The sequence below is a fragment of the Mercenaria mercenaria genome, chromosome 5 (genome assembly GCF_021730395.1).
Source record: "Mercenaria mercenaria strain notata chromosome 5, MADL_Memer_1, whole genome shotgun sequence".
Classification (NCBI taxonomy): Eukaryota; Metazoa; Mollusca; class Bivalvia; order Venerida; family Veneridae; genus Mercenaria; species Mercenaria mercenaria.
This window is the reverse complement of record NC_069365.1, coordinates 17334921-17623278: the sequence shown is the minus strand read 5'-3', so window position 1 is coordinate 17623278 and position 288358 is coordinate 17334921. Positions and strand designations below refer to the sequence as shown.

Below are 288358 nucleotides of genomic sequence, written 5' to 3'. Positions count from 1 at the left end.
TAATTTGAACAGTTTTGGTAGAGGACCTCAACGTCATGCTACATACTAAATATCAAAGGCCTAGGTCTTGTGGTTTTTGACAAGAAGATTTTTAAAGTCTTTTCCTATATGTCTATGTAAAACTTGGGACCCCCAGTGCCGGGCCTCTTTTCACCCCAGGGACATAATTTGAACAATCTTCATAGAGGACCATTAAGTGATATCACATGCCAAATATCAAGGCTCTATGCCTTGCGGTTTTGGACAAGAAGATTTTTGAAGTTTTTCCTTTTGGTTGCCATGGCAACCAGAGTTCTGCATGGAATTCAATTCTTGAACAGTTTTGAAAAGGGACCACCCAAGGATCATTCCTGTGAAGTATGATGTAATTCTGTCCAGTGGTTTCAAGAAGAAGATTTTTTTAGAAAATGTTGACTGACGCACGACAGATGACGGACATTGAGTGGTCACAAAAGCTCACCATGAGCCTTTGGCTCAGTTGAGCTAAAAAAAAAAGTACAAAAATTTCCACAATGATCAATACGCAAGTGCAACCCAAAGGGGTAGTATAATCAGCAATAAAACTCAAAGTGTAAAACACTTGCATATACATTTCTGACTTGTACTGACAAACCTAAAATTAACATTTATATTTAAAGGCAGTCAATTACATTTAATCACACTTTTTACTTTTTGTATATTCCGTTTGAAATTTATTTAAGGAAGAAAAAGATGCATTACATAGAGTTAAATCCATTTTAGAAAAGTATATTTTATTGATTTATATAAAAAATTTGGAAACTGCTTCCCTTCTTTAATGATATGTAATAAATTTTAGGTAAGTGTCAGTTCATTTTTTCCTAAATCAAACAGAGCAACATGAATTTTTAACATATGTTTTCCTTACCGCTTGATCACAAATATTGTCTGCAAGCATCACTGCTACAGTCCTTTGGAGTCTGCTCAGCTCTCTCACTCTGCTCTGGATTAACACTGAATATATGAGTGATAGCCTTGGCACAATTTCTGCAATACTTTCCAGTGTCTTTTTCTGAGGAAGCATAACCTTCAAAATAATCTGTAACAATTCAGGAAATAAATGATTAAACTCTTTGATTACATCTACTAGACGTATACTTTCAATGTCCTCTGGACTTTTTTTTATTAGGACAGAGACAAAACCCTTTTTCCTGTTGCTCATGGAAGTTGGTATTTTCCCCATTTCATCACTTAATTTTTGTATCATGTCTGTTCTTATTTCCTTGTTGTTGAGGCAGTAACTTGAAAACTCTTTATTACTCAACATAGTTGGGGGATTCACTATGACATCATCATCATTCTCTTCTAAGACAGAATATATTATTAGGATTCTCACAGCTTCCTCGTGTCCTGAAAGTCGTTTCTGTTGTATGTTCTGATCTTTTTTCTTTACAGACTGTTTTTTGGAACTGTAAGTGTGGTCAGTAAGATGTCTGTTCTCGACTGTATCACTATCATCAGTATCTCTTTACCAGCAGGAAGTTGGCAGTTAGCAGTTGCAGCAGTTACAGCAGTTAAACATTGCGAATGTATAAAATGTCAATAATTACAAAGCTGAAAAATAACAAAGCTTTTAGTAAGAATGTAACATCTATACAATGTATACAGTTTGAAGTAGCATAAACCTATGGATCACCGGAAGTTTGCACTGGAGTAGTACTTGCAGTTTTGCTGCTTTTAGGTTTTAATAGCAGTTACGGTAACAACATTCTTTATTCTATTACTGTTGTAACAACAAACATTAAATTAACAGAATCCATGTTACTACTGTATTCCCAATTTTGAGGGCGAACCATATGTAGCTACGTTTATTTTTGAAATAATATCTAGCATTAACATATTTTAACATAAAAATTATATAAACAATACGCAGAGTATAGGGCCTACACCTGCGAAAGAATTCCACGAGTCTTGTCCGAGTGAATTATCCACGCAGCGTGTAACTGACTAGTATTGTTTGGATAATTAAAACATGGTTCCGCTGATTATTATTTCGATTGATTGTAATATGTTTTTTTTTATGTAAAATCGTAGATGGAAAAATGGGGAAGCACTAGTTCACGTCTCATTTAAGGCACCAAATATTGTAGGTGGACACGTCACCGTGCAACGTGTATTTGTGCTAACAACGCTGAAAAAACGTAGTAGTGCGTAGAGTGAGGTCTATCCTGCGTACCTAGTAATCCATACACTGTGCGTAGTAGTAAAGTAATTGTTTGTGCGAAGTCAATCTAACCTCATTTGACCTTTTGATCCTTGGTCAGGACTGGTCAATGCCGGCCAATTTAAAATCCACAGGTTTTAAACCCAATTAAAAGTTTTAAATACATATGATATAGATGAGTTTACAAAATAAAATATATTGTTTGAAAGAAAGAAGATTTACTGATAATATAAACCCCCATTATGTTATAACAAAAAATGGGAGAAAAATGATAAAAGCTACCTGTTCATCTTGTGGAAAGATGAAATCAAAGTTTGTTAAAAGTACAGGGGGTAATTTAGATATTCACAAAGCAATGTTACCTTTATTACCTAAGAAAGGTTTAACACTTCCAGGATATAATTATTGTGGGCCAGGAAATCCCCTAGATAATGGACCCCCTGTCAATGAACTGGATGCAGTATGTATGGACCATGATTTTTGCTATGACAGCGATGTAAAAAAGGGTACATGTGATAAGCAAATGCTTTCCAATTTAAATAAAACTAAACCAAAAACATTTGGAGAAAAGATTGCAAAACATTTAGTTGTGAAACCTATAATTAAAACGAAATACACACTTGGATTGGGACAAAAACAAAAGTCAAAAAACGGGAAAAGGGGGTAGAGTATACCCCCGGAATCACATGGAGCGATGAATTAGCAGAAGAATTACACAAACCAATTAAAAGGAAATTTAGGAAACGAAGAGTGATAGTTAATGATATTGATGATACTTGGTCAGCTGATTTAGTTGACATGCAAGCTTTTTCAAAATATAATAAAGGAGTAAAGTACTTGTTAACTGTTATTGATATATTTAGTAAATATGCTTGGGTTATTCCATTAAAGAATAAAACTGGAGAATCTGTTACTGAAGCATTTGAAAAAATAATTTTAGAAGGACGATTACCAGTAAATTTATGGGTAGATGAAGGAAAAGAATTTTATAATAAAAAGTTTGAATCATTTTTGAATAAAAATAAAATTAATATGTACCATACATTTAATGAAGGAAAGGCTGTAGTTATTGAAAGATTTAATAGAAGTTTAAAAAGAATAATGTGGAAATATTTTACAGCAAATAATACTTATACTTATTTAAATAATTTGCAGGATATGGTTGATAAATATAACAAAACAAAACATTCTAGTATAAAAATGACACCAACCGAAGCTAGTAAAAACTTAAATAAAGGTACTGTTTACTTTAATTTATATGGTGATTTAAAGATACCAAAGAGTAAAACAAAATTTAAAATTGGTGATCGAGTTCGCTTAAGCAAACTTAAAAGACATTTTGAAAAAGGATATACACCAAACTGGACAGAGGAAATATTTATAATTTATAAAATTAATAATACAAATCCCAGAACATACACTATAAAAGATTTAAATGATGAAATAATTCAAGGTTCATTTTATGAACAAGAACTTTTACCTACTACACAAGAAGTTTTTAGAATAGAAAAAGTTATTAGACGAAATTATAAGAAAAAGCAAGCTTTAGTAAAATGGAAAGGTTACAATGAAAAATTTAATAGTTGGGTACCATTTAGCGATCTTGAACAAATTTAATTTAGAAATAAAAAGTTTAATTATATAAATGAGCAATAAAAATCTAATTTCTAATAATAATGGAATAGAAACAATAGATCAATTAATTATTCACTTAACTAAACTAGCTGCTGCTTACAGAAAAAGTTATAAATTTTGTGGGAGAGTAAGTACCGGATTATATATTACAGCAGGTGTCTTTGGTTGTTCAGCTGCATTAGTACTTGTTCCAGCTATTCCTATATTTGTAGCAGTTGCTGGTGCTGTTCCATCAGTAATTACCATATTTACTAACAGACTAAAACTTGACGACAAGAAATTTATTTTAAAAACACATCATCACAAAATAAAACAACTTATAACAAAAGCACGGATTGGAAAAGTAAATAAAGAAGATCCAAATAAAGTTATTCAGGATATTTTTACAATACTATTAGAAATGCAGAAAGAAAAAAATTATTCAACACCTCTTGAAATGCACATGAAGGAATTTAAACTTAATGGATATAAAAGTAAAAAAGAAGAAGAACTGTATTAAAGATTATTAAAGATTTTTTCTATAAGCATTTTATATAAATGAGAAAAATTATATCAGTTGAAGGCAATATTGCATCAGGAAAAAGTACGTTTTTAGATATTATTAAAGAATATAATCCTAATTTTAATATAATTCCAGAACCAATTCACGAATGGCAAAATGTTATAAACCCAAGCGGAAATTCATATAACCTTTTTGAACTTGCTGCTCAAGAACCTTCCAAATATTTATTTCCTTTCAGCTAACAACTTTAAACAGTCATATAAAATGTTATCTTTCTCTAAAAAATTTGATGGTTTTTTCTGTCCTTGAACGTTGTTATTTAACTAACAGTAACGTTTTTACACAAAACAAAGACAGTTTGTTCAAAATTTTCGGTCAAGTCTTTCAAGAAAAGGGGAGATGTAAACATTAGAAAGAACTTTTCGTTTTCCGTTGTCAGGATCTCATTCCTCTGTTAGGGTTTGTAAATTGCTTTTTCTCAGCACATTAAATGTGTCTGCTTAAATGGTCCGCACTGTGCATGAAAAGATTGATTTACCTGGAGTTGTGAATGACGGAGGTACTCTGATGCTTGCCGTTCAAACAAAACCCCTGAAGCACAGTTAGAACATGTGCGCAATCATATCAAATCCTTTCAAGTCATGGAAAGCCACTATTGCAGAAAAAAAGAACCAAGTAGCAAATATTTGCAGGCTGGTTTAACAGAACAAAAAAAATGTGTGAATTGTACTGTACTTTGTCAAAAAATGATTTCGAAAAAAGTGAGTATTTCCATTAATTAAAACATTTTTAATATTATTTTTCAAACCTCGATAGGACCAATGTGACCTGTGTGCCGCTTACACAAATGCTTTTAATGAAGAAAATGCCGAAAACATAAAAATAAAGACAAGAAGCGTTCTAGAACTGAAAATGATTTGGTTGTTGGTGTTTTTGATTTAGAAGAGGTGTTGTTAACCACTTAGGCATTCGAATTGTCGCTTTATTATAAAAGGCGTCTGAACAGTTTCAATTTCACTATATATGATTACGTACTGTTATGTATGGAATGAGTTGACAGCACCTCGCGGTGCCTCAAAGATTGCCTCCTGTGACTATGACTTCATAAAAATTAAAAGTGAACAGGATAAAAAGAAATTTATATTTTCTCTGATAACCGAAAAACCAGTACTACATGTCCATGCTGTGGTACTGTATTCAGAAATTTAGCCTTAAATACATAAACATAAATATTTAGAAAAAGGGCACACTCAAAATGAGAATGGGAATATTTAAGGATCTAGTGGTCATAAATTGGATTTCTTTTGTCAAAGTATTTTTGTTCGCAACAGTTATATTTCATTATAAAATTAAGATTTCAATCTCTAGGTTACAAAAAGTTACATTTTCTGTTACTTAGAAAACTATATTGGTACCTTAAAATTGTGATCTTATAGCTAACTCCGCGAGTCAATGTATGTTGTGTTATGTGGTTCAGTCCGTTTTTCAAAAAAGTTTTATTATTCTCATGTTTATCGTACTCTCTTTTCTGTACTTGACTTTTGTAAAAAAAATGTTCTCGCTTGCAAAAATTTTATATTTCACTACAAAATCATGGTTTTTAGCAATTGATGCACTACAATAGGTTAATATTTTTTGAAACTCGGGGAAAACAGTAAAAATGTTATTTTACAGCGTATCCCAAGAGGCCAGGTCTACTGTTTTTCTCTCATGGCTAAGTCTGTATCAATGTTTTTCTTCTTTTTCCTTTTATCATCAGATGCTAATTGTATGAAACTGTACTTCTTAGTAATCTCCACACTTGTGTCAAAATAAATTTTGTTCGCTTAAAATTATATTTCTTTACAAAACAAGGTTCATATAAATACTAGATTACAAAAATTAATATCCATTGGTATTCTATAAACTACTTGTACCCCATATTGTTGTCTAACGGCACATTTCACAAGACCATATGTTGTGTATGTTTCTGTTATGGCACATCTTGTTTCAAGATGTTTTCTTTTTTATCTTTAATTGTTACTTATTATAGAACACTATATAAGCTTTACTTCCTATTTAGAATTTCACTTTTGTCATTTTATTTTAGTATTGTTCACAAAAAGTATACTTCACCAGAAGTCAAAACTTCAATAATTAGTAGATTACATAAAGTAATATTCTCTGTAACTCAAAAAAATGGCGTAAGGCTTAAACTACGAGGTCATGTATGGTACTTCTTCTTTTATTTTTTTTTGTGGCTAATTCTGCAGTTTCAAGCCGATTTCTTTTTTATTATCAACGTTAATCATTTGATCTAACAGAACAGGAGCAATACTTTCTATTCACTACTTTTACTTCATAACTAAAACTTAAATATCATAAAACACCATACATTATAGACCTGGAGCGGCTGAATTTCACACCATATCCTTAATTTATACAAAATTAATCCTATTCCTTAAAATATCAGTCAACTGCATTGATTCCAGTATAATCTATCTTCCTTCTCTACAAATATGATTTTACTTTTCTCTTGTTTTTTGTTTTGGTTTCTTTTCTCCTTTGTTTTGACAACAACTCAGTATTGTTTTGTATTGTACTACCTGTTGATATGTTATTCTAAAGTTTTTACCAGGACTTTCTCTTTCATGGTGGCTTTCCTATTGTTTCTTCTGCTGTGTTCTGCAGTAACGTAATTATGAAACGTAAGTCATCTACCACCATGAGAGGAATTTATCTGCCTGTTAAATTCAGATTTCTTTTTCTGGTATGGTTATTGTTTTATTCTTGCTGTGATAGTTATCTGCCATTTGCTATAATTTCGGATCTTTTCTTCTCCTATACAACATTACACAACCTTAAGGTTCAGTTGAACAGTCGCAGATACCCAGTCAGCCAAAAGCAGATTAAAAACATATATTTCTCATCCTTGCTCTTTGGCTCTATTGCTATACTATTTATATCCGTCCAAATTTGGAATATTCATTCACTTATACTTTTATCAAGTGATGTACATCTAAACCCAGGACCTGGATCGAATGATTCCATATCGTCATCATCTTCACTATCGACCTTTACGGAGCATATTGATCTCTCCAAACACATCTCCTTTATTCACTTAAATGTTCAAAGTATAGCTTTAAAGTTAGATTCCCTTTATGCAGAGCTAAAGGACTTCGATATCTTAGCTTTTTCAGAAACATGGTTACATAGAGATTTTCCTAACGACGAATTAATTTTGGAGTCTTTTTCACTTCCTGAGAGAAAGGACCGAGCAGACGGATATGGAGGCGGTATTCTTTATGTAAAACAGTATCTATACTATAGAAGAAGGCGTGATCTTGAAATCAACGGTGTGGAATGTCTTTGGATTGAAATAGTAGTTTCTAACAAACATATTCTTTTCGGTACATTTTATAGGCCACCAAATACTGATGCCTTTCAACACTCTTTGATATTAGACTCTATTCATCTTGCTTTTGATACAGGTATTGAAAACATCATTATTGCCGGTGACTTTAATCTTAACATAGCCATCCAGGTTTCTAACAAAAAAGTCAGTAGTATATGTGACCAGTTCTCCTTGACGCAGTTAATTGATACACCTACACATTTCACTGAGACATCATCCTCAATCATTGATCTAATTTTTACCTCAAATAAAAACTTAATACACATAAGTGGCGTTGGTGACCCTTTTCTTCCTCAAAACGTTAGATACCACTGCCCAGTTTATGGACTTTTAAACCTTAAAAAGGCAAAATTTCCACCATTTTACCGCCACGTTTGGATATTCGATAAGGGTAACTACGACAGACTTAGGCAAATAACATCAACATTTGACTGGGACTCTCTCAAACATGAGGATATTGATAAGTATACGGAAAACATTGCAAATAAAATTATTGAGAATGCCAAAATATGTATCCCGAACAGAAAAGTACTGATCAGAGAGGGTGAACCGTCTTGGTTCACGAATGAAATCAGACTACTAATTAGGAAACGTAAACGTTACTATAGAAAGGCAAGACAAAGAAACACTCCGTATCACTGGGAAAAATTTCGAAACCTCCGCAATCTTATAGTTAACAAAATCCGTGTTGCAAAGAGTCAACAGTTGGATCTTCTTTCTAAAAAGTTAAAATCAGAATCTCAAACCAACAAAACTTTGTGGTCTTGTTTGAAATCTTTCATAAAACCATATTCCTCCTCCTCTATTCCTCCCTTGTCATATGATGATAAAATTATTGAAGATATGCCTGGTAAAGCCAACTTGTTCAATGACTTTTTTGTTGGTCAAACACGTATAGATGAGAACTCAGCACCCCCGCTGCCACACCCACAATCTGTTGATCACGACCTCCTTGTTAGTATTACTATTTCCCCAGATGAAGTAATGTCTGTTTTACAATCTCTTCAACTAGGTAAAGCTGCAGGCCCTGATAGTATAAATAATCGTATCCTTCGTGAGCTAACACCTGTGTAATGTTCTTTAGTAAACGTTTGTAATTTTTTTTCCATGCATTTGAAGGTTTCTATTGCCATGAACTATATATGCACATTGTTGTAAAAGGGAGAGGACAACCTTAAGCTTATAAAGCTTCCTGTCCAATCCTTTATTGTATATTTGTAATCATGTTGTAAATATTGCAAAATAAAATATGTTTAAACCAAAATGAGAATGAGTGTGTACATTCTTCAGTAAAAAATAAATCAAAATATGTGTGTGTTTGCTCAACAAAGCATGGGCAGCAATTTTAAGCACAGAAAGGTCTAGTCAGCCTTTCAAAGTTAAAGAGTTATCACTGGATGACTTTTTTTGACTTTACCTAGTCATTTTTATGCCCCCGAAGGGAGGCATATAGTTTTTGAACCCTCTGTCCGTCTGTCGGTCTGTCAGTCTGTCCGCAATTTTCGTGTCCGGTCCATATCTTTGTCATCGATGGATGGATTTTCAAATAACTTGGCATGAATGTGTACCACAGTAAGACGACGTGTCGCGCGCAAGACCCAGGTCCGTAGCTCAAAGTTCAAGGTCACACTTAGACGTTAAAGGTCATTTTTCATGATAGTGCATTCGTGTCCGGTCCATATCTTTGTCATCGATGGATGGATTTTCAAATAACTTGGCATGAATGTGTACCACAGTAAGACGACGTGTCGCGCGCAAGACCCAGGTCCGTAGCTCAGAGGTCAAGGTCACACTTAGACGTTAAAGGTCATTTTTCATGATAGCGCATTCGTGTCCGGTCCATATCTTTGTCATCCATGGATGGATTTTCAAATAACTAGGCATGAATGTGTACCACAGTAAGACGATGTGTCATGCGCAAGACCCAGGTCCGTAGCTTAAAGGTCAAGGTCACACTTAGACGTTAAAAGTCATATTTCATGATAGTGCATTGATGGGCGTGTTCGGTCCATATCTTTGTCATTCATGCATGGATTTTAAAATTATTGGGCATGAATGTGTACCACAGTAAGACGACGTGTCGCGCGCAAGACCCAGGTCCGTAGGTCAAAGGTCCTAAACTCTAACATCGGCCATAACTATTCATTCAAAGTGCCATCGGGGGCATGTGTCATCCTATGGAGACAGCTCTTGTTTATTTGAACACTGACAGGGAAAAGGTTATGATCAGCAACCTCAGGGTTCTGTTTATTCATTTACAACACCCAAACATGTTTTACTACTGGTATGATTTCAGTAGCAATGTGTGTATAAGGGTCAATCTTCTAGTCGACTGAGACGCACGACAGAGAACATTCCAAATCCAGGCTCAGTTATATTAAAACAGCTTAGATATGTGCCTATCCCACTCAGTTATTCAAGATATAATAACCTAGTAACACTTTGTTTGTCAGGGGTTATTCCAAAGTCCAATTATGTGTTTTATGATTTGTTACCTAATGAAACAAGTACGAGTAACTAACTAGTGGTGCAAGTTGTCAGATGTTCAGGTATTTAAAGCTTTGCTTTACTGTAAGCTTATATACTGAACTGTTACATGATACATGTCTGTCGAAACTGCTGAGTAACAGCATGAACAGTTTTCAGATGCATGATATTAAATATTCCTGTTTTGTGTTAATGACTTTTTTCATTATTGTTTTGAAAAGTTAGCTATCAACACATGCCACAGTGACAATATAATAGGACTTTGAGATTTGAAGCATTATGTGTTCATGACGTTTTGCTATGTTTATCGCGTTAAGTTACTGTTTTTATTATCGCTGCCAAAATCTGCTGTTAGTTTTTGAGCATGAAGATATAGTGCAGCTCATATTTTCATATGCGCATGATTGCAACTGCTCAAGTTTGTGTTTGAAGATTTGTGTTTTAAACTATTCTCTTGTAATGTTTTACTATTTGCCTGCTAGTAGCAAATGTTTCTGCCTTTGCGACCAGAGCAGATCAAGATCAGCCTGCACATCCATGTCAGCAAATTTATAAAGTTAAAAAGTACTGTCCAAATTGAAATATGTATCAGTCCATTGTAGAAATTTAGCAGGCAAAGGGTTATTTTTTCATAAAAGTTATAGGCCTGTTTTTTTTGTTTTTTTTTAAAAAATCATAATGTGTTGCAATTTTAAAGTTTAATACCATTGGATTTCTTCAGAAGTTTAATAATTCTTTGTTGATTAACTTGAATTTCTAGTGAATATTATACTATTCACATATTACGTTTCATGTTAATAAATGCGGTAATTATAGTACTTGTCTAAATTGCATTTGCCTTATATGTCCTTGTTCATTGTATCACACACCCAGCATTAAGTCCGGGTTCGTGGTGTTTACAAGGGAAACAGTCGCGGACTTGTAATCTCTGAAACCTCTCGCTGATGGAGGGTCGTGGGTTCGACCCCTGCTACCAACTAAGATTCTTTATGTAAGAAATTGGCAGTTGCTTACGGATATAGTGATCTAGTAACGATGGTTATGTGAACTGTCCGTCTGATATAACTAAAATAATGTTGAAAACGGATGTTACATACCGAACAAAACAAAGAAACAAAACCTACCGTAAAAGGTTATATGGACCGAGGTCGAAGCATTTCACTGTCGGATTTCACAAGTCGTTCAGATGCAAATACCATGTAATTAAATTACTCGTGATTAAATTACTGCGCACCCAAACTCCTGACTTCACAAAAGCTTTAAATCAAAGCCAATACATATAGCCATTACTTACATGCCAACTTAAAACTTGAGTAACAATTAGTAGGCCAAAGGCGTATATTATATGATTTTTTGTAACTGTGATCTTACCAGATATTTCTTAAATCTATTCATTATTGACAAACTTCCAAAATCAATATGTTTTAAACTGAGACTGCATGTTTGGAAGGCCTGAAAAATGCTCGTGTTAATTTTTATTTTCGTGCTTATTGTCATCCATTGAAATTGCTGCATTTCATTGAATTATGAACACTCCTAGCTCTATATTCATTTTGATCTTAAGTTAACAAAAACACTTGAAATAATTTGCAAAAATCTTATTTTGACACTTACATAGACTAGTTTCGCATTTAGTGTATGGACAATCCTGGCAGGAAATTCAGTGCACAAGTATTCTTTTGCTCTTTTCACCAATATACGAAAAACATGCCCTCATAGGTTTGTAAGTTGTTAAAATGGGCATTAGCGCATTTATTAAAGATTATTTAAAATCACATAGAATAGTTTCGCATTGACTCAAAGGTTTTTATCATAATTCAGTGCGCAAGTATTCTGCTTGTTTTTAGGCAAAAACTTTGTTCAAGTGTTCAGAATACAAACATTAATGTGTTCATGCATTCGTAACACTAAAACAGATATAATATCTTTATGATACTTAATAAAACAAATTCTTTCTTTTCTTGGAACGTTTTATTTTCCATTCTCTTGAACATTTTTCAAAAACGCAAGAGACTAGTTTCGCGTTGAGCCCACGATGAATAATTATTAGGATGGATGAATCACCATTGTGATGTTTAAGGTGTAGAAGTGTATTACCAAATCACAGAAATATTTTGTAAAAGAACAGTATCTTTATCAACAACATACCTGTCCAATACATGTTTTACCGCACTGTCCCGTTCGACTGGATACTTAAAATAATGTCAAAAGTATACTGTGTTGGTGCGCCGTAAAACCCAAATAAATAAATAAATAAATTTAAAATGAATGCCATTTTTTAACAAATAAAAGCTACGTTAATTCGTGCGAAATTCAAGCACTGGACATTATTACAAATGTATCAAAGTTCTTTAAAAATGGCGTTGAACTGTCGGAAAGTGTTGGCCCTTTAGTCAAATATTTTCCGGAATGCAAAAACAGTAAATTGACACTTGTTTTGTATTACAATATATATGTTTCTGGTGTGAATGTATTCGTACCAATTTTATATATAGTTCCATAATAAATCGTTCTTTGAAGGAGTGTAAGTTGTATGCCTCCCTCGATCACGACATCCAGGATTCAAACTTTTGCCTTTACTTATGACCTTGGGTCGGTGTGACTTGAACATAGGTTGCAAAAAATGAATTGTGTTAACGGGCTGCATATTTGACTCGAATTTCCTGAACATAGTTTAAGAAAATCAAGAATTATAGACTAGACACGAAAATAAGACAAACGAACATACGGACGGGCATTGATTAAAAAGTATCCCTCCGTTTTACTTAACCGGAAGTATTTTTTTAACATACATAACATATTTTATTTAACATAAAATTGCATACATACAATTTATAGTCAAACATAGTACAATTTATGTAAAGCATAACACATGACAGTACTTTCAAACATTTAACTGAGAAGATTCAGTAGATTAAAATTCTGTAACACTATTATACCATAATTCCGACAGTAAAATGGTATGAAGAGGAACTTGATCATAATTTATACTTATCATTTTTCTTGCCACAAAACATCTAAATTCAAGGTAACCTTTGTCTATTGTACAGTTTATTTTCCTTGCATTGTTCAAGTTAAACTTATTTGTGTATAAACGAGGTATTATTGAGTCGTGAATGCATTTTTAGCATATGAGAATACTACGGCAAAAACCAAGGAGAACTAGTAAATCACGGCTCAAAAATCAAAATCACAAAAAATAACAAGCAATTGTAACGCCCTTTTTTACCACAAAGTGTAAATGTAATTATTCTTTCCTATATATGTAATTGACATCCTCCTTCTGTCTCCTAATTGTTTATTATGCTTTTTTGTTTGTTTTGGGTTTAACGCCGTTTTTTCAACAGTATATCAGTTATTTAACTGCGGGTAGTTTACACAAGAAACTGCCAACTTCCCCACATAAATCAGAGGCACAGGACGAATGATTTCAGACACAATGTCTTTTATCAAATCGTCAAGGAAAACATACGTCTCACCCAGGGATCGAACTCACGACCCCGCAATCCGTAGATCGGCGCTCTCCCTATTTAGATAAGCGGACATTGACTTTTGTTTATAATGGATTATTAAAAGTATATGTTCCGTGTTCTGAACATCAGTAATCAAGCCCTAAACAACTACAGGTAATATCTTTAAAGTTAATGCAAGGACACTTTTTGTAACTTTTATCAGATAAAACGCGGCTGAAAAATATTGTCACATGACGTCTACTCGTAGCTATAGATTACGTCTTCCAGTCTTTCAACACATTGTGGCTCGCTTTTCACTCTGATATTGCTGCAAAAAATAATTTAGATATGTAAGATGTTACTTCGCAACATTCGAGAAAAGTTTATTTTTTGCAAACGTTTAACGTTTACACATAAACTACATTTACATAAATGGATAAAACAGCACTTTAATAGTAATCGTTATACTTATAAAATATAGTGTACCAAACATTTCTTACCAGCTTCTAAATCAGCTGTTTTCTTCTCTTCTACTTGAATCTTTTCAAGGAGGCTTCTCTTTTGCAATTGCATTTCATTGTAGTTTTTATGAGCATGTAGAATTTTCTCTAATTCTTTCAGCTCTAATTCAAGATCGTTTGTTTTAGTAATCAGATCGCGATTTCTCCCTTTCAACTTTTGAATATTTTCACTTTCAATTTTATTTTCAGAAATACAGCAGCAATGTAAACAACCAGGGTTTGGTTGTTCATGTAACAACGATGTATCTGGTTGAACGTTTTCTCTTTCGCTTTCGTCTGCTACAGTTCTGCTTTGACCATGTATAACGACTGGTGTACTCTTAATATTTTTCTCTGATCTCAAATCTCTATCCTCTACCAGAATATCCTTTTCTATAGTTTCATCATTTGGATTAAAACGTTCCAGTTGATCCATGTATGGCTCAAGATTTTTATGATCGTTGCTTCTACATTCTTTAAAAAATAATGCAAACTTCATTATCTTCACAACAAGTATACAGACTTAAGGAGAGAAAAACTTTTAAATTATATATACACAAACCTACATACCAAAGAATGCGTGAAATTATCATGTCAGTAACTTTATGCTCTATATGTTAGTAGCCATAAAATTGATTGTTTAGAAATAATTAGAAAACAGGCTTAAGATAAAATGCTTGTTTTGTTCATGATAGTTATCTTTCAAAACAAAAAGGTAACATTTTACCTTTGTTTACATCAAACATTGTTGATTCTGTTTTAGCCTGCACTTCAGTTGTTGGATTTTGCTTAACATTTGGCAACGTACTTTCATATTCCGCAGTGTCCTTGCCTGAAAGAAATGACATTGTCCAAACACAAAATAAAATAAAACGCTGTTGTTGTACTGATGTTGTTAGGAACGTTTGCGAATGGTTAATAATGACTTGATATTTTCTTTAGATGGACGATGTATGTTACTTATATTTGACACTCATAGAAATGCATGTGTATATAATATTTGTCATATGTCTTTAAGGTACAAGAAAATTATATATGATAGTGTCTGTCAAAAATATATGATGACAATGTAGTTTACTGATTTTGGCCACCGGCCCATATCAGCAGAGTTATAATACATACGTACAATAAATATAAATAAACTGTGAAAGATAATACAAATTAGAGACGGCCATACAAAATCATTTTATACTAACTGTAAAATACACATCTTATACAGTCATGCTTTTGCAAATATTGTTTTACTGAAAATGTCATTGGTTTACGGATAGAAAGATTCAGAATAATTGCTCTTCAGAACTGAAGGAAATAAAAGATACATTGTATCTGTATCATTACAAATTATTTTGAATATGTCGGTCACGATTATAGGTAATGCTGTACAATTATAGTTCATGTAATGAACCTCTCTAATTGCGATTTACATTTGGCGAGATCCTTAACATTGGAAGTAGAATTTCGAGCATGCGCACTCTACGTAGGAGAAAAAGACATAAAGTACGTTAAAGTTATTTCATATCTCAATCTACTCAATCAGTATGAATTTGTATGATAATAAATAACCACTGCAGGACAAATAAATTTATATGTACATCCTTGCAAATCCACAATTTCCTTGATGAAAATGAGATACTTCAACTAATGCGCATTTTAACTAAGGCTAAAAGGGAACACCTGTCATTCATATAGTATTTACTTAGAGTTTTGAATAATGTAAGAATAGGAAATATTTGAAAATATTGTCTTTTTTTTTGTAATAGTGCTATAAGATTATTTCAATTAGAAGTCGTTTATAAATATTTGATACAGAGATATATGTTATATTATTTCCATTTGTTGGAATTAGTGGATTTGTTTTTTCTAAATGCATGTTGCATTGTCATTTTGTTATAACACTAGAAAAAAATCATCCGCTGTTTGCGGCTTAGAAGTAAGAAGTCCGATGTCATTTCAATATCTTCACCGGGAATAAAATCTGGGTATTTCTAGTAAAAAAGTAAAATAAAAAGGTTGCCAATATAGAAGAAAGTATATACAACAAGAATGTATGAACAAAATTATATATCCGGTTATAAGAATGATAAACTTCGATAAATGTTCTACGAAGGGTGATTCATATGTAATGCAACTCAGGCTGTAACTTTTCAATTGCAACATTTTATACATTTTAAATCAATGCAATCCTTTGAAGTACTCTCCATTAGCATTAATACAAAGTATCAGTCTTTTGATCCAATGTTGAAAGCACTTTTTATAGGCATCAATAGATATGGCTTTAAGGCACCGACTTATTGCTGAGCCCAGTGCACTAAGTGAACCGTAACGTTTTTTCAGAAAGCACCGATTCAAGTCGCGGAAACAGAAAATAGTAACAGGGCGACAGATCTGAGAATAGGCTCGTACTTTATATGTGCCCAAATAAGCAGTCAAAATGTGAGCCTTACGAAAAGAAGCATTACCACGGAGACAAGCTACGTGCTTTATGCCGCATTTAGGTCGACGTTTCATTAAATAATTATTCACTTTCTTCAAAACTTTACATTAGTGTATTACTTGGCTGTCACACCTTTTTCTTATGAACAGCAACTTGTTTGGCTGGTGCCTGAATGAAAAAGGATATACAGTACAAAACTCTCCTCACAGTTGCTGTTCTTTTGAAAATTACGGTCTCCTGGAATGTTTTGAAGCCCATACACGAAGGAACATGTCCGTCTAGGTTAAAAAAGTACACACAGTTTTCATCACCCGTTATTAGATTAGGACAGATTTTACTTTTTTAAATTTCGGGCACAACTTAAGTAAACGTTTATCCTTTTTAACACGGTCTCGTTTTGGTTCAGCTCTTAACAAGTGTGGTATCCAACGTGCAAATATCTTATTTACTTTCAATATTTTGCGCAGAATAAATTGATTTCGTGCAGTCGATATTCCTGATATACTGGCTAATTCGCGCAAAGTCAACCAAGCATCTTCCTTGATTTTCACATCACCTTGTATTGTCGTGACTGATTTCAGTCGTCCACGTTTTGGGAGATTTTGAAACTGCTCGTTTCCAGATTTGAAACGAGACATCCAAATGGTAACTGCTATACGATGCTTCATTATGTCCATCTATGTCACAAATCTCAATAAAAATGTTTCGGCCACGAATTCCTAAACTATTCCTAGCTTTGATATACACACGAATTTTATGCCACTTTTCAGAACATGATCCCACCATTTTACATGCAGTGTTATGACAACACCTTATTCAAAATTATCGTGTTAAAAATTCAATATTCTGGTTCAATATTTTTTGTAAAATGTTATGCATCGCTAACCGAAGGATACACCTTTCAATAAAACGTGATTCAGCGACAGTAGCGCATGTGAATTTTGAGATTTAAGCACAGTTGCATTACATATAAATCACCCCTCGTACAACCAGTATGTCTATATTATATTTTCAAAATCGCACTTACCTAATGATTTTATTTTAAACTTTGGCTGAGGAAAAGCATGGTCATAAGTTGGCATTGTTAGATTTTGACAGGGGCGTCCGGTGTTGTACGCGCTTGTGAAGAGGGCAATGTGTAGGCGGGGTGTTTCAAGGGGATATTAAGAACTATATTGAATTAAAAGGAAAAGGTTTGGTTGGGTGACTTTGACCTTTGTGGTAGCTAAACCAACCTGTATTCCAATTTACTTAGACTGGGCTAAATCGATAACGAAAAGACCAACTGTTAAATATGTAAGAGTTTTATCATTTTAAAAAACCCGATGAATATGAGAGCGGATAGTCTGGTATTGGTGAAATAGATGAAGATAACTAGCCTGTCAGCATGTCTGCCAGATCAGATCGGTTGACTCTCCTTAATGCTTCGAGAAAATTATCAAACCACCTCGGATGTTTACTAGGAATTCTATCAAACAAGATGTCAGCTGCCGCGACAGCGCCAGCGGAACGTTCTTTCTGGTGTATTTCACTTCTGTCATCGGAGTTGATGACATCTGCCTTCAGGAGTTCAGCTGTTAGCTCAGATGGTACAATCATTTCTCGAAGTTTAGGTGAAAACATATGCAAGATCTTAATAGGATCATTATTGTCTGCAGCACCTTTTCGTCTCAGAGCATCAACTATCGTCTGATATTCTTAAAGATTAATTTAAAAACAGTATTTTTTTAATGTGAAATCATCATGCAATGTTAAAGTGGCATTTAGATACAAAACCCACAAGACAGCAATGCAAGATAACTGACGACAATATAAAACCTTATAGAATTAATGGTCAGGTTCCCAAAGCATAGCTACAAAATACTTTGGACCAAGAATGTTATTCATGAATTAGTGTCATAAAAAGAATCAATATTTAAAGAACAATGTTTACTTCTGGATGTAAGCTATACTCTGGGGTCTAAGATCACTTCATACTTAGAGAGATAATATATTCAAATGGAATAACATATTAGAGTTTAATACATACTACACTCTTCCAATGCTTGAACAAACATTTTCCACTTCCCAGGTTCCTTGCTTGCTTGTAATTTGTCTAGTAAAAGCTCTACTGCTTTGTGTCGATCTTGTTCGCTTTTCATAGCACTGATATCAGCTACGTTGATTAAATGTACATAATAAGCGACCGTAAGCGGGATAACTTGCACGCTACTAGTAGAATCACTACATGCTATAAAGTTATTTAGATAGAAAAGAAGTCGATGCAGAGCTTAGCTCAATAAGTGAAATAAACAAATTAGGCCAAGAGGACGAATTTACTAAAACGGCCTAAATGAGAAATTTCAATAAAAAAGCATACTTACTTTGACTAAAGCACGAGTGCAGATGAAGAAGGACCTGACTAACAATTATATTTGACAACAACATTGGTCTACAAAGAATAATCATTTCCTCGTATCTATGCAGGCTACCTGTCTCCTGTTTTTGACGTTGCTGTGCTTCGAACTAAAGTAAAAGGGTATCAATTTAACGCAGTTTATGGCTTTATTGGATAATTTAACAGTCAATGTAGAAACATGTGCACACGTCCTTTAAACAAAGAGTTCTCCTAAGTGCTCCATGTACGGTCTCTTGACAATTATTAAAAATATATAACTGCCAACAACCCGATCAGATTTCGATACAAAATCATTTGAGAATTGTCCGAAATGCATGTGGACGTTGTCAATAATTTTTGCAAATTATCTTGAGGCAAATTTCAACGTTTATAACTTTATAGATTATTGGTTATCTGGATAACATAGAATAGAACATAGTCCATCATACGAAAGCGTACACACTGTCCCATATATAGTGCAGCTCTTGCTTTAATATATTAAGTTTACAACGTGTTATCATTAAATTTGATAATACAAATGTTAGTGTGTGTCTCAGACAAAGCCCTAGCACTATTATCTTACATTTAATTTTAACAATAAGCAGGCAAAATAGGTATTTCAGTAAATTCTACAGTGTATGATGTTTTCCATCCACAAGACGTTTCTATAAACTTCAATTAGAAAAATATGCTCGATAGTTTTTTTAATCAGCCATATTTAACAATCTTGTACATGACCTTATATTAACATTAGTGTATTTTTATTATGACATCTTACGTCAACGTCTACGATATGTAGAACTAATTAGAATCTGTAGAAATCTGTGTACCTCTCTGCTGGCGGTACCAGTATTTTCAATGACAATTTGCTTCAATGAGAATCCAGACTTTAGTTTATCTGTATCCTCAACGCTATTATCGAATTTAGGATTAGCCCTATCACTGCAATCCCCCTGAAATATTAATTGATGACATCTGTGTAAAATAAACTTTACACACAAAAGTTTATCTATGTTTTAGAAAGTTGTTCTATTTGCTTAACACATATATTCCGCTCAAATGTTAAATTCAGTTTTGAATTGTAGTCCAGATGCAAAACAAAAACTGATTGGAAGAAGCAAATCCTAATCAAGAACGAAGTAAGTGTGGAAAAAACATACAAAACTTTAGAAGCAAAGGGGTGGGGGCATACTTTTCTATAAGTTGCTAAAGGTTAACCTCAAGCTGTCTTATCTCAATCACAACGAAACTTATCAACTAATCAGATCTATAAGAAGGGCAGCACGCTTGACTTTACATAAAGTCCGCCAATAGACGAATGTAAATTACAGAAAAAGATCCTTTGGAATCAATCAAAATGTTGCAGATTCGGTTTGACTGAATATAGACCCGTTTAGCGGGTGTGTAACTAAGATGATACTAATGAACTATATATATGGACATACATGAAGCATTGAAATAGGTAGGAGCATGTAAATTAAATAGTTCAAACATTAGATTATAGATTATAAAAATGAGGAATGTGTTATGGGATATAAACAAACGTAAGAAGTTGTTGAGACGAAGAATACAAATATAATTTCGGCTTGGTGAATGTTATTTAATCATATATTGCAAGGAGGGGTATATACCTTTGCTTGTTAGGTAGTCAAAACTAATTCAGCTACCGGGAGCTCTTGCTACATTATTAAAAATCCTATCACATTGTTTCCATCACACTGAAAGGAGCTGTATTAAAAACTTCTGAAGACCGAAAGTTCATTACCTGAATCTCTTCAGATTTGAAATATCCTCATATGACAAATCCTTAAACAGTCAAGTAAAGAATTCCAACCTTTTTTTTTAAATTTATAAATCTCGTTTTGGAAAGTTCCCAATCCGCTCATTAAGAACACGTTCTGAAGTTTTGTCGTTTTGTAATGGGGAACATTTGTGTGATGTAATGTTAAAACTTTAAAATCCTTTGATTAATTGTTAAGTTACAGACCGGACAGTAAAACAGTTCTGTTGACCTTTGACCTCCAAGTGTGACAGTGACCTTTAAGACAAGGGTTTTGCACATGACACATCGTCTTATTATAGGGAATATTAACGCCAAGTAATATTAAAATTCCTTGAAGAATGACAGTGCTATTGATAAACATAAAATTGCAGACGGTCGGACGAATGGAATGTCGGAATATAGTAAGAAAAGCGCAAGTCTCCGAAACTGATTTTCAGCCAGAAGGGGATTAATGATGACACACTGGGTGCTGCTAATATGCTTATTACATAGTATAGCTATTAGAAAAATATGTATATAACAAAACTTAAGGAGGAAAATGACACGTTGTGAAGGGTCATCGTGACTAATCTGTCACAAAAATGATTGTTTAGCAAGAATATAAACATGTAAGTTCAAACGATTCGCTTCCTTTACACATGATGATACGATGGCGTGACTTAAATGCTAAAAAACTGCACGTTTTCCGTCTAAAATGCTCCTTCACAGCATGAATAAATAAATTTTGAAAAAATCTCTGGGACAAATAAACATCTTCATTTCGATGCTCTCATTAGCAGTCAACTTGGTAATGACAGAATTTACATTATTTCGAAAAACGAAGCTGTGCTTTTAAAATTAAAAGTAACAATTATTATGCACTTGTTTCAAGCTTTATTACTGTTTTTTTATTTTTGGTAGTCAAGAAACTAACCATTGATAAGGAGTTTCACCAGAAGTCTTTCGTCAAATTATACATTAACAAGCAAATTCTATGAATTGGTATCCCCCGCCGAAAAGGTCTGCGGTGTGGAACGGCAAAAAATATATCTGGCAAAAAGTTAAGAATGTTACAAAGAAGCAAATAATTTTATTTATTCAAAATCAAATTAACAGAAAATGAATGCTTTTTTTTTGGGGGGGGGGGGGGGGGGGGGGGGGGGGGAAGAGAGGGGGAGGGTACAAAACTTTACATGTTGATTATAAATATTGATGGAAAATAAAAAATAAAAAAAAATGGGGGAGGGGAATGCATGATCGGGGTGGTGAGCATGACTGGGTGGAAGAGTGAGGTGAGAGAATGGTACAACTTTGCATGTTGATAAATATTCATGGAAGGTTTGAAAAAAAAAGAAATAAAAAAAAGGAATGAAAAAATTGGGGTGCGGGGGGGGGTGGGGTGGGGTGGGGTAAGGGGTTAGGAGGGGGGGGGAGTGACCAAGGCAATTTGGCGACCAGGTGTGGGTACAAAACTTCACATGTTTATAATAAATGTTCATGGAAAAGAATGAAAAAAGTTTAATGAAATTCTTTCAATTGTTTCGTTTGTTATGTACAAATCTTTGGATTTTAAACAATGAAAGGGCAATAACTTTATGGAAAATTGACCAATAAAAAAAGAAAATGACGGGCATTATCAAAGTATGTTGGTTCATATTTATTTCAAGTTTCATGAAATTCTACAAACTTGTTACTGAGAAATGGCTGCAGACGTGTATTTTTCATTAAATCAAGGACAATGACTCTAATGGAAATTGACCAATCAAAAAAAAAAAAAAAAAAAAAAAACAGAAACAAAAAAAAAACAAAAATAAAACTTGACGGGCCGTTATACATTTAGCATTCTACGGCAACTGGATCGATAATACACATTTAACAGAAAGGCTACAAGACAAAAGTTTATAGCTGAAATGCCATCGTCGTTTGCCATACAGACATTGTTTGCCGACCAGTCTTAATCGGAAGTCGATTGTTGATTGTACTGATGTAGATATAGATTGAAATAATAATACCAACAGTGTGAAAATGGACACTGTAATACAACAACGAGGCCATGCTTCACACTATATTCCTTTATCTAGAAAAGATGATTTTTGAAAGCTGTGTTTTTATAATCAGATTCAGAATCAATATGTGAAATTATTTGCAGTAACAACAAAAGTTAATCCTATTAATTAATATATATACATAGAAAAACAATTTGTTATAATATAACTCCGCACAAAACTCCTTACCAGGTAGATGTAAAAGAAAAAGATCTAAACATTGGATATAACATGCATGTTGTACCACAGAAAAGTGGTCTCGATTTTCCCTTACTGTCAGTAATCAACAGGTTGCAATATAAACTATTTATGTTAACAACAAAGGGAAGTTATTCTTAATACAAGGGTGTCTCATGGTGGTGGATATTTATATTGCCATGTTACATCAAAATCCGTCGATGCATCAAGAAAAAACAATTTTGAAATTGACGTTTGAACTCTAAGTGTGGCCTTGATCGTAGATCTAGGGACCTGGTTCTTATGCATGATACGCCGTCTCATAGTATTGAATATTTGTGCCATGTTACATCAAAATCACTGTCATGCATAAAAAGGAAATGCTCCAGGCAAGTCATTCTTGTATCTGAACTTTGGCCTCTAATTGTTACCTTGACCTTACACTTAGGGACCTGGTTCTTACGCATGGCACTCTGTTTCATAATGGTGAACATTTGTGCTAAGGTACATCAAAATCCCTTCATGCATGAAGAAAAAAGGCTTCGGACAAAATTTGTGGACGCAGCCCGTCCGCTAAGGGCATTCCAATAATACGTCCCGTCTTTCAGACGGGTATATAAAAATGTTGCATGTTAAATTATCAAAGGCACTATAAGAAATGAAAGTATTAAATTTGCAAGTAAACAAAAATAGAGGATGATAAAATAGTAAAAGAATTAATATCCAAATCACGTATTGATAACATTTATAATTTAGATAAAAAAATTGACCTATGTAAAGTTGCGTTAAATGAAATTTATGATAAAACAAGAAATATCTTTAAAAATGATAGTCGGCTAATTGTAATAAGGAAAGAAGTTTATGAATTTTTCATCTAACATTCATCTTTCATCTAACATTTTTCAAATTGCAAAACTAAACACCGCACTTTAACAATTTAAATGGTTCTCTTTTAATTTTTCGCAAAGGTTTCGTAGGGTTGCAATTTTGTTTCGTTTATCCTTAGATAGCAGTAGTTTGATGAAGATTCATGAAGCGGTTCATGAGAAGAGGTCATTAAACGTGTTTATATTTTTAGCTAAATTGGTCCCTATCCCCATTTGTAACAAAGTAGCAGGAGACCTTACGATATTGTTACACATCGAGTTTGATAAAAATCCATTAGATTTTAGTGGTTAATTCGAAGAAAGGCATATCTACTTTTAGCTATAGTGGTCCCTAATAGGGCCCAAGTTCCTATATAAATAAATTTGGAAGAGGATCTTAGTATGACAAAGATCCACCAAGCTGTTCATGAGACGCTGTATAAATAAAATCTGGAAAGTAGATCCCTCGGAAGCACCGAAAACAAGGCAAACAGTGAAAATTGCAGACTCGGTTTGATTGAGTCTGTTCATGAGCAGTAATGGAAAATGCAACACTGCCCACGCCCCCTAGCACCGGCTTAAGCGGTATTCAATCTTCAAATCTAAATGAATTGAAATCAATGATCCCGAAGAACCAGAAAATATTACAACACTGAGATGAAGTCAAAGGCATTTCTAGTTTTAGCTCTAGCAGCCCCTAAAAGGGTTCAAATGTCCCAGCTGAACAAAGTTGGCTGCGGGCCTAATAAAGATGCTACAAATCAAGTTTGATTAGAATACATGAGAAAAAATCAAAGGATTTTTTTATTTATTATCTTTATTTATTTCTAAGATAGGCCAACTGATCCCGCTTTAACAAATGCATATTCGCTATTCATGAATCTTTGGACAATGACGTCACACCTATAAAAAAGTGAAGGTCAAGCAAAACATACAATTGTAATTATTTCAATATTTCTGTTTCATAAGCAAACATATCACATAGATAAACTGTAGTGTATGCAGCGTACCTTCATTTCAGTGTAATGAGATTCAGTCATTATATAGCATATATATATAATGAAACAGATTTCAACTGAGTTCAATATTTGCATACCATACTAAAGAAAAATATTCATATATAATAAATCAGTTAAATAATTTATAACAAATATATCAAAGCAAACAAGTATTCATTTTAATATGCAGTCTGAATAAGTCACAAAAGCAAGAAACCTTTTCATATACAGACGACAATTGTAACAAGGAAAATCTTTTAAAAAGCACTTCTCTACATAAAAGACTCTTATCACACCCTTATTCATGTGATACGCAGACCGTATTCAGCTCTTTCTTTAATTTGATATATGTTGGTATTTGAACAGGTTTTTATCATATTTATTAAACTTACTTATCATTTTGAGATATATCAATATTCTTGTTAAATATACTGAGCCAAAGTTAGCTCTTAAACTGTGAACAGCGTCGTTTAGGATAAACGCTTTGTCTACATTTCACTCAGCGTAGCACAATCAACAGAGTGAAAGAAATTGACACTCTCGTCCAATCAGGCAGAGTGTTGCATAAATCTTCCATTTTGATAAATTATCTATAATGCGTTATCGAGCAGTTTGATTTGCAAACTGAAGTCACGTGGCATAGGTAACGAAAACGAATTTAGACGGCGCCGCCGAAAAATAAACGGAATCATAGTTGGAGCTAAAGAACATAATGTAGAATATTGTGAAAAAAATGTAAACTAAGAAAAAATAATGATTCAGATAAACGTAGACTAGAGTTTGATTACATATTAAAATGAAATAGTTCAAAAACAAAAGAAGTTTTAACAAAAGTTTACAGAGATGTGGAACAAAACACATCTAACTCTGATTTTATGGACCCGACAATGCAAGTTCTAAGCGACGAAGCAACGCGAAATTTAAATGCAGAATTGACAGAATTGACAGAATTTGAATTCTCAACAGCATTAAAAGATAGGAAAAATCAATAAAAGTCCCGGTTCTCACGGACTGCCAAGCGATATCTACAAAATAGTTTGGAATCTGGAAAGATTTAAAAAAGTTTTATATAAAGTCTGTCAATTTTTTAGCATCAAACTTTAACAGAGCTTCAAAAGCAGAGCATATTTACACTTCTATCTAAATCTAATACCAGTATGAACAACAAATGAATAATGATAAAATATATCCGAACACGGCAGAAAATAAAGGTAAAACACCATACCAAATGCAGATTTTATACCAAAATAATTTAACATCAAGTATAAATAGTAAACATATAAATTTTCAATATCAATATCTACACAGAATAATCCCGACAAATACAAGTATGGTAAAACAAAACAAAAGTCATATCAAATATTTGTGATTTCTGTTGAATATATCGAACACTTATTTTGGGAAAGTCCATGCGCACAATAATTCTAGGGGAGCTTAAAACTTGCTTTCATGAATGAAATTTTCATTTAGAACTTAACTGCTATACTAGCTCTTTCTTAATCACAAAAGACAGGCAAAAAAACGCGAACATTTTTATTCTTTTAGCAGTGAAATACTACATTTATAGTAGTAAAGTAAGAAATTGTACACCAAGTTTCAATTTGTTTGTTAAATATTTCTGGAGTAGACTTGAAATTGAAAGCTGTATAGCAGTACAACACAATAAAGTAGATAATATTATCAGTAATGGAAGAAAGTCCTATCCTATGTGTCAGTTTATATGAAATCTTAAAAAAACCCCAAATCATTTCAAGAGTTGCGGCAGATGTATCTTCTTTTCTTTCTTTCTTTCTTTTTTAAATTATATCTGCTATCTGCATATGCATATTATTTATGTGAGAAAACTTGCGTACTTAAAGTCTTGTGTTGTGTGTGTGTGTGTGTGTGTGTGTGTGTGTGTGTGTTACGATGTATATAAGTAATGTGTGGGAGTTAAAAGGATACATTTCTTTGTAAACATATTTGTATTACGAGCATAGAGAAATAAATATTAATTTAAAAACACTTTGAATCAGAGACGCGGCTTGATAAATTGGATGTGTACGTATGGCAATATCGCCATTCTTGATTTATTTTATTTTACGATCCGTATGACTGCGCTCCCCCTATTGAGATAAGCGGGCGGGCCGATAGAGGTAATGAAGCATATTATTAGGCTGGCGATTATTCGCCAGACTATTATAACCATATATCGAGTTTCTGTAAAGTTCAACAGGTGCTGAGACTGACAACACAAAATATAATTTCATGCGCAATTCAAATAGTCCGCCACGTTTATCAGTTTTGCCATAGAGTTGTATAAAGATTGTTAAACTTACCTGTTTCAATAGATCTATTTGTTCAAACATGTTATAATAATGTTTTATTTTTCTAATGGTAAATACTTGAAAGATAACATTAGAAAATATTAGATAATGATGGTAAATTAATTCGCCTCCATGAATGAAATGTCCGTATGAATGGAACTTTTTCGTAACTCAACACTACTGACCGCTTCGTTATAAATTATGACCCAGGTCTATAAATGCTAATCAAACAAACGCTGGTTCCTAGAAACAATTGTCGATATGAGTTCTACTGCGCATTATTCGACGACCTGACAAGAAATATGAAATATCAATTAAAATGAACTTACAGTGATATGAGTTATGTCAGGTCTTATACTGAGGGCTTTAAGAATCTATTCTTCCAGATCATTTGCTATAGGCACTACGGGACGAAATCGCTGCGTGAATTGCCAGAGTAACTTGAGAAGAAACAAATGACCACATTCTACGTGTTATATACCTTAATAGGGTTAGGGTTAGTGTTAGTAGTTTTTTCTTTTTATTATTATTTTATTTTTATCATTATTATTAGCGTACATGTTATATTTTGTTACAGAAATAATGTTTACATTTACAACAGAAACTATAACATTACTTAATTTAACAGCAGGTTTTTAAGGATATTTTCATACTAAATTCGTTTAAACATTCTGACGAATTATGAAAGATATAATGTAAAAAGTACTTTATCACCAATTTGCTTAAAGGGCGGGGCGTAGATGTATGCGAGTTTTGTTTAAACACACGTTTTCAGCTGTTTTCAGGTTATATTAAGATAGTGGACCCGTATTGGTAATGTTTAACAATTTCATTAACTTGATACTGTCCTGAAGGTAACACATTTTTGCACTGTGATTTATCTTTAAACCCGTTTCGTTGTTGCTTTTTTTCTTCTTCTTTTTTCTTCTTCTTCTTATTATTATTATTTGTTAATTTTGTATAGATTGTGTTTTTTTTCCTCCAGCTGAAACAGAGACTTTCAAAGTTTTAGCCATTGCGCAAAACGATCGCAGAGAATTAATTTTACCAAATATTTTTCTAAATGAAACCTCAAAGTATTGCGTAACAATTATAAGACACAAAATAAAATTGTCGATAACAATTTTTCTAGGGAGCCTCGAGTAAAAGGATTAAATCGGACAGAAATTAAGCTCCAACTCTTAAAAATTATGGCCTTGCTCTCTGCATTTATAAAGAACCATAGGGCAGAAGTAAAACCTACCTAGCTACATTTCTTCCAAACTTTGTAAACTTAAGAATAAATGTAAAATTAAGAACTGTTACAAATGTAACTAAGTATTTTCAAAGATGTCACCCTTCAGGTTAAATTCATTTTAAACAGCAAGAAATGTCTACTCAAATAAAACATTTCCGCTTTTGTATGACAGATCAATGATAATAAGTCTTCAAAAAAAGAGTTTATCGTACTTGAAAAAGAAATATAATGAACAAAGTTTGCTCCTAGTCGGGCCTGAACCTACGCCCTCCTGAAAAATTAGTTAAAGTAATCTCATGGTAGGAATTGAATACTCTTTTTTTAAAAAAAAAATACATTATTACGGGTACGTCAGTTTTACTAACCATCGTATTAGGAAAGAAACATGACTAGACAATAATCATTAACAGCCCGGTATGTAGCGTTATTCGAGCCCAAAATTTCCCTCATACCGACAAGAAAATCGTCCCACCTGATCAGTGTCCGTACATTCATACATGATGTGTGTCGTGGAGGGGAGGGTGATTGCATATCGAAATATAGATGTTGTGTTTAATACTTTTATATCTTATCTGATATTATGTCCCTCAATGTTTATCATCGCTTCTTTAGAAATCTATATAAACGGTTATGGCACGCGAATTGTCCAATAATAACGTAAACCCAGGTTCACGGTCGAAAACCTAGGATTGACAATCGATAAAAGCTAGGGTTTTCGAACGTAAAACCAGGGTTTTCTAATATTTACCCATATTTTTGAGCGAAAACACGCCCAGGTTTCAACTAGGTTTTTCAATTGAACTTTGAATTTCGGCCGTTATTCAAAGTTCACGAGCGTGAACCTATGTTTACGGGAGTAAACCAGGGTTCACGAGTGTAAAGCATGGTTTACGAACGTGAACATATGTTAACGATCGAGAACTTAGGTTAACGACCGTGAACATGGGTTTACGACCGTAAACATAGGTTCACGCTCGTGAACATAGGATAATGACCAAAAATCATAGTTTTGTTCGAGAAACCCAAGTTTATCGAACGTAAACCTAGGTTCACGTTCGTAAACTATGGTTAACGCTCGTAAACCCAAGTTCATGGTCGTAAACATAGGTTCACATCCGTAAACAATGCTTCTCGGCAATCAAATTATCCAATAATTACATTCTTGGTCAAAAACCAAGGATAATCGAATACTAACATAAATTTTCGAGCGAACACACGGGATAACGGGCGTAAACTATAGTTTACTCTCTTGAACTAATGTTTACGTCCGATAAACTAGGTTTCTCGATTGAACTTTAACTTGGGTGTACAACGTGAACCTACACTTACAAGCATGAACTATGGTTTACGAAGTAATCCTATGTTTTTCTCGAAAGAATAGGTTTACATGATTTTACGTTCGAAAAACCTAGTTTATCCATCGTTAAACCTAGTTTTTCGACTGTGAAGCTGGGTTCATGTTATTTAAGAAAGAATATATCCCATTTAGTGATTTGTCGCTGAATAAATCATTGTTTGGAGTTCAGATGCGAAGGAATTATATCACGAGGGCGGAGTCCGAGTGACATAATAATATGCATCTGAACGACAAACAATGACTTTATTCAAGAGCAAATCACTAAATGAGATATGTTATTTCGATTCTAACACGTTACCAAGGATTATAAAGTACATCCTTGACGGCATAAATTTGACACGTAACAACACAAGTTTAACGTTTAAGTATACTTTATTTAGTACCACAGTGGTAGTCTAAGGCTAACTAACTTACAAACATTTTGACGTTTCTTATATAGAGGGAAAACTAATTAGGGTATATGTCAATGGCTACTCTAGTGACAGGTTCGTGATACCAGGCCCATGTAGCTAGTCGCTTTCTGACATTAATCTGTCAAGGTAACATATTACTTGAAGTCATAACTTTGTCCATTCCCTATCCCCGACATATCTACAACTTAATTATGATAGACAAAAGGCCCAGGGATATTTCACCTGTCAATAGGGTAACAACAACAAATTATATTTTTCTTTTGTACAATACACAATGTTAATAATTTTAGTTAGAACAGAGAAAATCGTATTTAATCCTAATTTAATCCCAAATTATTTGGTAGAAAAACCCCATTATCCCACACTCGTTACCCGCCGGAAAAATTTTTTTCTGTTCTAATGGAATAAATTGCATGTAACAAATGAGAATGCATATAATCAAAAAAAATATAAATATATAAGGATATCATACATGTACAATATATTTCTGTTCTAATAGAATAATTTGCATGTAACAATGAGAATGCATATACAAGTAGTGAAGGAATATATAAGAATTTTATACATGTAACAATATATTTCTGTTCTAATAGAATAATTTGCATTTTTCTTTTTTTTTTTTTACATGTTACCGAGAACGGATGCTCTGTCGATTTGAAAGAGATTTAGTGGTTATTAGTGTCAGCTCTAACCTTAATTGAAATCAAAGGACAGGTGTCCTCGAGTTAGTAGATAATTGCTATGATTACCCAACTCGTTAATCAATTTTCTCACCTATATAATTACTCAATGTCAATTAGGAAGTAAATTTCTCAACTAATTTCTTATCTAAGTCGGAAATGAAACTTTTTACTCGTAATTAATTTCGGGGGTTGCAAATAAATAGAGGGTAGTTTTTGGTTGGAGCATCAGTCTTCGGTGAGCAATACAACAAAGCAAGCTGAAAAAGGAAAGTTTAATACAGGTACAAAGTTTCAAGCAATATTTTATGGTAAGAACACACATTATTATTATTAGTAGTAATATTTTTTTTTTACATTATGTACAACAGACTTAAAGGAAAAATCTCAATCTACGTTTAACGAATGTACGAAAATAAGAATTTTGAAAACAAATAAACACATATATAGTATGATAACGATATAATATTGTAGCTATGGGAAAAGGATAGAATGCATAATGTTATTTATTTTCAGTATGCTAACATATAGTTCACAGTATTCACAGTATGTATAATTTCAACCGCACTACGCACTGATTTATTTTCAGTATGCTGACATATAGTTCACAGTATTCACAGTATGACATCTTTAGGTATTGTGTATAGTTCACAGTATTCCCGGTGTGACATCTTTAGGTATTGTGTATAGTTCACAGTATTTACTTGTACGTAGTTCACGTTTACTGTGCACCGTGCGGTAGGCATTCTATCTTTCCTCCCTGTCTATATAGAGATTTTTCCTTTAGAGTCTGGCATGGGTGACACACATTCCATAAGTGCTGAAAATATAAAATTGAATTTGGTAGTAATTGTATAAATTTATGGTGGTATATGTACATTTCTTAAATAATGCATAATTTAGATAATGCAATAGCCGAATTTACAATATTTTTGTAATTATGATATGTCGTTAAGAGTGTTCCGAATTATGCTAAATGAATTATAACTTGTTGAAAGTTCGGCACATAGTTGGTGGAATTGACTAGCGATAGTTATAATTAATAAAGTAAGCGTTAATGTGTAGGATTGTACATAACTTTATTTTAAAATACTCTGGTCGAAACACTAAGGGGTGTGGTCGAACATCATCAAGGGGGTTGGTCTAGCTCGTCGTCGGTTGTTGGTGTTCCTGGTCGCTGAAAACGTTCTGCAGAAGCCTTCTGGTCAATACTGTCGCATCTGTGGAAGTAGGTTTGTGTAGGATGGTCGTTTGTGAGTGCTTCGTTAATTATCTGTAATGTATCTTTTAGAACATGTAATTATTCGTTCGTCTACTTATTGATTTCCGGCATTGATATTGCATCTCAGTTAATTTGCAAGCGGCACAATAGATACAGTTTACATAAAGTATATAGTCACTGAAACTTGTACAAGTTCCTTTCGTAATTTATATAATACTTGCTGAGCCTTAGGTTTGTTAGATGAAATGTTTATAAATTTGACATGACAAAGTCCAAGCACATATGAGCGTAATGGTGATGTGTGGTCTGGTTGCAGTATGTTTTTCGTTTTTGTTTTCTTTTTAGTTAACTGTTTTTTTGTTTAGTAACGGGTATAGTGCCGAGATAAGTGTGCTGCGTTGGTCGTTTTTTCCAGTATCAGGAGCAGTGGGCGTCAATTTAATGTTATCAAGTGTAGTATGTGTACACGCCACGTCGTCTGCGGTGGCCGCCCTCGAATATACGCCGTAGTTAGATGTGTTGAAATTCCCAGTACCTTTCTTGCTGCCGGTGACAGATCGGTTAATTGTACGTTTCTTTTTGCAAAAACAGTAAATACAAAGTGCCAAAAATAAAATAAGAGGAACAGTTACACATATTGCAATGATAGCCCACACAGGAAAGACATCGTATTGTTGAATATCATTCATGCGTAAGAACTCTAATTCGTTAATCAATTGACTCATAGGGATTTGTTTAAGGGGGCCCAGCTTAGGGGGCAACTGAATAATAGAATTATTATGGTGAGAGTGCGTGATCGGGCGCCATAGAGAGTTTACCGAAAAATTTGGGAAAGTAAACGTCTCTAGTTCATTTTTAATGTTAAATTTTGAAGAATTTTGATACCAAGAGCCTAAAGTGAAATAATCATTGTATGCTTTGCAGTTCATTTCAATTTTCACAACACTCAAAGGCGCTTTAGCAATTACAATAGAATGGCTTTTTGAAAGTGTTTTACAGATGATTACAATTTTGATGTCGGTTTTTGTTGAAATAACCCAAAATCCTTGAAACAAATAATCTGCAATAGGTAGTTTTCTATTTGGCTTGACAAGCACAGAACAAAACTTTGAGGTACAATCAGTATCTTTAATGAATAAAGCGACTACACATAATTTTGAGAGATTGATAGGGTAAACTGCCGAACGAAAAGTACAGAACCCCGTTAAACTATGTTTACAAGTTTGTTATTCCTCGTTGGTGAGCAGGGCATACTGGGTTCTTTCGGCATTAGTTGCTATGGCAGTTGATTCTAAATCGTAAACAGCTGTTAAGTCAGAAGGATTTGCATCCTTTGGTTCGGTGGAATTTGTTGCTATATAAGGCGTTTCCAGATTGAAAATTTCAAAAATGTCGAATCTATTATTTATTTCAAGGAGTGGAACTGATATTTTAACAATGATTTGTTTATCAACAATGAAGGGAGAGCAATGCAAGAATTCGTAAAAACGCCATAATTCACTAGAAGGGTTTGCAGGGAGTACTAAAGTTTGTGGGACCTGTGATAAAATTTCATATAACAGAGCTTTTAAGTGTAAAGAAGAAATGAGACTAGGGGTTACTCGTTCTGTGCTAAGCATATTTAATTGAATTTTAAAATCTTCAAAATGTAACGTCGCATGAAGAAGCATATTTTTAAGTTCATCTATGAATAATTCTAAATTATGAAAATGTATACTATACTGCTGAACTATTTCAAGGTGTTTTTCCATCTTTGATTGCCAAAGGTTGATTCTTCGTTCTAATTGTTCAACGGAAGTAATTAAGTCATTTATGGTTTAGCGATTTTGTGAGATTTGAGTTCGAGATACATTTAGAATGGACAAATTATTTTCTAAAATGTGAATTATACTTTTCTGTGTTTTGCGAGTTTGACAACATTGTGTTTTATAGTAGAGACATCAGAATCTGAAGCGGTGCCAAACAAAAACTTAAAGACACCCCCTAAATGTAGAATCGATCGACGCTCACGACTAGATAGGTGATTAAAGTCAGTAAGACTGGAAGTCAGGTGGTGGTACTGCTCTTTTAAGTACGAAATTTCCCCTAGTACGTTTTTTATAGAATCAGGAATGGCGGGGACATCAAAATGTAACCGTCCCTCTTGATTTTGAGTAGAAAATTTGGTATGCATTGATGCTGTAACATTTTCAGCCAAAACAAGTTGTTTTTGTATTTTGTCTAAGAATGTTTCAAAGGAAGAATGGTCTAAAACCAACGCGACATTCCAACTGGATTTTGTATTAGAAACTTTGGAGACTTTGTTAAAAACAACATTTTCATAAAGTTCTAGACATTGTATGACCCCTAGGCAGCAGAAAAGTAAGGGAAAAATCATGATTTTGGCGTGTCGCTGAAAAAGTAAAAAAAAAAATAGATTAGCGATGTGTAAGTTGTCATGTAAGATACAATTCCCATTCCTTGTAAACCAATAAACCAATCAAGTAAGTTTTATGTAAACCAGCCCACAGTAACTTAACGTGTTAATAGTGATGAACAACAGGAACGTGATTGTTAGGGGTAGAGATAGGAAAGAAAATATTTTCCAAATGATATACTTAGGAATTAAATCCTGCAAGGTCCATCTCTACGTAAGGAACAGGGTCGACCGTTGTCGAGCCCCACAGGCCAAGGTCTCTCTGCAGGAGGATGGGGGCTCGGAGGAGTTCGGGGAGCCGGCGCAATTCACGTCTGAAAGCCAAAGGATCGATCCGAACCCCATAAGACGTGACTTCGTGTGGCCAATCACGAAGGACGTCCTGCGCAATACCCCGTAGGGTACGGCGATTTCCAGGGCGGATCGTATCCCTGACAAAGCCGGAAAATCCGAGCTGCAGCCGAAGCTCCTCCATGGCCCGGAGAAGGTGGTGAGCAGAAACCCCGCGGAAGTTCCTGCAAATAAACCTCCCCAGACCATGTGCCAGTCCATCCTCCAAGATGTCGTATGCCATGGAGTCTGGCAAGGTGACACCTTGCAGGGCGACGCGCCTTAGCATAGAGAGAGCAGTCCTGACCCGTAATGGGTAGTTTCTTGTGAAAATGACAAAGGCGATCTCGTCAAAAATTGTCACAGCCATCCTGAATATTCTGAAGAATAAAAGTAAACTTCATAGTGAGAACATTTCTAAATGTTTACTATATATATAAAAAAAATCATAACTTAGTAGTCAATGATCATTTTTTCTCCGCCATCTTCTGGCGCAGTTTGCATATCTGAATCGGAATCTGTGGAGGGGTTTAATTGAGTTAGGTGTGAGTGATTAACTGGGTGTTGTTGTTCCTGGAGTTGTTTGTTCTTAAGATGTTTTTGTAGTTCTGCTAGCGGAATGTCATCCTCACTATCAGAATCTTCCCGGTGCATGCGCACCCGTTTTGTTATAGGGGATAACCCGGTGGCTGAAGCAGAGTTATTCTCTGAATCAGAGCTGCTATCTTCAGGGTAGACAACATAGTTCGTTTTTCTTAAGGGTCGATCTGAGTTTGGTTTGGGAACAGGCTATCATCAATGTTGGCATGTCTAATTTGTTCGGCATGAACTTTCACAACAGTGTTATCTAACTGGTTTTTTATGACATAGGTTAAGGGGGATTTTTGTTCTATTATTCTGTAGTAGGGACGCCATTTTGGTTCAAGTTTGTTCTGGCGTTGGAAATTTTTGTAGTAAACAGGGTCGTTTATACTGAATTTGACATCTTGTGCACTTTTATTTGCATATTTAGCACGTCTACGTTTAGACAATTTCAGTTCGCGGCGGACGTTTAGGAAAGCTCGATGCTGTTCCTGTAAAATGATCTTATGGAAACATTCACCGTGGTACTTCCTTCTAGGGCGTAATAGGTTATCTATGGGTAAAATTGGGTCACGGTTAAAAAGGAGGAAGTAGGGCGTGGTTTTGGAACTTTCAGAAGTGGAAAATCGCATTGCAGCCAGTGCCAGATTAAGATACATATCCCAGTATTTGACATTTTCTTGAGTCTGTTTGGAAAGGATGTTATTTATAGTGGCATGTGACCTTTCATTCATACCATTTGCGGCCGGGTGATAAGTAGTAGTTTTAATATGTTCAATGTTCAATTCATGTAGGACATCTTCGAAAGCCGAGCTCGTACATTCACTGCCATTGTCAGTGATGATTCTCAGGGGACAAGAGCAGCGAGGGTATATTTCATTGAGTAGCAAGTGGATTAAAGTATCGGAGCTCTTGTCGGGTGCAGGAAAAGCTTCTATGAACCCAGAGTAATTATCCATAAAGCAGATTATATACTTATTTCCCGACATGGTTTTTGGATAGGGTCCGCAAACGTCAAGTGATATAACCGAGAATGGAAAAGGCGGACAGTCTGTTTCTGGATTTATGGGGGATTTAATTTTTGACAGGTTTCTACTTTGGCAAAGAACACATTTTGCAACGTAGCTATGAAGTTGTTTAAACATGTTTGGCCAATAATATTTTTGTTTTAGTGTTGAAAAAAGCCTTTGGCTACCGGCATGACCATTGTTGTCGTGATAATGAAAGATAACCAGTTTCCGTAAGTGTTCCGGAACATATAACCTAAGGGTAGGATTTTCATTAGCATTTGACAAGTAATATAGTATGTTTTCTGACTCTAAAAATTTTTGCGATTCTGTTGTTGATGCCTGATTAAGGCGGAGTTTTTGCTTCAATTGAGAGAGTTCGGAATCTTTTCCTTGCTCTTCAACCATGTTGAATTTGTCAAAATCAGGGATAGAGTCCAAGGGAAGGTCTTGCGGGAGAATTTGTTTATCGATAACCTGTTTTGGGTCGACATGGTTTGAATTTTTTGCACTGATTTCAACTGGGACCTGAGCAGAGGGTTCTTCGCGTATCTTAAAGGTGTTATCAGGTATATCGATCTCAGTGTCTGACAGATTCCCATCCTCGGAAACTGGTGTATCTGACTTTGGGGGTCGGCTCAAAAAGTCTGCTACAACATTCTTCTTGCCTGGTATATATTCTATTTTACAATTATAGCCTGCGATACTGAGGGCCCACATCTGTACTCTTTTATTTTGCATTTTAGATTCTAATAGGTAAACCAATGCCTTATGGTCTGTCCGCACTGTGATATCACAGCCGTGGATTATGTAATCAAGCTGATTTAATGAGTACTGTATTGCAAAACATTCCTTCTCTATAACGGAATATCTTGTTTGGGCAGGGTTTAATCTGTGTGAAAGAAAGAATATCGGTTTCTCCCCGTTAAAATCTCCCACCTCGTTATCATCACATTTTTGTGTCAAACATGCCCCTAGGGTAAGATCTGAACAATCAGTGTACAGGTAAAATGGTTTGTTAGGATCCGGGAATGACAGGTAAGGTATTTGTATCAAGCTAGATTTTATTTTTTCGAATGCAGTTTGACAAGAGGGAGTCCAGTTAAATTTAACATTTTTTCTGGTAAGGTTAACCAACGGTTCCACAATTTCAGCATACCCATTGCAGAATCGACGGTAAAATCCTGTCATTCCTAAGAGTGATCTCACGGATTTCACACAGTTTGGAACTGGTATATCTTTTATAGCCTGAACTTTTTCAGGATCTGGCCTTACACCTTTCCTATCTATGATAAAACCTAGGTATTTTGTCTGAGGTTGCATAAATTGACACTTCTTCATTTTGAGTTTAAGCTTATGTTGCCTTAATCTATCAAATATTATTTGTACATGCCTTAGATGTTCTTCTAAACTGGAACTATAGACACATATATCGTCAAGGTAGCTGATAGCGAAGCCCTCGCAGCCTTCAAGAACTTTAGACATCAAGGACTGGAACACCCCAGGCGCATTGACGAGCCCGAAAGGCATTACGCGGAAGTTCCAAGAACCCATGTAATCTGCACTAAAAGTTGTCAGTTTCTTTGACTCTTCGTCAAGTTTGACCTGGAAATATGACGAGCGTAAATCAAGGGTGGTGAAATAAGACTTATTTCCTAAAGAGGATAAAATGCCATCAATATTTAGCAGAGGATAAGACGTAATTCGTGTGGCCCTGTTAAGAAGCCTAAAATCTATACATAGTCGCTTGGAATTGTCGTTCTTTTTGTCTACAATGACTACTGGAAAACTCCAGGGACTATGTGAGCGTTCAATAATCCCTGCCTTGGTCATATCTTTAATTGCAGTTTCCATATACTGCTTATGGCTCAAGGGTATTTTATATGGCCTTACTCTAATTTGCGGGTGATTGCCTACATCAATATGCATTTTGACAGTGTCAGTCGTTGACAAATCGCAGTCATTTTTAGCAAACAAATCAATATTTGTCTTTACCAAATCTGTAACAAGATCTTTAAAATTTGTAGTTGCGTTTATCTCAGATAAGATCTCCGAGTCAGGCGATTCGTCATCTCCAGATACCTGTTTAACTGATGCGATCTCGGTCGAATCTATTTTTTCAATTTGACCAATAGGACAATTTTTCCTTAATCGGATTGTTTTATGAGTATTATTCATGATAAGAACAGGTATGACTCTTTCATGTGGTAATTTGACAACTGAGTTTATTAAGTTAAGCCCTGGCTCTGATTGAAAAAATGCATTTTGATATTCTTTTACCTCGTACTCTGTTCCCGCCCGGAGGCCATTGTATTGTTTTAGCCGTCCCCTAACTATATTAATTGTTTGAGGTCTTAAGACCGTGCTAGTTTGAAGCCTAACGATGCTTGCTATATGAGATTCATCTTCTAAGGGGATGTAGGTGTTATTTATTCTAATGCACTTGAGATCGTAATATAGACGGACCCTATGTTGATAAAGAAAATCTCTACCTAATATTACATTCCTATTTATATTTGATACTACATAAAACAAATGTGATTTGTTTTTATTTCCTATCCTGAAATTTAATACTACGGACCCGTCACAACGTAAGCTACTTCCACTAACAGACTGAAGATTTGCGGTCCTATCTAAAAGTTTTGGTCTCTTTGACAATGACATATATGTTCTCCTGCTAATTAAGCTGACCTCAGCTCCTGAATCAATAATACTTCTAAAATTTCTTTTTCCTATCTTAAAGAGAATTCCTATAGTTTTTTTCCTTTCATAGATTTTTTTTTAATTCACATATATGATAGGAAAATTTGTGCTGAAAACAATGAACAAATAAAAACAATAGGTCACCAGGCTTGTTTTTGAGAAAAATTGTTTTGAACACACCCACTGTTGCTGAAACTGCCAGCGATTTTTCAACATTTCATAATTTTCTGCTTTTTTTATAAATACCAACCAAAATATACATCAAGACAGCACAATACGGTTCTTTTCTTTTTACAGATTTTATTATATACTTATTTGATATCATAGTCATATTTGTAATACTCTATTCTTGCAATAATGGGTACAAATGAAAAAAAAATATTGTTTCATATTTACTTTTGTGAACTTTTTTCAATACAAAATACCCATAGAGAAGAGTATTTTTTTAAATTTTCAAAAAACTCTTTCATAGAATTTTTTCCTGTTTTTCTTGTGTATAGATAATTGTATTGTGAGCATAAAAATGGCTAAAAATGTATGGGTCACCAGGCTAAATTTTATGTTAAGACCGCTAGAATACAACACCTGTTCAAACGGAAATGATGCGAACCTGGCCAAATTGATTACATGTATGTCTGCTAAAAGTTAAAAAAAAAGTATTAAAAATTCTTAATTCTTTCTATAATTGAATACTAAATAATCTGAAAGGTGATATTGTCTTATCAGTACTAAGTCAATTATCTTACATTATATGAACAACACTGTCTTTGTACTAAAATGCGATGTGAAAACACAACCACAAAAATGGCAAGATGCCTGTCAGGCATGATACTTGTCAATACAACATAAACCAGTATCAACATTTGATTACTGATAAAACTTATTAAAAATGTTATTTCATTCAAGATTCCTCATATTTAAGATTGTCTGTAACATGTTTCAACAAATTTTGACTTCAGTTCAGTTTTCCATAGAAAGTGTCGGCTGCGCAGAAAGATGCGCATAAAAAACTATAGGAATTCCCTTTAATTAAACAAGAGTTTGGATTTCCACAAATAGCAATGTTATATGTTGACCTATATGTTTTTCTCCTATTATCGGCTTCATCATAATAGGAGGAAACTAGTTTTCCTGCTGCCTTGAGTAGTATCTCCTGGTATTCCTACATTCCCTACGTATGTGTCCTATTTTGCCACAACCCCAACATTCTACCCGCGACTTCCAGTTTGTTGACTGAAAACTATTCGCTTTCGCAATTTGTTCTTTCTCACGCGCTATAGAATTTATTTGCTTTTGCCTAAGGCGACATTCATTTACAAGATGGCCAGATTTTTTGCAAAATCTACAACTCTTTTGCGGTCTTACATGATCAACCTCCATAGGTTCGTAATTTGTTTCTGCTTTTGTCCCAGAGTAAGTGTTTGTTCTTAAATCGAATCTTGCCCTTAAATTTTGCTCTTGCATAGCAACCTTAATAGCAGCATGAAGTGTGTTTGGGTTATCTCTTAAAACCTTCATTTTTAAAAAATCATGTAGTAACCCGTCAATAAAAAATCCCACTAACTGTCTTTCTAAAATAGCATTGTCACCCTGATGATCAGTAAATGCTTCTTCGGCCAGCGAGAGAAGTCTTTCTGCAAAAATTTGAACACTTTCGCCAGGAGACTGTTTTATATTTCTAAGGAGACTAAAAGCATGTTGTGAATCCTGAATATCTGCAAAACGGGTGGTTAATTCTTGTTTAAGATCTGCCCATGTTTCCCCAGGGTTTTCGCGAAGATATCTTTGAATATAATCACTAACAGCGCCACTGCTGGATTGATACGCAACTAACTTTAGTTTTTCCCCATCTAGCCTAGTCAAAACCCCGTATTTTTCTATACTTTTCATCCAATATCTAAATTTTTTTGGATCCCCATCAAAAGTATGTACAACCTGTGCCGTACCCTGTGTTCCCAATATTGAAGAGACATTTCGTAACTGTTCCCCTTGGTTTTGAAAAATTTGAGCAATTTCTTGATCTGCCATCTTTAACAATACTTAGTACAAAGGAATAAAATCAACACTCACCAATCTTCTGAAGTACTTCGGTTCTGATCCTGGTCCTCGGCTCCACAAAAAGATGTGACACGTAACAACACAAGTTTAACGTTTTAAGTATACTTTATTTAGTGCCACAGTGGCAGTCTAAGGCTAACTAACTTACAAACATTTTGACGTTTCTTATATAGAGGGAAAACTAATTAGGGTATATGTCAATGGCTACTCTAGTGACAGGTTCGTGATACCAGGCCCATGTAGCTAGTCGCTTTCTGACATTAATCTGTCAAGGTAACATATTACTTGAAGTCATAACTTTGTCCATTCCCTATCCCCGACATATCTACAACTTAATTATGATAGACAAAAGGCCCAGGGATATTTCACCTGTCAATAGGGTAACAACAACAAATTATATTTTTCTTTTGTACAATACACAATGTTAATAATTTTAGTTAGAACAGAGAAAATCGTATTTAATCCTAATTTAATCCCAAATTATTTGGTAGAAAAACCCCATTATCCCACAAATTAAATATTTGCCCGTTTTCAATCGGTTTCTTTTCCAGCGCGCCGCTATGCCGTTTGACGTTATGACGTAATAACTGTGACGTCAGAACAGTGAATTGTTGTATAATAATTAACTGTTTCCAGCCTTCTTTGTTTAATAGGAAAATGAATTGGATCGTGTTAAAATATTGGACAATTTCCATACATGTCACGTCCGTAAACTATGGTTCACTATCATAAACCTAGGCCCACGGTCGTAAACAGGGGTTCATGTTCATAAACTCGTAAATATAGGTTCACGGCCGTAAACCAGAGTTGATTTTTAATTCTGATATATCGACCGTACACCACGTTTAACATTTGAAAAACTAGGTTTCTCGAATAAACAATGAATTTCGCTCTTTATCCTATGTGATTTGATTGGATTACGTGCTCGGAATTTGACTTTTTGTAAGATTTTAATTTTTGCGGTTTCAGATTTCCAAGTGAGAATTATGTGCCGTTTGTATCACTAATGAAGCAAACACAATGTATTTTTCACCATCTATAGTCTGTAATATCCTTACACTACCATCACATATTAACTAAGATCACAACAATACCCTATGCTCGCCAGTTTGATATGGATAATCCATTTAGGTTCAAATACATCTTAGCCTTGAAACGAGTATTGTTCGACAGGTTGAACAGAAACATCTTTAACACAATGTCCGATTTTACAATAATGATGATATATAAAAAGCTTCGATTTTTTTATTACGAATATTAGGTCGTTTCGTTTGCTCAACATACTGTTTACCACAATTATGGATATTTCTTGTAAAACATAGATAACATCAGGGGAATTTTAAGAAATGTCTAAATAAATATTTATATTGAATTTTCTTTAAGTTACAGTAGAGCGTATTGTCGATGGGGACATCACATGCACCTGTTAGAATGACACTTGAAGACTGAATGAAATTTAAATTGTCCAGCAATAGATGTTTTGTTCAGTCTAGTTTTTTCTGTACACTCTTATTACAACTAAAGGATGTAATGTACATATCACGTAGACTGCCGTTATGTAAACAAGTGCTACATTTAGAATGCAAAGTTTTTACAATTATTGTAGGTGTCACCAAATTCTTTTATACATATACAAAATAATATCATACAGTTCGCTCTCACAGTTACAGATAGAGACAAATCAATATTGGATGATACACATACATATAACCGAAATTGCTGTAAAACAAAACAAATGATAAATGACAATAAAAGGTACAAATTAGTACAAGAGGACAATGGAAAGAAAACATATTTCTTCAGATGTCATTATTATTAAAATGTACAATTCTACAAATTATCATCTATACATACTTTTCGAAACTTCTACCGCTATTGTAATGCTATGACACCATTTTATGTAGAGGCGAATTTCGTTCAAAGGCAGGAACAGTATAAAAATAATTTCATTATCTTGTCATATTTTGAAGCAAATTTATTTTAGTTTGGTATTTGACCATATGCCAGTTGAAATCTTATATCTAAACCTATATATCCCTATAAATATTTTCTCGTTGAATAAAATACAAACTATTCATCTATATTTTGTGGCTTTCTTAACGTAGATAGAGGTCGTAAGATGAATGAAATTGTAGGTTTGCACATTTCGAGTTTGTTTAAAATTTCCTATCTTTATTAACAACGTATTTGTTATTCCATAAATGTGCATTTAATGCAAGTGTTATGAAAGATATTGTTGAAACTATCGTAGGGCGTTAGCAGGTTTGATTAGTTAATTACGTTTATTATATTTGTGTAACACGAAGTGGTTCGAATAAAAAACGGTTTTGGAAAATGTAGAGAACCAAAACATGTAGTGTTTATATACATTTTAAGTTACTAGTACACGGTCTATATGTTTTTTAAAGTTATAATTGACCACCTTCTGCCAATATAGTACCAACTCATTGTTTATGCCCCTAAAGGATTGTGTAGACAGTTAAAGAACAAATGTCATGTCGTGTTCCTAACATCAGCAGCAATAATTTATAAGCCATTATACACTCAACAAATAGATGGTAGATAACCAACGATTAAAGGTTCTTGTAGATGGAAATAAGGTTAAAAATGGAATTAACCACCAAACTAAAAGCTACAAACAAATTATATCTTAATTCTTATGAAATTGCAAAAATAATTACACACTTGTCGTAAATGTGTCCCGTTTAGCAACATTTCGACAGCTCGATCGCGTTACTCTTGTGTCAATTTCACCATAATATGTATTTTTCTAGTAGGACTTTCGTCAGTAATGCCAAAAGTGTAAACGAACAGGTGCATGTTGGTGCACATGCCTTGCACGTGCAAAATATGCAATTTTAGTCAAAAGGCCTAATGCGGTTACTTTGACCGCGAGTCGCCAAAAGTAAATTAACAAGCAAATTCAATGAATTGGTATCCCCCGCTGAAAGGGTTTGCGGTGAGGAATGGCAAAAAATATAACTGGTAAAATGTTACGGATGTTACTTAGAAGCAAATAATTTCATTAATCAAAATCATTTTAACAGAAAATGAATGCTTTTTTGGGGGGTGGGGAGGGGCAGTTGCGGTGACCGCGTGAGGTTACAAAACTTCACATGTTGATTATAAATATTGATATATTGATGGAAAATTAAAAATAAAAAAAAAATAAAAAAAATAAAAAAAAACAAATGGAATTGGGGTGGGGGGGGGGAGGGGTGCGGATGCATGATCAGGGTGGTGGGCATGACTGAGTGGAGTGAGGTCAGGGAACGGTACAACCTTTCATGTTGATAAAATATTCATGGAAGATTTGAAAAATAAATAATCAAAAGGAATAATATATATATATATATTTTTTTTTGGGGGGGGGGGGGGTGGGGTGACCAAGGCAACATCTGCACATGTTTATAATAAACGTTCATGAAAACAAATGAAAGAAGTTTAATAAAATTCTTCCCATTGGTTGGTTTGTTATGTACAAATCTGTGGATTTTTTAACAATTAAAGGGCAATAACTCTGAGGGAAATTGAATAATAATTAAAAAAAATGACGGGCATCATCACAGTATGTTGGCTCATCTTTATTTCAAATTTCATGCAATTCTACCAGCTAGTTACTGAGAAATGGCTGCGGGCGGACATTTTGGGGCATTTTTTAGTAAATAAAGGGCAATAGCTCTAAGGAAAATTGACCAATTAAAAAGAACTTGACGGGCATCATCGCAGTATGTTGGTTCATGTTTATTTCAAGTTTCATGAAATTCTACCTGCTAGTTACTGAGAAATGGCTGCGGACGGACGCACGCATGGACGGACGGACAACGCCATTTCAATACCCCACTCCCGATTTCATCGGCGGGGGATAATGATTAGCTTTAGTACATATTCAAATGTCGGTATGTGAAATTTCGTGTAAATACATGTTTTATTAAAATAGTAATACAATATAAAAGTGAGCGATTAGGAATTTTGTTGAGTGTAAGTATTGTATTTTTGTTTTTATTCAGTTTAACAGCAGATTTTGTAAATTTAATCAAAATTGCATTCAGAATAAAATGTGGAGTCTTTCAAATCTTGCTCAACATCATACAGCTTAACAGGCATTTTAATTCCTGGATCAATCCGTAGACTTGCTGGTAAGAGAGTAGCTGGGACATCCTTGTCTCTAAAATCCAAACTCATCCGACATCTTCCTGGAGCTATATATTGTACCATGTCTTCCAGGCTATCGACATATTGTTGCTCGCTTTTCTCTTCTAAACTGTCGCCATCCGATATTGCTATAATAAAGTTAAAATTATTATTTCTCCTATACTGTGAAATCATTATTATTCGTGAGGGATTAATTTTCGTGGATTTCGTGGTTGAGCTCAACCACGAATTTAAGTCCCAACGAACAAATTATGCCCACGATAATTTTTAATTGTACGCAAAGTCGCCAAAAAAGTCACCATAGCCGTTCAATCTGATCCGTAGTTGTATGCATGTGACAGTACTAACCTGCAGCTTTCGTGTAGTTTATGGAGACTCCATCAACGATAACATACGTATGCGTGGAAACAAAACCAACTATTTCATTTAGAAATGTACCCGTGGTTTGTTTATGACATGTTTGTCAAAGTGAAAGTAGATACTAAATAAAGAAGTTTGACGTAGCGTCACGTGCCAACTACACTATAATACGGCTGTTACATGATTTTTTTCGGCCCCGCTATGCAATGTTTATACACTAGTCTTTATTTTTAATGACATGTAGTAAAATACTACGACTTTGGAACTATTAAATACTACAAATTTATTGTAAGATTTGTATCCGATGCGTTAATACCTAATTCAGATTACGCGTTTCTCGGCAGGAAATAATACATGCACAAGTTCAACAGCTTGTAATTTTAGATGCAGACGCGCATTCATTTTGCCAAAAAAAAGTCGGATCAGTTTATAATAGTTTATGTAAAAATTATTATGGTTATACTAGCACTACATTATTTAAATCTATAATAGTGTGTTTTAATTTGCGGTACAATAAGTAGTTCTTGTTTAAAACACGATCAAATGATCAACTTTATATTTGTTTCGATTATGAATGCTAATTGTGCTAGGTGCTACGGTTTTGACACTTTTTAATTGACGCCGACTTTTCTCATTGAATATTTCACAGTTTTAAAAAGTTTTACAAATAAGGATTCGTATAATTATAGATAACGCAGTCGTTAATTGGCACATGATCACTCGCTAATCTCCCGCGGCGTAGATTGCAAATTCGGTAACCATGGTAGCGTTGTTTGACACGTGTAGGTTTCACATGTAAGGGCAGAAGTACTAGTAGATATATATTCCTGTGGAAATTATGATTTTTTTTTTCAAAAATTGAAAATCCACGAATTCACGTCCCCACGAAACAGCCATTTTGGTCAAAACCACGAAATTTCGTGCCGACGAAATTAAATGATTTCACAGTATGATGTCTTAGGTGTACATGATTCTTAGATGTCTTTGATGTCACTTAGCAAAATGTATAGTTCTTGCAGTATACAGGTATTATATGTAAATACGATTAACAGGAATAACATTTGTACATAAAAGACATTCATTTGTTTTTAAAGATAATATTAGGAAAACGAACTAAACGTAAATAATTAAACATACTGTATTAGACATTGCCTACCAGCTTTTAAGGCTGCTATTTGTTTCTGTTCTGTTTTGATATTTTCAAGAAGCTTTCTCTTTTGGGTGTACATTTCATTGTTTCTTTTACACGCCTTCAGAATTTTCTCTAATTCTGTCACTTCTGATTCAAGACCATTTCCTTCAGTAACCAGATTGCAACCTTGTTCTTGCAGGATTTTTACAACTTTGTCTTGAATTTCAGTTTGAGAAATACAGTCGGAATGGGAACAAACAAAATTTGGTTGTGATACTAATGTGTTAGGTCGAACACTCTCTTCTGTTTCGTTTTCGTCTGTTACAGTACAATCTTGTCCATCTATTACGAGTGATGTGTGTTTAATTTCTCTCGTTTGTGTTACATTTTTCTCATCCTCTATCAGAATTCCCCTTTCTACAGTGTCATTTTCCAAATTAAAAGGTTCTGGAACATTCGGGCATGGTTCCGTATGTTTAAGGAATTTGCTTGTACTTCCTTGAAAATATATTTAAAGCAAAAGATTATATTCAAAATCCGTAACTTATAATGACAAATTGAAAAATGAAATATATAAAGCCAAAGAATGCACGGAAATTTTAAGAATTGAATGGTATTTTTCTGCGGTTCATCGATGTATGAACTGTCAGGAAGTTTACGCCTAATTTGCATAAACACCGACGGTAAAAATCAGGTGTACACTTCCTGATAGTTCAGTTCTTATAATTACAACTATAAAAACTTCTTCCATTTGTTTCTTTGAAAAAAACTTCAACTTTTTTTCAGAAACGAAAAAGTAGTCCGTAAAATTATGAATATTAATTACGTCTAATGAATACGTGATGGCTTCATTGAGAAATGAAAGTTGGTCACGTGTGCTGAAGCAGCCAACCAGAAACGCGCAAATCTATGAATTGAGTAATAGTTGTAATTATATCATTGTAAGTACATCGTTACTCAATTATTCTTGTAGCCACAAATTTTGACCTGAAACATACAAAAACTTACCAGTTATCACAACTAGATTAGAAAACTATTGCAAAAAATCCATGCAAATGATTGTATAAATTTTAAAGTCGTACTTGAGGACAGTCAAATGAAGCTCCCTACTCTTTATTGCATCCCTAAACTTCAAAAAACTCCCTATGAAGCTCGATTCATTGCAAATTCAACCTTATGTACTACAAAAACATTTCTGTACTTTTGACTTCTTGTCTTACTGCAATTTAAGACCACGTACAGAAGTATTGCCCAAAGGTTTATGAGAACTCGGGTGTTAATCCGTTTTGGTCCATCAAGAGATGTTATCAAAAAGCTAAAACACAAACGCTTCAAATGTTCGAAGATAAGTTGATTTTAAAACATTACAGTTTTCTTAGTCGTGCCCTTAAAAGTTAGGCTCTTGTTGCTCTGACTTCAGACAAGTTGTTGAGTACATTTGTGTAATTGTACCTTAATTTACCTTAAGTTTATGTTTTGCTTTATTTATCTGTTACTTTTACACTAATGTTAGAGCCTTCTCGGTGGGAATTTTATTTACATTGTGTTGTTTAACGTGTTGAAAATAAGGTAAATGCAAGGTCGGCATGGCCTAAACGCGTTCAAACCCCCTATTTTCACCTGGTTGTTTTGTCTGTCTCGTAATGTCTGTTGCATATGTGTTCTTGTTTGTTGTAAGTGTTTTTCCCCCGCTCCACTCCCCCTATTATTATATTATTATTATTATTATTATTATGCCACATTTATATAGCACTCTTTTCATGCACTTGTACACGTTCAAAAGTGCTTTACAGAATAAATTGCAAAAATACAAACAAATACGTATACAAAGATAATGCATTCCACATTAACAAAATCATGACTGAAAACAAGTATAATTTAAAAACAAGATAAAAACATAAATGTATCGGTCAGTTAACAAAATATTGTACAAAGAAGTGGGTTTTGAGCAGGCTTTTGAAAGCAGCTAGCGTGTCAGCTTCCCTGATCTTGACAGGAAGGGAGTTCCAAAGCTTTGGAGCAGTGCACGAAAAGCTGCGATTGCCATACATCATGGTTTTAGATTTTGGCATAACCAGTGACAGCGTGTCTTGTGATCTTAGGGTCCTGACCGGTTTATACACTTCTAGCATATCCCTAATATAGGCAGGGGACTGATTGTGTGAAGCCTTAAATGTGTGTCAGAACCTTGTACTGCACCCTGTATTTCACTGGCAACCAGTGAAGCTCCTTCAGAACCGGTGTTATATGATTGCGACGGGGCGTCTTAGTGATTACGCGAGCTGCAGTGTTCTGGACATGTTGCAACTTGTTAACTGTGCTGTTTGGTAAACCACCTAACAAGGCATTACAGTAGTCTAACCGTGAAGTAACCAGGCTGTTTATAAGGGTTTTTGTGGCATCACTGGTAAGATACCGTCTGATGTGACCTATTCTGCGAAGTTGTGCATATCCAGCCCGGCACACTGAGTGGACTTGTTGTTCCATATCCATACAGCTGTCAAATACTGCTCCAAGATTCCTAACACATTTCGTTGATTTTATCACAGAATCACCGACCTTCACAGAAACGTCATCAATGTACTTGGAGTTACGCTTTGATGTCAATAGCATTACCCCAGTTTTATCAGCACTGAGCTTCAGCATGTTGGAATTCATCCACGAGACAATTTCAGCCAGACAGCTCTCAATGCGGCGCAAAGCTTCACTTCTGACCACAGCCTCTATCGGCTTAAAATATAGGTATAATTGAGAGTCATCTGCGTAGAAATGATGAAGAAGTCCATGACGTCTGCATATGGCACCCACGGGTTTAGTGTACATGATGTAGTTCTTTGGACCAAGCACTTATCCCTGGGGCACACTGTATTTCATCATCGTAGGCGTCGACAACTCACCATCAACGCATACAGTTTGATAGCGGTCACTAAGATATGATGACATCCATGCAAGTGCTTTGTCTGTGACTCCAAAATGATGTTCGAGCCGGTGTAACAGTGTTTGGTGATCAATCGTGTCGAAAGCCACAGAAAGATCGAGTAGCACGAGGACAGTTACAGAATTTTGATCGAGAGATGTGAGGATGTCATTCTGTACCTTTATCAAAGCCGACTCAGTTGAATGAAACTTTCTGTAAGCAGACTGCAGTCCCTCATGTAGCTCATTTTCACTCAAGTGCCGCTCAAGACGTGCATCTACTACCTTTTCTAAGATTTTTGAAATGAAAGGGAGGTTAGATACAGGCCTGTAGTTTTTGAGAATGTTTGGTTCAAGACTTGGTTTCTTAAGCAGGGGTCTTATCCTAGCACTTTTAAACTCTTTTGGTACATAACCTAATTCAACTGATGTATTTATGATGTTTGTTATCAGCGGCAAGAGCTCATCGAGACATTTCTTCAGAAGCCATGTTGGTAAAGGGTCAAGTTCGCAGGATTTGTTTGGAGATTTTTGCATAATTTGCTCTACCACTTCTATCGTTGTAGGAGCCAAATCAATAACACAGTTTGCTACTTCTTGGTGTTCTGGACAATGCAAGTCTACTGAATCACGATCAGTTTGGCTGTGCGAAATAATATCATTCCTAATAATCTCAATTTTCTCGATGAAAAAGTCACTAAACTTCTGCGCAAGTTCCTTTGATGATGTATTAGAGGGACGGGAAGCATCTTGGCTGTCTCCTAGTAGATTTTTGGTTATCTTGGCCAAACTTTTGTGGTCAGTGCCACACGACTTCACCTTATCAGAGAAGTAGTCGGTTCGGGCCTGAATTAGGAGTTTATTCATGGTAGCACATTGGTCCCTATAAAGTTGATGGTCGATTGTTAGTTTGGATTTACGCCACTTCCGCTCAAGATTGCTTTTAATGTGTTAAGCCTCATGAAGTTCGTCTGTAAACCACGGACAGCTAGGTTGAAGAACGATAGTTTTTGTGCGTAAAGGAGCGTGTTTATCTATCAGTAAGGATAATCCTTTTGAATATGCATTTACTAGCTTACTAGCCTTCTGGAAACGTATTTAGTGCAAGGGACGCTGAGATGTCTTGTTTGAAAGAACTTACGTCAATAGAGCGTAATTTCCGAAAAGAAACTTGCTTCCGTATCGGAGCTGGTTTTGTGGCACAGGCGTTGAAATGAATTGCATGGTGATCCTGTGACATATTACCAGTATTGTCACAAAGACCTGGATCGATGACCTCGACACATGATATTATTTTGCTGTCGTTCCTGGTTATTACAACATCTAATGTATGACCGTGGGCATGGGTTGGTCCGTTCACATGTTGATGCATACCATATGACTGAAGTACACTTTTAAATCTGACAGCATCTCAGTCTGATGGAATATCAAGATGGAAATTCATGTCTCCCACAATGATGATGTCTTTATCAACTGTAGCATACCTGCCTAGGAAAGTAGGCCATTCTTCCTCTAGAAACACACTAGTCTTTAAACCGTTTTGTTTTGTTGGTGGTGGTCTATATATCACTGCCACTCGTGCAGAAAATCCATTGATGCTCAAATTACAATCCATGTATTCAAATTGTTTAAAATCTTTGTCACGACTAGATGCAATAACACGAAGAGTAAATGCAGGCTTATGTATGAGAGCCACACCCCCTCCACGGCAGCTGCTGCACCGTTCACACTTTTAATTGAATATCCATTCGGTACAAGTTCGCCAATACACGTTTTATCCATGGTAGTTCCGAGCCAAGTCTCAGTGAGTGCTACCAAATCAAAATCATTTGAAACTATGTGATCACACAGAGAAACTGTCTTATTTTTGACAGATCTTGGGTTGAAACTGCATACACGAATTTTCTTCTCACTTCTTCCTGTTGTAATGGATTCACATCTAATTTTGGTAACATTTTTGGTATTTTGCTGCTGAATTTCAAGGTTTTGGCTATCCATACAATTTGAACTGTTTATACAGATTTCATTTCGTTGTCGAACTATAATTGTGATTTCTTCAGGCAGTATTTTTACATTATACAAATGGACCCCTATATTGACATCCCATATTGATTTACCTCCTCTTGAACCTCTGTATTTTAAAATACCTAACTGTTTTATTGTTGTTTGAAGAGGAATATCTGGCCGAAATTTCCCCCGGGCATACTTTCCAATATCAAGTAGTTCACGTCTATTGTATTGGTGTTTGACATGAAAAGCTACAAGTGATAATTGGTCAATCATTGTGTGTGAAGAAAAATCAGTTGAAAATTTCAACGTTATTCTGAAAAAATGCACAAATAAATTGAAAAAGTACCAACAAAATGCAAGTATTTCACAATATTTCACAAAACTATTTAAATCAATCTTCCCACAATCAACCAATACAAACTCAAGACAACTTCCACATATATATGTGTAGTAATTCTCGAGAAATAATCAAATAAATGTCAGCGAAATGAAATGCAGCTTACACTTGGCACAATATATAACCTATTGCCCTCTCTTTTCCCTTGCATTTACGCTACTTTTTGCATCCCCTCCCCTTTACTTTTGTTTTGGCAGCCGAATCCCAAGACGGTACTTGATTGTTTTTTTCCTATGTGTGTGGGTGCGTTTTTATGCTTGTGAGACTATAACGGTGCCCTGTTTTCTTATGTGTTGGTTGTTCGTTTTTCTGTGTTATTTAGTTGTGTTTTTATCTTTGGTACATGAGTGTCTGCGCTATTGTGGTTTACGTTGTAGTGCGACTGTTTTTAAAGAATATGGCATTCCCTTGTATATTCGTCCTTGTTCAACTTTCCCTTTCGAATTCCTGCCCCCACCCCCCTCCCCCCCCCCCCCCCGCCCCACCCCGATCCCATTTCGCCCCTTGCCGTTTCCTTCCCCTCCATCAATATTTAGCATAATTTAATATGTACTTGTTGGATGTTTGAAGCAACCCGTCTGAAATATTTTCCATTACAGCTTCTTTTTGTTGTGGGCCTTCTATGTAAATGCGTGGCTCTGGGGCTGTGTTTTGGTGCTCTGTGCTTCCGAGAAATCTACCCTTACATATTATCTTTTATAATACTAAATAAAACACAAACATAAGATAAAACAATTCATCTCTATAACGCTTTTGCAGTTTCAGTTAAATGGCTAAGGGTAAAATCTCAGTAGAATTTATAACTGCAGAGACAATAAACTGATTATTCTTTAGATATTGTGCTAAAAACCACATTTAGTCAGGAGGACATCTATACCTTTGACCTACTGACCCCTATAACAACAGAGGTCATCTACTGATCACGATTTATCATCCGATAATATCTAATGACTGTCAGCCAAATCGATCCTTAGTTATTGACTGGAAACTATTTTCAGTTTCAAATCATTATGGCCTCGATTTTTGACCTACTGACCCATAAAACCATAGCGGCCATCTATTAACCTCAGGTAATCATTATTAGCAGTTTAATGGCTGTAACTCAATGCGTTAGTAATTGTGCAGAAACCGGTTTCAGTTTCGAGGTCGTTATGAAAATTTACCTTTGATCTACTGAACCAAAGACAGAAGGCTCAACTTGTGACCTCAAACAATCATTCTATAAAGTAAGACGACTGAAGTCAAAAGCGTCCTTTAGTTATGGCCTTCATACCCGAAAACAATAAGGTCATCGCCGGAACCCAAATACAAGGGGCCATTTTCTGGGTGCAGGCAATCATCCGAAGAATTCTGACAAAATGACCTTCAGTACAGTAGTTTAACTATTGTACGCCAAAGCCATTATTAAGTATATAAAAGATGGTGATACACATTAACTAGGTACGTTTTCATGCGACCTGTGAAATATAGAGATAGTATATAATTACCAGTATTTTCCAGAAAGTCGTGTTCTTCATGACTTCTCTCTGTATCTGATACCAAAATATTATTTGTTCCGCTTTGAATACCATTTCCATCAGCAACATGACCGAAGTCTGCAATTTTGATGTATAATAAGTAAGTAAAAGCAGCTTCATCTACAATTAAAACAATAATTAACCAGTTTCTTAACATAAAGACACCCTTTCATCTGATTATATGTATATATGTATTTTATTTTCATGACATTGTATTTAGAACTTGATCTATATGGTTTGTGTTCTCTAATTACTTATTTGAAGCATTTTACCCTTGTTCTCATCATACTTCGTGGGTTCGATTTCTGTTTGCATTTCAGTATTGGGAAGATGACTTTTATCTGTTACTACACTTGTACATGTCATAGTTCCCTTACCTACAATTAAATCATAAGGTCAAAGAATAAGATAATTCAAATTGGTATTGTTGTACTAAATATTATAGAAACATCTAGCACGATCGGAAATGAGCTGGCATTACTCTTTAAGTGGTGGTGTAAGATATTCATAATGTTGTAATAAAAATGTAATGTTTTACTTCTATAAGCATTTAGAAGAGTTTATATATTCAGTTTTCACACCCCTATCTGTAAAGTAATATACATTCACTTAACTGTAAATTTAGGAAGCCAAAAATGCCAAGATACACATATAAGGTGGTGAAACACATTAACTAGATATGTTCTCATGCGACCTGTAAAATATATAGATAGAATATAATTACCAGTATTTTCCAGAAAGTCGTGTTCTTCATGACTTCTCTCTGTATCTGATACCAAAATATTATTTGTTATGCTTTGAATACCATTTCCATCAGCAACATGACCGAAGTCTGCAATTTTGATGTATAATAAGTAAGTAAAAGCAGCTTCATCTACAATTAAAACAATAATTAACCAGTTTCTTAACATAAAGCCACCCTTTCATCTGATTATATGTATATATATATTTTATTTTCATGACATTGTATTTAAACTTGATCTATATGGTTTGTGTTCTCTAATTACTTATTTGAAGCATTTTACCCTTGTTCTCATCATACTTCGTGGGTTCGATTTCTGTTTGCATTTCAGTATTGGGAAGATGACTTTTATCTGTAACTACACTTGTATATGTCGTAGTTCCCTTACCTACAATTAAATCATATTGTCAAAGAATAAGATAATTCAAATTGGTATTGTTGTACTAAATATTTCAGAAACGTCTAGCACGATCGGAAATGAGCTGGCATTACTCTTTAAGTGGTGGTGTAAGATATTCATAATGTTGTAATAAAAATGTAATGTTTTACTTCTATAAGCATTTAGAAGAGTTTATATATTCAGTTTTCACACCCCTATCTGTAAAGTAATATACATTCACTTAACTGTAAATTTAGGAAGCCAAAAATGCCAAGATACACATACAAGGTGGTGAAACACGTTAACTAGATATGTTCTCATGCGAACTGTAAAATATATAGATAGTATATAATTACCCCTATCATCTAGAAAGTCGTGTTCTTCATGACTTCTCTCTGTATCTGATACCAATATATTATTTGTCCGGCTTTGAATACCATTTCCATCAGAAACATGACCGAAGTCTGCAATTTTGATGTATAATCATTAAGTAAAAACAGATTCATCTACAATTAAAACAATAATTAACCAGTTTCTTAACATAAAGACACCATAACATCTGATTACATACATATTTATATATGTTTCATATTCATGACATTGTATTTAGAAATTATACAAACTTGATTTATATGGTTTGTGCTGTTTATTGCATATTTGAAGCATTTTACCCTTGTTCTCATCATACTTCGTGGGTTCGATTTCTGTTTGCATTTCAGTGTTGCGAAGATGACTTTTATCTGTAGCTACACTTGTATATGTCGTAGTTCCCTTACCTACAATTAAATCATATTGTCAAAGAATAAGATAAATCAAATTGGTATTGTTGAACTAAATTTATAGAAATGTCTAGCACAATTTGAAATGACCTTGCATTTTTCATTAAGTAGGTGGTGTACGATATTCATAATGTTGTAATAAAAATGTAATGTGGTACGTCTATGAGTATTTAGAAGTTTATATATTCAGTTATCACACTCCTATCTGTAGAGTAATATATATTTACTAAAATGTAAATTTACCAAGCCAAAAATGCCCAGATACACATATTTAGTGGTGAAACACGTTAACTAGATATGTTTTCATAAGAACTGTAAACTCTGTAGTCAATATATAATTACCCCTTTTATCCAGAAAGTCGTATTCTTCATGACTTCTCTCTGTATCTAATACCAATATATTATTTGTTCCACTTTGTTTACTATTGCCATCAGCAACATGATCAATGTCTGCAATTTTGATGTATAATAATTTAGTAAAAACAGCTTCATCTACAATTAAAACAATTATAAACCAGTTTCTTAAGATATACTTCTTGTCATGGGGTTAATTGATGACTCCAAGTTATTAGATTTTTCTTGCAAATGTTTTTGTTATATATTTTGTTTTGCGATAGGTAATAATGCTATATATAATTATATATTGCTACCCGTTACTAATAGCATAAATTAACTAAGAGACAGCAAAACTAAACAACAAAGTAACATAAAAACATCAGTGCTTAAATCCCTTTAAGACTATATCTGATTTTCTGAAAAAATATACTCCTGGAACATGTCAGTTTTCAGAATCAAAGATTTAGAATAGACCGAAGCTTTAGTAGTTTTGGTGTTTGTTATAATTCTAACAAAAATTGTAAGTATGTTATTATTTCTCAGATATCTTTCCAAAATTTTATTCATGAAAATGAACATTTTACACTTATGGTGGCACCAATCCAATTTTCAGCCTTGTTTTCTCTCTAAAACATAATCATATATTTCTTGTCAACTCAGTTAATAATTGTTAAACCGGATAAAAACAATAAATGTAATGTTCGTACAATATCATTATGAATGCTTATAATACAGAAACATATTTAGCCACAATTGTCTTCAAAATGTTCAAAGTTTTCGATGATTCAAATGCTTTAAATAAAATGGAATCAACCCTTAGATGCCGCCCTGAAGGCTTGATGGAGGTGTCATTGTCTACAAACGCAGGTTTGTTTCAAGTGGTTGGGGTAAACATTTTTTTAACAGATAGCTTTGTTTGCAATTGATTTAATTCAATGTCCGATATATATACATGGAGTTATTATTTTTGTCAAAGGTAACTGTATTGTTTATAATATGCAACACTACCGCACAGGAGTGTCAGTGTTTCATTAGGATAAATGAACCAATCAGGGCCCCAACACTCCTGATTTACTTCTGCTTTTAAATACCTCCTCTTTCTTGATCTGCACAATATTGAAACTTGAAAAAAGATAAAAATGCCTAGGCTAGGGGAATCTGTGCCCGATTTTTTCATGAATGTATAATTTTTTTTTTAAAAATAAATTGCCTAGGCTAGGGGAACCTATGTCCGATTTCTTTTTTATAGAACTACTGTGAACGGCTGGGGGCTTGGGATGGGGGGGGGGGTTGGGGTGGGGGGCGGATGTACATCGATATGTCCAGTTTGTCGAAGGAAAGTGTATTGTATCTTTGAATAATTGAAATGAATTCTATTAAAATTAATGAAATATGCCAGGTTGATATTAGATTGCGTCTCTTAGTATCAAACAATTTCTGACCAGCAAAAGGTGACAGCTAGAACAGTAGCAATTTATTAAAGTAGGGTTGGTAAGTTTATGCGCTTGTCAGATCGCAGCGACAGCTTTAATAGCTTTATACTGTCAGGATTTAATGGGACAGAATTACAATACAAATATCTCAAATACATGTAGGAATTATATTTGACAGTTTACATTAACATCTTTAAAATGTCATATTATTTTAAAAGAAATAATACATTTTTCTAAACCGTTCCAGGTGGCCGTGGACAAAACTAGAGGATGAAGACCTATATGACCTTCCAATTTGGATATTGGTGTCACAGGTATCTAGCAACTTTGTTAATATAGATTCCATACAGCATTGTCAAGTATGTTTTCTCAATAATTTTAATTGTGTATTAACAGCCAATTTATGATTTTTAAAGTCAAATAATTACAGACAGAAAAATATGATGGCCAGTACATTTACTGGCAAGTTTTCAAATCTACCCGTTTTTACTGGCAATGCTAAAAAATAACTACAATACTGCTTGTTTTTGGAAAAACAATTTAAAATTAACACTCAACAATAGACAACTGTCATACTGCATAGACAAGCTTTGGGTGATATTGCCTGTTTTGGGCCGCATTTCTTTTCAAACTGTTTAATATCTCAAGCTGGCTGTCAGGACCCTTATAAAATCGAGTTAAAACGATGCTAATGGTCTAATAGCAAATGTACTGTAAAACATTTAGGTATCTTTAACACTATATTATTAAACATGCATTGTTGTCGCTTGATGCATGCCTCATATTTCAAGTTCGTGTCTTTTCTAATAATTTTAGAAAATTCTAAAACCCATTAATATAACTTATTCAGTGAAATTGATGACAATGGATTTAGCAAATTTGTACTGTGAACTTTATAGGTATTAAATTTATGCTAACATGCATTGCTGTCCCTTGATACATGCGGCATATTTCAAATTCTAGTCTATTCTAATAATAAATAAATTCTTTGAACCATTTCTTTAAAATACATGTATTTCAGTTTCCAGGCACAAAGTATATGAAACTAGTGCGCCTACCTGAGGATGAAACAGTTGATGAGCTATATACAGCTTAACCTCTGAATACCAATGTTAGTAAGGATGCCTTCAGTATTATGGTGGAAAACAGGAAACAAACTAGAGTGCTTCCGAGTAAAAATCATCAAGGTTTGTATGCTACATTAAGAAGGATATTTAAAAGTGAAAACATATTTTGTATATCTGACAGACATAACAGTCAAACCTGCTTAAGCGCTCACCTCCTATAAGCAGCCAACCTGTCTTAAAGAGCCAGTGTCTAATTTCCCAAATGTTCATTCATTCTATAAATAACCTGTATTAAGCAGCCACCTGCTGTAAGCAGTCACTTTTTTCACTCCCTTGGCTGGTTGCTTAAGATAGGTTTGTCTGTAATATTAAACGAGTACAAGACGATTCTGTACTGATACAAGCATATAGGAAAATGAAATTTACTCGATTGTCGTTGCCTTTGTTATTGACACATAAACATTTTTTATCTATATAGCTTTCAGAACAGAATTAGATAGTACTGTTAATATTTTGCACATTGCAGTTCTGGTGTATCTGATGGCCTGTCAAGGAAAGAAGAGCTTTTTAATGACCTTGTTGACTGGATGTCAATGCAGCAGATGTTGTTTACAAGTAGTGATGAGGGCAGTTATGCTACCCAGGTAAATATGGCACTGCGTCATATTGTCCTGTTCTATTAAAGATCAGACACTTACGGTTGTTGTGACTTACTCAACAGACGAGCATGTTTGGTCAAATTTAGAAACGTTAGTCAGATATAATGAAAATGTAAATTAAAATTAATTAAAAAATGATCTTTTCTTTATATAATATATTTTCATCCCTGACGAACGCCCTTTGGTACATTACGAACAACACAATGTAATCAATGACAGAAGTAAGAGGGAGGCTTCGGTTAAATTTATGCCATCTGTATCTATAACTTTCAAGGCTATAATGAACACAGACGCAAGAAACTCAGAAGAAGCTTAGCTACTGCAATCTGATCAGCTCAAGTCCCATGCCGATACTTTGTTCAGTTTATGCGATCGGCCAGTAATGAGAACTTCAGAAGCCTGGGAAAAGGCATATGAAGGTATAAAGTCACTGGCTAAATGTCTCTTATCTTACCATGAATACTTTGAAACAAAGAAGGTGCAGTCCGAACATAATAGGAACATGGATCAACCAGCACGTCAGATAGATAAATACTATTCTGTATTTACTGTTACAAAACTGAGTCTGAAGTTCGGCAGAAATATAAACTTGTATATAAAGCATTACTGCTAAAAGATTACTATGGACCCATTTTCTTTGATGAAGATTTAAGTGAATCTTTTGAAAACCACATGCAGTGGCTAAGATATTTTGAAAATATTCAGTTGTCTGTGACTGTTGACATTATCAAATACTGTACAGGTGTAGGCCTACTAACATCATGGTGCTTGTTTAATGTTTCAGACATACGTAGTGACACTAAAAACAGACTGATGCAGCGTCTTGTTTGTTGAAAGTTAGGAAAGATCTACCAGAGTCATGAGGCAAGAGTTCAAAAAGAGACTAGAAAATATAGCTGCTATAAAGCCCTCAGTTGTTGACATGATATACAAAGAGCTTTTCTTTGAGCATAGCCTCTCAGCCAGATACAGCGATTGCGACTGATACTTATGGGAGACACAGGGCTGCTTGCAGACTTGAGGAAAATGAATACAGGTCGTCCAAGGGGTCATTTTGATGTATTTTTTTTCCAAACTGGAAGAGTTAATTGAAGAAAACATAGCAGCTGATGATCGCAGACATAACCAAGCACATTTGTCTAAATATTTGTCAATCAGAGAATTGATAAACTAGACAAAAGACAATTGTCCACCGGACACAGAAATTTCATCAGGTGCATTCGTACGACTACTACTCACTACTACTCACGCCATTATCCAAAGTCTGTGTCTAATTGTTATCGCAATTCTATTGGAATAATCATTTTATCCCACCAAAGCAACTAATCAGTTCTCTGAACACAATCAGGAATTTACACAATACAACAAAGGAGTTTAGTTATTTATGTCACTGAGGATGCAGGTAACATTTATAACTTTACATGCGTGATAAATGTGACATTGTTTCTTTCTGTACCGGCAAAGTATATGAAAGGTATCTTCAGGATGAAGTGTCGCGATTCTTTGATAAATGCTGTTTCAAAAAAAGTTAGAGTGAATTTCATGTCTAGTTTTGCAGCTAATATTACATTACAATTATGAAAATGTACATAGCAGTCTTGTTTCGTTTTAAGTACTGCCTATCAAATGAATTAATTTCTTAAACACAAACATAACGGATTTTAATGTATATCTTTATTATCAAATGACAAGACAATTAAAGCATGGTTTGTTTATACCGAAAATGGTAACACAACTGTAGTGGGAAATGAAATGCGAAAGGCAACAGAACATGGAGGGATTAAGAGTGGTATTTGGAACTTAATTAACCTATGTTTTTGCATCAGACTTTTCTAATGCGGTTCTTGTCTTTATTTCCTTAATAACTTGGTTTTGCCTAAATCATATGTTATACTGTGTGCATATTATCACATTCAAAGCCAAATAGCATATAAGAACTCTTGAAATGGTTCCATATGATAGGATGTAGGGTCTGCGTTCTTCGAACGCGGCTATACCTACTGAATCTTTAGCTTTATTATGTACACCCTCCCCTGCCTAAGGAATATACATTTAATTGAGAGTAACAAAATCTGTGAATCACAAAATCTTTTGAGAATATCTCCTCTTAATCTGCTGGTCTGATTTTTGTTGTCAGCATTAGTTCAAATTTACTGCCATTTTATGGTCTTCCCTAACAAAAGTTGTCCTGATCTGTACTCCTCTTCTATCGGCTGGATTTTATATGAAACCCCATTGGTATGGTCAGGACAGGACTATAACTGCTATTGGTTACATTTTACACGTGTTTTCAAGTAGTTTATAAAATACCGCAACGGGCGCAGTTTGACCTCATTTCTACCCCTAACCCTTTACCTAAACTGACCACTGCTGGCAAATTAAAGAAACCACAGGTTTTGAAAAAGTAGTGTGAAAACCTCTGGTTTAACTAAGTGAAGAAAACATATGTTCAAAAATACAAATATCTTTTTCTTTTAAAATATATTTTTAAAACCCTAGAAGGGAACTTTACACTCATACTGAAAAACAATTTAGATTATTTTTAGTCTTACTGATTGAGACTCGCGTTGTACTAATATAAACATATCGGATTAACAACGCTAGCTTTAAAATGAAGTAAAGTAAATATCACTCCCATGTAAATTGTATGACATTAAGTAACAATTTAATATACGCACTACTTAAAGATTAACTTTCATTTTGTAAAGTTTATATTGAATTATCGCCTGTATGCAGCAGTTCTTTTTTTGGTTAGGTTTAACGTTGCACCGACACAAATATAGGTCATATGGCAACTTTCCAGCTTTGATGGTGGAGGAAGACCTCAGGTGCCCCTCCGTGCATTATTCCATCACGAGCGGGCATCAGGGTAGAACCACCGACCTTCCGTAAGCCAGCTGGATAGCTTCCTCACATGAAGAATTCAACGCCCCGATTGAGGCTCGAATCCACATCGATGAGGGGCAAGTGATTTGAAGTCAGTGACGTTAACCACTCGGCCACGGAGGCCCCTTTGGTTGAAATTTATGATGAAGACATTTGTCTTTATCTGTCTGATCAAAATTTCTTTTTTCAAGGACTTATACACGTACCTATATGAGTTATCTAGTAGTGATATTTAGATTTAAAGTGAGGGTTAATCTTTAAAACTAAATCTATTTTTAACATTTTTAAAAGTCAACCAATGACAATAATGCTGAAAGAGTTTCGTAAAACTTTACATTTTCTGCTTAAATATTACAGATAAATGTAACTTCCGATTTGTTAAATACTGTCTGCTAGCTAGTAAGACTAGATTAAAAAACCTGATCAGTTGCTTAAATCATACAGTCTTGCCACTTCTATGGATCTTCCGGACATTTCTGTCTAATGGCGTCCGCGAAGGTCTGCTAAAGGGGTGTGTGACACCGAAAAGCTATATTCTACAGCCATATGGGTTTTATTATTATACGCTTTTGCCAAGTTTTTTCTTTTGTTCGTCTGTTAAATTTATTCTATATTCAATATAATTTGATGTCATTATATATTTATATATATTTTATATCAACACTTACAAGTTCATTTCCAGTAGTATTTATTTCAACTATTTCTACATACATTGTATATGCATAAACACGGATATTAGCTGCTTGCTGAACATTTAATTAAGCTGTTAATGTAATATGCTTATGATCTTCTGCATTTCCTTCCTTTTTAAACTCTAAGTTAAAATGAACAAATCCAAACAAACTTAAAGTTTGATCAATTTAAAAGACTTCCAGTAGTTTTATTATTTTTTATGAAAATAATTAAGAACATCAATTCTTGATACACTTGTATATTCCGTTTCGGGATAAACAACACCGTTACCAACTTCAAGACGGCAAGATTCCAACCTGCAATCATTATCTGCTGCATTAAGTTTAAATGTATCTAATAAATGTGGGTTATGTTCTTGTGGATTACTTTTATCAGGGCGTTGTAAATAAACAAACACATGTTCGGGTTTTGTCACACCAGCTGTTATTCCAAAAGTTATATTACTCTGTTGTGTATCTGCCGACTACGTTATCATTTCTCGGAGGTATTTCCACCCTGCTGTCGTATATCTTTCAGAAATTAAAATAATTCCATAATCATTAAAAATTAAACGCGGAACTCACACAATCAATTTAGTTAAAATTACCCTACGTACGTCGGCAGCATTAATTCTGTAAATCAATTCATCATCATCAACCGTTAATTGAAGTGTTATTTGGACTTGGCTTGGAGGTAACATATTCTGTTCCAAACCTTGAAAAAATGAATAATTTTTTAACGGAATTTTAGCATTTATCTCACCACCACCTTGGATTAATCCTTTCCTAAAAGCGAAACCTTAGTTAAACCCAGCTTGGCCTTCCCTGCTTCCGGCAATTGCGGTTGTATCTAAATAAATAAATTCATTTGTTCCAGTTGATTCTGCATAATCCTTAGATAATTCAACTAATTTGTTTTACATTTATTACCTTATATAAATCATTGCAATCATAAACAATTTTTCCATTTTGTTTAACTATTAGCTGATCAATTATTGAAGCTGCATTATTTATTACAGCAATTTGATCTCCATCAGCGTAATTACAACCATTAGCAAGTTTATTAACTTTAGAACTTACTTCAAAATAACCGTTTAACCAATCAAAATATGAACTTCTATCATTAATTGTAAAGTGATACCCACTTCCTGGTAGTTTAATATTATATCGCAGGACGGATATTAAAGTTGTATCTAACTGAATAGGAGTTAGTTCGTATCTTTCACTGTTCGTTCTAAACATGAATATTATATATATATTTTTTAAATTTTTTTATGAATTAACCTATTTATACGTTTACGTTTTCAAAAACGGGTATTAAGCCTATTAGGAGCTAAAGCTCCAGGTCCTGACAATGATTTATTTATTCTTATATTAATATCATTATTAGTTGAATCTTTATTTTTTTTGAATTCCTTAGCAATTAAATTACCAAAAGCTTTCTCTTTTGACACAACAGGGTTTTTGGCGGTAGGATTTTTTTTTAAAATAAATTATTTTATCAGCAGCTAAATTCCCAACTTCCGTTCCAATCTTTTTTGTTCCACTTTCAGGAGCGGTTTTGCCTGCAGTTCCAAGATTTTTTTCCCAATAGAAGACGAAGCCGATTTTGTTAAAGTGTCAATGATTCCGGCGCCAGCATTTTGAGCATAAAGCTCATAGGGAGCTTTAGCTCCCGTCAAAGCATCAACACAGACATATATTCCTTTATTTTTGTCATAAACTTTCTTGTACATTATATATTCATGTTTCTTTTTAAATTAATGTTAAACGTGTTTCAAAATTGATTACTCTTCAAAATACATCTGTAATATATATTCTTATTGAATGTATAACATTTTTATTAATTTCAGAATATCCAGAATATTCAGAATACTCTGTTTGGCTCTTTTGTAAATGTATAAGATCTTGTTAAATATGCAGTACTTCAAGCATAGAGAATATCGATAAAATTACCACCGACAAGTGATATATCAGTAAGATTAAAATGAATGTAAATTATAGTTATATTTGGTGTCGTAGTTCCCCTTTTGGTTTTGTTTAAAGCTTTTTTCTCAAATCCGAGCAATGTATGAAAATTTGACATTCACAAATCCAACATAAAATTATCATGAATTGAAATCAGGATTTTAAAACTGCTTATAATTTCCAAACTTACTGAAGCAATATCATCTGATTTATCAAATTCAAAATCATTATGACTTACTAATGTTTCTTTGATATAATTATTAATGTCAGTATAACTGTAAGAACCATTTAGAAATATGATATCTTTCCATTCTTTACCATTAATGTAACGAATTGTTTTATTATCGTATTCATCATTAATATTATGCAAAGAGTAAGTCATAGTGTTAATACTATTCAAACCAACAACACAAGTTCTATTTTTATCTAAAAGTAAAGGACGACTGAATCTGACTGTAAAATCGCTTTGAATATTTTTATTATAGTTTTTAACTACTTCAGAACTCAACACTATATTTTATTCCATTTATTATAAGAAAAATATTTTTATATAACATTTCATGTTGTTCTGGTAACAGTTTATTCATTTTAAAAGTTCATCAATTATGCTAATACCTTCATTTTTTAGTTCTTCATTATTATTTCCAGCACCAATTGAACTACAAGTAAGTTCTAAGTCATTAACCAATTCTTCTGAATCGCACGCACAAACGTCATAACATTGCCCCCTTATTAGTTTTTTAAATTTCATAGATCTTTTATTGATAGGTTATCCTTATTTTCCTGTTAATTCTTTAAATATTTTAGAAAGTATTGAATGTTTTTATTATTGTTATATCTCTTATCAATCAGATCAATTAGGTCGTTGTTATCTACTTTCAAGTTGATTATTTATAATTTATATAAATGGTATAAACGTTAAGAATATTCAATTAACAATTTATGGTGGTTGAATTCAATCTAAATAACCACAAGCTAAGGTTTTAATTCCATCGGGAGTAATATATCTGTTATCGTCGTAACACGATAAATATGTTTTATTAATAACATAACTGGAAAGAGTGTGCTTATCAGAACGAATAACTATTTTTACATGTTTAAATGTTAACTTCATTTTCTAATAAATATGAATACATTTTACTTCTTAATCCAACAAATTCAATAATTACTATACAAGCGGCCTCATCTTTGAATTTTCCGATTCTTTTTTCATTATTATCAAAACAAAATTCTGAATCTGGACTGTAATCACTATTATCAAATAAATCTTTATCTTTATGAAAATCCTTATATGCATCTTCAGTATTTTTTCATAACGCAAACTATCAGTATCTGTAAATAAAAGTTTTGTTGAATTTTTATAATTTTCCTTAATGTAATTATAATGAAAATCATGCATTAAATATTTTGATAAATCCAGAATGCACATTTCCACATAGCTAGGTCTGTTGAATAATAAACTTTCTTTTATTTCATGAATAGCAAACAAATTCTTATTGTACCCCCCGACAACAAAGTTGTAAGGGGGGTGGGGGGGGGGTATACTGGTTTCAGGTTGCCTGTCGGTCTGTCCGTCCGTCCGTCCGTCTGTCTGTCTGTCCGTCTGTCTGTCCGTAGACACAATCTTGTGCGCACCTTCTCTCCTCATCCTCTTGACACAATTTAATGAAACTTCACACAAGTGATCAGTAACAACAGTAGTTGTGCATGGGGCATGTTAAGTTCTTTCAGAAAAAAAACTTGCAGAGTTATGGGACTTTGTTTTTTGTTACTTGCAGAGTTATGGGACTTTGTTTTTTGTTTTTATACTACATACATAGACACAATCTTGTGCGCACCATCTCTCCTCATCCACGTAACACAATTTAATGAAACTTCACACAAGTGATCAGTAACAACAGTAGTTGTGCATGGGGCATGTTAGGTTCTTTCAGAAAAAATTTGCAGACTTATGGGACTTTGTTTTTTGTTACTATACTACATACATAGACACAATCTTGTGCGCACCATCTCTCCTCATCCACTTGACACAATTTAATGAAACTTCACACAAGTGATCAGTAACAACAGTAGTTGTGCATGGGGCATGTTAGGTTCTTTCAGAAAAAAAAAATGCAGAGTTACGGGACTTTGTTTTTTGTTACTAAACTATATACATAGACACAATCTTGTGTGCACCATCTCTCCTCATCTCCTTGGCACAATGTAATGAAACTTCACATAAGTGATCAGTAACAACAGTAGATGTGCATGGGGCATGTTAGGTTCTTTCAACGACAAAAATTGCAGAGTTATGGGACTTTGTTTCTTGTTAACATACTATGTACATACAGTCTGCATATGCAGTCTTGTGTGCGCCTAATCTTCCGAACCCTTGCACACAATTTAATGAAACTTCACACAAATGATCAGTGCCAACCCTAGGTGTGCATGGTGCATGTTACGTTCTTTTAGATAAATATTCTGCATAGTTATGGGACTTATTGATCTTGAATTAATATCTTTTCAGAAGCTAAGGGATAATCATTGTGAATATCTTGCAGTTCTTTTGGATATTCCAAATCACACTCAATTATAAAGTTAGTTTTACCTTTTGCAATTAACTTATTATATTGTTTTAAAGAAAACCATTTAAAGATTGCACAGGGAAAGGTTGAGACATTGCGAATCCATAAAGATTGTTGGCGTCGAGGTACATAATGTATTTACTGCCTAATTTTGGATTATAGTCCTTCATATATTTATTGTTTTGTTGTAACGATTAGCTATGCAACTTATTCTTCCTCTTAATCCTTTTTCAATAAAAGATACATGTCAATATCAGATATTCAGTCCAGATTTACTCCAGTCAATTTTAACATTGCATCCCAAGCTAAGCCAGGTTTGCTAAAGTAATGACAAGGGTCAAGTTTATTATTAAGTCAATATCCATATTGTTCGGAATTACATTAATTCTTTTTTTTTTATTTTCCTATTTGTTGCATAATAAAATGAAAAATGACCATCATAACCTCTTGAGTTATGGGGAAAAACAGGAATTTTATGTGTTAATCTAAAATTAATATTACATTTTGAGTGAGCACTTTCTCTAGATATTCCTGTTATATGATAATGATCTCTTACAGGAATATCATTTTCTTTATATTCTTTTCCAAAAATATGATAAAACTTTTGATTTTACAATAAAACCTCGTCTTTTTAGACATTTTTAAATCTTTGTTAGAGATTTCATTAAATATTTTCTGACAGTATTCCTCTTCCTTATGCATTTTCTCAATAAACTTATAAACTGCATTAGGATCTCTGTAAACTTGTGTTGGTTTAGTATATTTATCATTATAGCAACAAACCACTTTTTAACCGTAACCACAATCTATATGTTTTTGATATGGTTCAGTAAATGAACATTTAGGAGATGGCAAAGCAGTTACTTTCTTAGTTATTGATTCAAAATCAGCCTAAATTACAATAGGTGCCATTAATTTTTTGTGATATTTTTTAAAATAAACTTTACTTCCTTCTTCTGGCATTTTACAGGTTGAATACAATTGATAGCTAAACAGTTTGGAATATGTTCATTTAATATTTTTGCTTGAGAAAAATTTGTAAACATGATTTACAAAAATGAATGCTTTTTATGTTGACCTTAAGTTTTGTTAAACATTAATCTATTAAAGTCTTTAATCCAAACAAAATGGTTTATCTTATCTTAATTAATTAACAACATATCACAGTGTTCTTTATATCGATATTTTGATATGTACAATGGATAAACATTATTATCTGCATAACCAAATATATTAAATGAAATATGATTCTGAATTTCTATTTTAGGTATTTGATTTAATGTTACAGGACATTTTATTCCGGTATAATCAAGCTTCGCTATATGCTTTTTATATTTTGAAACTCTTTGGGGGTATTTTTCAACAGGAAATTTGTCAGCTAAATGACATCATCATTCTTTATGTTGATTAATCCTTTTCTTGTATTCTGTAAAGTTTTGGGTAATTCTAAATACATTAAAGCAGTTAATGGATTATATTTATATATCTATATATAATGAGCATCAACTGACTCTATTTTCCAGCCACTACCTTCTGAAATCCAATTACCAGTTCTATTTATTATTTCATCAAATGCTTGACGTAAAGTGTTTTTTTTTACTTCATTTACATTTATGATAATTAAAGCCTTTGACTGAAAATAAGCTTATTAATATGTTATATCTGTTTGACTAATTTTTGCAAAAGATATTTTTATACCTTTTAAAGTTTTAAGTTAAGGTTTGAGAATATCAATTGAGTCTTATATTGTTAAATATAATTGATTTTTTGGATCTCGTCTATATATAATTTTAATTTCAAATTTCTTAAAATATAGATTTAAAGACGTCTGAATTTCTCTAACAGCCATCTATATATTATATTTAGAAAAAAATCTTCAAGTAAAAATGAAAAACAACAAAAAAGAACAACAAACAGAAAAGAAAAAATTATTGAGAGGAGACCAAATATTTAAATTCATATTTTCTTCCGTTAATTTTAGATTTTCCGCTTTTTACTCGTTTTTTTTCCTTAAAAGCATATTTTTATTAACCCAGAATTAATATCAAGGTCTTGAGATGCTGCGTAAGTGCTTCTATATGTTTTTTCTTCATTAGTGTCACAATTAATTGCAATAACTCTTTTAGGATTGTTTCGACGAATATTTGGTCTGGGGCAATCACTTAGTCTTTCATTACTTCCTCTTTGGGTAATAAACAACCACAATCCCATTCAAATGAATCTATATACTTTTCAAAAAGATAAGGATCTATAACATTTTGCAATTTATCAATCACATGTTTTTATATATTCATCGTTGACTATTTGATCAAGTTTTGATTTAATAACATTTCTTCTTTTTAGTACATGAATTTTTATCTTCATTCATTATTTCTCCTAAAGTGCCGAGCAGCAAGTTCAAACAAATTATATGAGATGTGGGTTGGATCTATAACATTTTGCCATTCGTGGATTGGTTCTGGAATTATATTGTAATAGGGGTTATATTTAAGAAACAATAAGTTCCTAAACGTGGTTTATCGCAGAATAACCCGAGTTTTGGCCTGAGTGATATATTGTTTCGCATAAGAACGAAAAACTCGGGTTATTCTACGATAAATCACACTTGGGAACTTATTATTTCGATTCTAACACGACATACTAGTATCAACAGTGTTATAAAAAATGGTAACTACTTTATACGACCGTGCTACGCACCTTGATCGGATGACGTTATTGCACGTGAGTGGTTTTTTGCAGAATAACCCGAGTTAGATTTTGCTCTACATGTATGTAGGTTATTTGCTGGTCGTGTTAGAATCGTTAATAATATCTAAAAACGTACTTTTTCCACAGGCACTAGTATCGGACCTGGGACAAAATATATGACCAGACTGAGTCAAAAATGAAAAATATTGTGTGAAATATGATACCCCTTCAAAAGATACATATGTCTACTGAAGGCCAGAATCTCGGGATTCGAGCCTGCGAGCAATGTGTTTTCACTTCCCGGGCAGTTGTGAAATAAATTCTTGAGACAAAAACAAACTACCTATCACTATTTCACGTGTACATTCAGCTACAAAATGAAACCGACCTCAAGTTTCTAGCCCTTCCCGTTCATGAAATATATATCGGGAAACAACTGCCTTTCTGTTGAATGTCCTTGGTAGATAAAATGCGGCACAACGAATCGGTACGAAATCACGGACTAAAACATGTTTTTCAGCCTAGCACGGGTCAAATTCACTAAAAGGTACTTAAAAATATAACTAAATACATAAATAAGGGCCACTCACAATCGTCAGTGGCAAGTGAATTTGACCCGTGCTAGGCTGAAAAACATGTTTTAGTCCGTGATTTCGTACCGTTTCGTTGTGCCACATTTCTATCTACCTGGAACTTGCAGCAGAAAGTCACTCGTTTTCTGGTAGATATTTCATGAACGGGGAGGGCTAGAGACTTGGGGTCAGTCCCATTTGTAGCTAAATGTACACGTAAAATAGTAATAGATAGTTTGTTTATTTGTCTTGAGAATTTATTTCACAACGGACCGGGAAGTGAACCCATTGCTCGCAGGCTCGAATCTCGAGATTCTGGCCTTCAGTAGACATATGTATCTTTTGAATGGGGCTCATATTTTACTGTATATTTTTAATTTTCGACACATTTAGGATTTTTATCAATCTGGTCATATTTTTTGTCCCAGGTCCGATACTCGTGCCTGTGACTTTTTTCCTGATGCAATGTTACCTTCAACTGATATAATTTTTCTCATTTATATAATATACTTATAGAATATTTTTAATATAGCTTTTTCTTTTTTATTTCTATATCCGTTTAGTTAAAATTCCCTCATATGCATTTCAAGAGGTGTTGTATAGTTTTTTCTTTCTGCACGTCTAACAGTATTGTAAAAATATCTTTAATAACTTTTTTCTCTACTTCTTTATTTACTTTCCCAACCCGTGCTTTTGTTATTACTTGTTTTATTTTGTGATTATGTAATTTTAAAATGGTTTTCTTTTTTCCAGCTTTCAGATTATTAATAGATATAGTATTCAATGATTGAACAGCACGGACAGCAGCTACAAATAAAGGAATGACAGGAACAAGTGCTAATACAGCTAAACAACCAAAAGTAACTGCTGTAATTTGTAGTCCTGTATTTACTCTTCCACAAATCTTTTACCTTTTTCTGTAAGCAGCAGCAAGTTCAGTCAAATGAATGATTAATTAATCTATTGTTTCTATTCCATTAGAAATTAGAATTTCACTCATTTATATATTCTATTTTTTAGCTTTAATTATCTTTGTTCCAGTTCACTAAATGGAACTAAACCATAGGTTTATTAACGAATCGAAGATTCAGGAACCCAACTGTTCAATTTTGGTCTTTCAATTGCAATATCCGCTATTGAAACCGATATGATAATATCCAAGTAATTTTGTGCGAAACGTTGCGGTTCTGTTGGAGATGTGTCGCTTTTGGCCAATCAGAAATTGCGTTTAAAAATACCTAAGGAATTCCGTTCAATGGCGTAGCATTCAATTGAAAGACCGTGAAGAAATTTGAATCGCCAATATCGCGTGTTTGAGAAGCTACTGACGATTGTGAGTGGCCCTTATTTATGTATTTAGTTATATTTTTAAGTACCTTTTAGTGAATTTGACCCGTGCTAGGCTGAAAAACATGTTTTAGTCCGTGATTTCGTACCAGTTCGTTGTGCCGCATTTTATCTACCAAGGACATTCAGCAGAAAGGCAGTTGTTTCCCGATATATATTTCATGAACGGGAAGGGCTAGAAACTTGAGGTTGGTTTCATTTTGTAGCTGAATGTACACATGAAATAGTGATAGGTAGTTTGTTTTCTTGTCTCAAGAATTTATTTCACAACTGCCCGGGAAGTGAAAACACATTGCTCACAGGCTCAAATCCCGAGATTCTTGCCTTCAGTAGACATATGTATCTTTTGAAGGGGTATCATATTTCACACAATATTTTTCATTTTTGACTCAGTCTGGTCATATATTTTGTCCCAGGTCCGATACTAGTGCCTGTGGAAAAAGTACGTTTTTAGATATTATTAACAATTCTAACACGACCAGCAAATAACCTACATACATGTAGAGCAAAATCTAACTCGGGTTATTCTGCAATAAACCACTCGCGTGCAACGACGTCATCCGATCAAGGTGCGTAGCACGGTCGTATAAAGTAGTTACCATTTTTTTCTAACACTGTTGATACTAGTATGTCGTGTTAGAATCGAAATAGTAAGTTCCCAAGTGTGATTTATCGTAGAATAACCCGAATTTTTCGTTCTTATGCGAAACAATATATCACTCAGGCCAAAACTCGGGTTATTTTGCGATAAACCACGTTTAGGAACTTATTGTTTCTTAAATATAACCCCTATTACAATATAATTCCAGAACCAATCCACGAATGGCAAAATGTTATAGATCCAACCCACATCTCATATAATTTGTTTGAACTTGCTGCTCGGCACTTTAGGAGAAATAATGAATGAAGATAAATTCCATGTACTAAAAAGAAGAAATGTTATTAAATCAAAACTTGATCAAATAGTCAACGATGAATATATAAAAAACATGTGATTGATAAATTGCAAAATGTTATAGATCCTTATCTTTTTGAAAGGTATATAGATTCATTTGAATGAGATTGTGGTTGTTTATTACCCAAAGAGGAAGTAATGAAAGATTAAGTAATTGCCCCAGACCAAATATTCGTCGAAACAATCCTAAAAGAGTTATTGCAACTAATTGTGACACTAATGAAGAAAAAACATATAGAAGCACTTACGCAGCATCTCAAGACCTTGATATTAATTCTGGGTTAATAAAAATATGCTTTTAAGGAAAAAAAACGAGTAAAAAGCGGAAAATCTAAAATTAACGGAAGAAAATATGAATTTAAATATTTGGTCTCTTCTCAATATTTTTTCTTTTTGTTTGTTGTTCTTTTTTGTTGTTTTTCATTTTTACTTGAAGATTGTTTTCTAAATATAATATATAGATGGCTGTTAGAGAAATTCAGACGTCTTTAAATCTATATTTTAAGAAATTTGAAATTAAAATTATATATAGACGAGATCCAAAAAATCAATTATATTTAACAATATAAGACTCAATTGATATTCTCAAACCTTAACTTAAAACTTTAAAAGGTATAAAAATATCTTTTGCAAAAATTAGTCAAACAGATACAACATATTAATAAGCTTATTTTCAGTCAAAGGCTTTAATTATCATAAATGTAAATGAAGTAAAAAAACACTTTACGTCAAGCATTTGATGAAATAATTAATAGAATTGGTAATTGGATTTCAGAAGGTAGTGGCTGGAGAATAGAGTCAGTTGATGCTCATTATATATAGAGATATAAATATAATCCATTAACTGCTTTAAGGTAATTAGAATTACCCAAAACTTTACAGAATACAAGAAAAGGATTAATCAACATAAAGAATGATGATGTCATTTAGCTGACAAATTTCCTGTTGAAAAATACCCCCAAAGAGTTTTAAAATATAAAAAGCATATAGCGAAGCTTGATTATACCGGAATAAAATGTCCTGTAACATTAAACCAAATACCTAAAATAGAAATTCAGAATCATATTTCATTTAATATATTTGGTTATGCAGATAATAATGTTTATCCATTGTACATATCAAAACATCAATATAAAGAACACTGTGATATGTTGTTAATTAATTAAGATAAGATAAACCATTTTGTTTGGATTAAAGACTTTAATAGATTAATGTTTAACAAAACTTAAGGTCAACATAAAAAGCATTCATTTTTGTAAATCATGTTTACAAATTTTTCTCAAGCAAAAATATTAAATGAACATATTCCAAACTGTTTAGCTATCAATTGTATTCAACCTGTAAAATGCCAGAAGAAGGAAGTAAAGTTTATTTTAAAAAATATCACAAAAAATTAATGGCACCTATTGTAATTTAGGCTGATTTTGAATCAATAACTTAGAAAGTAACTGCTTTGCCATCTCCTAAATGTTCATTTACTGAACCATATCAAAAACATATAGATTGTGGTTACGGTTAGAAAGTGGTTTGTTGCTATAATGATAAATATACTAAACCAACACAAGTTTACAGAGATCCTAATGCAGTTTATAAGTTAATTGAGAAAATGCACAAGGAAGAGGAATACTGTCAGAAAATATTTAATGAAATCTCTAACAAAGATTTAAAAATGTCTAAAAAGACTAGGTTTTATTTAAAATTCAAAAGTTTTATCATATTTTTGGAAAAGAATATAAAGAAAACGATATTCCTCTAAGAGATCATTATCATATAACAGGAATATCTAGAGAAAGTGCTCACTCAAAATGTAATATTAATTTTAGATTAACACATAAAATTCCTGTTTTTTCCCCATAACTCAAGAGGTTATGATGGTCATTTTATTATGCAACAAATAGGAAAAAAAAAAGAATTAATGTAATTCCGAACAATATGGAAAGATATATATATATATATATATATATATATATATATATATATATATATATATATATATATATATATATATATATATATATATATATAAACTTGACCCTTGTCATTACTTTAGCAAACCTGGCTTAGCTTGGGATGCAATGTTAAAATTGACTGGAGTAAATCTGGACTGAATATCTGATATTGACATGTATCTTTTATTGAAAAAGGATTAAGAGGAAGAATAAGTTGTATAGCTAATCGTTACAACAAAACAATAAATATATGAAGGACTATAATCCAAAATTAGGCAGTAAATATATTATGTACCTCGACGCCAACAATCTTTATGGATTCGCAATGTCTCAACCTTTCCCTGTGCAATCTTTAAATGGTTTTCTTTAAAACAATATAATAAGTTAATTGCAAAAGGTAAAACTAACTTTATAATTGAGTGTGATTTGGAATATCCAAAAGAACTGCAAGATATTCACAATGATTATCCCTTAGCTTCTGAAAAGATATTAATTCAAGATCAATGGCTTTCAGAGTACAGTAAAAATATTTAAAAAAGAATTTGAAATAGGAAAAAATAATGTAAAACAAATGGTTACAACTTTAATAAAAAAACATGTTGTCCATTATAAAAATCATGAACTTAATACACAATTAGGATTAAAAGTATCAAAAAATACATAGAATATTAACTTTTCAAGAATCTCCTTGGTTAAAAATGTACATTAATTTTAATACTCAGAAAACATAAAGCAAAGAATTCTTTTGAAAAAGACTTTTCAAACTCATAAACAACTCTGTATTCGAAACAATGGATAATTTACGCAAAAGAATCAATATTAAATTAATACATGATATAAATTTTATATTGAAATACACAGAAAAACCTTCATTTGTTTCTAGCACAATGTTTAACTAGAGCTATCACTAAAGGTGATGAATGTACTCCCCTCATGCACTGACATAGTGCATTGCAATTTGACGCACACAAGATTGCATACTTATGTTGACTGTATGTATATAGACTGTATGTATATAGTTTATTAACAAAAAAACAAAGTCCCATAACTATGCAGAATATTTATCTAAAAGAACGTAACATGCACCATGCACAACTAGGGTTGGCACTGATCACTTGTGTGAAGTTTCATTAAATTGTGTGCAAGGGTTCGGAAGTTTAGGCGCACACAAGACTGCATATGCAGACTGTATGTACATAGTATGTTTACAAGAAACAAAGTCCCATAACTCTGCAATTTTTGTCGTTGAAAGAACCTAACATGCCCCATGCACATCTACTGTTGTTACTGATCACTTATGTGAAGTTTCATTACATTGTGCCAAGGGGATGAGGAGAGATGGTGCGCACAAGATTGTGTCTATGTATATAGTTTAGTAACAAAAAACAAGTCCCATAACTCTGCATTTTTTTTTCTGAAAGAACCTAACATGCCCCATGCACAACTACTGTTGTTACTGATCACTTGTGTGAAGTTTCATTAAATTGTGTCAAGTGGATGGGGAGAGATGGTGCGCACAAGATTGTGTCTATGTATGTAGTATAGTAACAAAAAACAAAGTCCCATAACTCTGCAAATTTTTTCTGAAAGAACCTAACATGCCCCATGCACAACTACTGTTGTTACTGATCACTTGTGTGAAGTTTCATTAAATTGTGTCACGTGGATGAGGAGAGATGGTGCGCACAAGATTGTGTCAATGTATGTAGTATAAAAAACAAAAAACAAAGTCCCATAACTCTGCAAGTAACAAAAAAACAAAGTCCCATAACTCTGCAAGTTTTTTTTTCTGAAAGAACTTAACATGCCCCATGCACAACTACTGTTGTTACTGATCACTTGTGTGAAGTTTCATTAAATTGTGTCAAGGGGATGAGGAGAGAAGGTGCGCACAAGATTGTGTCTACGGACAGACAGACAGACGGACGGACGGACGGACAGACCGACAGGCAACCTGAAACCAGTATACCCCCCCACCCCCCTTACAACTTTGTTGTCGGGGGGTACAATAAGAATTTGTTTGCTATTCATAAAATAAAAGAAAGTTTATTATTCAACAGACCTAGCTACGTGGAAATGTGCATTCTGGATTTATCAAAATATTTAATGCATGATTTTCATTATAATTACATTAAGGAAAATTATAAAAATTCAACAAAACTTTTATTAACAGATACTGATAGTTTGCGTTATGAAAAAATACTGAAGATGCATATAAGGATTTTCATAAAGATAAAGATTTATTTGATAATAGTGATTACAGTCCAGATTCAGAATTTTGTTTTGATAATAATGAAAAAAGAATCGGAAAATTCAAAGATGAGGCCGCTTGTATAGTAATTATTGAATTTGTTGGATTAAGAAGTAAAATGTATTCATATTTATTAGAAAATGAAGTTAACATTAAAACATGTAAAAATAGTTATTCGTTCTGATAAGCACAATCTTTCCAGTTATGTTATTAATAAAACATATTTATCGTGTTACGACGATAACAGATATATTACTCCCGATGGAATTAAAACCTTAGCTTGTGGTTATTTAGATTGAATTCAACCACCATAAATTGTTAATTGAATATTCTTAACGTTTATACCATTTATATAAATTATAAATAATCAACTTGAAAGTAGATAACAACGACCTAATTGATCTGATTGATAAGAGATATAACAATAATAAAAACATTCAATACTTTCTAAAATATTTAAAGAATTAACAGGAAAATAAGGATAACCTATCAATAAAAGATCTATGAAATTTAAAAAACTAATAAGGGGGCAATGTTATGACGTTTGTGCGTGCGATTCAGAAGAATTGGTTAATGACTTAGAACTTATTTGTAGTTCAATTGGTGCTGGAAATAATAATGAAGAACTAAAAAATGAAGGTATTAGCATAATTGATGAACTTTTAAAATGAATAAACTGTTACCAGAACAACATGAAATGTTATATAAAAATATTTTTCATATAATAAATGGAATAAAATATAGTGTTGAGTTCTGAAGTAGTTAAAAACTATAATAAAAATATTCAAAGCGATTTTACAGTCAGATTCAGTCGTCCTTTACTTTTAGATAAAAATAGAACTTGTGTTGTTGGTTTGAATAGTATTAACACTATGACTTACTCTTTGCATAATATTAATGATGAATACGATAATAAAACAATTCGTTACATTAATGGTAAAGAATGGAAAGATATCATATTTCTAAATGGTTCTTACAGTTATACTGACATTAATAATTATATCAAAGAAACATTAGTAAGTCATAATGATTTTGAATTTGATAAATCAGATGATATTGCTTCAGTAAGTTTGGAAATTATAAGCAGTTTTAAAATCCTGATTTCAATTCATGATAATTTTATGTTGGATTTGTGAATGTCAAATTTTCATACATTGCTCGGATTTGAGAAAAAAGCTTTAAACAAAACCGAAAGGGGAACTACGACACCAAATATAACTACAATTTACATTCATTTTAATCTTACTGATATATCACTTGTCGGTGGTAATTTTATCGATATTCTCTATGCTTGAAGTACTGCATATTTAACAAGATCTTATACATTTACAAAAGAGCCAAACAGAGTATTCTGAATATTCTGGATATTCTGAAATTAATAAAAATGTTATACATTCAATAAGAATATATATTACAGATGTATTTTGAAGAGTAATCAATTTTGAAACACGTTTAACATTAATTTAAAAAGAAACATGAATATATAATGTACAAGAAAGTTTATGACAAAAATAAAGGAATATATGTCTGTGTTGATGCTTTGACGGGAGCTAAAGCTCCCTATGAGCTTTATGCTCAAAATGCTGGCGCCGGAATCATTGACACTTTAACAAAATAGGCTTCGTCTTCTATTGGGAAAAAAGTCTTGGAACTGCAGGCAAAACCGCTCTTGAAAGTGGAACAAAAAAGATTGGAACGGAAGTTGGGAATTTAGCTGCTGATAAAATAATTTATTTTAAAAAAATCCTACCGCCAAAAACCCTGTTGTGTCAAAAGAAAAAGTTTTTGGTAATTTAATTGCTAAGGAATTAAAAAAAAAAAAAAATAAATAAAGATTCAACTAATAATGATATTAATATAAGAATAAATAAATCATTGTCAGGACCTGGAGCTTTAGCTCCTTATGGGCTTAATACCCGTTTTTGAACACGTAAACGTATAAATAGATTAATTCATAAAAAAATTTAAAATATATATATATAATATTCATGTTTAGAACGAACAGTGAAAGATACGAACTAACTCCTATTCAGTTAGATACAACTTTAATATCCGTCCTGCGATATACAACAAAAAATGGTATACTTTTGTTAAGAGCTCTTTGTGCATCCTGCGGCAATATAAAAGCAAAGTTTATGAAACGTACTGGAGGTGCAATTGATATTCATAAAGCAATGTTACCTTTATTATCTAAGAAAGGTTTTAAATGAATTCCATCAATTATAAATATTACCTCTGTCCTGTTTGGTGTATATCCTTTTTCAAAGTGTCGTTTAAGTTTGCTTAAGCGAACTCGATCACCAATTTTAAATTTTGGTTTACTGTTTGGTATTATTTACCGTATAAATTAAAGTAAACAGTAGCCTTATTTAAGGTTTTACTGGCTTCAGACGGTGTCATTTTTATACTAGAATGTTTTGTTTTGTTATATTTACCAACCATATCATGCAAATGGTCTAAATAAGTGTAAGTATTATTTGTTGCAAAATATTTCCACATTAATCTTTTTAAGCTTCTATTAAATCTTTCAGTTACTACAGCCTTTCCTTCATTAAATGTATGATATTATTCTTATTTTTATTCAAAAATGATTCAAACTTTTTATTATAAAATTCTTTTCCTTCATCTACCCATAAATGTGTAGGTGCTGTACCTTCAGAAATTATTTTATCGAATGCTTCAGTAACAGATTCTCCGGTTTAATTCTTTAATGGAATAACCCAAGCATATTTGCCGATTATATAATTAACGGTTAACAGGTACTTCACACCTTTATTATATTTTGAAAAAGCTTGCATATTAACTAAATCAGCAGACCAGACCAAGTGTATTCAATACCGTTTAATATAACTCATCGTTTTGGAAATTTTCGTTTAATTGGATTATGTAATTCCTCTGCTAATTCATCACTCCAGTTGATTTCGGGGGATTTAGCCATTAATTTCATTTTAAAAGCTTTCTCCCTTTTCCCGTTTTTTGTTTGTTTTCCCCAGCCCAAGTTTATATTTCGTTTTAATTGCTGGTTTTACAACTAAATGTTTTGCAATTTTCTCTCTTAATGTTTCTGATTGAGTATTATTTAAGCTGGAAAGCATTTGTTTGTCACATATCCCTTTTTGACACCACTGTGGTAGCAAAATTGATAGTCCATACATACTGCGTCCAGTTTATTGACAGGAGGTCCATCATCCAAAGGATTTCCGGGTCCACAATAGTTATTTCCTGGAAGTGATAGTTTAAAACCTTTCTTAGATAATAAAGGTAACATTGCTTTATGAATATCAATTGCACCTCCAGTACGTTTCATAAACTTTGCTTTTATATTGCCGCAGGATGCACAAAGAGCTCTTAACAAAAGTATACCAATTTTTGTTGTAATATATTGAGGATTTATACTATCAGTAAATTTCCTTTCTTTTACACAATACATTTGTTTTTGACTCATTTATATTATACATATTTAATTTTTTTCAATGGGTTGGTTAAACCAGAGGTTTTCATAGTACTTTGTCAAAACCTGTTTTCTTTTAATTTGCCAGCAGTGGTTAGTTTACGTCAAGAGCTAGGGGTCGAAATGAGGTCAAACTGCGCCCGTTGCGGTATTTTATAAACTACTGTTTCATTTTCCGTGTTGCCTCAATATATCAGGGATTCTAGAACTACCTCTTCTTTTAAATCCAGGGTCAAGTAACATTTTTTAAATTCTATTTAACTTTTTCAACATGTGCCATAATTTATTCAGATAGATAGTCTAGTCATTTAAATGTTTGTTTTTTACATGTGCTCTAACCATTTTTAGTATAATCTTGTCATATCCTAGTCATTTTAATGTTTGTCGGCAATTCAGAATAATTCTCATTTATTGACCCTTCCTTTGTCACACAACACTACATCTCAAGGACCACAATGGAAATAAGAGTTTATTAAAACTCTTTTTTGTGTTATCCTTGACATAATGTGGATTGACATGGCTATATTAATTCATACATTGTTTATTGTATGTATTGATGTCATACTTGCTACGTAATTTGGACATTTTATGTTGAAATAAATCTATCTATCAATTTTCGAAAAAAAAAAGAATATGAGAACCCATATGGACGAATGAAATATATGATAAAAACTAGCCTGTTTGAAATGTTAGCATCGCCACCAGATCATCACGGTTGATGCCTCTCAATACGTTGAGAAATATATTGAACCATTTCGGATGTTTGCCTGGAATTCTTTCGAGCAAGATATCAGCTGCCACAACAGCGCCGGAAGTGCGTTCTTTCTGATGTATTTCATTTATGTCATCAGAATTGATAACGTCTGTCCTTAGAAGTTCTGCTGTTATCTCAGATGGTACAATCATTTTACGCAGTTCAGGTGAAAACATATGTAAGATCGTTATATGATCAGTATTGTCTGCAGAAGGTTTTCGTCTTAGAGCATCAACTATTGTCTGATATTCTAAAAAGATTGATTTAAAGGCAAAATTATCATGTTTCTGCGATGTATATTAATAAGTGAAATGTAGCTGCTTTGTGCTCATACAAAATCTGCAAGACAGCCAGATAACGGCCGACATGTATAACATTTTGTATTTAATTATCTTGCACTCTTAAACATAATTTAAAGATTGTTTGTACCAAGACAGTATATCAGTCGAGTTATAGATGAAACATCCATAGTTAAAGAATAATTGTTACTTATGAGTGTTATACGCGAGAGAATCTTAGATGAATGATTTTACTACTCAGGAAAACATTATATTTAAGAAGAAAAACGTAGAAATTTTATACATACTACACGCTTCCAATGCTTGCACAAACATTTTCCACTTCCCACGTTCCTGACATAGTGATAATTTTTCTAATAAAAGTTCCACTGCTTTTTGTTGGTTATTCTCGCCATTAATTGCACTGATATCAGCTAAATTGGAATACATATATATAACAAGAGAATTAAGTATTGCCCTGCAATACAAAGTCCCCAACTGGAAGGCACCTAGTTTTCTCTACTGCAGTATGACATAATGAACTAATATCTGCCAATGATGTATAAAACAATATTGTACTACATCAAGACAATATGTTATAACAACACACTTGGATTAAAATGTGCATATGTAAAAACCCACAGTTGTTTTTATGTTGATTTTTTTGGGGTCGATTATAAAAAAAATTACCATATAAGTTATTTATAGTAACAACAAAGGGAAATTAATCCTAACAAATCAAAAAAAAAATCAGAGACCACCAATTCAAAAAAGTACAGGGAATTTACTAGGAATGAGGTAAGTGTATACCTGGGAATAAGGTATCTGTGTATTCTGATTGCTCAGTCTTGTAAACAAACCCAGGAATGTTTTCAAAATTGATATTTTTTCACTGCATTTACAGCATTTTATCATACATTTTGACAAAATTTGCTAAATTTTCTGTGTATTGAAAAAAAGTTTTATCAAATGAATTTCTCCCGCCATGCCAATGATGTAAACAGAGGGTCATCTAATTCACACGAAAATTACTTAAATAAAATATCACTATTCATATGTTTTGGCCCGATATTTTGGTAGAACTAAGATATTTCTTAAAAAACTTGTAATTAGATATACATGTTTCGATTATGGAAGGCCGTACATGCCATAATGTTACAATGTAAGTCTATGGAAAAAAAATGGTGGTCTCTAACCATAATATAAGTCCACAAAAAACTATTTACCAGGTATAGGTAGGTCAAAATACACCTAACAATTGGATGCAACATGCATATTGTACCACAGAAAAGTGGTCTCGATTTTTCTCTACGGCTAGTAATAAAAAAGTAATATATAATCTATTTATAGTAAAAACAAAGGGACGTAATTCTAAAAACAAGGGTGCCTCATGGTGGTGAACATTTGGCCCAAGTTACATCAAAATCCCTCTATGCATAAAGAAGAAATGCTCAGGACAAAGTCATTCTAGAACTTGACCTTTGACCTCTAAATATGACCTTGACCTTAGACCTAATGACCTGGTTCTTGCGCATGACAATCCGTCTATTGTTAAACATTTGTGCCAAGTAACATCGAAATCCCTCAGTGCATGAAGAAGAAATGCTCCAGACAAAGTCATTCTTGTATCTGACCTTTGGTCTCTGTGACCTTGACATCAGACCTTGGGCCCGGGTTTTGCGCATGAAATGTTGTCTCATCCAGGGGACTATTTGTGCCACCTGATATTTAAATCCTGTTTTGCATGACAAATTTTATAGACCGAACAGGAAAAATATCCTATTGAACTTTGATCTCAAAGTGTGACCTTGACCTTTAAGCTAGGGTTCTGGGTGTTGCACATGACACGTCGACTCATCATGGGGAACATTTTGCCAAATAATATTGTAATCCCTTGATGGATAACAGAGTTCTGGATCGGACAGGAAAAAAACCTTATTGACTTTAGACCTCCAATTCTGACCTTGACCTTTAAGCTAAGGGTCTGGGTTTTGCGCATGACACGTTGTGTCATCATGGGGAACACTTGGGCCAAGTAATATTAAATTCCCTTCATGGATGGCAGAGTTATGGACCGGACAGGAATAAAACTCTGCTGACGTTTGACCCCCAATTGTGACCTTGACCTTGACCTTTGAGCTAGAGGTCCGAGATTTGCGCATGACATGTCATCTTATCATGGGGAACACTTTGCTAAGTGATATTAAAATCCCTTATTGAATGTCAGAGTTATGGACAGGACACGAAAGAGACCTTGTTCATGCTATGTTAACATTTGACTATTAAGTGTGACCTTGAACTTTGAGCTAAGGGTCTGAAAGTTGTTCATGACATATCGTCGTATTTCATTTGTACATTTGTGTCACGTAATATTAAATTTCCTTCATGGATGGGAGAGTTATGGACCGGACAGGAAAAAAGCCCTGTTGACTTTTGACCTCCAATTGTGACCTTGACCTTTGAGCTAGGGGTCAGAATTTTGCGCACGACACCTCGTCTCATCATGGGAAACATTTATGCCAAGTAATATAAATTATCCCTTGATGGATGACAGAGTTATTTACTGGACACTAATTGCGGACGGACAGACGGAATGACGGAAAAGCGCATTCCTGTAGTCCCCGAAACTGGTTTTCAACCATAGGGGAATAATAAAGGAACACAAGCGCAAAATGAAAATCGCCTTGAATTAAGCGACATAAACGAATTAAAACCAGTTCTCAAACCAATATTCTTAACATGCATGATTTAGAAATTCCAATAAAAGTTTAACATACTTACCACAACTTAAGCACGTTTGCAGATGAGGCAGGACCTGACTTACAACTACATTTGACACTAACATTTTTCTATAGAGGTTTATCATTTCCTCATATCTATGACGGCAATCTGTTTCCTGGCTTTGAAGTTGCTGAGTTTTCGACTAAAGTAAACGTATTAATACAAGATTCTTTATAAGTAATCAATAAGTTTAACATACGAAAAAAGAAACATGTGCACATTTATATTTATTAAAAGAAAATAATAGTAGCGCTTAAACGGAAAAAAATCTTGATAATTATTAAACAATATATTTGCAGACGCCCTGAGAATCAACCAACCACATATACATCTGAGAATTATGAAGATACATGTAAAATATTGTCAATTTTCTTTGCAAAAGATCTTGAGGTGGATCTTTACGTTTGTTGCACCGAAAATTATTTAAAACAAACCGAGATACTTGTATCAGTTAATGAAGTCTTGCTTTAAGCTCTGGTTTAAAAATAATAAAAAATGTTCTTTCTATCCTCCGCCGAAGGCGGAAGGATATAGTTTTGGCGCTGTCCGTCTTTCCGTCCGTCCGTCCGGAACCATATCTAGGAAGTGATTGGGAATACTTAAATAAAACGTCATGCATATGTTCACCACTATAGATTTCAGCGGCCGGTCAAGTTTCAGTCAAATTGCCTGAGGAACACCAGTGGTATAGCCCTTAGAAGTTTTTAGTGTTATCTATATATTGTACTATACATATAGCAATTTTCGCTTTAACATGGGATATATTTGACCTAGAACTATGAAACTTAAATTAAATTAAGATCACCATAATGTGGCATTTTACACAATTTCGTCAGGATCTCATTAGAAACCTCTTATTCCCTTATAATTGTTTAAAAATGACATATTTGTACATAACAAACTAAACTTTCCCATGAACATTTATTGTAACATATGTACCCACACCCGGTCACCCCCACCGCCTTTGTCACCCCCTCCCCTTCATTTTTTTAATTCTTTATTTTTAAAATATTTCAAACGTTCCATGAATATTTATCAACTTGCAAAGTTGTACCCTTCCCGAACCTGGCTCCTCAGCCCAGTCCCCCATCCCAATCATACATTAACCCTCCCCCGCCCCCCCCCACCCCCCAAAATTTTTTTCTTCATTTGTTTTATTTTCTATCAATGTTTATCAACATGTGAAATTTTGTACCATCACCCAGTCACCGCTTTCCCCCACCCCGTCCAAAATATCATTATTTTTTGTTTAAATTTTTTAAACCTCCCATGAATATTTATCAGCATGTGAAGTTGCAACCACAACCACCAATCCACCCATCAGCCCCACCACCACCCATGTTCAAAATTTCTTACTTCGTTGTTTGTGCTCTTTTTAAAAGACATATCTGTTCTTTTAAGTTCAAATGTACATGTTAAACAACGACACTTGATGCCAAACTACTTGAATACAACATTTCGTTCTAGTTACACTTCAAGCTCACATTTCAAATAACTCCATATACTTCTAAAATCTAAGCTTATCACAGTAAATATATATCATTTAAAATAATTTCATTAGTCAGAATTAAAACGTAACATACATTTATGACGTACACTTAAAACATCTGTTTTCTGTTAAACTGATCCTGGCTAATGAAATTATTTGCTTCTTAGTAAAATTCTTAACTTTTTGCCGGATATACTTCTTTGCCATTCCTCACCACAAACCCATTCGGCGGGAAATACCAACTCATCGGATTTGCTTGTTTCCATGTATTTATATCCTTTTTTGTTTTAATTATATATACATTTTACAACAATTACCCTAACTAATATATGTGTTGTGAAATTTTCCCGCTCTTTTATACTGCTAGGTGTTTTGCCGTTGTTGGTCTGGTATATCGTGGCGGCGATTAGTTCGTTCAATTCTCTCTCCTTTATAATTTATAATGCGAAATTGTATCCTCGCGGACCTAATGTACAGGAAAGTCAATTGGTCTGAATCTAATTATATCCCTTAATGAAAATTATATCAGTAAAATTCAGCGTTTTCCTGAGATCCAGAGAGAGAAAATAAAGCTTCTCTGGTACCTTTCACTGCTAATGACATGATTACAGAGAGTTGAGTATAATGCAGATGTTGAAGCAGTCTAATGTGTATTACAATTCGGGTGTTTATATAAAGCAGCATAGAAACTAATCTTATTTGGTTACTGGACTTGTTGCGAAATGTTTGTACTGCTTCGTATAAGATTAGTTCGTATAAATTTTCTCTACTATATATATATTGAACAATTTTGACTTTTTGAGATCATCTAATAGAGAACAGAAATCCATTATGGAAATCCCATAAAATGTACAGCTAAGGCTTTACAAATTTACAGTCATAATGTTTTACCTGTGATTACGGTTGGACACAACTAAATCAAGCTAATGTTTATTCCATATAAACCCCTTTACACTCTAACATTATTTCAACAATTTCTTAAATACCACATATATATTTTCAAATACTTACTTTTCCATCAAGATTTATACCTGTACTATAGAAATAATAGAATAACAAGAAATTAGGAAACAAAACCGAAGGATTCTCCCCGAAGCATGGTTATTGCATATTAAAAGTGGAATTCATCGACTATAGATCCCTTGTTGTATTCAAAAAGTGATGAAGTGTCGCATGATCACAAAATGTGATAACACACACTTTGCAGACCTCATAGGACACATATGACATTCCCCGTCATAGGTATACATAGGGTCGGAGAACCATCCCTAATTAACCTTACACACAACATATTATAATATTATACTGATTTTAAACATCAATATTACATATTACAATATTATTACATATGTATATCAAGTATGATATAAAACGTCATAAACGGGTACCCAAGGAACATTCTTTTTAACAAAACCATATCGAAATGGTGAAAAAGTTCCCAACGGATGAAACTCGGCCTAAGCGACATACACAAAGGAATTTGAAGAAAGAATTAAAAGAAGAAATTACGAAATTATTTGGAGAAGGAGAAGTTCTAGAAAATTTTGATGTGGATACTTCAAATATTGATAAATGTGTTGAAAGTATTAAAAATTTAGATAAACAAATATGCAGAAATAAACGAAATATTGTGTTTTGTACATATAAACTTGGATTCATAATTAAAACATTAAAATCAACTTGCCCAAAGGATTGTGCTATAGGACTTTATCTTCATGACAAAGGTATACCTTATACAGATTCATATTGCCGACACCTTGTTCTAGTTTATGATTTAATTGAAAAACATCAAAATTTACTAAAATGTAGTATAAATATTGGAACTTTAATAAAAAAAAGGAAACTGATTGAGGAAATATGTATAAAATTGAATTGGTAACTTTCGTGTACAATGTTTACGTTTCCGAATTATGTAACAATAATATACAGCAGTGTAACAATAGACTGGATAATGTAACAACAATATACAGCAGTGTAACAATAGACTGGATTATGTAGCAACGATACACTACCTGTGTAACAAATACTCGAATATTCTAATATTAATGAAATTGATTCTTGTGAGAATTTTGAATCAGAAGATCAAGAAGTAGTAATATTTGATGATTTTATATGTGAATAAAAAAAGATTCTCTGGAATTTATATGTATTACGTCACTTCCATGTACAATGTTCATGTTTATTTTTAGATTACAAATAGTTGATTTTAAGTACGTCACTTCCGTGTACAATGTTCACGTTTATTTTTAGATTATAAATAGTTGATTTTAAGTACGTCACTTTCGTGTACAATGTTCACGTTTATTTTTAGATTACAAGTAGTTGATTTTAAGTACGTCACTTTCGTGTACAATGTTCACGTTTATTTTTAGATTACAAGTAGTTGATTTTAAGTACGTCACTTCCGTGTACAATGTTCACGTTTATTTTTTAGATTAAAAGTACGTCACTTCCGTGTACAATGTTCACGTTTATTTTTAGATTACAAGTAGTTGATTTTAAGTACGTCACTTCCGTGTACAATGTTCACGTTTATTTTTAGATTACAAGTACGTCACTTCGTGTACAATGTTCACGTTTATTTTTAGATTACAAGTAGTTGATTTTAAGTACGTCACTTATTTTTAGATCACTTGTTGTATTGAGATGAGAAACAGGAAACAATTATTTGTTAATTTGCTCTTTGATTGTTAACTCTCAGTATTTTATACAATAAATCATAAATGTTTATACCATCTTGTAACATTTTTATGAAAAATAAACAATAATGACCACACAATACACATGTTTTGTTTTGATATTGTATGCTGTTATACTTTACTCCAGGTATTTATTTGATTACTTATTTTGGCGGAGGAAGTCCAAATGGGTCAAAGTACAAAGTACAGAGTACTATGAAGAAAACCATTGGTTTGATCAAAGTACAAAGTACTATGAAGAAAACCCTTGGTTTGATCAAAGTATATTTTATTTACATAACAAACCCAGTGTGTTCCAGGCCCAACAGAGTTATTTAAATTGATCATTCCACACCTCTTATTTAACTTTGTTTTTGGTAAATTATTTCTACTGAATACGCCCCAAAAGTTTTTAATTTTTAATTGTTTTATCCATTGTTCAATTTCAAAGTTAGATATAGGTTTGTTTATAAATTTTATATTATTTTTACAATAGGAATTCGTCTGTAAGGCCTTCGTTGAGAGTCAATTTGTATGCCTTTACCACTTAATAGGAATGTAATCAAAGGCATTCCGAGACTAGCAAGAAACGTACCCAAAAAACCGCCGTCGTGTTTTTGTTTTTGTGTTAATGTAATTACACCAGTTCCCCTTAATTGTTTTCTTTGATTAGGTGTTAGATATGGTGATATCATATTTCTCTTATCATTAGCTACCGAAATCATACCATTTCGAAGTAACTTACTGGCAAGGCCAGAAAGAGCTCTGATGCCTAACGGACCTAATATTTTTGGAGCTATTTTTGCAGCTACCGGAAGTACTGTTCGACCTAACAGACCAGCCAATGCACTAATAACACCTCTGTTTTGACCTTGACTGGATATTTTTTTTTGAAATTGTTATTTCTAATCCCTTCTTATTCCTAATAGACTTTTCTATTTGATTAATGTGTGTTTTTGTTAAAAGTAAAGGAAAGTTCCCACGTAATTGTTCATATTTTAATCTAAAACTATGTGGAATTTTGTTGTTATAGGCTTGTGCTATTTTTTTTTCTGTCCGTCTGTTAAATTTACTTTATATTCAATATAATTTGATGTCATTATATATTTTATTTAAACAATAACAAGTTCATTTCTAGTAGTATTTATTTAAACTGTTTCTTCATACAATACAATTGCGAAAACACGGATATTAGCTGCTGGCGGAATATTTAATTTAACTGTTAATGTAATATGCTTAAGATTTTCTGCAATTCCTTCCTTTTTAAATTCTAAGTTAAAATGAACAAATCCAAACAAACTTTGAAAATTGAATCTATTTTAAAGATTTCCAGTGGTTTTATTAATTTGTTTATAAGAATAATTAAGAGCATCATCATAAATTCTTGATATACTTGTATATTCCGTTTCTGGATAAAAAAAAACACCATTACCAACTTCAAGACGGCAATATTGCAGCTTGCAATTATTATTTGCTGCATTAATTTTGAATGTATCTAATAAATGTGGATTATGTTCTTGTGAATTACTTTTATCAGGTCGTTGTAAATAAACAAACACATGTTCGGGTTTTGTTACACAAGCTGTTATTCTAAAAGTTATATTATTCTGCTGTGTATCTGCGGATTGTGTCATCATTTCACGAAGATATTTCCACCTTGTATTTGTATATCTTTCAGAAATTAGTTCAACTAAATTTTTTACATTTATTACCTTGTATAAATTATTACAATCATAGACAATTTTTCCATTTTGTTTAATCATCAAAGCAGCATTATTAATTAAAGCAATTTGATCATCACCACCATAATCATTACCATTAGCAAGTTTATTAACTTTAAAGCTTACTTCAAAATAACCATTAAACCAATCAAAATATGAACTTCTATCATTAACTGTAAAGTGATACCCACTTTTTTGTTGTTTAACATTAATTCCCAAGGCAAAAAAAATAAAGGTGTATCTAATTGAATGGGAGTTAGTTCATATCTTTCACAATACTGTTTTGTTCTAAACATGTATATTATATATTATTTTATTTTTTATAAATTAATCTGTTTATACGTTTACGCTGAGCTAAAGTCCCAGATCCTGACAATAATTTATTTAATCTTATATTAATATCCTCCTCCTCATTATTCAAATTTGTTTTTTTTTGTAATTCCTTAGCAATTAAATTACCAACAGCAGGTGTTTTAACATCGGCCTGAGCGGATTTTTTTAAAACTTTTGATTTTTTTCTGCAATTTTATTAGCAGCTAAATTCCCGACTTCCGTTCCAATCTTTTTTGTTCCACTTTCAAGGGCAGTTTTTCCTGCTATTTCCAGGGCTTTTTTTCCCAACACTACCGATTGAAGATGCAACAGAAGATGAAAACAATTTTGTTAAAGTGTCAAAGACACCTGAACCTTGTATAATTTCTTCTCCAGTTTGAGCATTAACATAAATAAATATTCCTTAATTTTATCATAAACTTTTTTGTACATTATATAATTATATTTCTTTTAAAATTAGTGTAAAACTTGTTTCAACTTCATTAAAATTAATTGTTCTACCAAATACATCTGTAATATATATTCTTATTGAATTTATAACATTTTTATTAATCAGCGAGGGAATTATCAATAAGATCACAATAAATGTGAATTGTATCCACAGAGTTAGTTATAGTTGGTGTTGTAGTTCCCCATTCGGTATTTCTCAAAGCTTTTTTCTCAAATCCAAGCAATGTATGAAAGTTTGACATTCTTAAGTCCAATATAAAATTATCATGAATTGAAATTAATATCTTAAAACTACTTAAATCAAATTCAAGACTTATAGGAGCAATGTTTGGTCTATCAAATTCAAAATCACCATTGCTTATTGTGACAGGAAAGGCCGTACCGGCGACAGTAACCATCAAAACAAATCAACACCCTTTACAATATTTACAAATTTATTTACATAAGATGATTATTAACAATGAATAGATATGAAAAGAAAAAAAAACTGATTATAAGAAAGAAAAAAAAAAGAAAGTTCAGTATCTCTAGATACAAAAGTTCTTATAGTCCATTCTAATCTGACGTGACACAGGTCTTTAATTCAATTGTGAACTTTAAGTAGCACAAACAAAACATAGCTTCTAAATTCAAAATACAGTCCCTTTAAACCGTGAATACGTTGATTCCGTGTTGGCTCCATATGGTGGTAGGTGATTGCATCCCTGAGCTGACTTCAGAGGATAACAAAAATCATCGTCTTTGCGGTTTACGGCACAACCATGGGACGAAAGCTCTGCGCTGGGAATATCACATCCAGGCGAGTGAAGACAAGTGAACCTCGGGCATTGTACTTCCGGGTTATGACATCACCAGGAAAAATCGTCTGGCGGAAGAAGCTAAAATATATAACATATGGTAAGCACCATAGCAAAACAAAAAAGTCAGGGCATAAAACTGCTCCTTTGGGTACACCATACCTCCGTAGGCTCCCATAAATAATACGTGCTACTTATACAAAACATATGTGCTACTAAGTTCAAACGTCACATGATTAAAATACGTCACTTATTACTTCCATATTACAAAGATTACTTACTTAAAAGACTAAAGTTAAAGTATGAAATGATATGAAAAGTATATGATGAAACATTATAGAAACGGACATGATAAACTGCAGCTATTATTTACAACTACAAATTAACAAAATTCAATATAAATCAAACGTTATATGATAGTTGGCATCCATATAATAGCAAATGCCATACACTAAAACGGACATTGTATGTGTATGCAATAGACTGGCACACAATTTCATATTACAATAATATATTACCAACATGGCACTAGACTTGCCATATAGATTTATACATAACCATACAATGCAGTAATGGCGTTCCATAATTAACAAAAATGTTTGACATAAGTTTTTTGAAACAAAGTACTTTATAAATATCATGTTACAAATTTCAGTATAAATCTAACATCTTATATAAATGAAACATTTTAGATTCCTCTTTCGAAATAATTTACAAAAGTCTGAAAAATTTAATAAATCATCCTGACATACCGAAACTAGCTAAAATCATATGCCGAAAAGTAAATGTTACAGAATTCTGTAGAATGAACAAAAATTTACCAAATAAAAATCGTAATGCAAAAATCATACAAAAATCTAACAAATAAATTTCTTACCTCGATCGAGCATAAATTTCTAGCAAGAAAATAATTCAGACATAGATTCGTCTATAAAGTCGTAAGGTGGTGTGCGCAAGGCATATCTAGTCCAGTCTATTTAAAGGATAATGTCCCGCCAAATACTAAATTTCATGGGATTCACGGCTAAGCCGTGAGCTATGACTATTGTCATTTTCACGGGATTCACGATATAGCCGGGGAATCTAACTACTTTGGCGCGAATTTAAATTGACAATTTGAGGCCCATTATAGTGGTTTTGGGGATAAAAACATAAATTACTGAAGTTTATAAAATATCAACTTTCTTATTACTGAACAGAATTTAATGAAATTTACATGGAAATTTAAGTTATGAACAACAGAAAAACATGAGAGGTATTTCATGCGTGAAATCTGACATTTACCTCAATAACTCAAAAATTTACAAAAAGATGATGCAATACCTGCATTTATAATACAGATAAAATAAGGCCCGTATGTCAATTTGTGACACTTATTAATGTTCCCTGATATAATTATTAATGTCTGTATAACTTTAAGAACCATTTTGAAATATAATATCTTTTCAATCCTTACCATTATTATAACGAATTCTTTTATTATCATATTCATCACTAATATTATGCCAAGAGTAAGTCTTAGTGCTAATACTATCCAAACCATTAACATAAGTTTTATTTTTATCTAAAATTAAAGAACGACTGAATCTGACTGCAAAATCGCTTGGAGTATTTTTATTATTGTTTTTAACTGCGTCAGAACTTAACACTATTTTTTGTTCCATTTATATTCAAGAAAAATATTTTTATATAACATTTCATGTTGTTCTGGTAACAATTTATTCATTTTTAATAGTTCATCAATTATGCTAATACCTTCAGTTTTTAGTTCTTCATTATTATTTCCAGCTTCAATTGAACCACAAATAAGCTCTAAGTTATTACCGAATTCTTCTGGATTGCATGGACAAACGTCATAACCTTGACCACTAATTACTTTTTTTAATTTCATGGATCTTTTATTGATAGGTAATCCTGATTTTTCTGTTAATTCTTTAAATATTTTTCTAGAAAGTATTGAATGTTTTTTTATTATTGTTATATCTTTTATTAATTAAATCAATTAAATCATCATCTACCTTAACGTTAATTACTTCTTTTCCAGTTCTTTGGTCCTTAGCAATCAATTTGTTTTGACCATAAAGTTTATAAAGATCAATCAATAAATTACCATATTGTCTATTTGGTGAAACTTTATATGGATTGTGATGTTTTATTCCCTTTCCCTTTTTCTTATACTTTTTGATTTAATAATATCATCGATCAAATTTTTATAATTCGTCATATTTGTAGCTTTATCTTTTAAATTTTCTATCATTCCTTTATCAGCTTTTGTCTTATATTTCTTATTTTGTTTTCCAGTAGCTTTACCGTATAGTTTTCTTCTATCTTCTTCTGCTTTTGCTTTAATGTCTTCTATATGTTCTTCAGTTATTTTTCCGCTGTGAAATAAATTAGGAACTTTTTGCGGCGTGAGATATTTATTTTTATCTTATAAGTCCAAATTAACACTTTCATCTGGATTCAATTCATATACCTCTTCTGCTTCTTCAGAAAATTCTCCGGCTTTCATTTTTTAAAATTTTTTCTTTAGATAACCATCTGATAGATCCGTCTGTCACGTTAAGTAACATGTATATTTAATGACCCGCCATTCTTGGAGCAACATGCTCGCCATTCATATTAAACGCCACCATAATGAAGCACCTTAAATTACATCAATGTGACGAAACAGAACATATCAAAACAAGGGTTATACGTAGATAACATAATTACAAGCTTACCAGACGACACTACACTGTCAAAATTTTACAATAATAGCAGACGACTTTTTCAGCAAGCTGCCTTTAATTTGAGGTCTTGCTGCGTGCTAGAACCGAATCTGACGGAGTCAGTGACAAGGACAAATTCACAAAAGTGTTGGGCATGCGCTGGGATTCACTGACGGAATGTTGTTTCCACAAAGATCAAAAATGCCTATGAATGACTGCCTTCTGACAAAATGGGAAATTTTGAAAGACCCGCTCGGATTACTAAGCCCAATTACAGTGAAAGGCAAGATACTTATGCAGTTGCTATGGAAACGAAATTTTGGGTGGGACGAAGTGCTGCCAGATGACATCATCAGAGAGTGGTGCAAGATAAGAGAGGACATAGCGAAAGCAATCGAAACGAAGTTTTGCAGACGATACTTTCCCAATGCCGCTGCCACAGATGTTGCATTTATGTCTTTAGCGACGCAAGTACAAAAGCATACGGCGCATATGCATATCTTGTTTCCGGTAACCAGAGCACACTCACTATGGCAAAGAATAGAGTAACCCCGGGAAAGCAGCTTACAATACCGAAACTTTGTGCTGCACTTACAGGATCTAGACTTGCTCAGCATATTACATCGACCATTGACTGTACAAACGTATATCTATGGAGCGACAGCCAGATTGTGTTGAAATTGATATCTTCCTCAAAATCACAACCAGTGTTTATATCCAATCGTGTCAAAGAAGTACGGGAGTTAACAGATGGTTTTCAGTGGCAGTATTGCCCAACAGATTCAAACCCTTCTGTCGAGAGGAGTTACTTACGAGAATTTTCAGCAACAGATTGTGGATGAATGGTCCTATCTGGTTGAAAGATGATACGTCATTTCCACAGGGTGATTGCAAACTCATTGTATATGATAGTTGTGAAAATGGAAGTGAAAGCAGTAACAGTGAAGCAACAATACTAACATCCACACAGAGTAAACTACCCAACCCAAGTGTTCTAGAGATTATAGACATTCAGAGATTTAGCTCGTATCGGAAACTGTTACGTGTTACAGCATACATTATCCGGTTTGTTAACAACTGCCGAAATGTGAAGAAGTCACGCGGACCTCTAGAATCGCACGAAATCAACACAGCAGCCAGACAGTTAATAAAGCACGTACAGAATATTCATTTCCACGATGTGAAACAGTACCTTTCCCAGAAAGAAAAACGGTGTACCACCATACCAAATCTATTGAGACAACTCGATCTATTTCTGGATGAAGACAATTTGATTCGTTGTGGCGGTAGAATTTCCAATGCACCATTACTAGACAGCACGAAATTCCCGTACCTACTTCCATCAAGAAATAACTTTACAGATCTGATTGTAATGGACGCACACATTACACAGTTACATTCCGGCACAGAGCGGTCACCTTCATTCGTCAAAAGTTTTGGATTCCAAGCAATCGTCAACATGTTCGGAAAATTATTCGTTCGTGTCTCACGTGTCGCAAGGTTAAAAGTAGACCATACCGGGTACTAGATCCCCCACCGTTACCTATCGACAGAGTAAAACATGCGCAACCTTTTACGGTCACAGGAATAGACTTCACCGGAGCGTTAACTGTGAAGGCATCAGACGGAGATCTACAAAAGGCTTACATTTGTCTGTTTACGTGTGCCAATACACGGGCTATTCATTTAGAAATTGTACATGACAGTAGACTCTTCGATTTTGGCTCTACGGCGTTTCTTTAGCAGGAGAGCAATACCAAAAATCAATATGTCGGACAACGCCCTGACGTACATCTCCACTGCCAAATTACTGAAGACTGAGATCCTTGGAACATACGGTACATACGGTATTTCATGGAAGTTTATCCCACAACATGCCCCATGGTACGGATGCTGGTGGGAGAGGCTCATTGGCGTTACTAAGACATCCATTAAGAAAGTACTCGGGAAATCACTGGTGAGTTTGGAAGTTCTGCAAACTATTGTTACAGAAGTAGAATGTATCATCAATGACCGCCCACTCACGCACATTTCTACAGACCCCACTGATTAGGAACCTCTTACCCCTTCCCATCTGCTGTATGGGCGCAGAGTTACCTCCCCTGTTTACCCTGACGATCAAGACGCTACAGCAGAAGACATTTCCCACAATTCTGCAGACAAACTTTACAGGTTTAAGTCTGCAACGACTGATCACTTTTGGTCGAGATGGAAGCATGAATATCTCACATCTTTGCGACAGCTTCATAAGATGTCTGGCAATCATGGCGACACTGTTACGGTTGGCGACGTAGTGCAAATACATGACAATAACCTTCCGAGAAATCGCTGGTCCCTTGGCGTCATTGAGGACGTTGTCACTGGTAGAGATGGTCTTATCCGAGCAGCCCGTATCAGATCCAGACGAGGTGTTACCATGCGTCCCATTGCCAAGCTGTATCCACTCGAGTTGAAATAACTTTAAACACGTGATTCGTTTCACGTGCCATGACATGTGATTTTATGGACACTTAAATTACTCAGCGATGTACATATACTACTTATTCAGTGACATTTCAAGTGATTGCAGTGAAATAATGTTAGTAACTTCATTTATCCAAACGGATATAATTAATTATAGCAAAACTGTGATTTATTACGACTCTACTAAATTTAAACGTACTAGACCTTCAAATTTCATAATGATACACTATTTGAGACTGCTTTAAAGTAGATTTACTTTGTAATTACTCTATTCATGTATTTAGTCTGCATTTAAGCTTTGCGGCCCCCGAGTGTCACGTTAAGTAACATGTATATTTAATGACCCGCCATTCTTGGCGTCACGTTTAAGTAACGCGGCCTTTTGTTGTTTTGTTATGACGTCCTGTACGTCACTTGTTGTTCTTCCGGTCTATAAAATAAACAGTCAACGTAAAAAATACAACAGTTTTGTCTTCATTTAATGTCTCCACGATACTGTCTTCTCTATATATTGGCACATAGTTTTCTTCTAATTCACTAATCTCTTCTTTTGATAATTCACTAATCTCTTTCTCTGTCATTATTATCTCTGGTGGTAACGGTTTTGCAGCTATTCCTATTTTCTCTTCCGTAATCTTCAGGTATCCATTCAACAGGTTCATCTTTCCAATCTGCTGGTATATATTCTTCTTGTATTTTGGATTTTTCTGCTTCTTGCATTCCTTTAGTTAACCTTGTGTCAGATTTTCTGATATACTTTCTTGAAGTAACGCTAATTGCTCTTCAATTACAGGCAATGCTTTTAATCGTTCTTCAATTCCAGGTAATGCTTTTAACTGACTTGATAGTTGTTCTTTTTGACTTTCTATTCCTTCTGTAATTGGTTTATAAACTTCAGTATACATTTCTCGACCAGTAGCTTTTCTTATTTTTTCTCTCATTATTTCATCTCTCTAAGCTCTTACCTTTTGTCCGATTAAGTTTTTTCTTATTCTTATTTCATTAAGTTTTGATTGCATTTATATAATAAAGTAAGATAATGTAAGAGAATGTAAGATAATATAATATTATTATATATAATGGAAATTCCTAATTATGATACAAAAAAACCCCGATAAATCTAGTAACTTTAAGCAATTTTATTCTTTGATGCCAGATTCATGTTTTAGAATGTTAATATGTCAGGGCGGGTGATCACGTGACTTTTGTTTATGATCACATCGTGTCAACGTTAATGGCTGCGCCCATGTAACTAGAAGGTATTTTGTATTTTTCTTCAATTTCTCATTACATTTGAATATATTTTACCGACCATGTTCAAGCCAACAACTTTCCTGTTCCAACGATTTACTTTAATCATGTTGTTATGTGAGTGTTGCCGTTTTTCCACTTCCCTTGCAGAGATTTCGAAGCGGTGATTTTTCTCTTGAAAAAGTGTGGTCACATTGAGTCCCAAATTCAAAAAAAAAATATTTTATGCATTTAAACAGGTTTGTTGTTGGTAGGAATCTACTGAAAATGCATTGAAATCATGTAGTTTGCTTCTCATGTGGCTTGTAAATGTTATCGTATTTCTACAATATTCCATGGATTCATGTCTGAGTGGTCACATTTTTGCCCAGGGTCACATTGTGTCTAGTAAATTTAGTAAAGGTGTATATAGCAAGTCATTCCAATCTTTTACATAATAGTGAGTCTTTTTAAGTGTTTTAGTGTGCAGTTCTTTAAAAGGAATAAACGTATTTAATAGGTAATTCTAAAGCCCCTTTCGAGCTTGTCACATAACGGCTGAAAGAAAAAATCTTTTCTTTTTTTTCATTATTTTTCTGTAAGCTAGTTCCTGTTTTACATCATTTTGGACCTATATTTGACATTTTGTAGCATTTTCAGGGAGGCTTTGTATAGACAGGTAAACTAATTCCACATAAGAGTGTAAAATTTTCTTATTTTGTGTTGCTCAACAATCTTGAATAAACTTGTACATTATAGCTTGTACATTGTATTATGAATCTTTTGGTATGATTTTTTAAACTGTCTTAATGCATGACTTACCAAAATTAATAATAAAGAATGCAGTGCATTACATAATTATCAATCTAATAAGCATAATTGTGCTGAAAATCGTGAAATCACTGTGCCAGCAATTGTAAATTTAACAAGTAATTCTTCTTTTTCAGTCACTGCAATACTTAATTGTGATATTTTCAACCAACTTTACTTTTTGAGACTTGAGCAATGGTTAAAATATACCGCATTTATTGATATATACTGTTTTATTGTCCGTGCATTCAAATATGTATTGTCGCCAAAGCATTAATAATATACGTTACCTTCATTTGTTAAATTACTAGGAAGTGAAACAAACAACAAATATGAAAATTTTATCTTTATAAGACATTGTAAAGATATTTAAGTCTATTGAAGTTTGAAAATAAAGTATTACTATGGCCCATAACAGACAGCATTTATGATATGATTTTAAATTTTGATAAACCGTATCTTATGATAACAAAATCCATATACATTACTGAATGATTCCTGAATAATTTCACAGTCAGCAATCAAAGTTTTCATTTTCCTTTACAGAAACTGAAGAAATGTCCATACGCATTTCACTAACATGAAATTCTTAAGTAAACGAAATGGAAAAGGGAAGAAGAATTTAACACTGAAACCAATACGTTACCGTATTTTAAATTCGGTATGTGTTCTGTGCTTTATGGATGCAAAAGTGAGGATTACTATCAGATATTGACTGATGCAATAAATGCCAAAATGTGAAGTTTACACAAAAACGACATCTCTTAATTGTACAGGCAATTTTTAAATTTATAAATATAAATGCATCTTTGGGTCAAAATCTTACAACAATATCACATTTATATTCTTTAAATTTAGTGAAAACTATTTTTTTTTCTATTTAATACAACTTGTGTATTGAAAATACAAAACTGAAAAGAGATTTAAATCTACATAGGCACACTATGCTAGTTGAAAGTACATTTTAAAGCGTGTTCATTTAATGGTATGGCAAATTCCATAACTACATACGTTATTATCAAGCTATTTTTTATAATAGGGGCATTATTTTAGTTCATCTATAAATGAAATAAAACATTTTATTTGTTTTTATTTAGTTTCCCTTTAAAACTAAACTAGGATGCATGCCTTCCCTTTTTTCATTTCTAGCTAAGCTTAGTTTACGAAGTTCTTGTGTTAAAGGAAGAAAAAAATTGAAGCCTACATCAAGTTAGATAAGTTGACAGCCTGGCATTTAGTATAGTAACGAAAATTTTCTGGACCCTAAACACAAGTAGCAGTTTAACATCATTATATGCACTATCAATATCACAGTTCAAATTCAGTCATACCTGATGTGAATATGTGCACTACGAATGCACGCCTGGGGTATTTTGTAACGTATCAGACACTATTTAAATCAGATTTACTTACTTACTGTATAAAGGTGTTTATAATTAAAAACGAAACAATTTATGACCGCTAAAGATTAATTGCCACTTTGGTTACATATTCCGATATAAAATCCAATGTAAATGTATCTGATTATTTTGAGAACATTATAAATGGTGTCAATTTGTGCATTTACAGCCATACATGATGTCTTAGATCTCTCAGTTGTACTCCTCGTTTCTGAAACATTTATTTCATACCTTATATTGTGATTATATGGTATCAATTCTATCACTTATGCACATCAACTAGCATAGTGTGCCTATGTAGATTTTAATCTCATACAGTTTTTGTATTTTCAATACTACAAGTTGTATTAAACTAGAAAAATATAGTTTTCACTAAATTGAAAGAATATTAAAGTGATACTTGTTGTAAGATTTTGACCAATGATGCATTTATATTTATCAAATTCTAAACTTGCCTGTACAATTAAGAGATGTCGTCTTTGTGTAAACTTCACATTTCTGGCATTTATTGCATCAGTCAATGTCTGATAGTAATTCCATCACTTTTGCATCCATAAAGCACAGAACACATTCCGAATTTAAAATACCGGTAACGTATCTGGTTTCAGTGTCTAAATTCTTCTTCCTTTGCCATTTCGTTTTCTTAAGAATTTCATGTTAGTGAAATGCGTATGGACATTTCTTCAGTTTCTGGAAAGGAAAATGAAAAATTTGATTGCTGACTGTGAAATTATTCAGGAATCATTCAGTAATGTATATGGATTTTATTATCATAAGATACGGTTTATCAAAATTTAAAATCATATCATAAATGCTGTGTTATGGGCCATAGTAATACTTTATTTTCAAACTTCAATAGACTTAAATATCTTAAATTTACAATGTCTTATAAAGATAAAATTTTCACATTTGTTTCACTTCCTAGTAATTTAACAAATGAAGGTAACGTATATTATTAATGCTTTGGCGACAATAAATATTTGAATGCAAGGACTATAAAACAGTATATATCAATAAATGCGGTATATTTTAACCATCGCTCAAGTCTCAAAAAAGTGAAGTTAGTTGAAAATATCACAATTAAGTATTGCAGTGACTGAAAAAGAAAAAATACTTGTTTAATTTACAATTGATGGCACAGTGATTTCACGATTTTCAGCACAATTATGCTTATTAGATTGATAATTATGTAATGCACTGCATTCTTTATTATCAATTTTGGTAAGTCATGCGTTAAGACAGTTTAAAAAATCATACCAAAAGATTCATAATACAATGTACAAGCTATAATGTACAAGTTTATTCAAGATTGTTGAGCAACACGAAATAAGAATATTTTACACTCTTATGTGGAATTAGTTTACCTGTCTATACAAAGCCTCCCTGAAAATGCTACAAAGTGTCAAATATAGGTCCAAAATGATGTAAAACAGGAACTAGCTTACAGAAAAATAATGAAAAAAAAAAAAAAAGAAAAGATTTTTTCTTTCAGCCGTTATGTGACAAGCTCGAAAGTGCTTTAGGATTACCTATTAAGTACGTTTATTCCTTTAATGAACTGCAACACTAAAACACTTAAAAAGACTCACTATTATGTAAAAGATTGGAATGACTTGCTATATACACCTTTTACTAAATTTACTAGACACAATGTGACCATGACACAATGTGACCACTCAGACATGAATCCATAGGAACATTGTAGAAAACACGCATAAACATTTACAAGCCACATGAGAAGCAAACTACATGATTTCAATGCATTTTCAGTAGATTCCTACCTACAGCAAACCTGTTTAAATGCATAAAATGTATTTTTTTTTGAATTTGGGACTCAATGTGACCACACTTTTTCAAGAGAAAAATCACCGCTTCGAAAATCTCTGCAAGGTAAGTGTAAAAAACGGCAACACTCACATAGCAACATGATACATCGTTGGAACCGGAAAGTTGTTAGCTGGAACATGGTCGGTAAAATATATTCAAATGTAATGAGAAATTGAAGAAAAATACAAAATACCTTCTAGTACATGGGCGCAGCCATTAAGGTTGACACAATGTGATCATAAACAAAACTCACGTGATCACCCGCCCTGATATGTGGATCTTCCGGATCAGAAAAAACAAATACATTAATGCATATGCTTCGGAAACCTCTTATATATTATGATAAATTATACCTGAAAACCTAGAACAATCTAAATATCAGAATTTAATTATTTTTTTAAATAAAATTGCTAAATGAATTAATGTAGATCCAAATGAAATACTTGAATATTCGGCTGATCCCAGCCAAATTGAACCTTGCGATAGCCTTGAATCAGAAAAACAAAAAGTAGTAATATTTGATGACCTTATATGTAAAGAAAAAAGATTCAAAATGAAATAACAAAATACTTTATTCAAGGACGCCATAAAAACTGTTCTGTTATTTATTTAAGTCAGTCTTACTATAAAACACCAAAAGATATCCGAATTAACTGTTCACATTATATTTTGTTTCAAAGGCCAGGCAAAAAGGAAAATGATATGATTTGTAATGAACAAAATATAGATCGTAATTCTTTTGCTAATGCAACAAAACAAAATATGATTTCTTATATGTTTACAAACCAAGGAAGTTTCTAAGAAAAAACTTTACGGGAATTATATAAAAATTATATAATGGGAGTTTTTAATGATGTAAAACAAATAAGTGAACCCGACAGTATAAGTAAAGTTAAATTTTATATTGATTTAAGCGATTATGCCACAAGAAAACAATTCAAAAAGCTTAAAAAGGACATGGACTCATATCTTCAAAAAAATAAGGAACTTGACAACACACTGAACAAAGCATAAGATGCGGGATGTAATGAAATAATCAACCTAGGAAATCCGGATAAACCCAGTGATGCAGGTTCAAGACGGTTTGTGTTTAAACAAATTCGAAGTGTAAAAGAAGACTATAATCTTAAAGACACCAAAAGTATTAAAGAGACATTAGAGAAGAAGTAAAGTATATTGAAGAATTAGAAAAAGATTTTAAAAACAATTCATTATTAAATAATTGAATACAAGTAAAATTGAAAAGAAATGAAAGCTATGGGTTGATTCAATTAAAGAACTGAAGAGAAATCTGATTTGATAGATATCAGATGAAGAAGCATTTAGAACCAATTTTGAAATAATATACAATCAAATTCAGTAATTCAGGATAGTATGATTAAATATGAAGAACTAAAAGAGAAGATTATTGAAGCTGGGAAAAAGTTACAAAATATGTATCAGTTAGAAATCAGAACAGAAATAAATAAACTAAATACTGAAATGATAAAAAACAATCAAGATTTACATGACACATTTTCAAATAAACTTGCAGAATATAAATCTGAACTGGAAAAGGCAGCTTCACAAAGAGGTGATGACCATGACACAGCATTAGATAACCTTAGAAAAGAGTTTAATTCTAACTTAGGAAACATGAAGAAACAACTTCGGATCTTGATTAGTAATGCTGACACACGTCACAATTTTAAGTACGCGGAATTAAGTACACTTACAGAATAATTACAAAAAGATACAGCGCAGCTTAATGCTAAAGTTGAAGAAAATAAAAATGAACTGGTCTTGTAGTTGAAAAAACAGTTAAACAAGGAGAATCAATTACTGCTAATGCTAAAGCAATAACCACTAATGCCGAAGAAATTACAAAAGTAAAAAATGTTTTTTAAACAAGAAACACGATTAGCTGGAACATAAAGTACTGTTGACAAATTTTCTGCTTCCGAAGTTGCTACAACAAAACGACTTGTTGATTTAGCTGAAGTAATTCTTGAACTTAATGAAAATTATAAAGCAATAGAAAAAGAAACAGAAACAGTGAAACGTGAAGTGTTTCTTTTTGAATATTACAATAAGAGACAACTACATGTAACGAATTATTATCTTAAAGGAATAAAATATGATTTTGAAGATAAACAGTTACAACAAAAGGTATTAAATACCTCAAATTTATTTGCATTATCTGGAATACGAGCTAATATTACATATTATACAAGTTTTATTGAAACAAATCAAAAATATATCGATCCCTATGAAGGAGCGGAAGCTAGTGTATTTCTAGTCCAACAAGATGGGGATTACATAGTCGAAATTAATATTATCATTGAATACTCTGGTAAAATTTTAATTCGTTTAATTTTAACTGGCGGGGTGATCACACAAACGGAAGTGAGTTTATACCACCTGAGGTTAAAAATACAACACTGGTTTTTAAGAAAAAAATTGAAATTATTTTAAGCAAAGGAATGACGTTCGAGATGATTCCAAATTCAGGCATATTGATAATAGGTAGTAAATATTACGTTGAATTTACTATAGATTCAGGAAGTTATGTCAAATTCTATCTGGTCAATCTAGTCAATTGATTTATTTCGGTTTTTTTATATAATGGGAATATTCAATAATATAAATAAAAAAGTAAGTAGAATAGAAAGGCAAATAATAAGAAAAACTCCTTTGTTTTTAACATCTGCAACAGAAGATGTTGCTGGATTATTTCAATGGAAAGTTGGTAATGCTAGTCCTGGTTTAGTGCAAAATCATAATAATGTAACAATCAAACAAAATTGCATTTTAATTATTCTTATAGATGCAATTAAATTAGATAAAGGAAATGTTAAATAGGAATTAAAAAACAAAGAAAATAAAATTCTTCAAAGTTACAACGCAAAAATAACAGAAAAAATGAATCTATTTCTATTACTTGTGCTAATCAATTTAAAATGAATTCAGTAATTTATATAGATGGTTTAGACGTTAAAAATATTCATTTAACAATTTTTGGTTCCATATAACCGTAAGCTAATGTATTAATACCATTATCAAGAATATATCTTTTATCGTCATAACATGATAAAGATGTTTTATTAATAACATAACTAGAAAGATTGTGCTTATCAGAACGAATAGCTTTAAAAGTATGGTTAGTTTGGGTTGAATTAAACAAAGTATCTTTGTAATTTTCATGAACTATTGTTTTCTTTACAACATGGTTTTTATTCGTTTACATTTTTGAATATTAACCCGAGCTTTATGCTCAGATGAATTTTCTAATAAATATGAATATATTTTACTTCCTAATCCAACAAATTCAACAATGGGAATGCCGGCGGCCTCATCTTTGAATTTTCCAACTACTTTTTTCTTGTAATCAAAATAAAACTTTGAATTACTATCATAATCACTATTATCAAATAAATCTTTGTCCTTATAAAAATCCTTATATGCATCTTTGGTTTTTATTTCATAACATAATGAATCAGTGTCAGTGAATAAAAGCTTTGCTGAACTGTTATACTTTTCCTTAATGTAATTATAATGAAAATCATACATTAGATATTTTGATAAATCAAGAATACACATTCCAACATGGTCTATTTAATAATAAACTTTCTTTTACTTTATGAATACCAAACAAATTCTTATTAAACATTGCTGAACTAACAAATGAAGGTTTTGCTATATATTTTAATAAAAAAATTCATCATGTGTTAATTTAATATTGATTCTTTTACGTAAATTCTCCATCGTCTTACCGAATACAGAGTTGTTCATGAGTTTTAAAAAGTCTTTTTCAAAAGAATCCTTTGCTTTAGATCTTTTTTGAGTATTAAAATCAATATACATTTTTAACCAAGGACTTTCATCAAAAGTTAATATTCTATGTATTTTTGTTACTTTTAATCCTAATTGTGCATATAGTTCAAGATTTTTAAAATGGACAACATAGTTTTGTTTTTTTCATTAAAGTTGGAACTATTTTTTTATACTACTTTTTCCTATTTCAAATTCTGTTTTAATATTTTTACTATAATAATTTGAAAGCCATTGATCTTGAATGAGTATCTTTTCAGGAGCTAAGGGATAATCTTTGTGAAGATTATGTTATTCGTTTAGATATTCAAGATCACATTCAATTATAAAGTTAGTTTTACCTTTTGCAATTAATTTCTTATATTGTTTTTCAGTGACCCATTTAAAATTTCCAGAGGGCAAAGGTCGGCACATGGCCCAACCGTAAAGATTATTGGCGTCGAGGTACATAATGTTTTTAGATTCTAATTCAGGATCATAATCTTTCATATATTTATTGTTTGCTTTGCTGTAACGATTAGCTATATAACTTATTCCTCCTCTTAGTCCCTTTTCTATAAAAAGATACATATCAATATCAGTTATTAAATCCAAATTTATTCCAGTCATTTTTAACATTGCATCCCAAGCTAAACCAGGACTACTAAAGTAATGACAAGGGTCAAGTTTATAATACTCTAAACATAGTTTTCTAAAATTTTCAAAAACATCAGCTAAAAGTAACACGTCAGTTTTTAATTACAGATCATGATATTCTCCCATTGTTTTAATTTTAAATTTATTCCAAACAGTTTTATCATGTTCATATTCGTTATCAGATATATGCTTTTCGTTTAAAATTGAATAAAACTCTTTTTTAGGAGGTTATTTTTATTTCTTTGAATTTTTCAAATAAATCCATGTAATCATATGGATAAATACCTTTTGTTTTTAATAATTAAGTTTATTTTTACTGAATTCTTCAGAAGTGTACTTACATTCTGGAATATTTTTTACTAAGTTATCTAATGATTGAGACATAAATTGAAAACTATCTATAAAAATCAAATCTCTGACCATAAATGCCATGTATCTTTCCATATTGTTAGAAATAACATTAATTTCTTTTTTGAACTTACCAAGTTCTTGCATAATAAAATGACCGAAATAACCTCTTAAATTATGAAAAATAACAGGAATTTTGTGTGTTAATCTAAAACTAATATTACATTCTGAGTGAGCACTTCCTCTGAATTTTCCTGTTATATGACAATGATCTCGGACATTTGGTCCTCATAAAGGATTTTCATTTTCCTTATATTATTTTCCACAAATACGACAAAACGTTTGTTTTTTAAATAAAGCTTCATCTTTTTTAGGCATATTCAAATCTTTCTTAATGTTTTCATTAAATATTTCCTTACAATATTCCTCTTCCTCAAGCATTTTTTAAATAAACTTATAAACTGCATTAGGACCTCTGTAAACTTGTGTTGGTTTAGTATATTGATCATCATAACAACAAACAACTTAATAACCGAAACCACAATCTATATGTTTTTGATATGGTTCAGTAAATGAAGATTCAGGTGATGGTAAAGCAGTTAAAACTTTCTTAGTTATTGATTCAAAATCAGCATAAATTACAAAAGGTACGGCTAAGCATTCGTGATAATTTTTTAAATGTATTTTACTTCCGTCTTTTGGCATTTTTACAACTTGAACACCATTAATAGCTAAACAAATTGGAATATGTTCATTTAATATTCTTTCCTGAGAAAAACATTGTAAACAGGATTTGCAGAAATGTTTTTTATTTTTACATTTTGTTTTGTTAAACATTAATCTATTAAAGTCTTTAATCCAAACATAATGTGTTATTTTATCATTATTAATTAACAACATGTCACTGTGTTCTTCATATTGATACTTTGATACATACAATGGATAAACATTATTATCTTCATAACCAAATATATTAAATGAGTTCTGAGTTTCTATTTTGAGTATTTGATTTAATGTTACAGGAAATTTTATTCCTTTATTATTGAGTTCTTCTATATGCTTTTTATATTTTGAAACTTTTTGAGGGTCTTTTTAATAGGAAATTCATAAGCTAAATGACACCATCTAAAACATTCATTATCATCGTTTTTTATATTTATTAATCCTTTCATTGGATGTTTTAATTGCTTTGGCAATTCTAAATAATAAGAAGCAGCCAGCGGTGTATATTTATATCTATTTATATAATGGGCATCAACTGACCCTATTCTCCAGCCACTTCCTTCTGAAAGCCAAATACCAATCCTATTTATTATTTCATCAAAAGCTTGACGTAAAGTGTTTTTTTTAATTTCCTTTGTATTAATAATTATTAAAAACAAAGAAAAATATCAAACAGGGAATGCCACGCACCAAAAGCGCAGCCTCCTCAAAACGAACACCCAGCACGCAAACGCGTGCACCACACACACACACACACTCAAAGCTTACACATCAGGACAAAACGAACAACACACACACACACACACACACACACACACACACACTCAAAGCCAACACATAAGGACAAGACGAACAATAAGCATACACACACGCGCGCACACAAAGTCAACACACAAGGACAAAACGAACAAACAAAGGAACACAGTGGGGCCTTTGATTTATATATTGTATCTGTTTGACTCATTTTCGCAAAAGTTATTTTTAAAACAAGATTTATTTTTATACCTTTTAAAATTTAAGTTCAGATTTAAGAATATCAAATGAGTCTTCTATAGTTAAATATAACTGATTTTTTGGATCATGTCTATATGTAATTTTAATTTCAAATTTCTTAATATATTGATTTAAGGTATTGGACCTTAGTAATGTTTAAAAAATGGCATTTGCCTGGTATGCTCTTAAAGTTGACCATGTTTCACACTGTGTTGCAAATTTTAAACAACTTTTACCGTGCCGTTTTTTGTAAATTTTGATAAATTTGTGGTATTTCCTCACGCTCAAGAAAAGACAAAAGTCAATGTGATGGCCACTATCTAAAACGTTTGCAGAGAATTCATTTCAGCATTAATTTTGATAAAAGAAACATCAAACTATTGTTAAACAATTATAAAACACAAAATAAAACTGTAAAAATCATTTTTGTCTAGGGTGCTCCAAGTAAACAGATTTAATGAGACAGAATTCCAACTCCAACATTGAAAAATTAAGGTCGAATCCTGTGGGTCTGTTTTGAATTTTGCTCACTTCATTCAAAAATAACCTTGGGGCATAAGTAAAACCTCCCTGCATTTCTTCCACAATATGTAATCTAAAGAATGAAGGCAAAATAGAGAACTTTTACCGCACGTAACTCAGTATTTTTAAAGATGTCTAACTCTACCCCTCCTGATTCAGAGGTAAATTCACATTGAACTGCAAAAATCGCTTATAAAATGAAAATTTTCCACTTTTATACAATTCATCCATAATTAGTCTTGAAAGAAGTAAAAACTTGCTAGAAAAAATGGAAAACATGGAAAAAAAACATTTGGTCCCAGTGGGGTTTGAACCTACGCCCCCCTGAAAATTGCAGTCAAAGTAGGTTTATGGTAGGAATTGAATACTCTTCAAACAGGAGATACTCTATTACGGGTCCAATACCTTGAAGACCTCTCAATTTCTCTATCAGGCATCTATATATTATATTTGGAGAAAAAAAATCGCTCAGTTAAAAAAATAAATAAAGTTTAAGAAGGAATCAAATATTTAAATTTATATCTTTTTCCATTAGTTTTTGATATTCCACTTTTTACTTTATTCTTCCCTTCACAGCACATTTTTATTAACCCCGAATTAATATCAAGGTCTTTAAATGCTGCGTAAGTGCTTCTATATAATTTTTCTTCATTAGTATCACAATCGGTTGCAATAACTTTTTTCGGATTGTTTCGAGGATTATTTGGTCTTGGGCAACCACATAATCTTTCACCATTTTCCTCTTCTAACATTAAACAACCACAATTCCGTTTAAATAATTTTTTTTTAAAGATAAGGATCTATAACATTTTGTAATTTATCAATCACATGTTTTTTATATTCATCGCTGACTATTTGATCAAGTTTTGATTTAATAACGTTTCTTCTTTTTAGTACTTGTTATATGAATTTTTATCTTCTTTCATTATTTCTCCTAAAGTGCTAGATAATTTTGGCATAATCATTCTATCTACCTTTCTATTAACCATTTATATAATATACTTATAGAAAAAATCTTTGAAAACGCACGTAAAAATAAATATGTTTAATACAACTCTTCTTCTTTTCTATTTCTGTATCCGTTAAGTTTAAATTCCTTCATATACATTTCAAGAGGCATTGAATATTTTTATGCCCCGAAGGAGGCATATATTTTTGAACCGTCTTTTTGGTCTGTCCGCAATTTTCGTGTCGGTTTCCCTATCTTTGTCCCTCCAGGATGGATTTTCAAATAACTTGGCATGAATGTGTACCACAGTAAGACACGTGTCGCGGGGCAAGACCCTGGGCCGTAGCTCAAAGATCAAGCCCACTTAGACGTTAAAGGTCATTTTTCATGAAGTGCATTGATGGGCGTGTCCGATCATATCTTTGTCATCCATGGATGGATTTTCCCAAATAACTACGCACAAAAAGTGTGGCACAGTAAGACGACGTTCGCGCGCAAGACCCAGGGCTGTAGCTCAAAGGTCAAGGTCACAGACGTTTAAAGATATAATTTCATGATAGTGCATTGATGGGCGTGTCCGGTCCATATCTTTGTCATTCATGCATGGATTTTAAAATTATTGGGCATGAATGTGTACCACAGTAAGACGACGTGTCGCGCGCAAGACCCAGGTCCGTAGCTCAAAGATCAAGGTCACACTTAGACGTTAAAGGTCATTTTTCATGATAGTGCATTGATGGGCGTGTCCGGTCCATATCTTTGTCATTCATGCATGGATTTTCAAATAACTTGGCATGAATGTGTACCACAGTAAGACGACGTGTCGCGCGCAAGACCCAGGTCCGAAGCTCAAATTTCAAGGTCACACTTAGACGTTAAAGGTCATATTTCATGTTATTGCAATGATGGGCATGTCCGGTCCATATCTTTGTCATTCATGCATGGATTTTAAAATAACTACGCATGAATGTGTGGCACAGTAAGACGACGTGTCGCGCGTAAGACCCAGGTCCGTAGGTCAAAGGTCTTAATCTCTAACATCGGCCATAACTATTCATTCAAAGTGCCATCGGGGGCATGTGTCATCCTATGGAGACAGCTCTTGTTAGCTGCATTTCTGCATTTCTAACAGTATTGCAAAAATATCCAGAATAACTTTATTTGAATCTTCTTTATATACTTTTCCAGGATTATTAGGGTCATGAACAGCTAAAGCTGCAATCCGTGCTTTTGTTATTAGTTGTTTTATTTTGTGGTGATGTTATTTTAAAATAGCTTTCTTGTCTCCAACTTTTAGTCTTTTAAATAAATATAGTAATACTGATGGAACAGCGTCAGCAACTGCTACAAATTAGGAATAGCTGGAACAAGTGCTAATGCAGCTGAGCAACCAAAATACCTGCGTAATTTGTAATCCTGTATTTACTTCCAAAAAATTTTTTAACTTTTTCGTAACAACAGCAAGTTTAGTCAAGTGGAAAATTTAATTGATCTATTGTTTCTATTCCATTAGAAATTAGATTTTTATTACTCATTTATATAATATATATTTTAAATATTAAATTTCTTCCAGTTCACTAAATGGTATCCAACTATTAAATTTTTCACTATAACCTTTCCATTTTACTAAAGCTTGTTTTTATTTATAGTCTCGTCTAATAACTGTTTCAATTCTAAAAACCTCTTGTTAGTAGGTAAAAGTTCTTGCTCATAAATGAATCCTAAATTTAAATTTCATTATTCAATTTTTAAATAGTAAATTTCTTATATTTGTTTTTATTAATTCCATAAAATTAAAATATTTCCCTCTGTCCATTTGGTGTATATCCTTTTCAAAATGTCGTTTAAGTGTACTTTAGCGAACTCATCACCAATTTTAAATTTTGGTTTACCCCTTGGTATTTTTGAATTACGATAAAAAATTTAAAGTAAACAGTACCTTTATTTAAGTTTTTACTGGCTTCAGTCGGTGTCATTTTATACTAGAATGTTTTGTTTTGTTATATTTATCAACCTTTTCTTGTAAATTATTTAAATAAGTGTAAGTATTATTTGCTGTACAATATTTCCACATTATTATTTTTAAACTTCTATTAAATCTTTCAATTACTACAGCTTTCCTTCATTAAATGTAGATACATTTTAAACTTATTTTTAATTCAAAAATGATTCAAAATTTTTATTATAAATTCTTTTCCTTCATCTACCCATAAATTTGTAGGTGTTCTACTTTAAAAATTATTTTTTTCAAATGCTTCAGTAACAGATTCTCCATTTTATTCTTTAATGGAATAAACCCAGGCATATTGCTAAACACGTCAATAACGGTTAGCAAGTACTTTACACCTTTATTATATTTTGTAAAAGCTTGCATATCAACTAAATCGGCAGACCAAGTATCATCAATATCATTAACTATCACTCTTCGTTTCATAAATTTTCGTTTAATTGGTTATGTAATTCTTCTGCTAATTCATCACTCCATGTTATTTCGGGGGTCTTTTTGAGTAAGCTTTTAGCTCCCAAGGACTTACGTCCAAGTAAATACTCTAACCCCTTTTCCCGTTTCTTGACTTTTGTTTTTGCCCAAGCCCAAGTTTGTATTTCGTTTTAATTGCTGGTTTTACAACTAAATGTTTTGCATTTTTTTCTCCAAATGTTTTTGATTTGGTGTTATTTAAATTGGAAAGCATTTGCTTGTCACATATACCATTTTTACACCATTGTTGTAGCAAAAGTCATGGCCCATACATACTGCGTCTAGTTCATTAACAGGAGGTCCATTATCTAAAGGATTTCCCGGTCCACAAAAGTTATATCCTGGAAGTGTTAAACCTTTCTTAGGTAATAAAGGTAACATTGCTTTATGAATATCAATTGCTCTTCCGAAACGTTTCACAAACTGTGTTTTTATATTACCGCAGGATGCACACTGAGCTCTTAACATAAGTCTACCATTTTTTTGTTGTAACATATTGAGGATTTATACTATCAGTAAATTTCCTTTCTTTTACACAATATATTTGTTTTTGGCTCATTTATATTATATGTATTTAAAACATTTTTTACTGGGTTAAAAACCTTTGTGTTTTTTAATTGTGCGAGTGGACCTTGCCTTCAAACCGAATGTTTTTTAATTGGTCAGCATTGGTCAGTTTTAATCAAATGTTAAGGTCAAAATGGGGTCAAAACGCCAAAACCTTTATTTTACAATACTACTTACAAACATTTATCTGATGAATAATCTTACAATTGACCAGTCTTGTTTTTCTAAATCTGTAATGTTCAAATTCTTATAAATTTCCCATGCTAATGAAAGGCTCTTCTTAACTCCAGTAACAGTTGGTATAATTCCTTTTCTTTTGCACAAATATATATATATATCTTTTTATCTCCAGAAACAAAATATCATATTCAACATTTCTGAGTTTACAACTGAAGGATCCAAGTAAAAAGCATTCTTTTTTTCATACATTCCATATTTATATTAACGTTTGTACATATATCTTTTATTCCACTAAGTAATTCTTGAACTATATGACTATTCCAAAATAAATGCAATAAAGTTTCTTCTTCCATTCTGCAAAATGTACATAAATTATCGTTTCTCATATTCATTTTATACAACAAGGAGTTTGTACCTAAAGTTCTATGTACTATTCTAGTTTGAAACCACTGAATATATGAATCTCTTGCATATTTGAAAGGTAAACTATATATATATATTTCCGATCTAAAAGACTAATATTAAACAAAGAGTTCCATTTTAGTTGACTTGTTGGTTTTTCATTATTTTTTATAAATATACAATAAATAGTTTTGTTGTTTTTCAGAATTACAGGCATTAAATAGCTACTGATACAAGGATGTACCACAGTGTAATCAATACCAAAGTTGTTATTTTTGCTTAATATAAAACTTTTACACTTCTTTTTAATATCTCATAATGCAAAAAGTTTATTTTACTTCCAGCAATTGCTGATAAATATTGCAAACTAACAAAAGACACAGAATCTGACATATTATCACTAACAAATCGAATTCCTCTATCATAGCGTGGTTTTATAAAGATACCATTTCCACCAGAGAGAATTTCATGGTTATAGAATAGTGGCATATTTAACAATTGTTCAGCTGTATCAATTGGTATACACTCTATTAATTTAATAAAACATCTTTAAACATCAATCCAAAATTTATTTGTGATTTGTAGCATATTCTGCATACAGTTTACCAGTATTAAATACTCTATCTATATCAAACAAGGTTCTGACTAATCTAAAGCAATTACTCTCACTTCCATTAACACATTTCTTGAACCATGATACTTTCAAGCTGTATCACTGCGAAAAAAGAGTTAATATACGGGAGTGTACGGGATCCCGTATATTACCCGTATACGGGAAGAAATACGGGAAAACTAAAATACGGGCGTGTACGGGGCTTGTATATTTAAAAGTCCGTATACTAATAAAATACGGATTTCCGTATACTATGAAATACGGAATTCTTAGTATACGATACCCCGTATATTATTGAAATACGGGAAATTCTGAAAAGGGTTATTCTGGTCGTATACAACACCGTATATTCCCGTATAAGTGTGGTGTACGGGAACACATAAATCCGTATATTACGAAAATACGGGATGTATATTTCCCGTATATGTTTCATATACAACCCCGTATATTTCCCGTATATTCTGGATATACGGGATAGTATATTTTATATTTCGAAAATACAGGGATTAATTTCCCGTATATTCTTTGTATACAACTCCGTATATTTCCCGTATATGCCGGAATTACGGGATTTAAAAATATTTTGTATATTTCGAAAAATCGGACGTATTTTGTCCCGTATATGTTTTATACACAACCCCGTATATTTCCCGTATATTCTGGATATACGGGATATGTATAGTTTGTATTTTTCCGAAAATACAGGGATTAAATTTCCCGTATATTCTTCTATACAACTCCGTATTTCCCGTAAAATCCCGGGAAATACGGGATTTAAATAATTTTTTACATTCGCAAATACGGCACGTATATGTCCCGTATATCTTGGTGAAAACAACCCGTATATTTCCCTATATGCAGAAATAGGGGATTTAAATAATTTGTATATTTTAAAAATAGGGGACTTAATTTTCCGTATATTCTTTGTATACAACTCCGTATATTTCCCGTATATTCTGGATATACGGGATATGTATAGTTTGTATATTCTAAAAATACAGGGATTAAATTTTCCCGTATATTCTTCGTATATAACTCCGTATATTTCCCGTAAAATGCCGGAAATACGGGTTTTAAATATTTGTATATTTCGAAATTAGGACGTATATGTCCGTATATGCTTGGTATACACTCCCAATATTTCCCGTATATGCCGGAAATACGGGTTTAAATAATTTATATATTTCAAATACGGGATGCAATCAATATGTTAGTGAAAATTATATTCTCCGCCATTTAAGGTCAAACTTTTTGCATGTTTTAGAACTTGTACGTGTATATAGAATGAATGCCAATATTAAAAGAAAAAATGTTTAATACTAATATGACATGAACTAAAAAAAGCATTCACAAACCCCCAAAACAGGTATAAATTAAAATGAAACATGAATGAATCCATCATTTCATCTAGCGCGTTCCCGATTTATTTTAACATTTAATCTAAATAGCCGATTGAGAAAAGAAAAGGATTAATCATCCATCCCTATTATTTGTAGTGATAAATACATCCGTGGATCATCGCCATTGTAAAATCTAATCAAGCATAAATTAACTCTTTTTCTGCATATTTCCAACGCTTGTGCATACAATGCAAATATTTTTAGAAAAAAGAGGAACCAATCCCTTTATATTTTGTACGAAAAAGTATATAAGACATGTATTGATGCTTTACTTATGAAAACAATTCTAATATTTTTTCAGACGAAAAACAATCGATATAATGTGTCCCGCGTCCAAAGATTCGAACAACGCCTTTCGTTCGATTTAATACAGTATCGTCTGCTACCGATCGAGTAGGTCGTTTTTTTGTGTTTTTTGTTTGGGGTTAACGTTGCGCTGACACCTTATTGGTTTTTTTAGCGACTTTCCTGTTTTCTTGGTTTGGGGGAATACCCCAGGTTGCCCAACGTGCATTATTTTATCGTGACGTGCGAGCACGTGCTTAATGTCTTCCTCACTGGGGAATTTTAACACTCTGAGTGAGGCTTTGAACCCGCATCGGTGACGGCAACTGGTTTTGAAGTCATCGATCTAAACCACTCGACCACGGAAACCCACTCCAGGTGGTCGAATCTTTAAACCAATAATGTAGATAAAAAGCATTTTTTTAATAAAAAAGCACATAATCTACCGAAGTCATTCATTTAATATAATTCAAAGAGCTATAAAATATGTATTTTATACCTTTTTGTTCAATGTTCACTTTTCAACGTTTTCTTAATTATAATCATTAAGCGAAAAATATTTTCATAACCGTTGACTTTTGTTTCGAAGTAATTCTGCAGATGTTCTATGCATAGTACGGTGGCATAGCGAGGACATAGGGAAAAATTTTATTTTTCTGTGCGCACGTTTTAGCTACCACGTGCGTATGTGGTAATTCACACGTGCCGGGGGGATAACTATCACGTGCGCAAATTGACAGCACGTTATAATACCATGTGCCCATGTGATAACTAACACGTGCGCACGTGTTAGCTGATCAATGAAAAAGCGTGAAAGATCTGCATTTTTTCTAAATTGATTCTTTTATAAGGGAAATGTTATTCATAGTTAGCTGTAATTTACGAAGAAAGTGTTTCTTGTTTTTGAAAAAAGGCTGATATCCTCGAAAAGTTTTTGTTGGTAATATTTCACTTTCGCACGTGTCAGCTAACAACTGCGAACGTGATAGCTATCACATGCGAACGTGTTAGCTAAGATAGTTATTACGTGCGCACTGTTAATCAAGACATTCGCACGTGGTATCTAACATGTGCGAATGTGGTGCTAACACGTGTGCACTGATAAATAAAATGTTTCCTATGTCCCCTCTATTCCACTGTATATAAAACTGCGGCAGACTATTTTATTTCTCGTGGATGTAGGGTCCTTTAGTATTGACCTAGCACATGTGAATATTTCGTATTTTTCCATAAATTCATTTTCAATGTCCAAACATAAATAGCGATACAAATATTACATATATAATTCTTAGTTGATATTATACTATCGCATGTGCAGGTAGCTGGGCGGCAAAGCGTTTAGCTGCCAATATCGGGGTAGTGGGTTCGAGTTTTGGCCCATACCTTTTCCCCTAAATTTATTTGCAAACTTTCCACTTATTTGTCAAACGCACCGGGGATATTATGGCCCCATTTATTAAAAGTTATCATATTCACCCGTTGTAAAAAGTAAATTTATTTAAAATATTCTAGACAAAAAAAAAGATACATTACCATCACAAGCGTACAAAAATAAATACTTTAAGAGAAAAAATAAAATTTATAAAGATAAAACAGGTAATGATAACATCACATTACTTTACTTTAAAGGCAAAGAAAATCTCCTATATAAGTGACCCCCCCCCCCCCCCCCCCCCCCAAATACCAGACTTTTTAATCCCCAATATACAAGATCCCGTCTGGTCCACCCTGATAAGGGTCCATAAAACCCCTGTAATTTACATGTCCTAATTATTGTCAGAGAATCATAAATTTAATTGCCTACAGGTAAATTGTTATTTCCTGTGTTTTGCTTTTTATTAATTGAAATGCTGTTGTTTTTTTAGTCTTTTTTTTCAGCATGTACACAAAATTTTATTTAATTGATAATATACTAATTTTGATTGCTCAATCATTTGAGTAATGTCCGGCCAATTAAATTTAAAACTCTTATAGCCAAGCATTTCTCACTATAAAATAATTACCAAAACTTAATAAGAGAAATTACAAGTTTTTTTTATTCAATGGTTATGATCTTTTCATCAAAAGTAACAAAATAAAAAAAGGAAAAAAATATATTGCTGGATTTTATTAGAAATTAAAGAAGCGTTCAGTTTCATTTTAATAGATATAGAAGGGAAAAGACAGAAGGAAGTTATATATTAAAAAAAGCTTAATTTCCCCTTGTGTTGTCTAAAAAATATAACTTTTTTTTATGTTATAATAAATCCAGCAAAAAAGAATAATCATTGTTTTAAATACACAAATTTAAATTTCTTCTAAAAGCTATGTCCTGAATGCATTTTTTATATTTTGATAATAAAAAGCAGCAAAAATGAGATGTAATTGTTAAAAACTTACTTTATAAAAAAATGATAAAACACTGTTGTATCTTATCACTTTGTTTTTTTTAGCCCTAATTCAATCAAGCTTTCTAAACTCATTATAAAGGTGAGAACTGATTTGCTATAAAGGTGAGAAATATCACCTGCAATTTATTTACTTTAAAAGACACTGATTCTGGTATGCCTGGTATGTGGGCCCATGGAGATGATAAGGTTTTGCGTAAATTTGGGGATAAGGGCCAATACCACAAGTCAGGACCATTGGTAGACTTGCTTTTGTTTATCATAATAAGCTACTGTATGCTACTGTGGGAGTAAATAATTGCAGGTGATATTTCTCACCTTTAAGTTCTCACCTTTATAACGAGTTTAGAAAGCTTGATTGAATTAGGGCGAAATAAACAAAGTGATAAGATACAACAGTGTTTTATCATATTTTTAATAAAGTAAGTTTTTTAACAATTACATCTCATTATTGCTGTTTTTTATTATCAAAAATATAAAAAATGCATTCAGGCACATAGCTTTTAGAAGTAATAAATTATTGTGTATTTTGAACAATGATATATCTTTATTGCTGGGTTTTATCATACATAAAAGAAGGTTAACATTATTTAGACAACACAAGAGGAATTAAGCATTTTTAATATATAACTTCCTTCTGTCTATATACCTTCTTTATCTATTAAAAATGCAACTGAACGCTTCTTTAATTTCTAATAAAATCCAGCAATTATCTTTTTTTCCGTTTTTATTTTGTTACTTTTGTTAAAAAGATCATAATCATTGAATAAACAAACTTGTAATTTCTCTTATTAAGTTTTGAATAATTATTTTATAGTGAGAAATGCTTTGCTATAAGAGTTTTAATTTAATTGGCCAGGACATTACTCAACATGACTGAGCAATCAAAATTAGTATCTTATCAATTAAAATAATTTTGTGTACATGCTGAAAAAAGACTAAAAAAACAACAGCATTTCAATTAATAAAATGCAAAACACAGGAAATAACCAATTTACCTGAAGGCAATAAAATTTATGATTCTCTGACAATACTTAGGCTACATGTCAAGTCTACAGGGGTTTTATGGACCCTTATCAGACTGGACCAGACAGGATCTTGTATATTGGGGATTAAAAAGTCTGGTATTTGGGGGGGGGGGGGTCACTTATATAGGAGATTTTCTTTGCCTTTAAAGCAATGATAACCGTGGTGACGTGGATGGCGTGACACTGATTGACTGTATAAAATACAAATATTGCTTAAAATTAACGAAAACGCTCGAAAAAAATTGGCAAAGATAAATGAGTGTCTTTCATTAAATCAAATGATATAAGCATTTACACTGATTTACCCATCTCCACGAAAATAAACTGTACATATAATTTCTGCCGAACAGTTTTACTGCAACATTAATTGATAATAATTGTACGCATATTAACTAAATCAGATAGATAGCCCATGTACCCTAAGCCTGGTAATCCAGTCTGACAATTTCTAACATTTTTCTACCCGGAAATTGACAATATCAGAAACTCGATGAATGCCAATTACACAAATTAATGCATAGATGTATAGGATATAAGACGAAAACGATCCAATATGTAAAATACTGGACTGTCCGAAGCGCGTTAGCGCTGAGGACCGTCCAGTATTTTACATATTGGATCGTTTGAGGCTTATATCTTACTTAAAACATTGTTTTTATGACATAACCAATAAAAAAAAAAATACGTATAAACCGTTGACGTAAAATATTCTTAAATTAATTAGGTTTTTATTCACATTACCGCGTTTGATAACAGTTGCTATATGATTATGAAATACCCTGTAGATCCTCATGACTATTTTGCGCACGTTTTTCTCATAATGCACGACTGCGTTTTTCTCGGGTTTCTCACCTTCGTGATATTGGACTTTCGTTAGCTCGGGATTCTCGTGATGCTATTAATTGTGTTTACACATATACGGAATAAGCAGTAGTATTCTCATGAGTGGCGGCGGGAGGAAATAAATTTTATGACATTTTAGAAACAAAAAACTGGATTTATTTTAATTCATGACAAGGGTAAAGTGATTATGTTCTTTTTATTTAAATGTGTACAAGGAAAACTTCTTTGTGTTAAAATTTAAAAGGGGTATGGCGGATTAGGATAATGTTTCACTGAAAGCGTAGGAATCGGACAGCTGGAGAAAATGGCTGCATGTGCACTAAATGAGAAAATGGGTTGTTTGTTTACACGCCTGACAATATACTGTTGTGGTTTATTAGTTCAATGACAGTTTTTGTTGGGTTGAACATGAATTGCCCAAAATCTTCAAATTTAGTGCAAGAAGACTAACAGAACAGACATTTAATATATTATCGGATACAGCTACTGGTAAGTCCAAATCATGCTAAACGTGTGATATTATTTTCGTTCCTTTTTAACTGGTTAATACACGACGTATAGTGGCGAGGCGGAAGCTGAAAACAAAGGGAAAAAACTTGCTTTCAATGTTAATTTTATCTATGCACTCGAAGCTACTCTTATTAAAGTTATTATCACAATGGATGTTTAATGTAGTCCTACTGGAATACTGAAAAATATATTTGATATCATTCACTTTGAATTTATTAGATTTATTTTCACTAAAATCCCGGTATTTCATAAAAAAATAGTATAAAATGAAATAGAATATACTAGTACAAAATTAAAAGATATTTCGACAAAACTAAGGTTCATGTAAGTACACGTGTCCCATAATTGCAGTTTTTTTTCTTTTCCAATAGGCAGTCTCACAGACTGAACAAATGTGTGCAAGTGCTTCGCACTGGCTTCAAACACAAGAAATGAAGGCAATTTGTTTTACGTAGGGTGCTATAAACGTTTACATTTTGAAAGGAACATCCTGTTTTTTTTACAGTTTTTTTTTCATACGGATGTAATACTCAAATAAACATAAACTGTAACTGTCAATACCCACAACAAAATATGAGCTGCACCATTAGAAAACCAACATATTGGTTTTGCGACCAGCATGGATCCAGGCCAGCCTGCGCAGTCTGGTCAGGATCCATGCTGTTCTCTTTCAAAGCCTACTGCAATTAGACAAACTGTTATCGAACAGTATGAATCCTGACCAGACTACGCAGATGCACAGGCTGGTCTTGATCCATGCTGGTCGCAAACGCACTATGTTGGTTTTCTCACGGCGCGGCTAATATCATTTTCAGGGGTTTACATGAACATTCAGAAACGTGTAAGCATTTGTTTAGTTTTTTCTATGTACAGATGTACGGATACATTCTGAAAATGTGGATTGTGACATAACAAAAAATGAGCGATGTATACGAGGATGCAATGCTTCACTTAACTTTGGTAAATCGTAAATTATCATTACTATTATTTTCATGCTTCCCGAAGGGCGAGCATACAGTTTACACTTTGTTCGTCCTTCCGTCCGAGCGCCCGTCCGTCCGTTTGTATAACTTGAAAGTGTTAACGGCATTTTATCAAAATTTCGCATAATCATAGAGGCCATCGAGACAGAGCAGTGTCAAAAAACCATAACTCTCCTTATCTAGCTTTTGAATTATCTCCCTTTATTATACAAGAAGGGTTGTCCAGAGCATTACTTGAAAAGTATTTATCCGTTTATGACATTCCATTTAAACTTCTCAAAATCATAAAGGCCATTAACAGTACGGCCTCAGAGAACTATCATGATTGGTTTTATAAAACTGCTTTTTAAACAGAGAGCAATAAATTCTTGTACAATTTTTAGAACTGGAAACGTGAACTATATTGAGGAAATTGTTGGTCTCGGAAGTTGTCGTTTAGCGAGTAAGACTACGTTGACGCATGCAAAATATGTATAATGCTATTTTTAAAATTTTGCGATTTTGTCCATAATTATTATGCGTCTAGATCTATTCATGAACTTAGTTCTGATATTAATTTTCCTTTTTATTATCAGTACTGTGTTATTGGACTGCTTTCATTTATTTCAATATTTCTATATGGAATTACACTACATGTATTGATAAATTTGGACTACACGGGATATTGATTCTGTATATAATCGTTTTTCTCGTGCAGCCCAAATATTAAATACACAGTCCAATATTAAAATAATATTGGACTCCACGTGGAAAATACTGTACTAAGTCCAATTGAAAGCAGTCCAATATTAAAAATACAGTACAGCGAGAACAAAGGAGTGACGTCATGACAATGTTTTAAATTAGGTATCCAATCAGTTGGGAACACGCTTCGTCACGCTTCGCGCGTTCATATCTCGAAGCGATAACATCTGGCTCAAGTGACCGCACGCGATATTCTTATTTTGCATATTTCGAGGAAAGGAAGTCACGAGTAAGTACTTATTTGATTTATATGTTTTAATTTTTATTTTTTTTTGTGACAAACCAGACCATGAATTATATTTCAATTAATCGGAAACATGCGTTGCTTTTATTGTTTTAAAAAAATTCAGAAGTGTCAAAAAGGTCAGTTTAATTTTGTAATCTTAATATAAAAAAGAAATTCAGAATAGCCTTTAAATAGTTCATTCATCATTCATTCATTCATTCATTCGATTGATCATTTCTTCACAACTAATCATTTAACTATTATTTCATTCATTCTTTCATCCGTAGCCCTAACAAGGATGTCAGTCCCAAATGTTGATGTTGCAATGTTGAAATAAAAAAAAAATATCGTGCAAAAATCATTTGATGAATACCATTGAGGTTAAACGAGATTAAATTTGAAAAAGACAAAAACAACTCCAGATAGAAGTTTTTATTTCGTATAAGCTGGGTAGCCGAAATAATAAGGCGCACGTACGTTCATTCATTCGTTTTAAAACTGGAATCTCGAAAAAGCATTAATAAAGTTAATATTAACTTTTTTATTTTTAGAATGGGTACCGGAAATCTGACAAAATAACGCTTTTTTCTAGATGACATTTTTGCAAAAAAATTACAACATCTCTTGTCTCTGTCTAGAGAGAAAATGTTTTTCTCTGCGAAAATATCAGTGCCCAGTATGAAGAATTAATACTATTACAGATTATTTTATCTCTACAGACTTTGTAAGTCTATGTAACGGTTGTGATGGCGATTTTTTTTTAAAGTTTTATATAAAAAAAGGGGTGGTTATAAAAAAATTATATTATGTTGAATTTGATTATTAATCTGAAAGTTATAAGAATTTTATAGTGACCTAAATACATACTATAGATCTTTTGCATTACCAATTTTTAGTAAAATCTTTAAAAGCGGTAAAGCGGGAGAACAAATAATCCAGTTTGTTCGATTCCGTACAAAGTGTTTTGTTGTTGAACACGGGGGTGGGGGTAGGGGGAAACGATAACTAATAGCTTTGGTCATTATAATTTTTTATCTATGCATTTACAGGCAACGTTTACAAACGATGTACTTGAATGAAGTTTAAATTAATATTAAAATGAATGCGGAACAAGTCGAACATGTATATAATACTTTAATTTATTGTCAAATAAAAGTAATATTTAGTAATATGAATTTGGTATCTATCATAAATTTAAAAATCGTTACATATTAGTACATCTAAAACAACATTTACTTTCGGACCATTCATGTACAAAACAATAAGTAATTGTCAGCTTAGTCTGTTATTTTAAATCGATTTTCAACGGACAATTGTGACATTTTTACCAAAATTAAATTTGACGATAATTTTCCGATTGACTGGTATTTTTTACAGTCTCTGTTTTATCCATTTTCTACAGCTGTATATCTTCAATTATGTAACCACAAACGTTCTTTTTTTTTCTGCAGGGCGACAAATTGATTGTACTTATCGGTTAACCCATTATAAACCATTAAATTTTTAAAGTACCTATCACTTGTAGTAAGTGGGTTTACTTATTTTTATGACCCCCAGTCTTGAAACAACACTGACCGGATTTTTCATTATCCCCAGGCAATATAGTGTAATTAACATGAAATTTAAAGGGTGATTTAACCATTTGACACAATTTAATTATCTTATTTTTGGTGTATTGTAACTGTATGGCAATTTTTGGGGTTAAAATAAATTTAAGAAATAAAGTAATGTTTAAACGAATACTAAAATAAAGTGCACTTGCCTCCAGATCTTCGACAAGAACAGAAAAATAAATAATGAGGCTCGTGCCTTGAGAATAACCAAATTAGTCTTAGTTTTCGAACTGCTTGCATTGAGACCTACCTGGCGGCATCCGCGCCAGTCTGCTCAGTTCCATGCTGTTCGCTAACAGTTTTTATGCCCCCGATGGAGGCATTATAGTTTTTGAACTGCGAAAACAGGGGTCAATATACGGGAGTGTTGGTCCCGTTTATTTCGAAAATTAACGGGAGTATACGGGATGTATATTAAAAATAGACGGGACCTAATATCGATCCGTATCGGATACATCTTGTATACAGGGTATGAGTCCGTATATTTGTCATGCATATACGGGGATCCCGTATACGCCCCGAATATACTGCAATTGTATATTTCCCGTATATTTGCAGATATCGAACTTTAAAAAAAAATCCATTAGAAGTGGTTGTTTATCGTGGTCCTGCTTTAACATAAGTTTATATTTCATGTATTCGACGGTCTGAGACTTTTTTCCCGTATACTTTCCGTATTTTAGAATATACGGAACACGTATACGAGACTGTATATCCGAATTACGTACGTATGTATACGGATCCGTATTTTTGTCATATAAGACTGTGAATTGCATCTAATATACGGGGGCAATTTACGGACTTGTATTTTCTAATATACGGGCTTCGGATTTTTCCGTATAGCATGATATACGTTTGTATACGGATCCCGTTTTTTGTTCATATACGACTGTGATTGCATGTAATATACGGGGGGCCATATAAGGACTTGTATTTTCTAATATACGGGCTCTTGATTTTTTCCGTTATACGCATGATTTACTAAGTATACGGATCCTCGTTCTTTTGTCATATACGGGGCTTATACGAAACTGTACTTTTTGATTAACGGGCTAACGGAACTAGTCCCGTATAATGCTTGGTATACAGCAATTTACGGATCCCCGTACTTTGTCCCATATACGGAATGTTTGGCATCTTGTTATACGGGGGATATAGAATCTATAGTTTTTGATATCGGGCCAGGTTTTTTCCCGGCTAATTTATTCAAGATATGAAGAGTATACAGATTCCATATTTGTGTTCACATTTAGACTGAATTTCTGGGTTTTCGATATTTCGGGAAATTCACGGACCAGTATTTCTAAATGATACATTTACCAGACTTTTCCCGTTTATGCATGTGTAGATATACAAATCCGTATTTTCCATTTTATGTGAAACTGATTTTGTATATGGGCACACACTTAAAGATGACCCATAATGAATGTCGGTGATATCTACAAGCAGAAATACGGTATGTTAGAAAATAAAGCAAGGTTAAAGACGGGTATGAGGAAAAAAATCTTATGTTATTAATTGGAGACAAGTAGATGTATACGAACTTTTTATTCAAACTTAAACTTTTTAAGTCAGTTTTTCAAACGTTATGAATCATTTTCAGTTCTTGTCCATAATGAAAATAAGCTGATTTAAAAGGTGAGTAATTTAATAACATCAGGAATTTCTTATTTTATTATGTTCATTTTTAATTGATTTCAAAAAATTAGTAATTCGCACATTAATTCTGCGCGGTTGACTCAACAAATCATTTGAGTATCACATCTGTACTTTTGTCTTTACATGTTTTCGTTTTTACCATGATGCACACTGATTACGCTATGGCTTTTCGATTTGCCGTCTTCTAAAATGTGCAGTACACCCCTCCTAATGTCCGAAGATGTACTTTAAAAAAGACGCATCATGGTGGTTCTGTATTGGTACAAGATATGTAAGCAGGTTACAAATGATGAACACACATGGAAATTATTTAGTATCTGATCTCAGTAGTATAAGCCTTTTATCTGTTTGTTACGAGGTCACTGAGAACGATTGGCCTTTTCTAGACCCGGATAAGTCTGTCTGCATCTGTTGATCAAACTAGTAGAAACTTCACACATAAGTATATTATCTATATCGTGTAAATAAATTAGTCGTCACGTTTTTGATTTACAGGTTAAACAAACTCTTGGTCAACCTGGGAATAAAAAAAAAATGCACGCATTAAAAGTTATTAAAAATGGTCTATTGCAATTATAGATACTGATAATTATATCTATTAAATGATGATGGAAAATTATGACGAGAAATGGACATGTGGGTGACGACATCCATTAAGGTGTCAGAACGCCCATACTCATTTCGTCGCGAAAAGAAATTAGATATCATTAAACGTGCTTGGTGATTAATTTAATACAAGTTATTCTAGTTGTGTTTTTATTTGCTTTTTTTGTTTTATTACGTTTAAAAATCTATCTCCAAAATTATATTTTAATATAAGATGCAGGGTGTTCATAGTTGCGTCACATGTTGTCCTGTCAATCCTCTCCTCATTTTGATGGATTGTCATTCAATCTTGGACATACAGTAATAAACATGTAAGGGGTAGAGACTTTTTTCAAGAGAGATTTTAGCTGTCGCAAAACTTCAAATGCACATTAAAGTGCGGTTATTGAGATCTAAATAACACTTCCCATTTATTCCTACCAAAATGTCAAAACTACAGCCACGGTATAATTTTAAACGATCGCTAGTGTTAACGTAAATTATGCTAAATTAGTGTTCCTTAACCTAGTCCGCCATTACCAATCCTAGGTTAGTTCTTTTTTCGGAAACGACACATAATCTTTTGTACAGTTTGGTAAAATTTTTCAGTGTCTTAAACAACATTCTGCATACCAGAGGTCTACCGTGGTTCCCCGGGATTTTGACGAAATCTTGAACATATGAGAATGCGTAACAGTTTCGCGTTGTAAGCTTTTTTTTTTAATTTAATATTTCAATCATTTCTTAATCTTTGTGTTTTGAACAAGTTCTCTCTGAACGATATATTTGCCTCTAAACGTTTTTTATTTGGTTTAAACAATCTGAAGAGTTTCCTGAATTTCTAATCTCGCACGGTCAATTATTTTAATATTCTTAGACAAGTAAAAAATATTCATCAATAAACGTCCCATTTTTATCATGTTTCAAAATAAATATAATGCATCTGTTAAATCGGGATTTAAAATTATCCAAATCTCTTAGATAACCTAACTAAAATATAATTAATAAATCAGGGTATCAATATAATTTACAGTATTTCATATTAGAGTTGCCGAATATTCGATAATAATTATGTAACAGGTATACTTGGTCTAATCTGTGGTATAAGAAATGGAAATTGTACTAGTTGATTGTAGTTTTGAAGCTCGAATTTACAGACTTACTCGATTTCATTCCTAATAATTGACCACTTTGTTTTCAGTATGATTTGGTTTTGACACGAGGCATGTCTATTCGTGCACTGTGAACAGGCTGGCTTAGAGTAAACAGAAAAAAACGGTAGACTTGCAAAAGTTTGACCTTCCCGCGAGTGTTTATTGTTCTCAATAGTTTTTTGTTTTTGTTCGAAACTATATTGGGACCCCAGGCATACAGGCTGTAATATTCCTTAATCAATATTCTTAAATGCACAGGATATGCTTGCGTTAAAATTCTACAAATAACATTCTACGGAAAGTAAAATATTGAAAGGGCCGGATCGATTAAAAGCACAATTGTGTCAGTTCATCAAGGTACCTTTTAAGCTGATTTTGTCATATTATGAAACTTAAAGTAGGAATTTTCGTTTCTATATCTATTAAAAAATGTCATATATAGAAAAAAAGATCATGGGGTCGCGCCTGGAAATCGAAACCCTGACCGCAGCGGCAATTTAAAGGAAGTTTTCCACTGTCGTTACCAATTATAACGCAAGGGAGGGTTTAGTGTTTAATGCGCGTTTAAATATACAATTTTTATCGTTAAAAATTATGTTTAAAATATAAACCCCCCATCTCGATGAATTCTCTATGTTGGGATGTTTCCGCAACATTTTTGTCTGTCAGTATACGTAGTAAATTATACACTTTATTATCCAGTATATCTTAAAAAAAATAATGCCGTGCCATGAGAATACCAACATTGTGGGGTTTGCGATTAGCATGGATCGAGGAACAGCCTGCGCATCCGTGCGTTTGGTCAAGATCCATGCTGTTTCGCGTTTTCAAAGCCTATTGGATTAGAAAAACTGTTAACGAACAGACATGGAATCTGAGCAGACTGCGCGGCGGATTGCGGCAGTTTGTCTCAATCCTTGCTTGGTTCGAAAAACCTAAAAGTACTTTTGTTGGTTTTCTCTCATGGACGGGCTCAATTATTTTTTTTTCTATTCTTGTTCGGACGATTCTGGAGGCCAGTGCCTTTTATTTTTTTTAGTATTCGTTTAAACATTGCGTTATTTCTTAAATTTATTTTAACCCAAGATAGCATACAAGGTTTCACCAAATTAAAGATAATTTAATTGTGTCAAATGTTTAATCACCCTTTTTTAAAATTCTATTGTTGATTTACAATATTGCCTGGGGATAAGAAATATCACGAGTCAGTGTTGTTTCAGCTGGGTCATAAAAAATATGTTAACCCACTTACTACATGTGATAGGTACTTTAAATTTTATGGTTTATGGTTTATCACGTTTTTAAGTACATCTTTTTGCGCCCTGTGAAAAAAAAAGACGTTTGTGGGTCATATTTGAAGATTTACGCTGTTTTTTAACACATTAGTAGTAAAACAGAGAACTGAAAAAATTACCAGTCAGTCGGAAATATCGTCAACTTTAATTTGTTTAACATGTCAAAATGGTCCGTGAAAATCGATTTAAAATTAACAGACTATGCTGATCAATTATACTTATTGTTTGTACATTGTTTGGTTCCTGAAAGTAAATGTTTGTTTAGTTGTTTTTATATGTAACGATTTTAAATATGTTAGATACCATATTCATATTACTAAAATATTACTTTTATTTGACAATTAAATGAGTATTATATACATTTTCGACTTGTTCCCATTTCACTTAATATTAATTTAAACTTCATTCACAGTACTTCATAGTAAACCGTTTGCCTGTAAAGCATAAGATTTAAAAATTATAATGACCAAAGCTATTAGTTAGCGATTTCACCCTAACCCCACCCACGTGTTAACAACACCAACTTTGAACGGAAATCGACAAAATTGGATTATTTGTTCTCCCGCTTTATCGCTTTTAAAGATTGTTACTTAAAATTGGTAATGCAAAAGATCTATTGTATGTATTTTGGTCACTATAAAATTCTTTTATAACTTTCAGATTAATAATAAATTCTTCATAATATAATTTTTATTATTACCAGCCTTTTTTTATATAATACTTTGAAAAAAAATTTCGCATCACAACGCTATACATGACTTTCAAAGTCTGTAGAGATCATAATAATCAGGTTTAATAGTATTAATTTCTTCATAACTGACATGAATATTTTCGCAGACGAAAAAACATTTTCTTCTAGACAGAGACAAGAGTAGTTGTTTAATTTTTTTGCAAATGTGTCTCATAGAAAAAAAAGCGTTATTTTTGTTCAGATTACGGTACCCATTTTCTAAAAATATAAGATTGTAATTATTAACTTTATTATATGCTTTTCCGAAATTCAGTTTTAATCGAATGATGATCGTGCGTGCCGCTATATTCATTCTCGGAGACCTAGCTTCTACTGAAATAAAAACTTCTTTATGGAGTTGTTTTTTGTCCTTTCAACTTTTAATCTCGTTTATACCCCATATGGGATTCATCCAAATGTTTTTGCACGATATTTTTTTTTTTTAATTTCAAAAACACTTGCAACATCAACTTTGGTGAATGACATCCTTGTAGTCTTTCGGATGAAAGAATGAATGTAAATAATAGTTTTAAATGATTAGTTGTGGATAGAATATGATCATCGATGCATGAATGATATGAATGAATGAATGAACTATTTAACGAGTTCAATTATTCTGAATTTCTTTTTTTATATTAAGATTACAAAATTAAACCGACCTTTTTGCACGCTTCTGATTTGTTATTTAAGCTAAAAAAGGCAACCCTTGTTTTCGTTTATTGAAATATAATTCATGGTTATGGTTTGTCACATAAAAAAAAATAAAAATTAAACATTTAAATCAAATAATACTTACTCGTGACTTCCTTTCCTCTGAAATATGCAGATATACAGATTATCGCGTTGCGGTACTTGAGCCAAATGTTAATCCGCTTCGAGTTGATGAACGCGGCGAAGCGTGACGAAGCCGTGTTCCCTACGATTGGATACCAATATCTATGATTTAATTTGTGTTAATTGGCATTCATCGAGTTTCTGAGATTGTCAATTTGCGGGTAGAAAAATGTTAGATTTGTCAGACTGGATTACCAGGCTTAGGGGTATTGGGCTATCTATCTGATTTAGTTATTATGAGTACAATTATTATCAATTAATGTTGCAGTAAAACTGTTCGGCAGAAATTATATGTCCATACAGTTTATTTTCGTGAGATGGGTAAATCAGTGTATAATGTTAATATCATTTGATTTAATGAAAGACATCATTAATCTTTGCCTATATTTTTCGGCGTTTTTTTCGTTAATTTTAAGGCATTATTTGTATTTTATTAGTCAAATCAGTGTTCACGCCATCCACGTTTACACGTTTATCCAGTGCTTTAAAGTAAAAGTAATGTGATGTTTGCATTACTGTTTTATCTTTTATATTTTATTTTTTCTCTTATAAGTATTTATTTTTTTGTAGTTCGGCTTGTGACTGGTATGTAGCTTCTTTTGTCTAGATTATCATAAATAAGTGACTTTTTTTTACAACGGGTGAATATGATAAATTTTAATAAAATGGACCATAAATATCCGATTTGATGCGTTTGACAAATTAGTGGAAAGTTTGCTATTATATTTAGGGGGAAAATGGTATATGGCAAAACTCGACCCACTACCCTGGATATTGGCAGCTAAACGATTGCCGCCCAGCTACCTGCACATGCGATAGTATAAGATCAACTAAGAATTTTATATGTAATCTTTTGTTATCGCTATTAATGTTTGGACATTGGAAAATGAATTATATGGAATAACGAAATATTTCACATGTGCTGGTCAATACTAATGGACCCTACATCCACGATGATATAAAAATAGTCTGCCGCCAGTGTTATACTACAGTGGAATAGAGGGGACATATGAAACATTTTAATTATCACGTGCACACGTTTTGCACCACATTCGCACCATGTTAGATACCACGTGCGAATGTCTTGATTAACACGTGCGCACGTATAACTATCTTTAGCTAACACGTTCGACATGTGATAGCTATCACGTTCGCAGTTGTTTAGCTGGACACGTGAGGACGTGTAAATATTCCAACGAAAAAAACTTATATCAGCCTTTTTTTCAAATTCAAGAAACACTTACTCGTAAATTACAGCTAACTATGAATAACACTTCCTTTTGAAAAGACATCCATTTAGAAAAAATTGCAGATGCTTTCACGCTTTTTCATTGATCAGCTAACTACGTGCGGCACGGGTTAGTTATCACTGGGCAACATGGTAGTTTATTTACGTGCTGTCACTTGCGCACTGATAGTTATCACCGCGCACGTGTTAATTACTCATTTCGCACGTGGTAGCTAAAAGTGCGCACATGAAAAAATAAATTATTTCCTAATGTCTCGCTATGCCACACGTACTATGCATAGAAAATCTGCAGAATTACTTCCGAACAATAGCAACGGTTATGTAATTATTTTTTCGCTTTATGATTTATAATTAAGTAACAGGGGAGACGTGAAAACATTGAACAAAAAAGGTATAAAATACATATTTTATAGCTCTTTGTATTATATTATAATGATATGGACTTCGGTAGATTATTGCTTTCTTTTTTACAAAAATGCTATGTTATCTAACATATTGGTTTGAAGATTCGACCCTCTGGAGTGGGGTTTCCGTGGTCGGTGGTTTGAGATCGATGAATTCAAAACCAGTTGCCGTCACCGAATTGCTGGTTCAAGCCTCAACTCAGAGTTTCTTTTCAATATGGCATTCATTCTACTACACGTCAAGTTCTATAATACATGCAAAACGTTTGACCTTTTGAATGGCCGGAGAATATAATCTTTCACTACAATATTGATTGCCATCCGTTTTTTTGAAATATATAAATTTTTTTTTTATACCCGTATTTCCGGCATATACGGGAAATATACGGAGTTTTTATACCAAAGCATATACGGACAATATAGTTCCCGTATTTTCGGAATATAAAAAATGATTTAAATCCCGATTTCCGCCATTAGACGGGAAATATACGGAGTTGTATACGAAGAATAGACGGGAAAATTAATCCCTGTATTTTTCAAAAATATTCCAACTATACATATCCCGTTTATCCGAAGATACGGAAATTTTACGGAGTTGATATACAAAGAATATACGGAAAATATATGTCCCGTATTTTTAAAATATTCAAATTATTTAATCCCGTATTTCTGGCATATTCGGGGAAATATAGCGGAGTTGTACACAAAGCATATAGGGACATTTTCGTGCCGATTTTGCGAATATACCAATTATTTATAATCCCGTAACAGTTAACAGTTCCTAAAATAGAATTTGTATGCAACACGATTCTCTCTATATCGGTGTTGTTACGAAGAATTTACGGGAAAATTTAATCCCTGTTATTCTTATTTCCGTATTTATTACAAAACTATAAATTTCCGTATATCCTGAATATACGGGAAATATACGGTGTAGTTTATGAAAACTTATACGGGACATATACGTCCGTATTTTCGAATATACAAATTATTTAAATCCCGTAATTCCGGCATATACGGGAAATATACGGAGTTGTATACAATGAATATACAGGAATTTAATTCCCTGCATTTTTCGAAAGATACAAACTAATCCTTATCCCTTATATCCAGATTATTACGGCGAAATATACGGGGTTGTCTATTTGAAACATATACGGGAAATATGCGTCCCGTTTTTTCGAATTTACGGTTTTATGTATTCCGTTACAAGACATATACGGGAATATCACGGCACCTGTTGTATTACGACCAGAATACCCTTTTAGAATTTCCCGTATTTCAATAATTATACGGGTATCGGATACTTAGAATTCCGTATTTCAGAGTATACGGAAATCCGTATTTAGTTAGTATACGGACTTATAATATACAAGCCCCACCGTACTCGCCCGTATTTTAGGGTTTTCCCGTATTTCTTTCCCGTATATACGGGTATTATACGGGATCCCGTACACTCCGTATATTAACTCTTTTTTCGCATTGTGAATCCGTCTGTCTGTCGGTGGTCTGTCAGTCGGTCGGGTCTTCAGCCTATTTTCGTGTCTGGTCATATTCTTTGTCATCGATGGATGGATTTTCAAATAACTTGATGATATGTGTACCACAGTAACGACGACGTTGCAGTGCGCATGACCCAGGTCCGTAGCACAAAGGTTTCTAGGTCCACTCTTAGACGTTAAAAGGTAGTGCATTGATGGGCGTTGTCCGGTCCATATATTTGTCATCGATGGATGGATTTTTCAAAGATCTTGGCATTGAATGTGGTACCCCAGTAAGACGTCTTGCAGTGCGCTAAGACCAGGTTCGTAGTCAAAGGTCAAGGCCACACTTAGTTGTTAATGGATAGTGCAGTGATGGGGGTGGCCGGTCACCCTTATCTTTGTCATCGTTGAATGGATTCTTCAAATAATAGCATGAATGTGTACACAGTAAAGTCGACGTGCAGTGCCGCAATCCTGGTCCGTTGCTCAATGGTCAAGGTCACACTTAGACGTTAAAGAATAGTGCATTGATGGCGTGTCCGGTCCATATCTTTGTCATCGATGGATGGAATTTTCATATAACTTGCATAATAAGGTGTACCACAGTAAGTCGGACGTGTCATGCGCAAGACAGGTTGTAGATCTAAGGTCAAGGCCTCACTTAGATGTTAAAGGATAGTGCAATTGATGGGCGTTGGTCCGGCCTTCCATTTTTGTTCTTCGATGGAATGGATTTTCAATAATTGCAATGAATGTTGTACACAATAAGACTGACGGTGTCAACGCAAGACCAGGTCCGTAGCTCAAAGGTTCAAGGTCTAACTTAGAGTAAAGATCTTTTTTCTTGATAGTGCTTTGATGGCATGTCCGGTCCATATCTTTGTCATTCATGCATGGATTTTTAAAATAATCTATGCATGATTGTGTGACTACAGTTAGTTGATTGTGTCTCGCGCAAGACCCAGCGCTTAGGTCAAAGGTTCCTAATCTCTATCAGTGGCCTGATTACTAGTCATTCCAAAGTGCCATCGGGGGCTTGTGTCATTCCTACGGAGACTGCTCTTGTTTATTTCCTTTAGGCTTGAATGCGAACAGCATGGATCCGACCAGGACTGCACGGATGAGCAGGCTTCTCGTTCCATGCATTCGCAAACCCACTATGTTGGTTTTTCTCATGGGCACGGCATTTTTTTTTTTTAGATATATGGATAGTAATGTGGATAATTATACTACGTATATGACAGTCTATAATGTTGCGGTAACCATGAGGAATTAGATGTTGTTGAGTAACTAATTTTTTACGATAAAAAATTTGTCAATATTTTAACGCGCATTAACACTAATCCCTCCCTTGCGTTATAATTGGTAACGACAGTGGAAAACTTCTTTATTTGCCGCTGCGGTCAGGGTTCGTTTTCCGGCGCGACCCTTGATCTTTTTTTCTAGATTATGACATTGTGTCTTATAGTTTATAGAAACGAATAATTCCTACTTTAAGTTCAGAATTTGACAACTCTGCTTAAAAGGCTTATCCTTGATGAACTGATAATTGTGCTTTTTAATCGAACCTCCTTTCATTATTTTACTCCGTAGATGTTACTTGTAGATTTTATCGTCAACGATTTCCTGGTGCATTTAAGGTTATTGATTAGGAATATTTAAAAGCCTGTTTTCCTGGGGTCTATATATTTCGAAAAAATAAAAACAACTTTGAGAAACAATAAAATCTTAGCGGGAAGGTCTATCTTTGCATGTCTACCGTTTTTCTGTTACTCTAGCCAGGCTGTTCCACTTTGTGCTCGAATAGACATGCGTTGTGCAAAACCAATCTTTATTCTGGAAAAAACAAAGTGGTCATTTATTACGAATGAAATGAGTTTGTCTGTAAATTCGATCTTCAAACATTCAATCAACTAGTTCCTATTTCTTTCATTTTACCACCAGATTAGACATGTATACACTGTTTACATAATTATTATCGAATATTCGGCAACTCTAATATGAAATATGTAAATTTATTGATACCCTGATATTATTTATTATCTTTTAGGTAGGTTAATCTATGAGATTTGACTAATTTTAAGATTTACAGATGCTTTATATTTTTTTGGAACATGATAAAGAGATGGGACGTTTATGATGAATATTTTACTTGTCTAAGAATATTATAACTGACCGCGTGATTAGAAAATTTCTGGAAAAATCTTTAGATTGTTTAACCAAATATTAAAAACGTTTAGAGGCCAAAAATATCGTTCAGAACTTGTTTAGTCACAAATTTTAATGATATGTGTGAAATATTAAATTAAAAAAAAGCTTAACACGCGGACTGTTATGCATTCTCATCAGTCAGATGTTCGTCAATATCCCGGGGGGAACCACGGTTAGACTCTGGTATGCGATGAATGTTGTTTTGCTTCTGATATATTTTATCCAAAACTGTACAAAAGATTTTTTGGTGCGTTTTGAGTAAGTTCTTACACGAGGTTTGCGTAATGTGCGGACTGGTTAAGAACACTAATTTAGCATTATTTACGTCTAACATAGGTTGGTTTTTAAATTATACCGTGGCTGTTAGTTTAGAACATTTTTGGTAGGATATAACAAATGGGGAGGAAGGAAGGTGTTATTTAGATCCCATTACCGCATCTTATGTGCTTTTGACAAGGTTTGTGACTGCTAATATCTTCTCTTGAAAAAAAAAAAGTCTACTTCCGTATCTATGTTATTACTATGTCTGTTTGAAGACAAATCCATCAAAATGAGGTGAGGATTGACAGGAAAACATGTGACGGCACTTTCATTGACACCATGCATTTTATATTATATATATTTGGGAGGGAGATTGATTTTAACGTAATATACCATAAATGAAATAAAAACACAACCTAGATAACTTTATTAAATATTCAACAGGCATCGTTTAATGATATCTAATTTCTTTTTCGCGACGAAAAATGAGTATCGGGCGTTTGACACTTAATGATGTCGTCATCCCACATGTCAATTTGATTCGTCATAATTTTCCACATCATTTAATAGATATATTATTTATCGTATCTGATGAATTGCAAGAGTCCATTTTTATAACTTTTAATGGTGCAATTTTTTTTTCCAGGTTGACACAAGAGTGTTTACTGGTATCAGAAAACGGGACGACTATTTATTTACACGTATAGAGAAATATATACTTATGTGTGAAGTTTGAATAGTTTTGATCAACAGATGCAGACAGGACAGCCCGGATAAGCCATTCGTTCTCAGTGACATTAGTAACAACAGATAAAAGTCTTATACTTACTGAGTTCAGGAAACTGATATTTCCAGTGGTTCATCATTTGTAACCTGCTTAATTCGTGTTCCGAAGAAAGAACCTACATGCGTCTTTTTAAAGGTATACATCTTCGGGACCTTAGGAGGTGGTTTGATACTGGCTCTTTTTAGAAGAGGCAAATCGGAAAGCCTATAGCGGTATTCAGCATTCATGGAAAAATAAACGAAAACATGTACAGACAATAGTAAAGAGGTGGATACTCAAATGATTTGTGAGTCAAACGCGCAGAATTAATGTGCGAATTGCTAGTTTTTTGAAATCCAAATAGAAAAGAACAAATATATATTAAGAAATTTCTTGATGTTTTGATTACTCACATTTAATCTCTGCTTATTTCATTTGGACAAAAGAAATGAAAATGTTTTTAATAAGCGTTTGAAAAAAAATGATTTAAAAGTTTTTGTTGAATAAAAATGTTTGGTTTAATCTGACATTGTCTCCAATTGTTAACAATATGATTTTTTTCTCATACCCTGGTCTTTGTCTCTTGCTTTTTTCTAATACGTATTCGCCGTTGAATTATCACCGACATTCATTTTGTCATCTTTCAATGTGTGCCATATACAAAATCAGTTCACATAAAAGGAAAATACGGGATATGTATACTTAACATGCTTATACGGGGAGAAAAGTCTGGTAAATGTATATATTTAGAAATATGGTTCCGGGAATTCCCCGAATACGAAAACCCATGAAATCCTATCAGTCTAAATGTGACACAAATATGGAATCTGTATTCTCTGTTTATCTTGCATAAACCGGGGAAAAACCTGGCCCGTATATCAAAACTACAGGTTCGTATATCCCGTATATCAGATGCATAAATTTACATTCGTATATGACACAAGTTCGGGATCCGTATATTTGCGTAATACCAGGCATATACGGGACTAGTCCGTAGCCCGTTATATCAAACAGCTACCAGTTTCGTATTTGCCCCGTAATGACAAAAGTCGGGATCGTATACATAGTATTATCCCATGCGTTTCGGAAAAAATCCGAAGCCCGTATATTAGAAAATACAAGTCCGTATATGCCCGTTATTTAGATGCAATCACAGTCCGTTTATGACAGAAAAATACGGGTCTGTATATACGTATATTATGCGTATACGGAAAAATCCGAAGCCCGTATATTAGAAAATAAAGTCCGTATTTTGCCGTATATAGATGCAAATCACAGGTCCGTATATGAACAAAAAAATACGGGTTACGTATACTACGTATATTCGGAATATACAGGCTCTTATACGTGTTCCGTATATTCTAATAATACGGAAGTATACGGGAGAAAAAAAGTCTCAAGACCGTCGAATACCTGGAAAAATGAAAATTATGGTTAAAGCAGGACACGAATAAACCAATTTCTAGGGGATTTTTTTTTAAAGTTCGTATATTGCATATATACGGGAAATAGACATTTATGTATATTCGGCGTATACGGGATCCCGTATATGTGATCAAATATACGGACTTCCCGTATACTAGATGTTCGAATAAGGGATGTATATTAGGTCCGTTATATTTGTATTATTACATCGTTACTCCCGTATTTCGTAATATACGGGACCGCCCCCTACACTCCCGTTTATTGACCCTTTTTTCGCAGTGTATTAGTATATGAAGATATGTCTATCTTTTTCAGGCCCCTCCCTTCTTTATATTCTTAATGATACCGTTGTCTGGATTTTTACTCTACTTCCCATACAGAATCATAAAAAAAATATTATTAATTTCATGTAAGTATAATCTGAAAAGTAGATCCCTCGGCAGCACCGAGAACAAGTTAAACAGCGAAAATTGCAGACTCGGTTTGATTTAGTCTGTTCATGAGCAGTAATGGAAAATGCAACACTGCCCGCGCCCCCCTAGCACCGGCTTATAGCCAGTTATCCATTCTTCAAATTTGCACGTGTTGAATTCAATGACCCGATGGAACAAAATATAACAACACTGAGATGAAGTCGGGCGATTTTACGCGCCACACAGCACTTAACACACGCTGTTGTGAGTAGTTATAATTGAAAAGTATGATATCTCCGGAACGCACTGAGAACAAATCAAACAGCGGAAAATTGCAGACTCGGTTTGATTGAAATCTGTTCTTGAGCAGTAATGGAAAATGCAACACTGCCCACGGCCCCCTGCACGGCTCTAAGCTGTTTCAATAATTCAGTTCTGCACGAGTTGAATTCAAGATCCCGAAGGACCAGAAAATATAACAAGACTGAGATGAAGTCGGAGGTGACATTTTACGGCCGCCACACAGCACTTAACACCCGACTTGAACACTTGGGTTTGGTAACGATATCAGACAATGTGTAAACAAGGGAAGTAACAATGATTTAACAACTGTAATTTTACCAATTGGTGTAAGCTTTCTTCTCTTCCAGTATGATATACTTTCTACAGTTTTACTGATTTTATCTTGACACTTTACAACCGGACAATTCAGTGGTTGTATTATCGGAAACCGCCATTAGTCAGTGTTCAAAAGGCAAATCTAACGTATACGATATAATGCAGTGCAAACATCTTATTTACGCTAGAGATATATTAGCACCTCTGTTAGCGACTTATTAAGTTGTAGGTTAAGACGTTGCATTCAGTTCCATCATCCTATGAAGAAAGGTGTATAAGGAAATGCAATGCATTAAAGGTGAATGAAAACAAACGAACAGACAATCCAGATAATTATCTTGCAACAACCCTGTCACCCGTCATTCTAAAAGTTTATGAATCAGTGTTGACCGTATAAACAATCAACAAGGTGGTTTTCAAGATGGTTTATTATGTCTTATTACTTCCTTTATACTCAGAGAATCTATATATTATGCTCATGAGTTTAAAGGCATTCGACACCGTGTGGCACGAAGGTAAGTTATACAAATTATTGTTTCTACAACCGTCTTAGTGTTCAAGGCTCTTTATACGGACATGACAAGACTGTGTAAGGTACAAAGGTATTTATTCAAGCTGGTTGATGGTAAGAGTTCGCCCATGCTGTATCTCTTATATATAAATGGTTTGTTTAATGCTCTGGACGAAAATGGCTGCGGAATCTGTTGAAAAGAAAAGACTTAGCTGTTCAACAGTGGTTGATAAAATGATATTAATTTCTTATTCTGTAAAAGGACAGAATGTGATGCTTGATATTTGTGAAGACTATTCAAAACGATGACGATATAGTTGTTATGCTGACCAATGTGGTGTTGTCGTTTTTAATGAAAGTAAATTATCTCGCGGACAACATACGTTTTTAGGAGACACCATACTACGTGAAACGACGAGTTATGTCCATCTCGGTATAAAAAAAACGATTCATTTCTGACAACCATAGCTGATGTTGCTTGCAACAGACATAGGTGAACCTATCTGAGTATTCTTAACAGCGGGATCAGTCCTGAGGGATTAAACCCGATTACATCAAGAACAATCTACATGGGCCAACGTCATACCCAAGGCCCTTTACAGATGTGAACTATGGACCTCGCTCTCCGCTCCCGACATTAGCCGTTTTGAAAGGTCTCATCCATTTTGTTTAAAAACCATGCAATCTTTTCCTGCTGGGACCACGACCGCTTTTACAATGTCAAACATAGATATGTTACCGATAGAGACTTTTATTGAACTCCGGAAAATGCAGTGTCTTGGAAAGCTGTGTATGTTGTCGAATGCCTACCTTGCTAAACATATTTTTAACTACCGACTAACTCACTTTATGAACTATGATCGTCAATCTTACGGATTCATTCCAGATATCTATAGCATTCTTGAAAAGAACAATTTGTGCAGTGTACTAGATGATTATCTTGCTGAAGGCATCTTCCCATCAAAAGGTACATGGAAACGAAAATTATTTCACTGTGTCTCAAGAACTAAGTATTTAGAAATCGTTGAACGTGATTCTGTCAAAAGTCCCATCATCATAAACTCTCTGTTGCAGGGAGATATGACCTGCAAGTTATGGACTGTTGCCAAGAGTAACTTTAAATTACGCTCCCCCATCCCTCAACTCCCCCACCTACCTTTGTAAGAAACCTCGCCATATGTCAAGAAAATACATCACCAAATGCCTCAAATGCGGCTGTGCTACGAATGATTTAGTGCTTTAAAAATTTTGCAGTTAAAACCACGATATATTGTCATAAAATGTTAGAAAGTTTTATTATTGAAAAGTAAGGAATTTGATGCCTATAGCTGGGCAGAATACTGAAACAATACTGGCATGTGGTGATGCAAGCATGAAATTGGCATGAGTACTCGTCTAAGCCTACTATTTTCAAAAAGCACGATAGCGACTTTAAAATTCAATTGGCGGGCAATTTTTCAAGATGGCCGCTATAGGAAGTGATTTTCGACTAGAAACCAGACCTATACCTGAGTTCTTTTTTGTCAATTTTGAGGGAAAAATATCTCTTAAGATGTTTTTGAGTATGCAATAACCTATTTTTTGATCCACAAAGGTTGTTGCAAAAATCCCAATATGAGTTCTTTTTTTGAAGTGGCCGCCAATTCATGTAAAAATACTAATTTTCCCATTAAAACTGGACATTGCTAGTTAAATTAATTTTAATGTTATAGTCAAATAATTTTGAAGTGGTGAGACGGACAGTTTTCGTCTCCGCCCTTCGACTGACGGCGGACTAAGGCTTGGTTTGCGGCGGCGACGCCACATGACGACAGTGATGGTGGCGTCAAAGTTAAGGTTTATATGTTTAAGTCTTTTTTCAGAAAACTAACTATGTTTATTGGGTTTGAAATTACACATGCCTTTGGAGTCATTTGTGGTCGCTGTATCAGGCCAAGTTCATATTGTGGACATACATTTTCACAATATTATCCCCCTTTTCAAACATAGAAATTTCACATTAAGTCGTTCGTTTTATTATGTCTTTTTCTCAGAAACTACTAAGTTTATTGGGTTGAAACTTCAGACATGTCGTTATGGTATTTAGGCACAGTACCAAGCCATGTTTCATAACTATGACATACATTTTAACAAAAGTATCCCCCTTTTTAAATTAGAAATTTCAACATGAAGTATTCGTGTCTCTACATGGATGTTGTTCATTATGTCCCTTTATGACCATCTTTGCTAGATTGGAACTTGTGGTCAAACTTTATATAATGCGGGAATTTTTTAGATTAAAGTATATGTAGGGCAAACATGTTCAGTCTGACGCCATAAATATCAGCTAATGGACTTGACCTGTCATACATAAAAATGGCAAACTTCAAGAACCCCCTTGTCCTTTATTAGCCAATGGCTACACATAGGTTATTAAACGACATCGTCACCTCAGGAACAAACATTCCAAGTTTACGAAATAGCTTTATACTTTTCCCCAGAAACCTGACACAACATCACAACCTGTAAAGTTTGAAGAATGCAATACCTTTTGTTTTTTCATGGGTCGATTGAATTGAATGAATTCATGTATGGAATCCTCTCTAATTTGTTCCTGTCGGGAAGGCTACATACAAGTGTTTCAAGGCCAAGAGCATTCAATTCAGTATACATGATTGCGGTTGACACAAAATCTGTGTCTGTTGCTTTAATGACAAGCTGTTTATAACCCTGCATAACGGCATGTCTTGCATGCATGAACATCCGTATTTCGGGCTTCGTATGGACCTGCATGGGCGTCAGACCTTCATAGACTGATTCCTGTTTGGTTACATGCCATTTACTCTCTGGTCACACTTACAGTAGTTCGTCAATGTGTGAACGAAATGAGGTCATGGCGCTAGACGAAGGGTCTTGAGGTATATTGATAACAAGACTGATCTTTTTATCATTTTGGCCGACAGACATGTTGAAATGCACACACAAAGTACTGTAATTGTGAACAGAGAAGAAAAGGCTGTATGCAATCAGGAAATCAATCTCAAAGGTCTGACACCATGGCGTCAAGAGGAAGGCGATACACGGATGTTCATGCATGCAAGACGAGCTGTTGTGGAGGGTCATAAACAGCTTGTCATTAAAGATAAAGACACAAATTTGTTGTCATCACTTTCCATGGCTATTCAAGTCTTTTCTGAGCTGCTGAGAGGCCTTGAACACCTGTTTGTAGTCTTCGGACAGGGAACAAGTTTGAGATGGACTCCCATACATGCTGTCTTTCAATCATTCCACCATGAGAAAGCAAAAAATAATTTTGATTTCTCCCAAGCGTTTGCAGGTTGTGATGTAGTGTCAAGGTTTCCGAGGAAAAGGTCAATCAAATGCAAATTTAGGATTGTTTGTTAGATGTGACAGATGTCTTTAATACCTAAGTGTAAGCCACGGATAATGAGGTTATGGGATCTTGAAAAGTTTGTCATCTAACAATTGAACAGTGTTAAGTTCTATAGCCTGATATATTATGGCGACAGACTGGACATGTTTGCCCGAAACAGAGGTAATCTGATGCTCTTCTTTCAACTTAAGCAGCCCTTGCAGGAACACAACCAAAGCGTGTGCTCTGATACCAAACGTGGTTGCATTTATGGCGGACAGCCACTATTTTGCAAACGGATGTCGAGAACCTGCTGAATGGATGGGAGAAGAAAACTAAGTGACCTATACAATGGGACAACGATTCCACCAGTTGCAGATAGCTGTAAGAACCTAACCTTATGTGGCAGTATAACAGATTGTTGTGGCAGATATAATTGCTATCGTTTTGGACTCCCGTGTGTACATGATCTATTGCAGCTGCCAAATGTGTCAACTTTATAATTACTATAGTACATGCCTTCCGAGGATATAGTACAATGCTCTATCATTCGTTTACCTATGACACAATGGGTGTCATTTTTTGACCAAAAGTTTATGTGTCTGCGTTATTGTTAGTATTTTCCGCCTTTTACTAAGTTTGTTCACATATTCAATCAAGCAGTGACGGCATGAAGGGACAGAAGAGAATACTACAAACTTCTCTATAATCAAGCACGTAATTTCTGCATTTTATTATTAAGTGGATTTTTCTGTTACAATTCGAGTCAGAGTTATGTAACTGGCTCGGTACAGAGCCCAATGACCATAATGCAGTTTGAAGTTTCAACCAAATTAACCTTAGTAATTTTTGAGAAAAACATATTATTACAAAGAATATAACGTTCAAATTTCTAAAAGGGGGATAATTTCGTTAAAATGTATCTCAGATTAATAGAACTTAGCCTGGTACAGCGAAAAATTACCACAAAGGCATATGTGAAGTTTCAAAACAATAAACATAGTAGTTTCTGAGAAAAACACTTAACATATAAACTTAACTTTGACGCCACCAACGCCGTCGTCATTGCCGTCACCACCGGAAAAGCTACGCCTTAATCCGCTGTCAGATCCTAATGTCGCAGGCGAGACAAAAACTGTTCTTCAGCACTCTAAATATGTTATTTGAAAATAACAATAATATTAATTTAACTAGAAAATCAGTGTTTACAGCAAACTAGTACTTTTTACATAAAATCGGCGGCCATCTTGAAAAAAATTACGCCATATTGGATTTTGAAACAGTCTTTTGTGTATCAAATTAGGTTTTTCACATTCAAAAGATCTTAAAAGATATCTTTTCCTCAAAATTTACAAAAAAGAACTCGGTATAGGTCTGTCCAAGTCAAATATCAACTTCCTGAGGCGGCCATCTTGAATTTTTAAGTGGCTAACGGGCTTTTTGAAAAAGTAGGCTCAGACGAGTACTCATGCCAAATTTCATGCTTGCATCACCAAATGCAGTATTTTTCCGAATAAATGGCTTAATCTGCCCAGCCACTACCTGACATTTATACAATTTACTCAATTAGAGCAATTTGACATATTGTTGCAACTGGCTGTTGAAATGGTAGAAAATAAACTTAAGCTTTCGTAAAGTGCAATACCAATTTGTAAAATGTTGTATCTTGAATGCTCACAGTGTTTTGCGATTACATATATTTTGAGTATTTAATACAGTTTTAGATAGTACACGACTACATTATCGATCATTCTTTTGTTATTTAAGTTCATGAAATAGCGTTCTGTATTTCGATTTTCGCCTATTGGTGACACAAAAAATTGTTCTGAAATACAAGTATTATTGTTTCGGTTGACAATAAACTCAATGGTTTCGCTTTAACTTAATTTCGTGATTTAAGTCTATTTTTTGCACATAACAAATCCTAAGTGATTGCAAATTATTGTAATATGATGCGTGAGATGTCTTATTTTATCTTAATTCTATTTGACCTTGGATGATGTTGTTTTTTTTTTTTTTTTTGGATTTAACGTCGCACCGACACATGATAGGTCATATGGCGACTTTCCAGCTTTACTGGTGGAGGAAGACCCCAGTGCCCTTCGGCATTATTTCATCACGAGCGGGACTGGTAGAACCTCCGACCTTCGTATGCCAGCTGATTGGCTTCCTCAAGTGAAGAATGTCAACGCCCCGAGTGAGGCTCGAACCCACATGCGATGAAGGGGCAAGTGATTTGAAGTCAGCGACCTTAACCACTCGGCCACGGAGGCCCCCTTTGATGATGTTGTATAATTCAGTGTTTGGTTTTTGGTTTTCACTGTTATATCTATATTACACATGATATTTGATGCTTGCGAAATGCCCTGTATATAAATATCAACTGTTTGGCTGTAAATATTTAAATTAATTTTTATTGCGCACATAAATATTTTTATGTCATTGGGAACACAATCTTCTTCAGTACTTTTGTCCGGTCACATACGGGTTATTATCTGGCCATACATAAATTATGACGTTATACCAATCATCGGCAATAGTTTTCATCCACGTGATGTCTCTGGAACCAATCGTGAGATAGTCCGGCATTATTGCTAATTACTTTGGCGTGGGCAGTCCCCTCGCCATTTCTAATTTTTAAAATTGGAAGTTCCGAAAGATACATAATTTCAAGGTTAATCATTTACGACATATTGTGGCTTAATATACATATTTTATTTTGGACTAAAATTTACGGGGCGGCGACCCCATCTTTCATTCTAAATTTGAGGGAATTTGTGGCACTTTTGCTGGAACAAAGGAATCGCGCGATTTTGTTTACTCGAGATTCTGAGTTACTATATATATATATAATGGCCGCGTCGTCGGTTAAGATACAATTGTTTGGACATTCATTCGTAAAAAGACTAAAAGATTTTATTAGCAGTGAGAGTTCCGTACGCTTCGACATGCGTTTACAAGGACCTCCGCTAGTACAATATTCTGGTTTTCCCGGAGCTAAAGTGCAGGATTTAAGAAATCATCTCGAAGTGGTAGCAGACTTCAGTCCGGACATTGTTGTACTTGTCATAGGCACAAACGATATTTACGATAGAAGTGTTACCCCCATGAACGTCGCTGTTGCTATAACAGACTTAGTAGATTCCTTATTATTTGTGATAGGAGTTAAGAAAGTTATTGTTCTCCAGACTTTGCACCGGAACATATCATCGATTCCTACCAGATACCCTGTGGATTCTATCTGGTACAATGCTAGAGTTGACGAACTCAACATGATTCTCAGGGATATGCTAAACCACACAGAACATGGACGTTCATACTTGTGGCGCATGAAAGGATTTTGGTCGGTAGAGTGCCAACAACAGAACTTTGCAGAAGATGGTTGCCACCTCTCAAATAAGGGTCAGCTCCGCCTTATCAGTAATATAAGAGCCGCTGTGGTCGCCGCCCTGAAACGTTCCATCTGCAGTTCTTGACAGAGATACGTATAAAATTATACATCAGTTATAAATTGTCGATTTATGTTCAATAAATAGTACGCAGTATTTTGAATAGGTTGTTGCTCTCTATGTAGCTGACACCTATAAATGGGTCGTAGCTTCCGGTTCCGTTGATCTGCTATTGATCTGACCTAAATTAGGCTGGTTCTATTTATCTATACACATGTATATAATTTACAGTACATGCCTTAGTTTACACTACATATGTCTGTGCACATGCTTGTTTTTGCGTGATTTAGTTGACAGTTCACGCTAGTATTTGTTGTATGTGCATAATATATATTTGCGTGATTTAGTTTAAAGTTCACGCTTCAATTTAGTGTATGTATACTTGCGTGATTTAGTTTAGAGTTCACGCTGTTATTTAGTGTACGTATATTTGCGTGATTTAGTTTAAAGTTCACGCTGTTATTTAATGTATATATATTTGCGTGTTTTAGTTTAAAGTTCACGCTGTTATTTAGTGTATATATATTTGCGTGACTTAGTTTAAAGTTCACGCTGGTACCAGCTGCATTTAATTGCGATATTTAGTTACAGTTCTCGTTATTTGCTGATTAAATATAATGGTGACTAATTCATCAGCTTGCGTATCTACAAGATATAATCTAAACTGACAGCCTTGTTTACATATACGCCCATGCTGTTTATTTACTCTGTAATCTACTTACGTGATCTGCTTGATATTCACACTACATATTTAAGTGCGTGGTGTAGTTAAGACCCACTTACACTACAGGCTTAAAGGGTTAAGATACTAAAAAGCTATAACAATGCATGGTTTAGGTAACAGTCCATGTAACTCGTATGTTTTTGACCCTGTTTAAGAAAGGCATAATTACATATATAATTACATTAATATGCCATCCTTTTCAGATGAAACGACCTAGCCGAAAAAAACCGTCTACAACATCAATATGCACATGCTGTTCTACAACAAAGAATAGGAATAAAAGACAAAAACTCTCTGAACAAAATGTGACGCAGCTGTCACCTTCATGCACCAATACTAGTGCAGTAACAGTTGAGGCGGAGGTTTCAGCTCCACCCCCACAATCACCTGAATTACAGGTACCAATCAATGAGAACGATCTAGCAATTAACCGGTCAGTACAGCCATCACCAATACCACCCTTGTTGCTACAGGGAGCACAGAGTTTTAACCCTGTTCCAGGCATTCAAGTGCCTAGCACGTTTATAACTACAAACGATCAAATCATAGAGTCATCATCAGAATCTGAATCCGAAAAGGAGGATGCCGCGCACAACACATTTGAAAAAACAATTTCACAACATGTCAACACGATTGTTCAAGGTAATGGCATTCAGTTTGCGGAACCGATAAGTACTCCAATATTGAGCCAAATTAAAAAATCACTATGTAAAGATATTTGGAGAAATAAATTTGTGGACTTGGCCGCTCTCTTGCCATCCACTCATTCCCCTTATGCAATGCAGTACACATTGCAAGTTGATAAACATGCAAATTTTACCATTAATCCATCAGCACGCACCAAGAGAATCAATACCATTGAAACTTGGACGTCGGCTTTCATTCGTTTCATATCTGTATACACAGTCAAGTTCCCATTAGAAACTCAGCAACTATTAAAGTATGCTGAGATTGTTCGCGATATTGCCAATCGTCGTCCAGGTTTAGCCTTCCTGTTTTATGACTCGCAATTTCGTATGCTCCGTGAGTCAGTGCTGATCCCTTGGGATCGTATTCATACTGAATTCTGGTTGATGGCATGTACATCTTTTCAACCAAATCAGTCCTTTCGGGACTCGCATCAGTCAAACCGAACTTCCTCTTCCACCAACCACAAACGATTCCTTGACAAGACTTGCTGGAATTATAACAAACGCACCCAATGTAGCAACCCAAAATGCTCCCAACCTCATATCTGCGGTTTCTGCAGAGGCTCCCATACAGCCTACAATTGCAAATTCACAAGTAAGGAACAAGCTGCAAATGCCCTCTCTCTACCAAAGTCAAGTACCGGTACCTCAAAGTCATCAAAGTAGGCCCCCAGTGGTTACTCCAATTAAAATATCAGAACTAACGCCTTTCCTCAGAAACTACCCATTAGCCAATTATTTGATTCAGGGGTTTTCACACGGTTTTAAACTTGGTTATATCGGACCGGACGTTAACACTACATCACCAAATCTTAAGTCCTGTGATGTCAATCCAGACATGGTATATATTAAGCTACATCACGAATTGGAAACAGGTCGTATCAAGGGCCCTTTCGATACTCCACCTTTTCCAACTTTCCGCATCAGTCCTATTGGTTTGGTCCCTAAGAAATCGCAAGGTCAGTTTCGCTTAATTCATCACCCAATCTGTCCAGTGTTACTTATTGTTCCTTTGATGATGCAGTTAACAAGCTGCTTAACCTCGGGCCTGGTTCATTTTTCAGCAAAACTGACATTGACTCTGCCTTCCGGTTAATTCCCATTCACCCGGATGACCACCATTTGTTAGGTTTCAGATTTAAAGGCCAATATTATTTTGACTCTTGTCTACCTATGGGTGCATCATCATCATGTGCAATTTTTGAACGTTTCAGCACAGCTTTGCACCATATATCAGAAACTAATCTAAATATCAGCCAAATGGTCCACATTCTTGATGATTTTCTTATACTAGGTCCGCCTGGTTCACCTAGCTGTCAGAACGACCTAAACAAGTTTCTGGCTTTCTGTGCACAGATAGGTGTGCCTATCAAGGAAGAAAAGACGGTGAACGCTACTACAGTAATCACCTTTATGGGACTCGAGCTAGATTCTAACAAAATGGAGGCACGCCTTCCCCAAGACAAGTTAATTAAACTAAGGACACAACTTGCTTCAATTGCAAAGTGTCGAAAGGTCACCCTTAAAGAGATACAATCTCTTCTAGGATTGTTAAATTTTTGCTGCCAAGTTGTAATACCAGGGCGTTGTTTTCTGCGCCGTCTTACAGACCTCACTAAGAAAGTGTCGCAGTCACACCACAGGATCACTTTAAATAAAGAAAGTCGGAAAGATATTCGGGCTTGGCAACTGTTTACAGAACATTTCAATGGAAAATGTTTACTACTTAACAAACGGTGGCTCACTTCTGACAACTTACACCTCCACACTGATGCATCAGGGTCTATTGGCTATGGTGCAATATTGCAGTCACATTGGTTTTATGGCACATGGCCTAAGCCTTGGTCAGCCTACGACATTACATTCAAAGAACTTCTTCCTACTGTCTTGTCCCTTGAGATATGGGGTACAGAAATGAAAAATCAGTGCATTGTTATTCACACTGATAATGCAGCAGTGGTGCATATTATCAATAGACAGACATGCAAAGTAACTGTAATTATGGCTCTGGTTCGCCGTTTAGTATTAGCTAGTATGAAGTATAATATACTCTTACGGGCGGAACATATCCCGGGTAAATACAACCTTTTACCGGACCTTCTTTCTCGTTTACTGGTCAGGAAATTTCAGGCTCTAGCTTTACATATGGACAAAGCTCCAACGTTGGTTCCGGAAGACTTGCTCACACTTCATTGAACCGGGCAGTTTACAATCTTCTTGACACAGCCCTAGCTCCTTCTACCAAATGCAGTTACAAAAATGCTATGAGACATTACAAGAATTTTCACGATACATACTATCCTAATACACCATTGTTACCGGTTTCCTCAGAACAGCTCGCTCAGTTTATTGCAGTCTGTCACAGTCGCAATCTCAAGGCATCCACTATCACCTCATACAACTCGGCTATTAACTACATACATAAACTCCATGGGATGGTCACCCCTTTGGATTCCTTTGTTGTCAAAAAAATCTTGCATAGTATTAGACGTCATAAAGTGTCTGACAAACGACGTCCATTTACCATCGCCCATATCCAGAACATAGTGAAAACTCTCAAGTACATTGTTGCTGATCGTTATACACGTTTGCTTATGCGTGCTATGTTTCTCCTGGCATTTTTTGGTCTATTTCGTGTGGGCGAAATAGCACATTCATCTAAAGGTTCTCAAAATGTTATTAAACGAGAAGACATTTCTTTCAAACACCACAAGTCAAAGGTTTCTTCAGTTTCGGTTACCATACGCAGCTACAAACATTCACAAGGGCAGTCATCAATAATTCCTATTGCACGCCAACCAAGAAAAAGTTTATGTCCAGTTCATGCCCTTATTAGATACTTAAAAGCAGCTCCACCGGGTAATGGTCAACTTTTCAGAGATAGTAAAAGTCAACCTGTCACAACCTTTTACTTCCGATCAGTGTTACGGGCTTGTGTGCTGGCTAATAATATGGACCCGAAACTATTCACCTCCCATTCTTTTCGGATTGGTGGAGCTACCCATGCTCACCAATCAAAAATGTCTGCATCCCAAATACAAAAACTGGGACGTTGGAAATCCTCAGCTTACCTAAAATACGTCCGTCCTACTGCTCTTCCAATACACAGTGAATTATGAAACAACAAGTGCATCACAAAACTTAATTTCGAGTTTGATCTGTCGGTTCAAGGCAGCAGATCATGTTTTTGAACAACACCCTGTTTACGCTAGCAAACTGAGTGCCATGACCTATCCTTATTCTAGTCAAATTTTTGTGGTTGACTCTTTAACGCAACAGATACCGTGATATATGACAATCCATTTATTTTCTGTCTCAATTTTCATATTCTGACGGTTCAAGGCCGCAGACAATGTATATTTTATGTCATTTATTTTCCGTCTCATTTTGAATTGCTAATGGTTTTTTACAGCAGGCACTGTTACCCTGTTACTGTTACTGTTACATTCATGTTCCGTCTCATTTGTGAATTGCTGACGATTCAAGGTCGCAGTTAATGTTTTATGACGTTAAATTTATAATGATGTCACCTTTGTTTTTTGAACTGTTCACGGTTAAAAGCCGCTGATATTGTTTTATGACAGTACATGTAAACGGAAGTCACGTGCGTGAATGGCTGACGGTTCAAGGCCGCAGACAGGGTTGTTTTGACATCCAGTTATATGAAAGACATGTGTTTAATTTGTTGACGGTTCAAGGCCGCAGTTATGTTTGATGACGTTACATTCATATTTGATACCATAATTTGGAATTGCTGTCGGTTTTAGGCCGCAGTTAGTGTTTTTTACCTTGTATTTATAATGATCTTACATTTTTGAATTGCTGACGGTTTAAGGCCGCAGATATTGTTGTATGTAATCACATTTATACGGAGGTCACGTGTTAATGGCTGACGGTTCAAGGCCGCAGACATGGATATGCTTGTCACTCCATTTATTTTGTTTGAAGCTACCTTGCACATTTTTATAGGTTCATGCTATGTTTAGGATTTATTGCAATGTAAGAAATTTTCTAAAATTGTTCTATATATTTACTCAGCTCTACTCCTTTCTTAGTTCAAGGGTTAAGTCGAGCTCGTAACACAATCTGGTCTCACTGGGCGGCGGTTTCTCCTTTTGGCGGTTTTTTGCCACCCAGTTATGTTTATTCGGGTCATTTTATATTACAATGTTAGGTTATGTATATAATTGTTATATTACGTATTTTTATGGCATTTTGAATAAATGCCCATTTTTCATTCAAAACTAATATGTGTTGTTTTTCCCTCTTCCCATACGACTTCGACCTAGCTTGATATTACACCCCAACCTTGGACAATACATAAATTAAATTTTATGCGCACATAAAATATTTTATGTCATTGGACACAGTCCTCTTCAGTACTGTTGTCCGGTACACAACGGGTTTTTATCTGCCAACATAAATTATGACGTTAACCAATCATCGTCAATAGTTTCATCACGTGATGTCTCTGGACCAATCGTGAGATGTACCGGCCATTATTGCTAATTTATTTGGCGTGGGCAGTCCCCTCGCCATTTCTAAATTTTAAACCACCTCCTCCAACTCCGCCTACCCAAAGTTTATAGTCCAAGGTCAGGGTCGTTTTAAAAACTTTGATGTATTATTCTAAGTCATTATCATTAGTCACAAAGTGTTTCTCGCTCAATATATTTTGTTTTCATTATTTAACCCAAAGGCCAGTACCTATTCTACAACCTTTACTATTATTTTGTATTTTATGTATTACATGTAGTTGTGTGGGTGGCGGTTTTTTGCCACCCAGTTATGTTTATTCGGGTCATTTTATATTACAATGTTAGGTTATGTATATAATTGTTATATTACGTATTTTTATGGCATTTTGAATAAATGCCCATTTTTCATTCAAAACTAATATGTGTTGTTTTTCCCTCTTCCCATACGAGTTCGACCTAGCTTGATATTACACCCCAACCTTGGACAATACATAAATACATTTCCGATATATAATAATTCAATTCTGGAATTAGCAATAATCGGGAAAATAATCCTTTATAAATGTCAAACTAAATGAATGAATTAAGAAAAAATGTCCCGAGATCATTTTCTCAAATCAATCAACGATACAATAGCATAAACCATCCTAAATTGTTATTAACTACATTGTGCAGAACTGCTTTTAAAAGTAAGCTTTTTACCTCTTTGTTGGTGGTATTAGTATCTTCAGTTATGTCCTGCGTCGGTGGGACACCAGACTCTTGAACTGTAGCATTAACGCAGGCATTTTGTTCATAAGTAACATTCTCACTGCAATCCTTTTCACACTGAAATGTTAATTGATGGCATCTATGTATTTTTTTTTTACACAGGAGGCTTAAATTAAACACAATTTTAGCATGTAATATTTAGCTTTTTTAAACACACTAATAAAAAATTAAAATTGTTACATAATTTGTTCCTTCTATCTGTATTATTTTATCTACTAAATAAAATATTGCAAAAATAATTTTAGCACAGTGTCTGACGAACGAATGGTTCTACTATTATGAAAATATATAGCCTTAATAAATGTATTTCCACCTTTTAGTATTGAAAATAAATAGAGGTATAGAGCAAAAACACTTTTATGTATTCCGCAATATGTTTCCTAAACTGAAATATTTGCTGCTTTCACATATAGATGATGGTTTTAGAAAACTACTAATTTATTGAACGATTTGATACTTAAAAGTATGGATTTAAACCATATATACAGATAATTGTTCTTAAAACAATACATGTCATCATCCATGAAAATATATTGACCGATAATGTGCTTCCTTTCACGTATGTTTAAAAGAGGTATAGATGTTTGCCATGAAATATCTTAAGATATCAAAGTTCTATCCTATACTAGTAATATAAACAAAAAAGATATATGCATCATGTAATCTCAATTACAGACATACAGCTCAAGATCTTTCATACATTGAAATATAAAGATTCAAATGCTTAACATGTACATGTATTTGATAAACCCATACTCAGAAAGAAGAGTTAAATGTAGACTTCAAAGGAAACATCTCAGAAAACTACAAAGATAAAAGTGAACATCTTGGTGAACACTTCAAAAAGGCCAAAGTTAACATTTTGAGAATCTATAAAATTTTGGCTGATAAATGGGAGATGATTTTTTTAACCATGGACTAGTTAGACAATAAAAAGAAGTAGCATGTACAAAAGCTAAAATAAACCAAATCCCCATGCCCAGATAAGGTAAATTTAGAATTACTAGTAAAGAGTACAGGCAAATTTTTTGTTTGCAGCGATTATTAAACTTGTTTGCAAAAAGCTTTTCAAAATGGTTAAATTCCAAACTATGAAAATCTACTTAATAAGATATTTTTTTAAGAAACCAGGGGCAATAGTACATTACAAAAGATAATAGGTAAGGGTAGATTTCTCGGAAGCACAGAGAACCAAAAACAAAGCCCTAGAGCCACGCATTTGTCAACAACAAAAAGAAGCTGTAATGGAAAAATATTTCAGACGGGTTGCTTCAATCATGCAACAAGTACATATTAATTCATGCTAAATATTGATGGATGGGAAGGAAATAGTAAAGGGCGAAATGGGGTCGGGGGTCGTGGGGGCGGGGGAGGAACCCGAATGGGAAAGTTAAACAAGGACGAATATACAAGGGAATGCCATGTTCTTTAGAAACAGTCGCACTACAACGTAAACCACAATAGAGCAGAAACTCATGTACCAAAGATAAACACACAACTACGATTATCTGAATAACATAGAAAAACGAACAACCAACACGTTAGGAAACAGTAGGGCACCGTTATAGATTCACAAGCATGCAAACACACCCACACAAGTAGAAAAAAAACAATCAAGTAACGTCTTAGCATTCGGCTGCCAAAACAAAGAGGAGGCACGAAAACTTACTAAAAGAAAAGGGGGAGGAGATGCAAAAAGTAGCGTAAAAGGAAGTGAAAGGAGCGGACAATAAGAGGAGTAAGGCGGAGAGAAAAACGCTCACAACAAACAAGAAAACATACGCAACAGACAATACAAGACAGACAAAACAACCAGTTGAAAATAGGGGCACCGCCTTGGAACGGTCAGTAACCTGTATAAAGGAAAATGGGGGTTTAAACGCGTTTAGGGCATGCCAACCTCGCACTTACCCTATTTTGAACAAGTTAAACAACACAATGTAAATTAAATCCCCGCTCAGAAAGGCTCTAACATTAGTGCAAATATAACAGATAAATAAAGCAAAACATAAAACTTAGGTAAACTTAAGGTATGTTTACACCCATGTACTCAACAACTTGTCAGAAGTCAGAGCAACAAGAGCCTAACTTTTAAGGGCACGACTCCCTCCTTCCGTTGTATGTAGGATGTAGGAGAAAAGCACCATGGAGTCTTACACTCTATTAGTCATCGCACCATCGAATAGGAAAGCGTAGCAATTAACTGTAGAGGGGTCAATCACTTAACATGCACTGTGCCTCACAATTTTTGCATCGTATCCTCTTTTGATAAACTTTTAACCAATATTTGATTAAAATAAGGGGTATGTTTACTTTTCCGAATTTTATAAACTACATCTCCATAGTATTCCGGTGTGTAAGTCCAAGTTTTAAAAGTGTTTTAAGGGGCGTATTGTATTTTTCTAACAGTTCCGACGATCTGTAGTAAAATTTACTAGAAGCTTTCCGTAGCTTATGATAACAGTAACCCTGTTGTAACAATTTCTTGGTGATATGAAGGTTTCTGTCATTAAAATCATCTATCTTTGAGCAAGCTCAACTACTATTAGTCTAATTAGTGACTTGAATAGATAAGAAAAAACTGTAAGCGACAAAAATGTGTTATTGTATTAAAAGTATGTAATATGTCTTTAAGTGGATCCTGGCATGTATTAACGGGCAAAAACATCATACATTAAGAGGGCAATATTTCTCAACTTTAAAAGTCTGTGACACGACTGAATAAAATGCGCAAAAGATCATCTTGTATCTTTGTCTAGCTTTTTGTAACATAAAAGTGAATCCTTTAGTTTACCTCCCCTGATAATTTTGGTTTTTCTTGAGTTATCTCCCTTGAAAACTAGAACAATTTTTTTTCTCCTTTTCCCTACGGGGAATTCTAGATTTCTTTTTGATATTTGTATCAGAATCATATAATGCAGCTTTCTACCGCAAAATGTTCTCAAAACTCAAGCTCAGATTCTCATAATCCTCAGATTCTCATAATCAAAGAAATTATATATTTCTCATAGGCGTCAATGTTTACTTCAATACCGCTTATTTCCCCAAAAGTGATAAAATTCAAAAAAATCTCTCGGTGAAACGTTTTTAATTTTAAATGTCTTTTAAGTGACAGGAAGAAGAAATGTTTCGGACAGAGTCATTATTGTATCACCGCCTCGGTAGCCTAGAGGTAGAGCGTCCGCTTCGAGTGCGGGAGGTCGTGGGTTCGATCCCCGGCCGCGTCATACCAAAGACGTAAAAATGGTACTAGTAGCTTCCTCGCTTGGCGCTCAGCATTAAGAGGATAGTGCTAGGACTGGTCAGCCCGGTGTCAGTATAATGTGACTGGGTGGGGTATCATGCCACGTGTCTACAAGTAGACACCGTCGTTTATATGACTGGAAAAATGTTGAAAAAGACGTTAAACCCGAACACACACACACACACACACACACACACACACACACACACACACACATATTATTGTATCTGACATTTGGCCTCTACGTGTGACATTGACTTGGAAGTTAGGGCCTTAAACTTGCGCATGACTCGTTGCTATTTGCAGTAAGTAATTTAAAATCAGAGTTATAAACCGGACACTTAATAGACCTTTAACTTCAAAGTATGACATTTGGGTCTAGGGGACTGGTCTTGTGCATGACACATCGTCTTATTATGGTAAACATTTATGCACAGTTGTTTAAAAAACCCTTCATGGAGGGCAGAGTTGTTGACCGTACACGAAACAGACCCTGTTAACCTTTGAACTCTAAGTGTGATATTGACCTTGAAGGTAAGAGTCTAAGTCTTGTGCATATCATCTAATTATGGGAAACATATATGCTACTTTATTTCAAAATCCCTTCATAGATGGCAGAGTTATGGAGTTATGGACCGGACAAAAACTGTTACGGACGAAAGGAAGGAAGGAAAACAGACTCTATCTATGTCTTTTTATTTCGAAAAAGGCGGGGGACAAAATGTTGTCTCTATGTTATAAACAGAAGTGAAGTCATTGACCTAGCTTTTGAAATTAAATATTTTTTGATGGGTTAAAAGTCATATTAAAGGCACTCGCTACAGTTTTCCCGGAAGGGTCGATATTTACCCCAACACCGTGCCAATTTGGTTGTGTTTCTAATCGATGTAGCTAACTGCAGAGCTGGTGCGGTCTTCTGCGCATGCCCGGAGGTGATTATCTAATGTCGCGTACGGCAAAAATTCGCAAATTATTGTATGTTCGCATGCATTTAATGTACTAAATGTATAATATACTGACTAAAGGTTAGGGTAAGTATCACCTTGGTTACAAAATATATACATTTAAAGTACTTTTAGTTCAAATTGCTTCAATCCGACATATACTGGAGTCTGTTATTTATACCAGCGCTCAAACTCTGCATTGAGTCACAGCTGTTTCTAATCCCGTACCGTACCCGTACCGTACATTCGTAAACTATAGGTTTTGTTAAAAAAAAAGAGCGGAAACTTTCATCGTTCTATGCCATTTAAATGCTTCAGAAAAGAAAATCCGCTTATTAAGAAATCTGCCGTTTGATAATTTTATATATATATTTCTAAGTCATTTGCTCAAACACTGAAAGAGTATTTCGTGCCAAGCTGCGTTGTATAAATGACCGCCACACCCCACCTCGTTGTAATTTGATTTAAGCGAAATCTAATATGGTGACCTATCAATTTTCTTTTTGTTTTAGATTAGGTAGACATAACCAAAGTTATGTGCAGAGTTTGATTAAATTCTATTATGTGAAACTCGATTAAATAGCAGAAGTACCAACTTAAAACTGACAAAAATATGCAAAATAGCCCTTGGGTCTGCTGAACAAGTATTCCTTTCTTTACAAAATCATGTTCTTTTGATTTCTCTGAGCATGTTACAAATAAATATATTGTTTTCCGTTATAAAAATGCTTAAATAATCAAATTTATGCTGATTATTGTACTTTACTGAAATATATTTTATGATTACAGAAATTTTGAAAAATGTTTAAAATAGCACCGTATCTAGGGGCAAATTAAATTGAAACAAAGCTGGTGACCTAGTATTTTTATTTCATTTTTCAATACATCATAACAGGATCTTTTAATACAAAACATTTCATCAAAATATATTATTGAGAAAAAAATTACGAAACTGTAGCGAGCGTCCTTAACACATTGATAGGTCATATTGCGACTTTCCTGATTTTCATAGTAGATGAAGACCCCAGGCGTCCCTCCGGATAAATTTTCATCACGGGCGAGTACCTGGACTTATCCTTCTAGATGTCTTCCTTTTATGAAAAATTTTACGCCCAAATTAGAATCGAACGCACATCGGTGAGGGACAAGAGAAATCAGAAACTTTTACCACGGAGGTCCCCAAATTTATTTCTTCCTATACTTCATGTTCTTGTTCTATACTTAATTGAGACAAACATTGCGACAAATGCGTATCTCAAACAAGTAGAAAATGTGGCCTCTAAAGTGTCAACAAGGTTTTTTCTATAATTAGACCTGGCGAGTTAGTTAAGGACCTCATATAACCGAGTATCCAAACAGACCTAGATTTCATAGAGGTGAACGTTTCAACATAGCTTTACAAAATTTAGGTAGAAAATGCGGTCTCTAGAGGTTTTCCTATATATTTACCTTGTTATCAGGTCTTTGACCCCAGAAGTCCCAGTAACAAACTGTTTCGATATTGTATTAAGGGTAACCTTCTGGTGAAGTGTATAGAATTGGGCTGAAATTGTGACATCTAGTGTGATAACAGTTAAATTGGTGACGACGCAGGACAAACAATAGAAGACGACGGGCACAGGCAATAGTGTGCTCAGGTGAGCAAATAACGATGCATGAATTTGATATAGTTGGAACAGATTGCGAGAAATGAGGAGGAAGGAAGCAGAGGCCGAATGTCCTAGGATAAATTAAAATAAAAGATTATTTAAAATTAAAGAACGGTTCAAAGAATTTTATAGAAGGCTCGGTTAATGAAATCTGCAATAAAGTCTACCCGGACATTCCGAATCAATCTAAAATACGGGACACTCTAAAGGCTGATAGTAACATATACTCCATCAAAAATTAGAAAATAGCTATCTTTGCATATTTTACCAACCATAAAGGTCATAATATTTATCTATTTTTCAAGCAATAAACATTTTTCAATGAGCTAGTGGGGTTTCCAGTGCAAAATGTCTCGTACAAGTCCCGTGCCCATTTCAAATAAAAGTATATGGATAAATACGTTATATACCTGTTATACTATAAATTTATACATGTTGAAATGTATGTAATAAAAGTCTTAATGTTAACAATATATCGTTAAATAAGTTATTCCAAATCACCATACTTTTTCCGTACATTTTTACCCATATAATCTGCCTCAATTCTCTTTCATCATTCAGTATTATCCCATCCATTTGCAAATGTCTAATTAGTATTTAGTTTGAATCATTTTAAATTCTACTGTGTGTTACATTGAATAATGCTTTATTTTTAATGTTGAAACTATACCAATGAAACAATAAAGCGTTCATTTTGACCTTGTTTAAACTCATTATCTTTTTATTTGTGTGTACACTATCTTTTTCACTAAAGTAGTGTCAGAAAGATCTACAACCGGAAATGATTAACAGCAACTGTAGTTCGGAATATTAGCAGGAATAGTTGGGTCTATTGAAATCAGAAAAAAATAGCTTTTAGACAAAATAAACAATATTTCATAAATCAGATAATGTATTTTTTAAATTATTAGAAAGTTAGTGGTCAATTCACAAGCATTAGAAAACGAAATAGAATATTAAAGAATTAATTTCATTCTAATATACTAAGAACTGGTTCGGAATACCCGTGGACCACTCACGCACTCCATGCATAGACTTTCGCGGATTGTTATCAAACATTTACATTAAATAGACTTGATGATCCCCAAACACCCACAGAAAATTCAAAACACTAAATACAAGTACGGGAATACTATTTACGGTCGCGACAAAATACGTAAAGTAAGATAATCCCACAGAATCAAAGGACTCAACTTATTACCTTTGGTCCTGTACCATTCGTTTAAACGGAGTTCTATTAAAAATCTACATTAATGTATACAGGTACAGTCCAAGAATCGTAAACCAACTGTTGAAATGCATGTACTTGGTCTGGTGGGTAAGAACCATGCCAATCTATTTGCTGGCCGGTGGGTGTTTATATATGAAAGGAAACGTTCTAATAGGCCCAAACAGTTTAGGAAGATTTAACTTAAACAGTATTCAATCTTCAAATCTAAATGGGTTAAAACCAATGATCCCGAAGGACCAGAAAATATAGCAACACTGGGATGAAGTCGGGGCGACTTTTTACAGCCGCTACACAACACTTAACACCCGCTGTTGCGAAGTAAATAAAATCTGAAAAGTAGATCCCTCGGAAGCACCGAGAACAAAGCAAACAGTGCAAATTGCAGACTCGGTTTGATTGACTCTGTTCATGAGCGGTAATGGAAAATGCAACACTGCCAACGCCCCCTAAGCAAAACTATTCCTGGCACTTCTCACAAGAAGAAAGAAAACGTCCCTATATTATTAATGACTCCAAAGATAACAAAAAAAGCTCTGACCTTTCTTGTGGTTGACTTTACCAAAGAATATTATTAGGTTATTTAACAGTGTTCTGTACAATACGGAGATAAATTTGGACGAGTACCCAGCTGAGAAAAGCATAGCTGAGTACGTGCCCAAATATATCTCGTATTGACCAGTACAATGCTTTTTATTCTATATCTATTTTTTAGTTTAAATTGAAGATGATTCACTGTATATCGTGTTTCTGCTTTTTCTGATTTCAAGGCGCACAATTAATCTCTGTACATAGAGCGCCTACTTCACCGGATTTACATTCGTAACATTTTCACGCGTTTCGGGCTTTATCTTATGTTTAACATGGGACTGTTGAACATTCCAAATCTGGAGCAAAAAACAAGCTTTTTGTAGTCACGTGCGTCCAATACGGTAATATATTGTACGGTCACGTGTTGCAAATAAACGTTCACGATTGGATAAATAAAATAGATATAGAATTATGATTAGTGTCACATGCGATTGTGCATACAACCGTAGACATCTTTCTTAGAGAATTTTGTATATGCTATTGCGCTATCAAAATTAATTAAACATGAATCAATTGGCTTGACCAGCAATTCTGCCCATTACAACCGAAACCATTAGGTGATGACAGGAATAATTAGAAAAAAATGTGACCCGTTAAGAGAAATCCAAGTTTGAATGTTAAAATGAAAACTAAAGCTAAACACATTGTAGAAATTTACACAGCACAGCGTAAACTTGAAATAGATATTACAGAGGAAAAAGAAAACAAAAACATCAGGGATAAGCCTAAATTGAACGTAGAAGATGAGATGAATTTTGATAAAAATATAAACAATTAATAGATAAATGCAATATCTGAAATACATTTCAGAAAGAAAAATGAAACACTAAACTGTCTTGTTAATCGCATACCTGAAAATCTCAATATAACACAATAAAATATTACATTAGTCAGAACATCTTAACCGAGGAATTTGGAATGTAGAGAGACCAAACATTGATAAAAAAGAAAACAAAAAAATATATTTTGAAAAAAAAAAATCATTCCCGAAGCATATTGACTACAAAAGAAAAGATCTATCCGTGATCAAAAATGTCCATCTTAAAGTTTTACTACAAGCAAAAAAGAGATACCAACCTGTCTTGAACATCATATCCCGGTCACGGGCAGCAGTGTTACAAAACGACCCTGTTCGGTTCTACTAAGACCCTTTATTCAGGCTCTACAAGCTTGTTTATACTAGTCGTCCAGACAAGCACTCGTATATCAGTCACGTTCATAGAGGTTACATTGAGGCCAACATTGTGTAATACATACAGTACATTAGGATATGTAATCCATCATTGTGTGATACATGTAATTCTTGCACTAAGAAACCTTACGTTGTATTCTATCTTTGTTTGCGAGAGTTTATATTCTAATTTTCTTTATTCCCTTCAAACGGTCTTAACTTCAATATTTTGTAAATGTTTTTGTGGCAATTTTGAATCTTCTTACCTTGTCCCTTTTCTGTTTGTACTGAAACTGTTCTTCTGCAATAAATTCGGGTCTCGATACCTTTCTACAAGCGTTTCTTTCAATTGATGCAAGTTGTTTCGTTCTTGTTTCTGTCACGTTCCATTTTCATTAAGTCTTTTGATTATGGATGTACATAACTAAATGGCCAAAATTACACGGTGGGTAACCTACTCGGACTCTTTTTTTATCAAATCAGCGTCCCCCGACTTTTTATGATCTGGCGAAGGACCTTTTTTGAATTTAATCGTAATTATTTGACAGATTTGCTCTAAATAATTGTTTATAGCAATGAATGTATGTGGTGTTCTCCATGTAAATGTCTGACGGAATGTCACAGTGGTATGTCTACAGGAACGCAGTGTCGTAGTCAAGACACATTGAGGAGTTTTTGTGTACAGAGGAAACGCATTGTACTGGAAATATATCAAAAATCCTGACCAATCTTAATGAACCATGAACATTCGGAGATGGATATTATGAAAAGACTGTATTGCAAATTTGTATTGAAATTAATGTATAGACATGAAAACAGTCGGTAAGCTCACGTTTACCACAAAATAATGAACACTAAAGTTTCCGTGGCGAAGGACTCTTTATGACCATTGAACAGGACTACTTATGATTTCAGTCTCGTCAGATGTTGCGGATTGTGAGAAGAGACATAAAATCGATTAAAGTGAACTGAGGTCATTTTACTGAAGTACTTTCAAAATTACTTTATGTACATTTTAAATATAGTCTTTTCCACCCGGCTTGTCCAAATGAATTTTCTTCTACATTGTATTCCGTAAGTGGTGTTGAAATTGAACGAACTACGAAATAATAATTTTTAGAATAAACACAAGCTTTGTATAACATTTTATTTGTTGTGACATATCATTGTTGCACTTTATAGTACAGACTTTGTCGGTACTTTGTTTCTTGCTGATTTCGCCATATGCAATGTCCATCTGCAGTTACACTTGTTACTTGTGATGCGTTGGTTCAGCTTTTGTTTGAATAACAATTTTTAATTCTACTGTACTTGTTTTTTTTTTTAACTTTACATTTCTTTATATTTGTTTTGTATCAATGTAGACGTAAATTGGCTCATTATTTATCTATAACAGGATATGGACGTAACTTTGTATTTTCTGATTTTAGTACTGTGGATTGTATTAGTCCACCATACATTTGGTCATGGTGTTTTAGCCATCTTTAATAATACTTTCTGATAATATATATTTTTACAATATTTTAATATAAAACCTTCTGTTGCCCTGCATAATATTTTTCAGTACCATTCAACTGATACCGGAAATAAGTGCTTTTGTTCAGTGATAGGAACTGTACTTTTTTCCTGCTATAGTTTATACATACTTGGATAGTACATGGCTGCTTATAACGAGAGGAAATACAGCTACTATTTATTTGACAGGTTTCACTCTTAAGACTAACCTGCGCATTCATTTTAGTCATTTGAAAGGCTGAATTCAGTTCAAGAACAGCCTGTAAGTCTTGTGTTTTAAAACATCATACTAATATGTAAGTACCATATGCTCGTGGTCTAAGTTTACATTTCAGCACGGCTCTTTAAATCCAGTCCAGCAATTGCATTAACTGGCGCGAAACACACCAAGTGAAAAGTAAACACACGATCGTATAAATGAACAGAAGACCAGAATTTCTTATAAGATGACTAACATGAAAAGTGAAAGATCTTAACTTTTATGAAGAAGGGCCACAGTGTAAAGACGTTTCTTTAAGACTTTGCTGACGTACCTTTTCAAGTCAGTTGGCAAGATTACGCACACTGGAGCAGTTCAGCAGACATCGGAGGGCACCCACAGGAGAAAATAGCATTTACGCCAGGAAATAAAAATGGAAAAATGTAGTTGCACTTTCATATCTATAGATTCGCTATCTGTGTACATGCATTAGAAAATGTAAATTATCTCAGATTCTAATTCTGATGATGATTAAGAAATTCTCAATTCTGAGAGCAATCCCTACAATTAATTACCTTGCGCATAAAAATCAGCCTTTAGAATTAGGATTTGTCTTAACATAATTACTAGATGGTCAAACAAGACATCAATTTGTTAAAATAACACATTGAATAAACTACGATAACTACCGATTCACTAAAATTTGTTCAAACATGTAAACAAAGACACAACACACAGAGACGTTCAGCTCAACTAAGGCAGTTGAAAACGACATCCTATGTTATTGGTTTTTACCAAGTGGAATAGTCAATGTAAACAATTATGCTGGCCCAAAACTACTCATTTCCTTTCATTCGAGAAACGCCTTTGTTGACAAACACTTTAAAGCCATCATATTAAGAAAAGGTTACTAGCAATATAATACTGGCTCAAAACCCATTTCTCAATTATAACAACAACAACAAAATGTCATCTGGTGTAAGTTAATACAAAGTAAGCCAAAGTCGGCGTTGAAGTATTTCAACACTTACAAACTAGCATTTAATGTTACATATTAATTGATGATGGTTACAGGTACTTACATTCGAACCTTGATTATCTCTTTTTACCTGCAAGTTTGTTTCTCTTGAGATGCAGTGCATCTTACTCCCAGATGTCAAAACACATTAATAGTATTTGGTACATAAGCCCAATGAAAATATTTTTAAGGTGTTAGGGGAGTCCCTTTCACAAAAAGATCGTCTGCATCCTCCTGGATATAGTACCTTTACAATCTCTTTTAGTCTTGCTGCATTAGCCTGACTGCTTTTAACTTAGCCTGTGGTATGCTACATGTGATATAAGCATCATTTTCACATCCCTTAGGATGATTCTACTGCTTTTTTAGAATGCAGCCTAAATTCTCTACTAAAGAAGAAATTGCTACCGTAATAAAGCAATTATTAACAGAATAATTTGAAGGTTATAATTATACGCATTTTTTTAGCTTTAAAAGATGAACACATGAATAAATTAATAAATGAATATTTTTTTTTACTTTGACCGCGTTAATAAATGATTGTTACTTTTGTACATTACTAAATTATTAAATTAAACATGCAAAATTTAATATAGATTGCTCTTAATTTTGTTTTGTTTTGTTTAAAGGGAATTCCTATAGTTTTTATGCGCATCTTTCTCCGCAGCCGATACTTTCTGTGGAAAACTGAACTGAAGTCAACATTTGTTGAAACATGTTACAGACAATCTTAAATATGAGGAATCTTGAATAAAATAACATTTTTGATAAGTTTTATCAGTAATCAAATTTTGATACTGGTTTATGTTGTATTGACAAGTATCATGCCTGACAGTTATCTTGTTATTTTTGTGGTTGTGTTTTCACATCGCATTTTAGTACAAAGACAGTGTTGTTCATAAATTATAAGATAACTGATTTAGTACTGATAAGACCATATCACCTTTCAGATAATTTAGTATTCAATTATAGAAAGAATTAAGATTTTTGAAAACTTTGTTTTAACTTTTAGCAGACATACATGTAATCAATTTGGCCAGGTTCGCACCATTTCCGCCCGAACAGGTGTTGTATTCTAGCGGTCTTAACATAAAATTTAGCCTGGTGACACATACATTTTAGCCATTTTTATGCTTACAATAGAATTATCTTTACACAAGAAAAACAGGAAAAAATTCTATGAAAGAGTTTTTCAAAATCTAAAAAAAATTTGTATGGGATATCATATAAAATAACAAATTTGAATGTATGCTATGAAATTCAGCTTGGGATTTAAGTATACAAGTAGGATACAGATAGCAAATTGGTGTGTAAACTATACAGGATATGTGTAATGTATTTCAGTTATGGGTAACATATCGGGTTGTTTGTTATGCAGCTATGATACATTTATCAGATCAGTTATATGTTCTGGAACGGAAATGACAATTTTAGCCCGTCGATATGTATAATACATATTTATCATACAGTTAACATAACATATCGGGTGTTATTTTTATACTTTTTAAAAAAAAAAAAAAAAAAAAAAAAAAAAAAAAAACAAAAAACAAACAAACAAAAAACAACGTTATATGGTTTCAGTAACATCACAAAAAGTACAGGTCTTGCAATTATCAGATAAGAATCTGTATTTCAATGTTTAGATACTAACCCGTAGACTTCCTTTATCGATTTACTTTTGTATGTTTATCACTGTGCACGAAGTAACTATAAACACTGGTAGTTGTAAAAGTTTTCACATTTTTACTTAAATTTGACTAGTACCGCAATCTTTTGTTTTATCAGTAAACTGTTCCTATGTTATTATTGACCATCTTCTGTAGTCAGTTAATTCATATACGCTTTTAATGACCTCATATTTCTGGTTTGCAGTTTATCAAATTTAATTTGTGCCATGTCATGTTATTGCCGATACAAACTGTACTTTAACCAATCATACCTTATCGTTGTTCATGTGAACAAGTTTTACGTTGTTTGTTTGCAAGTGAACATCAGGTTTGTACTGACAGAAAACTTTAGTAAGGATTGTATTACGGGTCGCATATGTACCCTGATGAATTTATTGCCAAAATGAACTATCAATGTTTGCTCAGCTGTTATCTTTGTCACATCACATATGTTGTATAGCTACTGTAAACCTTGCATCTTATGTGATATCCGAGTGGTGCAGAAATATCCAGCTGATCTCTATGGATACGCGGACGACCACAAGATTGCGTTAAAAATTCAAGCGGGAAATTCTCAAAATGAGACAACTGTTCTTCAACAACTCGACAGTTGTCTAAATGAAATCATAAAATGGATGACAACCTTCAAACTGAAAATGAATCAGTCTAAAACTGAAATTATTATGTATGGAACAAGACAACAGTAAGCGAAATTGGACATCACAAGTGTAAACGTTGGTGGGTGTGACGTAAAATGCGTCGATCACGTCAGAGACCTAGGTGTAACTATGACCAATACACTCAACTTTGACCATCACATTCAGAAAAAGAGTCAGATAGCTCATGTACAGTTACGAAACCTTAGGGCTATACGGAAACATCTCACACAGAAGTCAACTGAATCATTAGTGCATGGATTGGTTCATTCTCACATTGACTTCTGCAACAGTTTATTTACAGAAATTCCAGCATACCAAATCAATAAACTACAGTGAGTCCAAAATCATGCCGCTAGAGTAGTCAAGAATGCTTCCTATGAAAAACCAAGTACCGAACTTCTGAAAGAATTACACTGGCTTCCAGTTAAGGCTAGAGTCATGTTCAAAGTTTTAGTAATAGTCTTCCGTGTCATCAATGGTACAGCTCCAGTATATCTGAGGGAAATGTTTGTACCTACTCGACAACGATACAGACTTCGCTCACAAAGTGACACTAACTTTAACATCCCTAGACGGCGAACAAAACTAGCAGACAGATCTATGGCAGTCGTTGGTCCCAAATGGTGGAACGATCTGCCTAGCTATCTGAAAAACATTCAGTCTGAAGCCAGCTTTAGATCAAAACTGAAAACACATTTATTTAGGCAGTTTTATGAACAATGAGTGTAGTCTTGTTAAAATACAAAATATTCAGAAGTGGTGTAAAATAGTATTTATATATGTCCAAATCTTTAAAAGCTAAGTTCTAGAATCCTGTTCATATTTTGTATGTATATATGTTAAATGTGTGTTATGTAATTGTAAAGCGCAATAGAATATTTTATAATTTTTGCGCTATATAAATGCCATGTATTTGTATTTGTATATATTACTTTGTACCTTATGCAATTCATTTATTACGATCTGAGTACAATTGTGTTTATAGTAAGTTGATTGCTTGTTAACCGTGATCATTGGGGTGTGGTCACACAGGACAGCAATGTCGGCACTTGTATTTGTTTTTTTCAGTATCTATATTTACGACTTTCGTTCTTATGTATCATTGTTATGCACCTCTCACATAGGTATATGCATTCTTTATTCCAGTGTGTGCAGAGCACTTGTTACTTATTATTAACATAGTCTGCTAATCTTTTTACTATTGCTATATCATTTTGGTTCTCATAATGATGGTTTCTAGTCAGCACACCTAGTCAAATTATTTTCAAACACTGTTTCCCTTGCCCTCTCTCGCCTCTTTGGTTGGACTGATTTTGGACTTTTGGCTTGTCCAGCTTCATGTCACGTCATGTTATACATCTCGTATTATTTTTACTGTTTAGTATTTAGTAACTTTTGGTATCAGTTTGTGCATTTTAATAAATCGTCTGGCTCTACAGGAGTCAGACATGTTCAGTCCAGCATATGCGTTGTCTTCCTTTGTTGTGTCATAAATAGAACTGCAGTGGCGAGAGAGAGCAAATATCAAATGATATATTATGTAGTGTAACGACATAAAATTGTTTATATTTGCTAAGTCAGTATTATATTATTCAGGGTAGTACCGAGCAGGTGGTTTTAAGTCCTTTTACCTATATACGCATTTAGTAGTCTTAGACCTACCAACCTTATTGATATTCCAGCCTCGTTTTGATGTCAAGGCGTCCCTTGCAAAAGAAATAAGTTTTTACCGAGGGCTTTAGCTTTCCTCGTCCTTCCCCACCACCCACCTGCTTGGTAGCCTCTATTATATTTTCACATTAATATGTATTCTGGTGTTCTTTTGCTCCCATATTTTGCAAAGTTATTCATTGTACATTTCAATTTAACATCGCAATCAGAGTAATGTTAGTACATTGTAATGTAAACCAAGAAAGTTAAGGGGTGAGGACACCCTTCTGTTTGCAGCATTGGAAATCCACTACCTCCTCCCTTGCGCTCCCAAAAAAAGAGAAAAAGAAATAGATTAAAAGATGAGGGTATAGATAGGGTTGGGGCAGCCGGCTCGCAGTTTCTATGCTTTCTTATATACATTTAATTCATATAATATCCAGCTTCATGTCACGTCATGGAATACATCTCGTATTAGTTTTACTGTTTAATATTTAGTAACTTTTGGTATCAATTTGTGCCTTTTAATAAATCGTCTGGCTCTACAAGAGTCAGACATGTCAATTTCGGTGTCTCACATTAAGCAGATTTTATTGTGAGTTTGACTGAAAATATTCTTCTTGCATCATGCAAGGCTACCATTGTTCTTTTGATTTTTAGTCAGCATTTATAATGTTGTTAATAAAATGCAATTTGCAGATATCTAAAAAGGACCACTGTATATATGCTGTGACTATTGGCAGTTTTTCAATATTTTTGAAGAATTAAGAAGGCCATGTATTTTGTGTGTTTATGTAAATACGGTGGCTACGAGCATAAATTCGAGATAGATTTTCTTATTGTTCTTTAGAAAAGTAAATAAAATCACAAAGATTATGGTGATATTTGATCCAAATTAGTCCTGTGACCAAACTATTTGCTAAAACCTACATTCATAACTAGTCCTTTTCCACCAAAACCTTATGCGACGACAAAAGAAATATTTCCGACAGGAAGCTTACACAGTTAAAGTGGCAAACTCATGAAACATCTATTCATGTATTTCAAATTGCACAAGGTACCTAAAAACTTGAAAATTGTCCTAGTATTGTTGCAATGGAGGCAAATCTCGACACACTTGACAAAAATACTGAAACCTCTTTTGTTTTTTAGAGAACCGCACGTTAATTATATAACTAAGACGGTATATCATGACATGTGTAAACGGCAAATATATGTCATTATTCCGTGGATTTACAAATTTGTCAAAGTAACAGTTGCTTAGGTCGATATTCTTCATTTTTCGACACCTTGTCAATTGTTCTGCTTGATAAAAATAAAACAGAGTCTGACGCTTTATTATAAACAGTCTGGGGACGCCGATTGGATTAAAACGTCCGGGTAGATTAACCACCGTGAAATATTCATTATTTTGACAATGTATATCATATTCACAATGATTGTAAGCTCACTCACCGCTTTCGCTTTTTCTTCTTCTCGTTCTGTGCTTCCCTTGCCTGCACAAAAACAAAATAAATATAAAAATATGAAAAACTAAACGTGTAACAAATTGATATTACAGATCATTTGGTGGCTTTCTTCGGTACTTTGAAATTCTTATGGCGTGACATATTATATGTTACTATAGAAAACCTGCTAAAATATTTTTCTTCGATTTTACATGGATACGCTGTCCAGCTATTTAGATAGAGCGAACCAGGTATCTTAACATCTTCATGTAAATATGAGCCCATTAATATAATGTAAAACAGGACACTCTACGGGCATTGTATAGCATTACTTGATTCGTTCCAACTATAACGTGTTAAGAGACAAAAGGCTGTAAATTAATATGCTTTTCAACAGGCTCTCTTTGGAGACTGTGATTTCCGAATTGTGTTGATTCTCTTTGTCGGTAGTACTGTATTAATTGTTAAATCATTATTATTCCGTATTAAAAGTGACAGACAGTGGCTTTGATTTAACTGGTTCCATGTGCAACCCAAGTGATTATAAAGATAAACACGTCACTTTTTGGACAGGATTAAGTTATAAAAATACATGGCGGGAAACTAACAGTTAATATACCATTTATAAAATAGTACGTGTGAGTTTCACTTTCCTCCGAATCCGATCCAGGCATTTCAGTTGTAGATTCCGAACATGATCTGTTGGTGGTACGTATAGGTATTAAATAACCTATTTCTCCGGGCATCGAAGGTTGGTTTGGATATTCGTCAGTGTACGTTGTATGTACAGGGATAGTCTACATAGGAGACAAAATAGACTAATTTTCGTCATTTATGGCAGTGATTAGATCCTTATGGCCATATATCATTTTGTTGTCGTGAAGGTGCAGTGTTTTTCACTAACACATAGGTAATCTAAAATGCCTTTTTGTCATTTTTCATTTGTCTACATATCTCTGAGCGTAAAATTAATCTTATCTTTTATAATAGCAATTATTTTTATATTTAACTAGTTGGCAGTTTGATGTACATTTAAAAGGACTGTAATATAAAATACATTTTGTATACGCATAATATTATATAAATATCATATGGTAGCGTGTGTGACATTGATTGACATATGATATTTATTTTTTTATACTAAACAACATAAAAAGTTGAAAAATGTTTTTAATTAATTTTATTCAACAGTTTCATCTTTAGCGTGGTAACCGCCTGTGTACACACTGAATAGTGACGTCACTACTATATCTGTACAAGGGAGGCAATCATTTGGCTAAAAAATTGAAGCAGTTAATTGCTCTTATAGACATTCAAAATATCAGCGTGATTACATGACCTGACAGTCTATTTCGCTTGGTCACATGTCAGATAGGTTGAAATGTTTTTAAATGTCAAACTATTTCTTTCTCGGGTAATGTGAGTTTATCATTGTAGATAAAAGTAAGGTATAATAAATTAAAATGTCAATACATATGGTCTTTGAAACACGAATAGAGACCTACCACTCACAAGAATATTGCCAACGTTTCCAAAGTTACATGATCTTATACTGTATTAAATCCATAAATCTTTTCATGAATAGTACTTACATTTCTGATTGTCGTTTACATCTCAGTAAAATAATAATAGAAATTCAGTTTAAACAATAATCAACCTTTATGATCAGATCAATTTCAGTCTCTCTTAGATCTTTGCGCTTGCTTTGTCAATTCAATTTGTATCATTATTCGCGCGGTGGTAGAATCACACTAGTTAACCGGATATGTTCGGCACGTGATGGTTTGTTTGACACAGGATCGATACATTGGTTTAAAGACTTTAGCAGGGTAAGCATTCTCCGCATTTTGGTCTATAAAAAAGAAAAAGCCGGTAAAATCACCTTTTGCCTTATCATATAATAAATGAAGTTTACAAAGTCTATTTGAGGACAACCCAAGAAGTCGGGGCGGGGATGGGGGTGGGGAAGGGTGACTTTAGTTAGATATGTACATACCTATTATCTCTTAATGAAATATAAATATTATATTTTGTTCATAGTGTGATTACAATTGACAGTACTGACTTAAAGCCCTGCTCCCGTCCTACCTTTTAACCTTGAACTGTCACTGAAAAAGCATGAAAATCCTGACTATGAACAGTGGCGCCTGACAAACTAGAGTCTATTTTATATAAAATTCTATATGAAATACCTGTGGTTATGCGTGCTAAAGTGTGGCACGTGGCCGTTAACTGTTTCCTATTGTAATCATGGGTTGCACACACACAAAAGAATTTGAATAGCAACGGAGCAGGGCTTTAAATAGAAAATTAACGAAATTAACGAAAATACACACTGTAATATGATGTCATGCACCCGACATGAAATTCAGACGTTTATGTGGAAAACATATTTATATATAAGTTTCCAGTTCCATTGTTACTTAAAGATAAATGAAAACGATAATGTAATAATTTTGCTAATACCAAGTATTACACAATCCATTTTTCAGAGTATATGTTAAAGCATTTTGTATGCCCTTGATATCTTAAAACCTAATAAGAAATGAAAAAATGAATATTGTTCCGGTATTAATGCTAAATGAACGACAGATTAGGATCGGCAAATATATGAATCGCGCTAGCTATTCATGTTTAATTTGCGAATCCTATTCTGTCGTTCTTAAAAAAGTTCCATTTTTTATATTTACATTATATTTCCATGTGTAAACAAGAGTATATTATAAATTGCAGACATTTTATTGCATTTTACTTTTAATCAGTTTCCCGGCCATTCTGTCGACGAACGAACAGCTGCGACGTCATCTTAGGAACATTCGCGAAATAGTGGCCCGTTACCTCTATGCAGCGTTGACGTAATTAACTTTTGCTTCTTTCCCTTTACTGTTCATACGAAATGATCGTCATAATTTTCAATGGAAAAGAATAGGACGAATGTAAATATTCTGAAATATATTCTTAAATGAGGCTAGTTAGAAATATTGAATGTAGTCTAGAATGAACGAGAATATTTCGATCTTACACTGAAACTAACGCAATAACTAACTTTTAGTTTGTGGACACTCTGTAAAAACAATCCACATATAACTCAATACTAAAAATATGCTTACGTATACTGGATCTTCGAGATTATCAGGTTCTTGATCATCATTTCTCTTTCTTCTCTGCAAAATAGAAAAAAATGTCGTTTTACTAATACTATACAAATTTTAGATAATTCAACAGAAACTGTCTTAGTATTAATTTCATTCAACAATACAGTGATAGAGACTAACATGAAGGTGGGCGATGCATTTGCGATAAAATAACAGTGTTTCTGGTATTGGTTTTTAAACTTTTGACTTTAAACATAAGTTACATTGTTTCTTTTTCTTTCTTCCCATGTTTTGTGTCCATGTGTGGTATGTATTTGTCATCGTTGTCGTCTGCCGTCTGCTGTCATCGTCAATATCTTGTTTACACTCTGAAGGACACATTTTATGCCCATTCTTTACAAAACTTGGTCTGAATGGTTGCCTCAGACCAAATTTCAGAAACAGTTGGTACTGGATTATCAGAGATCACCCGTTAGATCACTAAGTCATGTTATAGATAAGATATTATTTATATTCCAAATACTACATTTTATCTTTCATTTTCGTAAAATCAAACCCTTTGCCTTAGGCAAATTTAGAATAAATTTAGATTAAGTTCGGATACATTTGGAATTGGATCGTCTAGGTTCAAATGTATTGTAAGTAGGTAATTATAGAAAATATTTTATATTTTTTTATTATTATATTAAAATTATAGCAAAACCTTGTATTCAAACTTAATGCCATATTTTCTTCTTGATTTAAATGTTTCCTAAACAGAATGTTTGTGTTAATAAAACTATCTGCGTCAGCTTTCAATAGTGGTTCCTTTGAGTCAGAATTAAGATGTTTCAACTAAGGCCAAGCTTGAATTTATTTGGATAATTTCTCTAGAGGTCTCATTTGCTACACGATATGTGTGAATCTGATAATGTGTTATTTTGTGCCTATGATCAAGAAATCGGTTACTAGGTCGATGACATGATATCTGTTAACGTGTCAATTACCATATCTTCTACATTGTCAAAATATTATTGTATGAATTCAAGGTCAAGCTTGAGAGTGGGTCATCAAAAACTGAAACTTGTGTCACTGAGTCAAATGAAAGAAAAATAATTTGGCTTATTTGATCTTAAATCTTCGTAAAGATATTTTCGATACTTTTATCTGGGTCAAGTTTTATACCGTTTTCCTTGGGTAAAAGATCAAGATCGTTATTTGATCGAATAAGTTTGACCGCTTTTGGTGTAAATCTAGTTGGAAATGGGGCTTATTTACTCTTGATAATTTTTCCAAAATTTGACAAAATGGCATAGTTTTTTTATTACAGATAATCCAGTTATTAACGACGTAGATTTTATTCTGAAAACACATATTTTGAGGGGATTAAGAAATATACCATGTAGAAAATGTAGCATCTAGCACATTTCATGTCACAAAGAGTCTTCTGAAGTATTAAATCAAGTGAATGTATTATATAAATCATACTACAAACACAACGATTGTCATTTAAATACTTAACATGTAATAAGACAGAAGCCAACTTAAGCCTTGAAATGCCTTTATTTTTTCCTTATAAACGCATTACATTTACCATATTTGGTAAATCATTGAATAAATCTGAGATCATCCGATTTTTTTATCATAATATGAGTTTTAATTTTTCATAAAGTTCTTTTTAAGTAAACATGTTGTCAGGTGATACTTATTATCCTTTACCAGGGTTTTATATAATTTAACGCAAAGCAGCCAAAAGAAAGAAATTAAATATGTGATTAAAATTAAGCTCATTTGTTAGATAAACTTCAAGAAGCTCTTTTACATTATCGCTGATCTTAATTTCGACCTACCGCGTGTACATGTACGCTTCCAAAAGAAGCAGTTTAACAATTTCAACATTGTTACATGTATTGTTATAATAATTATAATTCATTAAAGATTCAGCATGTTTTGTGTAATTCGGAAATCTTTGAAAATAAGTATTATTGCACTTCATACATCATATTAAATACGTAACTGAAATTTTGTCATTCATAAGTTTCAACAAATATTGCAACAACCGTTTTTTACACAGTAAAGACAAGGAGTATTATCCTAATTTATCAAGAATAGCCATATTAAGAGTGAATAATTTTACATTTTAAAACGTTTTACAAAACTGCATGTGAACATTATTTATAATTCTTGTGTTACAAATATCCCGAACGGTATTATCAAATCTGTTCAATCATTCTATCAAATAATAAATGCAGTCAGAGAAATGGAATGAAACCTTTTTACTGCCTGACAAAGATTTCATTGTGCCTTACGTGACATCGTTACTTTTAAATTTATAAACGAAATACCCTGAAACCCCGGAAATAAGCCGCGGCTTATTTTAAATTTTCGTAAGGATTTGGTGGCTTATTATCGAGACCGGCTTATTTTTGAGTCCGGCGAACTTTTGAGTACATATATTCTGTAACGATTTAAAAACCGGCGTATTTTCGAGTACCGAAATACTGAAGATACGGATGTCATATTTTTGCTTTTTTAGTATATACTTCTGAGATATCTGTAGACTGGCATCAGTCGTTAGAGTCATGAATGTTAAGCACTTGGCCATAAAATCAATCCTCTTTGATAGCACTTTCGGAAAAAATTTACAATATCTCTAATCTCTGACTCTAACGTAGACATTGTAAGTCTAAGATATCTGTTTTGTTACAATTTCTTATTGAAAATACTCCGATGCTAGCAGATAATTACCTATTAAAAAGTTTTGCCTGGCCTAACAAACAAATACATCTATGATTTAATCGCCCAAGTATGAATAACACACAATACGTGATAAACACTGCATTGTGTTATAAAATAGAGAAAAGTGGAAACTTAACAGGTCGCTCAACACGACAGAAACGAAAATGTTGCAGGCTCGGTTTGATTGAGCCTGTTCATGGACGGTAGTGGAAATGCATGCTACCGTCCACGCCCTCTAGCCCCGGGTTGAGCAGAACTCAACATTTACACATGCTAAAAGTACAAAAAGCAATTTAGAGACATCCGCAGATGTATTCAAACGGCGGTGGACAGGGAACCTTCAATGGTACACGTGTTGAGGCGTGTAATTCCTTGAAGAGCTGCGTTTGGTCCCCAGATAAAGTAAAGGGTTTGCCCCAAACGAGAAAACAATGGGCAGAACATAAAAGTCGTGCCGAACGATCTGAGAAGATCGAAATATAACAGCCCTGATTGAATGTACGGGGAGACTTTTTACGGCCGCCACACGGCACAAACAACGCTGCTGTGATAATAAATAAATTTTATGGTTAATAAAATAATTTATGTCACAGGAATGTGCGGGTCCGCTGGCGTATATCCAGGGATTTCTTTAGTATACTTCCAATCAGATGTCTCGCCCAAGTCACGTGACTAGTATCAACCAATCTTTCCTAACCCCTTTTTCATACATCATGGGAAGCTGCTGAATGCAACACCATTTTTTCAGCGCTTTACCTCCTCCTCCCTTCCTCTTCCTCATTCTGAGCTTAGCCAGCGGGCCCCCTTTCCTTTTTGTTTTCAGTATCCTATTATTTCTACGTTACTTGTTTTTTCTCTCTGTTTATTTTTAATCTAGTCAACAGTTACATGTACTCATTATTGTGTTGCAATTTTTTTGCAGTTGTGGTTTCTGTAGCGCCCACTTTTGGGTTTCAGTAACTTAGTATTTTGATGCAATATGTTTTGCTAAATCTAGTTAATATTCTTACCATTTTATCTTGGCTATGTTTTATGGCATTTTGTATAATTAAAATGCCCGTTTTCATTCAGTATGCGTTTTGTTTTACTTTCACCCATACAAGTGGAATTTGGTTTGTGCTCTTTCCAGACCTGGTCATAAAATAGAGAAACTTCACTGGTCGCTCAACACGACAGAAACGAAAATGTTGCAGGCTCATAAAGACCGGTCATGTTAATTAATAGAACAGACGTGACAACAAGTGTTTGAGACAGGAATTTTATTGCTTTTAAAGTTGTTTTAATTTGTCCAAGGTTTGAAAATTAGCAAACTTGCATTGTTTAAGTGTTTTTATTCCATAGTATAGTTTATTTCTATTACATTTAAAAATAAATCTGCTATGCACACGTTGGTAACTTTTGCTATCTTATATGGTGTCGTAACAAAGTCATTGATACTATTACTGATAAAAAAATTGGACGGCTTATTTTTGAGCCCTTTTCGCCTGTAATGAAATGGTGGCTTATTTTCGAGACCGGCTTATTTTCAAAACCGGCTTATTTACGGGATTTCAGGGTATCAAACTTGTCAACAGTTTCTAAAAGTTATCTAATTTAACAGAATACAAATATTAACTACCTAAGTGTGCCTACAAGCCACTTTGATTTGTAGTATTTAGAACCGTGTCATCTACAAAAACAAAACTGACAAAGATCAATTAAATTAAAACGTTCACGAATAAAATAAAAGAGTATAGGCGAGAATGGTCCCCTTTGTGTCTAACTAAGAGATACAGCAATGAATGCAACTAGAAATGAAACGCATTAAATGCAAGTTGATTCTTGTCCATGTATAGATTTTAAAGTATTAATCATTTTGTTTCTTAAATTAGTTTCAAATAATTTTGCTGCATTATAGGAGAAATATAAAGGTCGGCGCTTTGTTTGGCTTTAGAAAATCATTTGCAACTTACGATGAATGCATGTTTGTTTACATAACTATGATCTGGCTTTTATTTTCTTTTGTCCTTTAAAAACCAGGCTCTTAGACCGATAAGTTTAACAAAACCATTTAATTAATTCTTTTCAAACGTTCCAGAACATTTGGAATGATATTTGCATTTTATTGATTTTACCTGTAAAGGCAAATGAACAGAAATCGATGTCACTTTCATTATTCAAAATATTACGGTAATATTTTCAAATGAGTTGAATATACGTTTTTGGCAATATTATTGATTTGGTAGTCTTGGTTATGGATGTTTAAAACATGCAGATCCTTTCCAAGAACAACAGAATGGTAAAATTGTATCGATATCGTAAGGTCATCACTTATGAAAACAATACAGTTAGTATTCGCACCATGGTTTTAAACCAAGAATAGCAACATTATGTACTTGTTCTGCAGAAGCCCATGGGGTATATCAGTAACCTCGGCCTTTGGTCTTGGTTGGGCTTCTGCAGATGTTAATATACAAGAAGCATGTATTACTCCTATGATATAAACAAAGCAGCAGTTCTCTATTTACAGTGCTGGTTCATAACTCGTAAGACCTTATTATTAATTCACATCATTAGAATCGCCTTTTATGCAAATGAACGATAGCTCATTCTTCCACTTTTTCTGGAAAATAACCCCTAATTTAAGGCTCATTTCGATATTGCAAATATCATTAGCTAAAGTATCAATACTTTCAACATGGACAAATTTATAATAAAACCAGTACCCATGGTTTTCCAAAATTTTGAAAATATAACATATTAAAAAACAGTTATGCACTGATTTAATTGATCTAAATCGAAATAAGAAATATTAAAGTCAAGTTTGTAAAAGAACCTTTCTGCTTCCGGGTATACAATTTGAGTAATGCCTTTGGCTATCTTTGAGAATTATTGTTCGAATTGGTATGCAGAAATATCATCCCTATTCCTGCTTTTGCGTTTAAAATATTTCCACGATAGTTAAGGTTTTGGTTTTTTAAATTGTCAGTTCCAGGCAATACTTTATTTTATACAAATTTGCGGTTTACTTCTAATAAACCCATCTAATGAACAAAATGAGGGATCTTCTTTCCGGATTATATTTACTTCTTAACAGCGGGTGTTAAGTGCTGTGTGGCGGCCGTAAAAAGTCGCCCCGACTTCATCTCAGTGTTGTTATATTTTCTGGTCCTTCGGGATCATTGATTTCAACTCATTTAGATTTGGAAATTGAATACTGCTTAAGCCGGTGCTATGGGGCGTCGGCAGTGTTGTATTTTCCATTACTGCTCATGAACAGGCTTAATCAAACCGAGTCTGCAATTTTCACTTTTTGCATTGTTCTCGGTGCTTCCGAGGGATCTTTCCGGATTATTTCTACTATATAACTAGATTTTACATCTTTTGAAACGTAAAATACATCCAGATACCTTCTGCTAACCTTTATACAACATAGTATGATTTATTAGAGATTTGACCGTAAACATGTTGAATTAGGACAGTTATACTTCTCTGGTTTCGATAAAATGGATTCGCGGCGCTCTTCACAATATTTGCAAATTCTGGCAAAATTCTGTTCACTTAATCTCAGCTTTTAATATCAAAACGAATCTAAGTCAGTTTCTGATTATTTCGAATACCCGCACGAAACATTTTTTTTTATATCATTTTACTTCCATTCATACTTGATATTGTCTAAAAATTAACATAAACATTATATCTCCGTGCAAACAAAATAGACGCACGAGTCATTAAAGAAATCTATACACAAATTGAAAGCAGAGAAAGTCATTTTCAGCCACGGACGCTCCTTTTTTGCTAGCATGTATATATACATACCTTAATTAACATCATGAGTAATTCAACCGTTGCAAATATGCACACCGTTCGACAGAAAGAGATAAAGTTATTTAGTTCAAAAATTGACACACCTTATCAGGTGAGGCCTGATTAAGACAGTTGTCATCATCAATATGAGACAGTTGTCATCATCAATATGACTAATACACGAGCCATATGTTATGAAGGCATTTTTCTTTCCCAACTAACTATTCCATTCACATACTACGGTAATTAAAGTGATCCCAGGTCTTCAAAGTCATGTATATCATTTTACATAATATCAAACATGTCTCCATGAGCATTGGTATGTGCAAGGAGTCTACAATACTATAATATCACGCTAAAACTCTTCACATTACGATTGTAGAAATTTCTATAATAATCAGGTGCAGTAAAATTTGGATGCTTTCAAATCCCTGTGTTTATTAGTCCATGACTCGAGTATATGATAATATGCAAGCCAATTGATGTTACAGAACATGAGCAAGGGTTCGCCTCTTCTACCAATAGTTCTCCTGACTCACTGTCGTCTCACTGTCCTCTTCCCATCTAAAGTGCCAAACGATAACAACGCCCTTTACCAAGGTTCTTGTTAATTTTTCAGCAGCTGCTTTTGCTTATGAAGATAACTTCTTCAAGAAATTATTCGTGTAAGTTTATACCATGGAAATTTTTAGCACTGTTTCTGTTCCATTTCCTTAAACAGCAAATGTTTAGCCTCAATATTTCTGCCGTCCGTTTGGTTTTCCAAACGCTCAAGTTGTATTTTATCAACCAAATCCTTTTATAATTTTCAGCTCTGCTTCCATAGATTCCCGCTGTTTGTCCTCCATATCAGGTGGTGTCTCTGCCCGGTCCCCGAATACTTTATCGAATATGAGGTTATAAGGCATGTATTCCGACTGTTCGTGTGCTTGATCGTATGTAAGGGGGAGATCTCTCCTTATATATTTAAATATGTGCTTATCCGTGTTAATTTTCAAACTCTCCCCGCTTCCGTTGTCACAAATATATCAAAATCTATAAGAAGATCCTTTCAATAAAATTCAACGAAACAGAATAATAGCAAATCGATTTGACTTGATCGTTCATGAGAGGTAAACAAAAACAACACCCTTAACACACCCTGACATACAGTATTGATCGTTTCTGATTAAGCTTATCAACATTACTCTCTAGCGATTCCGGTTGCTTCAGTCGCGTGTCGACAGCTGACAATTTTCTGTCAATATTTCACAAATAAGAAATGTCATTATAAGTCATTTGTTGTTCTCTGTTTTATGTCCCATAGCTTTTACTGGTGTACTTGCTAAACTTGTTGGGGTGTACATTGTTAGTAGCTTGATTAGATATTGTTCTTTCAGCAAAAGGAAAAAGGGATCATCAAAATGAGAACCAAATTCAAATAATCACCGCACCCAAACACTACAACGTTAGTTTGTAGAAATCTACAGGTATAGATGGAATCGGCCCAAATGCCATTAAGCTTTTTGTTTATTATATTACTTCAATTATCGCATTAATTATCTATAACAATATTAAATCTGATATTTTTAAGATAAATTGAAAGAAGCCTAAGGGGCGACCTATTTTTGTGAGGGGAGGGGCGGGGGTGCTGGAAGTTTACTTGGAGACAAGAATTATAACAGTCAGATTTGTTTTCAGAGCATGAAAGTCAGATATTTTTTCAGTGTAAACCAAACATTTTTTTTTCAATTTTATAGGCCTAGTGTTGGAAGGTGAAACCCTCCACCCACCACTAAGGACTTTTGTAGATCCCATTATTTTTGAAGCCCCTTGTCTGTAGATCATATTTCTGAATTCTGCCATCTGGCAAGCGGGTTCGCTATGAATTACAACATTATTATTTACGTTACCGTAAAGATTATTCAAAAAGCTATAAAACTTGAATGTGGTGATTTATATGGTAGAAACAATCAAAATCATTAGCAAGTGGTTTCAGTGATATGCAGAATATGCCGTTGTCATTGTTCCCGCTTAGTTTTATTCTCTCAATCGATCGTTTCATTTTGTAATTTACGTAACCATTTGATATTCTATAAAGATAATCATATTAATTATTTCATTACGTTTAATTGTCAGAAAATATCAGATTTGTCTAAAATATAGTATTTTATATACATATTTTTTAAGAATTTTCCATTCAACAGTTTTAAGAACAAGCATGTTACCTTTATTATATACGTTACTTTAATTTACGATAAATTATTTACATTTCTCAGTCACATTGTGAAAATTGATGCTTTTGATTTACATACTAGTATATGATCTCTGAACTGTGCTCTTTGTCCTTTCCTTCGCATTTGACCACAATAATTATTCCACTTTAAACCTTTCTGATTAGAACTGCTGATGTCTGTTGAAATGCTCTTTGAAGTCAAGAGAGTTATTATATCAAACACCTTTTCTATGCATAGAATTTCAGCCTGTTTCTGCAATTCTAGGGATGTGTCTTCTGAAATATTCTCCTTGCGGGGTTCTGTCTCTTCAAACTTGCGTAGAAGCAACTGCTCAAAACGTCAATTACAATTACAATCGTGTGTACATTGAGGGCACGGTTGTAGTGTTTAGCTGATAATACTTTATCATTAAGTGAACCACTAGCACAATTCTTGATTCTATTCAAAGTTCTGAAAGACCATTGCCCCTCGTAATTTTTTTCCAGTCCTAAATATAGAGCAGATTATGTGAAACACACCCATTCTGACAATTACTTTACCAAGTTCAATTATAGACTGCAATAAATATGATTTCTTAGCTACAGTCAAGACATATGTCACCATAAGATATATCCAACTTCAATACTTGCATCTATCGACATTTGTAATATATGCTGGACTATAGCATTATAATTGATTGAATAATTCAAAGATGCCATATATATGAAGCATGTTTCAGCACTCGCTCCTTGCAAATCATTTCACACATTGATTGATTGACTGATTGATTGATTTGTTTTTCATTTTCATTTTATTTCATTTTTCACTTAATGAAGTCAATTTTCATTTTACATGAAAATTATTTGTCTGTTTATCTTGATTGTAAATTCAGTTTGAAGAAATTTCTATATAAGTGATTGGTAACATACACCTGATAACGTAAAGCACATACCTATACATGGCACTTTCACCTAAATATATAAATCTATATATTCTGTCTTTATATATTGACATTGTGTAGCTAATAAACTATTTATGGCTAACTGTAGTGCAAGTCAGTATTTTCTAAAAAATATAAATGGTAACGTATAATTTAGGCTGTAACCTAAAAAGAACCCGACAGAATTTCTGGAATGATAGCTCATATCATATTCTTTAAGAAAATAATACCGTAGAAATATCCCTAGCGGAGGAAGGGGGTGGTTATTGTCAGCTCAAGGTCTATTATTTTCTTATTCAAAACCTTATAAGCACGTTCAAATAATACGTTATGCAGTAAGTAATTTGCTTTAGTAAATACACATAAAATAGCTAAATGCGAGTCTCTTTGAAACATTTTTAAATAAGAAGCAGTTTGCTTCAAATTATGGTTCCTAATTTTGAATTTTGAGCACAAACATATACTTCTATAAGCAAAATGGTTAAAAAATCAACTATATGATTGACACTTTTAAAAAAGCTAAATGAGCCATAGCCAGGCAACAATGGATGGTGAATGATAAATAAAAGCAGAGGAGGGGAATGCCCCTGGAAAAAGTATGAATTGTACATGTAGCTCTGGTGCAATTATTAATACAATAAATTATTAAATTAAGCCTATAAAATTATGTGCAGGCCCAGGCATTTGGACTTAATTGGTAATTATGGTTTTAGCCTCCATGTATACACCTGTGGCTTATCTAATGTAAAATCGGATAAAAATATCTGATTAAGTTCACCTGTATTCAATTCAATTCAATTCAAATTTAAAGGGAGAAGAAGCAAAATATCTTGTATAATTTCGAGAATGTGGGTCTTCTGAATTTCAGCTTCATGTAAAACCACTAATACCAGGTCTGCAAGCATAGCGACCAGATAATTGCTTTTAAAATGCTTTGAGGTATGTGTTGTAGGCTTTTCAAAATATATGCTTGTCGTGTTTTAGGTTGCTGCATCATTGAATCAGATAGTGTAATGAAAGTTGGCGGGCCAGGATAGTGGAGATTGTGGGAGGGGAATCAAAATGTTTGTATTTCAACGCTAACTCCTGGATTCTGCTGAGATTTTGATATATTTCTATTATCAAGTGTTTGGTTTCTTTACCAGAAGAAAAGTTTCTACTTTCACTGACGTTTTTAGGAAAGAGTAAAGACGTAAAAGTATTGTTATTCATTTTTTATCTATTTGAGAAACTGTGTGTTTATCAAACTGGTCAACTTAAATTAAAAAAAAATGTGCAGCCATTCTCTATAAAGGGGGTACGGGGGTCCTCCCCCGGAAAATTGTGAAATTTGTAGAAATCAAATCCTGAATTCTAAGAGGATTTCAACACTGAAAATTTGGCGGTTGGTTACTCTAGGTTTAAGTTGCGCTATGTTCAATTATCTTTGAAAAAATAAAATATTTTTGAGTAGCAATTTTTTAAGGTTCTAGACCCTTGTAGGAAGTGGTACAATTGATAATTATTTCAAAAGTTAAATACAGATTTCTAATGAGCTTTAAGGATGTACTCTACTGTATCTTATCTATAAGAAGGAATAATATATACACTCAAAAGGTGATGCTGCCCTCTTCCGCCTCCCTGCATAAAGTAAAGGTTACTGTTCATACATTGAAATAATGCAGTCAAAACTACAGCTTACCGCTTTAATACTGCCAATTAATCTTGCACTCTTCAGCAGTGTTCAATATTTTAACATTTCAAAAGAAAAGAACATGGCTTTCAGAGTAATGGAAATATCAATTTTGTTCGAAAATTGACCAGGAGCTAGATTTTTGTCAGAGATTTAGGGGTCAGAATCGTTTTTATTATGTTGAAGCCAGACTATTCTTTCAAACAAATTCAAAGTCAGATTTTTTTTTCAAATAAACCCTAGTCCTCGCCAATTGAATAGCAAATGTTCTTCCCCAAAAGTATGAAGTAATACAAATTTTCACATCAGGTAATAAAACTGGTACAAATATTTATCCTTCTTTATTAAGAATTGTGAACGCCATATTGCCAGACAAATACAGACATACTTTAAAAAAGGCCAAATGGTTAAGGTGACTGACTTTGAATTTCTTACCACTCACCGATGTAAGTTCGAGCCTCAATCGGGGCGTTGAATTATTCATGTGAGGAAGCTATCCAGATGGCTTAAGGAAGGTCTGTGGTTCTACCAAGGTGCCCGCTCGTACTGAAATGATACACGGAGGGGCGCCTAAGGTTTTCCTTTACCATCAAAACTGGAAAGTCGCCATATAAGATATAATTGTGTCGGTTCAACGTTAACCACAACAAAACAAACAAATACTTTGAAGAAGAACAACAAAACAGCCATCATACGTAACAAACAATTGGGTTCAGGAAAACTCATTCTTGTTATTGTTCCTTCTCATTAGAAGGAACACTTATAGTGAACATGTCACACTTGACTGAGCAGGTAATGGATACAAGGGTATCATCAAAGGCATCCGAATTCCAGTAGGCGCCGCCATTTTGTACTCATGCATATTCATTAAAAATAGCCTCTTTGCCATTGTGTTTTTACGCATCTTTAGGTCAATCTTTAATGAAATACAACTACGTAATAAACAGACCTACAAAAACGATAATTTAGTTTAAACTATCTAACGCCTAAATCTTACATGTCATACTGTAGAATCGAGATTACCTAAATGAATATTCATCATCTAAAAATAGACTCCCGCCCAAAAATATCGTCTACTATTATTCTTCTCGGTTGCATTCTTTGCTGCTTCCAGAGGTTCTTTTTACGATTTTATTTCATACCAACTTTATTATTTTAACATTTTAAGTATAACCATCAAAACATACTGCACTAATAAAGTTATTCGAGATTTTTTACTTGTCTGTGAATGCTATTGCATGATACGTACCGTCGCCGGATTACGACATTTCAGTTACTTCCCTTGTTTTTATCTAGAACTGTATAATGCATTTCTTCACTTTGCTGAGCTATAAATATTTCGAACTTTGTAATTTCGTACCTTTTGATTAATTGTTTTGTAATTTTCAAGTTGTGAACTTTTTGTACTCACTTTTTTCAAATCCATCAGTTTGTTGGTGCCGACTTCTATAAAATGTTTCCGGCGTCGTTTCGGCGAGGGTGAACGCATAAGAGATATATCTTTAGACAAAGTGTTGAACTAAATCATTCACAGTATCTTATAAAAATTCACGGGGCATAAAACTAACGTTTCCGATGATTTAATCAATGCCGGCAACAATCTAACTTTTGCTAGATAACTCGCGCGCTGTAAATGACAACTAAAGATTTGTGCAAGGATTATATATCTTTATGTAAAATCCGATAAATTTCAAATGTCTTGATATTTTCTTTTCATTCCTTATAGTATACTTCTCGATTCAAAATACATATAGGTTATTTTGCGGGAAGAAATAATGTAACAACTAAACTGGAACTCTGTTGTTGTGTGGCATTGAAACCATGTTTACGGACGGTTAATTTCCCGCACTTTGAATACAGGTGTAAAAACAATGGCTTTTTCTGTACGTAAATATACGCACACAGTTTTAATCTTAAATAATAAAACTTACAAAAACGCTAATGGTCTTTCATTTTATTTCAATATGGTGCTCAGAAACCCCTTGGTCATAATCCCCTTGGCTAAAAATGACATAGTGGTCAAAATAACAAGGTGGTCTAAATTCCCACAATGAATACTCAAAATCCCCATGGGAGAACTGAGGGGAACAGACAAAATCCCCTTGGCAAAAATAATGGGGTCGTCAAAATTCCTTCAGTATGTGATAATAATTCCCTTTGCTCAAATTTCTAATTTATCCCTGATCTTTGCGGTTGTATTGAGTACGGGAGTGTTAGGGGACAGTTATTAAGCTGAGTAGGGGAAAAGTACCTTTTCGCAATGAAGAAAAACTTCTTCAAAATGATTTAATGGCCCAGGTAAGAAGTGAAACTAAAAGTAAAGTGTTTGCTGTTCAAACATAATACTAAAATGATAAGAACTTATTTAGGAAAATATTTCAAGTTTCATAATATTTAAAGGAAGAAAAAAGCAAACTGTTATTTTTTCAAGATATACACCAATTCATATTTGTTTTATAACAAAGTACAATTTTTAATACGATAAATATTTTTGATAGCACTGAAGTGAAAATTTGAATAAAAGTTTGTGCGAAATCCCGCTTTATTCAACTTATTATTAAAACTTAATATTCATGAAAACACGATAATTTGATTTTATCCTGACATCATGTATTCTAATAATACTAATTGCACATATGTGATAGAAATATTTTCCCATTTAGTTTTTGTAAGTACATGTATTTGGTATTAATATAATGGTAAGATCACTTTCACTGGTATGTCACCATTTTCATGTTTATGATATTTAATTTAGTAGAAAATGTTTATAAAATTTTATTATTATCATTATTATTATTATTATTAATTATAATAATACTTTTGTTATTTTACATGCACTGAACGAAAAATAATTTCTTGTAACTGCACTGCAAACATCTTCATGGTCTAGCTAGTGGGGACCCCTGTTGTGCAAATTGGCACCCCGCCACCTCCACCTCCTCCCACCCCCCTAATAGCTGCCGTTACATAATCGTTGATAAGCAGCAGATAAGACGGGTTGTTCACTAGATTCTGGGGTGGGGGTAAGGTAGTAGTATATAGTATAGTAGTTGATCTATGCCTTTAAGAATCATTCTCGTTTTAATACCGAGTTTTAATAACATTTCGTAAAGTAATTGTACTATTCATTTTTGTATGTTCAATTCAAAATTATTTTACGAAAAATCAATTGCTAGATTGTAAGGAATTTAAATTAAAGCTGACATGAAATGATAAAATATTTTATGCACCGCGGGTATACCCTTTTTATTATGCCAGCAATAAATCTTGCCATTTACCCCTAGACAACGAGCGTTAAAACAGCACAAACGTGATACAACACTGATAACTATGGAATGATATTTAGGTAAATATTACACAATGCCTGCTGACTGTTACAATTTACTCACTGACACTCCCATTATGCTTACTGGTATAGTAATCATGCATGCTGGCACCTTTAACACGCTTGTTGACAATGGTACCACGCTTATTGACAATGATACCATGCTTGCTGACAATGATACCATGCGTGCTGGAAGTTACAACTTCTTTGCTGCTTAGACCCTGATGTCTATATCATAATTTCATTTGGCAAAATGACAGTGCCGTGTACCGTATTTGAATATTTCAACATGCTGGGACTGTATATAAGCAACATTGCACAGTTACAATGCTCACAGAAGAAAATACACGATGTGACCAGACAATATGAAAGATGCAATCAGCCACTAAGCAAGTTGAAAGTAAGCATAATGCAAAGTGCAACATTGCACGTCACATTTTGATACCAGGGGGCGCAAGTTCGTAGTTTTCACGAAAGGTAACGGGAATATCCGGCCTATAACGGATTTTAATTAGCTCTTGGCTAAGTGTCAAAACAGTCATCACTGACTCAAGTTCATATTCTACATGTTCAAAATGACAGTTTGACACATTATTAGCAATCTGCAAAATTCTGTCCTTAACAGCCAGTTTAATTTGTGAAATCTCAGGAATTGGTCTTCCATTTATATAACACGTCACTTGTAAATAAACGCAACATTAAAAATAAATAAAGTTAAGACAAATGGCGATTTGCAAAAAGGAGAAGTAACTATTGTAAGATCTCTATACATATTCGGATATCCTCGATAATCTTTCCGGCAAATAATTATTCAAAGTACGGACAAGGCAGTCTGAAAGACAGCTAAATCCCCCGCCACTGCTATGGATAGTGAAATGGTTAACCTTTGACCTTTAGCTGTGACCTTGACCTTGAACTGACATGGCTGACTCATAAATTCTGCACAACGTCTTGATGAGGTGATTATTAGTAGTATAAGAACTACCGATTTTAAGCCCTATTTGACCTAATTTAACCTTTAGTCTTTGGTCCGAATCAACTAATGCCGGACAATTTAAAATCCACAGGTTTTAACTTTACTTTCGTTTTCCCGTATTTTCGGAAAACCCGGTTATAAATAACTGACATATTTACTTTACTTTCGTTTTCTTGTATTTTCGGAAAACCTGGTTATAAATAACTGACATATTTCCTTTACTTTCGTTTTATCGTATTTTCGGAAAATCTGGTTATAAATAACTGACGTATTATCTGAAAATGTTGTATGGGATTTACGTGATATTTTCTGAAAAATGGTCGTATTTTGCAACACAAACCTAATCGATTAACACCAGAACATTCTTTGCTGACTTATAATACATACAACGATAGAACAGAAACAAGGAAAACGATTACAATGTAAGTACTTTTCAAAACACATTTACGCCACTATGTTCAAGCTTTAGCAGATCTTTGACGGATCTCATTCACTAACTTTAGAAATATTATTTTGTGTTTCTTAGAGATAAATTCATTTTTACCTGCTTATACTTATGTAATTCTTTAGATTGTGTTTCTTTTTAGGGATAAAATACAACAGCAGACCTGTTAAAAGATTTGACGGAATTAACAACTCATTTAAAAGATAATTACAAAGAAGATTTTGTATGCCAAGAATGGGCTACAACATTCAGTTCAAAGTATTACAAGAAATTGGTTGATACATGTAAGCCAACAAAGCGACAAACAAGGAGTAAGTTAAAAGAAAAGCTTAAAGAAGAAATTACGAAATAATTCGGACAAGAGGAGGTTTTAGAAAATTTTAATGTGGATATTTCAAGCGAGGACAAATGTACTGAAAGCATTAGAAATTTAGACAAGCAGATATACAGAAACAAACGGAATATTGTTTATTGTACACACCAGATTGGATTTATTATTAAAAATTTAAAATCAGTTTGCCCAAAGGATTGTGATCTGGGACTTTATTTTCATCGCAGAGGTGTACATTACACAGATTCCTACTGTCGAAACCTGGCTTTAGTTTATGAATTAATTGAGAAACATAAGAATTTATTGAAGTGTACTTTAAACACTGGAACTTTAATCAAAAATAGGAAATTAATCGAAGAAATATGTACAGAGTTGAATTGGTAACAAAATCAGCTTTTAACAGTAGAAATCTATGTAAGGATTCCATGTATAATGTTCACATTTATTTATAGTAACGTTTACACTGTAAACGCACGTCACTTCCGTATACCATGTTCAATTTTATTTTTAACATTAGTGGAATTTCTATATATCTATACATTTATTTATAGTAACGTTTACACTGTAAACGCACGTCACTTCCGTATACGCTTTTGGGAGTAGTATGGAATATAACGTTTATGGTACATTTTTGTTAGTAGTAAAGAATACTACGTTCTTGGTACATTTTAATACATTTTAACTCATTTTATTAAAATAATTTATAATAGTTTGTTCATTTACTCTTTGGTTGTTTACTCTCAGTGTTTTATACAATAAATCATAAATGTTTATACCATCTTGTAACATTTTAATGAAAAATAAACAATAGTATCCACAGAGTGTACTTGTTTTGTCTTGATATTGTATGTTGTTATACTTGACCCCAGGTATATATTTAATTACTTCTTTTGGTGGAGGAAGTCCAAATGAATCAAAGTACATATTATTTAAGTAACAAACCCAATGTGTTCCAGACCCAACAGAGTCATCTAAATTGATTATTCCACACTCGTCCTTTACTTTTAATTTTTGTAAATTATTTCTACTAAACACACCCCTAAAGTTTTTAATTTTTAATTGTTTAATACATTGTTCAATTACAAAGTTAGAAATTGGTTTGTTTATAAATTTTATTTTTTTTTACTATAGGAATTCGTCTGTAAGGTCTCCGTTGCGAATCAATCTGTATACCCTGGCCATGTCCCTTACCAGTTAACAAAGATGTAATCAAAGGTATCCCTAGACTAGCAGCCAAGATACCTAAAAACCCGCCATTTTGTTTCTGTTTTTGTGTTAATTTAATCACCCCAGATCCTACCAGTTGCTTTCTTTGATTGGGTGTAAGATATGGTGATATAACATTTTTCTTATCATTAGCTACTGAAATCATACCATTTCCAAGTATTTTACTAACACCAGTACTGGCCAGTCCGGAAAGGGCTCCAATGCCTAGAGGGGCTAATATTTTTGGAACTATTTTCGCTGCATTGGAAGAATTGTTTTTCCTAACAAACCAGCCAAAGCTCCTAAAAATCCACCATTTTTACCTTGACTGGACATTTGTTTTTTTGAAATTTTAATTTCTAATCCCTTCTTATTTGCAACAGCTTTTTTAATTTGATTAATTTGTGTTTTTGTTAATAGTAAAGGGAAGTTTCCATGTAATTGTTCATGTTTTAATCTAAAAGTATGTGGAATTTTATTATTATAAGCTTGTGCTAAATGTTTCTTTTGTCCATCTGTTAGGTTAACTTTATATTCAATATAATTTGATGTCATTATATATAATTTATATTTAATTTATTTCTAAACAATAACAAGTTCATTTCCAATAGTATTTATTTCGACTGTTTCTTCATACAATACAATTGCGTAAACACGAATATTAGCTGCCGGTGGAATATTCAATTTAGCCGTTAATGTAATATGCTTAGGATCTTCTGTAGTTACTTCCTTTTTATATTCCAAGTTAAAATGAATAAATCCAAACAAACTTTGAAAATTAAATCTATTTAAGAGACTTCAAGTAGTCTTATTATTTTGTTTATAATAATAATTAATTACATCATCATATATTCTTGACATACTTGTGTATTCTGTTTCTGGATAAAAAACACCATTACCAACTTCAAGACGACAAGAGCTCAAAGTGCAATTTTCATTTGCTGCATTAACTTTAAATGTATCTAATAAATGTGGGTTATGTTCTTGTGAATTACTTTTATCAGGTCGTTGTAAATAAACAAATACATGTTGTGGTTTTGTTACACCAGCTGTTATTCTAAAAGTTATGTTCGTTTGTTGTGTATCAGTTGATTGTGTCACCATTTCCCGTAGGTATGACCATCTTGCTTTTGTAAATCTTTCAGAAATTGAATTAAGTCCAAATTCATTAAAAACCAAACATGGAACCCATAGAATTAATTTTGTTAAAATTACTCTACCAGCATCAGCAGCATTAGCTCTAAAAATTAATTCATCATCATCTGTCAGCTGCAGTGTTATTTGAATTTGACTTGGAGGTATAATATTAGTTTCTAAACCCTGAAAAAATGAATAATTATTTAATGGAATTTTAGCATTTACCTCTTTACCACCTTGGAGTAATTCCTTTCTAAATTTGAAACCTGAATTATTATCAGCGGCAGCAGTATCAGTAGTATCTAAATAAATATATTCGTTTGTTCCAGTTGATTTTGCATAATCTTCAGATAGTTCAACCAAACTCTTTACATTTATTACTTTGTACAAATTATTACAATCATATACAATTTTCCCATTTTGTTTAACCACTAACTGATCAATTAATGAAGCTGCATTATTAATTAGAGCAATTTGGTCTCCACCACCATAATTATTACCATTAGCAAGCTTATTTACTTTAAACTGACTTCAAAATAAGCATTAAACCAATCAAAATATGAGCTTCTATCATTAATTGTAAAGTGATATCCGTTTTTTTGTTGCTTAACATTATTTCCCAAGACAGATATTAAGGCTGTATCTAATTGAATAGGAGTTAATTCATATCTTTCACAATTTTTTTTTTGTTCTAAACATGTATATATTATATATTATTTTATTTTTTATTAAAGTTAAAACTTTAGTTTTTATAAATTAATCTGTTAATACGTTTACGTTGAGTTGAAGTTCCAGATCCTGACAATAATCTATTTAATCTTATATTAATATCCTCCTTATTATCATTATTATTTTTATTATTATTTTTACTGTTATTCTTTTCTTGTAATTCCTTAGCAATTAAATTACCAACTGCGGGAGCAGGTTTCTTTTTAAATTTTTCAACAATTTTATTAGCAGCCAACTTTCCAACTTCTGTTCCAACCTTTTTTGTTCCACTTTCTAGTGCGGCTTTTCCTGCTGTTTCTAATGCTTTTTTTCCAGCTGTGCTAATTGAAGATGGGCTGAACTTGAAAGCAATTTCGTTAAAGTGTCAAAGATACCTGTTCCGTGTATGATTTCTTCTTCAGTCTGAGCATCAACATAAATAAATATTCCTTTATTTTTGTCATAAACCTTTTTGTACATTATATAAAACTAAAATTTATAATTTCATAATTAATTAATTTCTTTTAAAATTAATGTAAAACTTGTTTCAACTTCATTAAAATTAATTATTCTACCAAATACATCCGTAATATATATTCTAATTGAATTTATAATATATTTATTAATTTCAGAATATCCAACTCTTTGTGGTTCTTTTGTAAATGGATAAGCTCTTGTTAAATCTGCAGTACTTAAAGCATAAATAATATCACCGAAATTACCATCAACAAGTGAATTATCAATAAGATCACAATGAATGTAAATTGTATCCACAGAGTTAGTTATATTTGGTGTTGTAGTTCCCCATTCAGTTTTGTTTACAAATTTTTTCTCAAATCCAAGCAATGTATGAAAATTTGATATTTTCAAATCCAACATAAAATTATCTTTAATTGAAATCAAAATCTTAAAACTACTTAAATCAAATTCCAAACTTATTGGAGCAATGTCTGATTTATCAAATTCATAATCACCATTACTTATTAATGTTTCCCTAATATAATTATTAATATCTGTGTAACTGTAAGAACCATTTGTAAATATGATATCTTTCCAATCCTTACCATTATTATAACGAATTCTTTTATTATCATATTCATCACTAATATTATGCCAAGAGTAGGTCATAGTGTTAATACTATCCAAACCAACAACATAAGTTTTATTTTTATCTAAAATTAATGAACGACTAAATCTGATTGTAAAATCACTCGGAGTATTTTTGTTATTATCTTTAACTGTTTCAGAACTTAATACTATTTTTTGTTCCATTTATATATAATAAAAATTTAAATTCAAGAAAAATAATTTTTATATAACATTTCATGTTCTTTTGGTAATAGTGAATTCATTTTTAATAGTTTATCAATTATGCCAATACCTTCATTTTTTAGTTCTTCATTATTATTTCCAGCATTAAATGAACCACAAATTAACTCCAAGTCATTAACCAATTCTTCCGGATTACACGGACAAACGTCATTACCTTGTCCTCTAATTACTTTTTTAAACTTCATAGATCTTTTATTGATAGGTAATCCTGATTTTTCTGTTAACTCTTTAAATATTTTTCTAGAATGAATTGAATGTTTTTTATTATTGTTATATCTTTTATTAATCAAATCAATCAAATCATTATCTACTTCAGTATTAATTACTTCTTTTCCAGTTCTTTGATCCTTAGCAATTAATTTGTTTTGACCATAAAGTTTATTTAAGTTAATAATTAAATTACCATATTGTCCATTTGGTGAAACTTTATATGGGTTATGATATCTTATTCCTTTTCCCATATACTTTTTTCCTTGATTAAGAATATCTTTAATCGTTTCTCTATATTTTCTTAAATTATCCGACTTGGCTATAATTATTTCCTTTTGCTTCAGATCAAAATTTGTTTTGTTTTTCTTTCTAGTTATTGAACCAGAATCATTACCCAATTTTTGTATATCCTTTGATGCCTTTTCTATGATATTTTCTACTTCTTCTCTAGTCGTTTTTTCATCTGGATCTTTAGATTTGCTGTGAAAAAATTCAAACACTTCTTGTGGTGTGTTAAATTTTTTTATCTAAAAGTACTAAATCAATTTCTTTATTAAAATCAACTGTAAATTCTTTTGGTCTTGCTCCCAATTCTTCTGATTTTTCAGTTGTATCATCAGTTGTTTCAGTTATTCCCATCTTTTCTCTTCCATAATCTTCTAATTCTTTTAATTTATCTCCTGGTATCCATCTAACAGGTTCATCTCCCCAATCTACTGGTATATATTCTTGTTGTCTTTTAAATTTTTCAACTTTTCCAGGAGACCCTGTAATTGGTTGCGGTTCTTGGAATATTTGTGGTAAACCCTGGTATGTTTGTATATCTTTTATTTCATCACCTAGTAACGCTAATTGTTGTTTTATTCCAGGTAATGCTTTTAACTGACTTGATAATTTTTCTTTTTGACTTTCTATTCCTTCAGTAATTGGTTTATAAATTTCAGTGTACATATCCCGATTTGTAGCTTTCTTAATTTTTTCTCTCATTATTTCTTCTCTAAGAGCTCTCATCTTTTGCCCGACTAAGTTTTTTCTTATTCTTATTTCATTAAGTTTTGATTGCATTTATATAATAATGTAAGATAATGTAAAATAATGTAATATAATGTAAGATAATGTATTATTATATATAAATGGAAATTCCAAATTATGATACAAAAAATGATAAATCTAATAACTTTAAACAACATCATCCTTATATGCCAGATTCATGTTTTAGAATGTTAATATGTGGATCTTCTGGATCTGGAAAAACAAATACATTAATGCATATACTTCGAAAACCTCTTATATATTATGATAAATTATACTTATATGCTAAAAAGTTAGAACAATCTAAATATCAAGATTTAATTAACCACTTAAGCCAAATTGCAAAAAAAATTAAAGTAGATCCAAATGAAATACTTGAATATTCGGCTGATCCCAGCCAAATAATTGATGTTAATGATCTTGAATCAGAAGATCAAAAAGTAGTAATATTTGATGATTTTGTATGTGAAGATAAAAAGGTTCAAAATGAAATAACAAAGTACTTTATTCAAGGACGTCACAAAAACTGTTATGTTATTTATTTAAGTCAGTCTTACTATAAAACACCAAAAGATATCCGAATTAACTGTTCACATTATATTTTATTTGAAAGTCCAGGTAAACGAGAAAATGATATGATTTGTAATGAACAAAATATTAACCCTAAATCTTTTGCTAATGCAACAAATCAAAAATATGATTTCTTATATATTGACAAACCAAGGAAGTTTTTTAGAAAAAACTTTACTGGTAATATATAATTGGAGTTTTTAATAATATAGAACAAATAAGTGAACCTGACAGTATTAGTAAAGTTAAATTTGATATTGATTTAAGTGATTATGTTACTAAAAAACAATTCAAAAAACTTAAAAAGGAAACGGAATCGTATCTTCACAAAAATAAGGAACTTGATAACACAATGAACAGAGCATTGGATATGGGAGGTAATGAAATAATCAACCTAGGAGATCCAGATAAACCCCCCAACGATGCAGTTTCAAGACGGTTTATGTATAAAAAAGTTCAAAGTGTAATAGATGACTATAATCTTGAAGACATCAAATCTATAAAACAGACATTAGAAGAAGAAGTAAAGAATATTGAAGAATTAACAAAAGATTTTAAAAAGAATTCATTATTAATTGTTCAATTACAAGGTAAACTCGGAGAAGAAATGAAAGCTATAGTTGATTCTATTAAAGAACTTGAAGAGAAATCTGATTTGACAGATGAAAACATAAAAGAAGTATTTAGAGTCAATTTAAACATTTTACACAAGCAACATATGGAATTAAAAGATAGTATGATTAAACATGAAGAACTAAAAGACAAGATTATTGAAGCTGAGAAAAAGTTACAAAATATGTATCAGTTAGAAATCAAAACAGAAGTAAATAAACTAAATACTGAAATGGTAAAAGGGAATGAACAAATGTTCAATACATTTTCAAATAAACTTGCAGAATATAAATCTGAACTGGAAAAGGCAGCTTCACAAAGAGGTGATGATCATGACACAGCATTAGATAACCTTAAAAAAGAGCTCAATTCTAAAATAGATGACTTTAAAAAACAAATTCGAATTTGGATTAGTACTGTTGACAACCGTCATAATTTAAAGTATGCAGACTTAAGTAATATTACAAAAAAATTACAAGAAGATATTAATGAATTTAGTGCTAAAGTTGAAGAACATAAAAATGAACTGGACTTTGTAGTTGAAAAATCAGTTAAACAAGGAGAGTTAATTACTGCTAATACTGAAGCAATTAACACAACTAATGATCAGCTAGAAAATTTGAAGAAACAACTTGTAGATATGATTAATAATGTTGATGCACGTCACAATATAAAGTACGCAGACTTAAGTAAACTTACAGGTTTATTAGAAGAAGATATTAATAAATTTAATAATAAAATTAAAAAAATAATAACTGATCTTGACTCTGTAGTTGAAATATCAGCTAAACAAGGAGAATCAATTACTGCTAATACTCAAGAAATTTCTACTAATACCCAAGAAATTACAAAAGTAAAAAATGCTTTTCTAAAACAAGAAACACAATTAGCTAGAACAAAGGGTGTTGTTGACAATTTATCTGCTTCTGAAGTTGCTACAACAAAACGATTTGATGATTTAGCTGAAATAATTCTTAAACTTAAAAGGAAAGATAGAAAAGATAGAGAAGAATTGGAAAAAGAACTAGAGAAAGTAAGACGTGAAGTGTTTCTTTTTGAATACTATAATAACAGTTTTTATGATTACGTAAAAATGAAAAAGTATTTTGGCCGTCGGGGTGCTTGGATATATTCAACATATGAAGATATGACCGGTCTGAACTATTTAAATACATTTCAATTAACACCTGGAATTATCGTAGATTATAGAGATTATATAAACACAAACCAAGAATATAAATTAGTTGTACATGATGTGCTATTAAAAATGTGTTTATGGTCGAAAAAACCGGAACTTATATATAGATATTAAGATGTCATTAACGGGGGCCAGGCCCATAGGTGAACCGGATAAACCGATTAAAAGCCCAATATCACATTTTATATTTAGGTGGTGGAGTATTGATTATAATTCAATTATTGGTATATTTAATATATTTGATAATGTAAATATAACAGCTGAGGACTTTGACACTGATCAGTTAGTATCTATTTATAAGAAAAAGATTAAAGTTTATCTAACACAAGGGACAATGTTTGACATTCATCCTTATGACGATTCAAAATCTACAGAAGTAACATTTTCGCTTTTGGCGGATAGTTACATCAGATTCTACATATCGGATGAACATGCATTCCATGATAGAAACAAACTTTTGAGTTAATTTTTAGTTTTTATAAATTACTGTGTTTTTATTTAACTGGAATAATTAATATAATGGGAATATTTAATAATATAAATGAAAAAGTAAGTAAAATAGAAAAACAAATAGAAAAACAAATAGAAAGACAATTAATAAGAAAACTTCCATTGTTTCTAACATGTTATACTCAAGATACTGATAGTGGATTATTTCAACGGAAAACTGTAAACGCTAGTCCTGGTTTAGTTCAAAATGGTAATAATGTAAGAATTAATTTTAATTGCATTTTAATTATTCTTGTTGATGCAATTAAATTAGATAAAGGAGAAGCTAAATTACAACTAAAAAATAAAGAAAATGTAATTCTTCAAAGTTACGGTGTAAAAAATAACAGAAAAAATGAATCTATTTCTATTAATTATGCTAATAAATTTAAAATAAATGATGTTATTTATATTAATTCTTTAAACGTTAAAAATATTCAGTTAACAATTTATGGTTCTATAATTTAAGAGTTAATTTAAGAGGTAATTTAAGAATTAATTTAAGAATTAATTTAAGAGTTAATTTAAGAATAAGCTAATGTATCAATACCATTATCAAGAATATATCTTTTATCGTCATAACATGATAAAGATGTTTTATTTATAACATAACTGGAAAGATTATGCTTATCAGAACGAATAACTTTAAAGGTGTGATTACTTTGGGTTGAATTAAACAAAGTATCTTTGTAATTTTTATGAACTATTGTTTTCTTAACAACAAGTTTTTTAATTCCTTTACATTTTTTAACATTAACTTCATTTTCTAATAAATATGAATACATTTTACTTCTTAATCCAACAAATTCAACAATGGGAATGCCGGCAGCTTCATCTTTAAATTTTCCAATTACTTTTTTATTATTGTCGAAATAAAATTTTGAGTTGTTATCGTAATCACTATTATCAAATAAATCTTTATCTTTATAAAAGTCTTTATACGCATCTTTTGTTTTAATTTCATAACATAATGAATCAGTGTCAGTGAATAGTAATTTACAATTACCCTCGTACTTTTCATTAATATAATTATAATGAAAATCATACATTAAATATTTTGATAAATCTAGAATGCACATTCCAACATAACAAGGTCTGTTTAATAACAAACTTTCTTTTATTCTATGAATACCAAACAAATTCTTGTTAAACATCGTTGAACTAACAAATGAAGGTTTGGCTATGTATTTTAATAAAAGGTTTTCATCATGAGTTAATTTAATATTAACCCTCTTGCGTAAATTCTCCATCGTCTTACCGAATACAGAGTTGTTCATTAACTTTAAAAAGTCCTTTTCAAATGAATTTTTTGCTTTAGATCTTTTTTGAGTATTAAAATCAATATATTTTTTAACCAAGGACTTTCGTCAAAAGTTAATATTTTGTGTATTTTTGTTACTTTTAACCCTAATTGTGTATATTGGTCAAGATTTTTATAATGAACTACATAATTTTGTTTTTTCATTAAAGTTGGAACTATTTTTTTTACATTACTTTTTCCTTTTTCAAATTCTGTTTTAATATTTTTACTATAGTCAGAAAGCCATTCGTCTGGTATTTTAATTTTTTCAGGAGCTAAAGGATAATCGTTGTGGGTTTTATGTAATTCTTTTGGATATTCAAGATCACATTCAATTATAAAGTTAGTTTTACCTTTTGCAATTAATTTCTTGAATTGTTTTTCGGATATAAATCTAAAGTTTCCGGAGGGCAAAGGTTGACACATGGCCCAACCGTAAAGGTTATTGGCGTCGAGGTACATAATGTATTTGCTGTCAAGTTTAGGATCATAATCTTTCATATATTTATTGTTTGCTTTACTGTATCTGTTTGAAATATAACTTATGCCTCCTCTCAGTCCCTTTTCAATGAAAAGATACATATCAATATCAGTTATTAAATCTAACTTAATTCCAGTCATTTTTAACATTGCATCCCAAGCTAAACCAGGACTACTAAAATAATGACAAGGGTCTAATTTGTAGTACTCTAAACATAATTTTCTAAAATTTTCGAATACATCAGCTAAAAGTAATACGTCAGTTTTTAAATATAGATCATGATATTCTCCCATTGTTTTAATTTTAAATTTATTCCGAACATTTTTAGCATGTTCATATTCGTTGTCAGATATGTGTGTTTCATTTAAAATTGAATAAAAATCTTCTTTAGAAGGTGATTTTGTTTCTTTGAATTTTTTAAATGAATCCATGTAATCATATGGATAAACACCTTTTGTTTTTAATAATTCAACACTTTCACAATTAAATTCAGTTGATGTGTATTTAAATTCTGGAATATTTTTTACTAAGTTATCCAATGATTGAGACATAAATTGGAATGAATCAATAAAGACCAAGTCGGAAATCATAAATGCCATATATCTTTCCATATTGTTAGGAATAACATTAATTTCTTTTTTTGAATTTCCCTTATTCGTTGCATAATAAAATGACCATCATAACCTCTTAAATTATGAAAAATAACAGGAATTTTGTGTGTTAGTCTAAAATTAATATTAATTCTGAGTGAGCACTTCCTCTGAATTTTCCTGTTATATGACAATGATCCCGGACAGGATTTTCATTTTCCTTATATTCTTTTTCACAGATATGACAAAACTTTTGTTTTTAAATTCACTTTCATCTTTTTTAGACATTCTCAAATCTTTGTTAAAATGTTCATTAAATATTTCTTTACAATATTCCTCTTCCTCAAGCATTTTTTCAATAAACTTATAAACTGCATTAGGACCTCTATAAATCTGGGTTGATTTAGTATAACTGTTATCATAACAACAAACAACTTTATAACCGTAACCACAATCTATATGATTTTGATATGGTTCAGTAAATGAAGATTCGGGTGATGGTAAAGCAGTTAAAACTTTTTTAGTTATTGATTCAAAATCAGCATAAATTAAAAAAGGTACTGCTAAACCTTTATGATAATTTTTAAATTGTACTTTACTTCCCTCTTTTGGCATTTTTATACCTTGAGTACCATTAATAGCTAAACAATTTGGTATGTGTTCATTTAATATTCTTTCTTGAGTAAAATGCTGCAGGCAGCTTTTACAAAAATGTTTTCTATGTTGGTCTTTGGTTTTGTTAGTCATTAATCTATTAAAGTTTTTTATCCAAACATAATGTTGGACTACAGTGGCTTTAGCCCTCTTACAGTCGTCATCAGTTATTTTATCATTAGTAATTAGCAACATGTCACAGTGTTCTTCGTATTGATATTTTGATATGTACAATGGATAAATTCCCATAGGTTCTTCATAACCAAATATATTAAATGCTATTTCATTTAAAACTTCAATTTTAGGTATTTGATTTAATGTAACAGGAAACTTTATTCCAGTATAATCAAGATCGTTTATATGTTTTTTTATAATTTGAAACTCTTTCAGAATGTTTTGTTACAGGAAATTTGTAAGCTAAATGACACCATCTAAAACCTTCGTTATCATCATTCTTTATATTTATTAATCCTTTCATTGGATGTTGTAATTTCTTTGGTAACTCTAAATAACTTGAAGCAGCCAGTGGACTATACTTATATCTATTTATATAATGAGCATCAACTGACTCTATTCTCCAACCACTTCCTTCAGAAATCCAATTACCAATTCTATTTATTATTTCATCAAAAGCTTGACGTAAAGTTTTTTTTTATTTCATTTGTATTAATTATTTCTAAAGCCTTTGATTGAAAATAAGCTGATTTATATATCGTATCTGTTGCACTCATTTTTACAAAAGTTAATTTTAAAACAACGTTTATTTTTATACCTTTTAAAGTTTTAAGTTCAGATTTAAGTATTTCATAAGAGTCGTTTATAGTTAAATATAATTGATTCTTTGGATCTTGTCTATATGTAATTTTAATTTCAAATTTCTTATAATAATGTGTTGTAGATCTCTCAATTTCCATCTATATATTATATTTAGAAAAAAAAATCACTAAGGAAAAAAGGATTAAAAAAATAATAAAATAAATAAAGTTTAAGAAGAATTAAAATATTTAAATTTATATCTTTTCCCGCTGGTTTTTGATATTCCACTTTTAACTAGGTTTTTTCCTTTGCAGCACATTGTTATTAACGCTGAATTAATATTAAGGTCTTTGGATGCTGCATAAGTGCTTTTATATATTTTTTCTTCATTAGTATCCAAATTGGTTGCAATAACTTTTTTAGGATTGTTTCGAATATTATTTGGTCTTGGACAATCACATAACCTTTAGCATTTTCTTCTTCAGTTAATAGACAACCACAGTCCCATTCAAATAAATTATTTTTTAAAAGATAAGGATCTATAACATTTTGTAATTTATCAATGACATGATTTTTATATTCATCGCTAACTATTTGATTAAGTTTTGATTTAATAACATTTCTTCTTTTAAGAACTTTTTTATATGAATTTTTGTCTGGATTCATTATTTCTCCTAAAGTGCTAGATAATTTTGGCATAATCATTCTATCTACCTTTCTATTAACCATCTATATATAATATACTTATAGAAAAAAAATCTTTATTAACGCACCTAAAGAAATTATATTGATTTGAGAAATTTGTTTATATTATCTATATCTTTTGAATAAGATTTTAAAGTCATTTTTTCTAAATTGTTATCAACTGTTAAAATTTTGATACCTTCTTGAGACATTCTGTTTAACCATTCTTCGTGTAATTTGTGTAGTTTTTCTAAATAATCTAAACCAACTTTGTTTTCTTCCGTTCTGTTTCTTTTTTTGGAGTCTTTTAAGACATATTTCTGGGTCGGTTTTAACATAAACAAATCCATCAATTGGGTTTTTCCGTATGGTTTTATAATATGATCAGTTAAGAAAAGATTGTATACTGCCCACTCGGGGTCATTTATAAACACCGTTGTCGTGATGTTGTTTGTAAAAAACGTTACTGTTAGTTAAATAACAACGTTCAAGGACAGAAACACCATCAAACTGTTTAGCAGAAGATAACGTTTTTTATATGACTGTTTAAAGTTGTTAGCTGAAAAGGAAATAAATATTTGGAAGGTTCTTGAGCAGCAAGTTCAAAAAGGTTATATGAATTATAATCAGAGTTCATAACATTTTGCCATTCGTGAATTGGTTCTGGAATTATATTAAAATTAGGATTATATTCTTTAATAATATCTAAAAACGTACTTTTTCCTGATGCAATATTACCTTCAACTGATATAATTTTTCTCATTTATATAAAATACTTATAGAAAAAATCTTTAATAATCTTTGATAATCTTTAATAATCTTTAATAATCTTTATTAACTTTTAATACAACTCTTCTTCTTTTTCACTTTTATATCCGTTAAGTTTAAATTCCTTCATATGCATTTCAAGAGGTGTTGAATAATCTTTTTCTTTCTGCATTTCTAATAGTATTGTAAAAATATCATGAATAACTTTTTTCTCTTCTTCTTTATTTACTTTTCCAGGATCTTTAGGGTCATGAACAGCTAAAGCTGCAATCCGTGCTTTTGTTATAAGGTGTTTTATTTTGTGATGATGTGCTTTTAAAATAAATTTCTTGTCGTCAAGTTTTAGTCTATTAGTAAATATGGTAATTATTGTTGGGACAGCGCCAGCAACTGCTACAAATATAGAAATAGCTGGAACAAGTGCTAATGCAGCTGAGCAACCAAAGATACCTGCTGTAATATATAACCCAGTACTTACTCTCCCGCAAAATTTATAACTTTTTCTGTAAGCAGCAGCTAGTTTAGTTAAGTGAATAATTAATTGATCTATTGTTTCTATTCCATTATTATTAGAATTAGATTTTTATTACTCATTTATATAATTAATATTAATATTTTTCAATTTAAATTTCTTCCAATTCACTAAATGGTACCAAACTATTAAATTTTTCATTGTAACCTTTCCATTTTACTAAAGCTTGTTTTTTCTTATAGTCTCGTCTGATAACTTTTTCTATTCTAAAAACCTCTTGTGTAATAGGTAAAAGTTCTTGTTCATAAAATGAACCTTGAATTATTTCATCATTTAAATCTTTAATAGTGTATGTTCTGGGATTTGTATTATAAATTCCATAAATTATAAATATTTCCTCTGTCCAGTTTGGTGTATATCCTTTTTCAAAATGTCTTTTAAGTTTGCTTAAGCGAACTCGATCACCAATTTTAAATTTTGCTTTACTCTTTGGTGTCTTTAAATTACCATATAAATTAAAGTAAACAGTACCTTTATTTAAGTTTTTACTAGCTTCGGTTGGTGTCATTTTTATACTAGAATGTTTTGTTTTGTTATATTTATCAACCATATCCTGCAAATTATCTAAATAAGTATAAGTATTATTTGCTGTAAAATATTTCCACATTATTCTTTTTAAACTTCTATTAAATCTTTCAATAACTACAGCCTTTCCTTCATTAAATGTATGGTACATATTAATTTTATTTTTATTCAAAAATGATTCAAACTTTTTATTGTAAAATTCTTTTCCTTCATCTACCCATAAATTTTGTGGAATCCTTGCAATCTTCGGGGACTTTCGTCCCTGAATTCTACCTTCAGAAATTATTTTTTCAAATGCTTCAGTAACAGATTCTCCAGTTTTATTCTTTAATGGAATAACCCAAGCATATTTACTAAATATATCAATAACGGTTAACAAGTACTTTACTCCTTTATTATATTTTGAAAAAGCTTGCATGTCAACTAAATCAGCTGACCAAGTATCATCAATGTCATAAACTATCACTCTTCGTTTCCTAAATTTTCTTTTAATTGGTTTGTGTAATTCTTCTGCTAATTTATCGCTCCAGCGGTAGCTTGGTACAGTTATTCCGGGGGTATACTCTACCCCCTTTTCCCGTTTTTTGACTTTTGTCTGGGTGTTAAACCCATAGGGAACTGTTGTTCCTGTCCCAGCCCAAGTTTGTATTTCGTTTTAATTATAGGTTTTACAACTAAATGTTTTGCAATCTTTTCTCCAAATGTTTTTGATTTAGTTTTATTTAAGTTGGAAAGCATTTTTTTGTCGCATGTACCCTTTTTTACACCGCTGTCATAGCAAAAGTCATGGTCCATACATACTGCATCCAGTTCGTTGACAGGAGGTCCGTTATCTAAAGGATTTCCTGGTCCACAATAATTATATCCTGGGAGTGTTACACCTTTCTTAGGTAATAAAGGTAACATTGCTTTATGAATATCTAAATTACCTGCTGTGATAGTATTTTTAACAAACTTTGATTTCATTTTTCCACAAGACGAACAGGTAGCCATTATCATTCTTTTCCCGTTTTTTGCTGTAACATAGTGAGGATTTATATTATCAGTAAATTTTCTTTCTTTCAAACAATATATTTTATTCTGTAAACTCATTATATTATATGTGTTTAAAACTTTTTAGTCGGTTTGAAACCTGTGGATTTTAAATTGTCCGGCATTAGTTGGTTCGGACCGAGGATTAAAGGTTAAATTAGGTCAAATAGGGCTTAAAATCGGTAGTTCTTATACTACTATTATTTGACCCAAGTTTCATTAAAATCCTTCAAGGGGTTTAGGAGATACAGAACTCAAACCTATGACCTTGAGTTGTGACACTGACTTTGAGTTGACATGGCTGACTATTGAGTTCTTGATGAGGTGATCATTTGACCCAAGTTTGATGAAAATCCTTCAAGGGGTTTAGGAGATACAGAGTGGACACAAAATGGAAGGCTCAAACCTTTGACCCTAAGTTATGACCTTGAGCCGGCATGGCTGACTCATAAGTTCTGCACATCGTTTTGATGAGGTAATCATTTGACCAAAGTTTTATAAAATTCCTTCAAGAGATTTAAGAGATATAGAGTGGACACAAAATGGAAGGCTCAAACCTTTGACCTTGGGTTGTGACCTTGACCATGGCTGACTCATGAGTTCTGCACATCGCCTTGATGAGGTGATCATTTGACCAAAGTTTAAAATGAATCCTTCAAGGGAATTAGGAGATACAGAGCAGAAACAAAATGGAAGGCTCAAACCTTTGACCTTCAGTTGTGACCTTGACCTTGAGCCGGCATGGCTGACTAATGAGTTCTGCACATTGCCTTGATAAGGTGATCATTTGACCCAAGTTGATGAAAATCCTTCAAGGGGTTTAGGAGATATAGAGCAGACACAAAATAGAAGGCTCTAACCTTTGACCCTAAGTTGTGACCTTGACCTTGAGCCGGCATGGCTGACTAATGGGTTATGCACATCATCTTGATGAGGTGATCATTTGACCCAAGTTTTATAAAATTCCTTCAAGAGGTTTAGGAGATATAGAGCGGACACAAAATGGAAGGCTCAAACCTTTGACCTTGAGTTGTGACCTTGACCTTGGGCGGAAAAAGCTGACTCATGGGTTCTGCACATCGTCTTGATGAGATGATCATTTGACCCAAGTTTCATGAAAATCCTTCAAGGGGTTTAGGAGATATGGAGCGGACACGAAAGTGTTACGGACAGACGTACGGAAGGACAGAAGGACGGACGGAAGGAGATCATTCCTATAACCCCCCACCACTTGTGGCGGGGGATTAACAAACACGACCACTTGAACATAGCGCCCGCTGTTATCAAAATGTGACATATACTTTTGAAATGACATTATGCTTACTCCTATTTTGCCTAGTGCCTGATTACATTTTCCTTACTGGTTGATCACTTCGTGAATTTTGTTCTTGGATGCACCAGATTAACCAGTATAACCATAGCATGTTGAAATATTCCAATACGGTACACGGCACTGTCATTTTGCCAAATGAAATTATGATATAGACATCAGGGTCTAAGCAGCAAAGAAGTTGTAACTTCCAGCACGCATGATATCATTGTCAGCAAGCATGGTATCATTGTCAACAAGCGTGGTATCATTGTCAACAAGCGTGTTAAAGGAGCCAGCATGCATGATTACTATACCAGTAAGCACAATGGGAGTGTCAGTGAGTAAATTGTAACAGTCAGCAGGCATTGTGTAATATTTACCTAAATATCATTCCATAGATAACATTATAAAGGGTGGTTATTGGTGTTTGCAAGATACAATCTTAGTACACTTCCTTGTTTGCAAACATTAGTTTAGTAAAATATGTGTTGACATGTTTATATATAGGTGGGATAAATGTGTGTTTGTGCATGGCAAAATGAATGTACTATGCTAATTGACAATGTAAAAATAAAAGCTGAGCTGTAAATCTGATAATATATTTTTGTCGAAACATCGACACAATTATAGGTCATATGACCACTTTCCAGATTTTTATGGTGGAGGAAGTCCTCGACTAAATAAGATATTTTTATCTCCACCAACCCTCCTTTCAAAACATCGATAAGTACCCTTTAAGGAAACTGTTTAATAATAAAGCCGTCCATTAACTTTAGAAGCGTATAATAAGTCGAAGTGAACGGCATAACGAAATTTTTAACAATCGTATGAACAGACTCAATCAAACAGAATCTGCTCTAATTTTGCTCGGTTTCATTCAAAGCTTTCACAGGATTTTTTTACAGATTTTATTCTTTTAAAAAGAAAATATAATTAAATCTTGTGCCATAGTTATCGAAGTGTTAAAATGTATTTATCTAATTACAAATACACCCTTTGGTATGTAAAACAAATTAAGATCTATATAGCCAGATAGAAACACAAAACCTTTAAACTGTTTTATACTTTAATCGCAGTGTCTAAAACAAAAGTAGCTTGACTATATAGAAGTTTTTAAAACCGTACTTAAGCTAAGCGTAAATGTAAATTTCTGAAGTGTTACAGTTATCAAAAATACTAATATATATTAAAATATTTACTCACTGAAAATATTCTGGATAATTTTCCACCCATTTCAGCGGTACTAAACTGTTATTACCCGGATGTGTAAAACTGTGACATAATGATATCACATGTATTCCCTAAACTGTTATAAATAGGATATATGTCATTATTACGTGTACATATATCTAAGTGGTTGGTAGAAACGGTGTTAAATAGGGTACAGTACAAAAAGTTCTTTATTTATTAATGCAGACATAAATTATGTCATTCGCGGAGAGGGGGTGCGGATGAAAACACGCAAATTAGCGGGTGTGCGGGTCGAAAATCGAGAAACAGCGGGGTCGCGCAGTAAAAGGTCAACGTAAATTGAACGCTTAGTAGCGTCCTTTCGCTCCGCTGCATTCTTTGTAAAAACACAGTTACTTAAATAGCGTATAGTTGATTGTATAGGTGATACAAGTAGACTTCTTTTAAAAAAGAAAACTAGGAGAGGTAAAGTGTTGCTCCCTTTAAAGTTATATCAGGGACATTGTTATTTATGTCTCTGGTTATGTGATAGGTTGTGCTTTCTACAAAAAAAAAAAAAAAACAGTTTCCCTGATGCAGATCACTGTAACTTATTAGGGGTTATCGTTCTGTTGGTGGTTCAAGTTTAGAGATCCTAGATCAAAGCTTTCTTGGGTTATAGTCTGGAAACTGTTTTTTGGACGGATTGTCGAAGACAATTCCGTCCAGTGGAACCACAATAATGCATATACGAATTTCGGCTTAATTGATTTTTTTAATTTGTTTTGTAATTTGCGCTAGGAAGAAAAATCTAACGCCGTAAAATTAGTAGATTAGTCTAAATCCTCCGAGTTTGAAAGCCAACACTATGGACAGACCTCTCCAACAAGTACGAAAGTTGCTGCAAGAGGCAGCAAAAAGAAACTCCGCACAAAACAAAGCAGTGTACGTAGTACTGATAGAACAGGCGATGATATAACGATACTGGTGTCTTTATTGTAGACCCTAGGGAAAAACACATTGCATTTGTAGTGAGAGCAGGATTTTTATTGTTTTATTTAGTGACCTAATAATTGACTAATCATGACCCATATGCGAAATTTACCTCTAAGTTTCGGTATATTGCATACACAAGGTTATACTTAAATTCAGACTTACGTAGTTGTTCATCCGAAATGAGTTTCAAACTTAGCTGAGATGTTATCAAGACCATTATTCTGATAAATGTCTAATCAAGAATGTTGGATAAATAAGATACTTTCATGTAAAATGATGAGGAAGGACTAAGATATACAATGAATAAAACACAACAAACATCATTTCATCCCGCCTGGGGACGTGATACTCACAGTTTAAAAGGAACAAGAGAATTATAACCCAAGAGATAGATGTTGACGATTACGTTCGGGTGTATTTACTTAGATGATGTTGTTGTTTTCTCCGTCTCCTCCTTAGAAAAACAGCTTCCGAATACACAGCAATGAATATTGACTAAAACGTTCACTACTATAAACACCTTTACCACATATACAGTCATATAGTGATGAACTGGTATTTTGGAAGGACAAACAGTAAATGTTGTGCAATCAGCCACCTCTCAAGAAAGACCATTGTTCTGATATTGCTAAAGGTCAGCCTGTAAGAAGCCTACATTGTGATGGTATAGCAAGGATAATTTAAAATGCAAGTCACATTGGTTCAAAGGCCAGTTTTTGCCTTATTGGTAGGTGCCATTTGTAAAATATTTGACTATAGTTATGCATATCCTTTCCGCACCTGTAACGTGATAAAACGTATTAGCGTCTGATGGTCCATTCATGCTTCCGTAGAATCAACGTTTATTACACGTAGTTTATTTTGAAAATATTTCTGAAATGTCTAGGTCAGCAGCTCTCAAATATCTTACACCCGAGGCTTATACTGACACTTTCAGACAACATCAAAAAAGACCTTTTGAGCGATTTGACGAAGTTCCAAAAATCTGTATGTACCCTTGCTCCGTTACGGACCCCAGTAGGATTTGTGTTTATTTCGAGTTCAAACATTTTTTTTTGTAGATGAAAAGCTGACATGTTGTTCTAAAGCCCAGGTATTTTCAAATTATTAGAAAATGCTGAAAATTGACTACCCATTAGCCAAAAAAAAAAAAAAAGATTAATCAAAGTTTACTATAGTTTTAATAGATATTTTCAGCTTACTTCGACGTGGACAACGGACTTCAGACGTACAACAGGGGTGTTCTCAAAAGTTTATTCAAATTCTGTTTAAAACACTACATTGAGAAGACAACAATTATGTCAAGTTTTCTAATTTCTTTATATCCGTTTAACTATACATGAATTGCCAATATAATTCGTCTGAGCAAATTTGCAAACAGCGTGGGTGCATTTTTAAGTTTTTCTTTCCTATTTTTAGTGAATTCAAAAAGTAAACCCTTCGGACTGACTGTATTTATGAACAAGACGCCAGGGGGCCTTTATCACTCTCTTGATCGTTTGATGTCTCTTTCATGAGATTCTTACCAGTATTTTGCACGAAATAAAAAAAGACCACCGTCAAAATAGTCTATAAATCAGAATTTGAACTGGTGAGTCAGACACTTTTCCCTCACATTACTGCGCCGCACGAGTTCACCAGCGGATCACAACCACATATGTTACAGGTTATTATTACTCAACGCGTCGCCTGACGGTATGAAAAGAAGCACAAAGTTTGATTATGCTGCGCGCATACGATGCGTTGCGGTAAAAATGTGCCGCACGTTGTATTGTATATTCTTAAGAATGCAACTTCAACATTATACTGTACTGAATGTCAATGCTCTTCCCGATCATCCTACTGTGATATACATGGTGGCTACAGAATGAACATTTTACACAAACATGGAGTACTGCAGTAGCTCTAGAGGTCACACCTGGGGTACTGGTAGGGCTGGTTAAAGTGATCTGCTATATAAAAACACACTTCTATTACGTTTTTATCTTTGTTCGAGCCAGCTATAGCCGAGTATCTACGTATACCATAACTAATATTGTAGGTAAGGAGAGGTACATCTACCGACTACAAAGCTACTGCACCAAAAAGGCCAGACAGAATTGCTCAAGTTGTTTCTTTGGAGTCGAATAAGATAAAACTAGACTCGCACATGAACTGAAAATATTTTTGGAATATTACCGAACTTAGACGCCTCTGCACGCTGACCAGGAGTTCAATTGTTGTTTGATCTTAGACCTCAAGTTCGATCCTTTCTTTTCAAGCAGTTCATCATTATTCAAAAACTGATATCATATTATTGAAACAAGAAGAGGCTATTCCTTTTATTTCTAAAAAATGTCAACACATGACTAATTAAACATATTTTCGCAAAATTTAATGTTTCCGGCGTCGTTTCGGCGAGGGTGAACGCATAAGAGATATATCTTTAGACAAAGTGTTGAACTAAATCATTTACTGTATATTATAAAAATTCCCAGGGCATAAGACTGTTTCCGATGATTTAATCAATGCCGGCAAAAATCCAACTTTTGCAAGATAACTCGTGTGCTTTAAATGACAACTTAAGATTCGTGCAAGAATTATATATATTTATGTAAAATCCGATAAATTTCAAATGTCTTGATAATTCTCTTCATTCCTTATAGTATACTTCTCGATTCAAAATACATATAGGTTTTTTGCGGGAGGAAATAATGTTACAACTAAACTGGAACTTAGTTGTTGTGTGGCATTGAAACCATGTTTACGGACGGTTAATTTCCCGCACTTTGAATACAGGTGTAAAAACAATGGCTTTTTCTGTACGTAAATGCATGCACACAGTTTTAATCTTAAATAATAAAACTTACAAAAACGCTAATGGTCTTTTCATTTTATGGTCAATATGGGGTGCGCTCAGAAACCCCTTGGTCATAATCCCCTTGGCTAAAAATGACATAGTGGTAAAAAAAACAAACAAGGTGGTATTTTTTTTTTCAGGCGCCCTCGAAAGGGGTTACTCCATTTATTTTCCCCGTCGATGGCGTGATAGGGGTCGGGGAACCGCCTATCAGCCTTACAATAAATAAATCATTATCAATAAAATCATACATAGTAATGCAAGCAATAAAATTACATCAAAAATAAAATGGAACACATATAATTTCATATCTCCAAGAGAAATGTTTAAGTAATACTGAAAAAATACATTAAAGTGTAACAATTCATAAGCGTATCCGCTATATGTTATGTAAAAAACATCATTTCAACAAACAGTATCAATAGTCGCCTTTTAGATCAGGCTTGTCCGAAAGCAAAAATGACAAGGTAGATAAAACGAATGAGAGTTGAATTACTTCCCTTACATTATCTGAAAAAGTTCTAAAAATCGTGGATGTTGTCCTCTTTATCAGAAAAGTTGAAATGAATTTGATCACAGATATTAGCAAAAAGTTTTCTATAAAAACTTGTTCTTAATTGAATCTTATTATTGAATTTGCAGTTATTTCGGTATTTCTGAATAGCCCATTTCGTTTCAAAAATGACAGTGTTGATTAGTAGATTAAGGTTGGTATGATTATGTTCATATAATCCAATCAAAGCACTAAAAGTACTGGAGGATCGATTGTCTCTGAACAACACATATTGTACACATTATGCTTAAATATCAGGGGAACCTTTTAAAGTGTACACAAAATTTGACATTTAGCTATATCTGTGAACTTTACTTTTGATATATGAAAATCTACAGCTTGCACAACTATTAAGTAAAAACGTACATTTTTTAAATTTAATTCAATATTTATTTATTGTCTGTAAACAATATAACACTAGAAATTGCTTTTGTAAAAAAGCGCATGTCTCCCCCAATGCAAAGTCATATAGGCAAGAAGTCAATAGGGGTCAGGAGCGAAAGTCAAAGAGACACTGATGGTTGGCTGCAATAGGGATCATCTACTTGGCATGTCCAGTCATCCCGCTAAGTTTCAACACTCTTGGCCTAGTGGTTCTCAAGTCACTGTTCAGGCTCCTGTGACCTTGACCTTTGATCAAGTGACCCCAAAATAAATAGGAGTCATCTACTCTGCATGTCCAATCATCCGATTAAGTTTCAACATTCTAGGTCAAGTGGTTCTCAAGTTATTTTCCGGAAATGATTTTACATGACCAGGCCCCTGTGACCTTGACCTTTAATAGACTGACCCAAAAATCAATAGGGGTCATCTACTCTGCATGTTCAATCATCCTATGAAGTTTCAACATTCTAGGTCAAGAGGTTCTCAAGTTATTGATCGGAAATGGTTATCAATGTTCAGGCCCCTTGACCTTTAATGGAGTGACCCAAAAAACAAATAGGGGTCATTTACTCTAAGGAACAATCATCCTATGAAGTTTCAACATTCTGGGTCGAGAGGTTCTCAAGTTATAGATTGGAAACGGTTTTCGATGTTCAGACCCCTGTGACCTTGACCTTTAACAGAGTGACCCCAAAATCGATAGGGGTCATCTACTCTGCATGGCCAATCATCCTATTAAGTTTCAACATTCTGGGTCAAGTGGTTTTTAAGTTACTGACCAGAAATGGTTTTCAATGTTCAAGCCCCTGTGACCTTGACCTTCAATAGAGTGACCCCAAAATCAATAGGGATCATCTACTCTGCATGACCAAACATCCTATGAAGTTTCAACATTCTGGGTCAAGTCGTTCTCAAGTTTTTGATCGGAAATGGTTTTCTATGTTCAGGCCCCTGTGACCTTGACCTTCAACGGAGTAACCCCAAAATCAATAGGGGTCATCTACTTTGCATGACCAATCATCCTATGAAGTTTCAACATTCTGGGTCAAGTCGTTCTCGAGTTATTGATCGGAAATGGTTTTCCATGTTCAGGCCTCTGTGACCTTGATCTTTGACCCCAAAAACAATAGGAGTCGTCTCCTCCATAAGCCCTACCAACCTATGAAGTTTGAAGGTTCTAGGTTAAATGGTTCTCCAGTTATTGCTCGGAAATGAAGTGTGATGTACGGACGGAAGGACGGACAGACAGGGCAAAAACAATATGTCTCCCCCAGAGGTGGGGAGCCATAATTACGAACATAAGCTATGTATAGCTTTCGACTTTAGTATATCTATTCGGGAGAGATTAGACTATATTTTTTACACTTTTTAAAAACTTTTTTGCAGAGTAGGTGCGTTTTTGTCCAGTCTACAACTTTCTTATAGTAAAATACTCTCCACTGGGACTTGAACCCAGACCTCTTCCTATGTGGTGTAAGAAGCATTCTTACATTGAAATATGGAGAGGCAAAATGTTGTAAAACTGGACAATACAATATTTAAGCATATTTATCTGTAATCAGAAGAATTCAGAACAAATGTATAAATGTATGTATTGTTATGCCTACATGTACTTTCCTCCATCTATTTCATTTCAAGAAAATGAGAATCATTAAGTTAATCCAGATGTAAATTCTTCAACCAAATTCAAGTTTAAGAAATTGCTTCTGTACTGGATCATTATAAAATAGGTTGAGAATATCATTTCTTCATAAATACTTTCAAGTCTCTCTTGTGCAGCATTTCTAAACCTTTAATTCTCTTGTCAAACTAGGAATAATTCAGTTACATTGGTAAAAAACAAAACTAAAACTGAGTTGAAAGAACATACAAATTGGACATTCTGGGTTTTTTTGTTGTTTTTGTTTTTTTTTTGCAATCAGGAACAGAAGAAAAGCACTTAACTGTAGTGCATCAAATCAGAATATTTTCTACAATAATAGGGCAAAGTAGTTTTTAGATAAACTAAAAGTTTAAACTTTTGAAAATGTGTTTCTAAAGTAACTACCAGGAGTGATAACCATTAATCAGACATCAGTTGAGTTGTGACTTAATTACTAATATTCTAAAAAGCAAATCTGAGTTTCAACTTATGGAAATTTATTTGGCTAGATGGGATCCTTAAATATAACCAGTTACAGAATACACTGTCAAGTCTTATCTTTGCTCTTCATTATGTATGAAAGAATGCATTGAAAAAAGTAAAATGAAACAATATGTTAATTAGGATTGTTTAAAAATAAAGAAGAAAAACATGACATTCAGCCCTAACATTTACTCAGTCATGCTTTATACAATGTACAGTGAAATTCAAATAAGTTTTAGTTCATACATCATTAATTTCATCATCTGATTCAGGGGCGTACCTGGGCATACGTCTATACACCTGTGCATACAATTCAAATTCGGCATCGTGAAAATTTAAAAGCTCAGTATGCTAAAAATGCAATAAAATGAAAAGCTAAAGGAGGTTAGGTGGCTATTTAAAGTTCTTCATTTGAACAATATCATCTAAATGTGATTATCTAATTCGTTTTCGAATTATTGGACATGCTTTGTATTTTTTAATAATCGTAAATACAAAAAATAACATAAAAAGTAAGTGCAGATTTCCTGGAAGCATAGCAAACACAACAAGTGACACAGATCGTCAAAAAGGCATGTCATAAATAAAAACTCGCACGCACGCACGCAGAAGTACACAAACTGACAGCGAGACCAAAACGAACGGATAAAGGAACACACTATGCACTGTCAATGAAGAGCCAGTGGCAACACAATCGAATGTTACATCTATTTATATCTTTCTTCTTTCTAAGTCATATACTGCTTAAAAAGAAGCAATTTAACAGATGAAAGCTGGTCTTACTGACAGTGTTTTTCCTGTTTATCATATTTGCAGTTTGCAGTTCTCATTATAACCAATTTTTATCAGTGAAGTCAATATTATTGTAACCAATAGCTCAAAATTAATGTAAACAAACTGGTATACACATGTGTATATTCATATTGGGCATCCCTTGGTTAAAGTTTTCTATAGAAAAATTTCACATAGATATGTCTCACAAGAACCAACAAGAGCTGTCAGTAAGATAGCACGCTCGACTTTTCTTAGTGCTTGACTCTGAATGCGAGTTTGGCCAGTAAAAAAAATCCAAGTTAAAAAGGGACATAACTCTGTCAAAATTCAAATCAGAGTTATCTATGTTATGTGGTTATGTTATGGAATTGTGTCTCCTGGTGAAGACTTTGACAGTAAATAACTATTTTGAGTTTCAAGTCAAAAGCTTTAATAGTAACAGAGATATTTGACTTTATCAAAAAATTTAACAAAAAAATCTAAGTTAAAAAAGGACATAATTCTGTCAAAATTCAATCAGAGTTATGGGGATTGTTTCTCCTGGTGTAGACTTTGATGGTAAACAAGTATTTTAAGTTTCAAGTCAATAGCTTTGATAGTAACAGAGATATTTGACTTTATCAAAAACTTTAACCAAAAATTCTAAGTTTAAAAGGGGCATAATTCTGTCAAAATTCAAATCAGAGTTATGGGGATTGTTTCTCCTGGTGTAGACTTTGATTGTAAATAACTATATTTTAAGTTTCAAGTCAATAGCTTTGATAGTAACAGAGATATTTGACTTTATCAAAAACTTTAACCAACGGCGATGCCGGGGCAAATACAATAGCTCTACTTTTTCTTCGAAAAGTCAAGCTAAAAATGCTCAATTGGCAAACATTCGAAAACATGTAAGTGAAGCAAGTGTATTAATGCAATGGGAAAGATGTAGGTAAACCCTGAAACGCTTAGGAAGTTAAGTATAAGATGATCATTTAAAGTAAATTTACAATATTTTACAAGTTCGTTTTTATGTCTCAAAAAAACTATTTTGAATTTGCATTTGCCAATATTAGATGTTGTTTACGTTTACTACAAAGTTTCGTTTCGTGTGAGAAAACTTGAAATATTTGCTATGTGTGGGTAGATACATTTATCAAAAACCTGTCAAAATGTGGATGCAGAAGTCATGCGTTAAATTAAACATTGAAGAAGATTTCAAAAACGATAACAACAAAAAACTAGTTGCACATGATTCAAATATGCGATTTGTTCACATGTGTAGCAGTTGGGATTAGGTAAGAGTTCAGATGCAGTTACCCTAACAGACTCATGGTTAGGTCTCTTTGGCGATACACAATATGCCTGCGCGGGTCTTGGCAGTTGCACAATAGAATATATCATAGAATGACATAGGTAGTGTTCGTGCCAGAGTGTTCGAGCTACTGAAGAACACACTTCCCAGGTTAAAGTTACATAGGACTCTATACGAAAAATGGTTATATTCCTCAAAATATCCGAGGCTGCTCCAGTTGCAATTTTAGAAACTGTTACGAACACTGCTAGTAAGCATGAGTGGTGTGATAAACTATGAATTTAAACGATTATCTTTCATTCTTTGAAGTATGTAGTACAAATGTGACAAACAAAATACACTGACTCTGGAATATAGCAACAGAACGCATCTCCTGCCGAAAAAGAGAATATTTTCACGGGGAGGCCCTAAAAAACCTAATCCACCAGGAGAAGGAGACCCCCACCGTCACCTACCCCACTCTCGCAGCATCTCTGCTTGGTTCGTAGCTATGCTGCTCATATCTGGCGTACTCTTCAAAATCATCCAGGTACGCCCCTGTGATTGTGAACATGCAACTTAAAGGTATTGCATGAATGCTTTTAGATATGACTGAGAGGATGGTTGAACTGACTAGGTGAAAAATGTATAGACTATGTATAAAGTCTATTTCTCAACAATGAACTACAGTAATATGTGCTAAGTAAGTGAACAGAAGGTTTCTCATACATGTGTGCATTTTTCAAATACTAATTATCACTCAGTTATTTGATGTTTTGTCATATTAAACAGCCATATCTTTTAAATTGTTATTTCTAATTACTTTCCTTTTTTTCAAATCTAAGAGTATTATGAGGACACAAATTACTCAGTAAATACCTTTGGGAATTCCTGCCCTGCAGGGATGGAAAAATCTGATTTTCTATATATTTGTCAGTTGTTTTTTTTTCAAAGATCTATTTTCAACTTGTCCATATAACGGTTATATTGTAAAATATGGTGAACTTCTATCTGAATGTATGGGCTCTGGTTTGAGCTGCACAAGTCAGACCTTAGATTTTGCCGCCCCTGCCCTGGCAAAAACCTGACAACTCTGAAAAGAATAAGATTCTTATACATCCTAAAACTAACATAGCCTACATATTTATATATTTGACAAAACTTTTTATTATGTTGTAACATGATCTTGGTTTCAAACTCAAAGGCCTTCCACAATTTCATATTAATATTTATATGAATAAATTGACATCCTTGGTGATATTTTTTAAGCAAAAGACTTGAATACTTTGACAAAAATATAAAGTAATGTAAAAACCCTTGGTAAACACTGGTAATGGTTTTGAGGTAATATCATGTACAATGTACATTATTCTGTGATAATTATTCAAAATTAACGCAATGATCATAAATGTAATGAATACTATAAGCTTAAATACAAACATCTAGAAATGCTTTTTTGAGCTCTATAAATAACACTAAATTTAACAAGAGTCAACTGGTACCAGTCAAAATTTCTATGAATAAAAGAGAATGCAATGCTGACCTTTTTTCTGTTTTCCATATCATTCTTGACAAAAGGGGTAGTGTAACAGTATTTGGACAATACCAATATCAAAATAAACATTTATCGTCATTCAAATATATATATATAGACTAATACGATATGAATGTGTCTGCGGAACTGAAACAAATGCATAGGCTTATTTTGATGTTTCTAATTTTATTTACCAAACATTAACATTGTTACAGACCTCTTTGACTCTCACATCTCAATAAGTCTGGTTCGGATAGAGCAAGTTTATACTTTCGGAGTTTTAATTGCTGAGCAACTACAAAAAAAAGCTACCAGTAAAAATTTCTGGTAGCCTAGTGGGCTACCAGCAAGATCATAAATTTGTCGGACACTGGACAAAAGTAAGTGCAATTTTTCCCTCTCTCTACCTGCATCATCTCATTTTAGTGCGTTATCTTATTTGAAAGTGTTTGCTGACTTGATCAATCGTGATCAAATCAACCGATGCTTACTGAAGTATGAAACTGGCATACCACGTAATAAACCGAATCGACAACAGTTACTGTTGATTTCTCAGACTTCCAATCATAAATTCATCCATGTAGAAAATACTATTCTAATATGCTTGTCTCTGTTAAAAAACTCTTATGCTAGAATGACGTCACATTAACGTACGGTGACGTCAAAGTTTTTGTTGCGGCCAAGAAAGAGCACTTCTATATTTTATCTACAGTTTTAGATTAAGAGCATATTAGAATCGAAATAATTTATAGCAAAATAGTGTTTTAACACTATTTATACACTTGGGCTGTAGTACGTCACACAAATAATTTCACTTGGGTTGCGCCCTCGTGCAATTATTACGCCCAACGTATAACCGCCCAGCGTGCATAACTAGTGTTTAAGCACTCTTTTGCTATAATTTATTTATAATATTAAAAAAGCACCATTTTCATTATAAACAAACGATCCGAAAGTAATCTTACTTCAAAGCGTTTGCCAACTTGATCAATCGTGATCAACAGACGCTTACAATGAGATCTCATTCAGCTGTCATGGGATGTTAGCAAGTACTGGCTAGAGGGGAAAGAACTGACAGGTCACTTTCTTCCCCCACCTGACAGGTCAAGTATATGATAGGGGGGAAAGAACTGACCGGTCAATTTCTTCTCACTTAACAGAGCAAGTACTGGCTAGGGGGGAAAGAACTGACCGGTCAATTTCTTCCCCCGCCTGACAAAGCAAGTACTGGCTAGGGGGGGGGGGGGGGGGGGAAAGAACTGACTGGTCAATTTCATTTCCCCCACCCGACAGGTCAAGTACTGGCTAGACGGGAAAGAATTGACCAGTCAATTTTTTTCCCCCACCTAACAGAGCAAGTACAGGCTAGGGGGAAAAGAACTGACTGGTAAATTTACTTCCCCCACCTTACTGGTCAAGTACTGGCTACGTGGGAAAAGAATTGACCAGCAGAATTTCCTTACCTTAGAAGAAATTGAAACAGGAAAAAGGCAAATAAAAAAATACAACAGAAATTAAAATAAGTTCATTTAAAAACATTTCTTTAATTTACACAAAATATGAAACATATTTCTTATTTTATATGCAATTTAAATGAAAACCGACTATCGGAAATGAAAAACAGGCTAGTTAAGAATAACCAAGAATAACCAGTTTATTTTATATATATAGGGTGTATTTTTTGTAAAGATAGACTTCTATGGTCTTATTGATAGAATTTCAGACTCCTGTGCTTTCATTAAACTAGAGTATTACAGACTTAATCAGCATGTCTGATGTACAATAAAGTTATGATTTGCCTGATGATCTGAATGGTTAGAATAAGATGTTTACCTCTTTTTGTTAGAAGGAATTTCTGACATGCAAAGGACGTAAAAGCGGTCAGTGTAAACAATCCGGGATACCGGGGTGTCCCGGGGTAATTACACCGACCCACGTAAAAGAAACAAAGGGAGGTAATTTTTTGAAGACTAATCGAACTACAGCTGTTTGCTAAATATTTAATTAACTCTAACTTTAAAAGTGTAACAAACAACACTGATTAAACGGAATCTAACAAAAAAAAAAAAAAAATAGGGAGATTTCACGGAAATGCATAAAGGTCAACAAAAACTTCACCATCTCTGTAGTTAATAACCGAACTTTTTAGGTACCGATGCTCGGCCCTAAGAAAAGAAGACAGAATATATCCATTAAGTCATGCATTCATATGTATACATTCATACATATTTATTGGTGACTATTCGTCCAGAAATTGTTACATACCACCACAATCGTTAGGCCTATCCAATGGGCTGTATTTTATAGTTCTTTGGGCCTACCTAAGTAAAACTGATTCAACGATTTTTCTTCCTTTCTCGGACAGCTTTTTTTCAGTGCAATAAAATCTTATCGATGTTACCATCAAAATCGCTACAAAAAATTGCAACTCTTGTAGGCTAGCTGTAATCTGTAGTAATTAATCTTTAAATAACGTCTTAAGGATCACTGTGTGCGTGTTCAGCTGTGAACAAATTTATATATGGCGTCGTAGGTATGTCTGGTGACCTAGTTTTTGCGCATTAATATGTTACAGCAGTCAGTAAATAAACACAACAGAAATATATATTAAAATAGTTGAAAATACGTTTAAAATTGTATTTTTTGACGTTCGATAGCTGAAAATACAGTCGTGTCAGAATAATTATATTTTAATTGGTTGACTAAATCTGTGGCATGGAACTACTTTCGGCACTATTTTGTTCGGTTTGCAGTAAGGAAATTTCTGCATTGTTAACTTTGAATCGATTGTGAGACAATCGATCCAAAAAGTACCACGAGTTTTAAACAAGTGTTATCAATATTTAACTGTATTAAGTTGTTGTTCAGCCTTTCTTCTATAAATTTCCAAACATTTTCTGCAAAGTTGCATTCACACATTAAATGAACTAACGTTTCTTCGTATAATTTACATATGCAACATTTTCCGCCGGACAGATTCATAAGAGAAAGTTTGTGTTCTGTAAAAACAATATTGTGAACGAATTTTCACTGAAATTGTTTGGCTTTATTAAATAGAAAGAATTTAAAATTTGTGCCCAAACATTTTTCCATGCAACGTGACGTTTAACTTATTTTCCCATTTATAGTCTACCTTAAGTTTTGATTCTTTCTGGTTCCAAATATTGGAAATTAGTTTAATCTTAAAATGTTTCGGTTTTATAAAGTGTCCAGTCTTGGAACTTAGTTCAGTGCCATTTAGGTGCATAGGTAAAATATTCTCAATATTGAAGTCATTTTCCTTCAAAGCATTTATATACTTTTTGGGGATACTAGATTTGATAATTTGCCATTCAGTGATCCAGTTTCGTTTATTTTCTAACATATTTAACACTACGTCAGACTCTGTACTAACGAAAGTATTGCGCTCAAAATCCCAAATATCCTTTAAAAACAATATGTTACTTTTTATGTAAGAACTAAAAAATGGGGTTTATTTCGGTACTTGATTTCAGAATTACAAAATATGTATGTATTTTTAACATCAGATATCGACAGTGGTTTGAAACAGTTTCTAAAACGGACCCAATGTTCAAGAGCGATTTTGTAAGTCACTTATTTTCAATTTGTAAGATAAGTTTTCAAAAGATGAGCATTTGCAAAGAAAATAATTTTCATTCACTTTTCGATCATAAAGGTGTAAGAAATATTTCCCTATAGCATTCCAGTTTTGTTCCTTTGAGTGCATAACTTTACATAACATTTTAACGTTAAAACTAGGGAAGACATTAAATCTTACGTTTTAATTTGGATCTGTCTTTTGCTTCCTGTTTGTTACAGGAAGTATTGAACAGCAAATGACTGCAATGACGTCAAATATAGTCAACGTCACGTCACCGAGTCTTCTTATTTGACGGAAAAAAATAATTTTATGAATTTTCCAAGCCGTTAAATAATGCGCATTGGTGAATTCTGTTACATCTTACATGACGTTTTAGTGTCGTTTCCTATGATTCTATGTCGAATTAAATTTTTACTAATTGTCAAACGTAAATGCGATCATATTTACTAACGGGGAGCTTGTTTTGCCTTTCTTGTGATATAAGAAGATAAACAACCGTATTTCTAAAACGAATTTCATGAAACATTGAAGTGAACGAAACTGAAAAATTTCCGATGTTCGCCAACAACGTACGCAACGTCAGCATACATATTTGATATATTGCACATATTAAGACCTCAGTCTAACTGAGTTAAAAGAATAATGTTTTTGGACACTAACGGCCGTTTGTCGTCCCAAAGAAATTTGCTCATGATAGATTCAAGTTCTTCGTTGTATTTTGTTTGAATCCTTCGTGTTTCTATTTCAAAACTGATAATTGACATTACATATGTTTTTAATATAAGAAGCTTACCCTTAAATGTCAATCCTCTAGATTTCCAAATTTGAAGACATTTTTTTTTTATTTTATTCATTTTTTCCATCCATATTTCATTTGAGCAATATAAGAACCATGGCAGATACCTATTTTTTTAACGTAATTTTTTGTCCACTTAATATGTTTAAATTTTGTTGCTTATTCTTTTGACATATCGATACAAATACCTGTTGTTTTGTCTTTGTTCATTTTTGGTCCGGATGCTTTTTCATATATGCACAGATTATGAAATATTTCAGAAATTGACTCTTCACTTTTACAGAAAAATTGCGTGTCGTCAACGAACATATTTAATTTTGCTTCAAGTTTTAGACCGTTTTGCGAAGGTAAAGTGATACCTTGTATATAATATCCTGCCTTATAACACACGCCATAGGTTCAGCTTGTAAAATATATAGGAAGGGCGCGATCGGGCATCCTTGTTTTAAAGATCGAGATATTGAAAAATAGTCTGCAATAAAACCGTTTGGTTGTATAGTTGTTTTCGATCCTAAGGCACATTTGAATCCATTTTCTAAACTTTTCACCAATACCATACGCCTGCAAGCAAATATCTACCCATTCCCATTCCACTCTATCAAAAGCCAGAGTTTGATCCAGAAAAAATAATAACTCCATTTTTATCGTCAAGATCAGCGTAATCTATTATGTCCAGAATAAATCTATTTGCATCTGAAATTTGACGTCCTTTAATAAAGCCTTTTTGATCATTATGTATTAGTTTAGATAACATAGGTTTAATTCTTTCTGCTAAACATTTTGCGATAATTTTATAGTCCACATCAAGAAGTGTTAATGGGCGCCAATTTTTCCCTATCTCCGCTTTTTACAGATGCGACAAAACGCCTTTATATTGTTATATATATATATTATATATATTGTTTATATATCCGACAAACAAAAGGAATCTAAATGTTGTAAAACGGATTAACAAGCATATGTAAATAACTGGGACCAAATATTTGGTATTCATTATCAGAATGTGTAGAATGTTCAACGTACATTAACTGTACAACAGCTTTAAATGCACATAACGACTGTGCAAGAATTACACATGGCATGGTTATGATGTAAATAAAAAAATGCAAAGAATAGGTTACACATCATTTTAACATGGCTTGATTTGATTGCAAGTTAAACAAATAAGGTTAAGCTCTGTATATTTTGAGACAAACAACGGGTGACGAGCGGGCCGGTTAGAGAATATTATGACATCAGTTTTGACGTAAAATTGCCAAAGGACGTTCAGTTCATTAATACTCTGATCAAAGAAACCCAGTATAATTTTTAGCATTACATTTCGATGAACAAGTAAGAGTGAAAACAATCTTAATGTTGCCAAACAGACGAAGTCGTTACCATATATAGAAACGGGGAGCGGTGGTCTAGTGGATAAGATGTCGGCCGCTCAATCCAGGAGTGGCGGGTTCGAGAACCACTGGGGTCACGACCATGATTTCTCATATGACATCAGTACTGGTTTTTCCAGGAAGCGGACTCGAGAGTGGTTTCAATAAGCTTGAAGCTTTCATCACAATCGAGCTAAAACAAATTAGTATGAACTAAACTAATTATAGAAAATAATGTACAAGTTAATTAAGGCTCAATCAAACCGAGCCTGCAACATTTTCGTTTTTGTCGTGTTAGATACGTTTTTGTTAATAATGATTATACATAATACCGAATTTGTGTAGATGTTCGTAATTGAGTTACACAGTTTGCTGTCTACGTTATTTAACAACAGTTTGTACTGCTCTACATAGTCGAAAACAACGTTTAAGAGCAATATAATAAAATCTGTAAAAAGATCCTTTAGAAGCAAAGAATGCAATCAAAACGAATTATAGCAGACTCGGTTTGATTGAGTCTGTTCATGAGAGGTAATGAATGTTCAACACCTCTCATTCTCAGCCTAATTCTAAGAAGTCACAAAAAACAGATTGATGTCTATAATTAACAAACGAACGACAAAAGCCAAATAACTTCTTTATCCTGCCATATCTGAGAAGAAAATTAAATGTAGCTTGTTATCTGATAACACATCAGAAAAAAATCATATCTACAAGACACTCGATACCACATATCGCGAGTACCGTCACCATTATGTTTTTGTCCTGGTAGCTAACACTGAAGCCTATAAAGGCTGATTCCATGCCATGAATTCCCAGTCCTATACTACTACTTTATATATGCCGCGGTAGTGGTCGCTGATAAGCGTACTATGACAAGTCTGCAGGTATTTCTCGTGAGGCTATCTGTGTGTAACATATTGCTTTCGCATTAACCGTTAATAAATGCACTTTATTTTAAACCGTCAGTGTTCAGTTGTAACAATGTCAGTGTTACGGACAAGACGAAATAGATCTGAATTTATCTCTGGATGGAGGAACACCCTTGAAAGCTTCTTCAATCGCCCTTTTTCTTTTGGTTCTTTGACTGTGTTTAAGTTCAAAATTTCCCCTTTTCTTACGTGTTTGTTCTGCCAGCTATGGCAGCGTCCAGGTTCCAGCACAGAGAGTTAAATTTGTCTTACGTACGACAAAGTATCTCCAACGTAGGACGCAGCATCTTCTACGTAGGACATTGTATCTCCTACATTGGACTTAGTATCTCCTATGTAAGAGTTAATATTTCCTACGTAGGAGTTAGTATCTCCTACGTAGGACTTATTATTTCCTGTCCTGCGTAAGACATACTATCTCCTACGTAGGACTTGATATTTTCTACGTAGAGAAATATTAAGTACTACGTAGGAGTTAGTATCTCCTACGTAAGATATAGTATCTCCTACGTAGGACATAGTAACTCCTACGTAGGACTAAGTATCTCCTACGTAGGAGTTGTCGGAGTTAGTATCTCCTATGTAAGATATAGTATCTCCTATGTAGGACATAGTATCTCCTACGTATGACATAGTATCTCCTACGTAGGAGTTGTAGGAGTTAGTATCTCCTACGTAAGATATAGTATATCCTACGTAGGACATAGTATCTCCTACGTGGGACATAGTATCTCCTACGTAGGACTAAGTATCTCCTACGTAGGAGTTGTAGGAGTTAGTATCTTCTACGTAGGAGGCATAAAGTACAACATAGGAGTTAGTATCTCCTACGTAGGACATAGTATCTCCTACGTAGGACTAGGTATCTCCTACGTAGGAGTTGTAGGAGTTAGTATCTTCTACGTAGGAGGCATAAAGTACAACGTAGGAGTTAGTATCTCCTACTTAGGACATAGTATATCTAGGACGAAGGACGTAGGAGATTATATGTCCTACATGCTAATTTCAATAACATTTAGACATTTGCAGTGTTAAAATGTGCTAAAAGGTTATAAAATCGAGCAAAAACAAAAAAAAGGACCACCTGGTCGAAAATTATTATTAATACAAGACGTTTAAGAGTTTTCAACCATTGCCACCATTTTACATAATTTAGAATTGATTAATGGTCTTTTCATTGCCTTTCGAGGACATTGACAAAATGACATGAACCTACCCAGTATATTTTCAATTATAAAGGAAATCGATATAACACAGCAGTATAAAGGAAAACGTTTCAACCAATTTATTACTGAATGACAAGTTAACAATGTATTCTAGCATAAAACTGCTGTTCTTGTCACTTTTTGGGGGTGTTTTAACAGGAGAGAAAACGTGTGTTAACAGAGAGATTCTCGCGCTCACGTGCTGTTATAACACTTATTTAGATATGCACGTTCCGTGGCAGAGCGTAAACGTATTACGGCCCCAAAACGGATAATTCAAATGGAAATGACGTCAACGTGAAAAAACAACTCGGATATTCCCGCGCATTTCATGGAAATTTAATGACGTTGAGGGATAATGTATTCATGTATTCGCTTTTTCGCGTTTTATGCTAGAATAGCGTAAGCGCATGTTATTTTCGTGTTATTACATCTTCAGAATCCCTCGGGATTCTGCAGACGTTATAACACGAAAAAACATGCGTTATCCCTATACTACACTATGAACGGCATGGGCCATACATATATACAGAGCGTTCTTATACACTTAAGGAGGTAGGTTACCTTTATGTTTGTATGTGCGCATGTCCAACCGGAAGCTAACGTGACAATTTACGACGACGTTTACGACAAACTAAATGTGTTTGTATATTCATTCTTCTGAAAACAAATCATAGACCTGTCTTCGATCTGACGCTTTATGGTTTAATAATGCAGAAATAATGAATAAATTGCCGCAGAAACGCTTCAAAACAATGTTGCCTTAAAATGACGTCATTCACGTCATGACGTTACGTGTCAGTTACCGCGCAAAATTAATAGCTTTTATCTTGAAAGTACGTAATTCTGTGCATATTTTTTATTCAAACTATTTTCAAATAACCATTATTTGCTGAAATATTTTTTATGAGTCTTTTGCTCTGAATAATAATCAATATTTTGCTTCTTTTATGTAGTTATATTGAAATGTTATGCGGAATGTAAGAAAATGAATGATGGTAACCAACGTTATTTGGAATATAGTTGGGTGAGAGGTTACTTGTTACGGCCATTTTCAAATAAAAAATCTAGCAGTTTGATTTGTAATACCTATTTTACAGGTTCCGTTGATAATTTGTTACTTATATACTAAAACTAAGATCTAAAATTGTTCAAATTTCAGTAGAAAATTGTGGTTTCTTGAACTGAATTGATATTACCATGGAAACGAAGCCCGTGACCTATGTATCTAAATGTAAAATTCAAAAGCGTTGACACTAGTCTATTTAAGAAACACAGCTTCGGCTTTTTATTTTCATTTCAACAATATCCATGAGAATAATAGTAGCATGCTGAACGATTTTTCCATGAAAAATGCCAGACGAGGGGTACTGCTGTAAGTATTCTAAGCTTAGAAATTTGTTTGAATAAATGCAGATAACACGAAAATATAACTTACGTTAGAAATAATATGTTTTAAAGCTACATCAGCTAGAAAGATAATCTTATTCAATATTATTTTGTAAGAAATTACGACAAAAAGCAAGATATAAGCCATTTTAAACATCTCTGTTGCCATGGTTACTTTAAACTTTAAGCAAAATAAGGTACCATGTATAGTGCTTGGTATTTTGATAATAATATTACCCAAATATTCCATGTTGGTCATTAACAGAATGGCACTGAAGCCGTCGAAAACCCCAATTTTTATACATAGTTGTTTAAAAATGAGAGAAAATGCGTTACCATGGAAACACGAGCCCCGCGACATATACATTTTAAGCTTATATTAGAAAGCTAACGTGCATACTAGAAAAATTATAGATTATGCTGACTTTTACAGATATCAATGAAACTAAAATACACTGAAAAGTGTTAAATATCCGCATTTTCCTTCTTCTTTCAATATGAAATACCTTTGGAGGGTCATGTTCTTCAAACCTGTATAAAAATTGAACTTGAAGGGACAGAGCCAAACAAAACTGAGATTTTAGCAGTAAAAACTTCATATTACACGAAATACAAAAAGATGCTGCGGTTCAACTAATTTGAATTTACCCTTGTAACAAGGTAACCTACCTCCTTAAAGACCTGCTACAGTCCTACATTTTTAACCTTAAATTGTCACTGAAAACCCTGAATATGAACAGTGACGCCTGTCACAATAGAGTCTATTTTATATAAAATTCTATCTAAAATACCTGTGGAGGTGTGGTGCGTGGCCGTTAACTGATACCTACTGTAATCATGGGTTGCATATACATGTAAACAATAGAATTTGAATAGCCGCGGAGCAGGGCTTTAACGAAACTTCTAACGGTCTCTAATATTATTGATAGTACATTTTTGACATTTCTCACAAATTTTGAAACAAATGTGAAACTTTCAGTTTGTTGAAATTTTGAAATACTAGTAAAGTAACAACCTGCTTGTCTTTATGTGTGAGAAATTTGATAAATGTAGGCCTACGGTTAGTCTATTGGTATTGAAGTTTCGATTAGTATAATGGAGAATGTTTAATAAAGGTGAAATATATCTCTAGCTTGCATGATTATTTCATGTATGTAATTCTACTTTACAAAACAATTTTGCGACCCATTTAATGATGTTTTAGACACCGATTTCGATGTTATGCGTCAATATATTTTTTGTTCTTATGTTATAGTATTTTGTATTCTTATATGATCTGCTCAGAAAATTAGGAAAACCTGGTGTTACTATAATATTTACATAGAATGAGTGACGGAAAATGGTTTTGTTTGTTACTCGGACACCAATTTCAATTTGCCATTCAAATAGTCTGTCCAAAACATATGATCTGTAATATCTAGTAATCTGAGCCTATTTCCATATAACAAATAACGAGACTCACTAAACATGCATTTAAAGCAAAACTTTTTATAAATGGAGTAAAAAGAAAATAGTTAGGTCTGTTTATTACCAAAAGTTCCATGTACACCGCCATATGAACGCAACTGCGGATGTCTGTAAATTGTTCTTGTTAATGTCGAGTTCTGCCAAACCCGGGGCTAGACAGCGTGGACGGTAGCATGCATTTTCATTACCGTCCACGACTATGCTCAATAGAAACGAGTCTTACGGACTCAGTAACCGTACTATGTAAATGGAAGATCTTATAATTAGGCCCTGTATCCTTCGCATGTATTTTCGAATCAGACCATTTTGATGTTTTTATCTGTATTTATTATCATCACTTGGATGAAAACTTTGGACTCTTTTCCAGGATATACAAGAGAAAACTTAATTAAAAGCTGTTCGGTTAAATAACAAATTGCAACAAAACTTCAAAGACGATGCAAATTCTTCCAACTATCGAACTATGTAATAAAAACACTTTTAAACTACAATCAATCAATTTACCCGAAAACATATAGCGGATATGGAACTCAGACCAGTGCTTTATTAAATGATCACCATGATATCATTTCAATTCTCTTCGTTACCACAGCGCTATTGTCTTATTTACAACTAAGGCGGTCATTGTTATTTGAATCTTTAGTTTTAAGTTTTACCATATAAACCAAATATGCACTTCTGGTAAATCCATGAATCGCATTAATAATGAATACTTTCAACATATCTTTCCATTGATGTTGAAAGGTTCATAGTTATATGCTTTAAAAAAATAATCATGCATTTTATATAACCACACCGTAACATAAAACCTTTAAGCCATTTTATTTAAAACTAAATAAACTACAATTTCAATGTTTAAAGTAATTTGATATTTAAACATATAAAACATAATTATAAAAAAGTTCAAGGGGTTGTTTCTGTTATCAAATAAATAGTTATTTAAACTTTTACTCACAGAATATTTTCCTGAAAACTTTCCACCCATTTCAGCCGTGCAAAAATGTTTGTCTGACATAAATATTATATTTTTCCCCAAAATATTATTTTTAGGATATAGATTATCGATTATTGAATGTATAAAAGGTGCCAGTTGTAATACTGTAATCAAGTTTAACTTTTTTGTTGAATTTAACGTCTACTCACATTATGTCCTATGGTGAAAGAGTATAAAATGGTTTCTGGCGTGTACTAGTCTAACAGAACGCCTGGCACACACGAACAATGGCGGGCCACGGTGTACTGTTTGTGGTAAAAAAATTTCATGTTTAACGTGGGAAAGCCACGAAAGTCCCGACCTGAAATGGATGGAACAACTTATTTCCAGCCGAGCCCACGACAGGCGTCATATCCAGTCTAGAAACAGTCAAATTTAAGTAAATCACCCAGCACTGAACACTAGTCGGGATATCAGCCGCAACAGAGAAACGAACCCAGACCGCTGGCGTCCAACCTGCTAACCACTGCGTCACTGACTCCCTCTAATGGTAATGGAGTTTATGATATATATTGATCATATAGAAAATAATTGGATTTGTGAAGACAGAAAATAGAAATATAATGATACGAGGTAACGGTTTTGTAATGATTTAACAGGTTTAGCAGAAATGCATATGGATGTACACACATTGCGAAACAACATACCAAAATTATACGTTCTTTTTATCGAGCCGACTTTTTATAAACTGGATTTTAAGGCAAAATTTGTAACAAAACTTGATGTGAGTTTTTCCGTTCAGACGTAACGATATCGTCTCTGACGTCCTAAGCGTAAATCTTATTTCGCTTAATTTTGTACCATTGAGTAGCATTTTCTGCATGCAAAATGAACATTAATTTGTATTTTTCATTCATATGACATTCAGAGCGCAGGAAAGGAAAAAATTCCGAAAGCACTCGGAACATTGAAATTGATATATGGAACTGGATTCTACGGTGTTGGGTTTTTTCTCAACAAAATCTTAATAATATTAATTGGCTATGTGTATTGCGGCACATTTTTAAAAAAGTAACCAAAGCAGTAGAGTAAGTAACCCCAGTAACCAAATGTAAATGGTAGGTTACAAATGGACTCACTTGTGCAGGGGTGCACATTTTGTGCCATATCTATTATCGCTATATATCATTGATATCCTGAAAATCAATTTATCACCCTTGACAGACTAAATCATCGAAAACGCATAAGGAAAAGAATTGTCTAAATTTCAATCATCAACGTTATCATTAACAACAATACAACCACCTCCATCACTAAAGTCATCATCAACAACAACAATAACAACAGACTGTTATCTTCCGCCAAAATTGTTTTTCATATCTTGTTCATCAGCAAAACGAAGGTCTAGTATGTATTAGTCGTTCCTGTTAAAACTAATGATGGTAATGATGATGTAATGACAGATGATGATGATGACAGTGATGATTGTGATGATGTAAGTGATGACTATGCTGGTAATGATAATGATAATTATGTGGTGTTGTCGTTGTAGGTGATGATGGTGGAGGTGGTGGTGAAGATGATAATGATGATGCTTTTGGTGATAATGTTCTTGATGATGATGGTGCTGCTGATGATGTAATGATGATGTTTGTCGTAATGGTTGTAAAAGTGTTGGTGATGGCGATAGTGATGATGGTGATAAAGTTGTAGATGATGATGATTGTTGGGGTGGTTGTGATCATTGTGGTGATGGTGGTGGTGATTACGATGATGATGATAATGATGATGATATTTACATTGAAATAATGTTATTCAAGTTTCTGTGACAAATCATGAAGGATTACATAGTGAATGGATTTTAAGGCACACACTGAAACATGTGGGAAATGACAAAACAATTGATCTAAATTAATGGTCGCTTTACCACCGGAAGAGCAAATTTTATGTATTTTAGCCTGTTATCTTTCAAAAGAATCATGATCAGAAAACATGGTAATTAGATCGATGACAGTACCCAAGCATGCAGCAATGGAATAATGCCATGACTTTCACTGATAAGTCCAGTATGTTCGATGTATAAAATAAACAAAGTTAATGTTTTCGTGCGTCCAAATTGGCAAGATTTTTTTAGTTGAGTGATTAAATTAATTTGAAAAAAATACAAAGTTCCGGTCACGAGCTTCCCAAATCAGTACTGCTAAAAAGACCATGAGGATATTTTGATGCTGATGTTAGTGATGATGATGATCTAAAAATTAGGACCTAATATACAGTTATAACCTATACTGTGTTGGTGCGCCGTAAAACCCAAATAAACAAATAAATAATATACAGTTAATAAATAATTACATTTTATTAAAGTATCACTTCAAAACAAATGTTTTAATTATTACACTTTCATCATCACAAAAATCAATAGTTTTCATCAGTAACAATAATTATATAAATCATTATCATATAAATGCCATTCTTATTTCACTGACAACATTAAATGAAAATATTTTATTGCTATCAACATCATCATCAAAAACATCCTGTCATTAAAACCATCATCATCACCATCATTATCATCGTCACCAGCATCAGCAGCAATACAAATTCAAAACAAAATCATCATAAAGAAGCGGCATAACTAAATGTCATTTTCCCCTCCCTTTCTCATTTCAACAAAATAACAACATCATCATCATCATCAGTGCTATCAACATTATCAGGTGCATTTTCATCATCAGCGTTATAAAAAACATCGACAAAGGTAATAACACCATACTTCGCATAAACATTATCATCAAATAACTCTGCAAAAACTAACATCATCGTCATCATCATCATCATCATCATCAGTAGCTGACTATTTCCAACAACGTTCTCGTTCCACCACTTCCTTATGACCTTCATCATACAATCAATAAATCTGATATGAAGAATATATATATATATATATATATATAGACTCCAAAATCTCACACATATTTTTCACTGCAAGACTCCACTCCATATTTTGTCCGAGATGTTTGATTTTTTCACGGACACGGACTAATTATGGGCAGGAACTTATTATTTCATTCGACATATTGCAAAAAATCTTGCATTCATGTCGCTGGAAAAAGGTTTTCTGGATCAAAGATTATATTTACATTATATACATACGGATGACAAACCGTCTCTGATATTAGTTCACGTGGACAGTAATTGATTAAACGAGTCTAACGCCGAAACAATATTTCCGTACGCAATCTTATGGTACCACGTTCACGAACACATGAAATGGCGATAAACGGACATCCGCAAGCGCAAACGGATGCGTTCACGGAAGAACGTGTGCACTTGAGTTACTTTTCAAAAAAAAGAAAAAAAGAAAGAGTGCCTCATCAAATAGCTGTGATATTTTAAGGAGTACAGAAAACATTCTTGATGATTTTCGAGAGTCTAACTTCTGATGTGGTTGAAGAGGGGGAGAATAACAGTGAAAATGAGAACAAGTGGGAAATAGCATCAAAACAAGCAGAAAGGACGCCATGTGGTCTAAACTGCCGGTTTACATGCAGATCAAAATTCACAGAAGAGGACAGAGAGAGACTTTTTCCATAGATATTGGCAGCTCGGAGATTTCACAAAACAAAGACAGTTTGTTTCAAAATTTTCGGTCAAGCCTTTGAAGAAAAGGGGAGATGTAAACACTAGAAAGGACTTTCATATAGATACAGTTTTCCTTTGTCAGGATCTCATTCCTCAGTTAGGGTTTGTAAATTGCTTTTTTCTCAGCACATTAAATGTGTTTGCTCAAATGGTCCGCGCTGCGCATGAAAAGATTGCTTTACCTGGAGTTGTGAATGAAGGTGGTACTCTGAGGCTTGCCGTTCAAACAAAACCCCTGAAGCACAGTTAGAGCATGTGCGCAATTATATCAAATCCTTTCAAGTCATGGAAAGCGACTATTGCAGAAAATAAGAACCAAGTAGCAAATATTTACAGGCTGGTTTAACAGAACAAAAATGTGTGAATTGTACTGTACTTTATGTCAAAAAATGATTTCGAAAAAAGTGAGTATTTCCATTAATCGAAACATTTTTAATATTGTTTTTTAAACCTCAAAAGGACCAATGTGACCTGTGTGCCGCTAACACAAATGCTTTTAATAAAGAAAATGCCGAAAACTTAAAAATAAAGACAAGAAGCGTTCTAGAACTGAAAATGATTTGGTTGTTGGTGTTTTTGATGTAGAAGAGGTGTTGTTAACCACTAAGGCATTCGAATTGTCCCTTTATTGTAAAAGGCGTCTGAACAGTTTCATTTCACTATATATGGCTACGTACTATTATGTATGAATGAGCTGACAGCACCTCGCTGAGCCTCAAAGATTGCCTCCTGTGTCTATGACTTCATAAAATTAAAAGTGAACAGGATAAAAAGAAATGTATATTTTCTCTGATAATTGAAAAACCAGTACTACATGTCCATACTATATTCAGAAATTTAGCCTTAAGTTCATAAACATAAATATTTAGAAAAAGGGCACACTCAAAATGAGAATGAGTGTGTACATTCTTCAGTAGAAAATGAATCAAAAGATGTGAGTGTTTGCTCAACAAAGCATGGGCAGCAATTATAAGCACAGAAAGGTCTAGTCAACCTTTCAAAGTTAAAGAGTTATCACTTGATGACTTTTTTTTACTTTATAGAGCTATCAAAATACCTAGTCATTTTTTATTTGAACACTGAAAGGGAAAAGGTTATGATCAGCAACCTCAGGATTCTACTTATTCATTCGCAACATGTTTTACTACAGGTATGATTTCAATCTTCCGAGTCGACTGAGACGCACGACAGAGAACATTCCAAATCCAGGCTCAGTTAAATTAAAACAGCTTTAAGTTAGAAATGTGCCTATCCCACTCAGTTATTTAAGAAATAGTAAGTTCCCAAACAAGGTCGTAGGCCTGAGTGATATATTATTTCGCATAAGAACGAGTAACTAGTGGTGCAAGTTGTCAGATGTTCAGGTATTTAAAGTTTGCTTTTAGCTTATATACTGAATTGTTACATGATACATGTCTGTCGAAACTGCTGATTGAGTAACAGTTTTCAGAAGCATGATATTAAATATTCCTGTTTTGTGTTAATGACTTTTTTCATTATTGTTTTGAAAAGTTAGCTATCTACACATGCCACAGTGACAATATAATAGTCAGGACTTTGAGAATTGAAGCATTGTGTGTTCATGACGTATTGCTATGTTTATCGCGTTAAGTTACTGTTTTTATTATTGCTGCCAAAATCTGCAGTTAGTTTTTGAGCATGAAGATATAGTGCAGCTTGTATTTTCATATGCGCATGTTGCACCTGCTCAAGTTTGTCTTTGAGGTTGTTAAAATTACAATTTGTGTCTTAAACTATTCTCTTGTAATGTTTAACTATTTGCCTGCTAGTGGCAAATGTTTCTGTCTTTGCAACCAGAGCAGATCAAGATCAGCCTGCACATCCATGTCAGCAAATTTATAAAGTTAAAAAGTACTGTCCAAATTGAAATATGTATCTGTCCATTGTAGAAATTTAGCAGGCAAAGGGTTATTTTTTCATAAAAGTTATAGGCGTGACTTTTTTTAAAATCATAATATTTTGTGATTTTAAAGTTTAACACCATTGAATTTCTTCAGAAGTTTAATAACTCTTCGTTAATTAACTTACATTTCTAGTAAATATTACTATTCACATATAACGTTTCATGATAATAAATGCGGTAATTATAGTACTTGTCTAAATTGCATTTGCCTCATATATCCTTGTTCATTGTACCACAGACCCAGCATTAAGGCCGGGTTCGTGATGTTTACAAGGGAAACAGTCGTGGACTTGTAATCTCTGAAACCTCTCGCTGATGGAGGGTCGTGGGTTCGACCCCTGCTACCAACTAGGATTCTTTATGTGAGAAATTGGCAGTTGCTTACGGATATAGTGATCTAGTAACGATGATTATGTGAACTGTCCGCCTGATATAACTTAAATAATGTTGAAAACGGATGTTACATACCGAACAAAACAAAGAAACAAAACCTACCATAAAAGGTATTATGGACCGAGGTCGAAGCATTTCACTGTCGGATTTCACAAGTCGTTCAGATGCAAATACCATATAATTAAATCACTCGTGATTAAATTACTGCGCATCCAAACTCCTGACTTCACAAAAGCTTTAAATCAAAGCCAATACATATAGCCATTACTTACATGCCAACTAAAACTTGAGTAACAATTAGTAGTAATAAAAGGCCAAAGGCGTATATTATATGATTTTTGTAACTGTGATCTTACCAGATATTTCTTAAATCTATTCATTATTGACAAACTTCCAAAATCAATATGTTCTAAACTGAGAGGCCTGAAATATGCTTGTGTTATTTTTTATTTTCGTGTTTATTGTCATCCATGGAAATTGCTGCATTTCATTGAATTATGAACACTCCTAGCTTTATATTTATTTTGATCTCAAGTTAACAAAAGCACTTGAAATAATTTGCAAAAATCTTATTTTGACACACACATAGACTAGTTTCACTTTTAGTGTACGGACAATCCTGGCAGGAAATTCAGTGCACAAGTATTCTTTTGCACTTTTTCACCAATATACGAAACACATACCCTCATAGGTTTTTATGTTGATAAAATGGGCATAAGCGCATTTATAAAAGATTATTTAAAAATCACATAGAATAGTTTCGCATTGACTCAAAAGGTTTTTATCATAATTCAGTGTGCAAGTATTCTGCTTGAATTTTTAGGCAAAAACTTTGTTCAAGTGATCAGAATACAAACATTAATGTGTTCATGTATTCGTAACACTAAAACAGATATAATATCTTCATGATACTTAATAAAACAAATTCTTTCTTTTCTTGGAACGTTTTATTTTCCATTCTCTTGAACATTTTTCTAAAACGCCCAAAGACTAGTTTCGCGTTGAGCCCACGATGAATAATTATTAGAATGGATGAATCACCATTGTGATGTTTAAGGTGTAGAAGTATATTACCATATCACAAAAATATTTTGTAAAAAGACAGTATCTTTATCAACAACCTACCTGTCCAATACATGTTTTACCGCACTATTCTTAAAATAATGTCAAAAGTATACTGTGTTGGTGCGCCGTAAAACCCAAATAAATAAATAAATAAATTTAAAATGAATGCCATTTTATTTAACAAATAAAAACAAATCCTGAAAACTACGTTAATTCGTGCGAAATCCCAGCACTGGACATTATTACAAATGTATCAAAGTTCTTTAAAAATGGCGTTGAACTGTCGGAAACTGTTGGCCCTTTAGTCAAATATTTTCCGGAATGCAAAAACAGTAAATTGACACTTGTTTTGTATCACAATATATATGTTTTGTTTGCTGTTCATTTTTCATGTAAAATAACGCTTTCTTTCTGTGATTTGGTGTGAATGTATTCGTACCAATTTTATATATAGTACCATAATAAATCGTTAAAGGAGTGTAAGTTGTATGCCTCCCTCGATCACGACATCCAAGATTCAAACTTTTGCCTTTACTATGACCTTTGGTCGGTGTGACTTGAACATAGGTTGCAAAAAATGAATTGTATTAACGGGCTGCATATTTGACTCGAATTTCCTGAACATAGTTTAAGAGAATCAAGAATTATAGACTAGATACGAAAATAGGACAAACGAACATACGGACGGGCATTGATTAAAAAGCATCCCTCCGTTTTACTTTACCGGAAGTATTTATTTTTTTAACATACATAACATATACTTTATTTAACATAAAATTGCATACATACAATTTATAGTCAAACATAGTACAATTTATGTAAAGCATAACACATGACAGTACTTTCAAACATTTAACTGAGAAGATTCAGTAGATTAAAATCCTGTAACACTATTATACCATAATTCCGACAGTAAAATGGTATGAAGAGGAACTTGATCATAATTTATACTTATCATTTTTCTTGCCACAAAACATCTAAATTCAAGGTAACCTTTGTCTATTGTACAGTTTATTTCCCTTGCATTGTTCAAGTTAAACTTATTTGTGTATATACGAGGTATTATTGAGCCGTGAATGCATGTTAGCATATGAGCATACTACAGCAAAAGCCAGGAAGAACGAGTAAATCACAGCTCAAAAATCAAAATCACAAAAAAATAACAAGCAATTGTAACGCTTTTTTTACCACAAAGTGTAAATGTAATTATTCTTTCCTATATATATAAAATTGACATCCTCCTTCTGTCTCCTAATTGTTTATTATGCTTTTTTGTTTGTTTTGGGTTTAACGCCGTTTTTTCAACAGTATTTCAACGGTTATGTAACTTCGGGTAGTTTACGCAAGAAACTGCCAACTTCCCCACATAAATCAGAGGGACAGGACGAATGATTTCAGACACAATGTCTTTTATCAAATCGTCAAGGAAAACATACGTCTCACCCAGGGATCGAACTCACGACCCCGCAATCCGTAGATCGGCGCTCTCCCTATTTAGATTAGTGGACATTGACTTTTGTTTATAATGGATTATTAACAGTATATGTTCCGTGTTCTGAACATCAGCAATCAAGCCCTAAACAACTACAGGTACTATCTTTAAAGTTAATACAAGGACACTTTTTTTGTAAAACGCTGAAAAATATTGTCGCATGACGTCTACTTGCAGATTACGTCTTCCAGTCTTTCAACACATTGTGGCTCGCTTTTCACTCCGATATTGCTGCAAAAAATAGTTCAGATATGTAAGATGTTATTTCGCAACGTTCGAGAAAAGTTTATTTTTTTTGCAATATAACATTAGTAAATATGATTCATTTGATTAACGTTTACACATAAACTACATTTACATAAATGGATAAAACAACACCTTAATAGTAATCGTTATACTTATAAAATATAGTGTACCAAACATTTCTTACAAGCTTTTAAATCAGCTGTTTTCTTCTCTTCTACTTGAATCTTTTCAAGGAGGCTTCTCTTTTGCAATTGCATTTCATTGTATTTTTTATGAGCATGTAGAATTTTCTCTAATTCTTTCAGCTCTAATTCAAGATCGTTTGTTTTAATAACCAGATCGCGATTTCTCCCTTTCAACTTTTGAATATTTTCACTTTCAATTTTGTTTTTAGAAATACAGAAGCAATGTAAACAACCAGAGTTTGGTTGTTCATGTAACAACGATGTATCTGGTTGAACGTTTTCTCTTTCGCTTTCGTCTGTTACAGTTCTGCTTTGACCATGTAAAACGACTGGTGTACTCTTAATATTTTTCTCTGATCTCAAATCTCTATCCTCTACCAGAATATCCTTTTCTATAGTTTCATCATTTGGATTAAAACGTTCCAGTTGATCCATGAGTGGCTCAAGATTTTTATGATCGTTGCTTCTACTTTCTTTAAAAATAATGCAAACTTCATTATCTTCACAATAAGTATACAGACTTAAGGAGAGAAAAACTTAAATTATATATACACAAACCTACATACCAAAGAATGCGTGAAATTATCATGTCAGTAACTTGATGCTCTATATGTTAGTAGCCATTAAATCGATTGTTTAGAAATAATTATAATGCAGGCTTAAGATAAAATGCTTGTTTTGTTCATGAAAGTTATCTTCTGAAACAAAAAGGTAACATTTTACCTTTGTTTACATCAAACATTGTTGATTCTGTTTTAGCCTGCACTTCAGTTGTTGGATTTTGTTTAACATTTGGCAACGTACTTTCATATTCCGTATTGTCCTTGCCTGAAAGAAATGACATTGTCCAAACACAAAATAAAATAAAACGCTGTTGTTGTACTGACGTTTGCGAATGGTTAATAATGACTTGATTATTTCTTTAGATGGGCGATGTATGTTAATCATATTTGACACTCATAGAAATGCATATGTATAATATTTGTCATATGTCTTTAAGGTACAAGAAAATTATATATGATAGTGTCTGTCAAAAATATATGATGACAATGTAGTTTACTGATTTTGGCCACCGGCCCATATCAGCATAGTTATAATACATACGTACAATAAATATAAATAAACTGTGAAAGATAATACAAATTAGAGACGGCCATACAAAATCATTTTATGCTAACTGTAAAATACACATCTTTTACAGTCATGCTTTTGCAAATATTGTTTTATGGAAAATGTCATTGGTTTTAGGATAGAAAGATTCAGAATAATTGCTCTTCAGAACTCACGGAAATAAAAGATCCATTGTATCTGTATCATTACAAATTATTTTGAATATGTCGGTCACGATTATAGGTAATGATGTACAATTATAGTTCATGGAATGAACCTCTCTAATTGCGATTTACATTTGGCGAGATCCTTAACATTAGAAGTAGAATTTCGCGCATGCGCACTCTACGTAGGAGAAAAAGACATAAAGTCCGTTAAAGTTATATCATATCTCAATCTACTCAATCAGTATGAAGTTGTATGATAATAAATAACCACTGCAGGACAAAGAAATTTATATGTATATCCTTGCAAATCCACAATTTCCTTGATGAAAATGAGAATCTTCAACTAATGCGCATTTTAACTAAGGCTAAAAGGGAACACCTGTCATTCATATAGTATTTACTTAGAGTTTTGAATAATGTAAGAATAGGAAATATTTGAAAATATTGTCTTTTTTTGTAATAGTGCTATAAGATTATTTCAATTAGAAGTCGTTTATAAATATTTGATACAGAGATATGTGTTATATTATTTCCATTTGTTGGAATTAGTGGATTTGTTTTTCTAAATGCATGTTGCATTGTCATTTTGTTATAACACTAGAAAAAAATCATCCACTGTTTGCGTCTTAGAAGTAAGAAGTCCGATGTCATTTCAATATCTTCACCGGGAATAAAATCTGGGTATTTCTAGTAAAAAAGTAAAATAAAATGTTTGCCAATATAGAAGAAAGTATATACAACAAGAATGTATTATATATCCGGTTATAAGAATGATAAACTTCGATAAATGTTCTACGAGGGGTGATTCATATGTAATGCAACTCAGGCTTTAATTTTTTAATTGCAACATTTTATATATTTTAAATCAATGCAATCCTTTGAAGTACTCTCCATTAGCATTAATACAAAGTATCAGTCTTTTGATCCAATGTTGAAAGCACTTTTTATAGGCATCAATAGATATGGCTTTAAGGCACCGGCTTATTGCTGAGCCCAGTGCACTAAGTGAGCCGTAACGTTTTTCAGAAAGCACCGATTCAAGTCGCGGAAACAGAAAATAGTAACAGGGCGGCAGATCTGAGAATAGGCTCGTGCTTTATATGTGCCCAAATAAGCAGTCGAAATGTGAGCCTTACGAAAAGAAGCATTACCACGGAGACAAGCTACGTGCTTTATGTCGCATATAGGTCGACGTTTCATTAAATAATTATTCACTTTCTTCAAAACTTTACATTAGTGTATTACTTGGCTGTCACACCTTTTTCTTATGAACAGCAACTTGTTTGGCTGGTGCCTGAATGAAAAAGGATATACAGTACAAAACTTTCCTCACAGTTGCTGTTCTTTTGAAAATTACGGTCTCCTGGAATGTTTTGAAGCCGATACACGAAGGAACATGTCCGTCTAGGTTAAAAAAGTACACACAGGTTTCATCAACCGTTATTAAATTAGGACAGGTTTTACTTTTTTAAATTTCGGGCACAACTTAAGTAAACGTTTATCCTTTTTAACACGGTCTCGTTTTGGTTCAGCTCTTAACAAGTGTGGTATCCAACGTGCAAATATCTTATTTACTTTCAATATTTTGCGCAGAATAAATTGATTTCGTGCAGTCGATATTCCTGATATATTGGCTAATTCGCGCAAAGTCAACCAAGCATCTTCCTTGATTTTCACATCACCTTGCATTGTCGTGACTGATTTCAGTCGTCCACGTTTTGGGAGATTTTGAAACTGCTCGTTTCCAGATTTGAAACGAGACATCCAAATGGTAACTGTGCTATACGATGCTTCATTATGTCCATCTATGTCACAAATCTCAATAAAAATGTTTCGGCCACGAATTCCTAAATTATTCCTAGCTTTGATATACACACGAATTTTATGCCACTTTTCAGAACATGATCCCACCATTTTACATGCAGTGTTATAACAACACCTTATTCAAAATTATCGTGTTAAAAATTCAATATTCTGGTTCAATATTTTTTGTAAAATGTTATGCATCGCTAACCGAAGGATACACCTTTCAATAAAACTTGATTCAGCGACAGTAGCGCATGTGAATTTTGAGATTTAAGCACAGTTGCTTTACATATAAATCACCCCTCGTACAACCAGTATGTCTATATTATATTTTCAAAATCGCACTTACCTAATGATTTTATTTTAAACTTTGGCTGAGGAAAAGCATGGTCATAAGTTGGCATTGTTAGATTTTGACAGGGGCGTCCGGTGTTGTACGCGCTTGTGAAGAGGGCAATGTGTAGGAGGGGTGTTTCAAGGGGATATTAAGAACTATATTGAATTAAAAGGAAAAGGTTTGGTTGGGTGACTTTGACCTTTGTGGTAGCTAAACCAACCTGTATTCCAGTTTACTTAGACTGGGCTAAATCGATAACGAAAAGACCAACTGTTAAATATGTAAAAGTTTTATCATTTTAAAAAACCCGATGAATATGAGAGCGGATAGTCTGGTATTGGTGAAATAGATGAAGATAACTAGCCTGTCAGCATGTCTGCCAGATCAGATCGGTTGACACTCCTTAATGCTTCGAGAAAATTATCAAACCACCTCGGATGTTTACTAGGAATTCTATCAAGCAAGATGTCAGCTGCCGCGACAGCGCCAGCGGAACGTTCTTTCTGGTGTATTTCACTTCTGTCATCGGAGTTGATGACATCTGCCTTCAGGAGTTCAGCTGTTAGCTCAGATGGTACAATCATTTCTCGAAGTTTAGGTGAAAACATATGCAAGATCTTAATAGGATCATTATTGTCTGCAGCACCTTTTCGTCTCAGAGCATCCACTATCGTCTGATATTCTTAAAGATTAATTTAAAAACAGTATTTTTTTAATGTGAAATCATCATGCAATGTTAAAGTGGCATTTAGATACAAAACCCACAAGACAGCAAACAATGCAAGATAACTGACGACAATATAAAACCTTATAGAATTAATGGTCAGGTTCCCAAAGCATAGCTACAAAATACTTTGGACCAAGAAAGTTTATTCATGAATTAGTGTCATAAAAAGAATCAATATTTAAAGAATAATGTTTACTTCTGGATGTAAGCTATACTCTGGGGTATAAGATGATTTCATACATAGAGAGATAATATATTCAAATGGAATAACATATTAGAGTTTAATACATACTACACTCTTCCAATGCTTGAACAAACATTTTCCATTTCCCAGGTTCCTTGCTTGCTTGTAATTTGTCTAGTAAAAGCTCTACTGCTTTGTGTCGATCTGGTTCGCTTTTAATGGCACTGATATCAGCTACGTTGATAAAATGTACATAATAAGCGACCGTAAGCGGGATAACTTGCACGCTACTAGTAGAATCACTACATGCTATAAAGTTATTTAGATATAAAAGAAATCGATACAGAGCTGGGGGACGGATAGTTTTCAATAAGTGAAATAAACAAATTGGGACAAGAGAATGAATTTACTAAAAAAGCTTAAATGAGAAATTTCAATAAAAGCATACTTACTTTGACTAAAGCACGAGTGCAGATGAGGAAGGACCTGACTAACAATTATATTTGACACCAACATTGGTCTACAAAGAATAATCATTTCCTCGTATCTATGCAGGCTACCTGTCTCCTGTTTTTGACGTTGCTGAGCTTCGAACTAAAGTAAAGGGGTATCAATTGAACGCAGTTTATGGCTTTATTGGATAATTTAACAGTCGATGTAGAAACATGTGCATACGTTCTTTTAAAAAAAAGTTCTTGTAAGTGCTTCATGCACGGTCTCTTGACAATTATTAAAAATATATAATTACCAACAACCCGAACAGATTTCGATACAAAATCATTTGAGAATTGTCAGAAATGCATGTGGAAGTCGTCAATAATTTTTGCAAATTATCTTGAGGCAAATTTCAACGTTTATAACTTTGGGGATTATTGGTTATCTGGATAACCTAGAACAGAACATAGTCCAGCATACGAAAGCGTACAAACTGTCCCATATATATTGCAGCTCTTGCTTTAATATCATGATTAAATTTACAACGTGTTATCATTAAATTTGATAATACAAATGTTAGTGCTAGCACTATTATCTTTACATTTAATATTTACAATAAGCAGGCAAAATAGGTATTTCTGTAAATTCTACAGTGTATGATGTTTTCCATCCGCAAGACGTTTCTATAAACTTCAATTAGAAAAATATGCTCGATAGTTTTTTTAATCAGCCATATTTAACAATCTTGTACATGACCCTATATTAACATTAGTTTCTTTTTTATCATGACGCGTTACGTCAACATCTACGATATGTAGAACTAATTAGAATCTGTAGAAATCTGTGTACCTCTCTGCTGGCGGTACCAGTATTTTCGATGACATTTTGCGTCAATGAGAATCCAGACTCTAGTTTATCTGTATCCTCAACGCTAATATCGAATTCAGGATTAGTCCTATCACTGCAATCCCCCTGAAATATTAATTAATGACATCTGTGTGAATCTAATTTTACACATAAAAGTATATCTATTTTTTAGAAAGTTGTTCTATCTGCTTAACACATATATTCCGCACAAATGTTAAACTCAGAATTGAATTGTAGTCCAGATGAAAAACAAAAACTGATTGGAAGATGCAAATCCTAATTATGAACGAAGTAAGTGTGGAAAAAAACATACAAAACTTTATAAGCAAAGGGAGCATACTTTTTCTAAAAGTTGCCAAAGGTTAACCTTAAGCTGTTTTATCTCAATCTCAACGAAACTTATCAAATAACCAGTATAACCAGTACCTGACTTTACAAAAAGTCCGCCAATAGACGAATGTAAATTATAGAAAAAGATCCTTTGGAATCAATCAAAATGTTGCAGATTCGAATTGACTGAATATAGACCCTTTTAGCGGATGTGTAACTAAGATCCAGCATTTCTTTGTAGAAAGGGGATCAGTCAATCAAATGCTGGCCAGAGTTATGGGCCTTGATTGCAAGATACTGTTGACCCCGAAGACATGTGCGAAGTTTCAGCAAATACCTTCAGTTTTCTTGGAGATATAAAGTTTCATGCAAAACAGTAAGCAAAGCATTTCGCCGACGTCAACGCCAACGACGATGCATGAACACGTGAGTAGAATAGCTCAGACTATTCGTTGAATCGTACAAAAGAATTATGGTTGCAAATGCAGAGGAGACATGTTACTAGTAGTTATTATATCTTATCATGATATAATTTCTCTTTCCATAATCAATTACCAGCTTCATGTAAATATTTTCGTTTCCAGGTAGGGATGCGTTTAGGCAATAGCCAGTCATTCTATGTGCAGCTAAATGCTTAACATTACTTATACTACATATAGTACCAGAAAACAACTTTAGATGCGCCATATAATTGTTGTGGACACATTAACTTCAAATTTGGTATGATAAAAGACAAAAAGTGGATATAAAGGCAATGGAATCCCCCTACTTGACCCGCAAGATCTGGTTCAGTGAACTCACAAGTGAGGTACAGATCATTAGATTGATATTTGCAAGACTGGTTCAGTATTCAGACAGTCGCCTTCTTTACTTTCCATAATTTTCTACATAACGAACACGTCCTGGTAGGTATATGTCGCCGGTTTAGTGAAGGAAATACATTTAAACAACACCTCAAACACGAGTATTGGTATAGATAAACGATTTTATGCATAGAATTCCTTGTGTAATCGGCGAGTTTGAAATAAACGGAACACGCTGAGAAGAGTACAGCGTTTTATCGGCAATTATAGGACGAAAGCTGGTAAAGAATGTATTTATCCGGAAAGATAAAGTATTTCTTGATATGATCCAATCGTTTACATACCGCCTCAGCATCACTGCAACAAGTTATTTAGATAGTCCCATCTATTTTCGTCAATCGGATTCTGAAATATGCTCGCAAGATCCGGTTGGGGTTCAGTTCGTTTATATACTGTGAAGATGATACTAATGAACTCTATATATGGATATACATGAAACATTGAAATAGGTAGGAGCATGTAAATTAAATGGTTCAAACAGATTATAAAGAAGAGGAATGCGTTATGGGATATAAACAAACGTAAGAAATTGTTGAGATGAGGAAAACAATTTCGGCTTGGTGAATGTTATTTAATTACAGATTGCGAGGAGTGGTATACCTCTGCTTGTCAGGTAGTCAAAACTAATTCAGCTTCCGGGAGCTCTTGCTATGTTAACAAGGCAGTCTGAAAGACAGCTAAATCCCCCGTCACTTTTATGGCTAGTGAAAGGGTAAACATTTGACCTTTAGCTGTGACCTTGACCTTGAACTGTCATGGCTGACTCATAAGTTCTGCACAACGTCTTGATGAGGTGATCATTTGACCTAAGTTTCATGAAAATTCTTTAAGGAGTTTAGGAGATACAGAGCTCAATCCTTTAACCTTGTGTTGTGACCTTTACCTTGAGTTGACATGGCTGACTCATGAGTTCTTGACGAGGTAATCATTTGACCCATGTTTGATTAAAATCCTTCAAGAGGTTTAGGAGATACAGAGTGGACACAAAATGAGAGGCTCAAACCTTTAACCCTAAGTTGTGACATTGACCTTGAGCCGGCATGGCTGACTTAAATGTTCTGCAAATTGTCTTGATGAGGTGATCATTTGACCCAAGTTTTATAAAATTCCTTCAAGAGGTTTAGGAGATATAGAGCGGACACGAAATGGAAGGCTAAAACCTTTGACCTTGATCTGTGACCTTGACCTTGAGCCGGCATGACTGACTCATGAGTTCTACACATTGTTTTGTATAGGTGATCATTTGACCCAAGTTTCAAATGAATCCTTCAGCATGGCTGACTCATAAGTTATGCACATCGCCTTGATGAGGTGATCATTTGGTCCAACTTTAATGAAAATCCTTCAAGGGGTTTAGGAGATACAGAGCAGACACAAATGGAAGGCTCAAACCTTTAACCCTAAGTTGTGACATAGACCTTGAGCTGGCATGGCTGACTCATGGGTTCTGCATGAGGTGATCATTTAAACCAAGTTTTATAAAATTCCTTTAAGAGGTTTAGGAGATATAGAGCGGACACAAAATGGAAGGCTAAAACCTAGACCTAGTGACCTAGACCTTGAGCTTGCATGGCTGACTCAACCTACTCATGAGGTGATCATTTAAACCAAGTTTTATAAAATTCCTTTAAGAGGTTTAGGAGATATAGAGCGGACACAAAATGGAAGGCTAAAACATTTGACCTTGAGTTGTGACCTTGACCTTTAGCAGACAAGGCTGACTTATGAGTTCTGCATATCGTCTTGATGAGATGATCATTTGACCCGAGTTTCATGAAAATCCTTCAAGGGGTTTAGGATACAAAATGTATATGGAGAGGACACGAAAGTGTTACGGACAGACGGACGGAAGGACAGGCGGAGACCATCCCTATGACCCCCCACCACTTGTGGAGGGGGATTATTAAAACTCCTATCACATTGTATCCATCACAATGAAAGGGGCTGATATCAAAAAGTTCTGAAGACCGAAAGTTCATTACCTGAATCTCTTCAGATTTGATATATCCTCATATGACAAATCATTAAACAGTCAAGAAAAGAATTTCAACTTTTTTTTAAATTTATAAATCTCGTCTTGGTAAGTTCACAATCCGCGCATAAAAACACGTTCTATAGTTCTGTCGTTTTGTAATGGGGAACATTTGTGTGATGCAATGTTAAAACTTTAAAATCCTTTGATTGATTGTTAAGTTACAGACCGGACAGTAAAAAAGTTCTGTTGACAGTTGACCTCAAAGTGTGACATTGACCTTTAAGTCAGGGGTCTGGGTTTTGCGCATAACACATCGTCTTATTATAGGGAATATTTACGTCAAGTAATATTAAAATTCCTTGATGAATGAGAGTGTTATTGATGAACATGAAATTGCAGACGGACGGACGAATGGAATGTCGGAATACGGTAAGAAAAACGCAAGTCTCCGAAACTGATTTTTAACCAGAAGTGGATTAATGATGCTGGTAATATGTTGATTACATAATAAATGTTATTAGAAAAAATATTTCAAAAACTTAAGGAGGAAAATGACACGTTGCGAAGGGTCATCATTACTATTCTGTTGCAAAAATGCTTGTTTAGCAAGAAAATAAACATGTAAATTCAAACCGGATTCGCTTCCTTTTCCCATTATGATACGATGTCGTGACAAAATGCTAAAAACGCACGTTTTCCGTCTAAAATGCTCCTTCACAGCATGAATAAATAAATTTGGAAAAATCTCTGGGACAAATAAACATCTGCATTTCGATGCTCTCATTAGCAGTCATTTTGGTATCATGGCAAGAATTTACAACATTTCGAAAAACGTAGCTGTGCTTTTAAAATTGAAAGTAATTATTATTATGCACTTGTTTCAAGCTTTATTACTGCTTTGTAATTTTGAAATGAGCTGGTAGTCAGGAAATTAACCATTGATAAGGATATTTGAATGAAAATTCAACTGTGTGGTTTCAGTCATTATTAAAATGTTTATATATTTTTTCACACACAAAAATGTATTGAAAGCTAATCTTAGGAGCTCATCTACTACGAACATCATCACCAACTTATTTTCTTTACGTTGACTGGGGATTAAGATTAACACCACCCACCCGAGCGTGTGAGTGATGTTAATGCTGTGTCCCATATGTGCGGTAACTGAAAACGGACCCCGTCCGTGTTCAGTGCCGGCTAAGAGAACGCGAAGGCAACGGGACTTTGGCTTTTCTAGACACTATAAGACTCAGTGATGGTCATTTAAAAACAGTATTTAGAAAACCGACACATACTGATCAGTATCTGGATTTTAACTCAGCGCACCCAGAAGAACACAAACTTGGAGTTATAAGAACACCAAAGAGCTGAAGTGGTGACCTCAGATCCTAGCGATCTAAAGGCTGAAATAAAACATGTGAATAAAGCCCTAAATGTGTGCAATTACTCAAGATGGGCAATTAACAAATTTGAAGAAGAAAGACCAAAGCAGAAGGAGAACATTGGATAGTAAAGTTTCAAAGGGAATCGTCATCCTTCCATACATGAAAGGAAAGAGTGAACATCTGAAGAGAATTTTCATTAAACACAACATAAATGTGCGTTTCAACATATTACTTCCTCCCTTTGCCGATCTTGATTGCGAGATCAAGATAGATTTGAAATTAATGAATTCGGAAATTAGTTCTGTTTTAAAGTTATAATACTGGCCAAATAAGATTACGTAGCGAAAATACATGTAATAGGAAGGTCATTTTTCTACAGCAACGCATAAAACATCCGTTCACGATGACATTGGCTGGATAAATTTACTTGTAAATTGATAGATTCCACCGATGGAGACGGATAAAAAAAAATGTTACTTTCGGTTTCAGTGATACAACCGCCATCATTCGGATACGTCCGTGACTACGCTAAAGGAAGTGGCTAATCGTAGGGTCCCGTATGAATAGTGAAATAAACCGCAGGTGGCTATTTGTACGGCAGTTTTGTATTACATTGTACTGAAGTCATTCAGCTGATATGTTTTCACCCGATTTCTTTACTTTTCTTTAATTTTCAGTCGCACATAAACAAGAAAGAATTCGAATATAGAAAAAGGCTAATTTTATGTCTGCGTGCAATATTGTTTTCATCGTATGACACATATACAGTAAGGCCTCACCAAATTAAAAAGTTGTTCATCGGATTTTCCGCTCGTATATTTTCAGAAACACAAAAAAAATATTTTTTTTTTGTTTTTGGCTTGCGATCGCCCCATTGAAAAAAAAATCGCAGGCACGGGTCCAGTGTACACTTTTTGTTTAATATAATTTTTTTCAAACAAATATACTTTATATATGTTAGTCAAATGAAAAAAGAAGTCGATGGCAAAAAATCCGGTCATAGTGTCATATACATTGAAAAGGTGAACTATGCGACCGTAACGCTATGGGAAGCTACTCGGCAAACTTGTGGAACATTTCAAAATCGGAGTTTATACACTTGCAGTCGCTACCTGCATGATTGCACCTTCGACACATTTTAAGCCATCCATAAATACTAAACTGACCCCATAAATTACTTTGAAATACATAAAACAAGTCTCTAGGAGCGAAATATTTCAAATATCCCCGGCGATTTCAGCTGCTGAACGAAGTGATAAAAACCAGGAACACGTCCGTTATCCGGAATGAAATCACCGGGGATAACTGAAATATTTCGCTCGTAGAGACTTGTACTGTGTTTTTCAAAGCAATTTATGTGGTCAGTTTAGCATTTATGGAAGGCTTTAAATGTTTCTAAGGTGCGATCATGCAGGTAGTGGCTGCAAGTGTATAAACTCCGATTTTGAAATGTTCCACAAGTTTGCCGAGTAGCTTCCCATAGCGTTACGCTCGCATAGTTCACCTTTTCAATGTAAATACAATATGACCGGATTTTTTGTTATCGATTTTTTTTTCATTTGACTAACATATATAAAGTATATTTGTGTGAAAAAAATATATTAAACAAAAAATGTACACTGGACCCGTGCCTGTGAAAAAAATCAATCCAAAATTTTTTGGTGCGCTACTTTTTACGGACGTAAAAGTGTATAAATGCTTATAATTCCAGTTCTAGATTGTTCTCAAATGGATTTTAATCAAAAAAAATACATACTACGCACACATCGTCTATAATAAATCACAACACTTATATTTAGTTGCATTAAAGTTCTTTCCCCTTTATGCAGTTACGCCATTTTCTTCAAATGTTTACCAAATTACATGCTAAAAAAATCGATTTATTTCATTGAAAACTGGATGAAGAAAAGCTTACTAATTTATTTGATAACATCAATCTACATTATTTTGGTAAGGGTAAATACTTATTGATGCATGTCACTTATCTCTTTTCTGTTTTTCCTGTCCAAATGATCAGCATTTGGCAAATGATTTGCATACGAAAGTTGGTGGGGTAAGGAATTTAAATTAGGAGTTGTTTTCATACCGTTTCGATTTTCAAATTTTCCAATCATTTAGTTGACTAATGTTAATGCTAATGCATGTTAATCTCCATTTCAGACTTTAATTGAGACTTTTAGGCCAAAAATTGTCAGGAGTGTAAGATTTTAGCGTGACATTTCTGAAGCACATCTTGCTTCATAGCAATATTGAAGAAAAAAATGGAGAGGAACCCTTTAAATGTCTACCTTATATAAAAATACAGACACTTGACTAAATTTTGGTTGAACATACATGCATATTGTGAGTGACTAAAGACATTTTGTGCGCCCAAGAAGATATGCACCCCTTGATTGAAAAAAAAAAATACAAAAAAGGGCTTTGTCATTAAAGAAAACAATACAGTTAATGGCACTGTTAGTTTTATAGCATTTTATTTGTACATAAACATTTTCAGAAGAGTATTTAAGCAAACTGCCTTTTACTGAACCCTATATGTTTATATGTGTGAGTGTGGGGACCTTATCAAAAACAGGACTACTAAATGGTCAGGAGTGTAAGATTTGTGATTTTACATCCCTAATTTTAAAAAAACACTGTAAGAACCAACTTCTGTGTACATTTTGTAAGAAATTGAGTGGACTGCTTCACATGCAAGGTCATGTAAGTTCACTGATGACACTTTTGATTGACAGGTGTCAAGTATAAAAATATGTCAGGAGGGTAAAAATTATGTCATTATGAAAGCTTGGTACTGTCATGTATAGTGGCTGCATGAAATGAATGTAAGTAGAATTTATGTTTCTAAATATTATACTAAAACTGATTCAGACAAGTTACAAAGTTTTTAAAATGTTAAAAAGCTTGTATTAATGTCAAAATGAAATTAATTGTGTTCATAAGCTATAAAAATCAAACCATTGTGTAAGTACAGAACATTATATGGCTTAAGATAACACTATATTTGTCCATGTTGAATATGTAAACCATTAGAAGTCATGCCTTTTTAGGATTTTTAATATAAAGACCTATATTAGGGCTTTGTTTAAATCTTACACTCCTGACATATATGAAATGTTTGAATTTAAAGTGTATGTTCCACATTTTCGACTGAGCATTTCAATATATTTTGATTATAAAATAAACAATTTACTATTCACATGAGAAATAAAATACAAAACACAACAATGTACCATTATGTAAATGGTAATGGTACTATATTTATATATGTATAGTAAATAATTTACATATTTGTAATGTCCTGCATTACCTGTAATTTCAGATCAATAAACAATATTCAGATAAATAAAAAAAGTAAGACAGGAACTAAAATGTCAAAACTAATAGTAGATTTGCCAGCAATTAGAAGATACCTTAGAAAAACAAAATCTTTCTACCTTAAACTGTCTAAAAATGATGATGCACTGGACAAGAAAATCAAGAATCGTGAATATGTAAAAAAATTCAGAGAAAAATTAAAGTCTGATCCCACCAGGAGAGAGACAAATGAAAAGTATAAAAAACAGAAAAAGGAACAGAACCTTGCCTACAAGAAAAAAACGAAGGAATTAAGAAAAGTAAACCCTTCATATGATGACCATGTAAAAGAAATGCAGAGAAAATGGAAAAAAGAAAGCCGGGCTCGAAATAAGAAATTGGCAGAGAAAGAAAAATCTCCAAATAATACAAAAGAACAAAATCAAAACAGGAAAAGGAAATCTGTTACACCAGTGAATAACCCAAGTAAGAAATACATGTATCCAAAAACCAAATCAAGTACTAACAAAGAGAAAAGGGAAGAAGAGAAATCACAGTCTCGCATTAGAAAACGTGCACAAAGAATAAAATCACCATTGCCTGAGAGTACTAATTACTGGGCAAAAGCATTAAATCATGTCTTGAACACTGCCACACCGAGACGGAAGTCAAAGCTCGAAGCTTTTAACCGTACTATAAATCAAGATCAGCATGATGTACTCAGGCTAAACAAAGTTGGGCGCCCCACAAAAGATATCCAAGATGTGAAAAGGAAACTGGCATTTGCTGCCAAATCTCCTCTCAGCACTGAGAAGTATAACCTAAATAGGTACAAGACAAGGAAGCTTAAACGTCTTCAGAATCATAACCTCCCTAAACCAGAAGAATATGCTCAAAAATGGAAACCAGAAATTTAATTGTTCCTTGAAAAAAATTCACGTATCATGCCAAACAAAAAGAACACTCTAAACATTGATGGTCAGATAGTTGCAAAGAGACACCTGTTGTGTTCTAAACTTGAACTGTATAAACGTTTCAAGAAGAAGCATCCTGACTACTCAAGAGGGTTCACTACCTTTTGTAAGCAAATTCCCAAGTATTACAAGCAATTGGATGAGAAATGTCGCCGTGTCTGCATTTGTACCAAGGATTTTAATATTGAGCAGAAAGTAGAAGCTCTGAACAAAGCAGTTGGTAATTTTGGCATGGGCCATCTGAAAACATCAGCAAGAGAATTATCAAAAATTACGCTCTGTGAGTTTGAGACATTTCCTAGGAAAGAGTGTATACAGAGAAAATGCCTTGAATGCGGACCAGCAAATATCAAAAGCTATTATGAGTCTGCCATTCTTGCCTCAGATGGCACTGAAACAGTAAAGTTCTATCAATGGGAAGCTAGTCAAGAAAGATATATTTCTGACACTGGAGAGAAGAAAACGACAAAAAGGTGGATTCAAGTTCAGAAGCATGTCATCTTCAAAGATCTTGTGGAAGATGTCGCCGAGGATATGAAGGCATTCTTTGCACATATATTCCGTGCAGATTATCAGCATTGCATGGAAGCCAAGCTAACAAGATCGATACCCATGGATCATGTCATGGTAGTAATGGATTTTAGTGAGAATATCACACTGCAAGCCCAGGATGAGATCGAGTCGGCTCATTGGGCCCAGAAACAGGTGACTCTTCACCCAATTTTTGTAGTCAGGCATGGCCAAAATAGTACAGTGGAGAATCCTGTGATTATAAAGGAATCACTTATTATTCTCTCAGATGAATTAGCACATAATGCTAAGGCTGTCTATGCCTTCACAGATCAGCTGTTTATCCACCTCATGAAGAATCCTGGCCCATGCAAAATCAAGGTCCTGCATAGGTTTACAGATAATTGTGCTGTTCAGAAGTCCAAGGAGGCTTTTCAATATTTACGTATTGGTGAAAAGTATGACGTCCAGGTGGTGTATCATTATACAGAGAGTGGGCATGGCAAGGGGCCAAGCGATGGACTTGGGGCGGCCGTCAAGAAACGATTACAAAATCTTATACTCGGGGGTGCTGTTATCAACAATGCCTACCAGGCCTATTTGGCTCTAGCAAGAAACAGAAACACAAATATTACCCAGCATATTATATATATGCCAAAAAGTAAAATTAAACAAATAGCTCCAGAGAAAGTTGAAGCTAAACCCATTAAAGGCACTCAAAGTTTTTATATGGTGAAGCTTTTGAAACCTGGATCAGATCTGTTGCTTTGCAATGAATGAAGTTGTACTTGTGTTGTCTGCACTGGTGCACAAGAGGGACCATGCTTCTACAGACAGTTCCAAAATGCTGAACACGTTGTTCACTTGACTACAGGAAAGACAGCTTCTCATGCTCGGTGTATCCTTTTTCAAATTTTTAAAATAATTTTGCTGTGTAAAGTACTTTACATAAGTTTGTGAAGCAAGTCTCAATGCCCATTACTCCCTAACATTTGGTACATGTAATTTATGTGTAGAGAGTAGTGTAACATGGTTTTACTATCAATGAAAATTCAAGTTATTAAATCTTAACTCATAGCAGCTACTAATGAACCGCAAGATACAGATCTCAGTAATAATGCTGATTGTACAACAAGCCAGAGTGTACAATCATTTCAGGATCACAAACGTAAAATAGCTACTCATATGAAGTCATTCAAAGACAAAATTGTGCTGAAAGGGTGGTCTATCAGAGGTGACATTCCGTTTGATGGAAATTGTGGCTTCTGGTCTTTGAGTGACCAACTCCAACATACCAGTGATGGTCCAGAAATGACACATGCTGAAATCAGAGCAAAGGCTATGCTGTATGTAGAAAATCTTCCACAGGTATAAGCATTATGTCTGAGTTCTATAAATGTACAGTTATTGTTTAGTAATACCCGCTAATATTTCTGTTTAAATGCAAGCAGGTATTTAAACAATAATAATAGTAATAATAATAAAAAATAATAGTGAACACTAATAACAGCATCATTATCAACACAGTTATTATTATAATCACCATATTTCTGCGTACGCCACTTTTGGCTCAGGGGCTCCCTTTAATGGCAAAGGGAACATAACTGCAGCCACTGTGCAGCCCTGTGTGTCCAGACATCTTTGGTATGTCGTAAAAAGCGACTAAATGGGCTTGAATAAGTGGAATCTGTCTAACTCTAGATTCCAGTAGGAGGGTGGTTTTGATCCCATGAGTTGCGTTGTAATGCGTGAGATTAGCCAAAATCATTTTTCTGTAAAGCAAATTGTCAGTTACTTTTACTTGCGCATTTTAGCACCCAGTACTGGTAAACAGCTTACATGGTCTAGGCCTGCCCAGGAAGGTGCAACAACTGACTGCCGTGATATGACTGAAATATTGTTAAAAGCGGTGTTAAACCCAAACTAAACAAACAAAATATTTCTACGTACAAAGATATATAATCCAAAGTTAATACATTTCAGTGCGATAAACTGTCTTTGGAGCAGTTTCTCACAACAGACCTAGATGTTTACCTTGAGGGCATGAAAAAAGATGGAACATACATTGACCATCCCATTTTAGAATCTACTGCTAGAATGCTGAATCGTTCGATACTGATTGTACAAGCTGAAGCAGATGATGTGAGAATTGGTCCACAGTCCTCCGCCCCCAGATATAGTCCTAGGATATATTCCAGAGATAAAGCATTATGTCAGCCTTGAACCAATCACAAGGTACATCACTTTATTTACTGATAAGCCAGCTTTTAACTTCAAGTTAATTACCAACAAATAAAGTTTCAAAAGAAACTAACCCCAATAGGACCATACTGTGTGCATTCAACGTTTATAAATGTAAACGTATTGATGCAGTCAGCTACAAACAGAAATTAAGTTTTTTCCTATGGTCCATATTATGCCAAATGTTTTGTCAGTGTTCTTTCAACTATTAGGGTAAATTTATATGTTTCCGATTCTAATTAAGGATTCCATACAGTGAGGGTGAATTTGTACTTGTAAGACTAAAGTCTGGTGGCAGAAGGCATTGTTTGTACAAAGATTATGTAGCCGAGGTACATAGTAACAGTTGAAGTTGGCCAGTTTTGTTGTGTTTGTTTTACTTGTTTTGTTGTCATTGCTGTTTCATTGTCTGTGTTAAATTATAACATACAATTCAGCAGGAAAAAGCACTAAAACATGAATTTTATCAATTACAATGTACATTAAAAATAAAAAAGGAAACACCCAAGACAAAGGCATAAATTATGGGTTAAAACCAGCTTAAGGTGCACTAACCTCAAACTTGTCCTTTTATCACTCAAGCAAATGAACAGTGTACATAAGGAGTATCCCAAAACAGTAAAATCAACAGCATAATTATTAATGCTCCCTGTAGCATTCTAGTGTTTACAAAACGATGATGTAACATATTATATGATTCTTTATACATGATTGTATCAACATTAATAAAATAATGCTTTCACATATTTCAGATTAAACGTGTTCTTCCTGGTCCAGAGTATACACTTCAGTATATGCAGAAAGTTCACGTCAAGAACAAAGATATGTACAAGTGGCCATTACAGCCTGACATGTCGCAAGAACCACATTTTAGTATCATAAAACGCCTGCCATGTCCTGAATTGGATGAATCGAGGAGCTCATCTCGATGCCAGTTGTTCTCAGTGCAAACTGACTGAACAAACTATGGAGTGATACACTTTGGACAGTTTTATGTTTCGCGTTCAGTGTTCAGTTTGTTTGTTGTATACTGTGACACTTTAACTTGAAAATCATCTCGAGTATTTTAAACTTTGTTATTGCGGCAGATATCTTGCAGCTATTTTTAACACTGAAAATATATTGCTGTTCTATCTAAAAGGTGACTTACTTTACAAAAATATAGAAATGACTCAAAGTGTAAGATTTGCAATTTAGAATTTTGGTAAAAGATGCTGTTTTTACATATAAATTAGAAACATTAGTATGTCAGAATTCTTTGGACTTGTTCTTAAGTCAGGAGTGTAAGATTTTGTTATTTCTTTAAAGTTATGACCATTGTTCTTGAAATGAGATCAGTGAAACAGTTTGTTTTCATTATTTGTTGCAAAGGTATTTGTTGTGTAAAATACTATGGTTTTGCTCATATTTTATTACAAAAAGTAACAAATTTAAAACATTCATATTGGATGATATAAGCAAATTGATGGTTTTAGCCTCAGTTAAAAAGTTTGCCATGAAATATAGCTTACAAGTTAATGATTTTTATATTTAGAGTTATAACTGACAGAAACTTGTTACATTAAGCAACGGAAACTTAGAGAATATAGTCGTAATAGTAGACTTATTATTAAGTCAGGAGTGTAAGATTTTGTTCTTTCTTTAAAAGTTATGACCATTGTTCTTGAAATGAGATCAGTTAAACAGTTTGTTTTCACTATTTGTTGCAAAGGTATTTGTTGGTTAAAGTAGTATGGTTTTACTGATATTTTATTACAAAAATTAACAAAGTTAAAGCTTTCATATTGGTTGATATAAACAAATTGATGGTTTTAGCCTCAGTAATAAATTCTGCCAAGAAATAATGCTTACATGTTAATGATTTTTATATTTAGAGTTATAAGTGACAAAAACTTGTTGCATTAAGCACCAGAAACTAAGAATATAGTTGTTATATTAGACTTATTATTATGTCAGGAGTGTAAGATTTTGAGCTGAAAATACTGCTTTCGGAAATGAAAGTGATTTGATACCAAAAAGTGACCGATTATGCTGAAATTTTTCATGTTTGCTACTGAGGATCTAAACTTAAAATCTGGCATAAATTTTCAAACTTAGCTATTGATGGAAGAAAACAACGAAAACTTTTGTCACCATTTATTTTATAGAAAGTACTTTTTTTGACATTAAAAGGTAGAAAAAAAATTAATGGAAAGGGATGTTAAGAAAGTAGTTTTTCTAATTTGTTTTAGACCTAATCCAACACACATGTTGAAGAAAAATGAAATATAAGTACTTTAAAAAGACAGAAGAATACTATTATTTTTATGTGTTATTTTGTAATTTTTTCAGTTTTTGAATTCATTAAAGTTTCATAAAAACAAAACGGCTTGTATTTCAGTCCTGAAATTTTAAAGATAAAAAATTCAATGTATCTACTTATCAATGAAGGCAATGCAAAACAATGCATCTGAACTTTATTTTTGACCCCCTATGTCACGTTTTTAGCCATTTTTTCTGAAAGTGCCCTTACAACACAATGTCCTCCCACAGTTTAAACACTGCTCCTCTATAAAAATGAGACTAAAATTTACATGTCTTCACTTGGTACCGGCAGTGTTCCACAAGATTGGAGGACGGCTATAGTTGTCCCTGTATACATAAAGGGCCCACGAAGCAAAGCCAGCAATCACAAACCTATTCTTTTACTTGCAATTGCTTCCAACTGATGGGGCATGTTTTAGTATCAAATATTATTAATCATCTAGATAATAAAATGTGCTTAATTCCTTCCAACATGGCTTCCGCTCAAAGCACAGTTGTGAATCTCAATTATTAAATTTTAGTCAAGAAATTTTGATTACCTTGAAGCTAGTAAATAGACAGACCTAAAAGTAATGGACTTTATTAAATCGTTTGACAAAGTCGATCACAATCGTCTGGTCTACAAGCTATTTCAATTAGGTATATATAGAAAAAACATCCATGTGGACTAAATATTTCCTTTAAATACGAACACAAAAGGTCTTCAATCAGATATACCACCTTTGGTATCAGGGGTACCGCAAGGGTATGTCCTTAGGCCTTGCCTTTTCTTAACATATCAGTCAACTGCCAGACTCACTTAAAAGCACCGTAAGACTCTTTGCTCACTATAAATATCATGCATGATTGTGAGGCTCTCTAGCAGTACCTCTTTAAATTAGAGCTTTGGAAAAAGACCCGGTCAAAGGAGTTGAATTCCGATAATGCGAAGTGATTAGGGTATATAAAAAGAAATAAAAAACATTGCTTTTCGCTATAAGCTACATATCCATGAATTTAAAACTATAAAAATGCTTAATATTTAGGCGAACCAGCAGTGTTAGATCACAAAAAAAAAAAAAACAAACAAGGCCCTAAAATACATGAAAAGAAATGATCAAACAAATGATAAATGTACAAATTTAAGAAACTCCGTATAAAACATGTTCAACCATAATTGGAATATTGCTCAACTGTTTGGCATTCAACAATCTCTAACACATGGAATTGAAAGAGTACGAAAGGCTGCCGCCAGATATGTTCAAATCAACTATGTCTGTAGATGAAGAATCACAGAAATGTTAACTGTATTGGCAAACGTTAGAAACAAGGAGAAATTTCACATCCCTACATCCCTGATTCTTTTATATAAAATCCGTCATTCCATTGTGTTTTTCTTTTGTACATCACCAGTACCAGCTAGACTCATAGGACCTTCACTTTTATATTCCCATCTCTCGCACCCATTATCAAAAGAACTCATTTTTCCCCCAAGAACCATTAGACTCTGAAACAACCTACCACATCATGTTAAATCAAGTGCTACTCTTAATGAGTTCAGGAGTGGCCTAGATTACTGATGTTCAAACCTGAAATATATGTTTTATCATCTTTTAACCTGTAACTTGTAATATAATAGTGCTGATTTTAATATTGCACACTACTTTGTGTTTTCAATAAAGGCTTAATCATCAAAGTGTCGACCAGACAGTCGCCTCCCAGTCACAGTCAGTCATTGAAAATGTGGACTATCTAGTTCTGGCTAACACAAACTAACTGACACTGTTTTTATTTTCTGATGGTCGCATTCATTAAGTTATTGTTTAACTAACCAGTATCAAACAGCAACATCTCGCACAGTCTCTCGTGAGAAACTCATGATGTCATGCAACAGTTCATAGCACGTGGTTATTCTTGAAAATCAGTATCAAAATTTTACCTATTTATGAATTTAATCTAATCACATAAAATCTATAAAACAACATAAATGTTTTCAGAAAATGTCAATAAATAACGATTCTCTACCGCCTATTGGTTTTTCAAAATGATGAGTACCCTGATCAGGTGACAACTGCAATGACGGACAAAATATTGCAGAAAGGGGTACCAATTTGAAACTTGTGTTCAAATTATGTTGCATGGATTATTTATGCCAGCTCTAAAAGGTGAGTCCATTGCATTTGATAAAATTATAGCGTGACAGATTTCTGGAACGATTCCTGGTTAGGTGTCAGTACGGGATTCATTTTAGCTGAGAGATCCGTAACAGCATATTATATAAACATCTCTGAGCTGAACTTCTAGCTAGGGACTACTGTGCAGATGTAGACAAATTGATTGTGAAACGTACTTGACCGTAATACGAGCCACGCTAAATGATTGTTCGTACGGGACCGTACAAAGAGCCACGCTAATCTATTTTAAGAAAAAAACAACAACAACAACATGTCTAGCACATTCGTATCGCATTTTCTTGTAAACTGCCTTTCCTTTTATTTAACAACAGGCTTAATTTTATAACATTAATGTATTGTTTGTAGAAATGGCATCGAAAAGCAAAATATTTGTAAATTTCTGCATTTATCCGCCGTCTTTACACAGAATCCTATCAGGACCGATCAGCCAATTGTTGTTTTCGACGTATTAAAATTTTTGTCACGTGACACTGTCTTCGTTGGTTTACGGATTTCGGCGAAGCCTGGCGAGTGAATTAGTGACCAGCTGGTCATTAAATATTTCATGGTTTTATATCCATTCGTATCTCAACAATATTTGCCCATCCAAGTCTAACTAACGGGCGAATTTGTTCATTAGACTGTTTTCTACAAATCTACAAAGTTATTTGCTTCATTTTAACGGTGATTTTTAACAGGATTGTAACTTTAAAAGCTGCCCTTTGGTTCAGATCGTTGAAATATTCCAAAATATAACAGATACAAATGTAAAAGTAGGAATTATATTGAAATCAAATATAAATGTAGTCCTCCTTTAAATACTTATATTTTAACGTTGTTTTTTACAATATTTTATTTAAAAACGCGTTATAAATCATGCATTTCCTTTAGGGATCTAACTTAATGTAAAGGACCTTTTTTATTCCTTATATTAATCTCTAAGAGAGTAAACGAAACCTGAAAACTGACATGTTGTCTTGATGATATTGACAATCTTTAAATGCTATAATAATGTAAGTTAGAAAAAAACTAAAACTGACAGTGAAAGATAAAATAGACCCAAAAGAAAATAAATAAAAATGTATACATTTATTAGCCCGCCCGCTTAGCTCAGTAGGTAGAGCGTTTGGTCTACGGATCGCGGGGTCGTGAGTTCGTTCCTCGGGCTGGGCGTATGTTCTCCGTGACTATTTGATAAACGACATTGTGTCTGAAATCATTAGTCCTCCACCTCTGATACATGTGGGGAAGTTGGTTGTTACTTGCGGAGAACAGGTTTGTACTGGTACAGAATCCAGGAACACTGGTTAGGTTAACTGCCCGTGCCCGCCGTTACATGACTAAAATACTCTTGAAAACAGCACTAAACCAAAAAACAAACAAACAAACATTTTGTATGTATATTTAAATGCAAAGCACATTTAAATGTGTTTATCATGATAGCGGTGCAGTATAAATTCCCTTCGGGTTATTCCCCCGCCCCGACCCCATTTCGCCTCTTACCATTTCCTTCCTCTCCATCAATATTTAGCATAAATTAATATGTACTTGTTGGATATTTGAAGCAACCCGTCTGAAATATTTTTTTCCATTACAGCTTCTTTTTGTTGTGGGCCTACTATGCAAATGCGTGGCTCCCGGACTGTGTTTTTGGTGCTCTGTGCTTCCGAGAAATCTACCCTTACCTATTATCTTTTATGGTATAATATAATGCTTGGAAAAATTTGAACAAATTAAATCATTATCATCTACGACACCATATTTATCATTACTTACGAAATGCACTGTATAATAATGAAATTCTTTTCATTTTTTGTACTAGAATATAATTAACCTCGTATATTGCAGTCGTTTTCGGAGAACATCCCAAAATATTGGAAGACACGGCTGTTTGTCTCCTGTACAAAGGTATATCGTTGTCATCCTGGTTATGTTCCTAATGATGCAAATAGAACATTAAGAAACTGAAAATGGTAATTGTAGCAAGAATCACTTTCAAACATCTTACAGGAATGCAAGAAAGAAAATAAAGTTCATTTCAATAAATCATATTTAAAGTATCAATAAATCATATTTAAAGTATAGAAATATAAGTTGTTTTCTTTCCAAAATGGATTATATTAAACTAAAAATAGCTGCAACGTGCAAAGATTCTAAAGTAGGTCTTCTTGCTGAAACTTTAGTGGTGCAAGAAGACCACAGGTACCTCTCCTAACTTTATTTCAGTCAGACGCTCGGCAAAGTCACCATTCTTCTAGCTGTAGATAAAACAATTTCAACCTTAAGTGTGTTTTCATAGCCCCATACGCAGATACCTTTAAACTAAGCTACATACACCAATTGTAATGCAAGATCCAGTAAATCATTAGAAAATTAATTAAATTATGATCTTACGTATGGTTGAAGGGATACGTTGCAAGGCTGTTTCTGACAAGGAGGTGGTAACGGAGCAGGCTGATCTATTTGTTGCTCGCATGAAGGTGGTCGTATGTGGGCATAATGTTGCTACAGATGAATGATATTATATATTGAAACGATGTTATATCAATAAGAGGGTAATTTAAAAACATAACAACTACAGTATATTGAATATTGTTCCCCGCATAAGATCTGTACGTATTGTTTTAGTGTGAGTGTTTCCAACTTGCAAGTTGAAATACACAATGTAAAAAATGACACTGAATTTTATTTTAGAGATCAAACAATTTTAGTTCAGTTTTTTATCCAAATTTTGCTAGACACAGACCATTGATATATGCAAACGGAAAACAGTATTTGCAGTCTAATCAGAGAATATAGTACGAACTATCCGAATGTGTACATAGACATAACAGACCAAACACAACATCCCCAAAATAGATACAAGAGGTGAAATTTAAGTAAAATTAAAGGAATTGTTATACAATAAAACATATTTCACAAAAGTAGTACAAATCAAAGCTACAAAATGATAAAGCTGACTAAAATAAAAATGCACTGCTTGAAATTCCAAAATGCCACAGTATGGTTATATACCATTACATACATGTACTGGTACAAGTGAATTGTCATGACTATGTACAAATGAAACACAGATTAACCTTCTATATCTCAATTAATTAGTTCTCTTTAACCCTAACTTCGGAGCAGAAGAAATAGTTTGGTACGTTTGAGAGTAAATATGTCACCATGAACTCGAATGTTCCTGTAAGAGGGGAAATGAAAAAGTTACTAAAATTATTTTGAACAATATATTGATATTTAAAATCCTAAATATATCTGAAATCTTAAAATAAAATGATGCATAAGTGAAACAATTTGTTCAAATAAATGAGCCGCGCCATGAGACTATCAGCATAGTGGCTTTGCGACCAGCATGGATCCAGACCAGCATGCGCATCCACACAATCTGGTCAGGATCCATGCTGTTCGCTAACAGTTTCTCTAATTCAAATAGGCTTTGAAAGCGAACAGCATGGATCCTGACCAGACTGCGCGGATGCGCAAAGCCACTATGTTGGTTTTCCAATGGCGCGGTACAAGTATGAAGCGGAAAGAGCACTCATAGATCAGATGCAGTTGTAGTTGAGACCGAGTGAAGAGTGAGTCAAATAGAACATAAATTTAACGCTAACTCGTAAAAATATTCTCACAAAACCTAATGGCTTGTCATTAAAAGAAAAATAAAACACCTTTTTGTATGTATGATACTTTACAATATTATTCACAACTCCGAGGAAAGGTACTTTTGATCAGAAGAAGTGCGTGTACCAGCTTATTTCTTTCTAAAACGTGCCAATAAAACATCTAACAGACTGTTGTATGATGGAGAAATTAATGAGTAATTTACAACATTGCACATTTTGCAATAATTAATAGAGCAAATCAAAGCCTTGAAATGTCTGATGGTTTCGGGTTTTTGGTAGATTTATTTTCTGTTTAATTGCCAGTCTATGAGTATACATGAAAAAGAAACAAATACAAATTTACTGTGCCGCATATCTAAGATGAACTCTGCCTGACCCATCTTGTGATGTAACCATGGGCTGGAATACCTTGTCATTGATAGATCTTATATTATCAAAATGGTCAGTGTGAGTGGATGCAGGTTGAATAAGAACTGCTTTTTCATTGATAATTCATCCGCATTGTTCATGAATGGTACTATTTTGTGAAGCACATAAACATCCTTTGGATGTGATTCGGAATAAAATAATGCTATGAGTGTCAGAAATACACTTTAACTTTGGTAGCGGGATAAACCAAATAAAAAATTCAGCTGACTTCGGAAAAAGCTAGGCTCTTTGGTCATCCTTGGATCAAGAAATTTTATTATATAGTACAAACAGAAATACCTCTTCCGGTTGTTCTGTTAAATTCCCATCGGTTGAAGACAAACGTGGCTGTTCCGTGAATACGAATACTGGTGTCAAATAATGGTCGTTCAAATGTGGAACCTGGCAAAACATTTGTTTATTAGTGTTTATAAAAGGGCATTAAAGTGTTGGATGTGGCTTGACGAAACAATTCTAGGCTTTATATTCTATTCTCCTCGCTGCAAGAATAACAATGAAAAAGACGTATCAGCCACCAATTATATGCTTACAATTTTTTATTTTGTATATTCTTTTCAATCATAGATATTCCATAATTCGTAAAATCTTAATGCTCAGGGCAGTACAAACGAAATAAAACAATCATACCAGACATTGGAGAAGACCTCTATAAGACATTGTCTTTCGTTCTAATCCCATTCATACAGATGTAATACATGTTTATATAACTATATGTATATTTATGTTGAATAAATATGTTTAAACCAAAACATTTTCCATTTTATTATTGAACGAACTGATCAATTTGTTTATCTTCTAACAGTGTTACGCCTTAAATTGATATCCAGTGACAAAATCCGAATCACTACGTGATAGAACTTACCCAGATATGAGCTTCATGAGAGGTAGTCGCGCTTCGTCCACCGCAGATAAATAACCGCCTTTATACCCTTATTTTATGCATATTTCATAAATATGTGCATTACGAAAATATAATTGAACTAGTCTCAAATTTTCCAAATACATTAATCTGGTGTTTTCAAAGTCCTTGAGTTTAAAGTCAATGACTTGAATTGTTTTGAAGTAATGGTCTTGACCCTGTGATGCGTAAATCTGCGCTGTCCGTATTGAGCCAAGCGAGCTGGCAGATTATCTTGACATATTTATCATTTAACCCTTTTAATAATACTGGTCACGATTTATTGTGCCTTTCCGACCAGTGAAGATCAGGATCAGCAGTTTCTTTTTTGTAAAAAACGCTTTTAAAAAGTAATGATACTGTCCAAGTTGAAAGATGGACAGAAATTTAACAGGATTAAAGAACAAAGGTTGTGGCACAAATACTCGCCAATCCCACAGAACTTTGTGAAGTAAGTACAGGAGTATTTAAACGAATTTCATTGAATCTTAGAAAGCATGTACACATAATCACCATAAAGTGCGGGTGTGCCTAACATGATTATACTCCTGAAAGCGAAGGAATGTATTGGAGTCAATACAGTCATGTGGCCAAACGGTAAGAAAGTTTGAAGAACGTTCTTCTAGTAAGCAAGTTTGTCAGGAGCAATTGTACTTATTATCGCCTCTTTTGGCGGTTCGGTGTATGTGCGTACGTGCGTGTGTGCGTCCGTCCGTACGTGCGTGCGTGGGCCCGTCCGATTTTATCCGTACAATAACTTAACATGCATAGATCAATCTTGTTTATATTTGGCATGAATGTTAACCTCAATGAGAAGGCGTGTCACGCGCAAACCAAATGTTCCAATCTCAAAAGGTCAAGGTCACAGTTGGAGGTCAAACTGAAGTTTGTCCGGAGCATTTCTTCTGAATGCATGGTGGGATTTTAATGTAACTTTGCATGAATGTTCGCCATGAAATGAAATGGCCATTCTGAGCCAGATTCCATATTTGTTAAATTCTTGTAAAGCGTTTTGTATTATTTGGTAAAGTTTCAAATAGTCCTCTGCGTTGTTACTACAGGCAGACGACATTTCAGGGCGTTTTATTTTTTCGGCGTTTAGAAACATGTTTTTATTCTGTTGCACTGCAATTTTTCGTTATATCATCTTGGCATGAGCGACAGATCAACACAGCGAAACACCGTCAAAATGCCTATTCCGCTGACAGTTCAAACTATGTTTACGATTGTTATAAGCCGACTCACCATTGTCCAGGTTTCTGGTCTTCCTATGCTTCCGCCAACTGCATAAAAACAATTTTAAATGAAAATTATGATGAAAAAATGACTCATCCAAATACAAAAGTCGACGTTATCGCTCCTGTCTCTCATCAAAAATGTAGGATATGTGAAACCTTTCAAGTTAACGCAAATCATAATTATCTTGAATACATAAGTTGTTTAGCCTGTTCTTTAAAACCAAATAGATAAATGTATACAAAATTGAGAAAAGGCAAATGGGAAAAGACCAGACTGATCATTCAAAGGTTACGTTGTTGTGTATTCAATTGTTGTTGGGTAATGTTAGTTCAATATAAAATACAAGTTATAAATTAACATAATAATCATAATACCCTACATAAATTTTACTTTTGTCTGACCTGTACGTAACGCTTAATGAACCAGTATGAAATAAAACAGTTGTAGATATTATGAAAGTTTACATTTTAATTATTAATAAAATTTGTGGAAAGATATTCTGGAAGCATAGCAACCAAGCAACATGAAAGCTTACTCGGTTTGACTGAGTCTTTTCTTGAAGAGTAATGTAATGTGTAACACCTCTCATAGGATTAGCAGTAAGTTGTTAGCTTAATTCTACTATTATAGTAAAGCTAATATTAGGATTAGAAAATGTAATTACAAAGTTCACGTTTACAGCCGCCAAATGACACTTAAAGACAGTATTTAATTATGTGATAAGAACTTTTGAAAGCATAGATCGCAAAATGATAACATAAACAGATTCAGACTATAATTATGGTGGCATATTTCTGCCACGAAATAGATAGGTAGCTATCACGATAGTTGACAAAAATTATCTTGATAAACCGAAGTTTTCTAAAAGAAACTTATCTCAGTAGTTTAACATTTACATTATTTATGGATACGTTTTGCGTAAGTGCCCACAGTTGCCATTTATTACACAAATAGCTGTCTCGATACTTCTAGAAATTATTCTGATTTTTCAAACTTTTCTGAAAAGTTTATCCCAATAACCAAACATTTTAGGAAATAAAAAGCATATCTAGAAAAATAATAACTTGCGATGATGTTTACAGAAAAAAAAAATTGCTGGAAAGTTCGGAATATCATCGTGATAGCTATCAATTATCCCATGGCAGGTTCAAGCATTAACGCAAATTTGTGTGCTATTTTTTTTTCAGGAAATACATAAAATATCTATTGCTGAGATGTTTTCAGAAAAATGCACACATTTACTTACTTAAAAATTTATAATACTGTCATGATATATACCTAGCTGTCTCGTGGCAGAAATATGCAGTTTATAGATGCTGTAAAATGATCATGCATTTCGAGAGGTTCACATGGAAGGCTCGTTAAATGTGTTTACCATTATGCTAATTATTATTATTTTCGTTATTATCATTCCATACGTTTAGTTACAACGATTTTTATTCAACTTGATTCATGTGCAATAATGACCTTTTTTCTGATTAAAGCTTCCCGAAGCTTAACTTTCATTGTTTCGCTTCCTCGTATGACATTGCTAAATTCCGCCTCTATTTCATAAATGGCTGGCTTCAATTTCGTAGGAAATTCGATCCTTTTGAAAACTATCAGAAACAAAATAAGTAAACAACATATGGAAAGACACTGGTCAATATTATTGTATTGTGCAGAAGTGCTTCTTCAAATGACAGACACCATTACAACAGCTGCATTCTGAACAATCATTGCATAGGACAGTATGGTGAAGTTAATGTGATCACAGTCCAAGAATATACATATCAAAGATAAACCCATCACTTTTGATGGAAAATAAAGAACAGTTCATATACCATGTACATAATAGTAATAATGAGTTGAGTAATCTTCCTCCGAAGCCAATCCAGTCAATTCAGCAGCATATTCCGGATTTGCCTGCGCTCTAGGTGGTGTAGAACCAGAAGCATCCCGGGGCATCATAGCATGTCTTGTACGTAAAGGGATGGTCTGCAGAGAAACAATATAGACTGACTTTCTTCATTTATATGTCATTTAACTACATGCTGATTAAGCAAATTATTCCACTATTGAAACTATAACCCACCGCTTAATGGAACGCCAAACGCCAATGGATAGTTCAGTTTACGATTAAAATGGAATGCATGGCATCAAATAAAATTGTAAACTTATATAACAAGCAACATTCAGTTGCAAATATATGGTTTTGGGAAAGACCCATTATTGTTTATGTTACTTGGGATAATGCAGAACTAGTAAAACATCAATAAATCTCTACAACAAAACATCAATTTTATACCTCATTTGCATATAAAAGAAAGGGGTCTAAATAATGCTGCAACACTTATAATTAAAGTCAAAATTTCATTGTAAAATATTAATACAGCCAGTATTTGTATTAATTCTAGCCTGAATATTTGGGGGGAAAAGAGAAACATTTGCAAGAATGACTCAACAGCTTTATCAAGCAAAACTACATTTTAAAAATAGATATTGTTGCCGTTCTTCGAAAACATTGTATGTCACTTTTTTAGTCAAAACATTCATTCTAGCATTTCAACATCGTTAATTTCTTAAAATATTTGATTTGATTAACTGGATGAGAAAATCAAAAGTTTTAATATGTTAGTAATGGTATTTTGGTCTTAAAATATTATATGAATTTTTTGGCAGATTCAGTTTTTATTCCTCTGCTGCGACGTATTCCAATAAATTTTGAATTGAACCTTTCGGCAACGTCCAATGTATTCCAAACAAATCAAAACTTACACGGTAGAAAGTAGCAATGTTTTTGTTGTTCTGATGTTGTGTTTGGATGTTATTGTTGGATATTGTTGTTTACAGACGTAAAAACTGCATTATGAAAATCATAAGAAAAGTCAGTGTACTAAAATCAAAATTTCTGTTTATTCTTATACAACCTATTAAATCATGTATGTACTTATTTGTGTAACTTTAACAACTCCTTACTTACAGAAATTCGTAAAGAACAAAGCAGAAATGACCAGAAAATATTAGTGAATATCAACAATAACTGTAAAACTCTCAGAAGATGCGAGTGCATTAAGCTGTAACATAAACAACCGTATTGACACGCTTGTAAAAACTCTCGGGACTCAGATTTTTTAAACAATTACATAATAAGCGGTTTAATACGGAGGTAAGTCGTGTTAACATACATAGAATCATTCAAAGATGGTCCACAAAATGACAGGAGTGAACTGGGGTACAAGGTACAGCAACACTGCAGATCCCTCTTAGCAGTTCTAATTTAAAACATCATAGTGTTGTGATAACAGGTCCTGCACACTATAAAGTGGATAATTTGAACTATAAAGTAAAACCATTCCTCAAGGATGGACTTGGATAATCAGAAGTAGGTGTTGTGAATTCAGAACAAAAATCTTCGGATCGCACATTCTTATATGTACCCTTCAGTCAGTGGAAGACAAAAGGAAAGTTTTATCATTTAAACAAAGGCTGGAACATTTCAAGCAGTACAGTAATATCTTTCTGTTCAAAGTTCAATTCAAACTTAAAAATGATTGTTAATAAACTGAGGGACAGGCTGCGACATGGTTTGTAAAGGAATTCGTATATTGTACTTTTATACTACACTTTTAGATTTATCACAATCTCAACACATATTGTGTGTGTCTCCTCAAGTTTGGATGAATTAAAGAATCTTATCTTTTCTATCTTTAGGAAAACAGTCTTACGAAAATTGACGATTGCATAGAGTCCGTATTAGTAGCATTATCAGCAAATTGTTGATCCAGTCTCTGGCGTTTCTGCAACAAAGGAAAAGCTGAGTTTAACATTTTACTATTTTCTTTGATGGCCTAGTCCGTGGCGAACTATCCATAAACTGTGATTATTGGCTATGGTTTTTGAAGTTGTGTTTGTTTTGAAATTTAAACATCCAGTTTTTCAAAATCCATTTGTAATATTTTTTGTTATTGTTATTTTGGCGGCTATCTTTATTGCAAAATGGCCCCACGGAATAATGTTATTTCCATATTTATTACCATTTGAATTTCTCTAAAATGTACTGTATGTATTCTTTGGTGTCTGTAAAACAAGTGCAAATGGAAACCGTATATTGTATATTTAAAACGAAGTTATATTTTTTCTGAAGGGAATACATCCTCTGCAAGTTTACAAATGTAATATAATTTGCTATTTGTTTCAAAACAAGTCTTGGCATGAGCAGAATACATTCTTTTCAACATTGTAGTCACGGTGTCTACTCTGTATCTTGTGGCTTCCCAGACCATCCATAGCTGGAAATGTGCGGACTGATATCTTTCTAAGCATACTTGACATATAATTCATATATTATTAAATATGTTTGTTGTGCAGTCTGCCAGATGAAGTACAAAATTCAATTAAGTAAATCATGAGTATTTATGTGCTTGTATAAGGAATGTCGTTTATTGAAAGCAATAAGTCTTTTAGATTTAACCTAATATAACTGCATCTGCAACGAATTGGCAGTGTATCTATGTTAATGTTTTTATTCCATTGCTTTATGTATAATTGTCTTATATTTGTTTCAAATAATTTGTTTTCCACTAGTAGAGGTATGTGAAGATAATTTCATTTTGGGGCTTATTATTATATCAAGGGTTGAAAATTACACTGTCACAGTGGTAACTGATAAGAACAAAAAATATATACAAAATAAATGGAAAATGATAGCGGAAATGTTTAAAAGGCAAACAATGACACGGACAAGAATGTATGAAAATTGACAGTTTTTGTAAAATTGAAATACATGACCAGCAAACCTAATTCTATCGTCTTTTGTTAAGTATTTGTTTATGGCATACATTCTATCGAGAAACAGCGAAACATTTCTTTTCGTCTTGGTTTTGGCGCAAACATGAAATTTTTGTTGATGGCTCGCGCTCCAGAACGAAGAGCAATGTTTCGTTATGTCGAATTGTTAATTTGTTTTGGCGTTGGCGTGTGCGTTAAAATGACACAAAAAAACTTTCAAAAATAAGTTTTGGTGCGTTGGCTAGCGCTAGGAGGACACAACGAAATTTGCTTCATAAACCGTGCGCAAACCAACGCGACATAACGAAATGTCCTTTATTATTCACCATAGTAAGTACTTTTTTCATACTTTCAAAACAAAGTAAAACTTCATGCCTTATGGTCCTTTATTACTATATACAAGATATTTCCTGCTTTTAGTGTAAGATTGAAATATTTATAGATGCAATATTTTCTAGAGTTGGATAGTCACGAGTGAAAATGTAACATAAGACGTTCATAAATGAGCGATATTCTTATCTTACATGTAGAACAAAAATAAATCTTTTTATTTATGTTTTTACCAAGTGTATACTTTCTGTCCGGTGAAAACTGTAAAAATACTACATCTGACACTTTATATTTCAGTATTTTTATGAAAAACATGTAATAAATCAAGTTTCATCAAAATACCTAACATGCAGGACCAAAATTGTTTCGGCCGGAAGGACGTTCAGTCGAACGGAGGGAAAATTAACTGTTCCACCGGTCCAATCTGTTAGGGGACTACCAAGCCTTTAATTTTATTACATTTCATTAAACAGGATCTTGATAAAGAAAAAATCTTACTCATACCGATAATTCCGCATTCCATTCTAATGTGAATCGCTCAACCCGTCCCTGAAACAAACGAAAACTTTAGTTCGGCCACATTTCAAATGCAATCGTATGAAAGAATTTGAGGTAATAAAGGTAGCAGTGCATCTGCTGATAAGTCGGCGAAAATCATCACGATGTGACACCTAAACAGACACATGTATTTAAGTTCTTTAAGACAATTTATCCCTAACATTATATTCTGGTAGGGCGTATATTTTTCTCCAGAGTAACAACATTTTTTTTTAACAAAGCGGCATGTAAACTGATGTTTTTCATATTTTAATGTATGTATGTTTATATGCACATTTATAATACTGCAAATGAATTTCTCGGATTTTCATTGGTTAACAGGCACGTTATATAAAACCGTATAACCCGTGAGCGAATTTTCCCTTCAGCGGGCCCCTCTACACTGACGGTATATACGGAAAGTGAATATCGATTTTGATTGGCCGTTGCGTAAGGCTATTTTTCAGTTTACATTAGAAACAAAATGGCGGACGTCTCTCGATTCGAAAATTAATTCAATGATTACCCTTCTTTGAGATGGTTTCATACCAATCATGGAGTTATTCTATACATTTAATAAAGTTTATTTTCTGGAAAGCTCGTCATTTTGTTGTTATTAATAGGAGACAAAGCAGTACGAGTCATATTTTTCTTGCCAATAATGGCAATATTCACCAGTTGATTTAAACAAGCACTTAATCTTGTGTACAACACTCTCAACAGGAACTGAACGACTGGTCACTGCAGATAAGTCTGCTTAGTCTGTATAAACTAATTAAATAAACAAAATGATTTTCTATCATTACAAATTCAAATAACTAAATGGTATCACTTCATAAATTTATTTCTAATAATAACACTATAGTAGCCTATTGCATAGTCATAGCCTCTATGCCGTCTAAACAGCTGATCACATGTATTGACATGCTGCCGTCTGAGGCCCGATATGGGTTGCCGAATTCAGAGCTCTATGTATAGATCTACCTACTGCAATGAGCAAATTTCAAGACTGGATTAAAAAACATTAACAACAACAATTTTTAAAAAAAAAATTAATATAACAGCAACAAATTTTAACAGGAGTTTTCTTTAAAAACAAATTTAAAATACAAAATTAATTCAACTAAGAGCGGTCAAACCAGCACTTGCCGCGAGGTGTATTACAGTGCTCGGTGAAACGATGTAAATTTGAAATAAATCAATATAATAAAAAATAATTAAGAAATAATATATCTCATCCAGTGATTTGTCTTTGAATAAATCATTGTTTGAGTTCAGATGCGAAGGAATTGTATCACGAGGGCGCAGCCCGAGTGATGTAATAATACGCATCTGAACGACAAACAATGATTTATTCAAGAGCAAATCACTAAATGAGATGTATTATTTCGATTCTAACACGTTACCAAGGATTCTTGCCGACATTCATTAAGTATTTGCCCGTTTTCAATCGGTTTCTTTTCCAATGCGCCGCTATGCCGTTTGGCGCCATGACGTAATAACTGTGACGTCAGAACAGTGATTTGTTGTATAATAATTCACTGTTTTCTGTCTTCTTTGTTTAATAGGAAAATGAATCGGATCGTGTTAGAATAATTAAATTTACGGGTAGAATGCACTTTAGCTGTCCCCGGAAGTTTACAATGCGCATGCGCAGCAAGTTGGGGGTGTGGGGCAGCAGCCCCCAAACATATTCATCTCAAAATAAAGTTACCTCCTTTAACTTTTAATATTTAAGACATTATTAAACTACTATTATTATAGGGACCGCTAAAGTGCAAGTGCTCCAATTTTACAGCAAGTTCAAACAACAATAATCATCATCATTTCCAACTGTGTCATAATGTAGTACACACGGAATGACTGCCATTTCCGTGTGATTATATATAGTCAGTAGTCCAACTGATTTGACGCCATCCTAGGAAAATTTGAGATAATTTTTTCATATGGGCAATATCCCCACTCGCGTCAAACACTCGAAGGACCAAAATAGTTGAAGCAATTTCTGATGAAATTTTCATCGCTGTCGACGCTTGTCGACTAATATCGTCAGGTAATTCAGCACTGTTCTGACAGAAATATCTGTATAGAATCATTCAACATGAAAATAAGCCAGACACTGGATACACCAGTCTAAATGTGAATTCCAGAATAAAAGTTCCTGCTACCTCAACTCAAGAATTTTAGAATGATGTGTAATAATTGAAAAGTAAAGAAATTACAAACCGACAAATCAAACAGAAGCTTGAAAACATCAATACCTGAATTACATATTCATATTTATACTCTTCCAAGTGGCACGAGCGAATGCGAATTACATACATCAACATTTTTTCCATACAGTAAAACCTGTCTTAAACAGCCAGCCAAGGGTGTTGGGAAAAGTGGCTGTTTACAGCAGATGGCTGCTTAATGCAGGTAATTTATAGTATATAAATATCATTTTGGGAAATGATCGAGACACAGGCTGCTTAAGACAGGTTGGCTGCTAATTAGAGGTGACCGCTTGAGCAGGTTTTACAGTACTGGCATGCAATTTTCGTATCGGGTATGTGACGTCATTTGTAACATCACTGTTTCGATCTTTTAATATCAAAATTTTCAATTTTACTTTGGTTAAAGAACTTATTTATTTCATCTACCAGAATAATTCTAAGATTAAATCTAACTCTGTGTATGTAATGAAAATTAGCTTTGCATCCAGAAATATGAATTTGTTCTTTCTCAGAATAATATTGCGCGAGTCTAGGATCTGCTGCAGAAATTATGCATATTTTTCGACAAAAATCAAAACATAAAGTCAAAGCAATAAATACATTTGTTGACAAGACTTAGTGTTAGTAATGACTTAGCAGGGCTTATGTCATATGACACAGTTAATTTGACAACAGGTACTGTCCTGTAAGTGACTTCATGAAATACATTTATTAAATCCAAAATCTGACCGGCTGCAGCAATACCGAAGACAAGAGTTTTTAACATGGTGTAATTTATGTTACCATTATTGTCGTACTAGTCGTAATGTACGTTCGGTGTCAGAGTTTATGTTGCGTCTTTGCAAAAATGTTCCATTCCATATGACTGTGTGAAAGGTGCCATATTCTTGGTGTCAGAGTTTATGTAGCGTCTTGGCAAAAATGTTCCATTCCATATGTGTGAAAGGTGCCATATTCTCGGTGTCAGAGTTTATGTAGCGTCTTGGCAAAAATTTTCCATTCCATATGTGTGAAAGGTGCCATATTCTCGGTGTCAGAGTTTATGTAGCATCTTGGCAAAAATGTTCCATTCCATATGTGTGAAAGATGCCATATTTCTGTAAATAGGTTATTCTTTGGCAGTGATTGGCCAGCAAGTATCATCATCATTGGCTATACATACCTGCAATTAAATATAAAAAGAATTTTTTATTCCAAAGACCACACAAAGTATATTTTTTCAAAATTACTTTTAAATGCGACTGAAGTGCATAGATATTCTATAAAATTAATCAAATTTCAGAGGGATTGGCATCAAACTTTACATTATTCTGAACCGTGTATTTGTCAAATTTTCTCGACATAACATTAACCCTTACCCTGCTAAATTTCTGTAATGAACTTGTCCATCTTTCAGTTTGGACAGTACCATTAAATGTTAAAAGGAGTGCTTACCAAAAAGATACTGACTGAATGGCCAACAATGCAGATCATGATCAGACTGCATGGATGTGCAGGCTGATCATGATCTACACTAGTCGCAAAGGCAGAATCAGTCGTGTCCAGCATGATAAGGGTTAAAACAACAACAGCACAAATGGAACGCTTTTAATCAATGACAGAAATTTATGAGCAGCACCATTTTTACACAAATATTGGTTAGATGAACGTATCACATTATTATTTAAATTAATTTTAATTATAGTAAAATATCTTAACAGAACAACACAAAAATCATCAATAAATTTGTTATCGGTCGGTTAAAAAAACCCTATAGGTCAGGCTATGTGTCCGGTTACTGGACATCTAGAACACAGGTTAAACTTCCAGTTAACGGATGGCTGGACACTGACACTGACACTGCTCATTATTTATAGTTGGGTGTTCTCATTTAAATATTAGCTATGAATAGCTAAGTTTATATTCGGGTGTAATCATTTAAATATTAGCTGTGAATAGCAATTGAACCACTCTTTGAAAAGGAATATTTTAAAACATCTGCCATATTCTGATACCTACATTTCTCTTATGATCCCTGGAGTCTGTTCCTGAAATGACTTCTAGTTCAATGCAGCCACAGCATGTTGAATAACATCATCTGATTGCACTTAGATGATCTGACATCTAACATTTGATTTTTCCTAGATTTCCACGTTATATGAACATTCAAAGAGCTACTGTGAGTACTGGTACTTCTTTGGCACACCATGACATATTCACTCTACTTCCGTGTTCAGGCTAAAAGTACCGTGGAAATACCTGTTTTCGGACCTCTAGAAATATGCCAGGTTTATCTGCATTTAAATATTTTGTCAACATAATAAGGTTTAACAAACATGTAAAGTACTCATTCTCACATTTATTCCTGCTCATGAAAAAAAGTCTGCATAACAGCATGCAGAATAAATTGCATTTTCCAAACCCATGTGAAACCAATATGGCGTCATAAACAAGTACCTGTTTTCGAACCACCAATGAAATTGCTTATAACAAAACATAAACTACAGTTAGGTTCAACATAGGTATTCAATATTGTCAGTGAAATGTTACTTGACTGTAAGCATTATGACTTTTGAAACAGTTTTGAGTTTATTCTTCAGTGTTAGGCTTGTTACAACAAGGGCAGTAAAAGGTGTCATTCAATCTGATAACTGAAGTGTTACAGCAGAGTTTCAAATGGGTCCGGTGTGGACAGTCTTCAACATCACATTTAGCCCACTTGACAAATACAAGAGATACAGTTTTTCATTTCCTTTGGCTGGAATTGCTTGCATACACAGCACAAGTCATCTGCAGACATCTCCTCTTCAGCTGAAAGGTCAGACTCACTGTCACTAACTGGAATAATCTGGCATCCAGATGGACCTGGTCAAAAGATTAAACAAGATTTTACTTCTATCATATTTGAAAATAAAAGTATTCCCTTATATAAACCTATTTCAATAGTTAAATTATTGAGCATTTATATTTTTTCTATTAGTATTTATTTTTAATTAAGTTAAAAATTACATTTTATTGCTAACAATTTATACCTGGTTTTTGTGATGAAGCTGCAGAGTCAAGTTTTCTTTTCTTTCTTTCAACATGTTCAGACACAGAGGGTACTTTACTTGTCATCCTTTGCTTTGGTTCTGAACTAGATGCACTCAGACTCTTTGACATTTTCTGCTTTTGCTTGTTAGGCTTTGACTTTTGAATTTCAGCTATTTCATTTACAATGTTATGATTTGTTATTTCCTTTCCAGCTACAACACCACTTATACCTTTATTGAGTTTTTTACTGTTATATGTCACCTTTTTTTCTCCACAAACTCTTCTGCTGCTCTGAAGAATTCCCTACATGTGTTTTCATTTCCATGTTGGCAATTTGCAGTACTCTCTTGGGTTTCAGTGAGTTTCAATTCATCTGAGTAAGGCTTTGATGGTGTAAACTGGTCATCGCTGATTGCACTTGGGTTGAAAGGGTATATGCCCGTCTTCTCAAATGCTGACCTCAAGTTTGAATTAGACAAGCCCTTGACATAAGATGAAGACCCGAGCGCTGCAACATTATACCGAGTGATTTTTGTCTCTGGGCATTCTATGAGAAATTTATGGCACTCATAGTTATAAATCTTTTGCCACGGGCCAAAACAGCCAACATCAAGTGGCTGCAGTGCATGACTTGTGTGTGCTGGTAACACAAAGAGCAAAATGTTGTTGTGTTGTGCCCATTCAATAACTGGCATGTTGATGTGTGATCTGCAGTAAAAAGTAATAATGGTTGTTACATAAAATGCATTAAAAATGAAAAAAAAAGTTATTTCAAAATCTTATTAACAATCAACAAGTACACCATTTACTTTGAAGTCCAATTAACTTATTCAAACCATTATTAAAAAAGGTACATTAAATATTTGTTTACCTGTGTCCATCAAAAATAAGTAGCAATGGCTGTTCCTTGTTTCCACGTTGTACATATGTGATGAAATGTTCCTGTAGATATTCAAGGAACACATCAGAGTTTGACCAACCGGAATCAGTAACTGTGCCACTAGAGCCCGGTGTTGATCATTCAAGGAGTTCTTTCCTCATTCTTTGCCCTTTAAATACAAAGAATGGTGGGATTTGTGTGCCAAGAGCATTCCCACAGCCAAGTATTGTAGTTATAGAAGACCTTGTTGAGTTAATTGCTTCTGTTCTGGACATAGCTGTTACAATGTATGGCGGAGCATGCTCAGTTTGTACTCCTTTCTCATCAAAGTTATATATACACTCTGGTTTGTCCATCAGATCATTGCATTTCATGACAGTCTCCAGATTTTGGAAATACTCTGCAACAACTTCTTCATTCAGAGACAAAGCATGGCAGTTACCCAGAGAACGTGGTTTCAATACTTGTCCACCTGTCTTTGAATCCAGCAAACCATCTAATTGTTAATGGTTTATCTCTGCTTCTATGTTTTAAATGAACTGCATAGTTTGAAGCCTTGTCAACTATTTCTTGGACTGTATATCCATACCCTAGTTTAGCCATATCAGTTAAATGTTTTACAAACTCAGCTTCTTCTTCCACACTGAACAATGGTGGGGGTCCGGACTTTAATGTCTCCGGATCAACTCTACCCTTAACTCTGTCTCTCAAGGTGTTATGTGGCACAGCATACTGCCTTGCTGCAGTCTTCACCGGCATGCCCTTGTCCATGACAGCTTGGTAAGCATTTGTCAGTGCTGTTGGAGAATACAGGCGGTATGTAGCAGATGACTTAACAGGACAGACCTGAAATAAATAAGAATCAATAAGTTTTTAATCTGAAAACTTACCTTTTACTAAATCTAATCTTGAAAATGTATTAAAAAAATATAAGCGGACTACATTTTTTGAACTGGACTGTAGCAATGTAAAAATAACCTGGTCACATGACAGTCACGTGACTTTGAAAAGCAGACGAAGAGCATCCTCCCCCATCCATAAATAAACTGATTTTATGTAAAATACTGAAATATTTTGGTTTTCTTGGCAACATAAATAAGGAAATAGTAAAAACTAACACTTTTGACTAAATTTTAAAACAACAAAGATATAAATACCTGTTTCTGACGCATATTTTATTTTGACAGCTACAGCGTGCAAAATGTAAACAACGCACCTGCCTGAGATTGACGATGACATCATTCACGTGCCGGAAGTAAAATAAATCGCGAGGAAATGAGCGGTTCGAAAACAGGTGGGGTTCGGAAACATGGAGATCGACGATACACGCGACCCGAGGCTGAACAGCTTAGATAGAAGATTAAACGGATAAGCAAGTTTACTTCAGTTCTCATTTACTACAATCCAAGTTCTTACTCGAGAAACTCGAAACTAGCTGTAAATTTCCTTAAAACATATTTAAAATTCCATTTGTAAATCCAAAGAAGTATAAATTTATTTTTATAGCTCTTTGGTAAATCCAATTTCTTCCGTAACCAAAAAAACGCAAACCTACCGTTATCTTCATATGTTTCCGCGTCTTTTACGGAAACGCACGAAAAACAAGGTGCGGATTGAGGCTCCAAATGGGGAATTGAAAAAAATAGTAATATTTGTCAAACTAAGGAAAATCGTTGCTATTGAGACCAAATACGCAAATTTGCAGTATTATAAATTCGTTATAAAGGTTTCTGACGGGATATACGGTAGGCATATAGCCTGCTGTGATTCATATAACCCTCGGCTATCGCCTCGGGTTATATGAATCACAGTCAGGCTATATGCCCACCGTATATCTCGTCAAAAACCTTTATAACTAATAGTGTTCGCATGTGTTGCGCTTATCTATCAAAAATATGGGATTAACCTATTTACGTTTTACTTGATAACGGACGGACAGATGCACGGACGGACGGACAAATGGACACAATCAAATGCGATACATGCTTTCTATTTAACATGACAAAAATCTGCTGTAGAAAATAGTTGCCGCATGATACATGTTTTATCTCGGACTGACGGACAGAGACAGAGAGTCAGTTGGATGAACGGACGTATGAATGGACAAAATAAATTAATATCTAACTAATAATGTTGCCTATTATCTATATTCTATGTTTATGTGAAATAAGTTCTTTTTTTAAATTATTACTCAATCAAATTGTTCATATATAATCTAAAAGCAAAATAAACGACGTGCCTTATGGTCCTATAGTCCTCCATTACTATATCATGTTTAATCTTAACACTTAGCATGCCTTTTTAAGTTATTGCAGGGCCAAAAGTGCTTCGAGCAGACGGACGTACAGTCGGACGGAGGGCAAATCTATTTTGCTCCCAGTCAAAGTCCGTTAGGGGACTAACAATCTTTCGATGTCTTCATTTCAGGATCTTGAACTAATTTAAAGAAATTATCCTGCTCATACCGATAACTCCGCATTCCATTCTCTTGTAAATCGCTCAATCCGTCTCTGAAACAAACGAAAGGTTCAGTTTAAATTCTATTTTAACTTCCTTCGATGCGGCTTTATTTAACATGCAAATTATTGCAAATATTAAATACAGTTCCATTGCAAATGCAATTTTGTTGAAGCATTTTGATGTAATTGATTAAGGTAGTAATGCAGTTGCTGATCACTCGGTTAAATATATTATGATATGATGCGAACAAATGTATTTTAGTTCTATGACAACGTTTTTACCCAACCATGGACTTTATTTTAGATGAAGCGGCATGTCTGTTTTTCCATATTTCAATATCTGTATGTATATACCGGTATGAATGTATATATGTGCTTCGTGTGTCTATTCACTAAATTAATGTGGATCAATTTACCTACGTTTTTACTGGCGGATGGACGTGATGTGAGAATAGACAAAATCAAATGAGGTAGTGCATATTTTATTTTACACGAGAAAATCTGCTATACTTTTAAAGTTATCTCATGATAAATATTTTGTCCTAGACTGGCGGACAAAGAGACAGACAGTCAGGCGGACGATTAAACATATGACAAGATAAAGTAATATGTATTCTATAAATATTGCCTTTTATCTATGTTCCATAAAAACCATTTCTTATACTTTTAAAATTATCACTGCATCCGTTTTTTAGATCTTTTTTATTACAAAATACAACATTTATTTCCTTATGGTCCTTTATAACTATATCAAGTTTCATCAAAATACCTAACATGCTATTTAAGTTATCTCAGGGCCAAATGAGTTCGGACAGACGGACATACAGTAAGGCGTAGGGCAAACTTATTGTGTCCCCGGTCCAAACCGTTAGGGAACTACCAAACCTTTGATTACTTTACTTTTCTTTAAACAGGACCTAGATCTAAAAAAAAGGAAAGATCTAACTGATACCGATAATTCCGCATTCCATTCTCTTGTGAATCGCCCAACCCGTCTCTGAAAACAACGAAAAGTATAGTTTAAATTCTATGTTTACTTTCTTCCATGTGTCTAAACCATGCAAATTGTTGCATTTATTAAATACAATGACATCGCAAATGTAAATTTATGGAAGCATGTTGAGTTTATAAAGTTAGTAGTGCATCTGCTGATTACTAGGTAAAATATAATTCGATCTGACGCCTAAATAAACAGATGTATTTAATTTTATAAGAACATTTTCCACAACAATATATGTTGGAAGGGCATATCTATGAAACGTGTACTTGTAAAGGGTTTTCCCCAGAACAACAGCACTTTTTTTAACAAAATGGCATTTACGCTTTCTTTATTTCAATGCATTAATTTTCGTATGTATAATGCATGTATATGTACATTCGTTCGTATGCATGTATGTATGTACGAAAGTGTGTTCGCGTGTGTGTATCCATGCGTTCTCTCTAAATTAATGTGGGATTAATTTATCTACATTATTTTTACTGGCGGACGGATAGACAGATGCACGCTTGGACGGACAAATGGACACAATCAAATAAGGTGATGCATATTTACTTATTTTAAATGAAAAAGATCTGAAGAACTTTCACAATCATCGCATGACGAATCTGTACAAATACAAAATAAAACGACAAGCCTTATGGTCCTATGGTCCTTTTCTACTATAGCAAGTTTCATCAAATTACCTAACATGCTTTTTAAGTTATCGCAAAACCAAAATTGTTTCGGACAGAAGGACGAACAGTTAGACGAATTGCAAATCTATTGTGCCACCGGCCCAAACCTTTAAGGGGACTACAATGCCGCTAATTACTTTACATTTCATTAAGCAGGACCTAGATCTAAGGAAAAGAAAGTGTCTTATTGATACCGATAGTTCCGTATTCCATTCTCTTGTAAATTGCTCAACCAGTCTCTGAAACAAACAAAAATATCAGTCTAATTTTTGCGTATACTTTCTTCGATGCAGCTACATTTAACATGCAAATTGCGTTTATTCAAAAAAAATTGAATTGCTAATGCAATCATATGGATGCATTTTGTAATAAAGGTAGTAGTGTCTCTGCTGATCACTTGGTCAAAGATATTACGATATGGCATCTGAAGAACATATTTAGTTCTTCAAGAACATTTATCTCCAATAATATATATCCATATCCTGCAAGGGCATATTTGGGTTTTTCAAAAGCAACACTATTTGTCTTATCTGTACTTAATGAAGAAAAACTCTTACAATTTAACCCACTTGACTGTTACCCAAAGTATTTGGCTCGTGATCATTATTCACGGCTATATTGGTACATGTTTACAAGCCTAATCAATTTTGGCATGCGTGTTAGAACAGACATCTTATTAGACATTTCATTTGCATGTTTGTGCACAATTGTATTGGTAATTTGATATGGCTGAGAAGTTATGTTAGGGAATAGTTATTTTATCAAGGATAGGAAATATCGATTTTATTCAAACTGGTGTAAACTATCTAAATTGCCTGTAGAAACAATACATTGATTTAAGGACAAAGGATACTTTGTATTCAGTGTAAATTCAAATTTATTGAACTGTAACAATTCATAATACTTCGTGTAATTAAATCGTTTAATTGCTAAAATCGCAAGTTCATTTTGTAGCTACGGCCTTTAGATTTTAACAATAAATCTGGAAAGTAGATCCCTCGGAAGCACCGAGAACAAGGCAAATAGTGAAAATTGCAGACTCGGTTTGATTGAGTCTGTTCATGGGCAGTAAGGGAAAAAGCAACACTGCCCACGCCCCCTAGCACCGGCTTTAGCAGTATTCAATCTTCAAATCTAAATGAGTTTAAATCAATGACCCCGAAGGACCAGAAAATATAACAACACTGAGATGAAGTCGGGGCGACTTTTTACGGCCGCCACACAGCACTTAACACCCGCTGTTGTGAAGTAAATAAATCTGGAAAGTAGATCCCTCGGAAGCACCGAGAACAAGGCAAATAGTGAAAATTGCAGACTCGGTTTGATTGAGTCTGTTCATGGGCAGTAATGGAAAAAGCAACACTGCCCACGCCCTCTAGCACCGGCTTAAGCAGGATTCAATCTTCAAATCTAAATGAGTTTAAATCAATGATCCCGAAGGACCAGAAAATATAACAACACTGAGATGAAGTCGGGGCGACTTTTTACGGCCGCCACACAGCACTTAACACCCGCTGTTGTGAAGTAAATAAATCTGGAAAGTAGATCCCTCGGAAGCACCGAGAACAAGGCAAATAGTGAAAATTGCAGACTCGGTTTGATTGAGTCTGTTCATGGGCAGTAATGGAAAAAGCAACACTGCTCACGCCTCCTAGCACCGGCTTAAGCAGTATTCAACAGATGCATGTATTTTAAAAGATATATCAACTGCTCTTAACTCTCTCTGAACTAATTCGTATTCTTTCTTAAACTTTGGGCTCTTATCTACTTATTTTATCAGGTGATGCCTTACCAAACATGTTTGTACTTTTTATCATAGATTATACTTGAAATCTCACTTATTCCATTACATATATTGATACATTATTACTGACCATTCTACCGATGTTCAAACGTTAAGAAGATATACTTTACAAGTCAACTTTTTCACTATTCCAAAATTTTTATCACATATATTTCTGATATTCACATTTGAATTAATTTGATAAAAAAAAAATGCAAACAATGGTAGACAAATCCTTCGAGCATAATGCGTATTTGATTATTCTATCACCGTTTGCTGAAAAAAGTAGGTTTAAATTTCCCTATACATTACTAATTTGATATACTTCCATTTATCTATATCGGGATGTTTTTACAACCAGGTTCATAGAGAACGTATGAGAGTATTATGAAATTTATAATATCACTGTCATTATTTTTTTTATCAATAACTGAAATAAATCATTATAATGTAAACTGTTTACAAGCCTAATCAATTTTGGTATGCCTGTTAGAACAGACATCTTATTAGACATTTCGTATGCATGGTTGTGCACAATTGTATTGGTAATTGGATATGGAAGAGAAATTTTGATAATACCGTTGATTCTGCATTCCATTCTCTAGCGAATCCATCATCCTGACTCTGGAAGAAATAGAAAATTCAGTTGAGATTTCATGTTTACAACATTCACCGTGCACATTCATTAAATGAAATGATATCGAAAATGTAATGGAATCATTTTGCTCAAGGTATCACGGCTGAGAAGTTATGTTAGGGAATAGTTATTTTATCCAGGATAGGAAACATCGATTTCATTCAAACTGGTGTAAACTATCTAAATTGCCTGTAGAAACAATACATTGATTTAAGGACAAAGGATTCTTTGTATTCAGTGTAAATTCAAATTTATTGAACTGTAACAATTCATAATACTTCATGGAATTAAATCGTTTAATTGCTAAAATCGCAAGTTCATTTTGTAGTTACGGCCTTTAGATTTTAACAAGTCTAACAGATGCATGTATTCTAAAGATATATCAACTGCTCTTAACTCTCACTGAACTAATTCGTATTCTTTCTTAAACTTTGGGCTCTTATCTACTTATTTTATCAGGTGATGCCTTACTAAACATGTTTGTACTTTTTATCATAGATTATACTTGATATTTCACTTATTCCATTACATATATTCTTACATTATTACTGACCATTCTGCCGATGTTCAGACGTTAAGAAGATATACTTTACAAGTCAACTTTTTCACTATTCCAAAATTTTTATCACATATATTTCTGTTATTCACATTTGAATTAATTTGAAAAAAAAATGCAAACAAGGGTAGACAAATCTTTCGAGCATAATGCGTATTTGATTATTCTAACACCGTTTGCTGAAAAAAATAGGTTTAACTTTCCCTATACATTACTAATTTAATATACTTCCATTTATCTATATCGGGATGTTTTTACAACCAGGTTCATAGAGAACGTATGAGGATATTATGAAATTTATAATATCACTGTCATTATTTTTTATCAATAACTGAAATAAATCATTATAATGTAAACTGTTTAAAACAAAACGTTTACGCTGCCTATAACGGCTATTGTTCTAAGCTGAAAGTACTTACGTATACGTCTTTCTGAAAGTTAAATAAACCTTCTTCATGTGGACAAAATATACTGAACTAGTGAAAGGTACGTATAAACATCACATATTTGATCCATATATCACATTTGATGATACAAATGTATATAGCAATATTTCAACTGTCTAGTATGTTTGGTACACCGAGTGTTTCATTGTGTGTATCAGTGTTGTCATCACATTCATATAAAAAGTAAAGTGTCTGTTTATTATATTGTCACCCATACTGAAAGGGCCAGTCAACTTTGCTTATAACACACCTACATACATTAAACAGTCATATTTTTAATGCCAGTCACCAGGCAGGTAGGCAATCGGTAATCATTATTTAACTAGCTGGCGGCTAACCAACCGGTCTCTCTTCTAACAATACCCGCCTCTGACAGGGCGCGAACCTTCGACCTCCCGATTGTGGGGCAGGTGCCTTATCCATTAGGCCTACGCAGCTTGGTATTGTAATAATCTTTGACGTGTAAATAAACTTGAATATTATTATTTGCACATAAATTGGAATTGATTTTATGACATTCCTTTACAAATGAAATGGTAAAAAATGCAGCAACTTCCGTCCTCCGAAATTTTCACAACTAAAACGAAAAAAAAATGGCCTCGGTGTTTTCGCTGATGTGCTCTGGTATAATATCTTACATTTCAGGGCGATTCCGAGGACATAGGTGTTAGAGTGTGTCACGTTTCGATCGACATTTGAGATTAATAATTGATTGAAATTTTGATTGACAGTTTTCTCGCTTCATTATTCGACGCCGCCAGAAGGCGGTGTCGAGTATATGGGATACACTTTTATTTTGGACCCTGTAAAGATGGTAATGAATAGTTTCGGAATGATAAACTGAACACAGTGAATAGTTTGTAAAAAAACCCACGATATTGCACAATAGATTTTAGTGAATAAACAAAAAGAAATGGCAAAAAACATAAGAAATGTATGTAATGCAACTTATTATGTGATATAAAACAATGTTATCTGTCTTTTCTCTCTTTATTTGTAGAGCAGAAAATATTTTTTTTTTCATTTATAATTTCGTCAAAATGTTGATCCGATTTATTGATTAGGGAGGTTACTTTGTAAGTCAAGTTTTCTATTTCTAACCTTAGCATGACCTACTTACCTATCTAATTTTCTATAAATAGAACACACCGCAGATATACCATACTGAAACGCATGAGGTCTATTGCGGACAAGGGAGCGTTCATGTATAGGTACAGTGATGTAATTTCAGAATGTGCACATTTTTACAGATTCCTTTTGCAGTTGTATATTTATATAATTGTTATGGTTACCTCAACTTTGAAGCATAGAGTTTCCCATTTGTGACCACATGTACAACTGGTCAGAATATTTCTAAATATTTTATAAACTCATCTTGATTCTAACCTTTGACTTTCTTTTTTGCTTATGTGTCAAATACTTATTGTTTACAGATATTCACTGTCAACTAAGGTGTGCAATAAAGGGCCATCATTTGGCTGAATTTGTCAGTGACAGTTTAATACTTCTTTAAAATATGGTTAGATCAAAATATCAAACGCCATGGGACCATAACTAATCAAAGCATCAGTGACTTTCAAATAGATTTCCCTGTTGAATTTATATTTTCATTACTTTTATATGACTAGTCAGTTGCTCTGGTTGTATTATATCTTGTTACTTGTTTCTTTTTTTTTCTTTCTTTTTTTACTTTTATAGATAAATTGTTTTTGTATCTGTTCATTCCTGTCTAACTTAAAAAAAAGATTTTCATTAAAACATTTTCTACACTTTGGCAGTGGGTTATTATGCTTGCTAAATTTCTTGTAATATCAGATTTGAATCTACACACTGACATATTCCTAGTAACCTTACGGTTCAACGAGGACCTCAAGTTTACCTTTCGTCCAAAAAAAGAAAGAAAAGAATTCTATGATATTCCAAAAGTATATAAGAAAGATTCATGACATTTGCTTTGTGAATAGGGGCAATTTGGAGATTATTC

At 33.5% G+C, this 288358-nt stretch overlaps 5 protein-coding genes across 5 annotated transcripts; 1 reads left to right on the top strand and 4 right to left on the bottom strand.

Moving 5' to 3' along the window:
- Positions 1–44512: 44512 nt before the first annotated feature.
- Positions 44513–59010, bottom strand: LOC123558144 (uncharacterized). Its single transcript, XM_053544458.1, has 10 exons — positions 58959–59010; positions 55852–56001; positions 55402–55506; positions 55087–55194; positions 54635–54739; positions 54334–54441; positions 53882–53986; positions 53580–53687; positions 46794–47267; positions 44513–45405 (listed from the first exon to the last, which is right to left on the bottom strand). The coding sequence occupies exons 1-10, from the start codon at positions 59008–59010 to the stop codon at positions 45155–45157; spliced, it is 1566 nt and encodes a 521-aa protein (XP_053400433.1). The 3' UTR covers positions 44513–45154.
- Positions 59011–80981: 21971 nt separating this feature from the next.
- LOC123558805 (uncharacterized) lies at positions 80982–208207 on the bottom strand. Its single transcript, XM_053544457.1, has 8 exons — positions 208132–208207; positions 173428–173481; positions 170937–171114; positions 170325–170365; positions 153266–153391; positions 84123–84264; positions 81650–81775; positions 80982–81313 (listed from the first exon to the last, which is right to left on the bottom strand). Exons 1-8 carry the CDS (start codon positions 208159–208161, stop codon positions 80982–80984), a joined length of 1029 nt encoding a protein of 342 aa, XP_053400432.1. The 5' UTR covers positions 208162–208207.
- A 27809-nt stretch (positions 208208–236016) lies between these two features.
- On the bottom strand, positions 236017–244959 carry LOC123558146 (uncharacterized). Its single transcript, XM_053544456.1, has 7 exons — positions 244833–244959; positions 244001–244142; positions 243657–243782; positions 243002–243319; positions 239941–240045; positions 239217–239690; positions 236017–239017 (listed from the first exon to the last, which is right to left on the bottom strand). Exons 2-7 carry the CDS (start codon positions 244083–244085, stop codon positions 239004–239006), a joined length of 1122 nt encoding a protein of 373 aa, XP_053400431.1. The 5' UTR covers positions 244086–244142; positions 244833–244959; the 3' UTR covers positions 236017–239003.
- A 7815-nt stretch (positions 244960–252774) lies between these two features.
- On the top strand, positions 252775–253617 carry LOC123558147 (uncharacterized). Its single transcript, XM_045350025.2, has one exon. It carries the CDS (start codon positions 252775–252777, stop codon positions 253615–253617), a length of 843 nt encoding a protein of 280 aa, XP_045205960.2.
- Positions 253618–260086: 6469 nt separating this feature from the next.
- On the bottom strand, positions 260087–278421 carry LOC123558148 (uncharacterized). Its single transcript, XM_053544455.1, has 9 exons — positions 277939–278421; positions 277626–277771; positions 270782–270853; positions 268898–269051; positions 267081–267118; positions 265217–265318; positions 263277–263387; positions 262717–262818; positions 260087–260215 (listed from the first exon to the last, which is right to left on the bottom strand). The coding sequence occupies exons 1-9, from the start codon at positions 278066–278068 to the stop codon at positions 260087–260089; spliced, it is 984 nt and encodes a 327-aa protein (XP_053400430.1). The 5' UTR covers positions 278069–278421.
- Between the last annotated feature and the right edge of the window lie 9937 nt (positions 278422–288358).

Bases quoted from the DNA above. Each gene is read 5' to 3' on its own strand.
- LOC123558144 (XM_053544458.1), bottom strand. From the start codon at position 59,010: ATGACGCAGTGCCATATTTACCTGGGTAGCATAACTGCCCTCATCACT. The intron at 56,002-58,958 runs GTAAACAACATC...TTTTAATTGTAG, and splicing joins AACTGCCCTCATCACTACTT to ATGAAGCTGTTTTTACTAAA. The intron at 53,987-54,333 runs GTAATTATATTC...ATTTAATTGTAG, and splicing joins CGACTTTCTGGAAAATACTG to GTAAGGGAACTATGACATGT.
- LOC123558805 (XM_053544457.1), bottom strand. From the start codon at position 208,161: ATGGGTGGAAAATTATCCAGAATATTTTCA. The intron at 171,115-173,427 runs GTAAGCATATTT...TCTCCTATGTAG, and splicing joins ATCTCGAAGATCCAGTATAC to ACTATCCCTGTACATACAAC. The intron at 170,366-170,936 runs GTATATTAACTG...GTTTTTGTGCAG, and splicing joins CACGTACTATTTTATAAATG to GCAAGGGAAGCACAGAACGA.
- LOC123558146 (XM_053544456.1), bottom strand. From the start codon at position 244,085: ATGATTATTCTTTGTAGACCAATGTTGGTGTCAAATATAATTGTTAGT. The intron at 243,783-244,000 runs GTAAGTATGCTT...TTATCAACGTAG, and splicing joins GCACTCGTGCTTTAGTCAAA to CTGATATCAGTGCCATTAAA. The intron at 243,320-243,656 runs GTATGTATTAAA...TTAATCTTTAAG, and splicing joins TCAAGCATTGGAAGAGTGTA to AATATCAGACGATAGTGGAT.
- LOC123558147 (XM_045350025.2), top strand. From the start codon at position 252,775: ATGTCAAAACTAATAGTAGATTTGCCAGCAATTAGAAGATACCTTAGA.
- LOC123558148 (XM_053544455.1), bottom strand. From the start codon at position 278,068: ATGTCAAAGAGTCTGAGTGCATCTAGTTCAGAACCAAAGCAAAGGATG. The intron at 277,772-277,938 runs GTATAAATTGTT...TCTTTTGACCAG, and splicing joins AGCTTCATCACAAAAACCAG to GTCCATCTGGATGCCAGATT. The intron at 267,119-268,897 runs GTATATGAACTG...GTTTTTATGCAG, and splicing joins TTATTACTATTATGTACATG to TTGGCGGAAGCATAGGAAGA.